The sequence below is a fragment of the Eptesicus fuscus genome, chromosome 16, assembly GCF_027574615.1.
Source record: "Eptesicus fuscus isolate TK198812 chromosome 16, DD_ASM_mEF_20220401, whole genome shotgun sequence".
Lineage (NCBI taxonomy): Eukaryota > Metazoa > Chordata > Mammalia > Chiroptera > Vespertilionidae > Eptesicus > Eptesicus fuscus.
In genome coordinates, this window is record NC_072488.1 from 19,494,099 (window position 1) to 19,726,072 (window position 231,974).

The 231,974-nt window shown below is 39.4% G+C and overlaps 3 protein-coding genes, 1 long non-coding RNA gene and 1 pseudogene across 5 annotated transcripts; 2 read left to right on the forward strand and 3 right to left on the reverse strand.

Annotated features, from left to right (window-relative positions):
- The first annotated feature begins 256 nt into the window (after nucleotides 1–256).
- Nucleotides 257–43,458, forward strand: ARHGEF33 (Rho guanine nucleotide exchange factor 33). The gene is made up of 17 exons (XM_054728457.1): nucleotides 257–281; nucleotides 1,810–1,859; nucleotides 7,541–7,684; nucleotides 12,034–12,198; nucleotides 12,529–12,650; nucleotides 14,874–15,016; nucleotides 17,406–17,465; nucleotides 18,506–18,730; nucleotides 19,383–19,512; nucleotides 24,154–24,286; nucleotides 25,932–26,015; nucleotides 27,618–27,701; nucleotides 29,328–29,476; nucleotides 30,465–30,629; nucleotides 32,264–33,092; nucleotides 36,127–36,266; nucleotides 43,036–43,458. The coding sequence occupies exons 1-17, from the start codon at nucleotides 257–259 to the stop codon at nucleotides 43,163–43,165; spliced, it is 2,778 nt and encodes a 925-aa protein (XP_054584432.1). The 3' UTR covers nucleotides 43,166–43,458.
- On the reverse strand, nucleotides 18,104–32,814 carry LOC114230285 (uncharacterized). The gene is made up of 3 exons (XR_003616169.2): nucleotides 31,945–32,814; nucleotides 24,118–24,265; nucleotides 18,104–18,241 (listed from the first exon to the last, which is right to left on the reverse strand). It is a non-coding gene; the product is annotated as an uncharacterized LOC114230285 (long non-coding RNA).
- An 8,264-nt stretch (nucleotides 43,459–51,722) lies between the features above and the next one.
- Nucleotides 51,723–157,219, reverse strand: SOS1 (SOS Ras/Rac guanine nucleotide exchange factor 1). Its single transcript, XM_054728456.1, has 23 exons — nucleotides 156,809–157,219; nucleotides 131,112–131,237; nucleotides 120,529–120,660; nucleotides 118,497–118,661; nucleotides 116,541–116,750; nucleotides 110,939–111,082; nucleotides 101,695–101,805; nucleotides 101,520–101,618; nucleotides 93,850–93,977; nucleotides 92,422–93,077; nucleotides 81,393–81,474; nucleotides 80,615–80,737; nucleotides 80,000–80,103; nucleotides 78,352–78,574; nucleotides 77,138–77,257; nucleotides 70,499–70,661; nucleotides 69,877–69,994; nucleotides 64,631–64,803; nucleotides 64,302–64,418; nucleotides 61,925–62,189; nucleotides 56,006–56,050; nucleotides 54,200–54,318; nucleotides 51,723–53,281 (listed from the first exon to the last, which is right to left on the reverse strand). Exons 1-23 carry the CDS (start codon nucleotides 156,893–156,895, stop codon nucleotides 52,793–52,795), a joined length of 3,999 nt encoding a protein of 1,332 aa, XP_054584431.1. The 5' UTR covers nucleotides 156,896–157,219; the 3' UTR covers nucleotides 51,723–52,792.
- A 17,954-nt stretch (nucleotides 157,220–175,173) lies between these two features.
- LOC114230356 (U2 spliceosomal RNA) lies at nucleotides 175,174–175,288 on the forward strand (annotated as a pseudogene).
- A 28,047-nt stretch (nucleotides 175,289–203,335) lies between these two features.
- Nucleotides 203,336–229,008, reverse strand: CDKL4 (cyclin dependent kinase like 4). Of its 2 annotated transcripts, none has more exons than XM_054728071.1 (9): nucleotides 228,934–229,008; nucleotides 222,380–222,602; nucleotides 218,380–218,501; nucleotides 215,301–215,373; nucleotides 213,185–213,275; nucleotides 212,097–212,294; nucleotides 210,117–210,199; nucleotides 207,359–207,415; nucleotides 203,336–203,641 (listed from the first exon to the last, which is right to left on the reverse strand). In XM_054728071.1, the coding sequence occupies exons 2-9, from the start codon at nucleotides 222,545–222,547 to the stop codon at nucleotides 203,486–203,488; spliced, it is 948 nt and encodes a 315-aa protein (XP_054584046.1). In that variant the 5' UTR covers nucleotides 222,548–222,602; nucleotides 228,934–229,008; the 3' UTR covers nucleotides 203,336–203,485. The 2 variants fall into 2 exon arrangements, with proteins under 2 accessions (XP_054584046.1, XP_027995865.1); XM_028140064.2 differs by lacking the exon at nucleotides 228,934–229,008 and adding an exon at nucleotides 227,774–227,876.
- Nucleotides 229,009–231,974: the final 2,966 nt, after the last annotated feature.

Genomic DNA, 231,974 nt, shown 5'->3' on the forward strand with positions numbered 1-231,974 from the left:
TTAAGTTTTATGCTAAATATTTATTCAATATTTTCACTCTTCTGAAATTGCATAAACCTCACCTCAAGTTGCCTCTAATAGCTGTGTTCATTTCAAGTTAACACATGAAGTAAGTCCAATTACTTCACCAGTTCTACCTGCTATCCCTCACTCTTTATTTCAATTGACAGGTCCAGGGAAGAGGAGATGGCTTGATCCAGGGACAATGATGATGCAATGTTGAAGAATAAGTTGGAGGAGAGAAGCAACAGGCACCATGGAAAAAACCAAAACAAAGCAAGGTTAGATTTTTCATGTCTTGCTTTAGGGCTCAGGATTTAAGAAATATGAGTTGTAGTATTGTCTTTCTGTTTTCTCAAAACATGTTCATTTTACAATTATCTTTTTCTTATCATAATGACCACAAAGAGCATAGACTTGGTGCTGGAGAAACAGAAAATGCTATTTATATACTTTTGTCTGAGCAGTTATCTAATTTTTCTTAGCAATAAATTTAGACTGCCTCAGAATAACCTGCTCAATAAGGCCAAGATACACATTCAACTAATAGACATCTAACACCTCCTATGCTAGCCTAAAAATATAAGGCTTTCTCTTTTAATCTTACCACACAGAATCAACAATATAGAAGTAGGTTCTGTTTTCAAATGAGAAAACAGTCATAGAGGATTCAGGCTATAATCACAAAATGTCGAAGTTCAATCTGGGAGACTGGTCTGTTCCCAAGTTCTGGTTCTTGCCATGATACTAGGCTGTTGGGACATAAAATGGGCTAAGGAATCTTTACTCAGGCTTATTTTGGGCATTTTGGTAATCTCAAACCATCTGGATTTTATAGGGACAGCCCTCTGTGTGCATATGTTCTGGGCTGAGGCTATGTATTACTTATGAACTTACATACTATGGCTGTTCCTCTAAGAAGGATTTCCTGTACCAGCATGTCTTAGAAGAATATACACATTCACATAACCAAATGTTTGCAACCAGAGGTTGCATGTATAAACTGCTTGATTCATACAATGTGACACAATGGAGATGTAGTTAAAAGGAGCTGCATGTTTTACATGGATTGCCTCATCTTCACGGCCAACCAATGTGATTCTGAAAGGTATATTATTCTAGGCCAATATCTTTTCTCCCTAGGTTGTAAATGGTTTTTATAACCTACTTACATCCTTTGTGTTTGACCTGTGTTTCAGTCTCTAGTGTTGCCAAGACTATTTTCTTTCTGCCTCCATCGTTCCCAGACCTTTTCCTTCAGCAATTCCCTTCTATCAACCCTCTTGCCTAGGAGAACAGCAAGGTTCACTTAGCTGATCTGGACAGTGACAGAAAGGCAGAGTTCAGAAGTTTTGTAAGGATCAAAGGCAGGAAAAGTCAGGATATTTTACACAGGCCTCCCAAGAACAACAGAGTGACAACTGGTGCCTGGTGACCAGCAGTCTTCCTGACTATAGAACTAACCCCTCAGTTAAATTGCAGTCAGCACCAACAACACAAGTGAGATCCTTCATGGGTAATCACTTCTGGTAATTAATGATTGTTAATCATTCCGGTTTGGTTGAGAAACATCCCCATTCAAGTACAACATGGTTTTCTACTGCAGGAATTTTATCAGATTGGTCTGATCTGGTCATTAGGATGTAAATATAAAGTAACCTATACAATTTTATGCTTTGTTCTTATTGAATCATTGTCCTGCAGGCACAGATTTAGGGTCCTATAAGTCCCCTTATTCCCTGCATGTGTCTGAAGAGGACAGGGACAGAATGAGTAGCATTGATTCAACAAAGCTCTTTCTCCCTACAGGAGAGAATGAACATATGCCGATGAATAATCCTTCCACACAAATTTACCAGGTAAAGACAAATAGATTGTTTTGAATAGTCCTATGTGTTATAGTAATGACCATCTTGTATGTATAGTTTCTTTTAGTGCTCACAAATGCTTCCACATATATTATCATATTTGTTCACTTAACAAGTTCATTGTATTTAGAGAGGCAGGGTAGAGAGCACCATTCCCACTGCACTTTTGAGAAAACTGATTATTAAAGGACAACTTAACCCAGCTTATAAAATACAGCACCACCACTCCCACATCAACTCTGCTTTGCTTGCCTGCTGCCATCATCACCATGCCCAGTACACCGTGCAATAACATTTCTATCAGAGAGGAAGAGGGAGCAAGATCTATTTTTCTTAGCTTCCTATTTTAGCAGGGAGAATTGAGAATCAAAAAGGTGTTAATATTGCAAATGCTAAAATATGGTGATAGAAAAAAATTTAAGGTCATTTAAACCATGGGGATAATTTACAAGGAAGATAAAAGTGGAAAACAGTTTGTAATATAATTGCCATCGGGGTCACATGGGGCTACTTTGGTTATCTGAATAGTATTTATTTGGCTTCTGTAAATTTAAAGTAAATTTCTGTCCTTAAAAATATAGAAGTTTATTCTGACATAATTTGTAACGTAAAAGCAGCGTGGGCTAGGGAAACCTGTGCACTGGTGGGGGTCCCTCGGCCTGGCCTGCAGGGATTGCGCCGAAACTGGCTGACATCTCCTGAGGGGTTTTGGAGGGGTCCCGGATTTCGAGAGGGCAGTTCTCGGGTGATGCACCTCAGAATTGGGCTCCCTTCTCTCTGGTTCCGGTGCCTCACCCGAGAACGGCAGCTGCCAAGTCACCGCAGCTCGGCAGCTCCTGTATTGAGCGTCTGCTCCCTGGTGGTCAGTGCACATCATAGCTACCAGTTGGACAGTCACTTAGGCTTTTATATATATAGAAGATAGTTACTATGTGCAAAATCTACTGCTTGGCCTAATGGGAGATAAAACAGATGGAGCAGACATTCTCATAGATTTTTTTTTAAATCCTCACCTGAGGATATTTTTCCATTGGTTTTTTAGAGAGAGTGGAAGAGAGGGAAAGACAGAGAGAAATATCGATGTGAGAGAAACACATCAATTGGTTGCCTCCTACACGCCCTCCCCTCCTCCACGCCCAGGCCGAGGAGAAGCCTACAACCGAGGATGTACCCTTGACTGGAATCAAACCTTGAGACTCTTTGGTCTGCAGGCTGACACTCTATCCATTAAGCCAAACTAGCTAGAGCCATTCTCACTGATTTTTAAGTGTTCTGGTAAATACATACAAGATACACTGTTGGAAGGATTACAACAGAAGCATTGGTAAAATTCTATGAGATATGGGGGAAGGATAAGTTAATATTGACTGAAGGATGTAAACCAGGCATTCAAGGACAAGTTTATAATTTGGTAAGTGGATATGCGGAAGGATATTTTAGGCAGAGGGACTAGCTTGAACAAAGGCCTGGAAATGAGCCTTCACTCAATGCTGATTTGATGCCTCACTTGTCCAAAACCTTCCCTGCCCAACTCCTGTGTATGGCATTTGAATGAATGTGAATATCTCTTTAAACTCAGGTGTGACTTAAAGTCTATCACAAATTCTATGTAGGTCACTCCCTGAATGTTGGCTAAATATAGCTGAGGGGGTGCCCTCATTCTCTTATTATATCACAAATCCAAGTGCATCTGTTCACAGTGGAACAAATGAAGCAGTGGAAGTGAAGTTGGTCTATATGACATCTATGATGTTGTGATTATAACCCCATTCTTGTTTTAAAAGAACACGTTCTAAGCCCCAAGCAACATTTAACCAAGAGAAGACGGAGAAGTTAAGAAAGAAGAAGAGGAAGAGGAAGGAGGGAAGCAGGGCAAGGTTACCTGTAATAGAATACAATCTACACTAAAATGGGAGAGCGAAATGTGAAATTTGAAGCACAATATGGCAATTCAACCACTTTATCTTCTTATTTAATTTTCTTGATAGATCCCACCGTTCTTACATTATAGTAAATATTAACTTGTTTACTTTTGTTTTTTTTATTGTCTATCTCCTTCTAGAATGTAAGCTCCAAGGGCAGGGATTTAGTACACTTTGATTTCTGTTGTGTTCTCGGCATTAAGTACAGCACCTGGAATATAAAATATATTCAATAAATAACAGCTGAATGAATGAATATCTGAAAAATGTGTATATTGCTTGGAGCCAAGAGGTCTAATCCAGTCATTCAGTTTGGTACCAAATGGTAATTGTCTGGTTCTATGGAAAAAAAGAATAGATCCTCACTTCATACCCGTCAAAATAAACTCTAAAGTGTTTAATGAGTTAAATATAAAAAATAAAACCATAAAAGTTTAACAATAGTGAATATTTGTCTCTGGATGTGAAATATTTAAGTGAAAAAGTACTAGAAGAAATCACAATGAAAAGGGTTAGAGTTCATTCATCCACATCACAACTAAAATTTTTTCCAACATATATTTTTTAAAAATTCAAAGGCAAATAAAAAAATTGGAAAAATCCCTACTATTAACCCTTTGTAATATTTTTATATTCATAGAAATCAATAAAAAAGGAAACTTCTGAGACCTCAGTAGAATACAGGCAAAGGACACAGAAAATTTACCAAGGTAAAATTATAAATGGCTAATAAACAGAATAGGTTGAAGCTCAAAGAAACAGTGATTAAAACAAGGAGTATTATTGTTTTACTACCTAATTAGCAAATAACAAAATAATTAATATTTTTAAAAATATATTTTTATTGATTTCAGAGAGGAAGGGAGAAGGGTAGATAGAAGCATCAATGATGGGAATCATTGATTGGCTGTCTCCTGCACACCCCCTATTGGGGACTGAGCCCACAACCTGGCATGTGCCCTTGACTGGAATTGAACCCAGGCCAACACTCTATCCACTGAGCCAAACGAGCTAAGACCATAATATTTAGTTTTGTTTTCCCCCCATAATATTTAGTTTTGATGAGTGTGCATAAATTGGCAGAAACTTCAATGAAAGTTATTAGTTAAAATGGAGTAAAAATGTTAAAATGGTCATAACCCCAGTTGACTCTGTTTTTTGGAAGGACTTGACCACCTTGATAAGAGTTAGAGATAGAGACCCACATCAAGTCAGAGAATGTGCACTACCACCTCACAGTTCATTCCAGGCAGAATTACTGCCAGGTCAGATGAGTTAATGTGGATACACTGACAGCTCCTTGGCTCAGTATATTTCTTTTTATTTGAACTCAGATCTATTTCCTTTCCTCTCATCCTTTGTCCATTGTATGTAGCTCTCCCCAAATCCACCCCTATCTCTTTTTCAGAGTCAGATTGTGTTGTTTCACTCTTGATTACGTCATTTTACATATGGATTTTTAAATTATGATTACATTAACATGAGAAGTGGTGGGGGTGGTCCCACAGTTAAGGCAACAGATGTGTTAACTGCACAATTTAGTCCTAGTGCAACCATCACACGAATGATTTGAACTTCAAAATGTTTTTGGCTCACTTGCAGCCTTAGGAATGTAAACCCTGCAGCTTCCTCCATTTATATTATGTTTCTTATCTTGTTTGAGACATGTTTTTCTAAATATACTAATTTAGGATATTACACATGATACAGAATGTTTCCAAGAATATACAACCATATTATTATAACTTTTCAAACCCTCTGGTCAAATATATTTTGTATGTGTATTAATTAATTGAATGTACTATCTCTTTCCAAATTAAATTTCCCTTTGGGTCAAATATGACCTAACATCCTTTGACTCATAGTAAATTTATATTTAGAAACTTATCCTAAAGAAACTATCTAAAACACACACAAAGCTTCAAATAAAAAGCATATGTCAGCATTATTGAAATATTGAAAAATTACAAACAACATAAATATCCAACAAGGGTAAATGGGTAGCTAAACTCTGGCATAGCAATAGGATGGAATATTATGTAGTCATTAAAAATAGACATTTAAAAAATGAAGGATATGGGGAAGGGTTTATAAGAATGTTAACCAAAAAAAGGGGGCAGAATCAAAATATATCTGTAGTGTGATTTCAACCATATAAATATCTGCATTCAAATGCATTGAAAAAAAAACAAAAGGAAAAAAAAAAAACAGAAGGAAATATGCCTAAACATGCATGAATGGTTATATTGAAGTAATGAGATTTGGGGTGATTCTTTTTTTTTCTTTTTCTCTGTAATGAAAATAATTTAAGAAAATGAATTATGTGCCAAAAGAACCTCCAATTGAAAAACTATGGGAACCAGTCCTACAATAATAGGTTTTATTATTTAAGCTGCCATTGAAAGTTTTGTAGGATTTATAAGTCCTATTTGAGTCTCAGTCTCTTTTTACCTTTGAGGAATGCCTTCTAACCCTAGAGAAGTTCTCTATTAGGCACCCAGGAATCAGTAAGATCAATTTTGGCATACCAGGTTTCGTATCAGTTTCAATAGTGCCCTGTAATGACTTTTAAGGGTCAACTTCTGTAGGGAGTATAGAGAAGATTTGGGAAATTTACCTTTTTAAAAATAATGATTTTTTATTATGAAAAATTGACATTCAGATGAGCCTGAAAAGATCATAGTAGGAAATTTACTTTTTACTTGCTCCCCACTTTGTGTTTTGTTTTTTTAAAATATATTTTTATTGATTTCAGAGAGGGAGATGGAGAGAGAGATAGAAACATAAATGTGAGAATCATTTATCGGCTGCTTCCTGCACAGCCCACATTGGGGATTAAGCCTGTAACCCAGGCATGTGCCCTGACCAGGAATCAAACTGTGACCTCCTGGTTCATAGGTCAATGCTCTACACCAGTGATGGGCAACCTTTTGAGCTTGGTGTATCAAACTTCGCCAAAAAACTGAGCATAACTCAGGTAGTGTGTCACTTTGAGGAAAAAACATTATTTCGCGATATTTATAGTTTAAATAACATAAATGTATAATTGTTATATATAATTGTATTTAATAAACCAAAAACTAAATATTTAGTGCTTACACGCGTGTCATAGGTTCGCCATCACTGCACTAGGCCATGCCGGCTGGGCCCCACTTTGTGTTTTAAATCATTGCATTTCTGGGGATCAATAGAGAAGCCTAAAATTAAGGAGATAGAAGCTGGCAGAAAGACCATGTTTCTTTTGTAGCAATCCTGGTTAAGGGGAAGCCAAAACAATTACCTTGGCATCCTTGCCATCATGTGCTATTTCAAAACATGTTGGCTTTTGCTCTTATAGAGCATTTAGTCAGGTGGTGTAGGAATTTGGCATGTCTTGAAGAAGTTTGTCAAATGTTGACATTCCTGAGTTTTCAGGGTTCTCAAGGCACAGGCCCGGTCCCTTTAATTTGCCTTATAGTAGCTTTCTGAACTTGATAATGGGACAGAAAGGAAGAAGTCTGTGTAAAAAACACACTGGAACAATGTGCATCATTTATGAAAATTTAGCTTGAGGGAATCTTTGGTGGAAAAGAAATTGGAAGATGTTGACTAAAATTCATCTTAGGAAGAATCAAAACACACACAACAGCAAGAATTAAGCCAAGAAAATAAAGAAAACTGAGAAACAGAAATTAAGAGCAGGAAATAGAAAGAATTCGGACTCCTCACCCCTATTTCTTTAAGCCTAAGATGCCCTCTGTGGTACCCTAGGCTTCGAAGTACAAGCCTTCCCTGAACCTGACTCCAGTGGGAGCCCGCCTTCAGCGGCAGAATGGAGGGATCATAACCTCTCTAGAGCAGCTTCATGAAAAAATCAACGAGATGAGCAACGTGTTCAACTCGCTGGAGAACAAGGTAGACACCCATTTCTAAACCTTGGGGTGGGTTGTGGGCTGTCAAATAAGAAAGCGGAAGAGAGAGCAGAGTAAAAGATGTAAGTCCATGTCTTCAGAGTATTTTTTACTCACAAATGAATGGCCAGTTGGCCCTGGAAAACCAGCCTGTAGCAACTAAAGATACCAAGGGCCCAAGCATCCTAAAAGGGACAGGCTGTGTCAGGGGTGTGACTGCGCTCACTATGGCATCGCTCCCTGGCTGGTCACTGGTTGTGAAGCTCTATCTAAAGCAGTAGTGTTGCTTCAATGGCAGGTACCCAATGGGCTCAAAGTAATATATGTGAAGGAAGAGGGCTCACAGCTCAAAATGGTTTTAAAATTCCCAAAGTCCCTATATAACCTGTTAAGAGAAAAATTTTGATAGTTTCTAATTTTTCAAGAGCTGGGGTTCTACAGGTGAGGAAAAAATCCTTCTGTTGCCTTTTGGCTCCTGGGGAAATACCTGTGAGAGCAGTGATCATGAAACCTATTTCTGTCAGATACTGGTTCCCTCCGTTTTTCAAGCAGGAAACCTGAATTTCAGAGCACCTGCATGAATGCTAGGTTTCCTCCCTTCAGTTTTAAAACTTGCATAAATTTTGCTTTGATACTATATAGCTGTGGATTTAGCTTATTTTGCTCACAGATGAATTTACACAATGAGAATTACCAGATCAAAAGTAGTTGATCTGGAGATTTAATCCATCATGACGACTGCATGAGGACATGTGCTAAAATCCATCACAAAGATTAAATAAAATTTAAATGATTAGAATAAAAAGCAGATTGCTCATGTTGTTTCCTAAACACTTGACAGGTCTGTTTTTCCCCCCTCTGAATGATCTCTTTGGTTCCTCTCATTTCTTTCTACTCCCAGCCCTCAAGAGAAACCTTTGTGGACCACAGTGAACCACAAAATGCTGTATTTTAAAAAAGTGGTGTACTTATAACTTATAGTGGGAAGTGCAAGTTGAAACCATTTAGACAACCAAATTCCAAAATGTTTAGAAATACACATTTGAAGGAATTTTGTTAAGGTACCTTTAAAATTAAAATGCTTGCCCTAGCTGGTTTGGCTCAGTGGATAGAGCATTGGCCCGCAGACTGAAGGGTCCTGGGTCTCCAATTCCAGTCAAGGGCACATGCCCAGGTTGCAGGCTCAATCCCCAGTAGGGGGCATGCAGGAGGCAGCCAATCAATGATTATCTCTCATTATTGATGTTACTGTCTCTCTCCCCCTCTCCCTTCCTCTCTGAAATCAATAAAAAATATATTTTAAAAATAGTTAGAATACTTGGTGGATATCTTAATTATAGAACAAATCTTCTTAAAAAAGTCTGTTTTACAGAGAGATCTGAAGCTAAGAGTTCCTCTACTTAGCAGAGTATAAGATTATACATGTCAAGAAAGTAATGTTATCTTATTGTTATTAAGTTATTGTCTGTTGGAAATGCTTATTTTTTAACCAAGATTTAATGTACATTTACTCTTAACATGTGGAACATATAAAGATTTCATACTGAATAAATGATATTAAGCCAAAAAGGAGGAATTTACATCAAGTTTTAGCTACATTGTTTGAAATACAAATATGCAGATTTTATCACTGAAAAAAAATCTCAATTGTGTTTCTTCATCAGGAACTTTGGAAATGCTTTTTCATTTGTCCAATAAATAAAACTCAACTTTAGAAGTGCTCCATTTTCTCCACATTTGTTTGTGCTTAACTTAAAAAAAAAATCTTTATTGTTGAAAGTATTATATATGTCCCCCCTTTTTCCCCATTGACCCCTTCTAACCCACTCTCAACTCCCACCCCAGGCCTTTACCACACTATTGTCTGTGTCCATGGTTTATGCATATATGCATACAAGTTCTTTGGTTGATCTCTTCCCACTCACCATCCGCCTGCCTTCCCTCTGAGATTCGACAGTCTGTCCCATGCTTCTATGTCTCTGGATCTATTTTGACCATCAGTTTATTTTGTTCATTAGACATGTGATACTTATCTTTCTCTGACTGGCTTATTTTACTTAGCATAGCACTTTCCAGGTTCATACCCCCCTGGACACGCCTGATCTTATCTGTGCTTAACTTCTTAATTTGCCACTTAAAAGGGGAGAATTAAAATTTCTTAAACACCTTCAATGTACTTAGCATGTACTAGGACAGGCACCTTACCTACATTTATTCATTTTAGTATCAAAACAGCCTTGTGAAATAGGTGTTGTTATGGTTATTTTATGGATGAGGAAACTGCTACAAAGAGGTTAACCAACTTGTCTAAGATCTTAGTACTTGTGGAAAAGTGCTAAGATTTGTACCCTATCTGACTCCAATATTGATCACCTTTTTATGTGTGGAAGTTGACAACAGAAGTCCAATGTGTGCACTGCAACATGACCAGACTTGACTGCAGAAGATGAATTATATCACTATCAACAACATGCTGAGCTCCTACCATTGTAAATACTTCTGTGCCTTCCTTATAAACTAAAGCATTCTGCCCGTGAAAATACTATTATTTCCTTTTTCATGCCATCACTCAAGAATTAAAAGTCTTCCATTTTAAAGAAATTCTCAGATACGTTTAGTTATCATCCTTTTTATAATTTAATTTTTAAAGGAAATAACTAAATTTCTTCATCTTCTCCCAACAACCAGGGATAATATGACCCATCCTTTTTCTCATGGAATTCGAAGAGTTACAGGACCAAGACTTTTTCACGTGCTTATGTTGTTTTCAAGTAAATCTTATTTTTATTTTTTTTTTTTTTTTTTTTTTTTTTTTTTAATATATTTTATTGATTTTTCACAGAGAGGAAGGGAGAGGGATAGAGAGCTAGAAACATCGATGAGAGAGAAACATTGATCAGCTGCCTCCTGCACACTCCCCATTTTCACAGAGAGGAAGGGAGAGGGATAGAGAGCTAGAAACATCGATGAGAGAGAAACATTGATCAGCTGCCTCCTGCACACTCCCCATTGGGGATGTGACCGCAACCGAGGTACATGCCCTTGACTGGAATCGAACCTGGGACCTTTCAGTCCGCAGACCGACGCTCTATCCACCGAGCCAAACCAGTTTCGGCTAAATCTTATTTTTAAAAAAAATATTTTTTTTATTGATTTCAGAGAGGGAGAGATAGAAACATCAGTGATGAGAGAGAATCATTAATTGGCTGCCTCCTTCATGCCCCACACTGGGGATTCAGCCCTCAACCAGGGCATGTGCCCTGACCAGGAATTGAACAGCAACCTCATGGTTCACAGGTAGACGCTCAACCACTAAGCCACACTGGCTAGGCTTAAATCTCATTTTAATCAAAGGTGTTAGAATACATAAGTAGCTTATAGGTGCACTTGTAAAATTAATTATTTGCTTGCTTTCTTGTCACTATCAAGCAGCAGCATGTGCTTTGTAAAAAAAGGCCTTCTTTTACCTAGATCAGGGGTGGGGAACCTTTTTTCTGTCAAGGGTCATTTGGATATTTATAACATAACTAGAGTCCCAGTGCATGATTAAATCATGCACGTGTAGGGTCCCCTAGGCCTAACCTGCCATCCAGGCCATATCCAATGCCCCGCAAAGCCTAGCACGCTCCACGGACACTGCTAGCAGCCTTCTCCCCGCTTTTGATTGCAGGGGGTCCTCTGGTGCTGGAGCGGACACACAGCTCCCCACTTTCGATCGTGGGGGAACTGGCTGTCTGTCCGCTGGTGCCGGAGCGGCCAGCCAGCTCCCCCGCTTTCGCTCCCTGCTTTTGATGGTCTGCAGCAGGACGTGGGCTCGCTGCCCCAGAGGCCCCTTCTGTGCTGCAGCACAGCCATGGCGCAGACGCTGAGCTTGCGCCACCTCTGGTGACGCGAGCTCAGCGTCCTGCTGGCCCAATTGGCCACCCTGGCCACCCTGAGTCCCACCCCCTGCGCCTCCCGCTGGGCCCATCGTGGGCGTAGCGGAGTGATGGTAATTTACATATTACCCTTTTATTATGTAGGATTTGTGGAGCATACAAAATTATCAACTTAAAAACTAGCCTGCTATATTTGGTCAAACATTTAATTAACTCACTCCTAATGCCTTGGTAGAGCCAGACAAAATGATTTCACAGGCCTTACATGGCTTGCGGGCCAGATGTTCCCTATCCTTGCCCTAGATGCATGGGGCCAAGGTTGCCTTAAGTTGTCCAAACTTCAGTGTAACAGGAAATGATGTCTGTAAATTTTCAAGAGCCTGGTTTCTCAAACAGAAAGAAAAATTCAAAAGGTCAATGGTGCTATTTATAATTCTTCATAGTAAACTGAATTCACTCTTCATGTATTATTTAGTTGCAGGCCCTGGCCTCTGAACTCAAAACTGGTTTCACAGAAGCAATGCAAGAACTGTCAAGAATTCAACATGGAGAATATGCTGTGGAAGAAAAGGTTAAGACCTGCAAATGTTCCATGGAAGAAAAAGTTACTGAAATGAAGAATTCATTAAACTATTTCAAAGTAGGCCCCCCTCTTCTATTTCACTGCTGAAGAAAGATCCTTGGTCTTGGTTACACAAGAAGAAAACTTACCTTTTCACATAGTAGCCAAATAGAAGAATATTCCCACTATCCCATTCACTAATTATCATGGAAAAATATCTATTTTATGCTTTTCTTTCTTGGATCTTTGTGTTAAAATTAGAGGCCACAGAAGTAAAATTTTCATCTCTCATCCATTGATTGATTCATTCAACAAATATGTATTAAAAGCTTACTGTTTGCTAGATACTATATTATATATTTTTACCCCATATGCCAGATTAAATACATATTGATGCTTAATTTTTAGGAAGAACTGAGCAATGCCATGTCAATGATCCAGGCAATCACTTCCAAACAAGAAGAGATGCAACAGAAAATTGAACAGCTTCAACAGGAGAAGCGAAGAGAATCTCGAAAAGTGAAAGCCAAGTGAGTTTTCGACAAAACATTGACCAAAGGCAAAGCATAAGTAATGACTTTACAGAGACACAGAGAACACCTTCCTCACTATCAGTATATACCGTATTTCCGGCGTATAAGACGACTGGGCGTATAAAAGATTTTCCTGGGTTAAAAAGTCGTCTTATACGCTGGAAAATATGGTAGCTAGCTGGCCACTGGGCTCTATGGGTCAGCATCTGATAGAGGTTATAGTGCCATAAAAGTTAGTTAATACTAAGAATTGATGGTAACTATTAAATGGAAATGCATTTAATAGGCAGTAAAATGAAAATGGTATAAAATGGCATGTAGAATTCGATTTCAACTGTAAAACCATGTAAAATAACAGCTAGAAAGACATTTTATTTTTTAAAAAGATTTTTACTGATTTCAGAGAGGAAGGGAAAGGGAGCGAGAGAGAGAAACATCAATGAGAGAGAATCATTGACTGGCTGCCTCCTACATGCCCCACATTGGGGCTCGAACCCACAACCCATGCATGTGCCCTGACTAGGACTCAAACTATGACTTCCTGGTTCATAGTTCAACACTCAACCACTGAGCCATGCAGGCCAGGCAAGACATATTTTAAAATAATGGTTGCTGTGTTAAAATGGGAGGGTCACCAGTGATTTTCTTTTTTTAATTAGTTTTCTGAAACTTCTCTAATGCTACTATTATTTTACTTCTACCATGGAAAATAAGTTTATATTAAACAACTAGAGGCCCGGTGCATGAAATTCATGCATAGGTTGGGTCCCTTGGCCTGGCCGGCGATCGGGGCCGATCGGGGCCTCTGGCTGCTGCCTCCCTTCCCCAGCTGCTGGCTGCCGGATGCTGGCCAGGGCCTCCTTTCCCTAGCTGCCAGCAGGGGCCTTCCTTCATTCCGCGCCGCCCCCTGGTGGTCAGCACACATAATAGCAAGCGATAGAACTCCTGGTCTCCCGGTCAAACTCCCGTGGGGACACTTTGCATATTAGCCTTTTATATATATAGATACCTCGACCATGTTGACTCACATAAAGTTTCACCACTAAACATACATAATCTTTATTTTTATACTTAGAGGCCCGGTGCATGAAAATTCATGCACTGGAGAGGGGGTCCCTCAGCCTGGCTTGCCCCCTCACACAGTCGGGGAGCCTTTAGGGGTGGGAGTGACCTGGCGATCAGGGGAAGGCGACACCCCATCACACCTCTGCTGCTGCCATTGCCAGCAGCGCAAGCCTCGGCTGGCCCTGGTTACCTGAGCCTCAGGCAGCCCTGGGCGGCTGGGCAGCTGCCATCCGAGGCTTGCCTGCACCTTGGGCCTGCCTTGGGCAGCTGTCATCTGAAGCTTGCCTGTGCCTGGGGCCAGCCCTGGGCAGCTGGGGGGCTGAGGGGACTGGAGGACTCTGGAGGCAGGCAGGCCCGGCCTTGCCGTGTGCCTGCTGTCCCAGCGGGGCTGAAGGGACTGGGCACTGCCATCTTGTGGTTATGGGCGCTGCCATCTTTGAGGGCATGGCAGTCAATTAGCATATTCACTTCTTATTGGCTGTGGGCGCAGCCATCTTTGAGGGCGGGGCAGTCAATTCGCATATTCCCTTCTTATTGGCTGTGGGCGCAGCCATCTTTGAGGGCGGGGCAGTCAATTAGCGTATTTCTTCCTTATGGGCTGTGGGTGCCGCCATCTTTGAGGGTGTGACAGTCAATTAGCATATTCCCTCCTTATTGGCCGTGGGTGCTGCCATCTTTGTGACAGTGTGAGGGTCAATTAGCATATTCCATCTTTATTAGATAGGATGTTTTTAATAGTATCAAATTTAAACTAGAAATATGGCAATAACATTTGTGTGGCCCTGGAGAATGGCTAATTGTTTTCAGCTGAAGACCTCTGTCTTCTGGTACCATTGTGTTTCTTTGTGACATGAATGTAAATCATCCTAAGCAAATTGTCACCAATGCAAATTCTATAAAGACCCTGATGATAGGGAAGCCAGTAACAGAGAAATAAGAATGTAGATATTACAATTAGAAGGTGATTTATAGATATTTAATTTTTTCTTCAACTTTGGTGATGAATTAAGTTGCTAGTGTTTGATCTTTGTTAATTTACTAAAACAGCAATTTTATATGGTTCAACACAATAACTTAGAAATTTTCTTTAATTATTCTGAACTGAATCTCTTCCTAACCCACCAGGTATTAAGACCTATTGTTTCCCTTTCCTAGGAAAACTCAAAAAGAAGAGCATGGCTCACAGGCTGGGCCTGCTCAAGCACAAGGAAGTCCTTTCCGTTCAATCAATATCCCTGAGCCTGTTCTTCCAAGTGAAGACTTCACAAACCTCTTGCCTTCTCAGGCCTATGAAAAAGGTACAGCTCACAAATCATACCGAATTAGCCATGAATTTTTTTCCTTGATTCTGAGGGCTTAAGTGGGCCTAAAGCCTTCATCCTTGTTAGAGGAAAATGGTGTATTGCTCAGAATTTTCCCTCTTGCATCTGGAATTAAAAAGAATGCAGAGGATCTGAGAAATCAGGAGAGTCTGCCTAATTTAAAAATGTTTTCTTTTTTTTTTGAAAATACTGGGTGTTTTGAATTTCAAATGGACCAGAGATAATTTGTTGTACAACCATAAGCAGGAAAATGTTTAAAAAAATTACTCTAATAAATCGTTTTATTTCCCATATTACTTTCTCAATCCTTGTCTCTCTGCATAGACATTTTAAAGTAGCTATATTCTTAGCATGGATAAAATTGTGTGTTCTGCTTCTTTTTCAGCAAAGGTTTCACTGACATGAGAAAGATATATCTGCCCTAACTGCAGGCAGTGCCCTCATGCAATCTAACTTTGTACTTCTCTTTTTCTGGAAAACCAGAGCTGGTGCTGTCTGTGGGCTGAAACAGTCACCAGCCACATCCCTGTTCTGAGAGATGTTAGAACAGATAATAGAAATTGTAGTTGGGCAGTACTGAAGAAAATGGCATTCCAAGGGATGTCTGCAGACATCGGTTAGTGACCTGTGTTTAACTCAGGAAAAGGAACAAAACAAAAAATGATTGCTACTTCTTTGTATCCTCAACAAAATCTAGCAAAGCACCTATAGGAGAATGAATGTAGATATTAACAATGTTTAGGTGAATTTTCTTTTTTTCTTTTCGTCTTATGTAGAAAGTCTCCAAAAGAGGCTCAGTGACTTCTCAACCAATTGTAAAGTCCTCAATTGGCTTAATGAACAATTTGGCTCATATATTCAATGGCAATATATGTGTTTTGAATAACTGAATTTAAAAATATAAATCAAATGGCTTTTAATCAGTATTAACTTTAAAGTACAGATTTGCTTTTTGAAAATGTTTTTATCCACTTGAGCAGTTATTTTAGAGATGGATAGGTGCAGCCTGGGAAAACTCACTTGATCCATCTGGGATGTGGGTTTATGGTAGGTAGCTCTATATTCTTTGCTCTACGTCATGAAGAGCATGACATAAAAGATGGTCTTGTTAGGGGAGATTACAGGAGGGGCTTGGAAGGTAGATGTCAGATCAATGCCACTGAACATTTTCACAAGAGAAATGATCAGAAATTATATTTGTAAAGTGTCCAGATGGATTTAAATGAGCTATTTAATGGCAACTCCTTCTTCCTTCACTTTGAGTAGGCATGGCTTATATAACATAGTTTATCCTACCAAGTTGCCGCAAAAATGTGGGGATAATGTGTCATAATAAGATATTATGTATACTATTGGTAGTAGGTTACATTAAAACTCAAGATCAAAGGACTAAACTTTCAGAAAGGATTGACTTACCCACTATTAGTTATAATACAGCACCCCCAAATTTAGTAGCTTAAAATAGCAAACATTCATTATGTCACAGTTTCTCTGAGTCAGGAATACATATACAGCTTAGCTGGATGCCTCTGACTCAGCTAAGCTGAGGTTGCAGTCAAGCTGTTGGTTATACCCACTCATCCTTCCTTCTATCCATTCATCCATCCATTCACCCACCCCAGGCATTGATTTAAATGATGGGATATAGTATTGAATAAAACAACAAAAATTCCTGTCCTCATGGAGACTTGGTTCTGAAGGAAACAGACAATGAACAAGGTAAATAAAATATATAATATGTTAGATAGTGACAAGGAGAAAATAAACATAGGTGTAATTTTATAGTGTCTACCAGGAAAAGACCTGAAGGAAGTGAGGAAGTTAGCTATGATACTGAGGGAAAGAAAGGGAACAGCCACTACCAATAGGAGATGCAGTTTTTTTTTTCTTTTTAAAAGAAAGGGAACAGCAGGCAGGGAAGAAGGGCAGATATTTTAGGGTCTTAAATCATTATACAGTCTTTGGCTTTTGCACTAAAATGGGAAGCCATCAGAGGGCTAAGCAGAGGAACGACAGGGTCTGACATATTTTAACAGCACCATTCTGACTCCTCTCATCATTACCCTCTTCACCATCAGTTAAACAATAACTTAGCTCTTATGTGTGTCAGGTACCACTTTAAGCAGCTTACAAATATTAAATAATTTAATACTTATGGTAGACTATGAGGTAAGTACCACTATTACACCTTTCTACAAATGGGAAAATAGCACTTGTCACATTATCTTGTATTTTTCCCACTGCTGTCTCCCCCAGAAAACAGTGAATTCTGTGAGTCTGTCCCTAGAGTCTAGCTAGCTCATAGAAGGTGCCCAGTCCATGTTAGTGGAATGAATATTGATTGAAGGCTTTCCTTTCTCTGCAGCCCAAGAGTCCAGATCCATGCATATAGGAGATAGTAATGTGAAGGGAATGATGGGTCCTGGTAAGTGGCTCTTCTTTTTTCTTCTAGTAATTCCATCCTTTCCCTTTTTTCACCTTCCTTGCTTCTACTCCCTCAGTGCCAAACCAGGCATGAAAGAACTCAGGCAAAATAAAGCATACTGGTTATTAAGATTCTGAGACGTGTACTGGAGTAGATCAGTGACTCAATTAAATCCAAGAACAGAGAAGGGGTGGGGAAGTTTAAGATCAAAGTTTAAGTCTTTCTGACTCCTTTCAATGACAGTACTGATGAATTAACATTAACTGAGAACTCACAGGTGTATGTAGCATGACATAGTTGCATATGAACACACATTTTATAGTTTACTTCAGCGATATTCAACCTTTTTCATCTCATGGAACACACAAACTAATTACTAAAATTCTGCTGTACACCAGAAAATATATTTTGCCTAACAAAAAATAGATCTAATTTTATTCATTCACACAGATTGGCTATTGTTGTGTTGGCTATTATCATTTTTTTATTTAACAATTTAATGGAAAAGAGATCAGGTATTGCATGTTTTTAAAATTTTTGTGGCACACTGGTTGAAAATCACTGGTTTACTTAATTAAAAAGTTATTTATTTAATAGACAATTCATCCAAATTTTATAACTTATTTAATCTTCCCTCACTCACTTACTCCTTCCTTTCTGCAACTTACCATCATCAGGGCCAAGGGGGACAAGTTCCAAAAGCTGACACTGTCTTTGGCCCTTTCCATCTCTTTCTGTACTTTCTTCCTAGTGCTACAGGTACTTGATGTGCTCACCTGAAAGGAAGCAGTATGAGTCAATACATACTATACAAATTAATATTATTCTATAAATTTATTTTTAAAAACTTCTTATTTAGTAGAGACTACGTATAAAGAGTAGATGTTGTATATACCAGAAGCAGAGAGAGGCGATCCTTTGAAACTGTGGAGACTTTTAATCCTGAGCTGATATTTCATCCCACACAGGAGCATGATATTTAAGAATTACTAACAAATACAATAAAAAAATAGATCTTGATGGCAAATGTTATTTTTCAGGAATGAACCCAACAACTCCAGAAACAGAAGAAAACCTCAAGCCTTGCCTCACAGCCGATATCCAGTCTAAGGGCCATGTGCCATCTGGTGTGTGGAGGCAGCCGAAGGATGGGAAAGAATGGGGCGAGGAATATGTCACAAAAGACCACCCAGATAAACTCAAGGAAGTTGGCCAGGGCAGACATGGTTCCTTGGAAAATGTTTTATGTGAAACTTCTTTAGCTGGTAAGCCCCAAGGGGGAATGCAGGCTGAAATTTTAAAGAACACGATGACCTGAGGGCTAGAATCCTTGTCATTTAGATTCAGTGGACATATGAGACCACCTAGTATGTAGTTTCCTTTTCGGATGAACTAGCCGAAGCCTTATAGAGGTCACAATGGCCAGCTGGGACTACCACCTTGATTCTGGGTATCCACTCATTTAAAAAAATATTTTTTACTGCCTGGTCAATGTGGCTCAGGGGTTGAACCAGGAGGCCATAGTTCGATACCCAGTCAGGGCACATGCCTGGGTTTCAGGCTTGATCCTCAGTAGGGGACTTGCAAGAGGCAGCCAATTGATTCTCTCTCATCATTGATGTTTCTTTCTGTCTCTCCCTCTCCCTTCCTCTCTGAAATTAATACAAATATATTTTGAAATATATTTTTTATTGATTTTTTTTAAGGGAGGAGGAGAGAGAAAAAAACCTTCTTGCACTATGAACCATAACCTCCTGGTTCATGGGTCAAAGCTCAACCACCTAGCCACACCAGCTGGGCAATGTTGAGTATCTCTTCATATGCTATTGCTGTCAATATCTTTGTATTGCTTTCTAACGTTTGATAGGGTTTTGGGGAGAAGTGGTTAACAATTCCTTCCTTGATTTGTTTTTAAAGCTAAAAGACAAACTGTGGCTCTGGAACTGCTTGAATCAGAAAGAAAATATGTCATTAACATCTCTCTGATCCTGAAGATCAAGGCAACATTCCAGGGGTCAGACGGAAAGAGGAATTCCAAAGAGAGAAGGTATCCATGTATTCATTGCCTTTGCTTTTCAGATTGATTAAGATTTAAGGTAAGTGTTTATTGTTTCTACTTTGGTAATTCTGGGACCTGTAGAGTTCCAGAAATAGTCTTTGAAAAGAGAATATGCAGCGACAGGAAGTAACCTCTGGTTTTCTAAGCTTCTTCGGAAGCCTCCATGTGTACTTTAAATAGATCAGCTGAATGAGATACAGAACAGAATGAGAGCATTCCTTTTCCCTATTGGTGCCTTTCCCCATGCAAAACTGAAAATAAATTTATTAACATTAACTACATTTCCTATAAAAATTGTAAGCTTTCAGCACTTTCTACCCCTGTGGGAAAGTGAGCAGGGTGTGAAAATAACACACACCATAACTACAATCTGGCACTCAAACCTGAGGTTGTCACGTCTTCTCAAGCCTACAAAATAAAACTTCAGATTTCCCCTAGAAAAAAGCACAGTGCTCAAAAGTCTCTTCAGCCTGTTTCAAGGCATCCCTGCCCCTCACTGGAAGGGCAGAGAAGCCTGAGTGGGGCTGTTGCTCTTTGTTGGAGGATCACAGAAGTTGGGGTTCTTGGCTTTTTCTGGTCTGATTCATCCAGATAGAGCCACAGCCTCAGGATCAGTCTTGTATGAACATTTTGGGGGTGGGGTGGGGCAAAGTCAGCTCCATAGGATTGCCAATTAGCCTTACAAGCTGAACTTCAGGGCCACATCCACCAAGAACTCAAGTTGTATGCTGGAGGTCACCACCAGATGGCACATATTTTTCTTTTTAATTTAAATTCCTTATTGTTTAAAGTATTACATATGTCTCCTTTTTCCCCCATTGACCTCCACCCAGCCACTCCCACCCCCCAGCACATGCCCTTACCCCCTCTACTATCTGTGTCCACTGGTTATGCTTATATGCATGAATAAAAGTCCTTTGGTTGATCTCTTATCCCCCACCCCCACCTTACCTTCCCTCTGAGATTTGACGGTCTATTCGATGCTTCCGTCTCTGGATCTATTTCTGTTCATCAGTTTATGTTGTTCTTTATATTCCACAAATGAGTGAGATCATATGATATTTATCTTTCTCTGATTAGCTTATTTTGCTTAGCATAATGCTCTCCAGATCCATCCATGCTGTTTCAAGTGGTAAGAGTTCTTTCTTTTTTATAGCAGCATAGTATTCCATTGTGTAAATGTACCACAGTTGTTAATCCATTCATCTGCTGATGAGCACTTAGGCTATTTCCAAATCTTAGCTATTGTAAATTATGCTATGAACATAGGGGTGTAAATACCTTTCTGATTTCTTGGGATATAGTCCTAGAAGTGGGATTACTGGGTCAAATGGGAGTTCCATTTTTAATTTTCTGAGGAAAGTCCATACTGTTTTCCACAGTGGTTACACCAGTCTTGCATTCTCATCAGTAGTGCATGAGGGTTCCTTTTTCTCCACATCATCGCCAGCACTTGTCGTTTGTTGATGACAGCCATTCTGACAGGTGTTAGATGGTACCTCATTGTTGTTTTGATTTGCATCTCTCAGATGATTAGTGACCTTGAGCATGTTTTCATATGTCTCTTGGCCTTCTGTGTGTCCTCTTTCAAAAAGTGTCTATTTAGGTCCTTTGCCTATTTTTTTGATTGGATTGTTTATCTTCCTTTTGTTAAGTTGCATGAGTTCCCTGTAAATTTTGGAGATTAAACCCTTATTGGAGATAATATTAGCAAATATGTTCTCCCATGCAGTGGTCTTCCTTGTTGTTTTGTTGATGGTTTCTTTTGCTGTCAGAAGCTTATTTTGATGTAGTACCATCTGTTTATTTTTCTCCTTAGTTTCCATTGTCCTAGGAGCTGTATTGGTAAAGATATTGCTATGACATACGTCTGATATTTTGCTGGCTATGGATTCTTCTAAGATTTTTATGGTTCCCCATCTTACGTTTAAGTCCTTTATCCATTTTGAGTTTATTTTTGTGTATGATTAAGTTGGTAGTCTAGTTTCATTTTTTTGCATGTCCAACACCATTTATTGAAGAGACTGTCTTGACTCCATTGTATGGTCTTTTTTTTTTTAAATATATTTTATTGATTTTAGAGAGGAGAGGGAGAGAAACATCAATGATGAGAGAGAATCTTTGATTGGCTGCCTCCTGCATGCCCCCTCCTGGGGATCGAGCCCATAACCCAGGCATGTGCCTTTGACCAGAATTGAACCTGGGACCCTTCAGTCCGCAGGCTAACTGACGCTCTATCCACTGAGCCAAACCAGCTAGGGCTCCATTGTATGCTCTCGCCTCCTTTGTCAAATATTAATTGAGCATAATGGCTTGGGTCAATTTTTGGGTTCTCTGTTCTGTTCCATTTGTCTATATGTCTGTTTTTGTGCCAGTACCAGGAAGTTTTGAGAACAGTAGCTTTGAAATATATCTTGCTATCTGGTATTGTGATCTCTCCAACTTTGTTCTTTTTTCTCCAGATTGCTGCAGCTATTTGGGGTCTTTTTTTTAAATTTCATATGAAGTTTTGGAGAATTTGTTCTAGGTCTATGAAATATGCCGTTGGTATTTTAATGGGGATTATATTGAATCTATAGATTGCTTTGGGTAGTATGAACATTTTAATGATGTTGATTCTACCAATCCATGAACACGGTATATTCTTCCATTTGTTTATGTCTTCCTCTATCTCTTTTTTCAATATCCTGTAGTTTTCCAAGTACAACTCTTTTACATCCTTAGTTTATTCCTAGGTATCTTAATTTTTTTTGTTGCAATGGTAAATGGGATTTTTTTGTTGTTTCTCTTTCTGTGAGTTCATTATTGGTGTATAAAAAAGCCATAGATTTGGGGTATTAACTTTGTTTCCTGCTACATTGCCAAGTTCATTTATTAAGTCTATTAGTTTTTTATGGAGTCTTCATGGTTTTCTATGTACAATATCATGCCATCTGCGAATAAAATGGCACATATTTAATTATCAAATTTGGTTATATCCAGCTGGGAAAGTTCAGGAGTTATTTGGGCTAATACTGGATTGGCAAGAGCTAAGTTATCAATTTGAAACTATAATTGGATTTCCCTTGATTGATTTTAGTTTATTTCCCTCATTATTTAAGTACTGGACTGTGAGAGTTGAAGTAACTTTGGAGGCTTTCAAAAGAATATGCTAACTACTCATGTTGACATAATTTCACTTCTAGTAAGGAACAGAAATAAAGTTGAGCACTTAATACTTGCTGTTATGAAAAAGTTGCTTCTGGGAGTCAGGTCTGGGTTGTACAAAACAGTGAAGTAGGGTCAGTATGTTTTGCCTTCTTTCTTCCTCTGTTCTTCATCTCTTGGCTCACTTCCTCCACATTACTCCCCGATTTCAAATGTCTTTATTAAATTAAAAAACTCTTTTTAAGGCCTGTTTTCAGTATTTGGTACCGAACCCACTGCAGGTCGTTGCTCTTCATGTAGCTTATGTGTTTCCGTGATACTTGATGGGAGCATTCGCCTTCTCTGGCCCCACCTTGAAATCTCAACTGTTGTCCCAGTGACAGTCCAGGCAGCATCCTGGACTCCAACCAAGTTACCAGCTCTCCAACTCTGCAAGCACACTGGCCACAGTATAGCAGAAGGCAGTGTTCTCAAAAGAGGAGGAGGGAGTCAGAGAGGGAGGGAAAAAGAGGAGAGAATGAGATGAGGCAGAGCAGAAGAGAGTCCCAGCGAGGCCAGGAGAGGAGAAAAAGAAAAAGATAATCCAATACAAGACAGATTACATAACCTATATAGACACCCATCCCATAGTCAGATCTCATCACCATGCCCGAATACCTTTCAGTGTCACACCAGCAATATTACCCAAAGTCACTGGTAGCCTCTCGGTGGGGAGAAACTCACATCTAGCTCTCTTGCTGGTGCAGCATTACATTCTTTCAGTTCAATCAGTTGTGCTTTCTTCCATCAGCTTTATGGTCTTCTCTCAGTCCAGCTGTCCCTGGGCCACCCTCCGAATCTCTCTGCTCTGGACAGGGATTACTTAGATCTTCCAAGTCCACTGTACCAGCCTTAGAGCTCAGATCAGGAGGCCTCTCCTACTGAGCTTCTGGATCAGTTGGCCTCGCATATGTGGAGACTGGTGGCCCAGCAGGTGGAGGGGTGGCAGAGAGAAGTGGAAGGAATCCTTGTAACATAGTTCAATATACAACAGTATAGGAGCAATCAGGAAAGGGGTCTTTTTATATCCTGAGGATATTTGTTGTCAGGTCTACAAATTTTTCTTTCTTTTCTTTTTTTGAAAATATATTTTTATTGATTTTAGAGAGGAAGTGAGAGGGAGAAAGAGATAGAAACATCAATGATGAGAGAGAATCATCGATCAGCTGCCTCCCACAGGCCCCTCACTGGAGATAGAGCCCGCAACCCTGGCATGTGCCCTTGACCAGAATCGAAACCGGGACTCTTCAGTCCGCAGGTTGACTCTCTATCCATCAAACCAAATCGTCTAGGGCCAAACTTTTATTTCTTAATCCTAAATGTATACCTGTGACTCAGAATATTTTGAATAACTGGGAAAATGGGACCTACTGCACATATTCTTATAGGGTCTTTTCTTCTCCACACCTGTTTTGTGTGATCCTGTCTCTCTTCTGTTTCAAGCCTCTTCCCTGGCTCTTTACGGTACCTTGTCCAGCAGCACCTAGATTTGCTTCATGCTCTGCAGGAAAGGGTCCTGAAATGGCCACGCCAAGGAGTCCTTGGAGATTTATTCCTGAAATTAACAAATGATGAGGTAAGTTTTTTTTTAATTCTTTATAAATTTGAATTATATTCATCTGTGTCTCCCTCGTCTACTTCTCTTAATAGAGAATCTAAAATCAGTGAATTTCAGAATTAAAGGAACTGCTTAGATCTGGTCTAACCTCCTCATTCTATAGATAATAAAATAAAGTTCAGAGAACTTAAGACTTTGCTAAACCCACCCAGCTAGCTGTGACTAGAACCCAAGTTTCCTCACTTTCAGTTTATCACTTTCCACTGTACTATAACTGCTGCCATTGAACATGCACGTGTATGTACATATATATTTGTGTATCAATATATGCATGTACATATAAATCCATACATATAAAATAAATATGTGAAGGTTTGTATATAGGTATGTACTTTCACTTACAATTTCATTCCTTAGAGATTTGAAAAAATGTGATGGGCAGCTATTTGTCTGGAATGTTTTTTGTTTTCACTTGGAGAGGGTCTTAAGTTTCAAATTTCTATGTGGATCTACAAATTAAATATGATCCAGGTTAGAAGTTGCAAACTCAAGTGCCTACAAAGTTAGGCAGTGATATAAATGAATAGAAGTAAGCTGAGTTTAATACAATATGAACTGTTGGGAAGTAAGTTTAAGTGCAGCACATATGCTTTTCTACAAGAAATAGCTACTCACCTTTATCCAATTATTATGCAGGGGGAAAAAGACTCGAGTTGCCAGATCTGATATTTTAAGAGCAGATGGAAATCCAGAATTTTGTGTGAAATTTTCTTCTTAAAAACACCATGTGGGATAATTAAAACTGGTCTGCAAGCCAGATTTTGCCTGCAGTCAACCTCTATATATCAAGGATTGTGGATAATAATACAAAGTTTACAAATTGTCTAGTTGTATAGATTTGATTTTTTTCCATATCACTTGTACTCATTTGCATTTGGTATGCTTTCTTGGGCTGAGAATTGTTATTTCTGTAGGAATATAACTTTGAAAGCTGAGAATTGTTTTCCTGGAGGTATATTGCATAAGTGAACATGCAATTAGTGGGAAAAAGTTGAGAACTACTGGTCTAGCCACTATGAAGTGGGTTGGACAAAGTTTCTCATTTGGATGTAGATGAGTGAAATTAAAAGTAATTTTAGGAGACTGGATGAAAGAAGGTGAAGGAATTAGCCAAAGAACATATATGCATAGCCTATGAACACAGTGTGGTTAGGGCCAGAGGCAGGAGTGGGACGGGCTGGGTGGAGGTGGGTAAAGGAGGGGTAGAATGGGAGACAACTGTAATAATGTCAACAATAAAAAATAAAAATAATTTAAAAAATAACTTTAAAACAAAATATGCATTTTTGTCATTAAGCAATTTAAAATACTTTTTCAACTTAAGTAATTCCTCTTCTCTGCCTTGGTTTATCATTTCACTTTCTCTCATTCAAGTAGGAATATTGAGTTTTGGTTCCCAAGTCCATAGGGATATCTACCTTAAAACCAAAAACATTTTTTTAAAAAGATGAATAAAAAACAAAAACATATTAATGAACATATTAAATGAATAAGTAAGCTAAATCTCTGCAAAGTGCTTCTTTTTGATATATATGAGTCTATAAAAAAAGTTATCATTCCTGTTTTCAGGTTCTTACCATGCATTTTTGTATTTGTTTTCAAGAATAATTTCTTGGATTATTATGTTGCCTATCTGAGGGACCTGCCTGAATGCATCTCTTTGGTTCATGTTGTTGTTCTGAAGGAGGTAAGTTCACTCTACCTGTGCACTGCCCTTTGGTTACATGTGTACTATAGGATGCTGCTCATCCTCCCAGGAAATACAGCAAATGCACTCTGAGCTTGTCCTCCAGGTTGGGAATGGCTTGAACAGAGCCACTGATACTCCTCCCTGGGGTTAAAGAAGCCCACTCAAGGATCAATACCATTGCTTTGGTCCTTGCCCTGCCTTACTGACCCTCTGTTCCATTGCACTGGAAGTTAGGCAAAGTAAACAGGTTTTCTAAGCTATAGCCTGCATGCTGTATGAGGGTTTTTGTTTTGTTTTTAGGCTTAGACAATATGAATCTGAACTTATATAATCTAAATATTAAACTTAAGTCATTCGGTAAGTTTCTAAGATTATAAAGCAATTCTAGTCATGTAGCTTTAAGAATTTCTAATGTAGCCCTAGCTGGTTTGGCTCAGTGGATAGAGTGTCAGCCTTCAGACTGAAGGGTCCCAGGTTCGATTCCGCCCAGGGTTGCGGGCACAATCCCTAGGAGGGGGTGTGCAGGAGTCAGGCAATCAATGATTCCCTATCATCAATGATGTTTCTATCTCCCTCTCCCTTCTTCTCTTTGAAATCAATAAAAATATATTTTAAAAAAGAATTGCTAATGTACTAGTAATGCTATATTAGGTGCTCAACATACACATATAAGTATATAACAATTCTAGTTATTTTAGATTAATAGGAAGAAACCATAACAGAAGCCCTGAAGTTAAGAGTTAATCAAGTTTCATAAGAGGTGAGGTCTTAATTTTCTATATTACCTTACTACTCCCAAACCAGTATAATGCCTACCACGTGTCAGTACTCAGAAAATATTTGAGAAAGGGAAAGGAAAGGAAGGGAAGAAGTATGGATAAAGTCCAACATGTTTCCTGCTGCCAAGCCAGCTGGCCAGTTTCTAATCATATCCCTTTACCCACGCTCATGTGACTCCAATCCACCCCCAGTGTTTATTAGCAAACCATTGTAATGATTACTTGTTGGAGAACTTTAATGAATTCATTCAAGTTAAATATAATTTTGTTTATTTGTTAATCCTCACCTGAGGATATTTTTCCATTGGTGTTTAGAGAGTGGAAGGAAGGGGGAGAGACAGAGAGGAAAACATTGATGAGAGAGAAACACATTGATTGGTTGCCTCCCATACGCACCCTGACTGGGACTGGGGATCAAGAATGCAAGTGAGGTACGTGCCCTTGACCGGAATTGAACCCGGGACCCTTCAATCTACAGGCGACACTCTATCCTCTGAGCCGAAACAGCTAGTACTTAAATATAATTTATTAAATGCCCACTTTTGTGTAGTGCTGTGCTGGGGGTGGGATGGAAGGGGTAGTTTGGAAAGTTGGGTGGATTCAAAAGAAGTATATGATACCCTCCCTGCTAGAGAAGAGTTGTCTCCTCGAGCATGTCCTTGAACAAGTGACCTATCCAATAAGATCAATACTTTATCTCACTCTAGAGGAAGAAAATGCTCTGGGAGTAAACCTTTTCTATTTTGCTGGGACTGACACTGGGGTTTGCAGCCAGAGCTGGAGGGACATTGAAGAATGGTTCTATCTTTCTTTCATTCAGGGTGATGAAGAGATTAAATCTGACATCTATACACTGTTTTTTCATATAGTCCAGCGCATCCCTGAATATCTGATACATCTGCAGGTAGGCATGTCTGCGCAAGCTCCCGAAGTGATTTTCAGGCTAAACTCTTGTTTTTGGGTTTCAAGAAACACTGTCAGGGATCAGGAAGGAATAATTAATATTTGTAAGAAGTATTTAAATACCTTAAGGTTGTTGATTTCCCCATCCCCACCTTGTGGTATGAGCTAAAATCTCAATCTCAAAACGTGCTTGGTTCATGATGCCTGCTTTTGATGTTCTATCTTCATTTACCAGCAATCTCCACCTCTGCTGATCCAGGATCTTTCTATAGCAGCTCCTGCTAGACTCTGAGTACCTATTCAGTCCATTCTACCTTGATTCTATAGCCATCTAAATATGTCCCCTAATCCCCACTCCCCCACCCTACCCACAGTGCCTAAGAACTATCTATGTATCCTGCCTACGTAACTCTACTTTTTTTTGGCTTGATTCCAAGGTTCACCGTACATTGCTTCTGTCTTATGTCACAGAAGAAGTATGAAGAAACTGATGAACTGACTTCTTCACACCCTTTTCCCACAGGACTTGTCCACCTTGAAGGAAGTAGAGTTGAGAGAGAGGCTCACCAACACCCTTACCAGTCCCTCTTCCTATCACCCATTGTCCTGGTTTATTTGCTGACTGATCTAAGTAATTCAACAAAGCATCTTAGAAATGTTTGGGATTTATCTCAGATAGAAGTAGCCCAGTATCAATAACAAAAGACCTTCTATTGTATGTGGCTTTTTATCTTAAAACCATTTTCTCACAATAATTATTTTCTTTAATCCTTTCAACAGTCTCATGAAATAGGTATCATTATTACCACTTCTTAGATAAGGAAATGGAGAGCCAAAGAACTTAAATAACTTGCCCAGTTAACACACCTAATAGATGAAAAAATTTAGAACCAAAACCCAGGTCTTGCAAGGAGTATGATAAATAAGAGCCCCAGTTCTATTGGCTGACTTGAGTTCAGATCATGTCTCTGCAACTAACTAGATGTGTAACCTAATGAAGACTAGTTGACTTTGCTATATACCCTGATTCCCTTGTTAAATGAAAATGATAATGGTACCTATCTAATGAGGCTATGGTAAAAACTAAATGAGAAATTATATGTGCAGGCTTAGAGTTTGGCAGTAGGAAGTACTCAATAAATGTTAGCTCTTCCAAATTCAAGTTGCATGAATGTTCCACGACAGCACAGTAGGCAATGTAATAGGAGCAGCCACCAAGCCAGCCTTGATCATAAACATCGCTCCTCTTCCAGAGTGCCGTGGTATTTCACATTTTCACCATTGCTCTGACTCCTATGAGTTTTATAAATATTGCTTTTTCAACAGTAATTGTTAAAACGGCTCCATTACCTCAAGAGATCCAATTAAAAGATCCAACTTTTCAGATGGAATTATCCTATGTTCACATCCAACTCAAACAGGAGCAATAGTGAGTTTTTTTCCTTTGGTGTGATGGACAAAGAAAACAGCAAGTTTGACTTTTCAGCTTATAATTAGATTGGCCATATGTATTGTTGTTTTTAGTAAATGGCTACCAAACTCTCACAGCACATCAAGGCAAGGTACAGAAGAAACAAAACAATTTTTCATTCTAATTATGCACTGCTGCTTCTTTTCCTTCATCCAGAACGTCCTGAAGTTCACAGAGCAGGAACACCCTGACTATTACCTACTTCTGGTGTGTGTTCAGCGCCTTCGAGTGTTTATCTCACACTACACCCTGCTGTTTCAATGCAATGAGGATTTGCTTATTCAGAAACGGAAAAAGCTCAAGAAGTAAGGTTCTGATGGTGCAGTCTAGAGGGTTGATCAAAGGCTTCTGAGAACAGGATAGAAACAATGTGGGTGTCTGTAACAAGTTACCATATTATATGTTAAGTGACTAAAATGCAGTGACAGGAAGTAGAAGAGAGAAGGGGAGGGAAGAGAGGTAGCAAAAAAGGCTAGAATACGTAGGCACCTACTATCTGGTGGAAATTAGGAAAATAGGCATGTTCAGTCTAATGCCTATACAGACCCCCCCTTATCTCTTGCTGACTACCACAAATAGTTGTTCCCCTAAACCTGCCAGGTTTAAAACTACAGTTTAAAGGCCAGCATGTGGTTTCTTCATCAATTCAACAGAGATTTATTGAGCACCTATTTGTGTTTATCAGGTACTGCTCTATACAGAATATACTGCAATAAAAAATACAGACAAAAATCTTTGCCACATGGAACTTACTTTCTAGACCTGGACATCCAGCTAATAAATAAGTTAGATGCTGATAAGTGCTATGGATAAAAATAAAACCAAGTAAGGGAGGGGATGGTGGTTGAATAGATGTCATGCTAAGAAGGAACAGGAAGATTAGGGAGAATCAGGGCTTCAGAGAGAATACAAGCAACCAATAGCAGAGCTTCCTAATGATCTAGATTTCCTTCAACCTCATCACATCTCAATAAGGAAAACTGAGTCTGTGGGTACTTTCAGACAAGAAAAAGGTGCTATCTTCCAAGCCATGGCTCCTCTAATGGAGGACATCTCCCTATACCATCCCTTTCCTACTCAATTCAGCCAATTAATCAGCATCATTACTCTTGCCTAATATCCAGCTTGTACCCTATTATGTAAGCAATCCAGTATGTAGAGGGCCCTGGAGAGAGAACTTTACAGCTGAGCTTCATCTGAGAAACATTGTTTCCCTATCTTTCTTGACATTACCTGCGTGTTCTGAGAGCCAGTTTCCCACTGTGTACTCTGAGATTACTTCCATTCTATTAGGTCATCCATGGCGAAGCTGTATAAAGGGCTGGCTTCCCAGTGTGCCAATGCTGGGCAAGATGCTTCCCCCACTGCAGGCCCTGAGGCGGTCCGTGACAGTGGGATCCACTCAGAAGAGATGCTGCAACCCTACTCTTCTGCTCCAAGTTCTGGCCCTGCTATCACGTAAGCACCTGTTGCTGTGGAGAGCTTAATGACAATGCCTTGGGGTCCCAGGTGGTCTGTGTGGGGTAGCTGGCCAGCCTGGATTAGGAGTATGACCAACAGAACTCCTCCCTCCCTCTTGCCCCATCAAGCCTCTATGTGACAGGCAAGCAGCTGACCCAATGTTTGCATCCTAGAGGAAGGCACGAAGAATGCTAAGGGGCAGGCCTAGAGGCTTGAGGTTACTCCCAACAACCTGACTGCGGGTAACCATCCTCTATACCTACAGCATAGGTCTCTGGGTCTGAACAATGATAGTACGAAAGGAGTGCCACAAGAAGACAGGAAGGCATTTTACAACCCCTCAGAAGAATGGGAACCCACTGAAGGTCTCCAAAACAGAGTGGAGGGAAAGAGAATCCCAGTCAGGGGTCAATGAAAAAGTCTGGGCTCTGAGTTTAAGAAATTGGTCTGAGCCCTATTTGGTTCAGTGGATAGAGCATCGGCCTGCGGACCGAAGGGTCCCAGGTTTGATTCCAGTCAAGGACACATTCCTGGGTTGCGGGCTCGATCTCCAGGAAGCGGCATGCAGGAGGCAGCCAATCAATGATTCCCTCTCATCATGGATGCTTCTCTCTCTCTCCCTCTCCCTTCCTCTCTGAAATTAGTAAAAATTTTATCTATATCTATATCTATATAAAAACAGGTCTGAGGGGATCCAGAAAGAATATTGTTCAGCCTTTCCCAATTCTCCTTGAAGCTTTCTCAGAAAGTGACTACATAAGCCCTTCCTCACGTACCATAGCTTCTCGGAAAGCTGTTCTGAGCAGTGGGTGGATGTGACAGCCTTTCAAGGTCTCTGCATACAACCTTCTACCACACTAGGCTGAATTCTCATTCTGCAACCTTCTTGGTGATCTTTAAAGTAACGATTAGACTATTTATATACCTGGAACTCATTTTACTGCTGAAAGATAAGGATAAAGTCAACTTGGCTACCTTTGGAACCAGGACATCCGGAAGGAGAAGGAAAACCAAAACTCAACATTCCAAATCCCCACTTTACCAAATAGAGGCAATTCTATAGATAATTTCTGCTTTGGGTTTTATTCTTTTCAAAAATATATATATATATATTTACTGATTTGCAGAGAGGAAAGGAGAGACAGAAATATCAATGATGAGAGAGAATCATTGATCTTCTGCCTCCTGCATGTTCCCCACCGGGGATAGAGCCCGCAACCCGCGCTTGTGCCCTTGACCAGTTATCGAACCCAGGACCCCTCAGTATGCAGAGCAAAACCAGCTAGGGCAAGAGCGGAGAGGAAAGAGTTACCTTGGGGCCCTGACACGTGGTGCGGGGGTTCAGGGCTTCGAAGTGGGGAGTGATGAGCATCCTTGGCCCACCAGCCATCTCCCCGCCGTGCCTCCGTGCTCAGGCGGATACTTCCTTTTCACTCTCCTGCGTGCAGGGGCCAGGGCTCCTGGGGGCTTGGCAGGTAACACCTACAGGTGCTTGGGAGGGGCAGCGAGGAGAGCTGGCCGTTTTGCACCTCAGCGGCGTCAGGCTTCGCGTTGCCCCCGGCCTGCGCTGCTCGGCGAGAGGCCCACGCTAACCGTCAGCACGCCTCTCTTGTACCGTTTCCCCTTTAAAGGCATTTGATGCCCCCCATGAAGAAAAGCCAACAGCAGCAAAGCCTGATGGACGGCATGCAGCCCGGGAAGCCCGGCGACTGGGAGATGGAGGGCCGGAAGCACGAGAGGCCCGAGAGCCTCCTGGCGCCGGCGCAGTTCTGCCCCGCCGAGCAGGACGTGAAGGCGCTCTCGGGGCCCCTGCAGTCCATCCCGGAGATGGACTTCGAGCCTTCGCCCGCCGAGCCCTCGCTGGGGAACGTGGAGCGCTCCCTGCGCGCCCCGGCCGAGCTGCTGCCCGACGCCCGCGGCTTCGCGCCCTCGGCCTACGAGGAGTTCGAGTATGGCGGCGAGATCTTCGCGCTGCCCGCGCCCTACGACGAGGAGCCCTTCCAGGCGCCGGCCCTCTTCGAGAACTGCTCGCCCGCCTCCTCCGAGTCCAGCCTGGACATCTGCTTCCTGCGGCCCGTCAGCTTCGCCATGGAGGCCGAGCGGCCGGAGCACGCGCTGCAGCCGCTGCCCAAGAGCGCCACGTCGCCGGCGAGCAGCAGCGGCGCCTACAAGCTGGAGGCGGCGGCGCAGGCGCACGGCAAGGCCAAGCCGCTGAGCCGCTCGCTCAAGGAGTTCCCGCGCACGCCGCCCGCCGAGGGCGTGGCCCCGCGCCTCTACAGCACGCGCAGCAGCAGCGGCGGCCGCGCGCCGCTCAAGGCCGAGCGCGCCGCGCAGGCGCACGGCTCGGCCGCCGCCGCCGCCGCCGCCGCCGCTGCCGCCGCCTCCCGCGGCGCGCCCAGGACCTACTTCCCCCAGCAGAGGTCCCAAAGCGAAAAGCAGACCTATTTGGAAGTAAGGAGGGTAAAGTAAAACCGAACCCCAACCCGGGCCTAGATGATGTCCAGGGAGCAGCCTGGCCTCACCTGCAGCGTTGCGGGGGCCTCGCCAGGTGGGGAGCGGCCGGCTGGGCGAGTCCCAACGGCCTATGAAGGCAGATGCTGGGGGTCCAGGCTTGTCCTGACCTCAGTTGCCCTCAAAGGAGCCTGTTAGCGTCCGTCCTGCACTTGGCACCGAGACGCAACTGGCATGCCATACATGCATATTATGTATGACGGCAAAGAGATCTGCAAGACATAGAGTCTTCTGACACCTGCTTACACCGTCACCCCCACACCCACTGAAGAAGTGAGGGGCCTCCTCTGCCTTCCTGCACAAGCTGTAGCGCCTCAGGGTGCTTCCCTTTCAAAGCATTGCAGCCAAGTCCCCGCCTGTCTGTTTCTTCCTTTGTGGGTTAGGCACACACACGCCTCCTTGTTTAAAGGTTCAAAATATCCAACACTGACACCTCACTCGACTCCCTGACCCGTGCCAGCTTGTGTGTAGCTGGGGAAGACACGAGTTGCCCTGCCTCACTGTGGACTCCCTGCAAAGTCCATGGCAAAGACAAGTTGATTTCCTTTTGACTGGAAGCAGGTGTCACGTGACTTTGCAGGCTCCAGTGGGACGGAGGCAACACAAAATAGTCAAGGAAGCACTGATTCACCAGCTGGCCTCCAGGTCAATGTTTAGTATTTTGATATCTGACCTTGGTCTGAAGGTTTTGGGACATTTAAAGAGGTCAGACCCTAGTCATTAGTGTTCTGTCTCTTAAGAAAGAAAGACAGTATGCTTTTTGCAAAGAACACCTGACTAGGTGTCAGGAGATCTGTGTTCTAGTCCTGACTCCGCTGCCAAATAGCTGTGTGCTTCTGGTCAAGTCGCTTGGCTTCTCTGTGCCTCCAGTTTTCACATCCGTAAAAATAAGACAATATATACCTTTCCTACCTCACAGTGCTGTTGTGAGGATCAGGCCAAATAAGATAAACTTTGTCAATATGCTTTTCAAAGCATGGAATGCTACACAAGTGCAAGATATTATCAAGATCATGATTCCACAGAAAGATTTTCCTTCAACTATTAATAGACTTAGTTTCTAAATAGTCCCTAAAAGCCCACTTCTCAAAATGTGGTTCTTGGGCCAGGAATGAATGCATTACCTATCTGGGAGCTTGTTATAAATGCAGAATGTGGGCCCCATCCCAGACTTACTGAATCAGAATCTGCATTTTAGCAAGATTCCTAGATGATTCATATAAACATTAAGTGCAGCTGGGCAGGAGCATACCTTACACCACTGCTTTTCAAAATCTAAGTGTGCATAGATCCAGAGATTCTGGTTCAGAAATTCTGGGTGGGGCTTAGGGATCTATCTACACTAATAAAAGAGAAAGATGCAAATCGGCCGTACTTCCACAATGACAACCAGCCAATCAGGAGTGAGTATGCAAATTAACCCAACAAAGATGTCAGGTTAATTTGCATACACAGGTGCCAAGCTGCCAGGGGTGGGGTGGCGCCAAGAGGCCTGGGTCCCGGGAATGGGCACCAAGCCCACAGCCTCCCAGGACCATCACCGCCCAGGGAGGCGAGGGCGACGGCGCCACACCACGCCTGCAAGCTCCCAGGACCATTGCCATCTCCCAGGACCATCGCCAGCCCCAGGAGGCAAGGGAGGCCATGCAGCTTGACAGCAGAGAGCAGGGCCTGCTTGGCCATTGCCAGGGCAACCTGGGAGCAGGCAAGCGCGGCCCGCAGGCTGCACCCAGCAGGGCCTGCTTGCCCATCGCCGTGGTGTGGAGCAGGCAGGCCCCACAGAGAGCAGAGAACCATGGAAAGTGGGCCTAAGCCATCAGTAGGACATTCCCTGGGGGCTCCCGGAATGGAGAGGGTACAGGTCCGGCTGAGGGACCCACCCTCCATGCACGAATTTTGAGCACCGGGCCTCTAGTATTTTAAATAAAGGCCCCAGTTGATCCTGTAGCCCCAGGACCACACTTTGAGAAACACCACACTAACCCATCAAGATGTTGGTCTCCATGGTTTAGTTTTGAATCTTAGTAGAACATCAGAGAATCTCTAGATCTGCTACTGCAATCCCAAGTTAAGGTCTCAAATTCAAACCCATATGTTTCTTGGAAAAAAAAAAAAAATTCGTCCCTGATCTTTGCTTCTCTATCAGCAAGCAGTTATCCATCTAATTCATGAAATTTTCAGGGTGGTTTTTGTTTTGACTTCTTGGGTTCAAAACAAATAAATTAAGCATCTATTTTTGTTTGCTTTAAATTGCAGTCACCTTTAAGTAAATATTTTGTTCCAATGGAACATAAATATATATGCATATCTATTTTATTTAGCACATCTCACAGTTAAAAAGAAACTAGAGAGTTCACAAAAGATAGAGCCTTAATTTTACTTTACATTCCAAATTCCATGAACTAAGAATTGTAAAAACTGTATTAAAGGCATATGTGCAGGTTGGAAATATTAATTGATATTTACTTTTAAACAGATGTGACCTCTTAAAAACTCCCTCTTTTATGTCTAAAATGAAGAGTTAGGAAAAATAGTTTAAAACTAGTATTAGAATCAAACAGCTTTCTTATTTTGTAGAAAGAGAAACCTACCCAGACCTGTGAGGGTCCTACATCTGGTTTCCCAGCAAGGTAGTATTTGGGCCAGAAGAAGTTAATCTCTATACTCTTTAAACATTTGCCAATTTCCTTTATTTCCTGGTGTTTAATTGTTGTTATATCATACAGGATTACGATATAGACTCTAGACTCTTTGCCTTGATACATAGAAAATACTTCTACACTCAGCAGAAAATATTCTCTTTTCAACTACTAATTTCTTAATTAGCTTAGGTGTGCTGTAGTTGGAATAGGGTACCCACCATTAGTCTTTGGGGGTGGAAGAGGAAAGTGACCGAGCTAAAAAAAAAAAAAATGTCCCACAGTCAGGGTAGATGTTAACTATGGAACAGACTGAAAAAAAAATCCCTCTTTTGTGTTTTCAGGAGATGCATTTAGAAGACACCACCAGATTCTGTCCAAAGGAAGAAAGAGAAAGTGAACAAACATCTTTCAGCGATCAAAACCCCAGGCAAGACCAGAAAGGGGGCTTTCGCAGCTCCTTCCGCAAGCTCTTTAAAAAGAAGTGAGTAGCCCTTAGACAAGACAGCATTGTAACTCATTTCCCTTTGGGCTAAGTCTTGAGGTTTTAAAAGTAATAAGTATGGAGTAGCCTGGTTTCACACAACTGCTTCAAGCTCAGTGCCTGCTCCCAGTAGCCACAATTCATGCAGGTGAAGATGTTTCTCGTTGCAATCTCCTAGAGTGAAAGCAAACTCAGCTCTGTCCTCTGCCTCTTCTATCTTTTAGCCCTACTTCCTTGTTCCCAAAGTCATGTGTCCTGAGCGGAGTGAGCAGAGGAGGTCCCCTGGGAAATGAGCTGGTGACAATGAAATTCCTTTTAGACTGGGAGGAGGGGGATCCACTATGGGAGTTGGGTGCAATGGAAAGTTTCCTAAGGCATCTCAGCACTTCTGCCTGTAGGGCCCTATCGTACTGTTTATTGGGACTTACAGTGTCTTCCCTATCTGAAACGATTGAATACGTTTGGCTTGGGCCTTAATTAAAAAAATCACTGTAATGGAGTTTCCACACTCCATAGGAGGCAAAAACAAGCCATTTCCCTTCGCTGGTCCGTCTTTTAGGCCAGCACTTACCATCACTATCTTACATACTGGGAGACAGTGGTCTGATCCCAGCATGAAATGTAAGGAACATGCTATGTCTAGTCCAGCCATTGCACACCTGAGAAACTGTAGTCTCTATTTCCACTGGTCCTCAGGCCTCCTTCACTCTTCCTTAGAGAGATTTTTCCCTGCTGCTTAGTTTTTCTTGGTGGAGGAGGTTCTTGCAGTCAGTTTGAAACAGTAAGTCTTCATATTTTAGTGGGTGGAAAAGTTAACGGCATTATTGCTGCCTTTGGAGAGTTTCTAATAAATGGGGAAGCACAGGAAAATCACGTTCCTGGCTGATTTAAATAATGAATTATCTTGATGAAAGAATTGGGGGCAGGCCTGGAGTGAGGGCTTCTTTTGTGTGACAGTTTGTCTAATTCTTCTCCCTTGGGGAGGGTGGTACTGAGATCAGTGGGTCTCTGCTGGTCCTCACCTGTTGTTACTGGAAGAAGGGGAAATGGGCAGAGACAGAACCATGACTCAGTCAGAAATAGCCCTACTCTGCAAAGTCCCCTTTCAGTTTCGCTAAGGCAGCCCCAGGCACACATGCATGACTTTTGCCGGATCCCCTTGATTTAGGGTGAGGAGTTAAGAATTGTATTTCTCTTTAGGATCACAGACTTAGTGCCTACTTGCGTCAAGTGTGGCAAGGGTGGTGAAACCCGGAGGCAGACAACTCGCCTGCCTGACCTTGGGATTTAGGTTCCTAAATCCTTCTAAGGACTCCAAAGTCCTAAGGGCACTGCTTGAACCTTTGTCCTTGTAACCACAGTATTCCCAAGATACACAGCCACTTTTTGCCCGCTGCCATTTATAATGACTGGGTACTGTCTGTTGGAAAGCAATGAGCCCTGGACCCACCTCTGGTTTCTTTACCAATTGCCATGTTTTGGAGAGATGGAAGAAAATGCTGTGCAGTTACCTGAGGCAGAGGGAATGGATTTGTCCTGTCTGCGTCCAGGGGGCAGAACTAGGAGCAACGTGTGAGAGGAAGAACTTTCTGAAAGTGCAACTGCCTAGACCTGGAGCTGGCAGCCTGGTGAGGGAGTGGTTCTCTTTAGTAGAAGGTAGATGACCCTGGTCAGCGACGTTATGACAAGGATTCCCACCCCGGGGAGAGATTGTCCAGGAGAGTCACCTGAGTCGTGTCTAGTGCTGTAGTTTGACTACACTACCTGTAGTCTGACTTCGTTGTGGGTCAATCTGCATAGTCACATCTTTTTAACATCTGACACAAGTAATTAATGTGGCCTTGGGACCCATAATTTTAAAGACTCACCGTGTGGAAGACCCGATTTTACCTTTCTATAGCCCCTTGACAGCCCTCACTACAATGCTGAGGACTTGCTGTGTGGACTCTTCAAATTCATGTTGGTTAATTGCTTCCAGTCATCTTGCAGCTTTTGGGGATCCTTCTTAGAGAGCCAAATGGATTCCCTTGCACCTCTTATCTTTTCTCTTATATCAGTCCCTCCTGCATCAATCATATTGCTGCCACCATACCTTGTGTTTAAATTTTGAAGCGTTATACGAATGGCCACACAGATGGCTGCTTCCTCTGGCAGGCTTTCCTGGCTTTTTACATCTGGTGTCGGACTGCGAGCACCACCAGTTTGCTGCTTGCTTATCGCCTTATGTCCAGGGTACCACAATGAGCACTTTGGGGGTTTGGTCTGGGATCAAGAAACAGCTTGAGTGACTTTTCCTGAGTACTTCCCTCCAAAAACCACGGGAAGTTTGCTTCATTATGCTGAGGTAAAGAGGAATGACAAGGAAGCCCCAGTGTAGCATGGAAAGGCTCTTAGCTGAGAACACACCCTCCTTCTCATCAAGTAGGCCTTCTTTCTTGTATGCATGTGCTTTGTGAGACCTTTGTGTAGGAATCATGAAAGACATCGTCACGGGTGCTATGTAGAAGCTTTATGTAGAAGTTGTTACGGACGACTCTGAAGTTAGGCCTGTGGACAGGCCGATGGAGGAACCGGAAAGAGACTCAGGTCATTCTCCTCCCATGTTGTTGGGAGGTCATTTTGGCAGCAAGCCCTGTGACTAGGAAGTGGTTTACCCTGGGGCCTGGAACCATGCCAGAGCCTGGCCTCAGAGGTCCAGAATGGAGCAGTGCCAGAAAAGCCGCCTGTGAGTCACAGCTGGGGCTCACTGCCTGCCTACCCTACGGCCCTCTGGAGGCTCATTCCTGTCTACACTGACACACTTTTTGTATCCATAGGGGCTTGTTTGGCTGGTGGCCCCACACACCCAGAATGCTGCTTCGGGATGAAGCTAGGCATGGAGCCAGATGCCACAGAAAACCTGGGAAAGGGTTCTCTTCCCTCTGAGGCTGGGAGGGCCGGATGCTCATACCCACAAGGATTCAAAAGGGAGAGTCAAGTTGACATCTTTAAAAAAAAAATCCTGAAAAATACCCAAGGCACTTGGGGAAAAGAATGATCCTCTGTTTCTATCTCAGGCACATCTGTCCTGGGTAGATAGACACCAGGTCGTATGTCTCTGAAAGCTGGCCAGAATTAATCAGAAGAAAGACCACATATCTTAACGTTTGAAAAGGTTAAGTGAATTCAGAGTTTTAAGTGAGGAGTCTTAGAAGCCAGGAGCAGAAACCTAGTGTGATAGGCTGATGCTGGACTGAATTCTTAACCCCCTCGTTTGAGAGGATGGGAGGCAAACTCTCCCATTCTAGAAGGATCTATATGGAGGTTGTCAAAGACTTGACTGTAGACTATCCTGAAGTCTCAGGCAAATGTTACTTCATGTTTGTATATAAATCTTGCACTCATGTTAATAAGAATTCTTGGTTTGGGGTGTGATATAGGGAAAGAGGATTATGTAAGACAGTTTAAGGAATACAAATGCTTTTCCTTTTTATCCTCAAATCTGGGAGCAGTGGAAGATAAACAATACGACTTCCAAATAACTAATTCTACTTCTTCTCCCATTCTAGTCTTCTTTCGCATTTTATAACTTACATACCTCAGAGTAGCTCCTTCCCAGTCATTACCCTCCCTCCACCAATCACATCAAAATATTTCTAGCCTCTGAATCACACACAGAGAGAGTAGTTCTGCAGGGCCCCATATAATTGAGTATCAGTGAATCCTCTTCTTTTGGTGTCTTATCAGCTGTTCATGCATACATCCAGCCTTGGCTGTGGGACAGACCACGTAATAGAATACAGGACTACTAAAGAATCAATTGATAATTTTACCCTCACCTTCTTCTTTACCTCCTAAAGCCTATCTCAAGTCCTTTCCACGTTCATACTTAGTTTGGGGTTCTTTCTCATTTCCCATTTTATTTCCCTATATAACTTTAACATGGAAGGAGATAGTTGAAGGGATGACATTGTAGATTACTCAAACCTTATTGTGTTTATCAATATGTCATTTGAAATCAATCCGCAAGTTAAGGATCTTTAGTGTACTAGGTTCTGTTTAGCACAAAAGAAGTAAAAGGAATAGTTGTAGTCCATTAAGAGCTTACAGCCCAAATGTAAGGGTAACCTAGCTGCAAGGTTTAAAGATAGTAAGCACTCAGCAAACGTGTAATAAGCAAAAGCTCATTTGTCAGTCACCTTGTTGATTACTAGGAGACATGCCCCTTACTTCTCCAGGGATGTGCCTCCTAAAGCTTTCAAAGTGGACAGTCTTTCCAATCAGAAAACCAGCCCTTCTTAGGTCAGAGGGTTCTGTGCACCAGATTCCACTCCCTCTCCCCTTCCCCAGCTCCAAACTTTCAAGGTTTATTTGTAGCAAATTTAACTTGGACGGTTAGGTGTCAGAATGTACTGGCAGCGTTGAACCTTTACCCAGCAAGTGTTTGCCTGCCTGTGTCTTCAGTGCCTGCTCAAATCTGCCCTGCACTCACCTGCCATGGCTCCAGGAGCTCAAAAGCCATTTTCTCATTTATAGAGAAAGGGAGTAAAAGCAAATACTCAGGCCCTTTCTCCTCAGTCTGCAGGTGATTTCCAAGTAATTTAGGTCAATATTACTTCAGAGCCTAACAGCACACCTTGGGAAGAGTCCAGCTGTCGAAGTGGCCACACACCATGTACGCAGTAGAGAGGTCAGTTAAAACTGCCTTTAAAAGGATGAAAAAATGAGCTTTTAGTCATGGCTACAGTGGATGCTAGATTTTTAAAAGGATTAGCAAGTTAGCCATTAGTTAATTAATAGTTAATGTCAAGAAGCACAGAGAAATTCACATACCTGGAGACGCACAAAGGTTGTTTATGAGAAGAGCAGTTAAAAAAGAAAAAAACTAAGCTGAGTTCGTGGACTTTGAAAACTAGACAGGGCGATTTTGGCATTTGTTTCAGAAATGGGAACGCATCTGGTGAAGATTTCTGTGGTCCTTGGGGCTGGTGGTGACATCAAAGCTTTCCCATTTCCAGGTAAACACTAAATAGTTGCATGTTGGAACCATCAAATATGACATGTTGGGTTTTGGAGAGATCAGATGTAGCCAAGGGGAAATGTGAGGTAGAGATTGCAAGTTTTGACTAATGACTTTCTGATGAGAAGCTGCCACGTAGGGGAACAATTCAGAAAAAACACACCAGCCAGATTCAAATCTTGCTTCCTACTTTCTGTCCCTAAAACTTATAGGCATTCCCTAGTCTTGTGGGTAACAGACGATATGGGGAGAAGAATGAAATGGTCAATATCTTCCTAACATTTTGGACACAACTGTACTTATCAGGGATGACTTGAATTGGAGGCAGGTGGGAGTTCTGAGAGGAGAGAGAAGGCCAGGAGTTCTGTGAGGGTGGGCTTGTGGAGGCTGTTTCAAGGGAGAATTGCAAGGGGGCTCCTGGAAAGGAAGAGGACTTTCACCCCACCCGGATATCATCTTATCTGATGACTGCCCAGATGCACTTGGGTTGAGAGATAGAATAGTTTTTCTTTAATGCACTGGGATGTAGCAGGAAAGTGCTCCTTACAGACCAGAGGTAGAAAGCATGCTGGGCGGCTGTGGCTTCATCTGTGATACCAACTATCAGGGTGAAAAGTAAAAATACCTAGTCAGTCATCAGGTTTCCAGACATTTGGATTTTATTCTTTGTGTGGATCTAACTATCTTCCTTTAATAAAGTAAAAAGGATGTTTGAATTCTGCCCAGCAATTTCAGTAAATGATAGTCATAATTAACTGACCTAATAACAGTGAGGACTCCTAGTACACCAATGGCAGGGAAAGGAGTTATTCTTCTCTGTGGGTAGTGGAAGCATGCCTGACTCTGCCTCCACATATGGAGAACTTGTTTAGTTGTGTAGGAGCTTTGGACAAAGAACTTCATGTCTAACATCACTTTCATACATCCTACCTGAGGTCTTTAAGATATTGGTTTCTAGTCGCTGGGATAGTTTTACCTATTCTAGCTCAGAGTTTAGGCTAGCCAAAGGGCCCCAGCCTAGCTTATCAGAGGTATTTCCAGAAAGCCTCCTCCCTCCAGGGACTTCTGACATGAACAAACTGGAGAAGGTACAGAGCTGGAATGGATTGCCCAACTGGCTTAACCAAGATAAAGGAAGAATGCACCCTGGACTGGGGACTCAATTGGACTGATCTGAGTTGTTGACTATTGATTGGGCTTGGTCTCCTTCGTGGTGGTTGAGATTACAGAGTCTCCTCAATCTGATTACTGTACCAATTTCTGCATCCTACCAAATGTAGCATATGTGTGTGGTTGGTTTCAATAAATCTTTCATTCAAAAATGAAAACCAGTAAAAGCAAGAGTTTGTAATGTAATGCCCAAGTTCAGTAAAGACCCTTGATAACCTTGGTTGAGAACAATGAATTCCATCCATTTTAATTTAAGGGCCTTACTTGTTTGTGGAGTAGTTACTTGGTTGAATCAAAAAATAGGATTTCTTGAATTTTCTGAGCTTTGTTCCCCTTTTACAGTGTTATTACACAATATCTTACACTGACATACACAGTTGTTACAATTGTCCCCATAAAGCATTAGAAAGATATTCTCTTTATGTTCCCTATAAATCTTAGTTACACATGTCCTGAGTCATGAAATTCAGGGGAAGTAAATATTATTCCAGGTCTAGGAGGTAACTGTTTTACAAATGCAAAACAATTTGGATAGATAAAATATTTGAGAACAATTAAAACCAAATCAACCTGTACTTTATCTGTGTGCTGAGATTTTAGGTCCAGTGGATCAGAATACAGGGAAAAAACTAATGAGAATCCCTCAATGGATCCTTCACCCACCAAACAAGATTTCTTCAGAAACCGACTTGCTCTTGCAAATGACCTTGACCAAGGAACAGCTGTGTAAAACATACTTAAAGTTGTATTGTCAAGTGGTAAGATGAGGATCAAAAGCTTGTATATATTTGTGTAGGAAAAATATATATATTGGTGTATAAATCCCTGAGGAAAACTAATATAAATACTTACATATGAAACTAAATCAGCATACAAACAAGACATTGAAGAGATGAAGATTAGTCTATGGTTGAGAACTGGCTTTTTGAACCTCAACACTTGGGGAAAGGGAAATGAAGACTTTTCACAGTATTATAAAAAAACACACACAATGAATGTGGAGGAAAATAAACGTTTGTAAGATCACAACTTCCACCTTGAAGTCATTGTCCTAGTATGACATTAGCTTGTTCACATTTAACATGGATATGCATTTTATGCTTCCTAGACATTTGGCTTATAATTCATCCCAGTGTTCTTAGGCTCCACGGCAGTACCTAACATTCCTTAAGGCAAAGGAATCAATTAACAGGATTTATTTTACATGTTGCAATTCTTGGGTTGTGGAGATTTTATACCATGATACAAAAGACACATTGATCTCCAAACAGGAAGAGAACCTTATGAGTAGTATTTCTGGTGTTCTATGGTTATGAAAATCAGTAGAGGAAACAAGGATTTCTTTAGAAAGTTGGAGGTTAAAGAAACGTGTGTGTGTGTGTGTGTGTGTGTGTGTGTGTGTGTGTGTGTGTGTGTTGCGGCAGATGGGAACAGTCCAGAGTCTGTTTTATTGAGGACTCAGAGATCCCCTAGTGATCTTGAGTGCTACACACACCCTCATGACCAGATGGATTCGGGGGGGAAAGCACTGATTTAGCCACATCCTCTTAAAAGCTTCCTTCACCCTGGAAGGAAGGTGGCAACACATTAATGCGTTAATGGCTCACATATGAGCCATGAAAACTTAGGGCTAGCAGTACCTTATTCTGTTTTCCTGAAGTTGTAAAGAAACAGAGTTCTTAAAGCTCAGACAAGAATCTTTGCAATGAGGCTTGCTTGGATGTGGGGTAATAAAATGTGCTCTATTTCCACATGGGTATGTCTAAGATGGCCTACGTCCTTGACATGCCCCAAACATCAGAATCATAATAGAAAAAAAAAATTAGGTTTAAACAATTAGTGTCCATTTCTAGGCTATTGTCTATAATAAATTAGGGGCACTTGGTTACTGTTTATTCAAAATCTTGGCACCCACACTTATTTCTTGGAGAATATTCCTCTAGTAATGCACTGTTTGATCAAATGGGGAAGTTTCACTTTTAAGTGTTACAAGTTTTCTTCTACTTGTCTGGTGACTACTTAGGAACTCATTCCTTAATATTTTGAACAATAGGTGGTCTGGAACACCTAAGGATTGGCTGCCAAGTTTGGGGGTTTCCAATATTTAAGTTTAAGTAAGTCAAACTGTCCATTTTCCCAAAATTATTGAACTCCTTTGAAATTAGATTTATCTCTATTATCTGGCCAAAAAAGTTTTGGGGACAGTGCTTGAAGAAATTGTTGTGTGACACTAGAGTGAATTTTTACACTTTATAAGAACATGAGGATGTGATTTAGGTAAGAAAGAAAATATTATTTTGGAAAGTTGTCAGACATTCAAAGTAGTTAAAATTTTTGTACCTAATACAAGTAACTTACTTTCCAAAATTAATGTTGTTTTTGAAGAGCTTAGTGCATATTTTGGATAAGTCATCTAAACCAGTTTGTTAACTATAAAATAGTGATTTTTATCCCTCCTTCTTGCCTCATTCCCTAGAGACATAGTAGCATTAAATGCTCTTAATTATCAGCAAGAAAATGGAATGTGTTGCTTCTTTCTCGTGTATGTAAACCCATTCATCTAAAGATAGTGGGATCTACTGTAAATGCCTGTGGCTGGATACCATCTGTGTTTCTAAGTGGGTTGTTTCCACTTAGCACTGGATACATCCCCTTTCCTCATTACCACATATTCCTTTTCAACTAGGGAAGACCCTTCAGCATACAGACATGCTCTGCTTTCTTTTATAGTAAAACTTGAAAGAAGAAACTGCTCCAGTTTCTCTCCTCCCACTTTTTAATAAATTCAGAAGGCCCTGACTGCTCATCACTTTCACCTTGCTAAAGGAATGGTCCATTCTCAGACATCTTGCTCTCCCTGTCAAATAGCATTTGACATCCTGATCACTCCCTCCTTCTGAAATTTCTTCATTAGACCTCAAGGACACAACATACTCATGCCTCCTGATCATCTTTTTTCATTGGCAGTTCCTTCTTGGTCCCAGGTCTCCCCTTTGCTTAGATATCTCTTCTTTTTCCAGTCCGCTGGCTTTAAAATAGGATCTTTATGAAAGTGATTTCCAACTTTATATCTCCAGCCCAAAACTCTCTCCTAAACTCCAGACTTATATCTTTGACTGCCTCCTTGGCATATCTCAGATGTCTAATATATTTATTGAACTTAATATGTCCATGCCTGCTTCAACCATATATTCCCCAACTAAATTAATGGTAACGTTGTCCTTCCAAGGTCAAAAACACTGATGTCATCCTTGACATTTCTATTTCTTACAGCCAACTTGGCTGTCTTCCTAATATGTCCATACTCCAGCCTCTTCTTTTTTTTCTTTTTCTTTTTTTTTTCTTTTTTTCAGACTTTGACCTCTTTCTCACCACCTCCACTGCTGTCACATTGGCCAAGCTGCCTTCTATTGGGCTAGCCTCCTTATTCCCACTTCTTTTTTATTTTATTTTATTATTTATTTCAGAGAGGAAGGGAGAGAGAGATAGAAACATCAATAACGACAGAATCATTGCTTGGCTGCCTCATACACCCCTCCCACTGGGGATCAAGCCTGCAACCCAAGCATGTGTCCTGACCGGGAATCAAACCACAACCTCCTGGTTCATAGGTTGATGCTCAACCACCGAGCCACACCAGTCAGGCCTTATTCCCACTTTTAAACCCTAATTATTCTCAACATAGCAGCCAGAGTGATCCCGTTAAGTGTAAATCAGATCATGTCATGCCTCTTCTCAAACCGTCGTAAGGTTTTATTTCTCTCAAACAGAAGCCAAAGTCATTACAAGTGATCTGGACCACATTAAACCTCTAATGGCATTTCCTGTTTCACCCACATTCACTCCTCTCCAGATACAAGCAGCCTCACTCTTCCTAAGCTATGCCAAGTATGCTCCTGCCTGTGAGATTTTGAATTGACTGTTCCCTGGGACTTGGTATATTCTTTTCCCAGATACTTGCATGTCTCATTCCTTCACCGCCTTCAAATCTTCACTCATCGGTCACCTTGTCCACGAGGCTGACTCTGACCATCACCTTTAAGTTTCACCTCCTGTCCCCTACGTTCCCAGCCACCTTGTCCTTGTTCATAGCAGTTGCAACATTTTAATGTATAATACACCTATTTATTTTCATTACCTATTGTCTACATCTTCTGACTACTATTAATCCCATGATGGCATGAATTTTTGTCTGTTCTGTTCTGTGTCATATTCCTAACATCGGAACTCTACCTGGAACAATAAATACTTGCTGAAAGTTGAATAGTCAGATGGGCCCTTATCAGATGCTTATAACTAAGGTCACGCAAAACCAATTTAAGTGACAATAAACATTAAAGGAAGCTGCAAAGAATCAAACTATGGGGACTTCAGGATGAACCATCAACCTCTTAAAAGATATCTAACAGCAGGAAAATTTTGAAAACATGTCCCTTTCAACTTCAGTTACCATTTAATGTGCAACTACTCTGTAAAAGGCATTGGACTTTACACATATTATAGCAGGTCCTTGAATAATAGTGTTTCATGAACGTTGTTTCATTATAACATTGATGAGATATTCTAGGAACTTTACTCTTGTTTGTATCAAATAACCTGTGGTTAAACTGGTTTCATTATGTCAATTTGCTTAAAGTTGCAGAACTTATTGATGACTTTATAGAGAATTAGTGTACCTTTAAACCCCACAATAGTCACCGATAGTAGAGTAGATCTGTTAACCTCATGCACTGATAAGGAACAGAGACTCATTAAATAACTTCTCCAAAGTCACACATCTAGTAAGTAATAGAACCAGAGTGTGAACACAGATGTGTGTTTTCAAGGCACTTGCTTATTGTGCTCTTGTATCACAATGATTCTTCCTTTTCTTGATGAATCATGAAGGTAGAGAAACCAACTTCTGAAAATGACTCTAGTGTTTTTCTTGCCCTCAGTGAAAATCAACAATCGTAAAATGTTAGAATGGGCATAAACTGCTTTTTTGGTTTTACTCTCTCAAAGCCCTCCTTACCTCTGGAAACCATGTGCGTCTGTCTGCAAAGAGGAGGGCTCAGCTGTGGGCTGTGCCTTAGAGACTTAAGCGCCCTGAATCTGTGAGGAGCTAACATGATTAAATAAATAGAAAAGCAAACCACCTGGTTAAAATTCAAAGAAAGTGACGTTATAAGAGCCAATTCAGAATCGTTTGACTAATATCAATATTAAAGTTCTTTTCCTATAGCTATTGATTGCCTAAATTATATACTCAATAATACATACTTGGATTTCACAGTGGCCTACAAGTGAAATTTGGTCTTTAAACCGGGGGTGGGGGTAGGGAGGACCACTAATAAATTTTAGTTGTTTCTGAAAGCATTCCTCCAAATACTAGGAATCAAAGTCGAGTTGGTGGTCTCAGTCATGAACTGCCACTTGATGTTGGCTAAGTCATCTCAGCTCCAGGCCTCACTTGCTTCAATTTTTAAATAAGGATATTGGATCTCTAAGGGTTCATCAGTTTTTACATTGTCTAGTTCATCAAGAATAACTTTACATTTGCATAATTCTTTACATTGTGCAGCTGTGAACTGTACCTTTCCATGCCACGCCTAGACAGAACTGCTGAATGTCAGGCTGCCACGTTCCAGCAGGTCTCAGCAAAACTTTCCGTTTGAGGAACTGTGATATCGAGGAACTTTTATGGGCTACAAATGCCTTAGGCCTCTGAAACTTCATCCAGGTGACACCCAAGGTCACTACAGTACTAATTTTCATCTCAAGGGCCTCCCACTCACTACAATCCCAGGGCTTGATACAGAAGGAAATACTGGACTTCTTTTATAATATTGTGATAACAGGAATAAGCACCTCTAAGGCAAGGCCATGATAAAGAGCAAACTATTTCACTGTGGCAAGTATGAGCTAAGATGAAAAACACTGATGACATTAAAAATAGTGTCCTCTAAGATAAATACATGCAAAAATAATACACTGTGGGCTATGTAAGGCATTTTTCTTTATTATTTTTCAGTTTATCTTAGTAATGCCAGAAAAATAACAGCCATTATTTTCACTTTAAATGCAAACCAAATACTGCTGCACATAGAGTACAAAGATTACCTACGAACATAGTTAGGTACAAAGGCCTTATTAGATGTATAGACCACACTTAGTTTTTACATTAAAGTAAGACTGACAGCAATTTTTTGACAATTATTTTAGCAAATACTGTGCTACTAAACAAAGGCAAATACACGCATATATACATAAACATGTTTCAACTAAAGTTATACATGTCACTTTGACAAACAAAGGCTTCTTCTCTGGTATTTCACCAGATATTTGCACCCCAAAGTCCCCTGCCCTGATCCCACCCCCAAATGCTGACTTGATTTGAAGAAAAAAATTAGAGATGTTCTTAATTAAAGGCACATTTGGCAGCTACTGAAAGTGGCATGCATCTGGCACAGGTGTGCGCTCCCTAAAGCCACACATGTGACTTCCACCGTTATGCATCTTGTTTCTTTGAGTGGTAGTCCAATATGATCCACCTTTAGCTAACTTGCTTTATAATTTTGCAGCAATTGGCTACTTAATGCACTATTTTCATTAAAGGCAAAAGGGAAATTTACTCACAGTCGACAAAAAATGCACTTTACGGTGTCAAAAATGGAAAATAAGGCATGAAATTTACAAAACAAGTTACAAGTGCTTTTGTTGTTTAGATTTATCATATAGATCTCATGCTTCTTAACTAGAGCTCAAAACATTGTATTGGCTCATATATAAAGGATTATGAAATGACTTTAAAAGCTAGTAATGAGATGTTCAAAAGAAAAATATTGAATAAGTAAACTAAGTCATCATTTTCCCTTATAAATAATCTTACTGCATAATTCTTTCAGCCAAACTGATACTAGCCTTGTGATGTTTATTTTACTGGTAAAGATTAATATGCAACACAACAGGATCTGCACTTGTATAACAAACAATATAAGTTAAAAGAACAAGTTAACCTACCCATAGCAGCAGAACACCAAGAAATAAATGGTTAAATTTTTCATTCTAAATCTGGAGGGAAAAAATGGTTTTTCTCAATATTATGTACACTAACAAATTGGGACACCCCTCCCTCCATTTCTCATTTTGTTGAGCCATTTAAAACTGAATTTAAGCTGTCATTAAAAGACAATGAAATACATGACTAAAGTAAGCTAAACTTGAGAATTAAGAGCATGATCATAGATACCAACTAAGTTTTGGTTTGCTTAATTTTTGACTTGTGGGGGGAAAAAACCACATTAAGAATTCAGAACCATAATATAGCCTCCATCTGAAATAGTACTTGTTCACTAGACTGTTGTTGATTGTAGTATAATTCATGTGGCATGCTCTTTGCTAAAGTCAGACCCAGTAAAGCAAAACATTCTTGAGTTGTTAAGAGCACAGTAACTTGCTAAATACATAATTTAATACCTAACAACGTTTAAACAAACTTTTAATGTTTGTAATATTTCCTGATCATTTGTACTCTTAAAATACATTGGAGACTGGGAAGAGTAAATAACCTTTGAATAAATTTAGAAACATGTACTTATCTGTTCCTGCTTTTAAAAGTGCTTAGATGTGTGAAAAGGCTCCCTTTCTGTTATATTAGTTATTCGCCCACTTACATAAATCCAACCTGGAAACATTTTCATTGTGTGATCCAAAGATAATGAAACATCTAAGAACATTTCTATTTCTAAAAGATATGTTCCATATTTTGAAACCTGGTTTTGAAAAAGTCATGCTGCTTGACTGTCTTATAATGTCCTGGATTCAAAAGCAGAATTTTGTGGTGATGCATTTATCTTCTCAGCCACTTCTTGTCCCTAAGTACATTTTAGTTACAAACAATAAATTTGTCAGCTAGTTAATGTTGCAAAGGTGAAGGCAAAGATACAGTTTTCTCACCACCATTTAAGGGTATCCAACTGGAATTTTTCTAATTAGTTACCACTGCAGAAAACATTTTTACCCAGATGTCACATTTCAAAATAAAGAAGTATCCCTCTCTCCACAATGCACACAAAGCCAATGCAGTGGTCTCCTAGAACCACTGGTTCTAGAATGGTTCCCCTCTTGCAAAGTATGATTAGAGCTCCAAATCTTGTTTTTTTCCCCCTTTATACGATCAGGCAGGTTGAAAACCCTTATTGAAGGTGAACACACTGGCCAGAGATATTGAATGGGCTCCAATGTGACTCTTCTCAGGTTCTCATTTGGAGTGGGGATGGGGTAATTAAAAAGAGAAATGATCAATAAGACATAAAAAGGGAAATCCTAGGGACAATGAGGCTGGTCTAATAAAAAGTCATGGGAGATTCTGGAATGTTTATTATGATTAATTGTAGCAGCACTAGTAAGTAGGCTTAGATAAGTACTTAATGAATGGTCTTACGGACATGTGCATACAACAGTGGATTTGAAATTAATTTTTTGGGAGACTTTTAAAAGGCTACCTGTCATAATAGGAATGGTGCAGATATTAAACCAAGATTCAACTCTAACAAATAAATAAGCATATGCTAGGATGGATTGCTTAATGATGATGCAATCAACATTCTGGTCTTAAAGGACTATATACTGTATTATTATAATGTACATTTAATGCTCTAATACATGTCACAGGAAATTATTAAAGTATTGGGTTTTCACCATAATGCAGCACTTCTAAAATGTCTCTAATGGCATGGTTAACAGAATTGCTGACATGTTGCTTCATTATTCAGACACATGCAGATACTGATGAACTGATGACGCTCTAAGGATGGAACACTGCAAGTTTCACAGACATTATAGTGGAGATTAAGAAAACTTTTTCTCTTCAGCAAGTTGCATGCATTTCAGTCACAGTATTTGTTAGACTCAAAGATCAGTACATAGGCTTAATGAATAATCCATATTATCATTTTAACGATGTAGGTAGATGTTCTCTTATGAATAGTTCTGATAGAGCAAAGACCTCAAGCAAGGTAGAATGTTTAATATAAACTTTAACAAACTGTATACATGTTGCCTAGGAAATTAAAAAACCTGCAAAGTTCTGCTTAAAAGATACCCATCCTATTCTAACCAAATACTATCCTATATGCCAAACTGTAACTTCAGATCATTCTTTAAGATGAATACATACATCCAGGACTAGAAACCAAGACATACCACAATGCGCACTTTTATGCTTAGTGTTCGTGTGTGTGTTTCAACTGAAAGAAATAAGAATCAACCATTTTATCCACATAATAATTTAATATATGCCAGTCAACAAGGTATTTGTATCTTTATTCAATTAAATTAAAACAGACCTGCCAAGTTTATTATATAACATTCACTATATACACATGATTTAGGCAATGCAAGGTAGTCCTAGATATGCTGATTGCTCAACTACCAGTAAAACACGAATGGTGTCAGTGATGCCAGCAAGTACGAAGTGCTTCTTTTCACACTGGGCGCCTGCATTTCCACAGCACGGTTAGAGGGACAGCTACGAGCCGTAATGTGGATTACCAGTAAACCTTTGTGGGAGGAGGGGGGAAATGACAACCTAGCATAGATTAACAGTCTCCTAAATGTAAATTGTATACTTGACAGTTACATTTTTTTTAAAAAAAGTTCTTCTATCATGTTAATGACACAAAAATTCTCGTTTGAAGGCAACACCATCACGTTTTGTTTGTATAGAGAGGATGGGTGGGGACAGACTCTTAAAATTGGTATAATTATTCTTAAAAAAAAAAAAGTACCTCTTTGGTGAAGCCTTGGTACCCATTCAATTCACTGTAATGATCTGTAAACAGGACTGTAGCACATGCTGGGCCTTGATTCCAACAAGGTCAGGCACCACAGCCTTTCCTCACAGTCCTTTGAATGATTTTAAAGAAAATATTCTAAAGTCGGACAAGTAAAAGCAAAAGAAAACAAAGGGTTATATGAAGATCCCTGTTTAAAATTTCTTTTTTAAAAAGTGCATAATATTTTGAATTACAAAAACTGTCATCATGTGGGCCTGCTGGACACGAGACTGTGTTTTTCCATCCCTTTAATGATAAAGATCACTTCACAAAAACAGGGCTCCAACCCACTGGCTGGAAAAAGTCCCTTTAATTGGGTTTCAGGTGCAATCAGTTGTCCAATTCCTCTAGATCAGTCTTTCCATGTTCTAAACGAATACCATGTTCGTCTAGGTTAAAACTGTCTTATACTGCATCTTGAAGTAGAGTCGTTAGTGTTTGGAGTTCTCATTTTAACTCCTCAGTGCTGGCACATTCAGTGCATCCATTGCCAGCAATGGATTTGGGGACAGGGAAATGTACATCCAGTACAGAGGAACTCAGGAAGAATGGGCATTCTCCAACAGCGGTGGTCCATCTCTGTGCATGGATGGGTGTGTGTGCTCCCTTTTGTAAGTTTTTGGAGGGAGTTTAGGGATATGCTGAGAAGTGCTTTGCCGTGGAGGAACAGGTGGCCCAGCAATGGAATGAAGGTCCGCTTCTTGTGTCAATGGTGGTGATGGCAGATGTCTCCTCGTGCCGTGAGGAGAAGGTGTCTGAGGAGGTGGTGTAAAGGGGGAAGGGCTGTTTGGAAAGAAGGCATTGCTGTGATCACTTTTTTTGCCCAGAGGGGGAGGTTGGAGATGCAGTGGGGAGCTTGAGAAGACGTCAGGTGTCCGCACAGGTTCTCGTGGTGGTAACAGAGGAGGGCTTTCAGGGGCATCGGATAGGGAGGTCCGCTCGGATACTGAGTATCGTGGCGAATAGGCTTTGGACGTGGGCTGCCTGGGAGGAATTGCTGGGGGGCTGTCCAAATGCTTAGACATAATCTAAGACAAATGAAAAAAAAAACACACCAAAACATTTATTAGTAATTTCACATATGTAGTACCAAGAACATATTTAAAATTAAGTTGGGGTTTTCAAACATGCTATTGGAAGAGCCCTAGATATGGATCAGGTAGTTCTTCATATGTTTTAAATGGGAGGGTATGCCAATTCATGAAAAATTTTTTCTCAATGTTTTTACTTTATTTTTCTCAAATTTTGTTGTTTGCTACTGCTTACCTATCAGTCTATCTAATATAAGATCTTTTCTTTTTTAACGTAAGTTACCTGTTAATTTTACAATATTAACCCTACTATATTTATATTTCATGTTCTATAAAGAGTGTCTTGATTTATCCAGGTTCTCTGCCCTTTGGACACTTGGAGAACCACTGAATCAAGTTAACAGTTGGCAAAGAAAGAAGTTTAACTAAGTAGAAAAGTAGCTATTATGAGTCTTTAAAGTCTCTTCCAACTCAGAATCTGCATGAAAATCAGATTCACTATTTTGAGAGCATGTCAGATTCACTATTAAAAGGGTTCAGATAGGTAACATTCAGCACTTAAAATGTGATTTTATATAAAGTTTCAGACCTCTTTCCTTCTTTCTTTCCCTCTCTGTATTTTTTAAGAACTGCTTGAGAGTATATTAGTCTTACTTTATAGATTAAACTTGTTTTTTCCTTGTTAATCTAACCTATGACTTAGATTAACAAGGGTTTTGATAATATACCAAAAAACTAATTTCAGAATAAAATAAATAAAATAGTAAATCTGTATTTAATCCTTGTTTAATCTCCATGTAGCCCAAATACTCTGAAGTGTTAATCTAATCCAGTAAGAACTAAACTGCACATAGCAATTGAGGATAACAGAATTGCAACGATTCCAGTTTCCAGATCACACGGTTTCTACTTTACCTTCGATGGGGAGGATTCCACAGGGGCTGACTCTGGTCGTCTTCTTGGAGGAACAGGAGGGGGGACAGGCACTTCATCAGTGCCCTTCGTTAAGCTTATAGACGATACTGAAGCAGATCCTGTAGAATGTTAACATTTTTAAAAAGGTCACAGAATTTTATTTCACCTATTAATCCTGAAAAGGCTTAGCTGGAAACTGCTTGCATTTATTAAAAGAAATGTACAGAAGTATTAAAAGCAGTTCAATAAACCGATAGTATTCCTTTATTAAAGCAAACTGCTATAAAAGCATGCAGAAATATTTTTAGCAGAATTTTCAGAAAAAAAAGTTGCCTAACATATTCTGTTATTTTGCTTTTTGAACAAAATAACATCCCTACTGTTAATTTATAACTGGAATTTTTTGATTTGGGTCTGTCAGATTTCTGGGAAAGACAGCAAACTATTAAAAACCCTTAGAATGATTATTTTTGTTAAGCTTTTGTGATGGGCTCATTACACCCCCTCCCCCCGACTTTGTTAGTATAGAATTTTCCTACCCTTACTGGATAGTGCTTGGGATTAGTTTCTGATCTGAACCAGTCTCCCCAGCAATCCTCTCCAAGGATGCCAGGGAGAGAGAGAATCTAGTGTCTGCGCGAGGGGTCTCTCCTCATTTTGCTTAGACATAGGCTCTCCTTGGTGAGTAAGCAAAATCAGGTTCATCATACTCTAATCTACAAGTTTTAATTGTGATGGAGCTATTCAAGATGAGTGATAATAAAAACAGAAATTACATTAGAAGCTACTGAACCTGATTTAAGAATAAGTTGATGAACTGGCACAAAAAAAAATAAGTAAAGCTTCTAATTGGAACCTATCTTACAGACATTTTGATGACAAGGGCATAATATAAGCATGTAAATAATTGCACTTTGAAAGATATAACTTATTAAGTTGTTAAGCTAGTTTATGAGCACTATAAAAAAGATATGAAAAAATACTTAAACAATCATTCAAAATCATACAGGCAGGTTCTTTATTCCTTTAAGCACTGACAGCATTTATTTTGTCAATTAAATGTTATAACGATATAGAATTTAAAAAGAGTACTTTGTGTATTGATATTATTACCGAGTAACATTTGATCACCTACCTTTTTTTCTTAAGAGACTATGTTATTTGGCTTATAATTAATATTTCTTGTACATATTTTGAAATCATTTGTATGAAGGTCAGCAAAAGACATTAGCTTATTAGTTTAAAATTGATGGAATAATTTGGTAAATTTTTAGTTTACTTTAAAATGAAAAGCAAATATCTACAATGGAACTTTATTTTGCTTAACAGTGATGAATAGGCCATATAACTTAAGTAGTTACAATTATAACATAGTTCTTCTAAAGTCAAATAACAGTTATTTGCAATCTGTGCTGTCACCAGGCTAAGTGTGTTTTGTGGTTTAGAAACGGCACATAGCTGCCAGCATTCCCATATGCGCATGCATGCTCTTGCTTTTTTATCAAGTTGAACATTAAATAATGGAAATTCTACAGTTGGAAAAGAGAAATGGTTAAATGTGGAAGCCATCCATATAATACTGTTCTTTTAAAAGAGAAAAAGCTTTTATAAAAGCATAAAAAGTATATAAGTTTAAGCAAATCATTTATGATCAAAAGATAGCACAAGTGAAGGCCTCACTTCTAAGATGTTGCAAGCAAGGTACCAACACTATCAGACTCAAAAAGAGTTTCAGCAGGAAAGGTTACACTTGGTTTAATTTTTAAAGCCAAAGCGAGAATTGAGTCTTAAACCAAATATACTAACTTGGGCCATGGGACAGTGTAACTTGGATAAAGACGGTATCGCTGCCTGTGAAAGGAAACAAGAAAAAGTAGTGTTTTTTTTTCATTGATATATTTAACTCAATTGTAAAAATTTAGGATAAAAATGTTACTTTTGTCATTCTTGTTTAAAGAACGGTATAATAGTCTACAGTAAAAGCTCATTACTACTTACTTTTGAGAAAAATAAAGAATTAAATTGAGTTAATATCATATTGGGAATTTTGAATATTCCTTTTAGATTCACTACTTGATGTCAATAATTAAATTAAAAGCATTCATAAGAAAACTAAAATATGCTATATTAGTGGAAGACTTAAAATAGGTATAAACCCAATTTGAGCAAAGAATTCAGCTGGACATATAGAAATATGTTATGTACTAAGATTTTGAAAACTCAAATTTGTAAAATAAGTAGTAAATAATGAATTTCTGTTATATAAATTATAAAATAAAAAGGAATTTCTTACTAATATAATTATATATTAGAGGCCTGGTGCACAAAAATTCATGCACTTGGGTGGGTCCCTCAGCCTGGCCTGCACCCTCTCACAGTCCAGGACCCCTCGAGAGATGTCCACCTGCTGGCTTAGGCCCGCTCCTCAGTGGATCGGGCCTAATCTGGTAGTCAGACATCCCTCTGGCAGTCCGGGAGCCCTTAGGGGATGTCCAACAGATGGCTTAGGCCCACTTCCTGGGGGGAGCGGGTCTAAGCTGCAGTTGGACATCCTTGGCACTGCAGAGGAGGTGGGAGAGGCTCCCGCCACCACTGCTGTGCTCAGAGCCGTCAGCCTGACTTGTTGGCAGAGCAGAGCTCCCCCTGTGGGAGTGCACTGACCACCAGGGGGCAGCTCCTGCATTGAGCATATGCCCCTGGTGGTCAGTGCGCATCATAGCAACCAGTCGTTCCCTGGTCATTTTCCCATTAGGGTCAATTTGCATATTACCCTTTTATTATATAGGATACCTTTGAAAATGTTCTTGGGGCATATATTCTCATCATAAAATAACTACAGCTTTGGGTATTACCAAACAAACTTGAAAGTGATATAGCTTTTTCTCTTCTATATTTTTGAAGACTTTAAAAAAAATCAATAAACATTTGTTGCTTAGATACATTTTATACAGGCAACTCACTGATAAATTTAGAATTTCTAATTTTAGCAATGTTAATTCTTTTAAGAAAAGAACTGAAAATCATAAAAGCTAAGGCCCCAAGAGCAGTAAAGTAGAAAAGAACTGAGACAAAAGGCTAATCTATACTGATTTTAAATCAATATAGTTGTTTAGTTTGGACCATTGCTTTTTCTAGTTTCTTTGGTCAGAACAAGGATAATTTTACGTTCCAGGTTCAGTTGGCTACACTGTTAATTTGATTACTTCTATAGATTCAGTGGTCTTATTCCCCAGAAAGCCCCAATTTCCAAATAATCAAACACTATCTCCTTTCCATCTGTACTGATATTTATTTGGAGGCCATAGTTACTAAAAAGTAGTAATCTAGCTAATTCTAATAAGGTATCTCTCAGAAGTTTAAAATTCATTTTTATACTTTGATATTAAATGAAGCTGTTGCTCTGTCAGTGATTCTCTTCTCTACTTATTAGGCACATATGACATACAGGGGTTAAGGGAGTATCCGCTCTAGTGTTTACCTGCTTCTGTATTTTACACTTAGAAAGGAAATAACTATGCCTCCTGGAGATAAGCCTCAAGATCATGGTAGCATAGTTAGAACAACATAGAAATAAAATAAAAACACAAAGCTCATGTCAGCTACAAACTGCAGGCTTTTAGAAAGAACAATTACACCTATGCATACACACTTGTGCACACAGACGTGGACTTGGCTTTGATCACATTCATATACAGCACAGGCTTAGATCCATACATTTGGTTAATTTGGGGCACTTTACTAATTTTTCACTTTAAATTAATTGCTTGGTCTCACTGCCTGGAAAATGCTATTTAAAAAACCTCATAATTATACATGTTCTAATCAAGAAATAGATACTGGAAATTCTTGTCAGCTGGGTATGAAACACATTTGTTGATAATGACTTAGGAATGAAATGTAATTAATGTTAAAACATAGTATTAATTTGTTCAGTACAAATCCCAAACAACAGAACAGTGGTTCCCAATTTGGTTACACATTAGAACCCTCAGGGAATTATAGTATACCGCCATGGTTGAAACCACTGTTGAAGATACTCTCTAATTTATAAATGACTCATTCTTGAAATAGGAATAAGCATTTCCTGTAGAAAAAAATTATATGAACAAGGACAACTTCTTAAATTCACAAAAGCCTATTAAGTGCAAATGTATTTCAGATTAGAAACTAATTACATACAACAATCTTCTATGAAGAAAATCTGTGCATTCCATGAAATGCTTGGACTAAACCTTTTCTTATCAAAACTTCCCTGATAAGGAATAGAGCTAAAGCTCATGTGTAGCACAAAGATCGGTCAGACCTTCGGCTCCCTTTTATGGCTAAGCAGCCTTCAACAGGAAGGTATCACAGCACTTCCTCCTCCTCTCCTCCTTGCTACAGCAGCAGAACCAGGGCAGAGAGCTGGTGGTCTTTCCCTTTTCCCAGCCACTGTCGTCATCACCTCAGAGGTGGACCTCGCCAGGGCAAAGTGCGGGCAGGGCTCTGACTGGGAGGGTGTATGTAGCAGCACTACATAGGTGCCAGTTTCCTTTCCTCTCTGTCTTCACTAAGTTTCCATGGCCATTCTTGCCCATTCTGTAATTTTTGTGTAAATTCTACAGCATTTATGCCTTCACTACTCAATAGCATTTTGCCAAGCACTTACACATCTTCTCTGGTAAAACTTGCAATCTCACTGAGAGATGAAAAATAATCATAGTGCAAAGAGAACCATAACATTTAACAATGGTTAAGCATTTAACTATGATTGTCTTTGTACTATGATTATTTTTTTCTCGCTCAGAAGATGTGTGTTTGGCAAGGAGTGAGATATACAACAGATACTGGCTGAATAAATTAATTACTGGTTTTAAAGTAAATTATTTTGGAAAAGAATGATAAGCAGCAAAAAAGTACTATTATAACTAATCAAAATTCTAGTCAAACTTTGCCTTTTGAAAAACTTAAGCACTGGAACTTTCTGCCTCTTTGAATTGAGTGGAATATGTTCAATGACATGAGAAGGCACACACAGCAGCTCTTGGCTGCCAGGCCATGGGGAAACAAAGAAGCAGGTATTCACTCTGATGGCAGCACAGTAGCCAGCTGGTGCTCTGGTGAACCCCTCCCCACCCAGTACTAGCAGATCTGTTGAGCAGAAGTGGGGTCTAGAGCAGATGAGGCCCTTTAATACACATATGCCACTGGTAAATTTTAAGTAAGGGACTGAGCATACAGATGGTTTTATATTATGCTGGTTTATTTTATTTCAAAATCAGTTATTTTAAATTTTATTGAGAGCAAAGAGAATAGTAATAGGGTTATCTTTATCACAAAGAAAGAAAATGAGAAAACCCTCAGGCTAAGATTACAAAACATAACTCCTGGAACAACAGTTTCTCCACTTGTCTGGCTATTTAAGTTAATATGGATCCAATGCCACCTATGACAAAAGCACTGATCCAGAGCACTGCATTCCAAACCATTCCTCTTCCCTGTTTGACTAACCATTCAGAGATTTAGTACTAATAGGGAACGTAATGTGCTTATCTCCTGTTTTCCCACCTTTTCCATTTTTAGCTACTTCTTAAACTAAGAGAAGTAAAATTTGCAATTAATGGCTTTCATATGATTTCAATAATTTATTTATGTGGGAATCTTTGTAATATAGACCTTAGCCATCTGCCCTAGGGAAAAAGCCCTGCAAACAGTTAAAATGGGTCAGAATAAATAATGATTTTAGGTCAGGTATACTGCAAATAGAGTTGGTTTTATTTTATTACTTAATTTAGGTGGTTGGTGAGTTGGGGAAAATTAAAGGGATTTTTTTAACCTGGTGTTTATTTGAACATATCATCAAAAATATCTGAGAGCTTACTATGTGAATAACATGACTCCATAATTCTCAGTTGCCAAATAAAGCCAAGATGCTATACTTCTCAAAACAAATACACTTTAGGTGGTATAAAGACAAGACAAACTGCCTGGTAACTACAAATATATGGATAATACAGGAATAAGTTAAGAGAATTCTGGATCAAATAAAAAAATATATACCTCCAACGAATAATTTTAAGTTAATTTTTGTTAAAAAGTTAGATCCTCTGACTTGGAAGAAACCTTAAATCCAGTTTGATCCCCAGAAGGCTCAGTAAAAGTATTTTACCTAAAATCAGAAAGCACACTAGCAGACTGGAATGACAAGCCAGATTCCTAACTGCTGAGTCAGTGCTTCTCAACCTCCTCCCCCATAATAATGTCATGCTGCCTCTGAGTATTGGGTTTTATTTTGTCAAGTAGTAGGGTAGAATTTGATACGCACAATGAGCTAATCAGCCAATGGAAGAAACATATGGAAGTGATTATGGAGGTTAAAGGTGATTTGATTCAAGTGTTAATAATGAACAAGTGAAAAAAGGTTGTGTGTTCTTAGAGCTTTAAAAGTCTGAAACTTATTAAATAATTAATAGGAGTAGGGGGATCTATTTATAAAAGGTAGCTCCCTCTAAAGGCTATACCTGAGCTATACAGTTTGGTAGCCACTAGCCACATGTGCTTATTAAGCATTTGAATGTGGCTAGTCCAAACTGAGATGTGCTGTAAGTATAAAATGCATCCTGGATTTTGAAGATTAAAAAAAAAAAAAGAAAATGTAAAATTATCTTATTAATAAATTTTTATGTTGATTTCATGTTGAAATGACAATATTTTATAAATAGTGGGTTAAATAAAATATATTAAAATTGATTTCACCTAATTCTTTTTGCTTTTTTAAATGTGAATATAGAACATTCGAAGTTACACATGTGGCTCACATTAAGTTTTAATATTAAACCATGTTTAATATTAAACCATGTTGAATAGCCAGACAAATGGAGAAACTGTTGCTACAGGAATTAGGCTTTGTAATCTTAGCCTGAGGGTTTTCTCAATTTCTTTCTTTGTGATAAAGGTAGTACTGATCTAGAATAAGAAAGGGATGAGGAATAGCATGCAGCCTATGAGATCTGTGTGGCTGGGCTTGAAAGCATATGCAGTGTACTAGCAGGCACTATGTGCGATCTGTCGATGGTATAGGCTGAGAAAGGTTAAGTAGGAGCTTGAATTTGATACACTGTGAAATTAAAAACTTCAGAGTCTGGTGGGAAGGGAATGATGCACTGAGTAGTATTCAAATATAAATATTTCGGAGACAGCATTAAAAGCCCGGGACTAGGCAGTGGGGGCTTGCTTGGGGTGGGAATGGCTGAGGGGGAGGGGTCAATTGGGGAAAAAGAAGACAAATGTAAAACTTCAGACAATTAAAAAAGAAAAAATTTGTGATGCAGATGGGGATATTTTAATAAAAAGTTGAAATTGCCAAAAAAAAAAAAAAAAAAAAAAAGTAGTCCAGGACTAACATTCCTTGCAGGTTTTAAGAGTTAGTTTTGTTTCCTCTGGATAGGACATAATGCATTTTAAGTTCACCAACAGAAAACAAGTGCTCAAATGAATCTGAAATTAGCAATTTCATCACCAGGTATTTCAGTAAAATATAATAAATTTAAGGAGGACTGTTCCAACCAATTTTTAAAAAAATTATAGGTTGCTGGAGTTTAGAATTTGTTTTCTATTTTTATAGTATCTTTTGAAATGGTATTCGATTTGTCTATAAATTTACAAAAAATTATACAGATCCTTTTTTATCTCTAGCACATATAATACTAACAATTACTTTAAAGCACTTAGAATTTTAGCACCTACTTGAGTGAAAAGGGCTTGAATGATCAGAATCAAATACGCTGCAAACATCTGTGGTACTAGAGGCACCAGAAGCAGGAGGAGGTGTTAACGGTGTTCGTGGAGAATTTGGTGCGGACGCTGTACTTTCTGTTTCACTTTCAGGGATCCTACTATAACTAATTTTCCTGGGCTCCTGCTGCAGAGGTGTGGGATGTCTCATGGTGCCAGGTCTTGGGTTTGATGGACGAACACCAGGAGATTTTAGGGGATAGTTATATTTTTTTGGCTGTAGACATAAAAAAAACCCAAAACCCATAATATTTACAACATCATAATAGAAAGGAAGCTTTTTCTATATATGTCTGGTAAAATTCAACTAATATCTAGGAAAACCATATACCATCAATAAAGAATTTACATAATGATTCTAATTAAACTGTTCAAACTTAAGCATTAATATCCCATTTCCATAAAGCTTTGGCTATCTAATTTATTAGGGAATTAATTTCTTTAAATAATCAAGTCTTAGTCCTATAAATACCAGAGTATTTGTTATTTTAATATTTTTGGATGAAAATCTTTCTAAGTTATGCTGTATATTTCTCTCACTTTTTAAACAGACTATGTTGAACTGGTTTAACCTTCCTGGAAAAACCAGGATCATTATTATGAACTACTAGAGGCCTGGTGCACGGATTTGTGCACCGGTGGGGTCCCCCGCCTGGCCTGCGGGGATCGGGCCAAAACCAGCTCTCCAACATCCCTGAGGGGTCCCAGATTGTAAGAGGGCACAGGCCAGGCCGAGGGACCCTGACTGGTGCACGAATCCATGTACCAGGCCTCTAGTATGTATATAAGGTCTTTGGTTAATCTGTTCCCACCCTCCCCTCTCCAGTCTGTTCCATGTTTCCATGCCTGTGGTTTCTGCTCCTGTGTTGAGCGTCTGCCCCCTGGTGCTCAGTGCGCATCATAGCTGCTGGTCAGCTGGTCACTTAGGCTTTTATATATATACTAGAGGCCCAGTGCACAACAACTGTGCACTTGGGGGAGGGGATCCCTTAGTCCAGCCTGTGCCCTCTAAGCCGGCAGGCGGACATCCCTGAGGGGTCCTTAGCGCTGCCACAGAGGCAGGAGAGGCTCCCGCCACTGCCACTGCACTCGCCAGCCATGAGCCCAGCTTCTGGATGAGTAGCACTCCCCCTGTGGGAACACACTGACCACCACAGGTCAGTTCCCGTGTTGAGCATCTGCCCCCTGGTGGTCAGTGAGCATCATAGCAACCAATCATTCTGCCTTTTGATCAATTTGCATATTAGCTTTTTATTATATAGGATATAGATGATTTCTATGCTGTAATGCAGTGATGCCATCAAGATCACTTGAACCATTTTCAAATGCATTAAACTGCCTGAGTTTTCATTTGTATTTATGTTAGTTTTTTGGAGCTTTCATACAGAGTGATCATTTCTCAGTGATATCAGAGTGCCTTATTGGAGCAGACTACATAACTATTTCCAATTTGCTGTGGTTAATCCACCTTTTAAAAAAACTGTGTTAGGCCTTGAGATATATTTATGTGCGGTAACTACATAAATCTTAATTCACAGACATTTTGAGATTTATCTTAGTTACTTAGAAGCCATTTATGTTTACTTCATGATTCTTGACTCTCTGAATGTAAGAGAAATTACATTCAGTCAATGAGGTGGTGACACTGTACATAAATTAGGCCAGGCACTGACAAGTAATAAAAAACAATGGAAACTTTATTTTTCCCACAAAATTATCTTTAGCCACACCTCATAAGTTATTATTTCTTAAGTCATAAGTACATTTATTATAAGTGAATTAGTATAAATTAATCAATTTTCCTGCTCTTAAAATAAATCTTGAACCCTAGCCAGTGTGGGTAAGTTGGTTGGGCACTGAGGGACTGTGCACTGAGGGGTTGCCAGTTTGATTCCTGGTTGGAGCGCATGCCTGGTATGCAGGAGGCAGCCAAACTATGTTTCACTCTCACATCCATGTTTCTCTCTACCTCTCCCCTTCCTTTCTAAAAATCAATAAACTATTCTTTAAAAAAGTTTTTTTTAATCTTGAATAATTTTTTATTTAAAAAAATAAAAGCTTTCATATTTGCCTAATTTCATCTATTATATCAGGATTTCTTCTGATTAATACTAATTCTCATTTATTTTGAACTAAGTGGGATATTCCTGAGCATATTTATTAGGCACTTATTCATTACTTTTATCCATCACATAAGCACCTCATCCCGAACTCCTTTATAGAAAATTAATCTGTAGAACATATATGGTAGTGATGGCATCACCAAATATAGAAGACAACTGAAAAAAATATATAAATGTAAAAGAAATATAAATATATAGATGCTTACAAATCTTGGGAGAGGCTTAGGGTTTCGTGGTTCTATTTCTAGGGATTTGTTGAAAAGATAATCTGTAAATTCTTTTTCCATACTATTTCCCATTGGATTCAAGTTTTCAAAGAACCTCTAAAATAAATGCAAAGAAACAATTATTAACATTAAATATTTTAAATTGAGTTTCAAATTCATGAAAATAATTTAAGAAAACATATAATGTAAGAATATTTTAATTATTTAAGTTTTCTTTTTATTTTTCGCCTCTATAAAATAAACCTGCCTTTCATCAGGCAGTTTATAAACTGAATCAGAAAAATGTATCCTCAAATAATTCAACTTACTTTGATATCTGATTCTACTCGTAAACAATAAGGCTGATTTTGGTACTGTTGGATCTCTCCTGTTATTTCTGCTACTTTCCTCCTTTTGCTGAAGTTTATAAGCTCTTTTCCATGCCTTTTTAGGAACTCAGGATTGCCTTCTTCTGTTTTCAAGATATTAGTTAGATAAATTCCTAAAAGATATAACGAGATTACTTTAAGGATAAAGAAGAACACTAGTTTTCTTTCTTTCTTAGTAAGTGCTGTGATTTTACACTGTACCACCTCAATCATCGAGATCAAAGAATCAAGGCACAGATTTCCATTCTATGAAAAAGAACAAGCTAAGTAAATATCAAGAGAAGATTTTTATGAGTATCAAATTCTTCTGTGACAAAATGAAGTTTTATAAATACCCAAGGAAAAAAGAGACCAAGTTTAAGAAAATTAATACATTTTTCAGTAGGAATAACCAATTTTCCATACCTGCCAAACCACATATTATTTGATATGTCATGGTTTTATAAAAGGAACTTTAAGAATAACCCGTCACTAATAACACGAAAAAAGGGGAAAATGTTAAGTTCAGAGAATCATATTTTTTGCTTACTCAGCTCTTAAGGCCTCACCAGAGGTTGTTAGGATTTGTAATTCAGAGGGAGTATTATTTGGATAGGTTCACTCATGGACATGTGGAAGGATCTGCAAGCCTATCAAGCACAGGAGTACACATAATTTATGTACATTCTGGTCTTCAGTATTTCTAGAATTAGTGACAACCTAATAATTGAGCTCCTGCCTCCTCATCACTGCAGGCTGTGAACTGGATAAGGAGAATGAACCAAGTAACAGGCACTGTAGTTCTATACACAGCTCCCTGTTGCCAGGAGCACTTTAGTTCCTCTCTGGTTCTAGCATAAAGGTTCTAGAGCCAACTCTGCTGCTTTCTACTGTGTGATCCTGTGCAAGTTAATTAGCTTCTCTGTGCCTTGTTTTTTTTTAATCTATAAAATGAGGATAACAGGGTTATTGTGAGAAACAAATGCATATATAAGGCTTAGAATAGGGCCTAACCAAAGTAAATGCTTAATTAGCTATGGTTGTTATTGCTGAAGCTATTGCTGCTATTGACCTATTCTCTTATGCTTCTGCCTTTTCCCCCTAAAGTACTGACTGTGATGCTTTGGTGGTGGTGGTGGGGGCGGCGGGGGGGGGGGGGGGGGGCGGAGAAGAGAGTGTGAATATCTGAATTCATTCACTCAGTACACATGTACTGAGTCTCTGCTGTATGCCAAGCTCTGCATTAGGTACTGCAGATCCAAAGATGAACAAGACACACAGTCCATGACCTCAAGGAATTCAGAGTTTTGAATGTGGGCTCCTACAGTACAGTCTGATAAGTGCTATAGTAATAGTAATACATTAGATGCTATGACAGCAGAAAGGAGGTGTATCTAACTCTGCCTTGAGCTGGTAGAAGTAGAAAAAGCATCACAGATGAGGTGATGCTTAAAATAAATCTCAAAACATGAATAGAAATTTAATAAGTAGAATAAGATGGAAGGGCATTTTAAGCAAAGCAGCAATGTGTACAATGGCACTGGTTTGTGATGAAGCTTGGAAGGTATACTCAGAGATGGCATATTGTTTGTCTGGCTAGACCACAGGGATCTGATGTGTGGGGAGAAGAAGGAGTGGCAGTATATGACAGCAGACATAGGCAAGGGATTAGGAATTCTAATTCTTTCTCTGTCACTTCAGGCTTTGCACTGGATGAGGAAAACAAACAAAATAACAGGCACTTCTGTTCTAATCATATATTAGTGGTTCTAAATGCTTTTGTGGTACAAGCATACTTTTCAATACTGGAATTTTTGGCCACATTCTTGAAAAGATTAAACGACTCGAAATCAATAGTAAATAGTCAGCAATAATGAAACATTATAGACATCAATGAATGTTTGATTTCAGAAAGTATCCAGTTTTGTGGTTAAATGACTGAATGGGTGGTGGTGTAATGACTGACACTGGAAACATGGAAGATAATAAGTTATGAGATGTTGTGTCAAAAGTATATTTGAATGAAGTTGCAAAAATGCTTATAAGTGGCATTTTGATAAAGCTCAGGATGAAATTTGGAAATTATTTTATAACAAATTAATGGCCAGTTAAAGGAGAACAAATGATCAAAAGAGGTGGTGTCCAAACTTTGTTGATTGTTTACTACATCAGTAAAAATGTTTAAGCATGCATTCTCAATATATATAAACATAATTTTCGAATAAAAATATAGAACAAATATACTGTTAAAGTTTAATTTTTTCAATAGAACATTTTATATATCCTGTGGAGACAGTTGTTTTAGGGAGAGAAAAACAGAGCATTATTACATAAATAATGAAGAAGGGTGAGGTTTCACCTTTTTGCTCATGAGTTTCCCAGCCTTGCAGGAAATAATAGTTGCTCAAAGTTCTAGGTTCCCATAACACTTTGTTCACACTTTGATTTATACATCTCTACAATTCACTATTATATCTATTACATGGTACTGCAATTTATTTTCTGCTCTTTCAAGGGGGCTTATCGAGAGTAAGGCTATTTTCATTTGCCTCTCTAGTCTAACACCCAGCCCAGGGCCTGGCACATCACATGGAAGCATCCAACAAATGTCTCTGAATGCATGAAAGGATGCAAGAGATATTGAGTCATTTCTAAAATGGTAGGAAAGCAAGAGTGGAGAGGAAGCAAGCAGACAAGAAACAGACAGAGGACACAGAATTAGAGCTGTGTAAAAGGAAAGAGCAGAGCCAGTGCTACAGGCTTGGATGATGGCGCAGAGAGGCAAGATTTGGTTGAGGGAGGAATCAACATACTTTTACCTTAGAATAAATGTTAGCATATATATTTTCTACTAAGAGTAAAACATTTTAGTGTATGAAGAAAAACTGGGATATAGACCATAGTATGCCATAGCCTTGGAAGGAGAAATAGCCTTTTATTCTTTACTAGTGACCCGGTGCACGAAATTCGTGCATATTAAAAGGGGATTAATTAGAGGAAACAATTTAATATTGCTATTTGCCCTTTCTCTATAATAGAAGTGTCAGAGATGAAAGAAAATTAGTAAAATGTATATGAAAACCTTCCTCCTGTCAGAGTCTGGGGCTCACCACGGGACCCAGAGTCAAGTCCCCGCCCACCCACATGCACCTCAAAATTGCATGAGACCCAGACCTGGCTGGCCCCCCCCCCCAAATTGGGCTAGATCCAGACCCAGCCAGTCCCACCCTTGTCAAGCCCCACTGGGCAGGGGGCGTAGCCTCAGGTCCCCTGGCCCGGCGCAAGGACGGGGGCATGGCCTGAGGTCCCACAGCCCAGACCAGGGCGGGGGGGGGGGGGGGGGCGTGCCTTGAGGTCCTCCGTCAAGCCCCACCAGGTGGGGGACACAGCCTGAGATCCCCTGTCAAGCCCCGCTGGATGGGGGGCATGGCCTGAGGTCCCCCGTCAAGCCTCGCCAGGCAGGGGGGTGCAGCCTCAGGTCCTCCGTCAAGCCCTGCTGGGTGGGGGAGGGCATAGCTTCAGGTCCCTGCTGATTGCTCATTAAGGCTCCTTATGGGAACTTGGCCTCAGCTGTGGGTGCAGCCATCTTTGTGATGGAGTGATGGTCAATTAGCACATTCCCTCTTTATTAGATAGGATTATTTATTTATTTTACTTTTATTCTTTAAATGGTAGTGCCAGCAAAAGACCTGAATAAAAATTCTGGTAAGAGGAAGAGGAAGTAAGAGTCTTAGATACTACCATTGACCTTCCCATACAGGAGAAAAAAACAGTATACAGAATTAAGGATAAGAATCTGGAAGGAGTATAAGTGAGACAGAATTAAGACTAGACGGAATGAAGAAGCAGCAATAACATATGGCACTACCTACTGGGTCAGAACCATGAAAAGTGGCCTGGCTAACTTCAGGGACTGATAACATTCAGTTTTGGAATAGCAAACCTCTTCCTAGTACAGCAGAATCGAACAGGGATAGTTCAGATAAACTGCCTTAAAAGAGCAGAGGCTCGACAATCAGGAAGACAAGCAGAAAAGGGTAGAAAGGTTGGCAGGTAGGCTGTCTGTATCTTTCCACTACCGACACATGTCTGTATTCACTCACACACGTCTGAAATGTCCTGTCTTCACAGGACATGTTATGAAGAATAGTTATTTCATCTGAAAGAGAGTACTTTGGAGAGTTCAGTTTTTGTGAATAAATGCCCACCAATCAGGTACTAGGATAGCAGGGGCCAATTCACGAGTCCAGTGAACAGGACCTGAGGTTTCTTTTCACTTCTATGTTCCAGAGGCTATAGGGTATGATGAGTAGCATGACTCTGAGCCCAGTAAGTACTATGCATTTTTCACTTTTTCTAAGCACCTGACACAGTTCCGGACACTTAGTAAGTAATGAAAAAATATTTGTCGACAGATTGAATGAAATAAACATCAGAACTACTCAAGTCCTTCCCCAGGCTCCCTTGAATGAACTGGCACTATAGTCAACACACATGCATAAATTTTAATGTTTCACCAGAAAGGGAAAATAAATGAACTCAATAGTTTTATCAATAATTTAGGAGGGCAAAGTCCTCAGGAAAACAAATAAATAATGATAAAAAAAATAAATGACATAAAAAAACAAAATCAGAAAGAATAATTAAGTTTAAGATTTTATCTTTTTGGAGATATATAAAATATATAGATATGGATGAGGAAATGGCTAGGAGAAAATATACCACATGCTAAAAAAGACTAAACACCAGACATATAATAGAGATCATAATTTTTGTAAGCATTCAGAGGGAGAATCACCAGAACACATATACAGGCAGAGAAAAAAAAACCAGTGTCAAAAAAAGAGCATTATATCAAATGGCTGCCCAAGAGGGAAATAAAAGGGGAATGTATAGATTAGGCTTGATCTTAAAAAGTTCTAATAGAGAACAATTCTAAGGTGATTCAGGTGCTAAATATAGGGTGTCCCAAAAAAATGTATATACACACTCTGAATAATTATAAAGGCAGTGTTTATTAAAATACGTTTCATTTTCAAAATTGAGCTATCAGCTATTAAAGTGTGTATACATTTTTTGGGATGCACTGTATTTGTTAAATAAGTATTTTCTGCTGATATATTTACACATGTAAACTCAGTCATTTAATGAAGTAAGTGTCTTGTTTTATCCAGAAATACAATAAAAATTCAAGAAGAAATGCTCACCAAAGAAAGGCACACATGGTGGATTAATAGACCTGAGTTTTGCCAAATATTTCTTATAATGATCTTCACTTAATTCATGAGCTTCTTCTAAAATTTTCTTTTGGCGACTTGGTATTTGCTACAATAAAAAAATACATATTTAGGGAGCATAAGTTTACAAAAGGAATTAAAGGTTTTTCCAAAAAATTTCAGGCTAAGAGTAAAGCCCAAACACAACTGTATCAGTTTGATTTTAAGAGTAATAATACTGGCTCAAAGAGACTATCTTCATTGGCCCTTGTGCAAACTTAAAGGGGTGTGTGTGTGTGTGTGTGTGTGTGTGTGTGTGTGAAATCTGATTTCTCTCACCATTCCTCACACAATGATGTAAGCATAATTGTACATTACATTACAAATTAAGTGCTGAAAGCATTTTCTTCTAACTGTGAATGCATTTTAATGAGAATGCCTAATTTAAAAAGAATAACCAAGTCAATTCAAAATTTAGATAATTCCATCTTTTAAACTGTTACTGAAAGACAGGTGAGGTACTTAAAAATTCAAGATCATAATTGTTAAAATCCTGATTCGTAGAACAGGAAATGTAGTAGTTCATTAAAATAAAACACCTATGCAAACCTACCTCAAATGTGTGGTCTAGCCTGTAAACAGGTGATGAGTTCATAGCACTGACAACCTCAAGGACACCATTGAAGTTGTTCAGCTCTTGAAAGACTTGCAGAATCTCAATTATTCGACTCACCACAGCTACTCTTTCTTCTAAGTTTTCAGTTTCTACAATACATCTGGGAATCAAAGACAGAAATTAATTTAAAAATGTAGAGTTTTCCCAACAAAGATATGGGTTAAAGAATTTAGTAAATAATATAATGTAGAGTATGAAGAGGCTATCAGTGTAACTGTAGAGATTATATATTCAGAATGATAGTTAAATAGTAGGAGACTGGCAGATAAAGCAGTGCCTTGGTAGGCAGGCATGCTGCTCTTTACTCTCTTCCAGACCGATACCATCAACCAGTCAATCATTTTCCTGCGTATTTGGTGCATCCTCTCTCAGCATTAGAATTAACTGATGAGTCTAACATGCTGGTTTAGGGGATGTGGGTGTGTGCTAGGGGAATTTATTCTAGAGTGCAAGAATTCTGTGCTCCCTATTCTTCATCTAATTGCAAGCTTTTAGTGATTAATTTCTTCCTTTGAGATACAGAAATAATTAGCTACATTTCTAGGAACAGCTCTTTACATAAGCACTATAAGGTAAAAAGTCAGTGGAAGTATTTTACCACAATCAAGAATAAAATTTTTTGCCCTTGCTTGTTTGGCTCAGTAGTTAAGAGAGTTGGCCCAGGGTTGTAGGTTCAATTCCTATCAAAGGCACGTACTTCAGTTGTAGGCTTGCTCCCCACCTGGGTCAGAGCACTTGCGGGAGGCAACCAATTGATGTGTCTCTTTCACATCAATGTTTCTCTCTCTCCATCTCTCCTCCTCCCTTCCACTCTCTCTAAAAAAAAAAAAAAAAAGGAAAAATATATTCAGATGAGGATTAACAACAACAAAAAAAGTAAAAATTTTAAAATTACACGGGGAAAAAGTCAATGAAAATAAAAGCACTTAAATATCCAAAATCCTTGGAAAGTATATATTCTGGTAAATATTTAAAAGGAAGTGTACTATACTAAAAAAAAAGAAAAAATCCTCAGTGAACATTTACTCTCCATTTCTAATATTTAAGAGAATTTATTTACTAATTATTTATCAGTAAAGAAAAAGACATTTTAAACTTGGTTTTCAATAATGTAGTATTTAAATACATTGTAATCCAAGAAAAAATAGGACACATAAATGGGAAAAATAAATATAAATCAATGTTAAACATTTTTTAAAATGTAAAATTGCAGATTACATCATACTCTGATGAGGCTGGTCTGACACTAAGAAAAAAAAAACATTGCAAAAGTATCACAATTTGCCTTATTATCAAATTAAACTTAACATATGTATGTGTTTAAAGCATTAGCTAGCTCAGCCAGTGTTGCTCAGTGGTTGAGCATCGACCTATAAGTAGGAGATCATGTTTCAGTTTCCGGGCTCGATGTCCAGGTTGTGGGATCAATCCCCAGTAGGGGGCGTGCAGGAGGCAGGTGATCAATATTTCTCTCTCACCATTGATGTTTCTATCTCTCCCTCTCCTTTCCTCTCTGAAATCAATAAAAAATGTATATATGTATTTAAAAAACATTAGTTAGATCTCTACAAATATATCATACTAGAAGCCCAATGCACAAAATTCGTGCAAGGGGCTCGGTCCTCGCAGCCCCAGCTTCATCCGGAAGATCGTCCAGAAGGACGTCCAGAAGGACGTCCGGAAGGCCATTCGGGTGTCTGGTCTAATTAGCATATTACGCTTTTATTATTATAGATTCTGGGTAGCTAGTTAGTTAGACATTTAAAAATGTTATAAGTATATAAAGTATTTACATCTTTCATTTAACTATTTCAGTTGATATTAACTAGGCATACAAACTGAGACCATCTGTGCAGCTTTTGTAAAAACCAGGTAAGTCTGGAGTGATTTATTCAGAGGTGACCCCAATTCTAATGCACATCTATGGCTAAGAACCACTGTGGCAAATGAACAAGAATCTTTCACATTGAAAAGGCAGATATTGGAACCCTTGTACACGGATGATGGTAGAAATGCAAAATGGTGTAGGCAGGAAAAACAGTATGGAGGTTCCTCAAAACATTAAAAATAGAACTACCATATGATTCAGCAATCCTACTTCTAGGAATTTATCCAAAAATATTGAAATCAAGATCTTGAAGATACATATTAGCACTCTTATGTTCATTGCAATGCTATTCAGAATAGCTAAGATGTGGAAACAGCCTAAATGTCCATCTATGGATGAATGGATAAAGAAAATGTGGTTTATACATACAACAGAATATGAGTCAGAAGGGAATCCTGCAGTATGCAACAAAATGGATAAACACTGAGAACATTCTGCTAAGTGAAATAAACCAATCACAGAAGGACAAATACTGCATGTTTTATCTAAAATAATCAAACTCATAGAAGCCAAGAACAGAATGGCTTCTGTGGTTGCCCAGTGCTATCGGGAGTGAAATATGGGGTGTGGCTAATCAATATGTATAAAATTTCAGTTATGCAAGATGCATAAATTCTAGAGATGTGCTGTACAACATTATGCCTATAGATAACAATGCTGTGTTGTACATGAACAAAATCTGTTAATAGGGTAAATATCATGCTAAGTATTCTTAATATAATTTAAAAAAAAGAAAAAGGAAAAAGACCAGGAAATGCATTCTCAGGAATCTTTAAAAACAATAGGACAGAAATGAAATGGTGCCTATGTTTGATCAGTTATGTTTCCTCTTTACAGACATAAGTTTTACTTATGATGGAAAAAGGCTTCTGTATACTGAAATGTAGTTATTTAACTTAATAATGAAGAAATAAGGAAGCTACACATAAAGGGCAAATTCTAACGTCTTACATTTTAGAGGCTGAGAAAAAATAACATAAATATAAGGAAGTCCTAACTTTCAGATTACTTGGAATGCTTTTTTGTATTTAGGAATCTCTTTCAGGTCTTTATCCACATTTCGCTCATGTTCCAGTCATTCCCTTATGTCATTGGTCTCTTGTTCTTGTAATTCCAATACGATCTATGGAAACCTCATATAATCCTTATAAAATATTAGTCAAATAGTCATATTATTTTTATTCAGAAAAAAATATGGCCAATACATAAAACTCCAATCTCTGACCCCAACTATAAAATTGCTCTGAGGTGCCTTGGCCAGTGTTGCTCATTGATTACAGCATCGGCCCGTGCACCAAAGGGTCTCAGGTTTGATTCTCAGTCAATGGCATGTATCTGGGTTACAGCTTCAATCCCTGGCCCCGGTCGGGGCTCATGTGGGAGGCAACCAATTGATATATCTCCCCCCTTGCCTCCCTCCCTTCCACTCTCTCTAAAAATCAATGAATAAAATATCCTCAGATGAAGATTAACAACAACAACAAAATTGCACTGAGATTCTGGACTTCTGACATAACAGTATAAGGAGCTCTGCTTCCTCACTTCCCAGTGAAATTGGTGAAAAATTATGTGTGCACATATATATTTGTAGATATATAGATAAATATATACATACACAGATACACACTCATGTACATATGCATACATACACATAAATATTCAAAGTCTCTGGAAATGGCCCTATGAGCAAATAGTAAATGAATATCTATTCAGGAAAATCTACAAAAATTCAGTGAGAGAGAGGCAAGAGTTTGTGGTATTTGAACAAAGACTGCTCCCTCCCCTCTTCCTGCCAGAGAATCTCTGGGGATTGTGGGGCGTAGTGATCTACTGCAGACTTGCTGCAGCCAAGAACATAGCTACCTGTTCACCCAGCTCCCAGCTAGAGGGCTTTCTTCCCTGGAGTAGCAGGACTTCAGCATTTCACTCACCCTGCTCTAAGCTGCAGGTTGCTGAGGCTAAGTTCCAGGTGAGTGCAGCTGAGAAGTGGGGACTCCTTTCTCCTGCATAACTTCTATGTGGAGAGGTTCTACCTTGAATGTGGCATACTGAAAATACTGGGAAGATAGCCATTCCCGGTTTCCTGAGGCAGTGGTTCCATGCCAAGAGAAGCAAGCCAAGAGGACCTCAGGCTACTATTTGTGTGCATGCATGAGAGGGCGCACACACACCACCACCACCACTAAGCACTCAGCTCCTAGAGCAAGAATGTCAGAGAAATTTGCCATTGTCCCCAGTTCCAGAGTCTAGGCTCAAACAGATAGCTCTAATCTCTTATCATTTACAACACAGTGTGGAGAAGTTTAAACCTAAAGGTGTTCTCAAGAACAGTGAATGTTGTGGTGAAGAGCAATTGGGAGATTTGTAGATCTAATGAAGATACAGCCTTGACTTTTGGCTGAACTAGTTTGCAGGAGAGAACTAGAGAATAAGAAAGCTGGGAGGAGCCCTCCTGGGATCATAACAAATATCAAAACAGAGACTTCAGAAGCCATTCCTTCAAAGGAGTCACAAAATGATTGGATTAGTTTGTAGAAAATTTATGCCATCAGGAAATTTTTGGAGTTTAACAGCTGGGAGTGGTCAAGGAAGGAGTGAAAGAAAGCCCTACCTTTGCCACTGCCTTCTTAGGGTGACTGTGGGCATACCTTAATCTGTACCTCCCAGAAGAGGAACATCTCAGTTTAATATCTCAGCATGGGGGAAGGTCTGAGGAGAACAGCCTTCACTAAAATAACCCAGCTAGTCACTAAACAAATAAACAAACAGTAATAATAATAATAAGCCCTGAGGGATAGGAATAGCTAAAATGTCAAGTTCCAATAAAAAATTATGAGGCATGCAAATTAACAGGAAAGTACTACCTTTTCACTGGGGGGGGAGGGGGGGGAGAAAGCAGGGAACAGTAACTGTCTGGAGGGAGACCAGATGTCAGGTTTAACAGAAAAATATTTCAAAGCAGGCATTACGAATATGTCTACAGAACTAAAGGAAAGCATGATTTAAAAAGGAAGGCATGATGACAACGTGCATCAAATAGAGAATATCACTAAAGATACAGAATTATAAAAGGAACCAAATGGAAACCCTGGAATTGAAAAGTACAATAATTAAAATAAAAAATTTACTACAGGGGCTCAATAGTAGATTTGAACTGGCAGAGAAATAATTAGTGAACTTGAAGATAGAGCTATTGTTCAAAAGTGAAGGCAAAATACTTTCCCAGATTTAAAAAAAGGGAGAGAATTTGTTGCTAGCAGACCCACTGTACAAGAAATACTAAAGGAAGTTCTTCAGGCTGAAAACAAATGACCCCAGATGGTACTATGAATCCACAGAAAGAAAGAACACCAGTAAAGGTAATCATGTGATTATATAAGACACTATAAATGATATTTTTTCTCACGGTTTCTCTTAAGTGATTTAAAAAGCAACTGTATAAAATAATGTGTATGTAATGTATTGTTGGGCCTATAACAAAGAGAAGTGTAATATCCTATATAATAAAAGGCTAATATGCAAATAGACCGAACAGCTGAACAACCGGTTGCTATGATGTGCGCTGACCACCAGGGGGTGCGCGCAGAACATGGCGGACATCGGCAGCAGGTGGCAGAGCGCGGAACATGGCAGGCATTGGCCACAGTGGGATGGTGGAGCAGGTGAGTGGGGGCGCCAGACCAAGGCAAGGTGCCGGTCGCTGTCATCGGGGTGAGCCTCTGGTGGTTACTAAAAATTCTTTGCTCCTGCGCACCGCGGTCCCACCTGGCACTTGCACCTGCTGCCGGTGCCCAGCGCCAGCCCTGATCGCTAGGCGTGGTCAGCGGGTGTGAGCGGCGGCTGCCAGCCCTGATCATCCCTCAGGGCTTTTCCACCTCCCACTGCTCCTGAGGGGCGATCGGGGCTAGCAGCCGCCGCTTGCATCCGCTGCCAGCGCCGGCCCCACTCGCACCCACTGCTCACAACAGCCCTGCTCACACCCGCTGCTGGCGATGGCCCCAAATGGTCCGTGCTGCCAGCAGGTGTAAGGCCAGCGCTGTCAATGTGTGGGAGTGGCGGCAGTGGGAGGGGGGCTGCTGGCAGACAGGGGACCAGGGGCCACAGCAGGAGGGGCCGGGCGGGGGTGCAGAGGATGGGCCGAGACCTGCCCCTGTGCCCACCACAGCCTCGCGGCCCACAGTTCCTTTCAAGGTGCACGAATTCATGCACTGGGCCCCTAGTAATGCCATAACTGCACAAAGCAGATGGGTAAGAATAAAGCTATAATGGGTTAAGAAAATGACAGCAAATGGTTTAAAGCAATAATTAAAACAATGTATTGTTAGATTTGCATCATTAATTATATGTAATGTGTATTACAATAATACCACAAAAAAGGGGGATAAAGGAAATAGAGCTATATAGGAATAACATTTCTATATATCACTGAAATTAAGCTAATATAAATCTGAAGCTGATCCTGATAAGATGTATATGGTAAACTTTAAAGCAGCCACTAAAAAAAAACCCTCAAAATTTTTTAATGAAACAATTTTAATGAAATTAAAATGCTACATTAGAAAACGATTCACTCAGTGCAAAAATAAAGAGGAACAAAACAAGAAGTGAGACATATAGAAATAGAATTGCAATGAAATTTATAACATATCTGATTGCTATGAAATGTTAAGAATGTCAGTAATACTTACTTCTCAAACCACAGAGTGAGATTAGTAGTGTGCCGGATCATTTTCAGAAGATTAGGAGAATTAATTTCTTTGTCTTCTTTTGTCCACACACTTCCAACTAATTCTGATGGCTGTACAGCTCTAAAATCATCGATACATAATTCTTTATGATACTTTTCCCTCAGTATATTGTTTTATTAAGTAAATGAGATAAATAAAACTAAATTCCCATATAAACTTTCCACTTATACCAACAGAAATGTTTATGATAAGATATAACAAAATTTTTAATTATGCATCTTTTTATATATATTAAAAATATTTTTATGCATGTACCTGTGTACTTTTATTATTGCTTTATAGTAGCTTTTTGCTTTGGGCAAGGTTGGGATTTCTTCATAATATCTTTCCCAAATATTATTTAACAAGTTTGGGATAGTTCTTTTAAATAATGATATATCTGTTAAAATAATCAGCTCATTGAGGGTATAGTGATCACTACAATTCATAAAATTTTTTTTTCTCCCCTCTAAAGGAGAAGGGAAACTCAACCTGGAAAATAAATAAAATATATTGTAAAACTGATTTTTGAGACTTAGTAATGATCTTTGGTGGAAGGAGATATATAAATTTAGTTCCTTTCTTCATATAGTAATTAAAAATAGCTTGAAATTCTAAATAGTCCTCATTTAAAACTGTAAACAGACATTTTTGAGATAGTAGTTATTAACATGTAGAAAAACTGAAAAGGCTGTAACTGGCCATGATTTAAATTCATAATTATAACGGCAGTAGCTAACCTATTGAGCCCTTACTTTGTACTAAGCATTGTACATATAATGAGTATTTTAAACCTCACAACAGCCCCAGGAGTAAGTAATATTATTAGCTCCATTTTGCTTGAAGGAACTAATAGGCAGAGGGATGAAAGTTACAAAAGAAAGTTAAAGTTGCCCAAGAAACACCAAGCCAGCAAATAGTAAAGCTAGGATTTGAACTTTGCTTTACCAGTGAGGGGTGACTGCAAATAGAAAGAAGCCGTAAATCCAGACAAAGCAAGGGGGATCGGGGAGTGAAAGAGGAGGAGCCTTTTGTACATCAGGCCTTATTACCAGACACTTCATATACTATCTCATTTATGTCTTATTCCAATCCTATAAAGCAGAAACCAGTATTTCATTTAAAACATTAACTTCTTTAAAGTGACTTTTCAGCTTGAATGCCAAATTACATACCGATATAGATCTGATTCAAGTAAAGTGAGTTGCCGAGCAATTTCTATTGGGTGTAAAGTAAGCAGGTCAAAAGTCTCTATGTGCCCAGGTCGGCTTATATGCCACTCGACTGTGGGAGGTGAACTCTGAAATGTAATATTATGACCTGGTCCATTGTCTCTTGCAATTTTTTTCCTTTGGATGATTTTAGTGATGGATTCAACCCATTTTTTCATTGCTTTACCTGAAATACATTTAAAATAATATTTAAATATATTTTACTTAATATTTTATTTAAAAAATAGTTTAAAATCATACAAGTGATACCTGAATATATCTTTGCTATAAAAAGATTAAATGATCAAAATTTTAAAAATGTAAGTTCCCTTTATTATTTCCCTGTTCCCTATACTAATCTCTTTTTCCTTCACATGGTTTATATCCTTCCATAACCTTCTTAAATATTAGAAAGTAATTTATTTGTAGAGATTTTTCACTTCTGTTGTTCTGAACTACAGTTCTAAATATTTTATAATCCTCCAAACAAAGATCTATTTACATAAAAGAGACAAGGATAGATTATACACAATCACCATTAATCTAATCAATATTGCATTTCATAAACCAAACAGGGCCGGAGGACTAAGTCCTTCGTTTTTGCATAATTTTTTTTTAATGTGGCTTTGTTTTGTTTTATGCATGAAAGTACTACTACTGAACCCTTTATTTTCTGATTCTCATTTAGCATGTACAATGGAAATGGAAATTAAGTTATCCAGGACATACTTATACAATCATATAATCTTTAAAACTAGAAGAGAAGCTCTGGAGATCATTAAGCCTAGCTCCTAATGTTACTGATGAGGAAACTTAAATACAAAGAATCAAAGTGGCCCCTGAAAATGTTTCCTGGAGATGTGATGCTGCAAGAACCATCTTTTATATGATAATGACTATTTTGTAATACCAATGTTACATTTTCTGAAATGTACCGAACAGATATTCAAAAGATTCTTTGGTGGCCTCTGTTTCTTGTTTCCCTTTCTAAATGTGTGCTTTCCTTAGCTGTTTGAAAAGAACCAAAGTAATTTTTTCCAAGTCATGTATCTGATGATTGGCAGTGTTAGGAATAGAACTCTTGCTTCTCGGCTCTCAGTTCACTATGCTCTGCTGCCTCACTGATGTATGCACTATTCACCTAATGGTGGCTCAGCAACCTCCATCAGTAATGGCATAATTGTTCCTAATTGACCTTTGGTACACGTACTTTCAGGTAAGTGTAAAGACAGCATAAATTGAGACTTCTTTTTTTATCCAATTTCAAAATAACCAGTAAGTTGATTTACTAAATGAAAATACATTGGTTAATATTGATTATTGAGCAATTTGTAGGTCAAAAATATGGTCTAATGAAAATTTTGAAATTTTCCTATTATTATGCTGGCACTACTAAAAACACCTCTTAACAACAATAACCATTAATGATATCAATTGATAGTCACTCTATAGGTACTTTTATTACACATAAAACTAGGCACACAAAAACCATACTTCAGGGTAGTAAACAATACAATATACAGATGATATATTACAGAATTGTATACCTGAAACCTATATAATTTTATTAGCCAATGTCAACCCAATAAATTCAATTTAAAAAACACCATACCTCTTACTGTTCCAATAAATTCCTCCATTCGCTGCAAAAGATGTGCATCCCTTTCAAAGTCATAGAAGTGGTGCTCTACCCAGTGCCGACATACATTTAACACTCTATGGCATTAACACAGAAGAATAACTGAATTACAAGGGAACTCAGATATACATGTTTATCACAATGAATGGTATAAATGAAAACAGAGTAACTTTCACCAAATTAAATAATCTTTTTTAAAAAATATGTTTTTATTGATTCCAGAGAGAGGGAGAGGGAGATAGAAACATCAATGATGAGAATCATTGATCGGCTGCCTCCTGCATGCCCCCTACTGGGATGCAGCCTGCAACCCGGGCATGTGCCCTGACTGGGAATCAAACCCTGACCTCCTGGTTCATGGGTTGATGCTCAACTACTGAGCCATACTGGCTGGGCAAATTAAATAATCTTATAAGTGACCAACCACTTTTAAAATCCTATGTTAATTAAGACTTACACAATAATTTCTGAAATTGCTTTTCACTCATTTTACTTCTTACCTCCTCCTTACTTATTCCTTATTTACTTCAACTCTGAAACAAAAGTCCAATAAAGACTTATTTACTTCAGTTACTTATCTAATCTTACCGCAGTTGTACAGGCTGTATATATTCTTTTCTAAACCTTTTTAGTTCTGCACTCAGGGGTTGATCTCCATTCTCTATAGCTATGCGATCAGCTTCTGTTGGCTCAGGCTCTGGAATTTCAAACCTAACATAAAGCAGAATAAACTAATGAAAATATTAACTATAATCAAATTTACAAACAGAAAACTACAAATCTTTTTACTAGTCCCCATAATCAAGAGAGCACTGTTAAAAATTACTAAGGATAATATGAAAACAAGGTTTCTATAATGTAACAGTTAACGATCTTATAGATAAAACTAACTAGAAACACAATAAAGAATAGATTCAAATCTAAAAATAAATATGATTCTAAGTTATGGGACAGATGTTCATTTTTGGCTCATGTAATTACTCTAAGTCAATTAACATAATACTTTTTAAGGGTAATGCTTGAGAAGTTGACTAATCTTTGGTTGGATGAAACACTTCTTGATTATAGTATTTGTTCACTGACAAGCTCCATTTTCTTTAACTTGTGGTACATTTGAAACATTCTGTTTAGAACATCTAAATCATCAAAATTTGAATTTCCTGAGTCTAAATTATGTATTTTATATATATTTAAATAATCAAAGTTAACATATTATTATAAAATAAATGGTCTTCTAAGATATTTTATTTCTTTAGAAAGTGCTCATGAACTACAATTTAAAGCTTATCTAATATATTTCCAAAAAACATGTAAGATCTTAGTTCAATTAAAAAAAAAAGAATTTAAACATTTAAAATTGACAGACCTTTCTATTATAAGACTCAGTAGTTCTTGAGGTTTACAAAAGGATCTGTATGTTGTAAGAAATGTCCGAACAAAATTGGGATCTAAGAAGAAAAAGAAAAAAATCTTATTAAAATCTTTGATTCAGAATGATTAAAACTATTGTCTACATTTTCAAGAGATTAAGTAGTCAATTTAAAAATGTTTGACCACATAGAATGCTTTGGACTTTATAATGAACTGTTAGACTTAGTGTTTCTTAAATTAGCGGCAAAACTATGGATACTAAAATTTTACATTAGCCTATTTTCTTGACCTCTGCACAACTCTGACCAGCTGACGTTAAACTCAGTATTGGCCACAAGAATGTGAAGGGAAGAGGTAAAAGGCAAAGGCCAAGCATGAAAAGAAGCTCCGACCTGCTACCTGGGTCTCAGAACATCACCTGTTGGTTTATCTCCCTCATAAAGAGAAAGGCCACAGAAGTTACCATTACTTTTCCTGACATCCAGACTGATTTATCTAAGATCAGTTATCAGTGTCTTTCAATCATGTTAACAGAGCATACAACCAGAAAGCGTATCTTATAATGTTAAATCCAGTTTCTAAATTATTTTATTTGCTAAAGGTTTTCCTTAAAACGGCTAAAAGATGCTGCAAACACCTATAAGTTATTAAAACTATTAAATGTGCAGAGTATGCTGATTTGGTTATATTCACAACTTTTAATTTCTTTTATTTCAAGTAATCACAATGAGAGTTCAGTCATAAAAGCAGGAGTCTCCGACCCCTTCCAGCAGAGGACCTACTTTTCATTCACATCTCCATGAAGTAAGACAGGTCGTTGGCTGAGTATGACCACTTCCCCAGGCCTGGCCTATTGCAGTCTTTGCCTGATAGTATTCTCTCAAGTTGTGTCATCAGCACAAGAGACCTGGGCTGTCATCTTCTATATAAAGAGGGGGAGAAACATTTTTCCACAGTGGGGAAAAAAATCACTTCTATAACTCAAATTTTATCAAGGTCCACATTTAGTTGCAAGAGTCGTTAAAAAGGAGGAGGGAAGAGTTCATTAACTTGAGTTTTTACTGGGAGAATCCTTTCCCTATTTTACATTAGGGCCTCGTAAACTCTAATCCTATTCTATATAATAAAAGGCAAATATGCAAATTGACCAAATGGCGGACCGATCAGGCACAATGACGTGAACTGACCACCAGGGGGCTGACACTCAACGCAGGAGCTGCCCCCTGGTGGTCAATGTGCTCCTACAGGGGGAGCACCGCTCAGCCAGAAGCCAGGCTCACGGCTGGCAAGTGCAGTGGTGGTGGTGGGAGCCTCTCCTGCCTCTGCAGCAGCTTCTCCCGCCTCTGCAGCAGTCAGACATCCCCGAAGGGCTCCCGAACTGTGAGAGGGCGCAGACTGGGCTGAAGGACCCTCTCCCCTCAAGTGCACGGATTTCGTACACCAGGCCTTTAGTCCTATATAATAAAAAGCTAATATGCCAATCAACCAAACAGTGGAACGACCAGTCGCTATGATGTGCACTGACCAACAGGGGGCAGACGCTCAATGCAGGAGCTGCCCTCAGCCCGCAGGCACCAGGTAGGTGCCAGCGGGGACCCCCATCACAACGCCGGTCGCCCCACAGAGGGAGGCGACCGGTGGTGGCAGCGGAGGGCAGTGGGGCCAGGTGGTAAGTGGGCAGCCCCAGGCAGGCCAAGGCGGGTGCCAGCGTGGGCCCCCTGACCACCCCACTGGTCACCGCACAGACTGGCCCTAATTGCTGGCCAGGCCTAGGGACCCTACCCATGCATGAATTTTGTGCACTGGGCCTCTAGTTTAATGATAAACTCATTGAGAGTAGCAAGTACATACCTTTATTTTTGTTAGGCTATGTATACACTGTGGACTGTTTACAAGAAGTACAATGCCTTTTATTAGCATAGGATTTAGCAAGAATCAGAATTAATTTTTTTGGAAAATTTCTATTTAGGCTGATTCTGTCTGATTAAGAACCACCCTAAATTTAACCTTATAATAAAATAATACATTAACTTCTTTCCCCCTAAAAAGCTAATCCATGGACTTACCACAAAACTGAAATCTATTTCCCAAATGATTAGTATATGTGGTCATCAAAATAATAAATTGATTTAAATATGACACAACCTTGAATTTAAGATTATAATGCCTTTTTAAGTTAAAGAAAAATTTAATAACAAAAATACATTGGTTTTGCCCTAGCTGGTTTGGCTCAGGGATAGAGCATCAGCCTGCAGACTGAAGTGTCCCAGGTTCAATTCTGGTCAAGGGCACATGCCTGGGTTGCAAGCTCAATTACCAGTTAGGGTAGTGAAGGAGTCAGCCAATCAATGATTTTCATCATTAATGTTTCTATCTCTCTCTCCCTCTCCCTTCCTCTCTGAAATCAATAAAAATATATTTAAAAAAATACACTGGTTTTAAATGACCCTCTTTTCCTTTTGCTTTATACCTTCTGAGGCTAGAGTGGGTTACTGATAAAAGTAATTTAAACACATACAACCCTTTAGTAATTTCCTTTGTTGGTATTTTATTGTTTGTCTTCAGTTACAGAGCTCCTCAAACGTTAAAGACTAATGTCTCATCCAGAAGAAAAGATTTTAAAACAGAAGGCTGTACAAGATTTTAAAACAGAGATTTATATCGATTTCATCACAGTCCTCCCTTTCAAGAATCTTCTTCCTGTTCTGCAAATCTATTTGTAAGGTGAGGCTACGCAAAACATCATGTGTTTAGGAAACAGAAGCAGTGGCTACCGTAGAGATGCTGAGCTGTCACTGTTGGAGAGAGAGCCCAGATCTTTAGTACAAAGTACTTCAAGTATCCCTGATTTCTGTTCCAAACTTAGGGTGACCCGTCCTTTTTTTAAAAGAAAAGTTTGTTTCAGTCTAAAAGTCTAAAATTGATATCTAGACCCATTTCTTCTCAAATGCCACCTGTCAGGCTGATAAGTTGTGGGGTATTCAAGGTACTTTTAAGTTGAAAAAGAGAATAAAAGTTCTTAGTGAATTAAAAAATTTATTTTTAAAAGTTGGCTATTTTTAAAGGCATCTGATTTTTAAAATGGTAATAGTGTGGTGAAGGCCTGGGGGGTCAGGTGAGAGGTGGAGGGGGGGGGTCACTGGGGAAAAAAAGGGGACGTCTGTAATAGTTTCAATAAAGATAAATTTAAAAATTAAAAATATTTATTATCTATAATAATAAAAGGGTAATATGCTAATTAGACCAGATGTCCTTCCTGACAAAGCTGAGGCCAGAGGGAAGCCAGCCGGGTTTCCCGGTGCCTGCGGGCGGCCCGAGGGAAGCAGCCCGGGTCCCGGGTGCCTGCTGGCAGCTGGAGGAGGGAAGCTCGGGTCCCGGGTGCCAGAGGGAAGCCAGTGCTGGCAGCTAGGGGAAGGAAGGCCTACTCTTGCATGAATCTCATGCATTGGGCCTCTAGTAGTAAATAATAAATAAAAATGTAGTTTATTTTAAATCTACAATGATATTAATATTGGATGTAAAAATTACAACCTAGTGAAAGCTCACCCTTTTGTAAGCTATAAATAATGTCTAATAAAAATGAGAAATAAGAAAAAATAAAGTGGTCTTTTCATCTTAAACCAAAACCTCTGGCCATTTCAGTCCATTAGTAACTGATGACAATGCTGAGAAGTCATGATGTGCATCAGTGCCACACGGTCCAGGGGATCCCATCAATTCCTGATGTCTGTTCTGCAAGGTTCTCAGACAGCATTCTCATAATTTATTCCACAGAATTTCCCTGAACTGATAGGGCCTGGGATATTTTTTCTTTTCTACATATGAGAGAAGTAACTAAGAGTTATCAAGGGTCACACAATAGAGTGACAGAGATGGTACCATAACCTAGATTGTGTAATTCCTGATTTTTTTCCCCCTACTGTATCACATAACCTCCCTGGGTTAAAGGATCCCTTAAGGTTTACACCGCCATGAGATCTAACCAGAAAGAAGGAATCCATGAATTATATAACCAGTATAGAAATTTACATAAAATATTAATTCAGAATATAGTTATAAACTTCTAATCTTGGGCAAAGGCAATAGAAAGTCGTCGGAAAATTAGCAGTCTAATTGTGATTCTGTATTTCTTGTTAAGCCTTCTTCCAGACTTTAGGAAATAGCAACTGTACCTTCCTGTACACTGTATTCAGAAGTTTCTGAAGCTGGCAGTGAAATAAACACTCCCACAATCATCAGTTGTACTAAGTTCTAAAGTGACTCAAGTTTAAGTTGTTTTTAGCTTGATTAGAAATGAGGAGTCTTGCCAAAAGAAAAAAACCAGCAGAGGCTAAAAATAAACCAAGAAAATTTGGCAAGAGTTTAAGTACTTTCAAAAAATTTTCTTAAAGGCTGCATATATTACCAGGATTTAGTAATTTAGACTCTATTTTTAGTCTAACGCAGTGGAAATCTACTAATGAATGAAAAACTTATATTAATAGAGGACATAACATCTGCATTTTAAATTTTATACAAAAAGGGTACATATTCCAGAAGCTAATTTTATTTCTATTGATTTGCCCATTTCAGTGATTGTAACATATCACTGATTATAACATATACCATGTCACACTACACTTTACCTTATTGATGATGTAAAGGACTAAGATAATGGATATTTTTAAAATACCCACCAATAAAGATAGGTTATATAATTTTGTAAGAAAACAAAGAACTGGCCCTGTCTGGGTAGCTCAGTTGGTTAGAGCATCATTCCCATATGCCAAAGATGCGGGTTCTATCTCAGGTCAGGGCACATACAAGAAACAACCAATGAATGCATACATAAGTGCAACAAACAAACTGTTTCTCTCTCTCTCTCTCTCTCTCTCTCTCTCTCTCTCTCTCTCTCTCTCTCTCTCTCTAAGTCAATAAATAAATTTTCTTAAAAGGAAAACGAAGGACCTACTTACATTTATCAGGTAATCATAAAAGCTAGGTTTCATATTGCCTCTATTAGTTGTGAGTAGCAGTTATCTACCTATATTATAAAATGATTATTTCAGAGACAATGGAAGGCAAATGCATAAAAATACAAAAGCCAGGTTGGTTTGATTTTAAAATATAAGCATAAACAAATATTTGTGGAGAAAATTTAAATCAACTATTTTGATATTCTCCTTTTTCTGTTTATCACTTGCTTATGGATGTAATTCCACAAACCTCTTTCTTAAACTAAACCTTAACAGATTTCAATATAAGCAATGGCAAAAACTTCCTCTGTGGTTTTTCTCTTCTGGCTGCTCAGCATCCCTCTCTCTAATCAAATACCTGCCAACTCCCATCAGGTCCCTGGTCTAAGCCCAGGTTATTTCAAACATGAGTTATAGTTACTATTTTCTGCTGGTTTTCTAGCTGCCCATCTCCCTCACTCTAAAAACGGTTCTTATACAGTATTTTATTGCACAGTTCTTCAAAATCTGAGGAACTCAGAATATACTTACATTAATGTTCAGAATATAGCATACTAGATTTGAGGTGATAAATTCAATCCTTTTTATCTTATGTACTTATTTTGATCAATACTTGACATTTTATTTGGCAAGGTCAATGAAATTTATGAGATATTTATTACCTAGAGTTATTTATGTAAAGAATACCCTTCCCCCAGCCACCACAGTGAAACACTGTTCATCAGGATGTGTGTTCACGTGATCATTCTCCCTTTAATACAGCCATTTAAAAAGCTACAAGAAACAATAAGCTCCTCAACAAGGATTTATAAACAATCACTCTTGAATTCCTTACAAAAGGAAACAGACCGCTACGCTGACGCACAAACACTTAACAAAAAAAAAAGAATTTAAAAATAGAACAGCACTGCCCTATAGATCAAAAACTAATGAAAAGGGTTTTTCCCCCCTAAATTAAAACACACAAACTGAGCTTATACAGTACACAAACTCAAAAAAATATCTGATACAAATTTTTGAGGATTTTCTATATGAAGGCGTAAAGTATCAGTTAATACTTTAAAGAAAAATATCAACTGGCCTTTTTTCTCAGTATCGTTTTCCACGAAAGGGAAGTTCACCATGCATGGGAAACACCTTTTCCCCACACTTCAATGTGAAAAGCTTTTATTTCCATATAATGTCAGTTCTGAATTATTACCTCTACCTCAAGGTCACCTCATTTGTCTAAAATATAATAACAAAGCAGACATAGCATCACCAAACATTTCTTTACTCATGTTGTTTTAAGTCTCAATATTAATTTGTACTTTACTTCCTGTAACTATAACCAAAGTGAAATTCCTACTCTCCTCTTCTTTATGCATGTTGCTTTGTGCCTTCTTACTGTATAGATAAGGAAGGTCTCTTCATATCCCTGCTGGATTCAGAATGTTCCATCTAACTAGATAATTTCCCCCCTAGCACTTCGGGTGAATTCCAAAGTTCTGATGTATTTAGTGAATTATTATATGTCCAGAAATACTGGCTCTGAGAGACTGGATCTTAGATTCCATATAAGACCCTGTTGCAATCTTTTAAGCAAGTAAGCACTCTCTAACTCACCTACATTTAATTTTTTCTCCCAGAAAGCTTTCCATTACAGAGCAAACATCACCGATGGACTAATGACTGGGTTTTGTTAAAACTAAAATGATGATGACCAGTATGTAACTATATAGTAAAATATTTGCTTTAAAATGAAAGTTTACAGTTAGAACTTATTACCTACTTTAATAAGAAAGAAAATTACTCGGACTATATCTTCATAGTAGACCTGTTTTCCAGAAATTAATAAACCATTTGTATTACTGGCAATTCAAACCAAGCAAGCAAGTTTCTTTTTTAAAAAAGAAAATTATTTTTTTATTGACTTCAGAAAGGGAGGGAGAGGGAGAGACAGAAACATCAATGATGAGAGAGAATAATCAATTGCCTGCCTCCTGCATGCCCCACACTGGGGAGTGAGCCCGCAACCTGGGCATGTGCCCTGACCTCCTGGTTCATAGGTCGACGCTCAACCACTGAGCCACGCCGAACGGGCAAGCAAGTACGTTTCTTTATTTTTATTATTCACTACACATAATAAAAATATTATAATTAAAAGAATTCACTTTGTATGAGTCAGTGTAACAAGGTAGAAAGTATATTCTATTAAGGGTCAAGAAACCTAAAGTCTAGTCTTCATTCTGTAATTACCTGCTGATATAACTTCTGGCAAATCACATAAGCTTCAGGGGCTGTGGGTTTTTGTCTATAAAGTGAGGAATGGGTCACCTCATCTAACATTAGTAATCTATAGCTTTATTTCATAAATTATTGCTAAAATACTTGAGGGATCAAGTTAACTGGAGACAAAGTGAAGTCTGAATTAAGTAATATTAAACTAGTTTCTCTTTTGCTTTTTATGACAATGTGTGACCAACCTATAATCTAAAAAATTTCCTGTAAGTAGTTCTTGATAGTTACTAGTTTCTCATTGTATTATAATCAATGTCTTTTATTATAACTCTATACAATATAATTAAATGTGCAAGTTAAATTTTAGCTTTTGTTTCAATGTAAGCCACAACTTGCACTGTATGTTCTCCAATAAATACCTACCAACCAACTAACCAACCCCCACCCTCTCAAAAAAAAGAAAAGAGCAGACCAATAGTTCGTAAAACAAATGGTAATTTGATCTGTTATCATTGCAGTGAGGACTCAGAGTTCATGTGAACTGGAAGAGAAATAACTGTTAAAAATTACTGCTTTCATGTTTTACAAATTTATCGATGGTCTATTAAAAGCACTCTATTGGCAGTAATACAGTCAGTAACAGACCCTACAGAGAGCCCAAACAAACTAATACTACTAATTTGTATGTGCTGTAAAAACAACTCAAAAAAGCTGCTTGTGGATTCTAGTTATACTAGTAATATAGTAATGACTTAAGTTAAAATAGTGTAAATTAAGCTTCAAAAGAGGAAAAGAAAAATGTTAAAAAACTTAGTCACACACTTTTAAAACCAATACTGGCATTTTATTCTTTAAGAAATTAAGGAAAGGAATTTTTTAAAAACTTAAAAAAAAAAAAAAAGACAATCTTGTCAATTTAAATATACTTTGCAAAGTTCTATAAATCTAGAAATTTAAGTATTTTATATTAATTAAAAAGATGTCCATTTAAAATATCATTCTATTCAAAAACTAAAAATTAATGTAAATGAGAGCAACTATCAAAAGTAGCTAACATAATACCATGCCTAAAGTACTCTGTCCACAGACTTGGCTAGCGTGTACATTAAGAGAAGACTGCCAACTTTATAGAAAAACTGGCAACTATGCTTGTTCAAATTTAGTTTGTTTTTAAGTGTCCTCAAAAAATAAAAATAAAAAGGTCCATAAAGTGAAAAAAAAAGTGCCTTCCTTCAAAATAATTAAAGGCACTGTTCTCCAGAAAAAAAAATTTGTAGTTCTACAACTACTTATTAATAATTACAAGTTAGATCTGTGAAATATAGCAGTTTAAAGAAAATTTTTAGCATTAACAATTATTTCTGTGATATATAGCATGCAACTTAAATAAAATTTTAATAATTAACAATTGAGTTTTATAGAAGCAATTATATTACAAATTTTGGGATCAAATGTCTTCCAGTTCAAATACCACTGACATGATAATAAACACTAGTAAGTCTTCTTCAGCATTTGCAACTTATATTTCTCTATCGGAAAAGATAGTATAACTTCTGTCTTAGGAGTTTTACTATTGATTGGGAGGATTAATTTTACTCTAAACAGTATAAGAACTCAAAGGTTTTTAAAATAAAATGGACAATTTAGAAAGCTTAAGCTAAAAAATTCTGTGAATCTTCTAAGACACTAAAAAATCAGAATGATGTGTCAAGAAGAACAAATTGAACTTTCATAACCTTAAAAATTTCAACCAAATGACTTGTATGCATGCATATAAGCATAACCAATGGACACAGACACTAGGAGGGTGAAGGCGTGTGTGTGTGTGTGTGTGTGTGTGTGGCGGGGGAAGGCTGGAGGGTGGTCAATAGGGGAAAAAGGAGACATATCTTCTACTATTTGTAATACTTTAAACAATAAAAGAAAAAGTAGCAAAGAAATAAGTATTTTGTAACCACAAAATTTGGGTAATTTAATAAAACATTTTTGTAGTGTATTCTAGATCTTAAAGAGAAGTTAATGAAAATCAACTAAATATGTAAGATATATTAATTACTGATAATTGTACCTTCTCTCAAAAAGTTTCATATGTAAAAATAGATGACAGAATAATCTATTTCTTTTTTTAAAAAAATCATAGGCAACTTATTTAAATTTCCTGTGCCTTTACTTATTTCGGGGTCAGTAAAATGAATACACTAATTATAAAAGTTTCTAAGTGAAAAATAAATAGTAAAATGGAATCCCAGACTAGTCTTCTTTCACTATATTCATCATATTTCAGCCTCGGGCTTAGTTTAAAAGCCAAACTGCTTTTAAAATTAGCTTATGGAAAACACTATTATTTTGCTATGAAAAAGGCTAGCAAAAGAACTACCAATTAGAGGACAAATAAAAACTAAAAACAAAACACTGGCTTACTCATCCTAGAGACATGTGGAGATAATGAAACAATTTTATATTTATAAAGTGCTTTGATGTCACTGATAAAAATAGTCTAACCTAATTCTACATTTTTGCAAGGTGGTCCTGATAATTTCCAGGACATATAAATAGTTCTGACTGGACATTAATGCATCAAATTGATTGACAATATCAAATACTATTCACCTTTATTACAGTGGATTAATGGATATATTTAAAGGTTAATTTAACTGGTTCCAGAACTGTTTCTAGAGAGAAGTGAGAATCCATTTATAGGATTTAAAACTGAAAAAAAAAATTCCCCAGAAACACACTTCTCCTAGAGATAAGAATATATTTAAGCAAGAAATATGAAGATTTAGGTTAACGTCCACTTTCAACTATTTAAGAATATTTACATTTGATTTTGTATGTTTTGGTAATAAAAACATTCTCTGAAAATAAGTTTGCATGTACATTTACAAGAGCTTTGACATCTAGTATTTCATTTATTCTCTCCAACAATATTTTAAGGTAGCTGTTGTGATGTTGATTTTTGAGATGAAAAACTACGGTTCTGAGACCTTAAGGAACTATAACAGAATGAAGGTATAAATCCAAATTCAATGCTCTTTCTACTATACCACACTCTACAGTACTTTACAATTATCAAACCTCCGAGTATGTAGGGAAGTTGAAGGTTGAAGAACATTTGATTATCATTTGTTACTTAACTTTATTAGAAGAAATAAAATTACTTAAAAACGAATCATATGTGTTCCTTACCTCTTAAACATTATATTTAATTCAGCCTCTAGCAATCTTCGTAAGTGTTTTGGACATGTTTGTCTTTAAATATTGCCCTGCTAAGGTGAAACTGTTTTCTTCAATAATAGCAGTTGTAAAAAGCAAAACAAACAAAGAAACTGGAAACTTAAATGATTTCCAGGATTGCTAAATTTAGTTCATTTTTAGGAATGGAAATTAAGAAAAAGCAATGTTGTGTATATTTGTACTGATGGCACAATTTTGGTGATGGATGTATATTAATATTTTAACTGATTTTATAATCTCAGTAATAGAAAGAAAAAAAGGCAGAGGTGTAAAAAAGTTTCAAGAAAGACCCTAATGATGATGATTTATCACTACTTTTAGTTTTGTTGCTGCCACTTTCTAACTGGATAAATTTAGCTAAGTGACATTTAGTTTCTCATTTATAACTCTAGTTGTAAAGTTAAAATAATATATGTAAATGTGATAGGAAAAAGTATAAAATTTCAAAGAAACATAAACAGCAGTATTTTCAATTAAAAAAAAAAAAGAACTCTGATAATGCGGAGGTCTTGTGTTAGTTTGCTTTCTATTTTAGGCACAATGACCAGTGCAGCAAAGAAAATCAGCCTGAAGCAGGAAAATAAAAGTCACAGGCAACTTCTTATTTCTTACCTGCGTACATATGGTATGTGAGCCTCTCTATAAGTTTAATAACAGTTCCTGCTTTGATAATTGGAATTCCAGCCTTGGGCTGCATGTTTTCTTCAAATATTATATTCTCTTCAGAGTCAGGTTCTGCAAATCTATAAACATCAGCACTAGGGAGCCTCATCTGCTCCTCCTTCTCTTCCTGTAGCATTGTCACATCAAGCATCCTTTCCAGTGTACTCCGGTACTGTAAAGATATCAATGCTGCCATCCAATTGTTTTTCTCTTCAGCTGACTTGGCAGAAAATATAACACTATTTTCATCTTTTAAAATTATTTCAAAAGCATGCTTGTACTCACTGGTGTCATCTTTGTCATTAATTTGTACCTTTCTCATAAAAAACTTTTCTTTAAGACGATATTCTGCATTGCTAGCACCAGGAAGTCTTGGCTGCCCATGATTTGATTTACAGCAAATCATTAAGCCATCAAAGAGAAATATGTGTCTCTCATGTTTGGCTCCTACACGTGTAAGAGTTCCTTCCATTATAAACTCATTGCAACACTGTCCAATGTCTTTTCCCTCCCAACCATCAATATTCTTCTGAATCTCATTCATCTTCTTGATTGCTAGTTGTTTCCCCTTCATTTGCTGACTATAAAACCGACATGCAGATTCACTGGGATAAAGGAAAAAACATCATTAGTACACAGATGACAGAGAATCTAAAATTCATGTAAATAAAGGGCAATGTAAAAGTATATTTTAAAAAGTTACGCTGGGAAGGTTCTCACTAATTCTAGAAAGATGCTAGTGTTACAAAATTGCACAATTTTGGAAACTGAAGCAACACAGTAGGACATTTCTTTTAGTGCTCTAAAAAGAAAAATGACTATTGACAAAATTCTGCCTTATAAATTCAGCTACAGAATAATTATTTTTACCTTGGCTACAGATATTTAGAATAACAAATATTATAAAATAGCCCAATATAGTGAAAAACAGTAACTTAAGAGGTTTAAAAAATTATTTAGAAATGCTCAAGAAGACCCAAAGTTAAAAAAACATGCACATGTCATCATTAGGAAACTGGAAGCAATATTATCAGAATTAATGCCTCAAATTATATACTCCCTAAAATAAGGGATACTTTGACAGAACAATGATGTTGATATAAATCTATCCAATACATTTTGCTCTATCTCTCCTTTAGCTTACCAGTTGACTCTCAGGAGGTCTTGTCTGGGAGTATGCAAGGAAAATGCACAATATGAAAGGTTTTTCAAACAATAACAAATTCTCTTGGCTTTGATGTCACTTCCTCTGAAAGAGCAAGCTTGTCACTAAAACTATTTTTTCATTGTTTACTTGAGAAGGGAACTGGGATCTCTGAATTTATACCATAATATTCAAGGTGAAAAAAAGGATTATAAAAAAGCAAAAATATTCACCTCAGTCTTCGTTTTGCAAGACTTTTAGAACATATTTTTTCCATCCCACTCTGAACATTAAGTAAAGCTGTTATTGCTTGTTTCAAACATTCCTTGTCTTCTTGATCTTCACTCTTTTCTTCTAATTGCTGTAGAGTGAAAATGACAAATCTAAACTAGTAGAACAGTTTTGGACCAATAAATAAATAAGCCCATTTCATTTAAGGATAAAGCTAACACTGATTCTTCCTACCACAATAAAACTTTTAAACATGTCAAAATATATTAAGAGTCTTTTTCTTCTTTATATATTACTATCCATGTCAACATGCAAATTTTCCACATTAAAAAAAAGAGGAGAAAAGAATTCACACCCTTGTGACAGGCAGTAATATGCAGTTTCTCAGACACATATTACTGAAAAGAAATGAGTGATATACATTTTTTTTTTTTTTACTTCATAGGACTTTGAAGAGCAGGAGGCACATAAGTGAGCTTTTTTTTTTTTTTGGCAGTGTGGAATTTAGCCTTAGGTTTCTGATTCCAATATTAATGTTGTAGGTAATGGGATGATAAAAAAGATAAATGTACAGAAAAAGATGCAATATAATGGAAAGAAACTTGATACACAATTAAGGATCAAATTTTAACTCTACTTCTGTGTGACCTTGGGGCAAATTAATTGATTTCTTAGCTTCACATTTCTCATCTGTCATATAAGTTTTTTAGTATTTTAATAAAAAACCTGCCCTGCCTACTTTATAGGTTTGTTATTAAAAAATCAAAGCACTCTGAGATAATCCAAGATGGTGGTGGTGTAGATAGATGGATGTTACAATCACCTCCTCCCAGGACCAAATTGGAATTACTACTAAAATATAGAACAATCAACTTGAACAACCAACTGAAGACTAACTGAAGAGAAGACTTATAACCAAGAATTTACAAAAGCCATTCAGATTGGTAGGAAGGGCAGAGACTGAAGAGGGATATCTCAGCTGCAGAGGTTCCTCCTGAGGAGCTGGGGTCTCAACCCCAAGCTTGGTTCCCCATCCCAGAGCATCAGAGCCAGGAAGAGGCACGCACATAACACCTGGCCATGAAAATCAGTGGGAATTCTGTCGGCCGGGGAGAAATAGGAGTCATAGAGACACAGGTATCCTTGTAAAGGTCCAACACACAAAATATCATTTGCAGCCACTCACCCTAGGCTCTGGCTGAGAGAGTGGGAGCAGACTGGAGTCCCATGAGAAGAGACTGGGATTTGTGGCTCTGGGGAGACAGCTATAGAGACAGCTGTCAGGACCCCTGTGCTTAGTCCCTCTCCAACACTGGCAGATGCCATCTTTCTTGGGTGGTACTCCCCTCCATATGATATCAGCCTGGGGGAATGCAATAGTCCCACCCTTTGGATTCCCTGTTGCCCCATCCTGCAGAGCTCATGCCCTCCTGAGGAGTCAGCTACCTGGGTTAGGGTGTAGAAGTATGGACAGACTCAGGAGATGTCAATGACTGAGTGGTGTAGCTTTGGGGCAAGGGCCATTCCCCCCACTTACCCATGAACCTGACTGGTACTTCCCCCTCATGGGAGATCCTCTAGCCCCACTCAACTGGCTCCCAGCAGCACCACCCTGCTGCACTGGGCCTGCCAGCAGAATCTTGGACAGACTGAGTTGTGTGGCTCTGGAATGGGGGCCATTTTCCCCTTGCACATGAGATCAGTGCAGAGTATGACCAAATTGTGGTCTAATTTGGCTTGACAAATTCTGTGGGCCTCTCCCTGACGACTCCCGAGACCCTGGCCCAACACAAAGGTCTGCGGGCAACCAGCAGGTGGCAGCTAAATTTGGTATATCCTGGGACATTTGCTGAATGGCCTCACACCCAACACTGGCACAGAGTTTGAACCCGTATCATTCCGGTGAACACCATTGTCCCCTACCTGGATTCTCACTGAGAATCTACCTCATGCAACTCAAGTACCGCCAGAGGCTCTTTCAGTGACTGAGACAAATAGGCAGCCAGCAGGTGGACGTGGGTCTCACGGGACCTCGGGACTTTTGCTGACCTGCCCTAGCCCTGGTGCTGATAAAAGCTGGCCTTGGTGCATAGCTTGGTCCTTTCCATGCACACATAGGCCCAGCCAAGGCAGCCACAAATTGTGAATCACTTTGTAGCTCCAAACAGGCTGCCAAGGGCCAGTCATAAGCAGCATCTGACATTGGCCAGCACCAGTCATTCCCAAGAAGCCCCAAAACCAACACACCCAGTGGCCAGCTTCAGACAACATCAGAACAGGATCCAATTAGCTTCATTAACAGCATATCCAAAGGGAGTTCTTGGCAGGCATCAGACCCTACTGAGGCAAATTCTGCTTTGTGTGGTCAGCACCTGCACAGCAGCTCATACACTGTGATACAGGTCGATCCTCATTGCCAGCCAGCCAGGCACAAACTGGTCAATAGAAATCAAAACTCAATTACAACAGGGCCACATAACCCACACAAGGGACATTCCTAGGGCACCCAGCTCAGGTGATCAAAGATTGCCACACTGGGTCCCACAGTGAAAGCAGTCCTAAGAGGAAAATTCATAGCATTACAGGCCTACCTCAAGAAATAAGAAAAATCTCAAATAAACACTCTAACTTTACACTTAAAGGAACTAGAAAAAGGACAATAAACAAAGCCCAAAGTGAGTAGAAAAAAGGAAATAATAAAAATCAGAGCAGAAATAAATGAAATAGTCTAAAAAACAATACAAAAGATCAATGAAACCAAGAGTTGGTTGTTTGAAGAGATGGACAGGATTGACAAACTTTTATCTAGTCTCATCAAGAATAAGAGAGAGAGGACCCCAAATAAATAAAATCAGAAATGAAAGTAACTGACTCCACAGAAATACAAAGGATTGTAAGAAAATATTACAAACAATCATATGCCAACAAATTGGACAATCTGGATGAAATGGTTAAATTCTTAGAAACATACAATCTTCCAAAACTAAATCAGAAAGAATCAGAGAATCTGGATAGATTACAACTAATGAAATTGAAGCAGTAATTTAAAAAACCCCAACAAACAAAAATCCTGGACTGGATGGCTTCACGATGAAATTTATCAAATATTCAAAGAAGAACAAACACCTATCCTTTTCAAACTCTTACAAAAAATTAGAGAGGAAGGAAGACTTCCAAGGTCATTTTTCAAGGCCAGTTTTACCCTAATTCCAAAACCAGATAAAGACATAAAAGAAAGAAAATTATAGGCCAATATCCCTGATGAACATAGATGCTAAAATCCTCAACAAATTAACAAACAGGATCCAGCAATACATTAAAAAGATCATATACCATGATCAAGTGGGATTTATTCCAGGGATGCAAGGTTGGTACAGTATCTATAAATCAATAAACGTGATAAACCACATAAACAAACTGAAGGATAAAACCACATGATCATATCAATAGATGTAGAAAAAGCATTTGATAAAATACAGCACCCATTTGTGATAAAAAACTCCCAGCAAAGTAGGGATAGAGGGGAATATACCTCAATGTGATAAAGGCCATGCATGACAAACCCACAGCCAACATCATACTCAATGGGAAAAAACTAAAAATGTTTCCCTTAAGATCAAGAACAAGACAGGTATGTCCCCTTTCACTACTCTTGTTCTGCACAGCAAAAGAAGTCTTAGCCACAGTAATAAGACTAGAAGTAAAAATAGAAGGCATGTAAATTGGAAAAAAAGGAAGTAAAAGTGAACAGAGGTTGTGTTAGCTGCTGCACAACACAAAAGAGACAAATTTGCAATGTAGTTCAGGAAAACCAACAACACACACACACACACACACACACACACACACACACACACACACACCAACCCAGCATAAAACCCCCAAACCCAAACCCCCAAAAAACCAACAATCCTCAACACAACAAAATCCAGAGTTAACTAGCACACATACAAAAAAAAGGGGGGTGGGGGAAAAAAGTCAATTTATAGAAATTGACTCCAAATGGGCCCAGATGTTGGTTGGATTTAGGAAAGACTTCAAAGTGGCTTTTATGATCATGTTCAAAGAATTAAAGGAAAACATGGTCTTATTAAGTGGATAGAGAGGGAATATCTGGAAACTATCAAACAAAATCCAAATGGAAATTCTAGAGTAAGTATAATAACTAACAATTCTATTGACAGATCAATACAAATTACCAAATTGAAGAAAATGAGAAAAAGGGATTTAAGAAAAATGAAGTTTCAGAGACTTGTGGAACAACATAAAGTAGTAGAACCAATATACATAACTGGAGTTCTAGAAGGAGAGGAAATGAGAGAAAAATAGCCAAAATGCAAGAATAATGTAAAAGCAAGTTAAAATCTGAAGTGTAGCAAGGAGTCTGAAACTTTAAGCAGGAAATCAACACTTAAAAATGTAAGGATCTCTCATTATGAAAATAAAATACTTTTTAAAATAATTTTTTCTTACCTGAGAGAAAATTACCAAAACTATAAATGCCCCTCACAGCAGTTTAGTTTATTTAAAATTGGAATAGGACAATAATCAGCTATTGACTTATAATAGCTCCTAAATTACACTACTCTATGTTTAACTTTAGATATTCAACATCTGTGGTCAAATACAATACCATTTAGCTCACAGCTTTGAGCTCATCATTTCAGGATAATTTCTAAATTTAGAAAGCTAGTTCAAGGGAATAAAATCAAGACAGACCTCTACTGGGGTTATTCTTATGAGACTCAGAGAGAGAGAAGTTATGTTTTCTAAATTTCTTATTGCTGGTATTAACACATTAGCTCATGGACAGTGTAAAAAATGGTCTTGAGCATATAGCACTTAAACCAGATGCATGCACAGCATAAAAAAGTAGAGAAAAAATGGTCTAGAGTAGAAGATGCTTGATATTGTCCAATTTCCAAACTGGAAAAACAGCAAACCAAAGCCATTAACACATGCACACAAGGTATTTGTAAAAGGGGACTGCAGAGCATATTTTTTCACAAAGAGTTTTTGGCACACCATGTGAAGGCCATTAGTGGGTGTTTAAAGTGAATGAGGTAGCACGATTCATATTTGCCTTTTCCAATTTGTTTTACAAAGTATTAAAAAAAGAGAGACTACTTTGGGAGGGAAAATGTTTAATATTTCTCAGTTCTTGATCCTAACTTTTCCACCCACAGCACCTCATAGTTCTCAGTTTTTATCTGTAATCCTTTTCCATATTCCCATACTTAAGCATTTGGGGCTACACTTTTTGTGATGTTAAGGGGGAAAGTGAAGGACTATTCTTCAAGTCTAGTTCACAAAAATCTAGCAGTAATATGCTTAAACCAGTAGAAATATTTTAAATTGCTGAATGATGCAATTATAAAAAAAACCAGCTGTTACCAAAAAATTTTAATTGCCCATACTTGGGGGGAGTAAATCATTAATTTCTCTTATTAAGATGATTAGGTTTTACAGCTTTCTGAAACTTCATCAAGGCCTTTTGTTCTTATTTATAAATTAATAACTGCTTTGAGGTTTCATATAAATTTTAATCCTTCAGAATTTAATTACAATTTTAGGTAAAAATTCCATTATCAGTGATACCATTATGAAGAAGGATTCTATATAACCAACTTGTTTGTAAATGTCCCATTTTGACAATGGTTTCCCATTAAGAATTGTTGGTAAAGAATGATTTTATGCACAAAGTACTTCCTCTTGATTAATCTCTTAAAATAATTATCCTACATTACCAAAGACTTTAAATGGTATTTTGTTTGAAGTCTAGAATACAGAGCTAAGAGCTCTGGAATTCTGCTTTAGCTCTCTTAGTCCTTTCCCAAATCAAACATTCATACTTGAGAAATATAACTTCAGTTCAAGAGACCAGCGGAAAGATAGCGAAATGTAGGGATGAGAGGTCTTCCAATTTACCAAATCCAGAGGCTTCTATTCATCACTGATTCTTTATAGAGAGCCCATTTCTTCATGTACTCCCACAAACTATAAACATGATTTCTAGTAATACATTCTCCATAACAAAATCATATTAAGTAAAACTTTTCTTTAATAAACGATTCTCTTAAAAGCTAAAGAAATAATAATAGTATTAATGCATGTCTTATTTTATTGTCTTAATGGGGCTAGTTCAATAACATTATATCACATATTTAAAATTTTTGAAAAAAAAGGTTACATTTTAAGGGCATATCCATAATCTATTTTTATTTATTTACATTTTAATCCTCACTCAAGTAACTTTTTTCATTGTTTTTTTAGAGAGAGTGGAAGGGAGCCTTGGAGGGGTTGGGGGTGAGAGAGACAGACAGAGAGAGACATATCAATTGGTTACCTCCTGCATGCGACCCGACCAGGCTGGAGATCCAACCTGCAACCCCAGGTACATGACCTTGACTGGGAATTGAACCTAAGACCCTTTGGTGTAAGGGCCAACACTCTAACCACTGATCAACACAAGCCAGGGCTATTCATAATCTAAAGGCGACATCATCTATACTAATAAAAGGGTAATATGCTAATTAGACCGGGTCGACCAGACATCTTCCGGTTGTCTGGTCCTCCTTCCGGACAAAGCCACGGTGTCAGGGGCTGAGGCAGAGGTGGTTAGGGGTGATCAGGCCAGCAGGGGAGCAGTTAGGGGCGATCAGGCTGGCAGGGAGGACAGTTAGGGTTGATCAGGCTGGCAGGGGAGGGCAGTTAGGGGCGATCAGGCAGACAGGCAGAAGGGTTAGGGCCGATCAGGCAGGCAGGCAGAGGCGGTTAGGGGTGATCAGGCAGGCAGGCAGAGGTGGTTAGGGGTGATCAGGCAGGCAGGCAGAGGGGTTAGTGGTGATCAGGCAGGCAGGCATGCAGAGGGTTTAGGGGTGATCAGGCAGGCAGGAAAGTGAGCAGTTAGGAGCCAGCAGTACCAGATTGCGGGCCTAAACCGGCAGTCAGACATCCCCTGAGGGGTCCTGGATTGGAGAGGGTGCAGGCCGGGCTAAGGGACCCCTCCCTCCCCTGTGCACGAATTTTGTGCACCGGGCCTCTAGTTAGATATAAAATATTTAAAAAGTAATACCTTCAAGCTACACTACTGAATTATAATTTATATAGAGTAAGGTTCCCCCTTTTCCTAGTTAATGTCAGTGTATAACAGGAAAAAAAAAGGTGGGGGACAGAATCCTTTCCTTTTGGTCAATGCTTCTGAAATAGAGTATTTTGAATTGTGATAACATGGTGAATTTTTACTGGGGTTATACATAGTTCACTGTTTCTAAAGTAAAGATAAACAGTTTTATAGAGATAGTTGCAAACTTGAGCTAAAAAAATTAGGTAATAAATCTTCCCCATTTGGCCTTATCCTCATACTATCTAAGTATCTAAATCTGCTGAGGTCCCAAAATGGGTACTTGGATGCATAAATAAATCCAATGTTATTTCCAAATAACCAACAATGTAAACAAAACATAAGGACACACGATAAAAAATATCTGATCATTGCTTTAAAATTCACTATTAAAACTGAAGAAAATATGCCACATTTTTGCAGATGCATTTGTATTTGCTTCTTAACTAGAAAAAGAAAATAGATACAGACTAATGTCCATGGGTGCTCACATAATAATACAAACAAAAGTTGGTAAAAAATTGTATCACAATTGAATACTTTTCTTACCTTTAAAAGTTCAAAGTAATGTAGACAGTGGTAAACAGGGGCTAGAAGCAGTCTGGGTAGAACATACTGAACCGCTTCTTTAAAACCTTCGCCTATTGACTAGAAAACAAAGTGATTTAATTTTTTTAAGTTTATTTTTCAGATATCATATATCTTGATTTAAAAATAACTATACCTGTAAATAAAGTGCCGCTCCAGGCTTTGATAACTGACTAAGGAAACGATCATGAAAACCAGGTCGTAAAATATCTCGAGCATATGATTCATATGGATCAAATGCCAGTTCCTTGGAAAATAAAGAAGGTAAAACATAAATTATCTTTCTCCAAAGTAGAACATTAAAAAAAACACCCACAATCCATAAACAGAAAAATTAAATTATGGGCACATCTCTACCAGCACGATTACATCTTTCCTTTAAAGCCTCTAAACAAGATTACATGGCTATTAATTACAATTTTAACAAAATAAATCTAATATTCTCAAGTAAGACAGTAAATCAATTTACTCTGATAAGTAATGAGATCCTTATATGTTATGACACCTCATCAACAGATTCTAGTAGAGTATTATCAACAAACATGGTCATAAGAATTGAGAGACTTTGGGTTCTAAAAAACAAGCTTAGCCTAAACACCAAAGAATATAGATATCTACAACTAGATAAACATTTAGATACTGGTGCCAGACATTTATTTTCTCATGGTCATTTCCTAGTGGCAGACTTTTACTTTCACATTCTGTAAGTCAGAGCTAACAGTTTATAATCATCTAAAATTCATTGTTACAGTTTTCACAAGACAAACAATTTAATTCAAATTATCCAAAAATTTACTATCACCAATCATTAATAAACTAAACAACTGTAATAGTTATGTCTAAAAGATTATAATATACTGGTTTTGATGATTCCTGAGGAAAAAGAGGGCAGGTATCTAGATTTTAGCAGAAGTAGGATCGCTACTCTTTCCCATCTTATGCCATATTCTAGGTAAAAAAACAAAATTACAAAAAAGGTGCTCTAGATTCTAGCAAGAGCTCCTTTCTATGAAGGGTAATTCTAGAAAGAGGAAGGGGACATCTAGTGGAGGCATGCAGCAAAAGGAAATAAGAGGGAATGATAAAAAAAATGACGTTTATGTATTAATTAGCCTTAATGTTATCAGATTCTTTTTTTAAGGAAAGACTGAATAACAACAACACAAGATCAGGAATTAGAAGACCTCACTTCTGTTCTTTGTGAAATGTAGTATGGTACACAAAATTCCAAGTCATCGGAATTCTCAAGCTGGCTCCTAGTTCATTTCCCAATTTCAATACTTTCAATTGTTTTCCAACTGAAAATTTCTATAATAATATAACATTGGAAATTACAGCCCAGCTCATAGTAGATTTTACTGGAATGGAGAGTTTCAACAATAACAACAGAAAGGAGTCAGGTATGAATTAAGTAGATGGGAGAGAGAAAACAATGTGATCAGATGCTTCTATCTTGGGTATCTTGAACTCTAGACATCATATACAGCAGATATGTTTGCCCTCCTTCCCTTTCAATACTTTATTTATAGAATTTTTATAAGAACTATTTATATAAAGAAAAAGCTACACAGTGTAGTGGCTTCCAAGCTTGTCTTTAGAGTCACAGAGTTCCAATTTTTATTGCACTATTTATTAGCTGTGTGACCTTTGACAAACTACTTCCTTTCTCTAAGCCAGCTTCCTCATTGGAAAATGTAGATAACACCTACTTCAAGGGGTTGTTTTAAGAATTAAATATCATATTCAAATGCTTATAATTGGGTATGCACATAATAAGCACTAAATAAACAGTACCTAGTATCATCATTCTAAAGTAGCTAATATTGAGAAAAAGAAATTGAAAACTAACTGGGAATCCAAGCTCTAATCACATAGGTTTATTCTTAAGAATAAATTTATAGAATGGCAAGCACTTCTAAGGACCCACGTGTAAATTAATAGATGATTTATGATTAGTTTTCTGGTTTAAATGCAAAACTTATAAAATTCATAAAAATTTAATAATATACATAACTATGTATTAACTGTTAGAATATTCTAAATGTACAGAAAAGCACAGAGAACAACCTAACATTGCTATATTCACCATCTAGCTCAGAAAAGCAACCCTATATAATAAAGAGGTAATATGCAAATGGGAGGGCAGGGCAGCAAGCTACAAGTGGGGGAGAGCTACAGGAGGTTGGAGCATTGAGCTACGTGCAGCGGAGAGCTACAGCGGTGGTGGGCGGGGCGGCCAGCTGAGGCAAGCCCCAGCGAGCTACTCGCACACAGATTCATGGGCAGGGCTACTAGTATTTTATAATACTGCAGATTAAAAAACAAAACACTATAGGTAGAACTGACCTCCTGGATTATGTAAAATTGTACCATTTTACATTCCCACCAGCAAAGTATAAGGGTTCCAATTTCTCCACATCCTCACCAACACTTATTTCCCTTTCTTTAAAAAATAAGTTATAGCCATCTTAGTGAATGTGAACTGGTACTTCATAATAGTTTTGTTTTGCATTTCACTAATGAATAATGTTGTTAAGCATATTTTCAAGTGCTTATTGCTATTGCATATCTTCTTTGGATAAATTCCTATTGAAATCCTTTGCCCGTTTTAAAGTTGGGATGTCTCTTTATAAGAGTTCTTTATAAAAAGAACAGAATACTAGATCTTTATTAGATATATAATTTGTAAACATTTTTTCCCATTTTGTATGCTATCTTTTCACTCTTCATGGTGTCCTTTGAAGTACAAACATTTTTAAGTCCAAATTACTTATTTTTTCTCGTGCAGCTCATGGGTTTGGTGTCATATACCTAAGAATCCTTTGCCAAGGCCAAGATCATGAAGACTTAGCCATGCTTACTTCCAAGAGCTTTATAATTTTAGCTTCTATTTTAGGACTTTAATCTGTTCTGAGGTTATGTTTGTATATGGTGTAAGGTAGACTTCAACCTCATCTTTTGTGTTCCTCATAACTTTAAAGTATCATTTTTTGAACAGAAGTTTTAAACTTTCTTTAAAAAATATATATTTTTTATTGATTTCAGAAAGGAAGGGAGAGAGATAGAAACATCAATGATGAGAGAGAATCACTGATTGGCTGCCTCCTGCATGCCCCCTACTGGGAATCCAGCCCACAACCTGGGCATGTGCCCCTGACTGGAATCAAACCTGGGACCCTTCAGTCCCCAAGCCAATGCTCTATCCACTGAGCCAAACTGGCTAGGGCAGAAGTTGTGTTTTTTTTTTTTAATTTTTTATAAGTCTTTATTGTTTAGAGTATTACATGAGTCTCCTCCCCCTCCGCCCGCCCCCGACCTCTCACCCCCCTCCCCTTACTGTCTGTGTCCATTGGTTTTGCTCATATGCATGCATACAAGTCCTTTGGTTGATCTCTTGCCCCCTCACTCCCTCACCTTCCCTCATAGGTTGGGCAGTCTGTTCAATGTTTCTATGTCTCTGGTTCTATTTTTGTTCATCAGTTTATGTTGTTCATTATATTCCACAAATGAGTGAGATCATGTGATATTTATCTTTCTCTGACTGGCTTATTTCGCTTAGCATAATGCTCTCTAGTTCCATCCATGCTGTTGCAAATGGTAAGAATTCCTTCTTTTTTATAGCAGCGTAAAATTCCATTGTGTAGATGTACCACAGTTTTCTAATCCACTCATCTGCTGATGGGCACTTAGGCTGTTTTCAAATCTTAGCTATGGTAAATTGTGCTGCTATGAACATAGGGGTGCATATATTCTTTCTGATTGGTATTTCTAGTTTCTTGGGATATATTCCTAGAAGTGGGATCACTGGGTCAAATGGGAGTTCCATTTTTAGTTTTTTGAGGAAACTCCAATACTGTTCTCCACAGTGGCTACACCAGTCTGCATTCCCACCAGGAGTGCAGGAGGGTTCCTTTTTCTCCTCATCCTCTCCAGCACTTGTCCGTTTGTTGATTTGTTGATGATAGCCATCCTGACTGTGAGATGGTACCTCATTGTTGTTTTGATTTGCATCTCTCGGATGATTAGTGACTTTGAGCATGTTTTCATATGTCTCTTGGCCTTCTGTATGTCCTCTTTCGAAAAGTGTCTATTTAGATCGTTTGCCCATTTTTTGATTGGACCATTTATCTTCCTTTTGCTAAGTTGTATAAGTTCTCTGTAAATTTTGGAGATTAAACCCTTATTGGAGATAACACTGGCAAATAGGTTCTCCCATGCAGTGGGTTTTGTTGATGGTTTCTTTTGCTGTGCAGAAGCTTTTTATTTTGATGTCGTCCCATTTGTTTATTTTCTTAGTTTTCATTGCCCTTGGAGCTGTATTAGTAAAGATATTGCTTCGACATATGTCTGATATTTTGCTGCCTATGGAGTCTTCTAAGATTTTTATGGTTTCTCGTCTTAAAGTCCTTTATCCATTTTGAATTTATTTTTGTGTATGGTGTAAGTTGGTGTTCTAAACTTTTAATCTCTTCTTTAATGGTTTTCACTTTCTATGTGCTAAGAAATCCTTCCAATCTCAATGTCATAAATATGTTCTATATTTTCTTCTGAACTTCTAAAGTTTTGTTTTTCATTTTTAGATCTTAAATCTATTGATAGCTTTTTGTGTATGATATGAACTAAGAATTTTTTTCTCTCCACATAGATAACTATAATTCTTCCCCTCCCCCCGCCCCATTTGTTCATTTTAACCTATAGGCAGTATTTCTATTTTTTTTGGTGATTCTCCTAAATGTTTTCAATATAAAATTGTTGTATTGTCAATCATCGAATGAGATACAAGATGCCTTAATGAGTCAATTAATTAGGAGTCATTTATTGTGCGCGGCCCAGAGGGAGGTGTCTTTTCCAAATCTCTGAGCAACCCATACAGGAAGTTTTTCCGTATTTATACGTTTCGAGCCTCTTTGTTTGCAGATATTACAAAGGGCTCAGTGTGAGTTATTGTTACAGACAGTTGCAACCTTGAATACATAATGAGTTTATACTTGGCATAATTATTATCAGTATTAGTCTATTACATTGGATGGCTAGCTTGCAAGGTCAGATAGTTAAGTTTATCTTTTTCTATTATTGGAACTAAAAAAAAAAGTCATTTTACAGAATAACAGACTGTCTTAAAGTGACAGTTTATAATGACAGAGTTTACAGGACTAGGGACTATCTAACAATAGTAGAGAGTTTCAAACAGTTTTTTATACAAGATGGAGGTTACTATGCTTCAAAATATAGTTTATCTTTAATTTTTCTAAATTTCAAAGAGAGTTTAAAGTTGTTCAATTTTTCTATCTTTCTAAATACAAGCCCACTTTACACACTGTATAATTTATTACTGGTGCTTAGAAGTTTAGTTTAACCTTTCCTTTTAAACACACACACACACAAAAGTTCAGTTTTTAAAATATTCAAAAGTTTATCAAAATTACCAACACATTTCTCAACTTTAGTTCTTGTATTCCTTGACTTCCCTAAGTACAACTTTTCTTCTTGCTGAAGAACATCATTCAATACTTCTTATAATGAGGGCCTATGGGTAGGAAACTCTCTTGGTCAATGTATGTCTGTTTTTATTTTTATTTTTATTATTTTTTAAAATTCTTTATTGTTTAAAATATTACATGAGTCTCCTTTTTTCCCCCATTGACCTCTCCCTCGAGTCTGTTTTTATTTGTTTCTCACTTTTTTCCCCTCTGAATTACTTGTTAAATTGAGGTATAAAGTCCACAGTTTGATGAATTTTTATGTTTATGCAATTATCTGTATAATCACCACTCAGATAAAGAAAACTTATCTACAACAACCACTATTCCCAAAGATCTGTTTACATATTTAAAAGAACTTCCTACAGCCGAAACCGGTTTGGCTCAGTGGATAGAGCGTCGGCCTGTGGACTCAAGGGTCCCAGGTTCGATTCCGGTCAAGGGCATGTACCTTGGTTGCGGGCACATCCCCAGTGGGGGGTGTGCAAGAGGCAGCAAATCGATGTTTCTCTCTCATCAATGTTTCTAACTCTCTATCCCTCTCTCTTCCTCTCTGTAAAAAATCAATAAAATATATTTAAAAAAAAATAAAAGAACTTCCTACAAATGCAATTATAGTATTTTGAGTCTTATTTCATGCAACACTGTTGCCTTTAAAAAAACACACAGTAGTTCATTCTTTTATTATTACCCTATAGCAGGGGTCCTCAAACTTTTTAAACAGGGGGCCAGTTCACTGTCCCTCAGACCGTTGGAGGGCCAGACTATAGTTTAAAAAAAAAACAACTATGAACAAATTCCTATGCACACTGCTAAGTCGGCTGCTAAGCAGGACAGGCAGCGGCGGCAAAAACACCTGGCGGGCCAGATAAGGGCCAGATAAATGTCCTCGGTGGGCCGCATGTGGCCCGAGGGCCGTAGTTTGAGGACCCCTGCCCTATAGCATTTCACTGTGTGAGTATATCACAGATAATCCATTATGAATAAACCTGTAACAAACATTGTTGAACATTCTTTTTGTATACACCCAGGAGTGAAACTGCTGGACCATAGAGTCCATTGTATTCTTAGCTTTAGTAGATAGATATGTTAAACAGTTTTCCAAAGTAGCTGTAGCAATTTACACCCCCTCCACCAGCAATGTAGAGTTCCAACTGTTCCATGGTTTTAAATCGCATTTCCTTGATAATAATGATGTTCAGCACCGTTTGTTCTTTTAGGAAGTACTTGTTCAGGTCTTTTGTCAGGTCTTTTATCTATTTTTGCAAAAACCTAAGTTGCCTGTCTTTTAGTTATTGATTTGTAGGAGTGCTTTACATACTCTGGATCCAAGTCCTTCATTGGTTATAGATATTACAAATATTGTCTCCCAGTCTACAGCTTGCCTTTTTACTCTTTTCATTTTGTCTATTGATGAACAGGTATTCTTACATTTAATGTAGTCTAGTTTATCAATCTTTTCTTTTATGGTTAGTGTTTTTGTGTCCTGTTTAAAAAATCTTTGCCTATTCCAAGGTCATAAATATCTCATTTGCTTTTGCAAATGAGATTTTAATCTTTGTGCTATTTTACTATTTAATCTTTGTGCTCACTCTTTTTTAAATTTTATTTTTCAATTATAGTTTACATTCAATATTATTTTGTATTAATTTCAGGTATATAGCATAGTGGTTAGACAATCATATACTTTACAAACTGGTCTCCCCAATATTTCAAATAACCACTTGACACCAAACATAGTTACATACTAACTCTTGAATAAAAGTTTAGTTGGGCAGAAAACACTATTTTCCCTTAGTAACTATTTTGAAGATATCACACACTGATTGCTAGCCTCTTGTTAAAACCTCCTGTCATTCTCACTGTAGTTTCCACTTCGTCTTTCATAGTTCATAACATATTCTATTATTTCACTAGTGTTTTTGACTGTGGTTTTTAAAAAACTTATCCCGTCCAGTATTTGGAATTCATTTTTAATCTGAAAACTTGTGTCTTCATTTCCGGAAAATTTTTCCGTTTTTATCTCTTCAAATATTGCTCCTCTATCAGTCTTTGCCTGAAACACCTATTAGATGTATATTGAACCCTTTCAATGTAGCCTTTATTACTCTTAACTGGCCTTTTATATTCTTATCTTGGTCTCTGTGTGTCACATTCTTAGTGAATTCCTCAATTCATCTTCTAATTCACTAATTTCATCCTTGAACTAGGTCTGGTAAATGTTATACTACATAATGAGTTTTTATTGCACTGCCTGTATATTTAATTCCCAATATCTTTTCATACCTACTTGTTGTTTCCTTCTGCCTGTTTTGTTTCACAATGTCTTTCTTATAAATGGATCATATGCTTTTATTTATCTAGTTGAACATCTTAAACTTCCTTAAAATTCTTTGTAATCTATTGTACAAAATTAAATTAATCTGGAATGAATTCATTTTGTAATTGTTGATTTAGTTAGACATCATTTCAAGCATTCGACTTTGTCTTGTAGTTCAGAATTTTGTATTTAGGACTTCTTAGGGGGAAGGCTTTAAATTTTTGGTTTCCTTTTTTTTCTCTCCCATTCCTATATGATTACTCATTCAAACCAGAATCTGCTCTTAAAATGACTTTTCAGTCTCAGGTTCTGTAATCATATTGGCTTAATATTATGGGATACTCTGTTAGGTTTTAAAGTACATTTGTTATAAAGCAGTGTTTTTGTCTCCTCACCTCAGGTCCACAACTTTCTATAAATCCTTATAAGCATCAGGTTGGCAGATTTCCCCATTATCCTATTACAATCAGGGCCTCAAAGCAAGAAGCCTTGCCCACTTCCATGGAATACATTTAGTCCTTCTTCTTCTTCTTCTTTTTTTTAAAAAATATATTTTATTGATTTTTTACAGAGAGGAAGGGAGAGGGACAGAGAGTTAGAAACATCGATCAGCTGCCTCCCGGGGATGTGCCCGCAACCAAGGTACATACCCTCGACCGGAATCGAACCTGGGACCTTTCAGTCCGCAGACCGACGCTCTATCCACTGAGTCAAACCGGTTTTGGCAGTCCTTATTATTCTTAAGAGCTCAACATCCCGCTATCAGAGCTCACTATCTTGAATGTCTATTCCATTTCTAATCTTGTTTTTGCCTAAAAATTTTGAATTTTTTGTTTCATAACCCCGTGTTATAATAAAAGGTATAGATTTTAAAATGAGAACAAAGCAAGAGCTAGAAATCTCAGAATGAATATCAATGCTAACTTATTAGGACTAACATGTATTTCAGCATTTGAAATATCCAAGGAGAGAGTAACCATTTTTCTAACCCCATGATATCTGAATCACTTCACCACTCCTACTCTAAATAATAATGTGTGGTTGTCATATATTGAATAGCTTCCTGTGTGGAGATGGTTAGCTAAATATTTTAGGTAGGTTATTTTATTTAATCGTCACAAAAATCCAGAGTTCTATTATTATCTTTGCTTTACAAATACAGATACAGAGGTTTAGAGATGTGAAATAAATTGCCCATGGTTACATAAAACTAATAAGTAGCAGAGTTTAGATGGAACAGAAAATAGTTTGGTCTCACACCCAAATTCTATGGCCTCTTCACTGATAGGGCCTTCATCAACTTTTCTTATCCTTGCTATGTAAAGATAGACAATTGAGTGTCAGCTGTAAATGCCTCCCCTCTATGGGATCTGTGTTTTTTTAATGAACAAGAGACTACTTTTTCTGGGTTCCATAAGAGAAACAAATGTTAACAATGACCCTCTGAAGGGGCAATAAAGCAGAGAAGACAGCAGTTAAAATCTATGACCCTAGCTGGAAACAATAATTAAGATTCCAATTTCAATGCAAAGAAGGGCTTTTTATGCAGTTTTGTTTTGGTGTATAATTAAAGTACTTACCTCTGCTAAGTCTTCAAAGCAGCTTCCTACTAGTGGATGGGGACTGCCTTCATCTGTCATTTCTACAGTATCTTCTATATGGCCCAGTAACTTTACACTAAGTTCATGTATATCTACTATACGACTAAATATATTTTCTACATCCTGTTGGGAAGAAAAACACACTCAATTAGGTTGTATAATAAAAAACAAGTTTTGAGTCAATAAATCATTTTAAAATCACAAAATTTAACATGGTATATGCAGTGAGAAATTTTAACAACTTATAAATTTAAGTAAAAGATAATGCAAGAATTCCTTTTGCAATAATGTACAATTTGCAAATGCATTTCATTCCTCTAGGTCAGTGGTTCTCAAACATTTTGGTCTCAGGATACATTTACACTCTTAAAAATTATTAAATACTCCAAAGGGCCTTTGTTTATAATTATACCTATTAATATTTACTATATTAGAAATTAAAACCACAGAAATCTAAAAACATTTATTTAAAAATAACAATAAATAGCATTTTAATGAAAAGTAACTATAATTTTCCAATACAAACAAAAACTTTACCTAAGAAGAGTGGCATTGTTTTATATTTTTGCATATCTCTAACATCTAGCTTAAGAGATGATGACTGAATTTACATATATATGTTTCCACATTCAATCTGTTGTGGTATACTGTTTTGTTCAAAGCATATGGAGAATATCTTGCTTTACACAGATATTTAGTTGGAAAAAATGGAGTATTTTAATAGTTTATTCAAATAATTATGGATATCCTTTTCTTTTTCTGTATAGTTTCTTTATTGAGATGTAAGTTATATACCATAAAATTCACCCTTTTAAAAGGGTACTTCAACAGTCTTCATATATTCACAGAGCTGTTCAATCATCCCCATTACCAATTCCAAAACATCTTCAGCACCCCCAAAAGAAAGCTTGTATCCACTAGCAGCACTCTCCATGCTTTTCTTCCTCCCAATTAACGGCAATCCTAATCTACTTTCTATCTCTATGGATTTGCCTGTTCTGGACATTTAATATGAATGGAATAAATATCATTTTATGATATTACACAAAATTCAATAAATAGTAGTTTCTTAAAGTTAGTTTCGATGTGGAATCTGAAACCGTATCAATTCTATGAAGATACATTAAAATCCATTAGCCTATTTTGAACTCTGAATGGATCTTTTATTTATTTTTTATTTTAAAAATATATTTTATTGATTTTTTTACAGAGAGGAAGGGAGAGGGATAGAGAGTTAGAAACATTGATGAGAGAGAAACATCGATCAGCTGCCTCATGCACACCCCCTACTGGGGATGTGCCCGCAACCAAGGTACATGCCCTTGACCGGAATTGAACCTGGGACCCTTCAGTCCACAGGCTGATGCTCTATCCACTGAGCCAAACTGGTTAGGGCATGAATGGATCTTTTACCCATGTGTGATTCTGTAGCATTATGAATTTGGTCACTTGGAAAATATAGTCCATTGAGTTCTGCAGATCTTCCAAACGTTAACACATTTAACACATTTTCACTATACAATATTAAAAGACTAAATCCACTAGCATTATCACAGATCATGGGAGTGGATACAAATTTTCCAAACCTCTAATTAGCTTAAAAGTTCAAATTTTACCACTGTCAACAAACAGTGCCAGTTATTTTTCTTGAAGTAACAGGTATGCTTTATTCATTTTTTTCTCCCCACTTCATTTTTGAAAAATGTCTGCCAGATATGCATCTGAATAACCATAGTTTGTCAATCATTCTTTCAGATAAAAGTTGTATTTCATGAAAAAGGCAGCTAATTCAGTTTGCAACTCAAACAGTGCTTTTTCCTCAAGACAACCACCATACTTTGGTACATAGCAGAAGTGCTTTATTCCAGCTTCCTATCTGCCTCAGCTCTTTTCTAACTTGGGCTTTCTTGAGGCATGCCAGGCTCTTGTTCTACTGGTAATGACAGAGAATCTATGAATCCATATAGCACCCCTTTACTTCACTTGTCATTCTACACTTCTATTATCTCATATTATGAATAGATAAGCATACAAGAATACTCAATATAACACTTTGTAACTTCCATAAGATTTTCTGTAGGTTAAATTCCTGGGTAAAGACTTTTGTTACCAGGTTTGTATTTAAATGTCTATGCATATTTTCTTTAAGAGTCCACTAGTTTACCTTTCCATCAGTAGTGTATGGGAGTAACAGTTTTGCCAAACTCTTACAACACTGAATATTGCCAATCTTAACTTTCAGAAAAATGCTTAGATAATTGAAAAACAAGTACTAATTTGCATTTATCCAATTACTGTTTTTTATATTTGATTAACTTCATCAATGACTATATGTTTTTGTCAAATCAACTTTGAGGCATGATACATATCCAGTAAGATATACCTATTTAAATTTACTTTCTGATGAGATTTTGTTATTCACTCTATAATCAAGATACAAAACACTTGCATTACCGTAAGAAGTTTCCTTGTGCCCCACCCCCTTTAATCACTACTACTCCCCCAGGAAACCAGTGATCTGCTTTCTGTCACTATAGACAGTTGGAAAGTAAATTTAAATAGGTATATCTTACTGGATATGTATCATGCTTCAAAGTTGATTTGACAAAAAAGTATCCTGTCCGCCCTGGATGGCCAGCCTGAGCGCCCGGAAGGCTTTGGTTGCCCAGGCAGGCCACAGAGAGAGAGGCCAGCAAATGGCCCTCAGCCCCTCACCCCATGGGGGCATGGCTGGCCTGCAAACTGCCCCAGGCCCTCGTCCAGGCCGGCACCGTCTCCAGTGGGGACCCCCACCACAATGGGGGTGTGGCCGGCCTGCAAACCACCACAGGCCCCTCGCCCAAGCCACTCCATCCCCCAAGGGAACCCCCACCCTGATCCGGGACATCCTTCAGGGCAAACCAGCTGGCCCCCACTGGTGCACCAGGCCTCTATCTATACTAATAAAAGGGTAATATGCTAATTAGACTGGGAGACCTTCCAGGAGACCTTCCGGACGTTCTTCTGGACAAAGCCATGGTGGCAGGGCCGAGGTAGAGGAGGTTAGGGGCCAAGAGGGGAGGGCAGTTGTGGGTGATCAGGCCAGGATGGGATGGCAGTTGTGGGTGATCAGGCCAGCGGGGGGGGGGGGGGGGGGGAACGGACAGTTGGGGGCAAGCAGGCCCTCAGTGAGGGGCAATTGGGGGCAATCAGGCCGGCGGGGGTGGGGCCAGTTGGGGGTGAGCAGGCTGGCAGGCAGAGTGGTTAGGAGCAATCAGGTAGGCAGGCAGGTGAGCGGTTAGGAGCCAGCAGTCCCGGATTGTGAGAGGGATGTCCGACTGCCAGTTTAGGCCCGATCCCACAGGGACATCCCCTGAGGGGTCCCAGATTGGAGAGGGTGCAGGCTGGGCTGAGGAACACCACCCCCATGCACAAATTTCGTGCACCAAGTCACTAGTAGAATTATAAGTAGTCTTTTGTATTTGTATACCCATTCACTTGTTGATGGATATTTGAGTTGTTTCCAGTTTGAGACTATTACAAATAAGCTGCTATGAACATTCACGAACAAGTTTTGTATGGACATGTTTTAATTTCATCTGAGTAAAGACCTAGGAATGGAATTTCTAGGTAGTATGGCTAGTTTATGTCTAATGTGATACAAAACTGCCAAACTCTTTTTCTAAGTATTTACACTAGATTACATTCTCACAAGCAATGTGGGAATTTTATATGCTCATAAGCAGTTGGCTCCACATTCTTTTCAATATTTGGTACTGTCAGTCTTTTTAATTTTAGCCTTTCTAATGAGTGTATAGTAGTATCTTATTGTGGTCTTAATTTGCATTTCTTTGATGACTATTGAGGATGAGCATTTTTTGATATCCTTTTTGGTCACTGGTATATTTTCTTTTATAAAGTGTTTAATTTTTTTGCCCACTTAAAAATATCAGGCTGTTTTTTAAATTATTGAATTGTAAAAGCTTTTTATATTCTGGATACAAGTCCTTTGTTCGATAGTGTATTTCAAATAGGTTTTACCAATCTGTGGCTTACCTTTTTATTTTTCAGACAATGTATTTGGAAGAGCAAAAGGTTTTAATTTTAACAAAGTTCAAAATTCATTTTTAATTTTACAGTTCTTGACTTTTGTATCCTAAGAAATCTTACATTTTTTAAACAACTTTATTAAAATATAATTTACATACCATGCATTTCATCCATTTAGACAATTCAATGGTTTTTACTATATATTTATAGATTTGTACAACTCATAATTTACTCCTTTGTTTTTTAATGTTTACTCATTGGCATAACTTGAGCCTGTCTCAGCCTCTGTAGTGAGCACTGCTTCTTCATCAGTCATCGATAGCAATGTGGCTACAGTTCTAGGAATTACTAGAATGAAACTCTAGACAATCTCAACTGTTCTCACTCAGCATTCCCTAGGACTCTATGAGATTGGTTTGATTATTATTGTAATATCAGTAACCTCTTCTCTAATTTTTAATGTTATTGGCTCCCTCCTTTGTGCTCTCCAAAATACTGGTATACTTCTACTAGTGGCCAGGTGCACAGATTCGTGCACATTGAAAGGAAATTAATTAGAAGGTGGCCGGTGGGATGGGACTGGGCGAGAAGGGCCAGACATGCCCTGGAGCCAATTTCCCATGGTCCCGCCCCAGCCGGCCGCACCTGGGGTGGCACCATGGCTCGAAAGGTGTCTGTGGAGTGAGCGGGAGTCCCTCCAGCAGGTGAGGTCCCTCGGCCTGGCCTGCAGGGATCAGCTGAAACTGGCTCTCTGACATCTCCCAAGGGGTCCCGGAGTGCAAGAGGGCACTCTGCAAAGTTGCTGTCCTACAAGGTGTGGAACGCAAATGCAAGTGTGCAGTAAACCAGAATCAGGGCAACAGTGCCCCAGCAACAACATAACCCACAGCTGAAGGTGGAATCGCACAGCCCGCGAGGAATCGGGTTCCCTCTTCTCTGGTTTCGGGGTGCGTCACCCAAGAACTGCCACTGCCAAGTCACTGCAGCTCGGCAGCTCCTGCATTGAGCGTCTGCCCCCTGGTGGTCAGTGAGCATCATAGTGACTGATCAGACAGAGGAAGGGACAATTAGCATATCAGCCTTTTCTATATATAGATTATGGTAATTACCACATTGTATTGCAATTTAATTTTAAGTTTATATTCTCTGTCTTGACTAGATTAAACTTGAGGAAAGAATTTTTTCCTTATTCATCTTTGAATCCTCATTGCTAAGTATGGCACTTAATATATGCAGCACTGATAAAGTGCCGGTTGAATGACTCAAATGAGTTAAACAAAACAAAACAAAACATCTGCTTAAATAAGAGGTGTTTTCTTTGGAGTACATTAAAGATTCATTTGCAGGTATATAATCAGTCTAGTTTTCAATTTATAATGTTAAATTTACTGACATGGTTGTAGCAACTTTGTGATCAGTCACTATGAATTAAATCCCACAACTTAAAAATGTTTGACAAGTTAGCAATCATGAACTATAAAAATTCAAATTTCATTGGTCATGTAAAATTAACAACACATGCAATGATATACATGTATATAATGATACTTACATTAGCTGAAAACAATTTTGAATTGGAGACAAAGGGCTCTCTAAAAACTTTTATAATTAAGTTCAGTTCCCTTATGTATTGCCGAATTTCTGCCATAAATGCCTTTACCAAATCATAGTAAGTCTGCTCCCCTGAGGTGGAAGGCTCTTCATCAGTTAAAGATAATATATTTATATCTTCCACATCTTGATGAAACATATCCATCAACACCTACATAGTCAAAGAGATTTAAAAAAGCGTAATAAAATATGAATCTATAGTCAAATTTAAAGTTAAGCAGTCTAAACAATTTCTTAATGACAGTTCTTAAATGACAAAAAGCAAATACAATTATCTTTTCTTGGATATACTGCCACCACCCCAACTCAGTTTCTCTAAAACAGAATTTAACATCTGGTATCAAACTGACTCCCCCAAGTTCTCTATCAATACTAGTTTCTGTCTGTCTGTCTCTCTTGTTAACTTATTATTTTTAATTTGTTCTCAAATCCTATCTTGGATTTCTCTCTTAGTTTTCTTGTTTCATACACTTGCCATCACCACTTCATTTCAGGGCCTCACCACCTCATTTTTATTCTTTAATATACTTTTATTGATTTCAGAGAGGTAGGGAGAGGGAGAGAAAGAAACATCAATGATGAGAGAGAACCACTGATTGGCTGCCTCCTGCATGCCCCCTACCAGGGATCGAGCCCGCAACCCGGGCATATGCCCTCAACCAGAATAGAACCTGGGACACTTCAGTCCACAGGCTGACACTCTATCCACTGAGCCAAACTGGCTAGGGCTTACCACCTCATATTCAAATAATTCTTATAGCCTTCTTTGCCTACATTTGTTGGATATTGATCAAAATAAGTCCTGTTTTTTCTAAGAAGTCTACTATTATAACTCTTGCTGAACCTCATCTTTCCCCTTCCGTAAACTTCTATATCATTATCCCCATAACACAATAAAATAATATCTTCTCTTGGATGACTTTCTGCTTGTTTCACAAAAATAAGTATCGACTCTGAAACCTTGTTTTATACTTCTCTTGCATTTCCTCCCTGTGTGAGCACACAGTATATACTCAAAAATATTTATATGATTCATTTAAAAGTACCAAATATTTTATGTTAATTGAAAACTAAATACTTTAAAACCAAATATTTATTCATTTAAAAATTTAAAAAAACCTTTGAAATCCTTTATCAGATCAGGTGATTTTTACTCTATACATTCACATTCTAAAAGAACAAATAAACACTAAAACATAAGTAAGTGGATTTAGTAATCAGAAATAATATTCCAAGTCAATAACAATATAGTGAGAAAAAATGGAATGAAATGCTTCATCAGAAAATATTTTCTTTTCCACAAAGTCATTTTTGTAAAATGAAAATTCTGAGGTAATATAGTGCAATGACTAAGAACTTTAGAGTCAGATCTGGAGTTCAAGTCTAGGCTTTGAAACTTCTTGGAATATTCTGGACCAAATTCTTTATGAACGTTAGTTTCCCTTTTATACAATGTATATAAGAGCATCTATTGTAAACAGTATCATAAGGACCAAATGAGATGAATCACATATATGCTTAACTTTAAAAAATGTTTGCTCTTATTAAAGTAAAATCATACAAGTAGTATCTAAAGAAAGCTAGGTATTAAAATAAAACTCTCAAGGGTTTAGTATTTTCACAAATCTTCTAATCCAAATAAAATTTTAAGATATCATTAATAAGAGATTATTATTAACTCTACTTGAAGCAACACATAAAAGAAAAACTGTATGACATGTTTAAACACATTTTAATACTATATGTAATACTCTATTTTCTTAAAGTGATATCTTCTGTACTTGCCATTAGATTACTGTAAATATACCTTAACACAAGATATACAATTTTATTCTGTCTGAATAGCATTAAGTCACATAAATATTTAAGAACAAAACAGAGAAGATCAGTATCCTACCTTATCAGCACACATTGCTACTTTTATATCTTGTTTTGTAATTTCATAATGCTGTATATTTCGTACATAATTCCCCACCAGCTTTAAAATGTCTGCAGAAATGTATTCTAATACTGCTACTATGTAAACAGAAACCTGGTGGTCAATTTTATAACCTAGGACCTCCTGAAAAATTAAAAGAAAAGCATGTTTAAAAATCATATGCTATAACTTTGATACTGATTTAAAACATGCATACAATTTAGCTTACCTTTTACTAAGGCCTGTGATTATCAACATTTAATTTTAAGTGGCTCATCTATGAATAATATATTAATTACTACTTGAAAATGTGAGCTAAGAAAAGATAAGACCAAATAACTTATCATCATGTAAAATGCTTAAGAAGTACAGATTACTAAATAGATAATCCATAATCTAAGAAGGGAAGCCCAAATTTGGGGAAATGGGATATGCTCGTTGTAACCTAAATCCGAATACCTGGAATTAACTATGACAAAAGAGGTTTTTTCCCTCTATATAGAACAAGAGGTAATATATTACTGGTATATGTGAATGAGTATCTATTAGCCTTACACCTCTAATCTTTCCAAAGGAACCTGGGCTTTCCAAAACCCTGGTATCTGAACTGTTTACATGGAAAACAGTTCATGCTATGTCCTACTGAACAATACTGGTTACTAACAGCATGTTAAATAGTCCTATTATTAGACCTCAAAGAGAGCATGGGCTTTATGGAGTTTACCAGTTTCTATAGGAACACGAATTATATTTTCTAAACAATCCAATTAAGAGGGGAAAAGCCAACTTTGAAATAAGTTTATTTATGAGCTGGGGACAGGATATGCAAAAACTATTCAATATTTATAGTGACAAGGACATATTAATAAGTTGAAAGATCCATTATTAGACCATAAAACTTAAAATTTAGGATTATTAATACAGCATACACATATCTCGACTTAATTCTCTTACAATGTAATTCAACATATGCATGATAAAAATCATGAAAAGAGAATTACAAAGTAGGCAATTACTACTAGTTTAGTAATTTTATATAACTTGCACTTATTTCCTCAGACCATTTAGTAAGACATAGGCAGATAATTCTATTGAAACAACGTGAGTATAAAATATAACCTTTTGACGCTCTTAAACATCATCTAAGTGTTTAGCCTTAAATCCTGGACAGATCAAATAGACCTGGATTTCCTAACTCCGTTACTTATAGCCCTGTGAAGTTGGACTATAAGTTACTTAATCACTTTCTGCCTCAATTACCTCATCTACAAACTGGGGATAATGATAATAACTTAGCTCACTAATAAAACTTAGATCATGCATGCAAGCATTAACATTTTGCTTGTATTATAGTATGCACAAAATTATTGATATCAAAGTGTTATTAAGGTTTTAATTCTTATAATACCTATATTTTTGATGTAAGAGTTAATCAATAGTTTGTTCACTGTATTAAAATAGAAATAGCATTATTAAGAGTTTGCTTCAGTTCCTCTTTCTATTAGCTCTGGTGAGAATCAGCTGACGGAGTGATTTAAACAAGTAGGACTGGATGACCAGGTGATCTTTAGGGAATGTTTGTTCAAAGGGTACACACATAGCCCACAGAGGTCCCTACCATCCAACGATGTGAAGGACTAGGACCTGAAGGATTTATAGGGACATTCAGGTCAAATCAACAAGAAAGAAGTTTTATAAATTCTCTTTGAGGTTCTACTGATTTCTGAGATGAACAAAATCCAGTTACAACTTTCTTAGTTCTTTCAATTTGCTTGACTATTACTGTTGAAATTACTTTAAATCATGTTGCCCAACTTATACATTCCTATTATCATATCATCCCTCCCCATGACATGAATTCCTGGAGAAATTTAAATGAAAAAGAATTACTTTTTTACTTTTCAGTTGACTCTATTACCCATAAAATATATTATTCTTAGTGTTTGAAAAGTAGGGGTTTTATTTTGCTTTTAAAAGGCAAAACAAAAAAGAGGCAGTATTTCAGCTTTACCTTTAATAAAGGATGAATTTTTTCTACTGGGAGAGATAAAGGGTTTCTTCGCTTCCTCTTTTCAATAGCTGACTGGGCATCAGCTATTGCCCACTTATCAATTGGATGAGGAAAACTTTTTTGAACACGTTCCTTGGAAAATAGGAAAATAACAACTAAGCAACAAATATATTAAATAGTGCTCTTCACTTACAATTTACTTTTAAAAATCCAAGAATACCAAAAGTATTTTCACATGTGGTATACTTCTTATACTACAAACATACTTAAACTATAGCTGTCAACGTATTAGTTTCTTAATTAGGCAATGAGGCATGTTTAATTCCTTGTATTATGGGCAAAAATCACATTCTGAATTTCAATTTCACTATGATAAAGCTAATAACAAGAATGAGTAGAAGCCATTTTAAACATTATTTACATAAAAATTCATGGAACAAGATTTAAGCTCAATAAGTAAATATCTAAAATCTAATTCTCATTCATTGTCCATACTTTCAATACCAATTACAAGCTCATTTTACACTTGAAACCTCTAAGAATTCTTTTCAATATCCATCATGCAAAGGTATTTAAGGTATTTGCCTTCAAACCTATTTACAAATCATAGAAATCAAGGGTTTATATTAGTAACAGAAATTTTAGTACACTGTAGCTCATCATTAGAGTTTGAATCCTCCATAGGTTATTACTTTTTAACAAAATACTTCAATTTAATTTCCAGCATATATTGCATTAGAATTTCCATTGAAAGTGAAAGAACTCATGTTAATGTAAAAGCTGAATCTCCCTGCTTTAATAAACTAATGTAATTTACTTCAAACAAAAAATACTGTCATCCTCTCAAGTTTTTAACATCACCTTTCAGGATACCATAATTAAAACCAGTAGAGGTCGCTATTACATAATTTTAACATGGATTTTTAATTAGTATTTAGTAGTACTACTAGATAAAATTAAACATCACTCCTTATTATAAATCTAAATAAGAAGTTTTTTCATTTGTTATTAAAATGGAAAGTAAAAAATAGATTTCCATACGATGTGGGGTTGGGGGACAGGCAGGTTATTCTAGGACATGTTAAGAATAAATTTATAAATTAAGAATAGTTTAACTCTTTCAAGTTTAATAAACTTTCTCACTGTCTACATTCAAAGCTAAATCAGCTGCCAAATATAAGAAGTGATTATTTTAATTCTAATTAATGGAATTAGAAATGTGTTGAAAGAAATTATTGTAGTTAAAAATGGAACTTACATACTTTTTCAAATGTCTAATTGAAAAGCTTTTTGCCAGAATAGTTTATCCTCGTATAACACAGGCAAACATAAAAATCCAAAATATTGGGGCAGCTTGGATTGTAAAAAAGGAAGACAAAAGGAAAGGGGAAGGGGTAGAAAGTAACATCAAAAACAAAAATTATTTTCCTTCATCACGTCAACACTATAGACTTGCTATTCCAATAGAACAACTTTACTATGATTCCCAATTAAAATTTTCACATCAATGGTTTTAGTCCATAGTTAATTCAATGGGTATAACCATGGTACAAACCTTATAATAGTATGACCCTGAGGCTTGTTAACTTTTTTTTTTAAACCTCAACTCATAGGAAGAAATAAATTTTTAATACATTTTATATTATATCCTTACCCATCACACACACACTAAACTGGAACAAAGTTTCATAAAATAAAACTTGTCATTATATGCAATGAACTAATATTTTCTATTCATTTAAAAAAATGGGCAATGCACTAAAATGATTTTATGACCTAGAGTCTAAAAAGCACTCGTATACAGTGGTGATAGAAGCAGTAGAAGAAAACAGAAGGTGAACTCAGTCTGACCATTCTAAAGATACTCGACATGTATCTTTGAAAAAAAACAACACATGGTGGCATTACAGAGGAAAATTGTAGCCAGGAATTGGGGTGGAAGAAAAAGAAAACAGAACAGTAATCCCTTTCCATCTCAATTTTATCTACCTAATTCCAAGTGTATATGTTGTTTTTAAGAAAGAAGGGAAGGAAACCAAGATGGTGGCATAAGGTATACACCTGTACGTGCTGCCTCTCACAACCACACCAAAACTACAACTAAAAGACAAAATGACTATCACCCAGAACCACAGGAAAGCTGGCTGAGTGGAAGTTCTACAACTAGAAGGAAAGAAAAAAGCGCATTGAGATTGTGTAGGAGGTGCAGAGCCACGGAAAAGCAGAGGTACAGAGGCACGCGCCGAGAGGGCTGGCAACTGAGGACGTGGTTGTCTTTCTCAAGCGGGAGGGAGACACAAGCTCCCAACGGCTCTAAACTCCAGTTTCCAGTGAGACTCTGGGGACCCAGACTCCTACAGGGAGAAACTGGACTGTCTGGCATCGGGTCGGAAAGTGAGGGTGGCTTTCTCGCAGAGGTGCGTGCAGGAATCATTGTTTAATGCACTGGGGCGCGGGACTCAGGGACGCGGAAACACAGCTGACTGGCAGCCATCGCTGCTTGCCACGCCCTAGTGATTCCCTGAGACCCCGCCCCGCCCAATTTACAAACCCACCCAAACTGTGTGCAGCGGCTTTTGCATATGAATGGCCTGCCCTATAGCAGCTTAACCTAAAAACTGCAGCTGGGTCAGCTCTAAAACTTCCAAACCCCAAGCAAAGAGGAGAAATCTGCAGATCTTACTGTAGCTCCTGCTGGGTGGCCTCAGACAGTAGCTGACTTGCACCTCCTTGAAGATCCAGGAGCCAGTGTACCTAGTGGTCAGTGTGAGACGACACCAGATTTCAACTCTTCACATCCATAAGTGACACACTCAAGAGGCAGACTCAGTGAGCACCAAAGCCCCACTGAAGCAAGTTCTGCCCCATAAGGGTGTCTCCAGCACAGCAGTTCTTCCATTATAGACACAGCTGATCCTCACAGCCAGTTGGCCTGAAGGTCAATTCCTCCCAGTGTACCAACAGCAATCAAAGCTTAACTACAACAAGACTGTGCACCCAGCTCACAAAGGGGTGCACCAAGAGTGTCCACCTCTGGTGATTGGGGAGGCTGAGCCACTGGGCCCTATAGGTCACCTACCACACAAAGCTACTCCATCAACACCTGGTAGCAGAAAAATGAGGAGACAAAGAAACATGTCACGAATGAAAGAAATGGAGGAAAGCAAACTACTGGATATAGAGTTCAAAACCACAGTTATAAGGTTACTCAAGTATCTTCTAGAAACTGCCGAGAAACTTAGTGAGACCTCTGAGGAACTTAGTGAGACCTTCAAGGATCTTAATGAGAGTGCCAAAAAAATGGAAAAGGACCAGTCAGAAATTAAGTATACACTGTCTGAAATAAAGAATATACAAAAACCCAACAGTAGACTAGAGGACCCCAAGAATCAAACCAAAGATTTGAAATATGAGGAAGCAAAAAACACCCAACCAGAAAAACAAAAAGAAAAAAGAATCCAAAAATATGAAGATAGTGTAAGGAGCCTCTGGGACAACTTCAAGCGTACCAACATCCAAATTATGGGGGTGCCAGAGGAAGAGAGAGAGCAAAATATTGAAAACCTATCTGAAGAAATAATGACAAAAACTTTCCCTACCTGGTGAAAGAAATAGACTTACAAGTCCAGGAAGCGCAGAGAACCCCAAACAAAAGGAATCCAAAGAGGACCACACCAAGACACATCATAATTAAAATGCCAAGGGCAAAAGATAAAGAGAGAATCTTGAAAGCAGCAAGAGAAAAACAGTTAGTTACCTACAAGGGAGTACCCATATGATTGTCAGCTGATTTCTTAACAGAAACTATGCAGGCCAGACAGGAGTGGCAAGAAATATTCAAAATGATGAACAGCAAGAACCTACAACCAAGATTACTCTACCCAGCAAAGCTATCATTCAGAATTGAAGGTCAGATAAAGAGCTTCATAGACAAGAAAAAACTAAAGGAGTTCATCACCACCAAACCAGGATTATATGAAATGCTGAAGGGTATTATTTAAGAAGAGGAAGAAGAAGAAAAAGGTAAAGATAAAAATTATGAATAACAAATACTTGTCTATCAACAAGTGAATCTAAAAATCAAGTGGATAAAAAATCTGATGAACAGAATAAACTGGTGAATATAATAGAATCAGGGGCATAGAAGTGGAGTGGGCTGACAATTCTCGGGGGAAAGGGGACGTGAGGGGTGCGGGAAGAGATTGGACAAAAATCTTACACCTATGGATGAGGACAGTGGTGGGGGGTAAGGGCATGGGGGTGGGGAATCAGGTGGAGGGGAGCTATGGGGGAAAAAAAGAGGAACATCTGTAATAATCTGAACAATAAAGATTTATTTAAAAAAAAGAAAGACAGAAGGGGAAAGAAAATCAGGAAAGACAAAAAAGAATGCAGAAACTGGCCAGCGTGACTCAGTAGGTTGGGCTTTGTCCTGTTCACCAGGAGGTTGCAGGTTGTGTGCTTGATTCCCTGGTAGGGGGCATGCAGGAGGCAGTGAATCATGTAATCTCACATGGATGTTTATTTCTTTCTCTAAAAATCAATAAACTATTCTTTAAAAATAAAAAAAGAATGTAAGAAAGAAGAAATAACAATGATCAAGAACACATTTTAAATTTACTTAGTGTATACTGGAATAAATTATACAACTATATACTTAGGTAACACCAAGGGTCAGAATGTATGGGAAAAAACTGGTAAGGTCAAAAAAGGTGCCATGAATGTGGAAAGGCCAAGTTGAAAGAATTACTTTATCTCTTGTAGTGACAAGTTTAATTACAATTTTAGAACAAAATAAAATTACTTTTCAAGGTATTTTAATATTTTTTAAAATAAAGAAGCCCAAGGAGGAATAATTAATGAAAGATTCATGAATTAGAATTATATTACTCTGCCACTTTCAAGATTAATAATTTTGTTTGTTAGAAATGAGGAACTCCATCTTGATTAATATCTAGTGGCTTTGAGAAAATAAATAAGACACAGAGGTAGGTTTGAAATACAGTTGTCTCTTATTAGTAGAACCATGTCTTTTGCTTTACTTGATAAAGGGGTCTAAATAGATAATCTTAAACATCAATTTTAAGATAAATATTCTAGGACATATCAAAACTGTCCATGTAAATATTCAGACCACAGGTATTTTTAAAATCTAATAGTATTAAAGGCTTAGAATGTGTGAGAGATTTTTTTGTCTAGAGAGGTAGAAAATATGGAGAATTTATTTAGGAAATCTAAATATTAATGGAAAACATTAGAAAATTACAAGGATTCTTTAGGATTCAAAGGCAAAGAAAGAAGTTAAAGAAAAAATGAATGGAAAAGGGAAGCAAACTTTTAAAGTTTAAGGATATGACTCATGGGGGGTGGGGAAATAGAGTCAAAGATAAGGAATCCAAGAAACCTTGAGTTAAATGAAAAAAAAAAAAGTGTCAGTGACTAAGAAATGAAAGTTGGTTAAATACAAGACACATAGGGAAACAAGGGAAACAGGGAAGACATTACAAATAAAAATCAGTCTAGACAACCAGAGAGAAATAATGAACATGTACCATTATGAAAGAATAAGATCTAAGAAATAATATAAAGAAAATACTTTACCAGGGACATATCACATAAGAAATAATACTAGTTTTTGCTTCTATTTTAATAAGATTAAGTATAAAAAATGAGGAGAGGAAGAACAAACCAGATTTGAGCAACTTTTATACACAATCTTTTAAAACAAATTATTTTGAAAAGACAGGGACAAATAATATATACCCCTCCTCTGCATTCCCCCAGAATTTGTATATATTTCCTATTGATCTGGAACACTGCCTAATTGACAATAGATACTCAGCTATTAGCATGGATTAGTGAATATTGGCTACATCAATGAAATAAAATCCCATTCATCTGGACTATAATTTTTCAATTTGTAATGATCTGCAGTATAAATTATCAATACATTTTAATTAGTAAAACTAAAGATATGTATGTAATCCATCAATTTTCAAATACTTTTAAGTACCTAATTTCCTAAAACTATAGGGCAACTAAAAATCATTTTTAGTTTGTGATTAAAACAAATTCCCTAGGGGCCGAATATTAAGCAAGAACTGTTACCCCACTTTGAATTATACTTATTCTTTAAAGTAATCAAAATGTATTCTTTAGAAAGATAAAAATGCATATATTCCACTAACTCAGACTGATCTATTTTTTTAGTACATTTTTATATGGCCCTCAATTTTTTAAAAACTTCGATGAATTCTCTCTTACCCCAAAATTTATTTGAAAGTCTTGCTAAATTCACAGCCCTTATTATTTTAAAAGCTCCACAAATATATTTTTAAAAATTTGAAAATGTATTAAAGAAATTAAGAGTCCTGGCCAGGTGACTAAGTTGGTTGGAGCATCATCCTGTACACCAAAAAGTTGCAGGTTCGATCCCTGTTTGTGGCACATATGGGAGGCAACTGATAAATGTTTCTCTCTCACATCATTGTTTCACTCTCTCAAATCAATGAACATATCCTCAAGTGAGGATATTAAAAAAAGAAAAAGAAATAAAGAATCCTAATAAACGAAGAAAATGAAAAATTACTTACTGATAGAAGAATCTAAGATACAATTATGTTCATCTAAATATCTCCATATTCTTATCTAAATATCCTGCCAGGAATGGTAGATGAAGATGACTCTCGATGGGAAAAGACCCAGATTTCCATCTTAAAAAAAAAAATCAAAAAAAAAAAATCTATTCTACCATTCGGAGGTGAATAGTCTAATATATAAAACTAGAGGCCCGCTGCATGAAATTCATGCGGGGGGGGGGGGGGGCGGGGGGCGGGGGGAGTGTCCCTCAGCCCAGCCTGCACCCTCTTCGATATGGGACCCCTCTCACAATCCAGGACTGCTGGCTCCTAACCACTCGCCTGCCTGCCTACCTGCCTGCCTGATTGCCCCCTAACTGCTCCCCTGCCGGCATGATCGCCCCCAACTGCCCTCCCCTGCTGGCCCAATCGCCCCCAACTGCCTTCCCTTGCGGTGCTGAGGAGACTGGGGGACTGAGGCTGGATGAGGCTGGATGCTGCAGGGACTGGGTCAGGCAGGGCTGAGGGGACTGGGCGCTGCCATCTTGTGAGGGCATGGCAATCAATTAGCATATTCCCTGTTTATTGACTGTGGTTGTCGCCATCTTGTGAGGGCATGATGGTCAATTAGCATATTCCCTCTTTATTAGATAGGATAAGGAGAGCCTGGCTAGTGTGGCTCAGTAGTTGAGCCTTGACCCATGAACAAAGAGGTCACAGGTTTGATTCCTGATTAGGGCACATGCCTGGGTTGCAGGCTCGATCCCCAGTTGGGGACGTGCAGGAGGCAGCGAATTAGTGTTTCTCTTTCATCGAAGTTTCTATCTCTCTATTCCTCTCCCTTCCTCTCTCTCTTAAAAAAAAAAAAATCAATAAAAATTTTAAAAAATAAAATAAGGAGAATAACTACTACTGCACAGGGTTGTTTTAAGGACATAAAAATATATATGGCAGTACTTTGAAATTACAAAGCCTATTACATAACTGACTATTTCTATTACTGTCATATTCTCTTTCAAAAATTCATTCCCAACCCCAAAGCCAGCTCACTGGAATATCACATGGCTACATCTATCTTAAGGGCCCAGATTAAGTGCTTAAAAATAATAAGATAGGATGTAGGGTAAATATCTTTGATATCTCAGAAATTTTCTGAGTACTAAAAAACTATAAAATATCCTTTTTTATTTAGTCTTAAGTACATATTTATTAAATTTGTGCAAGTGAAAGACTGAGAGACTCATTAGTATTTCCGAGAATTCATGATCTCCTTCAATACTAGAAAAGTATTGAATTAGTTTGTATATTAATTAAAAGGAGGAAATTAAATAAACATAGGTATAGTACAATATATCTGGAAAGAGCTTTTTGAGTTACCAAACTAGCAAAGTCCTGGGATGTACCAACATTGGAATGGTACCCAAGACAAGACCTTTAATTCCATTTTAATACATTAGGCATAGGGTTACATGCTGCATTTTATAAACACTGCGGGAGAACCCTACTAGAATCCAAAAGAGCAAATGAAATTGTTAATGAGGAGAGTCAGGTAAACAGTTCTATTCACGATCTACTCTGAAGACCACTGTAATCAGTGCCTAAAAGAAATTTTGAATAAAAGTTATTTGACCTTATAATTCAAAGGGAAAATGGGATAAAATGTATGAAATCTACTTTGAATTACTTAAGTAATCAAAGTAAATTACTATTCCATAGTACACAATCTTTTCTACATTCACAACCTCTGTAATTCAATGTTCCTCAATATCTCTCTACTCAACTAAAATCTGGATCTTCCCTGAAGACGTCAGAGTAGGAACTGCCCTTATCTCAAAACCCACATGAAAGTGAATTTTGCATCTTTTCCACTCTGCAAGCTGCTTCTGGAACATCACTCTTTCCCACTCTCATGTAAAGTCCTGCATCATCTTGTGGGACTTTATTGTTTACATTAAGGATACATAAAGTACCATGGCCTCTCAATTCATCACCTCTAGTCTAGCCACCACCACATGGCCACATCCTGTTATGTAACAATGTTACTAAAGAAACCTTAAATTCCAACAACTGTCTCTGATCCTCATCTATTCTTCTTTGTCTCTCACTCAGGTATTCCAGTGTTCTCAGTTCTCTGACCTTATTAGGAAATCCAATACCTTGTTCCCTCCAAGTTTTTCCAATCTGCCTGCTCTCTCCCACCTGGCAGAATAGTTTAGTGGTAATGTGTGCCCCCAAAACTTAGACTTTCTGGGTTACAGTCTTGGCTTCATTACGTATTAGCTGTGACCTTGGGCAACTTATTTACCCTTTCTGCTTCAGTTTCCACATTTATTCTTTCAATACATATTTCCTGAGTACCTTCTCAGTGCCATTTCTAGGTGGTAGGAATCTGGCAGTGAACAAGAAAAAAAAAAATCCCTGGAGTTTACATTCTAATAAGGGAAAAAGTAGTATCATCTTCATGGGGTTATTAAAAACTTTAAATGAAATATAAAACATAAAAGTGTTTAGACCAGTGCATAATACTGTAGCAAGTACTCAAACATCAGCTATTATATTTCACTTTTTTCCTTATCCAATTTAGATTTTCTGATGTTCTTTTCAGTAGTTTCTCATTGGATATGCCTCAACCCTCAGGGAAACAGAGCAGGACCTGGGGAAGACAGATATCTCTCCTCCCCAGCCACTGTGTGCCTTAAGTCATTATTATATTCTACTAGATGTCCGGTGTACAAGTCGTGCACGGGGGAGGGGAGGGGTCCCTCAGCCCGGCTTGCACCCTCTTCAATCCAGGACCCATCGGGCATCCCTCTTGCAATCCGGGATCTTTGGCTCCTAACTGCTCACCTGTCTGCTGGCCTGATCGCCCTAACTGCTCTCCCCTGCTGGCCTGATCCCCCTAACTGTTCTCCCCTGCTGGCCTGATCACACCTAACCACCTCTGCCTTGGCCCCGCCACCATGGCTTTGTCTGGAAGGACATCTGGAAGATGTACGGTCTAATTAGCATATTACCCTTTTATTAGTATAGATGTGCATTATGTCCTGAAAAGGGCAATAAAGCACTGCTATTACCAGTCTTCACAACTCCTTTGCCCTACTGTTCTTGTACTGTATATCCATGGTGAAATACCATTTAACCCAACTATTTTTTGTGTGTGCCCACACTTGAGTACTACAAAAGAAATGTCAAAAAGATTTGTACAACTATACATTTGAGGTCATTAACGTCATAGGATCCATCATTGCCATAAGCTACTTTTATTTTTCTAGCTCTATCTCCCATTTTCAGTACTTCAAACCTTATTTCTTTCCTCTCAAACTTTTGACTCCTTTAGTTTAGATGCCTCTCCTTCTGAGATGCTAACCTTAAGCTCCAAAGCCTATACTTTTAGTTTGCTCCTTTTAAAATTTCCCACATCCCATTTACCCATAGTATATATCACATTATGTTATTATCCATATACCTATCTCTATCTCCACTAAACTATTACTCTAAAAGGACAGGAGTAATGTCATCTTTGAAACAGATTGTAGAACTTCCTTCCTAGATTTTTAGGTGTTTCCCTCCCAACTGGTAGAAAGGGGTCCACTTACTATCTAAAACACATGTAATACCCCAAAAAATTAGCTGTGATGTTCTCAAAAGGATAGCTGGCTTTACAAAACAAACAAACAAAATACTTGGACATATTCTACTCTTAAAGGTATGAATATATATATATATATATATATATATATATATATATATATATATATATATATATAATTTAGCATAAGAAGTAGTGTTTAGAGGACAACAAATGATCATTTTAGATTAAAAGCAAAACATGGAATGGTTTGACAGCTAAAACATAAACAAGCTATCATTCTCCCAATACAAAGTTAAAATAAATCCAGTCTTAATTTTTAAAGAGTTGAACTGAAGAGCAACTCTTTCCCCTTCACTAAAATTACAATAAACACATAGATTTTACATATTAAATACAATGCAAATTTATCATACCTCTACATCTGAAACACTTCGGGGCTGAGCCTGGCATAGCATATTTAATAATTGCAAAATTAATTCTTCAACATACTGAAGAGCATCGTCACTAGACTCAAGAGTTGGATGAACTTGCCCCTGGACCTATAAACAAAAAGCAAAGTAATTAAAATGTAGGTTTGTTGCATCTAATTGAACAAACAAAACCAATAATTTTTTTTTTTTATCCTCACCCGAGGATACTTTGCTTTTCAGAGAGTGGAAGGGAGGGAGGGGGAAAGGTAGAGAGAAAGAGAAACATCAATGTGAGAGACACACATCAATTGGTTGCCTCCTGCACACGCCCCTCAATGCCACAACCCTTCGGTGCGTGGGCCAACACTTCACTGAGCTACACCGGCCAGGGCCAAATAATTTTTTTTTATTTTACTTTGGGTTTGTACTCAAGAACATGGTATGGCTCACAAATACAAATCTGAGTGTTATGACACAGAAGTCAGGAGAGTCAGAAGTTCTCAACCTTTTCCCCAGCCACATGCACCATAAATGCTTATTAACATGTTCTTGGAGGTCCACATATCTAATTGCATAATTTCAATATTTTTTTTCGTAAACCATAGTTACCCTGTGGGAATACAGAGAGGGTGGGAGAGGCTGAGCCGGGGATAAACCATAGTTACCCTGTGAGAATACAGAGAGGGTGGGAGAGGCTGAGGCAGGGATAGATACAGTTTATATGGCTTTTGTCAAGTACCAGTGGTAGCTGGAACATTTACTTAACACACCACTTGGGCAAAATTGAACTACTATGGATCTCTGTTCCTTATTTAACTATATCTTTCCTACTAAATTATAAAATCCAAGAGGGATATTTCTTATCTTATTCATCATTGTAACTCCAGCATCTAGCACTGTGCAGAGCACATAATACAAGCTTGATAAATGTTGGTTGAACACAAAGTCACCCTCTATCAAAGGATACAAAATGGGTACTTTTGATGATTTGTACTGTCTATACTTTAGGAAGATAATTTGGTGGTCACTCATTCATAAACAATAATCTTTACCTTTATTTTTTTATTATTTCTTTGGAGGCACTTCAGGCCACTGGCCTCTGTAAAACTTACATTTTAATAACCAGCATATCTCTCACTTTAAATCAAAATCTAGAAATAATTAAGCTTAGAGAGAAAAGCATGTCAAAAGTCAAGACAGGCAAAAAGCTAGGTCTCTCATGCCAGTTAGCCAAGTTATGAATGCAAATGAAAAGTTCTTGAAGGAAATTAAAAGTGCTACTCCAGTGAACAACAAATGAAAAGAAAACAAAACAGCTTTATTGCTGATCTAAAGAAAGTGTTAGTGGTCTGGATAGAAGATCAAACCAGCCACAACACTCTCTCCTCCCCCCCACCCCCCTACTTAAATCAAAGACTAATCCGGAACAAGGCCCTCACTCTCTTCATTCTGTCAAGGCTGAGAGAGGCAATACAGCTGCAGAAGAAAGTCTGAAGCTATCAGAGGTTGGTTCATGAGGATTAAGGAAGAAGCTCTCTCCACAATATAAAAGCATGAGGTGAAGCAGCAAATGCTGTTGTATAAGCTACAGCAAGTTATCCAGAAGATATAGCTAAGATGATCAATGAAGGTGGTTATGCTCAATAACAGATTTTCAATGTAGATTAAACAACCTTGTATTGGAAAAAGATGCCAACTAGGACTTTCATAGCTGAAGAAGAGAAGTCAATGCCTGGCTTCAAAACTTCCAAGGACACGATAGCTCTCCAGTTAGATGCTAACGAGACAGCAGCAGGTCAGTCACATCTTCAGGCTCCAGTTCTAATTCTAGTTCTCTTGCTGTTTCTACCACATCTGTAGTTACTTCCTCACTGAAGTCTTGAACCTCTCAAAGTCATCCGTGACAGTTAAAATCAGCTTCTTCTAAAGTCCTGTTAATGTTGATTATTTTGACCTCTTCCCTTTTCTTCTGCAGCTGTATTTTCAGGCAATATCTATCAGGTAAATATCTATCAGAAGTTGATATTTTGACTCTAAGTTGAAGCCAATGCTCATTTACCAATCTGAAAATCCTAGGGCCCTTAAGAATGACACTAAATCTACTCTGTCTGTGCTCTATAAATGGAACAACAAACCATGGATAACAGCACATCTGTTTACAACATGGCTTACTGAATAGTTTAAGCCCACTGTTGAGACCTGCTCAGAACAAAGGATTACTTTCAAAATATTACTGCTCATTGACAATGCCCCTGGTCACCTAAGATGGAGATATATGAGATTAATGTAGTTTTCATGCCTGCTAACACAATATACATTCTGTAGCCCATTGATCAAGAAGTCATTTCAACTTTTTAGTCTCATTACTTAAGGAAAACATTTCATAAGGTTATAGCCGCTACAGGTAGTGATACCTCTAATAGATCTGAGCAAAATAAATTAAAAACCTTCTGAAAAAGATTCACATTCTAGATGTCACTCAGAATATTCATGATTCATGGAAAGATGTCAAAATATCAACATTAACAGGACTTTAAAGAAGTTGATTCTAACCCTCGTGGATGACTCTGAGAGATTCAAGATTTCAGTGAGGAAGTAACTACAGATGTGGCAGAAACAGCAAAAGAACTGGAATTAGAACTGGAGCCTAAAGATGTGACTGAACTGCTGCAATCTCATGATATAACTTTAATGGATAAGGAAGTTGCTTCTTATGGATATGCAAAGGAAGTGATTTCTTGCCCTAGCTGACTTGGCTCAGTGGATAGTGTCGGCCCTCAGATTGAAGGGTCCTGGGTTCGATTCCAGTCAAGGATATGTACCTTGGTTGCATGCTCAATCCCTGGTCCTGGTCCGGGCATGTGCAGGAGGCAACTAATCGGTGTGTCTCTCACATCAATGTTTCTCTCTCCCCATCCTTCCCACTCTCTAAAAATCAATGGAAAAAATATCCTCAGGTGAGGATTAACCAAAAACAAACAAACAAACAAACAAACAAAATACAGTCCCTGCTCAGATGGACCTAATACTCTATGTAGAATCCAATGAATTGCATATAACCAAAGCGGTGAAATGCTATGGTTTAAAATATTATTGCTGATCTAAAGAAAGTGTTAGTGGTCTGGATAGAAGATCAAACCAGTTTTTGATAATGTTTAAAATTACTTGATAATGTTTAAAATTCAGGCACATATAATTCAAATGTTATGTTTGACACCTTGTATAACATAAAATTTTAGAAATTCAAATACTTTTATTCATTGATATTTATAACCTATTAGATAAGTAATGCATGATGCCACTGTTCTAAGTTTCTGGACATTAACATTTATCGTATCTTATATCTGTCAAATAGGGATCATAAAGTTCATTTATACTAGAGAGTAATAAATTATTTTACTTAAAAACAAAAACATTACTTAAAACCTCTGACTGAAAAAGATGGGCAATAGATGTTTAAAGACAAGCAGAGCACCAATTCCTGAAATACACAGACTTTGCTCTTTACCTTTCAAGGAAGATACTACTAAGATTTCTTTAATGAGCAGGCAGTAGTATTACATTTCCTATACAGATAGAATAAAAATCTTCTCTTCTATGAGATAGAGTTACAGCTAAAGTATTCCATGTGTTCCATTCCATATAAATGGTATTCAAAGACATTTAATAGATCAAATGATCCCAATTATTCAAAATTATACAGAACAGGTTACTCTGCCAACCTTATGAGAGCCTTCTGAAGCCATTCACAGCTGATATTCACTGAGGGTGTGTGTGTGTGTGTGTGTGTGTGTGTGTGTGCGCGCGCGCGCGCACACACACATGCACTCACAATTAAAATTAACATTAGAATTGGGTTTAAACTAGGTGTGAGTTTCCCTTATTTTCATTTTTTGAAAATACTGTTTTATTGACATAGAAAACTTCATATACTTCTTTAAATGCAATTACTTTAGTTAATTTAAAATAAATGCAAAAAATTCACTAAAGGATTAATGATAGCCATGAAGTAAATAAGAATTCATATGATCATGACAGTATTTCTTTGAAGATATAATCATGATCTTCAACAAAGGTGCCACCCATTGAATTTTAAACTTTCCTTAAGGACTGCCTGCTTCTATTTTGACAGTTCGTCTCTAGTAATTTCTAAGATTCAGAAGCAACTTTGTTGGCTAGTATTGCCAGATTTTGTGGGATCTGAAAAAGTAAAAGGATTAGGTCTAAATCAATTCCTAGCTCTTTGATATATGAGTCCTCTAAGTGTATTCAGAATCCCTCGGGCAAACTGCCAGAATAAACTATGTTGAATTCTGATGAATCTTTAATAGCCTTTTCTAGCTAATGGCTCTCTGAAGAATTAGAAAGGCTTCTAGATTGTATTTTGTCATATCTTGAGCCCAGATCTGCTACTTTTATTTATAATTATAACAGGAGAATTTGAAATAAAACTGGTATTCTCAAAACCTTTACAATCGTAAATAACAAAGATTTGTATTGTTAAATCTCTCAGTATTATGACTGTTTAGTCAATGTTTGATATTTTAGATGCTTATTTCTTCTCATTCTGAGTTTCATTTAAAAATAAAAGCAGAGATCCTTTGCAAAAAAAATTTAAAGACAAAAATAAAACAAGTTAAAGAGCTTAAATCTTTTCCATAAATAAAATGGACTAAAATTTTTTTTCATTTCTTGGGCCTATCAGTCTTTACGTCTACATATATAGCGTATGCAAAAATCTCCCCCCCCCCCCCCCAGCTCCTCTTATTTGCTGGGGACACAAAAATGAATGAGGACATGGCATCTGCCCTTAAAGATTTCATCTCACAGAGGAGCTAGGCATATAAACAAAGACTTCACACAATATGATGAAGTTAATATTTAAGGTACAGTGATGACCAAAAAGAGAATGATCTAGCTGTTGATATGTGAGAAGTATCAGAAGCCTACACAAGTAAAACATTCTTGAACTGGAGAATAAAGGATAAATAAGCTTTAACAGGCAGTAGATAAGGAAGCAGGGTTTTTAGTAAAAAAGCTAACATAAAAAGACATAGAGGCCAAGACAAAAGGATGTGCTGGGGAAACTAAGAATTGGACCAAAGAGTACCTGTGGGGAAAGCTAAGACTAGACAGGGCGGGCTTGTATCATATATATATATATATATATAATTTTTAATGTAATTAAAATTGTTCATTTCATTTAATTTTCATTCAAATAAAATGTTTCATAATTGCTTTTTTGTTGTGTGTACATTATCCATGGGAAAGGCAATATTCAAAGTCCTTTCCCACAGAAAGTAACTACACACATCAAATTCCAAACATGTATCAAGTGCCAAGTTCATATCATATTTCATTTGTTTTGCTCTAAAAACAATACATATGACCTTCCCAAACAAATTTTTTATTACTTTCTGTGATAACACCAATAAAACAAAGAACTGACTCAGGAAAGTCTGTTTTTTTAGTTCTTCTTCAAGCATGTTCCTTTTTAAAAAAATATGTTTTCATTAATTTCAGAGAGGAAGGGAGAGGTAGAGATAGAAACATCAATGATTGGCTGCTTCCTGATCAATCCTGAAACCCGGGCATGTGCCCTGACCTGGAATTGAACCATGACTTCCTGGTTCATGGGTCAACGCTCAACCACTGAGCCATACCGGCCGGGTATCTTCTTAATCTTCACACTCAAGAGTCTTCCAATTGTGGCAGAAATCCCTTATCAGTGATGCCCCAACATAGGTAGGAAGGTTTAATAAAATTTCCATGTTCCTTCCCCACTACATGCCCACTCCCTGTGCTCCTATCCATCCTATCTTTTTTTCTTTAAGATAGTGACCTTGTCCTGCTGGACCTGGTGTCCTCATATCTTCATGGGCCTTTTATTTAATGGTTTTGTTTTTGTTTTTGCTTTATTGATTTCAGGTAGAGGAAGGGAGAAGGGGAGAGAGAAAGAAACATCAATGATGAGAGAAAATCACTCATCAGCTGCCTCCTGCATACCCCTATTGGGGATCTAGCCTACAAGCCAAGGCATATACCCTGAACAAGAATCCAACCTTGACCTCCTGGTTCATGGTTGCTGCTCAACCACTTAGCCACACCAGCCGGGCCATCCTATCCTATTAAGTTTCAATCCCATTCTAAACAGTATCTTTAAAGCTAGAAGAGAAATTCGTAATACATGTGTTGCCATTATCTTTCTTTGGCAGTTTTCCTAAAAATTCCAAAAGGTGGCAGTTTGTGACTTGAATGTCTTTTGACTGCCTATACCTCTAAGCATTAGATTCTAAAATCTAGTGAATCAAAGGCATAAAAGTTCAAATTCAAACTTCTCCAAATAGATCAGGTTCCTTGATGTGTGATCACTAACAGTAAATTAATTTACTAAATGAACTAAATAGATTTCTCCATATTTATATTTTTATTTCTAGAAGGTAAAATGGTCATTGTCATCTGTGAATTCCACTTTATCAATTTTCATACTTTCTGAGTAAAAGAGGCTATATACCAAATATGATACATGAACACACGCATGCGTCCAACAGATATTGTGCTAGATACTAAGGATTTAAGATACACATAGTCTCTGCCCTCTCAGACTTTAAAATTATAGGAGGGGAACAAGACATTAATCCCCAAATGACTACATAATAAGAAAAATAGTAGTAAAGAGGTTAAATGTGGCCTAAGCTGTCTAAATTCAAATTTCAGTCCTTTTAATTACCAGGGTGTAACCCTGAGCAAATTAATTAATCCTTCTAATAATAATAATGTACCAGTACAGAGTGTTTACTTAATATTAGCTATAGTTATGCTGTTGTTCTTATTAGAGGATTCTGTAAGGCTATAGAAGTGGGGCTAAGTTAACCTAGTAGTTCTGGAAAGGAAGGCTAAAGCAGAAATCTGATGGATGAATAGAATTTAGGTGAAAAGTGGGTTGGGAAAATGAGAGGAATAATATTCTAGGTAAAGGAAACAGCATGTATAGACATGAAGGGGACAAAATAAAAAGGTTGGGTAGAGCCCAGATCACTGGCCAGATGTTCCAGATGCAGATGCATTTACTTAGATAAGGAATACTGTAAGAACAGACATTTTAGTAAGCAGGGAGGGGAACAAGGAGAATACGTTTTTAGTTCTGGACTTCATTATACTTGCAATATCTTTGAGACATGAAATCAGCAAGCAATCACTTTAATATATGGGTAAACAAATCTGAAATTCAATTTTAATAATTTTTATTTTACTAGGTGTACCTGTTAATAATGCAGATTTTGTAATCAAAGAAAACTTGATAATTTCAAGAGAAACATCAAAAGTGCTTTATTCAAAGTAATGTTCATCACTAGCTACACATTTCCCCATCTTTCAGGTAATTTGTGGATACCGTCCCAATAGAACTTTTCTTGTTTTGAAGCAGACCATTCAGAGACCCAATTTTCCACTTCTTCATACATTTTAAAGTGCTGCTCAGAAAGTGCGTGTGCCATCGATCGTAACGTAATCTGAAGGAGCAAGGTCTGGTGAATATGGCGGGTGGGTTAATACTTCCCAGGCAAGATCTTTTAATGTGTCTTTCACTGGTTTTGAAGTGTATGATGGTGCGTCCTCATGAAGCAAAATTACTTTGCCGTGTCTTCTGGCACATTCTGGTCATTTCATGATCAAAGCGTGGTTCAAATTGATTATTTGTTGTCGGTAGCAATCAGTATTAACGGTTTCACCTGGTTTTAGAAGCTCATAATACCACACCTTCCTGATCCCATCAAACGCAGAGCATTGTCTTCTTTCCGAAGCGATGTGGCCTTGCAGTCCATGTTGATGGTTGACCTGGATCAACCCATGATTTTGTGCGTTTGGGATTCTCAAACTAAATCCACTTTTCATCGCCAGTCACAAGTGGATGCAAAAAAGACTTTCTTTCGCGCCATTGAAGCAACATTTTACTGATGACTTTTCGGTTTTCCATTTGTCTTTCGTTCAGTGGATGTGGCACCCACTTTCCTTCCTTCAAAATCTTTCCCATTGCTTATAAACGATTGGAAATTGTTTGCTGAGCAACGTTTAATCTTTCTGCAAGTTGTTTTTGAGTTTGACATGCAACTTCTTCCAATAATGCTTGTAATTGTTGGTCTTCAAATTTTTTCGGTTGACCTGGACGTTCTTTGTCTTTCACATTGAAATAATCACTTTTAAAGCATTTAAACCAGCGTTCACAAGTATCTTGAGATGGAGCATGTTCACCATAAGCTTCCCGAAGCTTTCAGCAGCACTTCTCTTCAAAATAAAGTAAGGAATTAAAACTTCCCGCAAATGCTCTTTTTTTGGGCACGAAATTTGACATTTTTAAGCGTAAAAATATCTATGATATTAACACCTTCAGAAAATTTGACATATGGAGTTTTGAAGCTTGTTGTCAATACAACAAAAGAGCATGCATATCAAATCGAATATATACCAACATATGTGTAACTTGATCTATTGAAAAAAAAATCCGCATTAACCGCTACACTTAGTATAATGCCTCCATCTTATCAAAATAGCAAGAAGTGATTACATATACATCACTGTAAAATAAAAATGTCACAAGAAATCAAAGAAATGCACCCCCTCCCTAGATATCCATAATATCCAGCAGAAATGAAAGATATTTTAATGCTTTGAATGCCCTCAATCCACCAATTCCATGATGATAGACAGTAAGGTTACAAGGGGTATAAGTGCAAAACAGGGATGCTAGAAGTGACTTTCCCCTATTTCCCACATCTTTCTACTATTCTAGAACATGGTTGGATGTCCCTGGCAAAGAAAGGTGTCTACTGACTCCTGGGCTCAGCTGTGATAAATACAGTCTTCAAAAGGAAGCTCTAAAATAATAGTCACATCTATGAAAAGCATATCTTGCACAAATGGTTAGGTACAGAGATCATTTCAATGCAAGAAAAGAAAACAATGCCACAGAATGATGTATTTGCTTCACCTTTCCTGATAACTGGAATTAATTAGTATTTATTAAGTATCACATGCTTATATTTCATAAAATATTTCCTTATATAGAATCAGTATATCTTAATTTTTTAAATATTATGTATTGCTAACATAGGAAGAACAGTAGAGCTGTCAAATGATAAAGTCTTATCAGCAAAAAAAAATTATTAAGTCTTATGATTCATTTAATAACTTCACATTTTTTAGCTCACAAAACAAATCCACGGATCTTTATACTAACTTAAAAAAGGCCTGCTATTTTCTTGGAGACTGCTGATGGAGTAAATAGGAGTTGTAGTCAGAAGACCTGTCTTGGAGGTCTGACTTTACCTGTATGATCTTAGGCAAGTCATTAAATCTCCTAAATCTCATGTTTCTCATTGAAAATAGCAATACTAACCATCTCCAGAGGACAGTGTATATTGAATGAAATCATATACCTGAAAGGACTTTAAATGGTAGAATGCTAAATAATTATGAGTAGTCACTATTCACATTACCACATACAGTGAGGTACAAATTTTTAACAGCTGAACATAAAAAATATGAAGATTGTATGTACTTGGATTCATCAATCTGATAAATTTATCTTTAAAGATATGACAACAATACCCAATTTATCCTACTTTGCATTATATAATCCCATATATAAGTGGCTCTTTGCCTAAAATATGCATAACAATGACCTGAAAAGCTTTTTTTTTTTTTTTGCCTTCTGAGCCCTAGAGATTCGGATTCAATATGCCTGGGTGAATCCAATAAACATGCTTCTTTTTAATAATTATGGTAAAATATACAAAATGTACCATTTTAACAAGTTAAGTCTAAAACTTAGTGGCATTAAGTACATTCACAGTGTTGTGCAACATCACCACTATCCATCTCCAGAACATTTTCATCATCTCAGACTGAAATTCTGTACCCATTAAGCAATAACTTCACATTACCACCTTTCCCCAGTCCGTGGTAACTACTGTTCTACTTTCTGTCTCTATGAATTTGACTATTCTAGGTATTTCAAATAAGTGGAATCATAAAACACCTGTGCTTTGTCTGGCTTCTTTCTCTTAGCAAAATGTTTCCAAGGTACATCCATGTTGCAGCATATATCAGGTTTCATTCCCTTTTTTTAAACTGATAATTCCTCATAATCTTAAAAAAAAAAAAAAAAAAAGGCATCCACAACATAAAGGAAAAACAACAACTATGTTTGCTATTTGCAGATGATGTAATCCTGTATATAGAAAAATAAATACTAAAGAATCTACAGGAAAGTTACCACAGCTAGTAAATTATTTCTGCAAAATTGCAGAACAAAACCAATACATAAAAAACAGTTGTGTTTCTACACACCTGCAATGTACAATCTAAAAATTACAAATGTAATTCCATTAGCAACTAAAAGAAGTATAACATCTAAAAGCATAATATACCTAGGGCCCTATTACGCTTGTCCTGGAATTTTCCTAGGTTTTACTATGCTATAACACAATTATAATAAAGAATGCTCAGGGGGAAAAAATAAAAGCATAAATACCTAGGAATAGATTTAATCAAGGAGGTGACTTTTAGCCTGAAAACTACAAAACATTGCTAAAAAAATAAAATAAAATAAATAAAAGAAGACCTAAATAAATGGAAAGACATACTGTATTCATGGCTAGGAAGACAATATTGTCAATACTACCAAAACAATCTACAGATTCAATGCAATCCCTATCAAAATTGTTATAACCTTTTTTCCTGCAGAAATGAAAATGCCAGTCCTCAAATTTATATGGAATTGCAAGGGGCCCTAAATAGCCAAAACAATAATAAAGAAGATACTTCCTAATTTCAAAACTTAATATACAATGCTACAGTAATCAGTGTGGAACTGTCATAAACATAGACATATAGACACATAGAACAGAATTAAAAGTCCAGAAACAAATCTATGCAGCTATGGTAAACTGATTTTTTACAAAAATGCCAAGTCTATCCAATGGATAAAGATTAATCCCTTCAACAAATGGTGCTGGGATAACTGGATTTCCACATGCAAAAACAAGAGAGAGAGAGAGAAATTAAATACCTAACTCACACCAAATACAAAATTTAACCTAAAATGGATTAATAACCTAAATATAAAAGCTAAAACCATGAAATTCTTAGAAGAAAACCTAAGGATAAATCATCATGGCCTTGGATTTGGCAATGGATTCTTAGTATGACATAAAAAGTACAAGTGATGAAAGAAAAAACAAATTGAACTTTATGAAAATTAAAAGCTTTTGCGCACAGGACATTATCAATATACTGAAAGACAACTTTTTAGTTGGCTTTGAATGGGAGAGTATATTTATAAAATCATATATCCAATAAGGGTTTAATATCAAGAATATATAATGATCTAAAATTCAAAAACAAAAAAGCTAATTTTAAAATGGGTAATAAACATGAATAGACATTTCTCCAAAGAAGATATACAAATGGAAACGAAGCACGTGATTAATTATTAGGAAAAAACAAATACAAACCAAAAGCACAATGAGACATCATTTCACACCAATTAGGATGATAATTTAAAAAAACACAAGTGTAGGTGATTTAGAGAAACTGAAACCTTTGTGCATTGCTGGTAGGAATGTAAAATGGTGTGGCTGCCATGGAAAACAGTATGGCAGTTCCTCTAAAAGCTAAACATAGCACTACCAAATGACCCAGCAATTCTACTTTTAGCTATGTACCCAAAATAATTGAAAACAGAGACTTGTACAGATATTTATATACCAATATTCATTGTAGCATTATTCACAATAGCAAAAGATAGAAACAACAGATAGATGGATAAACAAATGTGGTATATATGTACAATGAAATATTACTTAGACTTAAAAAAAGATGGAATTCTGATACATGTCACAACATGAATGAACCTTGAAGACATTATGCTAAGTGAAATAAGTCAGAGACAAAAGAACAAACATTGTATGATTTCACTTATATGAAATATATAGAACAGGCAAATTCATAGAGACAGAAAATAGATTAGAAGTTGGCAGGAGCTGGAGGAGGGGGAAGTGGAGAGTTATTGCTTAATGAGTACAGAGTTTCTGTTTGGGGTGATGGTTGCACAACACTGTAAATGTAGTTACTGGCACTGAATTAATACTTAAAATGGCTAATTTTATGTAAACTATATATTTTTAGCACAAAAAAATTAAAAGAAAAAGTTATTCAATGTATGTACAAAAATCAGAATCCTACCCAAGTTTTTACACAAAATATCTGTGCATGTGTTTACCAGTAAGTGCAATTTATTACAAATTATTGGGTCATACACAGAAATCAATTAATGTGCAAATGGTTTAGATTATAAGTAAAATAGAAAATGGGACTTGTCTATATAGAAAGGAAAAACTTTGTTTCAGCAATTATAAAAGAATAACTGGAATTTAAGTTAGCTTATTACAAAAAGCCTGTTAATTAAAAATAACTTTAAAAAAATCTCAACTTGTTTTATTATTTATTTTTAACCCTGAACTAAACTATATGAGAATTGATCCCATTTGCAATTTGGATGCTTTAACACACATGAGAAGATTATAATATTTCTTATCAGCAGATGTTTCATAAAAATAGCAATTATGTTTTTTAAATTGAATAGTCATAATGCTTACTATAGAATAAGTGCTTAACGAATTTAGTGAATAAAACAAAATCAGTCAAAATTACCAGGAAAGTAGCATTAAAGAAACTCTTCCAAAATCATCTCCATGATATAGTTTAAAAAATCTTTAAAAATAATATCTGAGTAATTCAGGAGCCATAATACCAAAAAATCTTTAAATTACTTATTTTCTCCAATGTATACCCATCCTCAACTCCAATGGAAGGTTATCAGAATTTGACTGTATGAAAACTTCTTTCACTGATTTGTTTCGCTTGCTCTGAGGTAGCTCAACCTAAAATGGCAAGTCAACAAGCAGTCATCTTTATGGCTGGATGGTTGGACTACTCTGGATACTGCTGAAGTGCCTAAAGTATTCCTGATACACTATAGTTCCGTAGTCGGCCAACTGCGGCTCGCGGGTCACATGCGGCTCTTTGGCCCCTTGAGTGTGGCTCTTCCACAAAATACCACGGCCTGGGCGAGTCTATTTTGAAGAAGTGGCGTTAGAAAAAGTTTAAGTTTAAAAAAATTGGCTCTCAAAAGAAATTTCAATCGTACTGTTGATATTTGGCTCTGTTGACTAATGAGTTTGCCGACCACTACACTAGTTCATATAGGAATAACATGAGTATCATTTGCATTGTTTTATTTTATCTTTATTGCTTTGTTTGTGGTTTTGTACAAAGGTTTAATTATAAATAAACTTCAAAATGAAATGTAAACTTTGATAACCAGATTGTGTACTATTAGTGTCAATAATTAACTTTTGGCCATTAGAACTTACTCTAACATATGTTTGTTTTTAAGCATAAAGGGTTTGAGGGGAACAAATTAGTACCCACTTTGAATGGATAATTTCAATTATCCTGAATCAGGCAATTTATAGCCAGAAATGACCCTGGCTGGCTATGAGAATGAGCCTCTCAGATCTCTGACTACAGGGAACATAACTGACTGAGGGCCCCAGCTGGTGCACTCTGAAATCCATCACCGTGTTTGGGCCATGCTTCTCACTGGCTGCTCCCAGTCAATGACTGAGCACAGAAGGCATACATATTAAGACAAGCCTATCCTGGGAGTTGAGGAATGCCTGTGATAGGCAACTTTCACTCAAGGACTTCCTGAGGCTTGGTGAACTTTTCTTAGAACTGCACAGCAGTGTTAGACACTTTCACCCAAAGTTCCTTCCTTCCTCTCCTCTCTCCTTCACTTATAGTCAGACTTGCAACAGAGTCTGACAACTCTCCTGACCTCCATCCTCATTTTCTCTCACAAGCAGTTCTAATAAATTTCTTGCATGCTTGATCCCATCTTGGCATCTGCTTGTCCTCTGAAGCATTATACTTTAAAAGAAAAATCTAGCCATTTTAAATGAATCATTGCTAAAATATACATCATTTGCTTCCCTGTTTGCTAAAATACACTGAGCATGAAGATTGGAATGCCTTTTGACTAGTGAAGATCTCAACCCACCTAACTCCATACATTAGTATTCTTGAGGGGATAAACTCAGAACCACATGCAATTTAACAAATATGTACTGAGCACCTGCTATACATGAGAAATATGTTAAGCATTCTAGGGAATACAAAATAGGTAAGAACCTATTCTTGCCCTCAGGTAACTCCCAATATAGAGGAGGAGAGAAACCACAGATACAAACAAACTTTAAAGGGCAGACTGTCATTAAGTGCTAAAATTGAGATATAGAATACTAAGGAAATTAAGAGATTGATTTACTTAGGGAATGGAGTTGTAGTAGAAAGTCTTTGTAGAGGAAATGACATTTGAAATGTACTTTGAAAGATATCATCAGAACTTTCAGTATACCTGCCTATAATGAACAAGGACAGTCCAACAAAGATGCCTTCCATGCTTGCCATACTCAGCTATCCCCAAAGTGTAAATCTGTCCTATCACAATTCTCTCACAAACTCTCTTTCCCAGAGTACTGATGGTTTCTTAGTTCCCCTCCAAGTGTGCTCTGCTCCCAGTATTTCCTCTTTCATTACCATTAAAACTTAAGACTTCTAAGGCAGAAACCTGGGAATTAGCTTTAACTCCTCTCTCACTACCCTGTCATTCAATCACCAATCCACCCCCAATTCTAAAATCTGTCCACTTTTCTTTATACCTACAGCTATTGCCCTAGTCAAGACCACCATTATCCCCTTCTGTGAATTGCTGCACAAGTCTCCTAACTGGCCTTCTTGCCAGCAGTTCTGCTGTCATTGAATCTACGCTCTACAGAGCAGACAGTGACCCTTTAAAATCCTATATAATAAAAGGGTAATATGCAAATTAACCCTAACTGTGGAGGCAGAATGACTGGGAACAACTGTTCGCTATGATGCGCACTGACCACCAGGGGGCAGACGCTCAACACAGGAGCTGCCCCCTGGTGGTCAGTGCACTTCCACAGGGGGAGCACCGCTCAGCCAGAAGCCTCTCCTGCTTCCATGGCAACGCTAAGGATGTCTGTTAGTCGGACATCCCCCAAGGGCTCTCGGGCTGCCAGAGAGATGTCTGACTGCCAGCTTAGGCCCACTCCCCCAGGGAGTGGGCCTAAGCCAGCAGGTGGACATCCCCTGAGGAGTCCCGGACTGCGAAAGGGCGCAGGCCGGGCTGAGGGACACCTCCCCCCCGGCAGTGCATGAATTTTCGTGCACCAGGCCTCTAGTGTGTGTGTGTGTGTGTGTGTGTGTGTGTGTGTATAAATATATATAAAATGTCACTTCCATCAGTCCCAAATATAAATATACAGGACAGTCTTCTAGCTTCCTATTGCCACCCCAAGACAATTACTTCCCAGACCTTTCTTTAATATCTCTCCATTAACTACTGCTTTTAAAATTCTTACTTTTTTAATGCAGCAGAACCGTTTTATCAAACATAATTCTATGCAGAGCACCAATATGTAAAAGGGCTAAATTTCTCAGCTTAAAACAAGAGGTCCAAAGCCCTCTTCATTCAGTGGCTTACAGCACTTCTTTCCTAAAATCTAAGGTGCAAGACAATTAGGGCACCATTTAACTGTATTATATACTGCCTCTTCAACAGAAGCAACACACAGCTGTCTTTAAAGCTAGACAGACTTGGGTTCAAATCCTAATTCTACTCCTTATAAGATCTTGAGCAATTTGCCTCTCAGGATCCATTTCATCAGCTGTAAAACTCAGCTATAAAAATTATCATCTTGAAAGTCAATGGGTAGAAGAGATAAGCATGTAAAGTACTAAGCATGTGACTAGAATACTGCCACATAGCAGGAACTCAATAAAATACTGTCTGCTATGGTTTATCCAGGAAATGTGAGATTGTTTTAACACTCAAAAATCAATCAATGTAATTTACTATATTGATAGAATAAAGGAGAAAACCCCTATGATCTTTTAACAGACACAGAAAAATAATTTGACAAAATTCAAATCCATTTATGATTTCTAAAAATTCCAAAGGTCTCCGAAAATGAAAAATGGAAGGGAAAATCTTCAATCTGATAAAGGGCACCAATGAAAACTAACAACTAATGTCACTCTTAGTGGTAAAATAAGACATGCTTTTTTCCTTAAGAATGGGAACATGGCAAAGATGACCACTTGTACTGGAGGTCCTAGCCAATAAATAAATAAATAAATAAATAAATAAATAAATAAATACCAGGCTACTTGACATAATTATGTAAAAAAAAAAATTTATGGAATCTCCAAAACTACCAGCAAGGCCAAAGAATACAACTTCAACATACAGAAATTGGCTGTATATTTATGTACTCATATCAAACCATTAGAAAATAAATTTTTAGAACACTTTACAATAGCCTCAAAAAACAAAATATTTAGGATTAAACTTAACCAAAGATATGTAAGATTTCTACACTAAAAACTACAGTGTTGCTGAGACAAATTAAAAAGTTTTAAAAAAGAGAGATATATACCATGGTCATGGATCAAAAATTTAATATTATTAAAATGTTAATTATGCCTAGTGATCTATAGATTCAATGAAATCACAATCAAAATCTCATCAAGATTTTTTGGTAGAAATTGGCAAACTGGTTCAAAATTTATACTGAAATGAAAAATCCAGAAACACTAAAACAGTATTTTAAAAGAAGAACAAAATTGGAATACTTATGCTACCTACCTTCAAGATTTACTATAAATCTACAGTAATCAATAGTGGTGTACTAGAGTAAAGATAAATAAACAGATCAGTGGGATAGAATGGAACAACACATTTAAATATATATTTACATAAATAAAATCTTATATATAGTTTCTTAATTTTCACAAAAACATCAATACAACCCAAAGGGAAAGGAAGGCCTCATCAACAAACAGTTCCAAAGTAACTACATATCAGCATTAAAAAAATGAATCTCAATTTCTACCTCATATTATACACAACAATTAACTTGAAATGGAGGGGTTACGTAAGATAAAACTATAAAGCTTTTAGAAAACAGCATTAAGAGAATATCTTCATAACTTAGTGGCAGGCAAGGGGTTCTTGGACACAGAGAGCAATAACCTTAAAAGAAAAAAGGCTGATAAATTTGATCAATATTAAAAATTTCTGCTCATCAAAGAAAAATACCATTAGGAAAATGAACTGCCCGGACAGAGTGTCTCAGTTGGTTGAGTGTCATCCTGTACACTGAAAGGTTGCCAATTCTATTCCTGGTCAGGGCAAATAGCTGCATTGTGGGTTTGATCCCCAGCTGGGGAATGTATGGAAGGCAACCGATTGATGTTTCTCTCTCACATCAATGTTTCTCTCTCCCTCTCTCCCCCCTGCCCTTCCTCTCTCAAAGCATATCCTAGGTGAGAATTTAAAAAAAAATTTTTTTAACAAAAATGAACAAATAAGCCACAGGTTAGAAGAAAATATTCATAAAACATATTCATAAAACAAGAAAATATTCATAAAACAAGAAAATATTCATAAAACAGACTGATAAAGGGCAGTTATCCAGGATATATAAATCAATACTAAATACTCTTACAACTACTCAATTTTTTAAATGGGCAACAGATTTATGCAGACACTGCCCAAAGGAAGATATACAAATGCTCAGTACCAGTAAGAACAAGAATAAGTGTTCAATGTCATTAGTCATCAAGATAATGAAAACTAAAATCACAATGAGATACCACTACATACCCATCACAACGACTAAAATTAAAGACTAATAACACTAAATATTGGCAAGGATGTCGAGCAACTGGAACTCTCATACACTATTGGTAGGAATGCAAAAAGGGGATAACCACTTTGAGAAAAGGTTTGGAAGTTTCTTATAAAACTAAACAGACACCTACTCTTTGGGACATTTCTCCTGGTATTTACCCAAGAGAAATTAAAACACTTGTCTACAAAAAGAAAAATACTTATATAGGAATATTCCAGGCAGCTTTATTCATAACAGCCCCAAGCTGGAAACCTCCCAGGTAACCATCTACTTGATAAATGAACTGACACATTTATATGATAGAAAAAGAACTGAATTCTTAATAAACACAACCTCAAAAGTTTTACCAAAAAATATATGCTGCATGATTCTATTTATACTAGAGGGCCAGTGCATGAAATTCACACATTCGGGGGCGGGGGGGGGGGGGTCCTCACCCCAGCCTGCACCCTTTCGCAGTCCAGGAGCCCTCGGGGGATGTCCGACTAAGGGCAGTTGGACATCCTTAGCGCTGACCACCAGGGGGCAGCTCCTGTGTTGAGCGTCTGCCCCCTGATGGTCAGTGTGCATGATAGTGACCAGTCATTCCGCCATCAGGCCGAAACCGGCTCTCTAACATCCCCCAAGGGGTCCCAGATTGCAAGAGCGCGCAGACCAGGCCGAGGGACCCTACCAGCGCACAATCGGGGCTGGGGAGGGACATGGGAGGTTGGCCAGCCGGAGAGGGACCATGGGAGGGCTCCAGGGTGTGTCCAGCCCATCTCACTCAGTCCTGATCAGCCGGACCCCAGCAGCAAACTAAACTACCTGTTGGAGCGTCTGTCCCCTGGTGTTCAGTGCACATCACAGCGACTGGTCGACCAGTCAACTGTCTGCCCACTGGTGGTCAGTGCACATCATAGCGAGCAGTTGCGCAGCCTTACCATATCATTAGCATATTACGCTTTGATTGGCTGAACGGCCAACTGGATGACCGGACACTTAGCATATTAGGCTTTTATTATATAGGAGGATGACTTTCTAGAATAGATAAATCTATGGTAGGATGATAAAAGATCAGAACAGCAATTACTTCTGGGAGGTGGGGACAAGGAATGACTAACAAGACAATGAAGGAAATATCCCAAGTGATAGTAATGTTTGATATCTTGGTAGAGGCTTGGGTTGCATTAATTAAAAATATATATATGTATATTTTTATTGACTTCAGAGAGGAAGGAAGAGGGAGATAGAAACATCAATGATGAGAGAAAATCATTGATCGGCTGCCTCCTGCATGCCCCACACTGGGGATTGACTCTGCAACCCGGGTATGTGCCCTGATCAGGAATTGAACTGTGACCTCCTGGTTCACAGGTTGACTCGACATTCAACCACTGAGCATACCGGCCCCGGGCAGGTTGCATTCATTTTTTTAAAACTCATTAAATGGTAAAATTAACATCTGTTTATTCACCGTACATAAACTTTACCTAATAAAAAGAACCATAAACAAATACTGAACTCCAGTTAATGACATACATACTAAAATGTTAGGGATAGAGTATACTGATGTCTTCAACTTACTTTGAAATGCACCAAAACATAAGATAGATCGGTAGATGGATGGAGGGATCGATAAGCATGTTATAAAGCAAACACAGTAAAATGTAAATTACAGAATCTATGTGATGGGTATATGAGTGCTTACAATTATTTCAACTTTTCTGCATATTTAAATTTTTTCATAATAAAATGTTGGGTAAAAAACTTGGTCACAAGACAAAAGTATTTTTAAATGAAGTACACTTTTTTCCTATTCCATCTATAGCTGTAATAAAAAAATACATTGTGGGAGTCGGGAGTAGCTGCCACTTTCATTATTATTTGGCTAAAGCATCCTCACTGCTGTGATATCTAGACCTACCTGCTACTGCTGGAATACAGTCTTCCTCTGCACTGCAATACATACATAATCCTTATGGATTTCGTCAACATCCATGTATGCAACTCATCATTCAATACACTAACTTCAGAGCTTCTAATTATCTAATCTCCTTCACCTCTGGATTAAAACTCAAATAATCATCATTCTAACCATGGTCCCCTATCTGCACCCATCACCCTCCTCTTCCAATTTATCAAGGTTTTTAATCCATGGAGCCCCCATTTACACCTTTATTACTTCTCTAGTAGCTTTATTTCTTCTCTATCACCTGAAATATCCCTATCTTCTTAATCCCTATTGCAGTCACCTGCAACCAACTATCCCCCCTCAACCCATTAACTAATGAGTGCTGCTGGAGGAAAATCTCACAACTATCAAACTAATTTATAGTCTCCACACTCCACACTGCTCAGCAATTCCTTCCTAATTCACTGGCTGGCTCCTTCTGCATACTCCAGAGCAGCAATTCCAAAATTTCATCATGCTTAAACTCCTTACTTATTTCTCTTTCTTCACTCTATGTAAAGAATCTTGCCTTTCATTTTATGAAAATAGAAGCTACCTGGCATGAACTGCCTGCTTTTCAACCTACAAAACCATCTTCATCTCTTTCCCTCCCATTTCAGAAGAATGAATGTCATCACCCTTGTCAGAGGTAGCATACATAACATAGTGTTTAAAAATGCAGACTCTGTAATGAAATTACCCTTTCCAAACCTCAGTTTCCTCTCTTGTAAAATGGAGGCAATAATAGTATCCTGTGAGAATTAGAGAACATATGTGAGGCACTTAAAATAGTACAGCAAATAGTTCAAAGCAAATTCCATGCTTGTGTCCCTGAGCTCATCTCCTTGTTCAGTATTTCACCAGCATTCTCTATCAGCTCCTTCCCCAAAGGCAGTTTCTTTCTTCTTCAAATAAAAACACAGGTCTTTCCCAACCTTGAATCCACTTCTTACCACAGAAATATCTCTTTAAGTCATCTGTCCTTATTATTCTTTTTCCATGCTCTTCCATCTTCTACTCTCACACTGAAACTGCTAGAAATAAGTGACCCTTTAGCTGTGAAATCTAATAGTTTTCAGGTACCTCCTGACACATTTATGACTCTTCTTGAAACGCCTTTCTCAGCTTTTCAGACACTAGGGTCTTTCCTTCTTAATCTCTTTTACTCACTGCTTTCCCTTTGCTCTCCCCCTACACATCATAGCACACTCTTTTCCCCTAGTTCTAATGCCAGCCCTATTTCACTCCTACTGCTAATCATTTTCAGTGGGTGGCCTCATCTACTTTTTTTAACACCTTATTTGAGGAACAAATGACATACAATTAATTGCATATATGTGAGCTATACACTCTGTTAAATTTTAACATATGTATATACCCCTGAAACTGTAGGCACAATGGAGACAAATGAGCATAAAAGCTTCCCTTCTAAAACAACTACTGACCTGCTTTTTGTCCTTGTAGATTAGTTTGCATTTTCTAGAATTTTATATAAATAGAATTATATGGTATATATTCTTTTAAAAGTCTGGCTTCTTTCATTCAGCTTAATTATTTTGACATTCAGCCACGTTGTCACGTGTATCAATACTTCATTCAATTGCTGAACAGTATTCTAATATATGCCTATACCACAATTTGTTTATTCATCCATCTGTTGATAAACATTTTGGTTGTTTTCATTTTTTTAAATTTATTTTTATTTTTTGCTGAACAGAGCTGCCATGAGCATTAATGTGTAAGCCTTTGTATGGATACAGGCTTCATCTATTCTTATGGCTTTATGTATACAACTATAAGTCCCAAATAAGATTTGCCAGGTACCAACAACCAACTCCCAGCTGGACAAGTCCACCTGGATAACCCAAAAGGACTTTTAAATCAAGATGTCCACAACTCATCTTATTATGCAGGTTTTCCTCTTACATTCTCTATCCTGACTAAAGGCACTCAAACCAAAAGCTTAAGACTTTCTGCTCTCTTGCCACTTCCCCCAATCGCTCAGTGAGTTACCAGGTCCTATCAACTCTGCCTTTTAAACATCTCAAACAAAATTCATCACCAAATTTCACTTTATGGCCAAAATGAATTTTCTAAAATTCAATTCTGATGTCACTCCCCTATTAAAGTTTCACGACTTCTATTCCCTCAAGATAAAATTCAAACTCCTCAGCTTAACATACAAAACATTCTCCATAAACCAGTTTCCTCATCAAAGTCACGCTCTGCCACTTCCCATCATTCTTTGGATGTCACTTACCTTTTTATCCTCAGCACTAAGCTGAGGGCAATACTTGGTCTGTAGTAGGCATATATTTGTGGAATACATAAGATAGAACTTAGACTGGCAAGACATTCTGGGCATATTCAGGAAAAGAAGAAGTCCAGAATGGCTGAAGCATAAAGAATAAAAAGATTATAGTAGGCAATCCAGTCACAAAAGCAGGATGAAGCCAGATCATCGACACCATCAATTCCATGCTAAAGAATGTGCACTTCATCCTATGACCTCAAAAGACATCAACAGTCCTGAACAACAGGATGACACATTAAGAAGTGTACTATAACTTCTGAAATCTGACAAATAGATACAGGCGAAGTGAGGAGCTGTGAATTCAGTTAAGAGACTGTCCCAGTAGTCTGGGAAAGGAAACTCCGAGCATTAGGAATAAGAGGGAATAGATTAGAAGAACATGTCAAAGGAGAATGAATCTACAGGCTCTGCGCCTGGGTGTGAGCAATAATGCAAAGAGAGAACTCAAAGATGACTCCAAAGTTTTGAACCACTCACATAAAAGCCATTACGCAAGAAGACATTTTTTTAATGGTAAGTGGAAGAGATGGAGGTGATGATTTTAGTTTGAGTATTCTGTCACCCATTCATTCAAATTTAAGTGCCTACAAGGTGTCAGGCACTGCATGGATGGAAGATAAAATGAAGATTAGAATATCATCCCTATTTTCATCCTGGATGGGTGGCTCAGTTGGTTTGAAGTGTTGTCTCATACACCAAAAAGTTTGCGGGTTCAATTACTGGTCAGGGCACATACTAGGTTGCAGGCGAATACCAGAGGCAACTGATCAATGTTTCTTTTTCACATTAATGTTTCTTTCTTTCTCTCTCTCTCTCTCTCTCTCTCTCTCTCATCAATAAACATATCCTCAGTCAGAAATACACACACATACACATTATCCCTGTTCTCAAGGACCCACCAATATAGTTGAGGAGGAACAGGGCAGGGGGAACAATTATATAGAAACTTAAAATTCATTGTTAAGTGCTAGGCTAGGGTGCTAACAGAAAATAAAGATTTCCAACTCAGCACTGAAGATTTGAGAAAAGATCTGAGGTTAAATTAGTCCAGAAGGATGAGTAATGTTAGGCCAGGCAAAGAGCAGTCCAGGTGAAGAGAACAGCACGTCCAAAGAGCCTCAGGTAAGATAACACAAGTTGGGTGCATCTGCAGCAGTGCAGTAAGTCTAAAGGAAGAGTTCAAGATAGGGAGATAGCCACATGAAATGTCTCGCAGGCAGGTGAAAATGGAGGTTTAGAGCCACCAAGAGCTTATCCAGATATAAAATAGATTTTCAACCTTGCCTTAGTTGGCTTAGTATCATCATTAGTGGATAAGAATTTAAATAAGAATTGGAAGAACCTTACATATCAGCTAGATTGTGTACACTTCCACCCCCTCCCATCACTTCTACTGTCATTCAAGAGTATCTCTGCTTCAAGTCAAAGCTGGTTTATGTCAATAAGCAGAGAACTGGTGGGGACTGTGGTCAATGGGAAACACCACATGCTATGTCTGAAAAGGGCAGCTCTGGCAGTTGACTGCCTTGCTTGAATGTGGGCCCAATGTGGGGAGAGCTCCCTATTCTTCAAGAAAAGCTCAAAAGTCAGGTTTTATGTAATATGCCCCATTTTTAAATATTGGCAACTAATTGCATTAAAATTAAAATAGCACGGTGCCAGCCAAACAGAATGCTTCTGTGGACAGATTTCAGCAAGGGCCACCAGTGTGCAGGAGTTAGGCCTGGTCTGCCAACGCGTACAATGCTCTTTTCACTGCTTCACAGGCCCCTCAACTGATAGGGTATCTTGGTGGTTCCCCTGGGACAGGCACTGCTCGCACTAAACAAAATAGCCCCAAACTGATGGTGTCACATGAGTTCTTTTGTATGTTTTTAACCATTTTTCTGTCTCCTCCCCTCCTTGGTCAGGATACCAATCAGCTCTAGCATCACTGAGACTTCTTTTTCACCTTTTATTATGAGCTAAGACTAGACGGTGCACAAAATTCATGCATGGGTAGGGTCCCTAGGCCTGGCCAGCGATCAGGGCCCATCAGGTTCCCAGGTTCCCTGCCTCCCCACCTCCTCCTTCCCTGGCTCCCTCAGCGGCCCTCTGCCACTGCTTGTCCCCCACCATGTTCTGCGCCGCCCCAGGGGGGTCAGCACACATCATAGCCAGATGCCGAAATCCTGGTCTCGGGATGGGGGATGGAACTCCCCAGGGGACAATTTGCATATTAGCCTTTTATTATATAAGGAAAAAAGGATGCCAGCTGCAGGTAAAGCAAAAGTAAATAGAGTGAGAGCCTGATGGGATTTCTAATGAATAAAGTACATAAGGCACACGGCATCTCTTGGGTTTTCTTGGAAAACAATGATCAACAGAGATGTCTGCAACTAGTCAGACACCTGAGGGGGAGAGTCAGTGACTTACATCTGAAATATATGAGTAAAACTGCTAACAAACCCAATAGTTTCCACAGTAAGACACCAAGAGGGGGAGGAGAACAGGGCAAAAGGGAAAGTAAAAGTTGGTGGCCTCAGAGGAGTACCAGACACCTTTTAAGTCCCAGTTTTTGAAAGGATAAACACTTAGAACAAAAGGTATACCCATCATCTCAACGCTCAGGAGGACTAAAACTATTTTTTTTTTCCCACCAGAAAACATGAAACACGGTATGAGCAACAAGACACTGGGATTTAGAAACAGGATTGAAGGAGTAAAAACAACTCCTATATTTACAGGAAAGGCAAAAGGAAACACACACAAGGAAAGGACTCTGGTTGTTACTCCTGTTCATTCAAACCAGTTTCTGAGGTCTCCACGGTCTCAATGTGTTTAACGCTGCTTTGGAAGCTTTAAAAAATGTAGCAACCACCACAACAAAATGTAGCCACATTTCCTAAAACATTTTTAAAAAGTACAGATCGCGTTGTAACTTTAGATAGCCATGTGGCACACTTGCACACACACACACACACACACACACACACACACACACACGGTTAAAATTTCTAATCCACAAAACCAAATGCTGGTACCAAGATTCGTTAGAAAGAAAAGAACGGCCTGTGCACCCGCCCCCGTTCCTCCGAGTGGGGGACCACGGGGCCAGGAGGAGTGATCCCAGGGGGTGAGCAGAGCAGGCCCTAGGTCCGCGGGCGGGCGAGCTCTGCAGTCCCTTAGACTGGCGAGCACCACGGCCAGCCTTCTCGAGCCCACGACGGCGGACAGACCGGACACCTCCAACCGGAGGCGGACAGCAGCTCCGGGGTGAAGGCCGAGAAGGCGTCCGAGCGGCCTGCTTTGACCTCCGCGGAACACGGAGGCTCCACCATCTCTGGTCTCGGAGGCCGGGGGGGGGAGGGCATTAACCTGTCAGCGGCTGTATTCTCCGGGCAAACCCTCCCCGGCTTCCCGCGGCCCCGCCACACACCGGGTGAAATGTCAGCACCGAGAGCCAGCGAGTGCGGGGGGGGAACCGCTCGGTGTAGCCGTCCTTTCGGGGAGGCGGCGAGACCGGGGCGAGAGACGGCCCCGCGCGCCCCGCCTCCCCGGCCCGGCCCGGCCCGGCGCCCTCGCAGCGGCGGCGGCGGGCGGCGGGCGGCGGGGTCCCGCGCGCTCTCACCTTTTTCAGCGCCGGCACCAGCAGCCCCCGCCACTTGGGCGCGTTCTCGTCGCTGAAGAACTCGTAGGGCAGCGGCTGCGCCTGCATGGTGGCCCCGGGCGCCTCTGGGCGGGGAGGGGGCGGCGGCGGCCGCCGGGCCCCGGAGCCGCGAGAGGGCGAGCTCGAAACGCGGAGCAGGGCCGCGGCCCCCCCACTAGACGGCCCGGCCCCCCTCGGCGTGCCGCGCGGCCGGGCTAGCCCCGGAGAGGGGGCTGAGGGGCGAGGCCCGCGCCCGGCCACCCACCCGACACAGGGACCCGCCGCGGAGAGCCTCGGCAGCCCGGAGGCGGCGGCGGCGGCATCCCGCACCACCGCCCCGGGCCGGGCCCCCCCCGCCCCTCCGGCGCCGCCCCCGGCTGCCCTCCGCCGCCCGCCCGCCGCCGGGGCTGCGTTCCCGGCCCGGCCTGGCCCCGCGGTGGAGCCGGCGGCTGGGGGGGAGGGCGTGTGGAGGGACGCTCCGGCCGCGGCGCCCGCTCGGCGCAGTCCCGACCGCGGGACGCGAGCGACCCCGGGAGGGGCGGAGCGGGGCCGGGGTCTGGCGGGGGAGGGGAGAGGCCCGAGGTCGCGGCTGGGGATCTGCTGCCCCGAGGTGCCGCCGCCGCCGCCGCCGCCGCCGGTGCAGCGCTGGAGCTTCCTACTAGCGAGCTGGACCTGCGCGCCACTGAGCATGCGCCGCCGGGCAGGGCCGGTTCGCTCCGGGTTTTCCGGCTCCCCGCGGGGGAGGAGGGAGGCGCCCGGCCGGGCGGCAGGGCGCCCCCAGGGCTGCCAGGGGGAGGTGAAAGGGTCGGAGAGGTCGCACCCTGGGGCTGAGTGGGTCCCGCGGGGTGGGGGCGGGGGAAGTTAGGGTGAAGCGGCCCCCATTGTGTGCTTGGGCCGCGAGGGATCCCACCCCTCTCTTGCAAGTCCCTGTGCCTTTCTTTTCGGAAAGGGGTGTGTGTGTGTGTGTGTGTGTGTGTGTGTGTGTGTGTGTGTGTGTTTTCGGAAAGGGGTGTGTGTGTGTGTGTGTGTGTGTGTGTGTGTGTGTGTGTACTTTGCTCCCGAACATGAAGATAGATAAGGACTGCCCAGAGCATAGTAAACAGACTGGACAAAAGATAGCTGGCTTTCTCACGAAACTTGCCCAGTATTTGTGAGATAATAGAAGCGATTGCAGGGTTTCCAATCGGCCTTTGCACATCATTCTAGAATAAAATGTGTACGTGTGATACTTTGTGTGTGTGTGTGTGTGTTTAAAATTCAATATGTTCATCTTTCAAACCCACTTCAAATAATGAACTCCAATAACCACTTACCTCCCGTGCAAATTGAGACCTCGCCTGCAGCTCCCCAACCCAACCCACACCACTTCCCCGGGGGTTTTCACCTATCACTTCCCTGTCATCGGAGTAACCCACTCCTGGAAGGCAGGTCCCTCTTCGCTGGGAACTCTGCACAGAATAGGCACTTAAGTGGAAGCTTGTGGAATGCTAAAGGAGCATTCTCTATAGTGTTCCTGCACCTTCAGCCATCTTCAACTATCTAAAGGACTATTGTATGATATGTATGTGTGATTCTAAGCCATTGAATTTTAAGATCAAGCTTCTGACCCAAATGACTCCTTGGTTTCCCATTATTCCTTTCGAACTTCTGACCATGGCTCACAAAGCCTGCGTGTGGCTCCTGTTTGCATTCTTAGCCCTTTTTTTTTTCCACCTTTCTAAATCTTGGCTCAGCACACTCCAGTTACACTGGCCTTATCTTCCCAGCAGACACCAACCTCTTTTCCGCCTCAGGGGCTTTGTTCCTCCCCCGGCCTGGAGCTCAGTCTGCTCCCAAAGGTTCGCTTGGCTGGTTAGAATGGCCACCACCTCCAAGAGGCCTACTCTGATCACCCTAAGCGGTCCCCACCTATTTCCACCAGAAGCCTTGTCTTGTTTCTTTCCTTGCCAGCATAAATCACGGGCCCATGAATTTTTAGTTCGTTGGTCTATTCCCACTATAAGGCACGCTCGAATAGATCAGCCATCTTTTGTATTGACTCTTAATTTATCATTGCAGCCCCAGAATCTCCAGTCCTTGGCTGTTTCGGGTGGGATAGAAGAAAAAAACTGGTTATGGGCATTCCAGGCAGACACAACTGCATAGGCAGGAGAGAGAGACAGACACGATAGGTTTATAGGAGGCCACAGTACATTTTAAGTGAGAGCTGTAGCTGGAAAGTAAGGGCTCAGTAGGTGCTCAAAAAATAATTTTGAACCGATGAAAGTTGAATGTAGGAAACTTCCAGGAAGACTAACCAGAGTTGTCCCAGGAAACGGACAATCTTTGGGAGCGTGCATTCCCAAAAACACACACACTCGCGCGCGCGCACGCGTACACACACACACACACACACACACACACAGACTAAACCGTACATTCACTCCCTCGGGACGTTGGGGACGGTTAGGAGGTTGGGCTTGACCTCCAAGGTCCCCTTCAACTCGACTCCCTGATAGGACTGCAGAGGTAAACAAGCCCTAGAATCATGGATCCCAGCCTGGGCTGGGCATGCTTCGTGGCTGGGGCAGGTGTTCGCTCGGAAGGACGTTTTGGCTGCAGACGGAGAGCCAGCAGCCGAAGGGATGTCGCAGAACAGAGACCGGGCGCTTCTCAACTGAGAGACCTCCGGGGAGGGGTGCTGGGCTCGGCGCCGCTAGGGAGCCATCGAGCCCGCCCCCCTCCGCCCCCCCTGCACCGTTTGCCTATCATCTCTAGGGCCAAACTCAAAACACCTGTGGGTGTGCAGCGTGAGACGATAGCCACGGGAACGCAAACGTGCGGGTGCACACTCGAAAGCTGCGTGGGCCCCTCCGCGCTGGCTGCACCGCTACGCAGGCGCAGAGCGTCGGTGCGCGCCCCTCCTGGGTTCTAACCGGCCGGAGCCACAGCGGACGTGACGCAGGGCGCCGGCCCAGGCGGCGTAGCTGCGGCCCGAGGGGGCGTGTCAGGAGGGCTAGGCGAGCTCCGAGCGATGGGCGTCGGGACTCGAGCTGCAGGGAAGCGGGTGGGGAGGGCGATCCGCCGGGCGGCGCGCCCCCTGCAGGTGGGAGTGCAGTTTTCCGCTCTCGCCACCCACCCCACCCCCCGCCCCGCCCCGCAGCCTGACGCAGCCTCACGGTTCCCTGCCTGGATGCAGCCACAATTCTCTTCCTGAAGCAAACTTCAGGTCCGGTCTTCTCCCGTTCAGGAGTCCCCACTGCAATCCCAGGATGAAGTTCCAAGTCCGTGGCTTGGTATGCATGGCCTTGCACAAGAGGGCCACTAACTTACCTTTCCCGCTGTATCTCTCATTCAAAATGTACTGCTGCCTCCTGTAAACCTATCATGTCTGTCTCTCTCTCCTGCCTATGCAGTTGTGTCTGCCTGGAATGCCCATAACCAGTTTTCTTCTCCAATCCCACCCGAAACAGCTTCACCCCATCACCCATAGACACGCTCATGGTGGAACCCTTAATCCACGCCGTCGTCACAGCTCAGTTGCCACGTTCCCTCCCAAGTCTTTCTTAACTTCAGTTCAGGATTCCTGCCCCTTAAACTTCAGAGCCCAACAAGCCTAACAACAGTAGTGTCAGCCATCAACTCACATCACCAAGAAAGAATTACTATCCAGAACAGGTAGTTTGCCTTAGAGGGAATAACGATGGTTAGCTGTTCACCTCATTAGTAATCAGGGAAATGCAACTTCAAACCACATTGAAAATACTATTTCATGCCCATTGAATGGGCACATTTTTTTTTTTTAAGTTGAACAACACTAAGTTTGGCAAGGATGTAAAGCAATTGAAATTCTTATCCACTGCTATGGGAAAATAAATGAGCACAACTACTTTAGATAACTATTTCTTATTTCAAAAGACGAACATGGGCATGTCCTATACAAATAAGCATGTGTATTCTCATAGCATATATATCCCAGAGGAAGTCCCTCACTGCATTGTTTGTGACTGCATAAACAGTAGAATGGGTAAATAAATTGTGGGATACTATGGAGCAACAAAAATATACATGTCAATAGACTGGATGTTTATGTGCCCTTCCTCCCCTCCCCCCCCCCCCCAATTCCTTTGCTGAATCCTAATCTCCAAGGTGATGGTATTTGGAGGTGGGGTTTGGAGGAAGTGATTAGGTTATCAGGGTGGAGCCCTCATGAATGGGACTAGTGACCCAATATAAAAGAGACCCCAGAGCTATCTCTCATTCATTCCGCCACGTGAAGACAAGAGTAGACAGTTACCTATGAATCAGGAAGCTGGCAGGTGTCTTGATCTTGGACTTCCCAAGCTCAAGAATTGTGATAAACACAAGTCTGTTGTTTACTAGTATATACCACCCAGTCTATAGTATTTTTTTTTTTAAATAACAGCCCAAATGAACTAAGATACACCTCAATATAAGTGAATCTTTAAAAAAGAGCACTGGTAATATGGAAATACTAGTGACCCAGTGCATGAAATTCCTGCACATTAAAAGGGGATTCATTAGAGGAAATAATTTAATATTGCTATTTGCCCTTTCTCTATAATAGAAGTATTAGAGATGAAAGAAAATTAGTAAGATGTATATGAAAACCTTCCTCCTATCAGAGTCGGGGGCACACCGCGCGACCCAGAGTCAAGTCCCCGCCCACCCACATGTACCTCAAAATCTCGTGAGACCCAGACCCGGCCTGCCCCCCGCCCCCCCACATTGGGCTAGATCCAGACCCGGCCAGTCCCACCCTTGTCAAGTCCTGCCGGGCAGGGGGCGTAGCTTCAGGTCCCTGCTGATTGCTCGTTAAGGCTCCTTATGGGAACCTGGCCTCAGCTGTGGGTGCAGCCATCTTTGTGACAGAGTGATGGTCAATTAGCACATTCCCTCTTTATCGATAGGATGCCTGTGAACTTCCAATGGGGGAAAACACATTGAGCAAGACACAGAAACTACCTACTAAATAATTTATTATATAAAGTGCAAAAAACTAAGTAGAACTGAGTTGTGTTGCATTTATTATGATACCTAACCTTCAAGATGGTGTTACAGAATTTACCAGGCAACCAGAAAATACACACACAGGAGTACTTGGAGATACAGGAATAACCCATTTATTTCCAGATGTATTAGTCCCGTGACTCAGGGGAGCCTGTTTCCAAATCCTGAGCAAGTCAATATGGAGGAAGCTTTCTCTTTATACCCTTTGGTGTCTTTGTCCCCCAAAAAAGGATCAAACTTCCGGACCTTTCTCAAGCTTTGCAAAAAGCCCCATGTGTTGGGGTGGGGGCTGTGAGACCACACCTAAAGGCCTGGCGCCAGCACTGATAACCCCCTCTGGGGGTTGTGTATGGTTCATGGTTTATGGCCTCTGTAAAATGTGAGTATTTAGGTAAACAGGTCTTACAAGACCAGATAATTAAGGAAGGGGCAGTGACTAGACTATAGGCTAACAGGAATGTGCATTAGGGATACTAATTAACTAGGTACAGAGTCAGGTTGCTGGTCTCCCCCTCAAAAAATGTCTTATTTTCCTCATCAATGGCACAGTGAGCCTTAACTCCTGGTATAGATACCACTCCCACACTGAGTAGACAATCTTACTCAATCGTCAATCTGCAAAATAGGGTTTTATAGAAATTATGTATGTGGTTTCTGAGGCTAAATTTTAAAAGACGTGATTTTATTTATTTTTATTTCATTTTTTAAAAATATATTTTTATTGATTTTAGAGAGGAAGGGAAAGGGAGAGAGACATAGAAACATCAATGATGAGAGAGAATCACTGATCGGCTGCCTACTGCACACCCACTACTGGGGACCGAGCCTGCAACGCAGGCATGTGCCCTTGGCCGGAATCGAACCCGGGACCCTTCAGTCCGCAGGCCAATGCTCCATCCACTGAGCCAAACCAGCTAGGGCAACATTGTGGTTTTAGCTCTTGGAGAAGCCACTGCCATGTTGTGAGGTCGCTCAAACCACCTTATGGAGAAGAGCACATTGGGAAGAACTGCAGCCTCCTACCATCAGCCATGTGAATAAACCAACTGGGAAATAGATCTCTCTCCCACAGGCCAGCTTTCAGATGACTGAAATCTGGTTAGTATCTCCACTGAAAGCCTTTTCAGAGATTCGGAGCCATAACCACTCATATAATCCATTTCCAAATCCTTGACTCTCAGAAATCGTGACATAATAAATGTGTATTGTTTTAAGCTGCTAAGTTTTGGAGTCATGTGTTATGCAACATAAGAAAACTAATATTTTTATGGACACATAAGTAGTAAAATTATATAACATAGTATTCAATTAATACCAAATTTATGAAGGATGTAAGAGGTATTCAGAGATTTTCTTAAGATACGTCATAAATTATAGGAAAAAGCAATGTGGAACAGTGTTAGCAACTGGGGAGGTTTTATACAAGAATCTATTGAGATACTGGTAATGTTCTGTCTCTAACCAAAGTAGTAAGCACACAGCTGTTTTATTACCTTAAAATTTAAACACACACATTCTTTTTTTTTTAATATATATTTTTATGGTTTTCAGAGAGGAAGGGAGAGGGAGAGAGAGATAGAAGCATCAATGATGAGAGAGAATCATTGATCTGCTGCCTCCTGCATGCCCCACCCTGGGGATCGAGCCCACAACCCAGGCATGTGCCCTGACCAGGAATTGAACTGTGACCTCCTGGCTCATAGGTCAACACTGAGCTACAGCAGCTGGGCCACAAATATAATTTTTAACCGAAAAGTTTCAAAAGCATACAAAGATTCTCATACCTTTCATACAGACTCTCTGTCTCTGTCTCTGTCCTTGTCTCTACATACATATATACATACATACATAGAACCCTGTATGTGTATATTTCTTCAGAATTACTAGAGAGCAACTTGCACGCATCATCTCCCTTCACCACAAACATTTCAGTGAATCAGTGTGCATTTCTAAGAATAAGGGCTTTTATTTACACAGCCATAGTAAAATGATTAAGCTTAGAAAGCTACCATTGCTACAATGCTATCATCTAATCTACAGACCTTATTCAAATTTCACCAATTGTCTCAGCAATGATCTTTATACAGATTGTTTTTCCTGGGTTAGGATCCAATGCAGGATCACATGCTGAATTTAATTTCCATGTCTCTTTAGTCTCCTATAATCTGGAACAGTTCCTCAGTCTGTCTTTGTTTTTCATGATGTTGACATTTCTTAAAATGACAGGCCATTCTGTTTTATAATGTCCCTCAATTTGTGTTTGTCTGAAGTTCTCTCATGATAAGATTCATATTTGCTTTTTTTTTTTTTAAGTTTTGCATTTTTGGCAGGAATAGTACATAGTGACGTGTCCTTCTGAGCATATCATATCAAGGGGACATAATGACAATTTGTCCCATCATTACTGATACTAACTTTGATTACTTGGTTAAGGTGAAGTCTTCCAAGTTTCTTCAATATAAAGTTAATTCTACCCTTTGTAATTAATTAACGTAAAATATTTTTAAAAATCAGCTTATTGAGATAAAATTCACATACTGTATAATTCACCCATTTAAATTGTTCAAAGCAATGGTTTTGAGTATATTCACAGAGTTCTGCAATCAGCACCACAATCAATTCTGGAATATTTTCATCACCCCAAATAGAAACTTCACATCCACTAGCAGTCATGTTTTTATAGAATTCTATTACATGGGTGTACAATAATTTACCTGTTTCCTTTTGAAGGACTTTTCCCCCCCTAATATCTAATTACAAACAGTACTGCAATGAGTAAAATTATTTTGCTTGTATTCAAGTATGTCTGAAGATAAATTCCCTCAAGAGGACTGCTGGGTCAATGGCAAAGTACATTAGCAATTTTGATGACTATTGACAAACTAGAGGGCTAATTATTTAATGTTTATACTGTATTTTAGGGTGCTCTTTTCATAGTGATAGAGTAATAATAAGCCAAAGGAGAGAATTTTACTTACCTAATAGTGACTATTTCTAGTATTATTTCTATTATATTGGTATCTCTAAGAAATCTAAAACAGTATTTTGAGTTTTTTTGAAGTCAGACCTCATGCCTTGACGTGGTAATAACTTCTGAACTATATAGCACTAGTGATCTTTTTTTATACTATTGTCTTATTCCTTGTTCATTCTGACTCTCAGGGCTGTTACCCCATTGGGAGCTCATAGGCTCTTCCAGACTAGGGGAGTGACTCTAGATTTTATTAGATAAACACACGTGACCTACAGAGTACCTGTTTTTTTCCAAGTCCATATGGCAAATGATAGAGCCAGTCAGGCCCCCTGGTCAGCTGGCATTTTTGGAAAACATATTGTTTATTACATCCTTATCATTTTTATTTTTTTGTATGTTTTTATTCAGTTTAGAGGGAAAGGGAGAGAAATATCCATGTGAGAAACAGGGATCAGCTGCCTCCTGCGCACCCTCAACTGGGGATGGAGCCAGAAACCCGGGCATGTGCTCATTCCTTATTATTTTTAAAAAGTAAGAAATTGTAAGGAAGCTGCACATAATTTGTTTTGCATGTAAACAAATTTGCATGTAAACTGAGGCTAACTTGTTGCAGCAGACCTGGGGATACTGTGCAGCTCAGATGCCATCTCGAGGAGACTTGTTGCCCAACTGGGAGGACTGTGCAGTGAGCTCCTTCAAGTCTCCTTCAGCTTTCGAGCCAAGGTCAGACTCTCCCTGAGGTGGCCCTAATCCGTGATGCAGCAAGATGATGGGACAAAAGGCCATTTCCACCCAATGCAGGATCCTCCCCCAGGCCATCTTTGATGGAACAAAAGGCCATTTCCACCCAATGCAGGATCCTCCCCCAGCCACCATTGGGGTGGCTGAGTCACTAGCAAACCTGCTTTGTGGGCCGCTGGCTCCTCTGCCCAGGCCTGCTTTCTCCTCCTTTCACAGATGTTACTAGCAACAAGCCTTTTGCATTCTTGACTTTATTTCAGTTTCTCCTTCCGAGCAGTCCCAACTGATATATTTGTAAATGGATATTGATTTATAAGATATCAACAGATATTTTTAATCATGATGCTTCCATCTAAAAGCCTCGATTCATTGATTATAGAAATACATCTGTAACTTTCCAAACTGATTGCTTTCTCATAATAGGTACAGAAATTGATATAGCTCTGAATCTCTAAGTAAAGAGATTACTCTAATTTTGGTTATTTTCCATAAACAGAGCTTACTTATGATAAAAAAGAAGCATCCACACTTCATCAGACCTACTCTTTTACTGCTTCTGACAGAGATAACCTCTTCTTTTTTTTTTTCCAGTAAACTACCAGCAGTTCCAAAAAAAGAAAGAGAAAGAAAACAAATAAAAAATAATAATAGCATATCCCATCATCCCTTGTGCAACAGTTCATTTCCCTAAATCTTTGAAAATTACTTATACATGCATGATTTATGAAGAGAATGCCAGGAATACAGTTTCATAAGGATTCTATTAAAAGTCTCTCTCCCCGAGGCAGAGTGTTGCTGGTTAGGAATGGTTTTCCTCTGAACCTCCTTTGTCTACAAACGAAAGAGATTGCTTTGATTTATGGGTTGTGTCGCTTTTGTTTTCTTAACTCTAACATAGAAATTAAAACAAAAACAACAAAACCTTGGAATGGAAAGCAACGGTAACAGCTAAAGAAGAACTGAATTTTAATTTGCCCAGCTGACCGGACAAAAATAGGTTTTCTTATTACTGAGCATTCAGTAGAAACAGTTATCATGAAGTATTTTGTTAATATTCTTTTTAGTTGTTTTTTTTTTGTTTGTTTGTTTGTTTAATCCTCACTCGAAGAGTGAGGAAATCTTTTTCATTGATTCTAGAGAGAAGGGAAGGTAGTGGGGAGGGAGAGAGAGAGAGAGAAAGAGAGAGAGAAAAACATTGACAGGGACACATCAATTGGTTGTCTCCCACTCATGCCTCTACTGGGGCGGGGATCGGACATGCAACCCAGGTATGTGCCCTTGACTGGGAATTGAACCAGAGACTCTCCAGTGCAAAGGCCAATGCTCTAACCACTGAGCATGCCGGCCAGGGCTTAGTTGTTTATTGATTTTAGTTAGGAGAATGTGGAACATATTCTGAAGGTGAAACAGAGGGAAAAAGGATTGAAATGGAACCTGTGTGCCAAATAGGTCCAGCGCATTTCTCGTAAATTTATTCCTGGTTCTTGTTAACTTTTGTTGTTGTTAGAAATGGGAATTTAAAAATTACATTTTTTACTTAATTATTATTGGATTAGAGAAAAAGCATTGGGTGTTTTTTTTTTTTTTAATATAGTTGAGTTAAACCTGGCCACCTTACTTAACTCTTTTAATGGTTCCACTAGTTTTCTTTCTAAAAGAATGTCTTTGATTCTCTACATTTGCAATCGATATGCAAAGTATGATGAGTTGTGCCTCCCACCTTTTTATAGAGGTGGGAGGAGTGGAGTGAGACCTCCGCAATTCCTGGACCCCACAACCACTCTGCCTGGATCCGAATCGGGAATGCGGCCACCCACTGATGTTGAAAGCTGCTGAATCAAGAAGTCATCTGCCAAATTAATAAACTGCTGCCACAGTCACTGGCTCCGGATTCCTGCCACCTGTGCCCCACTCGACCCCAACCCAGCAGATGCTCTGCTCACTGCCCCTCTCCACAGATCGCTCTGTTCCACATCGAGGTCTCACAATAGTGTTTCTGTTTGGTGGGACCCAAATCCCATCTTGAGCCCCAGCCACAAAGAAGCCTGAGAAATAGTGTTTTAGTGTTTCTCTCCGCCTTCATTCTAGAGCATGCCAGTATGCAATATTGGCCATAGTATTCTTTAGTATATCTAGAAAGTTTCCTCCTGTTTCTTTTTTTTAAAAAAAAATTGGGATAAAATAAACATGAATTTTACCATTTTTAAGTGTACAGGTCACTAGTGTTGTGTATATTCACATTGTTGTGCAACCAATTTCCAAAACTCTTTTTGTTTTGCAAAACTAAAATTCTGCACCATTAAACAATTACTATCCATTTCCCCCATCCTCTCAGCCCCTGGTAACCACTATTCTCCTTTCTGTTCCTATGAATTTGACTTTAGGTAATTCATATAAATGGAATCATACAGTATTTGTCTTTTTGTGACTCTTTTCACTCAGAATAATGTCCCCAAAGCTCATCCTTGTTGGAGCGTATGTCAGGATTTCCTTCCCTTTTCAGGCTAAATACTATTGCATTATTTGTATATGGAACATTTTGCTTGTTCATTTGTCAATGACCCTTCGGTCCCTCCCACCTCTTGGCTATTGTGCATAATGCTACTATGAATATAGACCTACAAATACATCTTTGAGACCCTGTTTCCTATTATTTTAGATACATACCCATCCTCTTCTTTCCTTCCATCTCAGAGCTCAAAAAGGAAAGTGTTGCTGAATTTTATCGAGCAATTTTTCAAAATCTGTAGCAGATTATACTTTTTAAGATGCCACATTATCGCTCATCCCATATGCTTGACGCTTTTCCCATTGAGTGGTGGGGTTTATATCCTCTCTCCTTGAACCTGGGAAAATCTCTGTGACTGCCTGGACCCACGGAATACAGCAGAAGTGAGGCGGTGTTACTCCCAAGGCTGGGTCATAAAAATGCCATGCACGCCCACCTTCTTCTCTCGGGATGCTCACGCTTGGAATCCATCAACCACGCCGTGAGAAAGCTCAGGTTAACCCATGGAGAGAGCACCTACAGAGGTATGTCTACAATTCCCACCTGACAGCCCAGTTGGGCTCCCAGCCCTCAGCCAGCATCAAGTGCCCAACAAGTGAGGGGCGATACCGCCAGAGGATTCTGGTGCCTCAGCCTCCAGACTGCCCCGTGGGGCTCCGGAGGACGCCGTGGTGCAGAGATCAATGGTGCCTGCTGTGCTCTGACCTGATTTCTGACCCTCAGGATGCCTGAGTATAATAGAACGGCTGTTTTACGCCACGAAGCTGTGGGGTGCTTACACAGCGGTACAGATAACTGGTACCACATCTAATGATATGACCCTGTGGCTATTCTTTCATCATCTGATGTGATGTTTAGGTACTTGTGTACTGGCAGAATACACTGCCCTTGCTCCAGTTGTATTATTCTGTTAATAAACTTGTAGATTTGGCTTGCTAATGTAATGGAGATGGATAATTATTATTTTGACACCACATTGGTCTTAGCTGCTTCTGCCTTCCAAGGGAGAAGGTAACCTAATTCATATTCAAGGTGGAACACGCAGCCAAACTGCTCCCGACTCCTTTCAGGGCAGTCAACGACTGTCTTTTCCTCTCTCCTTATTTGTACCAACATGACCACTCCCTCAAAAATGCTCTCCGCGTCCTTGCCTCTCTCCCTTCACCACACTTGCCTTGCAGACAGTCCCGCCTCAGTTAACCCCCTCCGTCCACGCGTTCTGTGCCCGCGCACGGCACCTGAGACGTGCTGGACAAGCACACAGCTGCACACCTGATGTCCTGAAGGCAGCCTCCAAAGGGCACTCACTCGTATCACCGAGAAGCCGGCTGAATTCTGGCACACTCTACATACCCATCTTCAGAACACCTGACTTACACCTTGTCTTCTTTTCTTACATCTTCTCTCTCCCATCCGCTTCCACCTCGCCTCTGCTCCTGATCTTGGCTTCTACTTTATTAAGAAAATCAACACCATCGACCAGGAGCTTCCTCATCCTTCATTCTTCTCCTTCATTCTTCATGCAAAGAGCATGCCCTGTCGCCTCGGGCAGCCCCTCTCAGAGTGCTGGTTTGGCTTTGGACATTCCCAACACCCCAGGTACCTTACTTATATTTTAGCTTATGCAGCAGGTGGTAGTATCCCCACTTTCCTGAGGAGAGAACTGAGGTTCAGCTAGTTTAAACTCTCTGCCCTACATCACCCCCCGTGCAAAGCTAGCTGCGAGGTCAGCGCTGGCTTCACTCCATCCACTGGCTCCTCCTCCCAAGGACTGTCTGTACACTGCTGTTTCAGATTTATCTCCTTGAAAAAGGAGATTATTCAAGAGAGGAACGTTCCAACGGCTTTGTTCTTGAATCTTTTGAAGGACAGCAGTGTGCAAGGTTATTGTGAGGTCCAGCTGGGGCTGAGGTCAGGCTGCGACTTGGAGAGGCCCCCTTGCTCAATTCCAGTCTCATTCTTTTTTAAAAAAAATTTTTTTTTGTTTTCATTTCTTGATGAGAGAGAAAGAGAGAGGGAGAGGGAAAGAGAAACAGCGATTTGTTGTTCACTCATTGATGCATTCATTGGTTGATTCTTATATGTGCCCTGACTGGGGATTGAACCTGCAACCTTGGCGTATCGGGACAACACTCCAACCAACTGAGCTATCCGGCCAGGGCTTTCCAGTCTTAGGAGGTAAATAGAATCACTAGGTGTTATTCAACTCCTACCTTTAAAATGTAATACTAGAAAAATGGATCCTTGGCCTGAGCTTGTGAAACCAAAAACATATGGTTCTATGTTTGTGAGACATGTATGTGCCATTCTATATTTGGGAGCCCTATATACTCTAAAAACATGAGACCAGCACTGAGTCTCACAAAAATGAGACTCATAAGTAAAATGAGCATGATATAACACCATCAGAAGAAAAAAAGGCCAGTTTTCTACACTGTTACAATTTTGAAATAGTAGGACATTTTCTTAAAACAAATAAGTGTGTATGCTTATGTGCACCTAGCTATGTCTTTAATGGTGCCTTCCTGTTGTATGCAATTATTATGGAATGCAGGTGAACCAAAGGCCGGACAGACGTACCCCCTGGGTTCTCAATCTGGCACATCTGACTTTTGGCTTTTGCTCTAAAAGCAACATCCCAACTAGGGTTTGGGCCTTCCAGGGCCCCTGGGAGATGACAGCCAAGGAGCTGGACACTGGAGACCAGGAGGCGTGGGTCACAGCCTTTTAGGGCTTGGCTTTGCTCTCCTTTGCTACCTCTACAACCCGCTGCTGTGGGGGACCTGACAAAGGGTGTGTGGCTGGCGTGGAGGAGGGTGAAGTAGGAGGAGGGGAGGCAGCGCTGCCTGAGACATGGGGGGAAATATGTATATGCACATGTTTAGCCCAGAACTGCATGGCTTCAGCCTGATCGGCTTTGCTGAAAGTGGTATTATCGTGCGCTCGTAACATGAGGATAAAATGAAAGCAAGCTCGGCTGCTCTGGGTCATCCTCGTCTTTCCCACCTCACAGGTAGGCTCAGACCTCAGATACCAGAGCTTCACTCCACCCATCCTGCCCACCGGGCTGCCTCCACCATCTGTCTCCCTATTCCTTACCTGACTCTCACTTCTCAAGCCTCTCATTTGTCTAACTCCAAGCTCCTAATTCCTCGGAGATTCTACACTCACTGAAGCAAATCCCGATGTTTAATCCTATTTTTCCTCTTCTTCCACTGAGAACTGTCTTTTGGGGGAGCCACCTTTTGTCCATTGCATGCCCATCAAGATGACCCTGTCCTCTCCTGGACCTTTGTTGATGAAATTCTTGTAAAAAGGCAAGGACTGGAGAAGTGGTCTTTGAGGTACCCTTCAAGATATGCCCATAGTAACACCAACTTCAAGCATTACTCAGAATGGCCTCAAGACAGAATAAAGAATCTGTAAAGGGGGTAAGCTTGGGACCTGTCTAAACGGCACTGAGTATAAACTAACCACTATATATGTATGTGTGTGTGTGTGTATAATTTTTATTGATTTCAGAGAGGAAGGGGGAGAGAGATAGAAACATTGATGAGAGAGAATCATTGATCAGCTGCCACCTGCACAGCCCCTACTGAGGATCGAGCCCTTAACCTGGGCATGTGCCCTTGACTGGAATCGAACCCGGGGCCCTTCAGTCCGCAGTCCAATGCTCTATCCACTGAGCAAAACCAGCTAGGGCTAGCTACCTTTTATAGTTAGTAGCAAAGAAGCATATTTTCTGATAAGGTCTCCCTTACTGTATCTACCTCATTATCACACAAAATTTTATAAGTGTGGTTTATGATTTTACATGTAGAAGAAAGTAATGCTCCATTCAATAGAACTCAGTTAATTTATTTCTGCAGAGTAAAGTGATTTCTAGTTCCCTGTATAAAGCAGAGTGGCTGCGGCAACATTGATTTTTTTAAAAAAAACTTGTCTTAAAACATTTCTTTCACATTCCTTTAAAATCTATATTGCTAAGATGCTAAGACAAGCATTTTCTAATAAAAAAAAATCCCTGATGTAATGTTATAAGGACCATTTTCACTACAGACGGTGTCTCTGTGTTGCCATTTTCTCATTTCAAAGCTGCAGGATGCAGACATTGCTTCTAGCCTAATTTCTTCAGGCTTTGGAACCCATTGCCATTAGGCCCATGGAAAACATTTAATTCAAGATCATCATTTTATAAGTAAAGAGATAAAGCCTAAAGAAAAGCTGAGTACTTGCCCAAGGTCAAACAACTCTGTTAACAGTAGAAACAAAAGTAGAACTGTGGGTCCTAAAGTGCTCTTAAAGTTTAGATGTGACCCTGCCCAGCCGTTCCAGGAAGGTCTGCCCTCTTCAATCCCGGGACTTCAAGACCAACAGCATGAATAGTATCTGAATTTAGAAAAAGGTACTGGTATTTTCTACCACTGTGATTTAGTTTTTCTTTTATTTATTTATTTATTTAGTTTTTCTTGATCCCTTTTCCCCCCTTTTAAATGCTTATTTTAAACTAGAGGCCTGGTGCACAAAATTCGTGCACCTGGGAGGGTGGGCGTCCCTCAGCCCGGCCTGCACCCTCTTGCAGTCCGGGACCCCTCAGGGGATGTAGCAGTGCGCCAAGCAGCAGGTGGCCAGGGAGGAGCCTGAATCAGGGCCAGGCGCTGCGCTGCTCGCATTGCACCTGCTGCCGCCACTCGGTAGTGCTGCTGTGGAGTCAGGAGAGGCTCCCTCTGTGGCAGCTGCGCTTGCCAGCCATGAGCCTGGCTTCTGGCTGAGTGGCGCTCCCCCTGTGGGAGCGCACTGACCACCAGGGGGCAGCTCCTGCATTGAGCGTCTTCCCCCTGGTGGTCAATGTGCATCATAGCGACCAGTAGTTCCGTCGATCTGCTGTAACAGTTGCTTAGGCTTTTATTATATAGACTAGAGGCCTGGTGCATGAATTTGTGCATGGGTGGGGTCCCTCCTGGTCAATCAGGGCTGTCTTGTCCAGTCCCAATAGGGGCTGGCAGGGTGGGAGGGACCGCAGGAGGTATGCTGGAGGCAGGAGGTTGGCTGTGGGAGTGCACTGACCACCAGGGGGCAGCTCCTGTGTTGAGTGTCTGCCCTCTGGTGGTCAGTGTGCGTCATAGCTACTGGCCGGTCATCTGGTCGACTGGTCTTCTGGTAGTAATGGTCGCTTAGGCTTTTATATATAGAGACTAGAAGCCTGATGCACAAAGATTAGTGCTAGAATGGGCTTTCCTTTACCTGGCGGCTGCTGGCACCACCTTTCCACTCCAGCCCAGCCCCTTTCTGCTCAGGCCCCAGAGCCACCTCTTTCTGCTCAGGGAGCCGCCTCTTTCTGCTCCTGCCCCGCCTTCCCATGCTGCCCAGAGGCTCTGAGAGACCAGGGGTGGGGCAGAATGTCTGCATCATCATCATGGTGATGACACAAGTGTCCCACCCCCATCACTCGGCACCTGTGTATGCAAATTAACCGCCATATTTGTTGGGTTAATTTGCATATCACTCCTGATTGGCTGGTGGCGTAGTGGCGGTACAGTCAATTTACATGTTTGTCTATTATTAGGTAAGATAACCTTTGTGTGACTAACCTGTTCCTTAACAGCCTCATCACCCCATTGTTTACAACTATCGTTCTCAAAGTGTGATCCTGGAACTTGACAGAAAAGCAAATTCTTGGCCCCGACCCCAGACCTGATAAATTCTGAAGGTAGCACACAGTAAGCTGTGTGTTAACAAGCCTCAGGGGGATGCTGATGCACACTGAGGTTTGAGAACCTCTGGTTTAGATAATTCTTGCTTGAATTAATGATAACACTGGCATTGCAATATGGTGACTTTTCACCACTTATTAAACATTTGTTAGCTGGTATTTTTCTTTTTTATTGAGATATAATTGTCTCAATAAAATAACATTGTGTAAGTTTAAGGTGTACAACATGTTGATTTGATACATTTATTTACATATTGCAATATGATTACCATCATAGTATTAGCTAATGTTGCTATCACATCACATAATTATCTTTTTTTATTTGTGGTGAGAACATCTAAGATCGAGTCTTTTAGCAACTTTTAAGTATATAATACAGCCATTAGCTATAATTATCCTACTATGCATTAGGGTGATCTTCAGAACTTACTCATCTGCTCACTGCAAGTTTATACCCTTTGACCAACATCTCCCCAATTCCTCCATCCCCAGACCCCTGGTAACCACCATTCTACCCTCTGTTTTAGCTTTTTGGGATTCCACATGTAAGTGATATCATATATACTTGCCTTTCTCTGTCCGATTGATCTCACTTAGCATAGTGCCCTCAAGGTCACCTTGTCACAATGGCAGGGTTTTCTTCTTTCTCTTGGCTGAATAAAATGCCAGTGTCTGTGTACACCACATCTACTCATCCCATGATGGACACCTGGTGGTTTCCATATATTGGCTATTGTGAATAATGCTGCAATAAACGTGAGAGTGCAGATAGCTTTTCTATATCCTGTTCTACTTCCTTCGGATATATACCCAGAAGTGGAATTGCTGGGTCATATGGTAGTTTTATTTTTTGAGAATTACTATACTTTTCTCTATAGTGGTTGAACCAATTTACATTTCTATCAATAGGACACACAAAGGTTCCCTTTTCCCCACATCCTCACCAACACTTATCTCTTGTCTTTTTAATGGTAGCCATTCTAATAGGCATGAGGTGATATTTCATTGTGGTTTTGAAATATTTTATTTTTAGTGATATTGAACATCTTTTCATGCTCCTGTTGGTCATTTGTACGTCTTCTTTGGAAAAAATGTCTGTTCAGTTCCTCTGCCCATTCTAATCAGATTGCTTGTGTTTCTGTTTGTTTGTTTTTTTTTGCGATTGAGTTGTATGAATTCTTGACATATTTTGGATATTAACCTCTTATCTGATATACAGCTTTCAAATATTTTCCCCCATTCTGTAGGCTGCCTTTTCATTTGGTGGATTGTTTAGCTGACATTCTTTTATACAGTGAAACTTTCCTTTACTTTGCCCTACCTTTTTATTCTCCCCCGTTACCTCACCACTATGGATTCGTAGACTTTGGGAATTCAGTGTGCTAAAATCAGTTGCAGTTATTGCTTCTTGGCCTTTTGGCTAAGATCAAGTGTAGTATCTGTTTTTACCAGTTTAATAAAATCAGTTACAGTTTCCATCTATTTGATGTCCAAGTAATCCCTTATTTACCCTTTAAGCTATTCCAGTATTCTCCCTACCTGGCTTCAGGGGTCATTGAGAGCATCCTTGGTGTCTGACACAAGAAGACTCAGTGATTCTTGACTGTGCATTTACGTGTTTTTATACTGAATCTTGAGTGCAGGAACAAAGTCTACTCCTTAACTTTTACGAAGTGACCTGATATCTAAATTGTATTCTACACTACAAATGTATCCAAGCAAGGTAAGTGAGTTATTTTGGAAAGGGCAAAAGGCTGTTCAAAACCATATTGAAGTCCCCATGATTCTTAGCCTGGGTTGGTTCAGAGTAGGTGTAAATCACAGTATTTTGTTGTGACTTTAGGTTAATTAATTTGACTCTGAGCTCTGGTCCTTGATCAGATAAAGAAGATACTTATTCATAATTGGCAAGAGCATGCTGGAGTAATAAAATGAGATATTTGGTTTCAGTCTTTAATTTGTACAGTTTTTAGGGTCTATTAAATACCACACATTCACATAAATATCTCAATGCACCCCGGCTGGTGTGGCTCAGTTGGATGAGCATCATCCCATGCACCGGAAGGTTGCTGATTGGGTTCCCAGTTAGGGCACATGCCTGGGTTTTGGGCTCCATTCCTGGTGAGGGGTGTGCAGGAAGCAGTCGGTCTATGTTTCTCCCTCTCCCTCTCCCTTCCCCTCTCTCTAAAATCAATAAAAACATATTAAAAATATCTCAATGCTTACTAGAGTAATCTAAACATAAAATTAATTTGCAAATTTAATACAGCTATTAAAATAATTCTTATTTCAGTGCTTACTAGAGTACCGTATTTTTCCGTGTATAATGGAAAAATAGTATAATGGGTGTGAAAGTGCTTTGTAAATTTGGGTCAGACATATAATTTTCACAGTACTTTTAAAGTCTTAAGATTTTCTATTTATAAAACAAGTTCACATCCTAGTCTTAAATATTCTAAATTTTAAAACGATTTCTCTTAAATTTACTCATGCCTAATTTTTTCAAACTGGCAATTACCTCCCCCCCAATAATTATTTGACTTCCCATTCTAGACTTATTAGAATTTTTATATTATTATTATGCAAATAAATTGACTTTTACATGCTTCCCCCAAGGACAAATTTTAACTTCTTGTCATATTTCAATTTTTATCTGCAATATGCAGGCGACATAATCTGCTGTTCTGGTGGTTCATGCATTTGTGTTTTGCATATTTTTATACAAGAAAATGGAGAAAAAAAGAGAAGTTGGCCAGATGGGAGTCTCTTTCCAGGCAGAAAAGAACTAGAAAAAATATGCACGACCACGATCTCTTCTGTAGACAAAGGATGTTTGTTTTCAGGACTGGAAATTGGTCACAGGGTGACAACCCATCCCCAAATTCCCGAGGCAGCCCTAGCATCACAATCTGAGGGTCTTAAATAGTTCACAAGCTGCAATTATTTCCAAATTTAATCAACTCCCAGAAATTAGCTAATTAAAAATAATCATCTAAAACAGCAGGCCCTTTCTCCAAAATTAAACACACACTTTCTTTTACTGGCTGTTTAAACAAGTCTTGCAAAAAGCCCAGCCACCTGTTCTGGGGGGGTGGGGGTGGGGGTGGGGGTGGAAGGTGCTAGAGTTCCTAGGAGGTGACTGTTCTTGGTGGCCATGTCCATCCAATCCTTCTTGGAATGTCATTGTCAGCTTCGGCTAAGATATAAGACTTTGCAGTTGGTGGGTAAAGATAGACAAGGAATTTTCTTTACCTCTCTTCCAATCCCTTTTCCATATACTTGTTTATATTCTGTAGATGATGTAATTACAGTAAAGCTCCTAAAATAGTGTATCCCCTCTTCTCTTTCCTTACTCCCTGCAGCCCTAGCTGCCTGGTTTCCCCAGGCTCTGCCCTCCTACACAGGAAGTTGGGTGTGGTGGGGATTTACATTTTAGTTTGCATTGATGATTTAAGGCCTTTTTCAGTAGAAATCCAAGCAGAATACTTTTCTGATCAAGTTTATTTTAATTGAAGTTGAAACCTCACTGAATAGAATGCCACAGAGTAAAATTAGTCCACAGGGGAGTATTTCTCTAAATTCAGGAAATTCTCAAGAATTCGCAGACTGTAAGAGAGATACGTAGGAAAGCAATACTATGGAGTTGAGATGAATGAGCTTCCAGTTCAGTTTCTTTCCAGGTAAATGTTACCTTATCTTAACAGCTGAAACAAACAAACAAAAAAACCCAAGGAACAATGGAAATAATATTTTAAGTTCTCCTTGAGAGTTGTGAATTTATTACAGTGACATCTGAGAGGAGGGGTTCCATGGCATGGGTAGTTTGACAGTGGAGCTTCCATTCATTCTTTGTCTTTTAGCATATTGAGTATTTGTGGAATATTGTAGGCTAGGTAAGCCTATGTAAGTGGATTTAGTGGAATCTATATATATAAAAGGCTAAGTGGCCAACCATCCATCCGTCTGACCATCCGGTACATACACTGAGAGGCCAGATTATTATGATCTCTGAAGGCATAATAATCTGGCCACTCAGTATATATCCTATATAATAAAAGGCTAATATGCAAATTGTCCCCTCCACCAGGAGTTCGACCAGCAGGCAAGCCGGCCAACCGCCCATGTCCCCTCCCCCGGGCCAGGCTGGCCAGACCCCACCCATGCACAAATTCATGCACCGGGCCTCTAACATACACACACACACACACACACACACACACACACACACACACATGAGTGGCCAGATTATTATGCGTTCAAAGATCATAATAATCTGGCCACTCAGTGTATGACGCACACTGGCAACTTAAAAATAAACATTGACTTGCGCATGCACAATACATATAAAGCTCTCACTGGCACCAATCACATGCGTGTATTTCGATGTGTCATTGTCGATCATGAATTTGGCTGACACTTCTATTATAGAGAAAGGGCGAATAGCGGTATTAAAATATTTCTTCTAATTAATTTCCTTTCAATGTGCACGACTGCACCGGGCCACTAGTATTTATATAATACTTTGTAATAAGATGGAGAGCTTGGGGAAAATATATTGTTATTACTAATAATAATATTTTTAGTAAGAGCAAAATTTTTTGTACCAATAACTAAAATAAATATTTTCCAATGCACATGATTTAGCTTAGCATGTATATGGGCATTATTTAAGTAAATATAGGTATGTATTAGCAGTACATGCTTAAAACTTCTAAAACCCAATATATCCAAAATATTATTTTACCATGTAATTGATACACATTATTAATGAGATATTTTACATTCTCTTTTTTTTCATACTAAGTCTTTGGCATTCACTGTATATTTTATACTTTAAGCACATTTCAATTAGAACTAGCCATATCTCAAGAGTTCACATTGTAGCTGCCGTATTGGACACACAGCTCTAGCTTTCATTATAATTTAACTTCCTTATTTTCAATGTCATTCCTAACTTTGGTTGTTTCATTCTGGACTAGATTGTTGCAAACAGGCAAGTGTAATATATATTTTCTAGAAATCTTTCAAAACCAATAACAAGAACCTGGAAGAAACAATCTGTCAATAATAGTGCATGCCTAGTTCTGTGTGAGCTTATTAGAAATAGTTTAGAGCAGTGGTCGGCAAACTCATTAGTCAACAGAGCCAAATAGCAACAGTACAACGATTGAAATTTCTTTGGAGAGCCAAATTTTTTTAAACTTCTTCTAATGCCACTTCTTCAAAATAGACTTGCCCAGGCCGTGGTATTTTGTGGAAGAGCCACACTCAGGGGGCCAAAGAGCCTCATGTGGCTCGCGAGTCGCAGTTTGCCGACCACGGGTCTAGAGTGTTTGGATCTTTACATCTAGAATTCCTTTTCTACTTCTTTACTAGATAGAATCTATAACAGGGAAATGTTAATGTAGGTACACTAACTCCTATCTACTCTTCTCCGAGAGAGGATTTAGGTAATTACGTTTGTAACCAGAATTGTGATATTTTAGCCACCACTTCTATTGATGTGTCTGGATTTTATCAGGTAGCGGCAGGTACTTGTTTTAACAACTCATCACTTGAACCACCCGCTGGAGGTTGTATATAGTACTTAAACAGTGCAGATACAATCTAATGTAGCCCTCTCACACTTAAGGAAAATATAGTAGATAATGTCTAAGAAGGGCCATTATTAAACTAATTTCTATAAACATAACTCATGCAGATAAAGGGCTCAGGTGAGAAGTTGCTTTGAAATTAGCCAAGAGAAGTACAGGCCTGTAGATGTTGGTGAAATTGGCTTCGCTCATGTGAATGCAGGCTGCAGATGAGTCATTCCTATTTGTTTATGAAGCTCGTAAGGGCACTAGATGATTTTGACTCCTGGTGTTACGTTTGTTGATGAGATTGGCTATCTTTAAGTAAAAAATAGTAGAAAACTGGTTATTACTAGTATGTTGTCAGTCATGCATTTTAGAGCTCTTACAGAATACCCTGGTTACCTGAGCCAGCCTCCCTCATTTTATAGGTAAAAAAGCTGATGCCTGAGGTGGGCTGGGCTGATTCCCAGGTCTTTTCCCCGCCAAGTGATCTTTCTACTAAGCTGCTGAAGGACATGAATAAGCAACATTCAAAAGAAAACATATGAGTGGCAAAAGCATGTATGAAAAGCTTATAATGAAAGGAATGCAAATTAAAACCAGAAGGTACCATTTTTCATTTAATAAATTGGCAAAGGCACAAAATTATAACGTCTTTAATGTGAGACTTTTGGGAAATGGGCATTTAAGCACTAAGCTTGAATGATACCTGAAATGTCACAAGTAGGGATCTGTTCCTTTGGCTTAAAGTTTTGCATCCTGTTAAATACGAAAAAAAGAAGTAAAATGTTATGCTTTAAACTAGTCATCTTCACCTTCAAGGAAGAATGAGTACAGAGGCTCCTTTTCTGAGACGGGGGTTTCATACGGGTAAAGGGAAAAGCAAATGGCCTTATGAGTGTGAATGCGTTTGTGTGCAGAAGTTCAGGAGACAGAAGCGCGTGGCCTTTCTTACAGTTTACTGATGGCTGGCTCTGATCATCGGAGTCCATGATGAGATAGGTTCAGGGTGTCAGAGTTACTTGACGCAAAGTTCCCAGAAAAATACTTTTTCTTTCTTCACAGTCGGCATTTTGGTTTGGGGTTTACTTGGTGAGTATTTTTTTTCTTTTGCCTTTTAAAAATGAATTTATGGAGAGGTGCTATTTCTTAGAGGTGGTTGCCTGAAGCTGGAGAGGAGTATTGAGGCCATCACTTCTAAAGTTCCTTCCTTTCACAAGACCTGCGAAAGGAAGGCTCTGACAGGCTGAAGAGTGGGTGTCTTCTGTCCACAAAGCCAAATGGTGACCATGGACAGCAACAAGACTCATATTTGCAATTCCTCCAGATTTATGATCCGTGATTAATGTTTTTATACAAACCTTGCCTCATTCCAAAATGGGTCTGAGGCAGCCTGAGCTATTAGCTACAACATTCAGCCCAGAGTTCTCACTTGCAAAGGAGAGATTGCCCAAGGACCAGAGGTTTTGTAGATTTTTGTTTGTTTAGATTCTTGCATCATGTTATTTCATGGCAAGGTAAGTTTTATGTTTGCACAGATTTTTATAGTTTATGTAGGACATTAAAATCCTGTTTCATTTGATTCTCCCAACAATCTTGCAAACGAAGGAGGAAAGTTCTTATCAGTTTGTAGATGAGGAAACTAAACATGGGGGCCATCTAATCTCAAAGCTATTAAATGACAAGTAGAACTAAGATTTAAAGCCAGGCCTCCTCACCCCAAGCCCCTTGCTCCTTCTACTCTACCACACGGCCTCTCAATAAAAGCAAAGGGAGAAAATTCATCATTCCGATTAGGATAATGAATCCCCATTAATCTTATTGCTTGAAATGAGCCCCCTTTAAAGTGTCCACTAGCTCTTCCTGAGACCCCCCACTACTGCCCCAGACCAGCCCTGAATAGGTTTCTCTTGTAATCTTCCACTCTGGGCGAGCCCTCAAGCAGCCACTCTGTCCCTTTGCCCCTTGCTGAGCTCACCACTCCACTGGCATCGCCTGGTCTCTACTATGATCACCGTAGCAGAGAAAGCTGGATGTCTCTCAAGATCTAAACAGCCTCTTTCCATAGAAAAAAAGATGTAGCCGGGACATGCCTGCCTAGCCAGAGAGCACACTGCCCAGCCTCCCTTGCCCACTACGTGTGCTAAGCTCAACCAATGGAACGTGAAAATTCCATCTCTCTTATTTAACAGGAATTTCCTGGCCCGCCACTTTCCCTCTTCTCCCTTCCTTTTGGCTTGACACGTGATAACCAGCCTGATCTTGGAAGCTGTGGGGGAGGCAGAACACTCATCAAACACGGGTCCCGAGTGTCTATGTGGAGCAGAGATGTCCGCTAAGCTGGAGCTCTCACCTGGGACTGTCATGTGACAGAGAAGTCAACTTCTCTGTAGTTGGAACCACTGGATTTTGAAGTCGCCTTATTACAAATGTTTACTTTTTTACTCCAATATCATCACTTCAGCTATTATCCCTTAACTGTTCCATCACATCTATATAAAAGCTCTTGCATTTCTCACGGTACATCAATACCTGGGTATCATTTTAAATGCTTCATTACAGAAAATTGGGGGGCAAAGGGAAGAAAACACTCGGAGGCAGCAGCTTGGCAGATGAGCCTTCAGTGTCCACATCAGCCCCACCTCGCTTGCTTTATTGCTGGCCGGCTCTCCCCCATCTGTGGCTCCACCCTGCCACGAAAGCACTTTAGGCCTTTCTTTAACTGATGTAAGGATGGTCAATAGTGGGAACATCAATTTCTCTTACGGGAAAGCCTATTTCCACTCAGAGAGGGCAAAAACCAATGGCAAATAGTGTGGTGTCAGTACATCTCTCCGGGTCTGAGTTATTCAGTCATAAGTAACACCACGGATGAGGCACCAAGAGCTCGGTTTGCACAAACCCAGTTCAGTCTAGCCCTTTTTCAGGCTCTCCCCACAAAGAATTAAAAACATCCCGAGTCCAAATCTCACATCAAGTTACTTTGTTACATTTTGTTTTGACATTTTCCTTTTTCTGAATTCTGGAAATGTTTATTTCATTTTGTGGAAAATAAAATATACCCAGAAAGACTTAGAGATAACTATTATGCATAACCCCTGTGTTTTGTTTTTTTTTGGGAATTATCACACTTTTTTCAGCTCAAGCCATACCCCAAACCAAGAAATCCATCCACTGTTTTAATATGCCCCTTGTAAGCACTCTGCACGTAAGATCTGAATGGACAAAAAAATTAAAATATTTTGATGCATGTTTAATGAAATCGAAGGGTGATATAATCAGAAATGGGTAATAATATCACTTTCCTTTCTAGATGGGTAAGTCACTTTCAGGAGACAACCCCAAGGCTGTTTCACTGCTCTCAGCTAACAGTGGACTCATTACATAATCTGCTAGAGAGAAAGAGAGAGAGAGAGAGAGAGAGAGAGAGAGAGAGAGAGAGAACACTCAGCTCTGCTGAGAACAGACTAGAAAGAGGAGAGGGTCCTAGAAAGAGAAGAAGGTGACCTGGTCTTCTTCAGACCCTTTAATCAGATCCTTTTCCTGACCTTGCCCATCAGATGATTTACCTTCAGGAAAAGGTGGATGAGCTAGGTGGGAGAAAGGGTGGAGGCTCAATCCCAACACTCAAAGATTGTAGATATGACTTTATGGGTCAAGGGTCAAGAAGGGAGCACAGGGAGAGGAAGAGATGGTTTCTTGAATACTGCGTATTTCCCCCCTTTCTCTTTTATAGGAGGTTGCGCTTTCTAAGCAAAGATATTGATAAGACTCCAGGCTTTCTGCTTGAGTAGCTTCAGAGAAACCTGAAATGACAGAGACCTAGAGGGGAAGCCACAACAGAGAAAATATTTCAACAGGTCTATGAAAGATAGCAAATGGATGAGGAGAGGTTACATGATGATGGAACGTGGAAAGAGCTATAGCTTGGCCTATGGACAGGGGGATCCAGCTCTGGAGAAAGCTGATTTGCCATGAAGGATCTAGGAGAGGTGCTTTGGAAATGCTGGTTACTAATAGGGAGCTGAAAACAGTGGTTCCATTCCCTGCTGCACTAGGCCTGATCAGCCACGCCCACCTGCTTCCCTCACACAACACCTGGCCCCAAGGGTTTATTCCCCCCACCCACCCCCTGACACAAAACAGAGGTTCCCTCTAGTGGAATGGCGGAACAAAGCCCCACATGTTGGCACTTAGGAGCCCCAGCTCCCAGCAGGCCTCCTGTCAGTCGTGCTTCACTAAATCTGTCCCCGCCGCACTAAATCTAGGCTGGCCCTGGGACTCAGTAGCAAGTGGCTTCCGGACTGAGGCTTTAAGAAGCTGGCAGCTTCTGCTTTTGAGTACTTTGGAGCCCTGTGCAAACACGTGAGAAGTCCTGCTGGAGGCATTTTGTGGCGATCACCTGGGAAGAGAAAGGCCCTGAGATTACAGGGGTAGAGAGAGATGCCGGCTGCCCCAGCGTCCCACCTCAGCCCACTAGCCAGACCTGTAGGCCAGCTGTCTTGGATGTGGCACCCCACACTCTCTGAGAGACCCGCAGAAATAGCCGTCCTGCCCAGCTCCGACTCGCCCACAGAACTGAGAGAGATAACAAAATGGCTGTTGTTCTCAGCCACTGCGTTTTGAGGTGGTTTGTTAATGCAGCACAAGATAACTGAAACAGGCTTACTTAACCGTCTTCTGTCAGGCCAGCCACTTCCTGCTCAAGTTCCAGCATATTAATCCCCAAATTCCAAGAACTGAAGAGACTCAGGGGTGAGGAGGACAGGTAGGAGGACAGAGAGGAGGGAGAAAATGAGGGTGTTTGGTTACTACATGGGGTAAAGTGGGAGCTAAAAGACCCCATTGGTAAGGGCATCAAAGGACTTCTACACCCATGAGTGTCAAAATTCAAATCTGAAGTTTTTGTGTGCGACAGCTATAAATGCCCCACCTCTGTCTTACATTCTTCCAATGCTTAGTCAAGGCTACAGCCCACAGATTGCTTTATGTAAACAGAATTTTTATAAAAATGTAGGAGCTGAATTCATGGCTGGACACTTCCTAGGGAAAAATTCAGAACTCCAAGGAGAAAACTTCCTTCTATGTAGGTGGACTTTACTTGTCCTTGGCCCAGTGATTTGCCTTGGGCATCAGACTCTGAGCAGATGTGATCTCCACCCTCCTGAACAGAAGATTCTAGAGGCATTGCAAGTTTCCAGCAGGCTTCTGTTCCCGCGCCCGCAGCCACGAGGGCCCATCCCTAATAGGACCTGCTCCTCTAGCCTGGGTCCCCACTGAGACCACACCTGTTCTCAGCCCACAGCCTGGAGCAGAGCTGCAACAGCGAACCACAGCCACCGACCCTTAACGTGAGCAGGAAGTAAACACTTGTAAGCTACTAAGATTTTGAGGTTCTTACCCACCTTAATCCAGAGAAAGCCAACTAATACAAAGCCCAAACTCTAAAAGCTTCCAGAGGGAAGAAAGAAATCTGGTAACTTGCAAAGGATCTAAGTCAATGCCAGACTTAAGATCAGCGATGCCAGGTTTTAGAGCCCTTCTTCAAAGTTGTGAGAGGAAATTCTTACTGACTCTAAAATCTATAACTGATAAAACTATGAGGATATACTCATTTAGGCAAGGATGTGGAAAGCCTATCATCCACGTGCTTCGCAGGAAACAAAAATAACTCTATATATAATATGTATATTATCCTACCAAAGTGCAAAGAAAAAATACTCGTTAGTGAGGGTAAAGGGAAATATGTAAGTTCATTAAACAAATGAAGAATTTAGCAAAACATTAAAAATCCTAAAAATGTTCCACCTTTTGATCCAGTAATTTCATGTGCACTAACTTACTTGAAAGAAGTTAGTATCAATGTAGGCAAAGATTTAGCTACTAAGTCTGGCATGAAGCGTTATATGCAATAGTAATAATTGGAAAGAACCTGATATATATACTACTCAGGCATTAACTACGAAGTTATAATATTTTAAAAGTATTCCTTTAAAGTAAATAATTCATGAGTGTCTTACAAAAAAATATACAAAATGCTATGCAATAAAAAAATACAATTTTTTTCTACCCATATACTTCAGCCATGCAGTTTCCTCCTTGAAGGCAACTGTCCCAGTTTCCCTTTCAGACCTTCCAGAGACATCCTTCTGTGTGTGTGTGTGTGTGTGTGTGTGTGTGATATATACATTTACATGTAGCATATATATATATTTAATAGTAGCATACTATTCACACTGCTCTGCCCTTGGCTTTTTACACTTAATTCTTAGAGGTCATTCAGTATGAGCACATTGAGAGCTATCTCATTTTTTAAACAATCACAGAGTATTCCTTTGATGTGTGTCCTTAATTTTTATAGCCATTTTGAGACCATCACATTTATGGAAGATTTGTAGAAGGATATTTAATAACAGGGATAGATGTTCATGATTTTTTAAATGAAGAAAAAATAAAGCAGCAGATTACACAGTTTGAGAGCCAAAGTAGCTTATAACTCTACAAATAGTCTATCCCAAATGCTTAGGACACAAATACACATATTCACATGAAAGCATGGCATTTGCCATTACAAATTCCTGGAATGACACATCCACTGTGCCCTTTGTCCTAGTGAATTGGTTTTTGTAACCAGGGAAACAGCCCTGGTTCATGATCAAAAGAAATATTGGGGAGATAGTCCAGCTAAAAGATAACAAACAGGGTTATATTGTTCTCTGGGTTCTTGATTCTCTTTTATTTTCCCTTATTTATGCATTCATTGGTTGATTCTTGTATCTGCCCTGACTGGGGATTAAACATTAAACCTTGGCGTTTGGGGATGATGCTCTAACCAACTGAGCTACCTGGCCAGGGCCTGTCTGTAGGTTTTTGAAAGTGGTGATAGGTATAAAGGTAACCAACATATAGAATTTTTTTGGTGAATCTTCATCCTCATTATGTTTTCTGGACAACCACACACAGATCCAGTAGGAGACTTTCTCATTCCTTGGGCCCAGACAGCATAGCTGAGCCCGTGTCTGAGCACACCTGGCCTTCCCACCTCTTTCAAGGCAAATTTCCAGATCTCTTTGAGTGCCTGAGGAGCTCACTACTTCTTCTTCCTCTTCCTTCTCTCCTCCTTCTCCTCCTACTCTTCCTCCTCCTCCTCTTCTTCCTCCTTTTTTAAATATATTTTTATTGATTTCAGAGAAAAAGGGAGAGGGAGAGAGAGATAGAAACATCAATGATGAGAATCATTGGTTGGCTGCCTCCAGCACACCCCTTACTGGGGATCAAGCCTGCAACCCGGGCATGTGTCCTTGACCAGAATCGAACCTGGGACCCTTTAGTCTGCAGGCCTACGCTCTATCCACTGAGCTAGGGCGGGGCTCACTTCTTGCAGCTCACTCCCTGACATGCTTGTGGATGTTGATGGTTTATTCTCTGCTCACGACTTTGTGACGGCAGAACGACACCTCTTCTCTCTAATGGCGGCAGCCATTAGGCTAAGCCCATGTTGGAAAGGCTTGCAGATCTTAATGTGCTTTTCTTTTCCATGCCCACTTGTGATGCCAGCCAGCACCGGAGTACGAGCATCCAACGCCAGGTGTCCCTGCTGCTTGAAGTCAAGCCAGGAGTGGGCTTAACTACCATCTCCTTTGCTTGCTAATAATTGAGTTAGAAATATAACGCAGGGATGGACTAATCAATAAGAGGGACCAGAGACCTTTCAGTCCTGCAGACACTATAAAACCAACCCTAGTAGGAAAACTAGTTGGAGTTCCTGGGCTCAGGCCTAGAGATCAGTCTGCCATACCCCATCTGAGTTTTCCCTTTTGGCCTCACTCTGGATGGATGCTGGGCCCAGCCATGACAAGATGATAGGAGACTGGCTCAGACCCTGATAGTCTGAAAAGCCTGCCATAGTTGGAACCTTATCTCTGCTAACCACAGTGGTATCCATATTGAAACAAGCATCCTTAAACAACCAGCCAACCAACCAACAAACTTTTATGTTGGAATAATTCTAAATTTATTTTTTTAAAAAAGTTGCTAAAGATACTGCTGATAGTTCCTGGAAACCCTCACCCAGTTTCCCCTAATCTTACATTACCATTGTGCATTTGTTAAAACTCAGAAACCAACATTGGTGCATTACAATGAACTGAATTCCAGATTTTATTTGGGCTCCACTAGCTTTTCCACAAAGGTCCCTTTCTGTTCCAGTATCCAGTCTGGGATCCCACACTGCATTTCGTTGTCATGTCCCCTCTGCTCTGTCACAGGTTCTTAGTCTTTCTTTGACTTTCACCACATTGGCAGTTTTGAGTATTGGTCAGGTAGTTTGTAGACCGTCCCTCTGTTTGGGTTTGTCTGATGTTGATTTCTCATGCTTACACTGGGGTGTGGGGTGTGGGAAGAACAGCAGAGGCGAGTACCTCTCTCTTCACCCCAGGTCAGGGGTACATGACATCAACATGACTGATCACTGGTGATGGTAACCTGGACCACGTGAGGAGGGGGCTGTCAGGTCTCTCCACTCTAACGTCACTTGTTTTCCCCCTTTCATACTTTATTTTTTGGAACAGAGTCACTAAGGAGAGGGGAGCTGAGCTCGACCTCTTGGAGGGAACAGTATCTACATATATTATTTGGAATTCTTCTGTGAGGAAGATTTGTCCCTCCCTCCCTTATTTTATTTTTTAAACAAATTATCTATCTATCTATCATCTATCTATCTATCTATCTATCTATCTATCTATCTATCTATCTATCTATCTATCTTTGTTAATCCTCACCCAAGGATATTTTTCCATTTATTTTTTAGAGAGAATGGAAAGGAGGGGGAGAAACAGAGAGAAACATCATTGTGAGAGAGACACATTGATTGATTGCCTCCCACAGGGATCAAGCCACAATTGGTATGAGCCCTTGGCTGGAATTGAACCCTGGACCCTTCAGTTTGTGGGCTGATGCTCTATCCAATGAGCCAAACTGGCTAGGGCCCTCTCACCCTTATTTCATATTTTTTCAATCACTTACAAGCATCCTTTTAATTAAAAACAATAAATACTCTTGTTTAAGTGAAGGGGTTGGGCCAGTACTTATGCTTTTAGCAAAGCTGACCGTCTTCCTATTGGGTATAAGAATAAGGACTTTTAAAAAAGACAGTTTCATCTCAGTTCTGCCTGCCACATATTAGCTATATTGCCTAGGACAAGTTTCTCAATCTCTCCACTCAGTTTTCCTTTTTTGAAAATGGGCATATTAAATATTAAAAATACTATGTTATAGATGTGTAAAGATTCAATGAGATAACTTACTTTAAACACATAGCATAGGGTCTAACACAGAGTTAGTGCTCCATGAATATTAGCTGTTATTACATAATTTACTTTTAGTAATACTATATATATATATATATGTACATAAGCATGAGTACACATATACACACACAGAGCATCAGTGGTTGATGCTGTCCTTAGTAATTTTTCTTCTCTCTGTATATTTGTCCATAGTAAGTTTCTCTTTGTATATTTGTACATAATAAGTTTTCTGTTAAAAACATTTATCATTTTCCTAGTAAGAGAAAAAGTACTAAAAGTTATTTTCCCAATTAATAATACTTGGCACTGCTAAAAGTGTGGAAAATGACTACTTTTTTCATTCCACTGCTGGGAAATAAACTTGCTAAATCTTTTCTGAAGAATGCCTTGGCAATAAGTATCAGAAACATTAAAAATTTGCAGATCATATGACTAAGCAATTCCATTTCTAGCAATTTATCCAGATGAAACTATTGTACAGTATATATGCACAAAGATTCATCCATACATATGTTCAGTACATCAATTATAAAAGCAAAAACTGGTAATAACTGAATCCTGTATATGAATTAGGGTCCTGTGTAGTCAAAAAATCATTTTGTAGAAGAGTGTTTAATGAAAATGTTTAAATGTTCACAATACACTTAAGTGAAAAGAGACAGTTATAAGAATTATGGGCAGTATAATTTTATTTTTGTAATACACACACAATCCAGAAAGAAGTTATTTAAAAATATATCTAAATGGCAACAATTATTATCTCTGGGTAACTGGATCATGAGTGACTTCCTATTTTCTTATTTGGCTTTATCTGTATTTTTCAGATTTCCTACGAGAAACCTAAATTATTTTTGGATGTAGAAAGAACCAATGCTATTTTCAACAAGTTCATCATAGATAAGTTAGAAAATAAAAAATATTATATAGAAGAAAATAAAGTTATCCACAATTCTACCACTTAGAACTAACCATTATTAACAATTTCTTTTTGTATTTCTTTCAGTCTTTTATATGAATTTGTGTACAATCTTTTCCACTCCCCTCTTCTATCAAATTTAGGATCATACCACATGTAATGTTTTGTATTCTGCTTTTTTCACTTAACAGACCATGAACATCTCCCTAAGTCTTGAATACTTTTTAAAACAATGTTAGGAACAAATAAACTAGTGGGACAAATGTGTAGGAACTGATGTATAAAGATTCATTAGAAAGTGAACAAAGCAAGTTGCACAGCAGTATTACAGGATGAGCATATGAAATACTCACAAAGCACTTAATTTTGGTTATTTCTTAAGAGAAGGAATTGTGGGGAAATGTTTGGAGGTTAAAAATTTTTTTTTACTATATCTTTATTGACTTCAGAGAGGAAGGGAGAAGGAGAGAGAAGGAGGGAGGGAGGGAGGGAGGGAGGGAGGGAGGGAGGGAGGGAGAGAGAGAGAGAGAGAGAGAAACATTAATGATGAGAAAGAATAATTGATTGGCTGCCTCCTGCACACCCCTTACCAGGGATTGAGCCTGCAACCCAGGCATATGCCCTTGACCAGAATCAAACCTGAGACCCTTCAGTCTGCAGGCCGACACTCTATCTACTGAGCCAAACAATCTAGGGCTGGAGGCTTAAAATTTTAAAATAATGTGAATACTCTTATCTCTGGAATCAGAAAAATAATATGTAATAATAATACATGTATGTAAATACATAATACCTGCATTAATTAGTGAAATTGGATGAATGACAAAGCCATAATTTGCCTCTATAATGCATCAATAATTTGTATTTCAACATAACTGCTTTATACTTAGAATATTGATTTAAAATATTTCCTTTGTATTACAGAAGGCTTGATATTTCTATCATTTAATCCTTCTCTCTAGCTTTGATCCTGTCAAATTTCCTAAAATACTGAACTGCCCTCGTCATTAATGCTCCCTTATAGGTTTAGAAATTCCAGAAATCAAAAAAACAACACAAAAATCACTTGGTAAATTTGTGCAAGATAAAGTAACTGGTGGTTAGCAACCTGAGATAAAATAAAAATACTGTAAATAATGTTCTGGGATTTTACATACTGATAGTGCCGGAAAAATCTCCTGGCAACGTTGCTAGATGGAGTCTTCTTGGGATTCGGCCAAGGATTTACTTTAATCCTTAGGAATTGTGCAATTTGAGAAGTGAAGCTTCGATTTCACTTGTACTTAATAGCTATTCTTTCAGACATGTGTATTCTTCTTTGTTGATGTTATTGATCTAAGGGCATGTTGTACACTTACTGGGCAAGAATGGCATTCTTCCTTTTCAGAGTGGCATCTAGCTCATCTATTTATGGCGTGCCATCATCTGTGGCAACGAGCAGATTAAAGTGCTTATTAAGGCAAAATGACAGCAATAACAATATAAAAACCAAGCCTAGTGTTGAACAGTATAAACCATCTAATACTCTTAATATGTTGTTGGTTTGCTTACAAAATAAAAGCTGGCCTCTTGCAAAGCAACTGCACCCCAGGATTTTGCACTGGCCACCACGGATCTAGCCTCCACAGCAGACAGGAAGGAGAAAGGAGATTTCGGAGAGGATCAGGGAGGTGAAGCAGATAGAGCACAATCCCTATAGGGCCCTCTCTCTGTCCTACCTCTCCCATCAACCTGTGACAGACCTGAGGAGGGTGGAAGAGGACACAGGAACAGGACAAAGGGTAGACAGATGACAGTTGTTTGTTTACGTCATTTCACAAAATATCACAGCTAGAAGGAATCTGAAACACATTGGGCTCGACTACTCCTTACTCTAGACTGCGGGGCCAGAGAGAGAAAGGAACATGCTCAACACAGTGCAGCTGGTGGCAGAGTTGGCTCTACAACCCAGCCAAGGTCTCCCATGCATGTTCTTTGTAAGAGACAATGGCCAGGGACGGCACAGCTAAATTTTCAAAGTAGACTTGGTTTGCTGTAGACACATTTCCCCTTGAGGTGCCCTCCACTTCCAATCCCTAAAGAAAGACCCAAGGCCCTCAGGGGGCTCTCCAGCCACCCCACAGCCCAGCAGCTCCAGCCCAGGCTCTATTCTTTCAGTTACTGATGACAAAGAGCTCTTGGGAAAGAGATTCCTTTAAGCAAATTCACATAAACATTCTAACTGGTACTTTATCTCCCCAATCTTCTCAGTAGGATTACTTTGGAACCCAGATGAATTTCTAAATGTTAAATATTTTAAGGCAGAATGAGGAAGGGATTTTTATCTCTCCTAGACTAGTCAGCCCGTGGGGCAGAATTAGTCATGGTCTTGCTCTATTCCAAGTCATAAAGGGCTCAGGATGCAGAAGAGGCAAAGGGGCAGAGGTCCTTTGTTCCAGGTTTAAAAAAAATACAGCAAATTTAGCAATGGAAGTCTTGCTTCTATAAAAAGGCCATTATAACTGATAAATACTTGATAAAGGTAATCAAAGAAAGAAAGGTATAAAGCATTTGTATACCTATAAGATACTGCTATGTATTTATTTTATTTTTAAATTTATTTTTAAGTACTGTGAACTGTCCAGGCATTAACCCAGCAGAGCTCTGGAGTTTGGGGCAATAGTAGCCCTGGGTTACATTTGGAATCTGGATTAGGAAGTGGATGAGGGATGTCTATTGGAACCCTTGAGGGCAACTCATAACTAAGAACCAATGATTTAGAGGGAATATTTGATAAAGACAATTTTGGTGAGGGATTTTTTTTTCTAAATGGGATTATATTTAAGGAATAGCAGAGTATAGAGCATCTAAAGAGATGTCAATCTCTAAAATAAATATATTTTAGTGGGAGGATAAATGGTGATGGACGGAGACTTGACTTGGGGCGCTGAACATACAATATCATGTACAGATGATGTGTTGTAGAATTGTGCACCTGAAACATGTATAATTTTGATAACCAGTATCACCCCAATAAATTCAATAAAGGGGAAAAATAAAAAAGAATTGTAATTAAAAAATAAAACAAATATATTTTAGAATTTGTTTTAATTCAATCTAAGATTATTTTCAAATTTAATTTATATAACATAGTGCTGGTGCTTTATAGGGGGTTCTTACATTAGACAAGATTAAATATGGGGTGATAGTTCAGGATGAAAATTGCAGGTATAGTAGATTTGCAAATCCAGGAGGAAGGAAATTGAATAATGGAGCAGGTGTTTGTCAGAGCAGAGAGTGGAATGATGGGTATTTGGTAAAGGAAGAAACTTGAGAATAATAGGGTAGAGATTCAAATCAAGAATAGTAGATGTATGGCTAGAACGAAGGATAAATAGGAAAGAGGAAGGTATGAATAGTGGAAAGGTGATCTTGAGATGGAGACTGTTGCAGGACAAGTGATAAATACCAATTTTTCCTCTTCTTCCCTTTTTCCCCCTCTCTGCAAGTGTTTCCTAAATTTGGGACTGACTTTTCTTCTCACTCAGCACTTCCTCATTGCCTCAGGAAGTGACACTGTTCATATAATTTTAATTGCTGGAATACACAGATTAAATTAAGACTTGGATCTCTTGTTTTTTTCTCTAGTTGTTTCCTATAGCTAATTACTCAGGACTGCTTAAGGAACACAAAATTAAATTGGTTTTGTGTATTCCCAGACCTAAAATGCCTTTTCTTCACAATTTAGTTGTTCCTCCCCAGCCAACTCTTCTATCTTTGATGATTCCAACCCCTCAGGAAATCTCCTGGCATCATGGTCCGATTATTTCATGATGGTGATGTTGGTGTCTTCTTTAAGTCTTCTGGTGAGGTCTTAATTTGTGCCTTTCTGGTTAACCCCACTAGGCTCTTTTTTTCTTTTTTTTGGTGGCTACTTATTCCATTAAAGGCTTAATTTCCTCTGTTTTTGCCCAGTACTTGATAACCTGATAGTGTTTGCTAGACAATAAGCAAACATTTAAAATAGTGTCAATAAACTAAATTGGCATAAAAAGAAAAACTTGACATTTTTCTTTGCTGAAAAGAAGAGCCTTTTCATGTTGGAAATGCAAAAGGCACCAAATGAAAGACGAGCAGCTGAATGGGATGAAGGTTCATGCACGCTTCTTTGTGAGGAAACACGGTAACCACCGTATTAAAATAATTCTATGCATTCCTTTTAAGTGGCCACATTTTAATTGCAGAAGTCAATATATTCCAAAAGTTCTACAGTAATAATATATATATAGCTTTTTATAAAAGTAACAATATTTATATAGCTTTTTATATTACAAAGCATATTAGCATAATTGTTTCATTTAATACCTTGAACTACCTCAGGTGTTAAAATTCTCATTTTAGGTAGTGTTCTTATTTTAAGAGTTGAAGATGCCGATAATCAAAGGTCATGACCTGTAAGTGGCAAAGCCAAAATCTGACCTTTGGTAGAATGTCTTTCTAGTTGAGAGAGAAAGAGGGAAAGCGTGGAAAGACAATGGTACCCGTCATCCTGAATACTCAAAGGGGCTAGGGACCTTTTTTATGAGAAACTTTTTGTGCAATTCGATAAGCCTTTTTCCTCAGAGCACACAGGTGACCACTAGCTGAAGTCTGCTGGACGGGAGGATGAGTGAGGAGAACTGGTTTAAAAGCAAAAAACACCCATCAGGACCCAAACTGACTGTTTATTTGGGTAAAAGGTAGAAAACATATAGTCTAGCATCTACCCAGTTATCTAACACAGCTCTGAACATTTTTCTCCCAAAAAGAAGGTTTCTCTTAGGCCACTGTAAAGAAATCCAGGAAATTTCTGGCAAGAATGTACTCATCTATTTGGTCAAATACAATGTCTGGGTCATTCCTTCACGACCGTGTTTTAGATTTTCTGCATGGGGTTGTTACACATGTTTCCTGAGAAGATGATGTCCTCCTTGGGAGCATAGCAGCCTTGACTAAAATAAGTAAGATCCACAGATAGAGGCGGAGGGTAGCAGGGTAGGATGAGAGTCCTTGGAGAGTATTCATAGCTCTAGGTTAAATAACTTCAGACCCTATGCCTTACATTAAGTGTGCATATTACTTGAGAACATGCTTCTCAACTGTAATATACGGTACGCCACTTAAAAACATACTGTTTCAGCTATTTATTGCTGTATCACATATCATCCCCAATCATAGTGGCTTAAAACGAGAATGATTATTTCCATAGTTCTGTGGGTTGACTGGGCTCAGCTAGGCAGTGACCCTGTGCTAATTGCTGCTGGCTGGGGACACAGCTTTGGCTCCATTCCATTGGTGGCTGCAGAAGGCCTTGGTCCCCTCCAGTGGTCTTTCCCTCCACGTGGTGTCTTATCAGTGGTAGTCCAGCCTACGCTTCTTTACAGCATGGTGGCTGGCTTCCCTGGAGACAAAAAGCAGAAGCTGCCAGGCCTTGTAAGGGGTAGGCCCAGAGTGGCACAGTGGCACCTCTGCTGCATTCTATGTGCCTAAGGAAGTCACAGGTCACAAGGCAGGGAGGAGGGAAGGAGACCTCCCCTCTTGGTAAAAGGAGGAGGAAAGGATCATTGCAAAAGGCATGTGGGATGGGAGAAATGGTTGCAGTTATCGATGGAGATGATCTACTGTATTCTTTCAAGCATAAGCACGGTTGAAAATAATGAAAGCAGAAAGGTTAGTTCAAAAGGAAATAAAAGAATTGAAGCATATTTAAATAATGACTTCATTCATTATTTTACTAATTGTTTTTTTCTCTCTCTTTTTTTTAAATCCTCACCTGAGGATATTTTTTCCATTGCTTTTCAGAGAGAATGGAAAGGAGGGAGGGGGAGAGAGATAGAAACACTGATGTGAGGGAGACACATCAACTGGTTGTCTCCCACATGACTGGGGCGGGGGATTGAACTGCAACCCAGGTACATGCCTTTGACCAGGAATCGAACCCGCTACCTTTTGGTGCACGGGCTGATGCCCTAACCGTGAGCCACACCAGCCAGGGCTGTTTTTCTCTCCTTTGATCATTAGTCTAAGTTTGGTCTTGAGCCTTTTTCACCTTTTTAAACCACAGAAACTATTGTGATAGCCTGGAATTGAAGTGTCAAGAAAATTTCATATTGTGTAGCTCCGTGGTCGGCAAACTGCAGCTCTCGAGCCACATGAAGCTCTTTGGCCCCTTGAGTGTGGCTCTTCCACAAAATACCATGGCCTGGGCGAGTCTATTTTGAAGAAGTGGCGTTAGAAGAAGTTTAAGTTTAAAAAATTTGGCTCTCAAAAGAAATTTCAATCGTTGTACTGTTGATATTTGGCTCTGTTGACTAATGAGTTTGCCGACCACTGGTGTAGCTTAATTATTGTAAAGAATGAGAGAAATGTCCTGATGAATTGAAAGAAAAAGAATCTTACAGCCTCAAAGTAAAGTTGTAAAGATGTTCTCAGGAGTGAGCATCTAGCCGGTCAGACTGGAAAAGATTTTGTTAGTTTCCCCATTTGTGGAACTCTCCAGCCCAAAAGGAACAGTTGGCATGCCAGCTGTTCAGATATTCCAACTGATGGGACATTAAATAAAAAGTTCTGGAATTTATATGTGACGATGACAGTTTTTTTTTAACCTAAATACAAAGCATTAGATATGGACTAATAGCTGAATTAAAGGGAAATAAGGAGACAGAAATATTTCTAATTTTTATTAAAATAAGCTAGAGGATGCATTCAGGTTGTTGTATATACAAATGTAAAGTCACCAAAATATTTAATCCCATACTAAGTTTTCTATATATCTTAAGCTAAGTTTAAAGAATGTTATGTATTTATATAGTTAACATAATACAACTAAAAAAGGTATTGTAGTGAATTGTTTTTAGCAGCATATATTGCCATTATGTTAATTATCAAATGCTAATTAGTATATCACCATAATTTCATGTGATTTGAAATATGTTCTAAAGTAATAAGTAAACACACAATGTCCTCAATGGACAATATTGAGAGATATGGTTAGATAAGGTTAGTTCACAACAGAAAAGAAAATTTTAACTTTAAAAATACAAGTCATTTATATGCCTGTTAAGTAGGGTAACCCAATTCTCAGCTTATGTAAATTATAGGTTAAATATAAAGTTGACTGAACCCGAGACCTTGCTGCTGAAATATAAAACGAATATAATTCAGATATATTTGTAGAATTCCATTAAGTTATTATTTACTGAAACTACTAAAAGTTTCACTGAGGTTAGAAATGTACTAAATGTTCTTTGCCTTAATGGTTATCTTAATGTTTCACAGCATACGTATAATTTCTAAGCTAATAAGAGTTAGATTAAAACATCAAAGAATTATTACACGTTATTCTGCATTTTAAAAGCACACCAGTTTTAGTTACATTAAAATCTAGTGATCATTAGCTCTAAAATCTACTTTAACTTATAAAATTTAACCTCCATTAGATGGTTGTCTATAAACTCCTATTGACTTGATAGAACTAGCAGGGAGCAGTTGTGTGTGTGTTTCTGTGTGTGTGAAAGGAATCAAGCAAATGAGAGATGAGAGAGAAATAAAGAGTGACCTCCAAGCTCCTGGCTACATCATAAACACCCAAGTTTACCTTGGTATTGTTAGTGCAGAACAATCTGTAGAAAGCATCTTCTAGTGGGAGATATGCCCAAGACACCAAGCTGGAGCGGAGCCTTAGATCATCTAGATTATCTACACTCTTATTATATAAACTAGCGGCCCAGTGCATGAAATTCGTGCACGGGTAGGGTCCTGAGGCCTGGTCGGTGATCAGGGCTGGTCTGTGGGGCAACCTGCAGGGCGATCAGGGAGGCCCCTACTGGTACCTGCCTTGGCTGGCCTGGTGCCGCCCACTCGCCGGCCCTGCCCCCCACCGCCGCCAGTTGCCTCCCTCTGTGGGGCAACCGGCAGGGCAATCGGAGGGCCTCTGCTGGCACCCTCCTTGGCGGGCCTGGCGCCTGCAGGCTCAGGGCAGCTCCTGCGTTGAGAGTCTGCCCCCTGGTGGTCTGTGCGCATCATAGCGACCGGTTGTTCCACCGTTCGGTCAATTTGCATATTAGGCTTTTATTATATAGAATGGGAAGATGAAGGCACAGAAAAGTTACACATCTACATAGAGAGTTGCAAGCCAGGCCTAGAACCTGGCATCCTAACTCCCAGGCCATGTGATATTTCTATTATTCTCTAAACTACCATTCTTAAAAACTTTTTGTTGTCTACTAAAACAAGAATGAAGTTGTTGAATTAAAGATTTTAATCTAATATAAACACATACATGTACCCAGAACATTACTTTAACCTGTGTGTGGCCTTTTCTCTGTCTTAACTATATGCATTAAAAACCTGTATATTTGTGATTCATCTAATATCTTACACTGACTCCTCAATTTTTTCTGTTTGTGGAATTTTAGGAACATTCCTCTTCTGGTAACATGTTTTAATTAAAAAAAAAATGGTTTGGGATTACTCTGTGCCATTTGCTCCAAAACCATGATTTGAAATCATTGATGGTGACAAATGATCAAGAAAGTGATATCTTTTTTAAAAAAATTATAATTCTATAGCAGGTAAGCTAAAGAACTATAAAATATTTTCAGAACTAAAATTTTTGTCAAAAGAACTTACTAATTTCCTCCTTTCTTGTAGTTTGGGGAATCTGCAAGAGCAATGAATGAAGAGTGTGATATCGCTTAGAACAGTGGTCGGCAAACTCATTAGTCAACAGAGGCAAATATCAACAGTACAACGATTGAAATTTCTTTTGAGAGCCAATTTTTTTAAAACTTAAACTTCTTCTAACGCCACTTCTTCAAAATAGACTCGCCCAGGCCATGGTATTTTGTGGAAGAGCCACACTCAAGGGGCCAAAGAGCTGCAAGTGGCTCGTGAGCCGCAGTTTGCTGACCACTGGCTTAGAAGATAGAAGAGGGACATCTACTCTCTGCTCACCTCTTCCTTCCCTGACTGAGGGCTGTGTCTCTACCCAGTCATCTCCCTAATCCCAAGCCTTCAAAAGCCTACTGAACACAACTTTTGAATGCTTCAGTCTAGTTAAAATAATCTTCAAAAAGTGACCCTCTAAAAGCGCTCTGTGGTTGGGGCAAGCAGGAACAATCACTACATTCAAATAGTCAGGTGGGGCCACTCACCGCGACAGCACAGTATTGGTGCAGCACCAAAAAATTATATACAAATTAAAAAGCTGGAAGGCTGGCACAGGTGGGGCAAGGCCCAGGGAAGCCGGAAGCCGTACACGAGTGAGGAAAGGCGTGATTACAGAATGCTGCGGGCTTCTGTGAGGATAAGTTCTACAAAAGTCATGACTTCATTTGGGTCCCAGACCCAGAGGTGCATCTGTTTTCCTGTGGCTGAGCGAGGCCAGCGGGCCTGTGCAGCACGGAGTGAGCAGCACGCCCGGGAGTGAGTCAGAGAAAAGCTGCAACCGGAGATTTGTGCACCTGAGCGATTCAGGCGGCAGCAGTGCTACGTGGCCTGGGTCGCGCAGGGAGGCCAAGCATGCAAACGTCATCAGAAGAGTACCGTTCTGCATGGTAATGTGACTGCATCAGAACCTTTCTCTAAGCATTACCTGCTTTCTCCTCTCCAGTCATACATAAATGATGGATTTGTGTAAGGGAAAAAAAATTGAGAAATGCTAGTTGGAATTTGCAAATGTAAGCAAAAGTAAAGGAAGACGATTACTCTCCCAACCTCTGCCCAAATCTTCACTGTTGTCTGAGGCACGGTTAGGAGCAAGATGGGTAATGGAGTCTCGTGCTGTCCTGATTTCTGTGTGTGCAGCTTACTAGTACATGCACATAACAAGAGCTGGAGTAGCATGAGTGGTCTGGCAATGAAGAGGCTTACAGGATAAAAACACTATGAAAGCTAAAAAGAAATCTTTTAGCAAAGTTGCCTTTTATCTTTTATTTTTCATTTTCCTTGCACCTGTGGTATCATCTTATTAAAATTTTAAGAAACATATAACTCTGAAGAGGCACATTTTTTTAATAATAAGAGGAAAATAAGTCCCTAGCAGCTTATATTGACATTCAGAATGTTAAATGGCCAAATAAGCCCACTCAGAATGCAGTGAGCAAGGAACCACTGCTTAGATGCCGTAATTCTTTAGTAAAGAGATGCTCCCTAATGATTGAATGAGATTCTCTGGAAGTTTATAAGCCAGGTTTACAAGTGCATCGGACTTTTAAAGAGGAAAGTAAGTGTTATTATTGTGTTTTCTTAAAAAATACTTTATGCTTAGTGCCTTAGTGCCAGATACAAGGAATTTCTGAACTTGTGTGTATTTGCAAAATGTTCAGGTAAGCATGCTGAACCTAGGAGCAAAAAAGAGTTGATGAAATAATCTTAATATTTACTGACAGAAACCTCACTCTTTTGAGTCTTTATGCCAGACAGGAAAAGCCAGCCCATTGCTATACTTTCACATGAGTTTCACCAAAAGTACTTTAAATATTCTGCATCATCTTTAGATGTCCAGGATAATAGGCATCTACTATGATGCGTCACAATTTATCAATGTAAACATATGTGTGTGTGTATGTATGTATATATATACATATGTTTGTATGTAGATAGGTCTGTCAAGCTTACTTGGGAAAATATCCCAGTGTAAACTGGGCTCACCTATCGAGGTGGTGTTAGTTTGCTTCTGTTTTTGGTAAGAGACACAAAATGAAGGTAACTGAGAGATAATCTTCCTGCTCCCAGGAGTGTTTACAAGCCTGACTTGACCATGATGCACAAGTTTAGGGCGGCACAAGTTCATAGAAGCTGTGGCTGCAAATGTTTGGAAGAGACTGTTGATGATAAACTATTTAGAAAATACAGCCAGGAGGATAGGTTTAGGTACTGAGATGTAGCCAGGAGGAGAAAAGGATAAGAAACCATGATGCACCAAAGGACAGTATTAGCGTCAGCAGTCCATTATCCCAGGGTATTGTGAAGACGGTAATTCCTTGTAGCTCATCCACTATTTGCTGTGTACAAAATTTTCTCCGGCTAGCTTTAAAAACAGAAACATCAATGTCTCATGAGAAAGAGAAAGTAGAGTCTACCTTGGAATCAAAGAATAAACCTAAATGACATTTTAAAGTTCCCTGCCTACACCAATATGAAAACCCAATAAAACAGCAGCATTACTCAACAGACCTGGTTACAATAAGCGTGAATTAAAATGCAGAAATATAATGTCATTTCTCACACAAATAGCAGCGAGGCAAGCTATTTGATGTTGCTCTAAGACATTATGAGGTCAGCTGAAGCAAGATGGTGTATGCAAATCTTGTTCAGAAATCAAAGTTTAAGCCCACAAATTCTCAATATAAATTTGCCTCAAGAGGGGCTGTTCTGATGAGATTGAAAATATCTCCTCCATATGTGCAGTTTCAGACTTTATAACATTTTAAGAAAATGTTCTAAGAGATAAAGCTGGCATATGAAAAGCCTGGGCAGAGGAATCAGTAATGATCAGAGCAAAACTTCTAGAAGGCATCTCAATTTTCATATGGCTCATTTGCATTTGAAACACTGAGAATTCCTATCTCTCTTGTACAAAAATGCGTACATATTAAATTACTTTCCACTTGAAAGAACATTTTCCTAAATGTTTGGAAGATGATCAAATTTTAACTGGAGGACTTGTTTTCTTCCATCAGGTGTGGGGGAGGTGTAGCTTCCTGGTATGAGAGGCAACAGTTGACTCTAATAGCAGAACAAGACAAAAATAAGAAGATCAATTGAAAACAATTCCTACTTGTACAGTTTGATTTAAAGGTAGCAAAAAAAGGATACATGTGGTATAAAGATGTCAAAAGACATGAACTTAAGAATTAAATAGAAATACCTTTCTAAAAATTGTGATATTCTGACTCTTGAAAATTAGATTCCAATACTTATTCTAGGCTTATGAATGTACTCTAATTGATTTCAATACACAAATTACCGAGTATCTAGTTAGTGTTTAAAAGGCACATGCTCACCAGCTATTAAATGATAATTCCCAGGGCCTACCTTGTGCCCATCTCAAATTTTAAATTTTAGGTTATTAATTTTAGGATATTGGTGGGACAGCAAAGATTAAAAACTTCTTTAATGTCAACTTTAAACAATATTTAGTCTTAATGAATTCCTTGGTCATCACTCAGAGAGCTAGAAGTTGGTATTGAAGTAGAAATCTGAACTCACAAAAGGAAACCAGACTGAATAAAAAGATCTTTCTGATTTTTTTTTTCCTGATACGGCAAAGTGTCTAGGAAAGAGGTGTGTCCTCAAAAAGAAAACCAGGACTTGAAAGCTATCCCTGTTTATCTTGGCCCTGCGCTCCAGAGACTTCACGTGGTGGAGAGATGCTTTAAGTCTCCAGCTGTGAACTGACTTAGAGGTGAGTGCATCCTCACCCCATTTGAGGACAGTGTGGCAGGACTTGAGTTGGGGACCAAGAGGCAGGCTGGAGCAGTGTTGCTGTTGACCTCCCAGGCCATAGGTAAGGAATCTAGTGAGATGTTTCGAAGGGGATAGTGTTTTTACACACAAGTCACACCATATTTCATACTGCTGCCTCAGACTTATTTGAACAAACCCTAATCTTTTGGTTCAGTGGTGGGCAAACTGTGGCTCGCGAGCCACATGTGGCTCTTTGGCCCCTTGAGTGTGGCTCTTCCACAAAATACCACGGCCTGGGCAAGTCTATTTTGAAGAAGTGGCGTTAGAAGAAGTTTAAGTTTAAAAAATTTGGCTCTCAAAAGAAATTTCAATCGTTGTACGGTTGATATTTGGCTCTGTTGACTAATCAGTTTGCCCACCACTGTTTTGGTTAACTAAACTGTATTGGGCTTAATTTGCACACATGTAACTAACAGTAAAATGACCTACGCAATACAAATTTGGAGATCCAGAGGTTTTGGATTCAGAGAAATCACCATAATAGTTCTCCTTATTGAATACTTTACTCTCTCTCCCAACAAACTTCTATTTTAACTATCAAATAGTTGAAAAAAAGACTGCTCTCTTCCTTTATTGGGACATGCTAATGAGAAGATAAGTGACCAAAAAGTAGATCAAAGGCGGAAGATTAAGCAAACAAAAATGGGATGATTGTTAGTCTCTGATAAATTAAAAATTACCATCTTGTCTTATTAATAACCACTGCTTATCTACTTAGTTATTTGGATCATAGTTATATGACAAAATACCATTTTAGGTGCTGGGGATATAAGATGGGGGGGGGAACCCTAAACAAACTTACTTCTATGAATTTACGTTTTCAAAGTTTTCTGAAAGCAAGTAAATAGTAGCTGCCTAATAAACTGCATAATCAACGTTTGCCACCATACTTACGTACCATGTTTTTAGGTAATACTGGTACACCTGAGGATAGGATTTGGTTTCCAGATACCTGAGTTTCATCCCTTTGCATCTGGCCAGAACTGTCCTTGTCTTGGAGAACCAATCTAGGAAAGGAAGACTTACATGCCCCGGGGTGAAAAGATGGAAGAGTCGTGTCCTGTACTGCACGTCTGGAGGCTACGGAAAGGTACTGGGATTCCGCTGCATGAGGGTTTCCACTCAGTCCTGCGGTAATGGGGTATTATCGTATGAAGCTGCTGTATTTTGGGTAAATGTTCTGGTGGGTGGGATAGCCAATCAGTGTAACAAAAGAATTGTGCAGTAATTTGATGTAAGTGTAACTTGGAATAAGACTTTGTAACAATTTGGATATTTCATAGCTTTATGATTTTATTACATCAACCAGTATTTATTAGGTAAACAAATACAACTAAACCAGTGCAAAAATAAGGTCTTGGTGTCCACCCAGTCTCACTTTGAAACGTAGGAAAAGGAAAAAAAAAATCTTTTTAATAGCACTTTAACCTTTGAATGGAGGTACCTGCTGATGTTTTCTGCTTCTTCCTTCATTACGTACTTTTCTTTTAATTTGGTCTTCTCGGAGAGAATCAAAGTAGGGGTTCTCCAGGAGTTGGGCACAGGTTAATCTGTCATCTGGATTCATCTTCAGACACTCCTTTGGATGAAAAGCAAAGAAGACGTTAAAAGAGGGGCCTATGTTGTTACTGTGCCCCAAAACTCTGAGTAGTAACCGGATAGAGCATATATGATTTAGAAAAATCAAGTCTGTATTTCATCCAGTGCTTACAGCTTGCTAATAAACTGTGGTCACCTCTATTTCTCCATCACTTCACTCTGGCTTCTGCCTCCACAATTCCACTCTCAAGTGGCTCTTGCTACTCAGACCTATGACCTCTACTTCCCTATCCTTAAATCTACTTCCATATTTTGTGTTCTCCTCTCAATGGTGCTAGATACAACTGACCACGTCCTCCTTCTTGAAACTCTACTTTTGGCTTCTCTGATGCCTCACTTTCGTTCCTCCTACTTCCTGGCCATCCCTTTTCAAACCAACCTTTCCTCCTTTCCATTCTCCTCCACAACCGTTACAGGAAATTCCTCAAGGCTCAATCCCAGGTTCCCCTTTCTTCTCATTTGTGCTAAGTTTCTAGCTAATCTCATTGATGCTCAATGGCTTCAATGGTCAAGGTTTACCAGAGACTTCCACGTGTGTGTTTCTGATCCAGACTTCTCCTTTGAAATCTGGACCCACAGGTGCAATGGCCTACTTAATATTTCTGCTTTGTCTCAAGAGCACTCTTATGGGTTGAACTGTGTACCCCCAAAATATTTGTTGAAGTCCTAGCCCTCAGTACCTCATAATGTGACCTTATTTGGAAATAGGGCCTTTGCAGATGTAATTAGACAAAACGAGGTCATACTGAAGTAGTGTGGGATCTACTCCAATCTGATCGGTGTCTTTATATGAAGAGGGAAGACATTGCAAAGTGAGACACACAGTGTACATCATGTAAGGACAGGCAGATACTGGATTCTGCTGCCAGAAGCCCAAGAGCGCCTGGGACTACCAGAGGCTGGAAGAGACCTGGAAGGACCCTCCCCTAGAAGCTTTAGAGAGAGCATGGCCCTGCCAGCACTTTGATTTTAGATTTCTGGTCTCCACAATTGTGAGAAAAAACTTCTGTTTGAGCCACCCAGTTTCTGGTACTTTGCTATGCTCACCCTGGGAAGCTGATACAGACACTTCTTTGCCCCCTTCCTCCACTCCCCAGATGGAAAAGATCATCACATCCTACCAGTTTTATTTCCAAGTATGTCTTGAATTCATTCACTTCCTTGTTTGGATGTTCAGTCTACTGAAATCTAGTCTCTCACTAAAGACCTATGAGTTGTTTTTTTAAAGAGCATTTTTAGTTTCTAAGAAGAGAGTGTTAAAGCTGAGCTGCTTCTTGGGGCCTGAGCTAGAACTATGTCCTACTGGATTAGTTTTAGGTGCACTGAGATGAACTGGATGGAGTTGAGGCTTCTGAGTTCTTGACTGCCTGGTTAATAGCTTTCTGCACCCCAAGAGGCTGATGAATTCTCAGAGATGCTCCTAACCTGGGGAAGGTTTTAGAGAGGAGGGACAAGAAATTGGAACTGCAAAGTCCAAGTCAGGATCCTTTTCCTGAAACTTCAAATTTCACTAAAAGCCCTTCAAAATTTCCAAGAATCTACAGTCTTCTTCTTGATGACCAGATAAAACTGATGTAGGAATAGGATGGTTAATAAAAAAATTAATAAAAAATTTTATTAATTTTATTAATAAAAAATTAATATTGTACCCATAGTCTTATTTTAAACCTAATGAACAGAATACAGATCTGCCACATATTGATTGGCCCCTGCATTTCCACCACTGTCCTTGGCACTGCCATTGGCTGGCACTTCACCCGCCTGAGCAGTTCCTTGCCTAGACTCTGACCCAGTCTCGTGGGATAACTACCTGTTACGGTAGCTGTTACTAATTTGTTGTTAAAGATGTCTCAATTGAAATTAATGAAAGAAAGCCTGTTTTCATCTAACATGGGGCAGGAGTCTAGGACATAGGGTGTGGCCCACTGAATAGCACAATCCTTGATGCACTTATGAGAGAGTTCTTGGGTCTCAGGTCAAACATTATGAATCTAAATCAAATAGCTGAGTGACAAAGCCAGCTTCCTCCAGAATCCTGGGCAGGCCAACAGGGCACTCCAACTTCGGAGATGAGGAGAGGGAGTTGGCTTTATACAGTGGCGTTTTTGTGTCCTGGAAGTTTTTTCTCTGGTTAGTTGAAGGAGAAACCACAGGAAGGCCTAGCCTCAACATGAGAATGGACTGGGCTTGCAGTGCTTGACACCCCCCACCCCAACTGGGTTTTGTTAAACCGTAGGTGGATCCGATCAACCTGTCCAGAACAAGGTCAGAAAATTGGGCTTCGAGGACGGGGCCTGCAAAGTGCTGGGTTAAGGCAGGTCATAGCAGGGAGACCAGTAGAAGACAGCTGAGGTCCAGTGGAGCAGGGGTAAGGGCAGTCTGAGAGCACAGAGGGGTCAGGCTCCCAATCTCAGGAGGACTCGGGCTGAAGGAATCCAGCACCCTGGATAACACCTTTGCAGTGACCAGCACTGGCACTAAGGCTGGTCTACAAGGTCAACTCCAGATGGCTCCACCTTCTAGATCATATGAGTTTTCAACTGGGCTGCTTAGCATAATCACCCAGGGGGATATTTAATGGTATAAATTCTAAGGTCCTATATATAGAGATTCTGCGTCTGGAATCTGAGGTTAGATACTGGAACGTGTGCTTTTAAAAAGCCCCCAGGTCATTCTGATGAACAGTCTGGAAACCACTGCTATAAATAGAACTTAATTGGTTGTTAAAGACAGATACTTTTACTGGTAGCTCCATTCCTGTCCCCTAAGGGTTTTAGTATGCACTTTGATGGAAGAGTCATAGCTAGCATGCCCTCAGTTGGCCAAGCATGAATAGCAGCCTGGTCATAGGTGAATTTCTTCTACTTTTTACTAGAGTTTGTCCTTTGCTTGACTATCTCTTTTAGGCCCCAGGCAGAGGCCATTTATGGTGTCTATATGACTCTGACTTTGCTTGGTCTTCTATTAATTTTTTAAAAATAATTAAAAATTTTATTTAACTCAATATATCTAAAATGTTCAACATGTAATTGATATTTTAAAATATTAATGAAATATTTTAAATTTTTAATAGTAATTTTAATAGAAACCTAGTACATCTCAATTCAAATAGGCCATATTTCAAGTGCTCAATAGTAACATGCAATGGCTACCATCCTGGACTGTGCTGTTGTAGACCTTCAACATCCTCATAAACTTCCATAGTCTGAATATCCTAACTTAATATTCAAATTTCTAATGAAGGCTAAAGAAGTAATGGTGTTCATCACAGCAAACCCCAATTATACTAATTAAAAAACCTTTTTTTAATCCTCACCCAAAGATATGTTCTTTATATTGATTTTAGAGAGAGGAAGGGAGAGAGAAACATCACTCGGTTGCCTCCTATATGCACCATCAGTAGGGAATGAACCCATAACCTCAGTATGTGCTGTAAGCAGGAATCAAACCCGCAACTTTTGGTGTATAGGATGATGCTCCAACTAACTGAGCCACCCAGCCAAGGCCATCTCCTAGAAAGAGTACTGCTTACACCACTGATGTTCCTTTAACTATAATGATTTTACAGCTCCTTATCATTTTCAATGACTACATCCTACTTTGGCATTATTTGTACTACTGCCCACTCCTCCCAGAGTTACCAGCTTCAATCATTACAATTTGCGGTCAATAACAATTATAAGTGATTCTTAAGTACCTTCATAAAATTCAAAGCCATGGGATGAGCACCTGAGAATTTTTCTTCAAGAGTTTCCTAGGACATAAAGTAAAAACTTTTAACATTACATAAAAACAACGTAATGTTCTAATAGCACATGATCTCACTCATCTAGGGGAAATAATGAACAACATAGACTGATGAACAAGAACAGACCCAGAAACAAGGAGGCATGGATCAGACTGTCGGGCCTCGGGGGGAGGGTTGGGAAGAGTGGGGGTCAAGGGGGAGATCAACCAAAAGACTGTGTACAGGCATATGAGCCTAAATGGTGGTTAAGGACAACAGGGAGGTGGGGGCATGTGTGGGGAGGGGTGTGGGATGGGAATGGGGGGACGAGGACAAATATGTGATACCTTAATCAATAAAGAAATTTAAAAAAAATAAAAACAACGTAATGTATGTCTTAATATGTAAATAATAAGAACACTTTGAAGAAAGACTCCCTAGTAGGTTAGATAATTTCTTTTAATAAAATCATATGTTTACATAATGTTACACTATATTGTAAATACTTGAAAGACAAAAATTAGAGTTTTCTTAATTTCACAATGTCTTGCAATTGATGTTTGATAAATGTGGGTTCCAAATGTCCCCTTCTGAAATATTACTACAGTCCTTTAATACCTGTGCCTGATCTACTCACAGGAAGGCTTTGAGCATCAATGAAAATTACATTGACCTACATGTGTAAGAGCAATACAGAAAGCAATGGAATGATGAACATAAACTCAGAATAGTGAGGAGGGAGGAGGATGGGATTGAGAGGAAGAATTCAGGGAGGAGGAAGTTTCGAAGATAGTGGTAATATTCTTAATGTGTATTTGTTGCTTTATTCTTTAAATTGCATATTCTTTTGTAATTCAACCTCTAGCCTTATAATTCAACTTTTAACCTTTTATTATCCTATCTAATAAAGAGGGAATATGCTAATTGACCCTCACGCCATTGGAAAGATGGCAGTGCCCACAGCCAATAAGGAGGGAATATGCTAATTGACTGCCATGCCCTCAAAGATGGCGGCACCCACAGCCACCAGATGGTGGTGCCCAGTCCCCTCGGCCCTGCCAGGGCAGCAGGCACGTGGAAAAGCCAGGCCTTGCTGCACCTGCCTCTATAGTCCTCCAGTCCCCTCGGCCCCCCAGCCACCCAGGGCCGGCCTGAGATGCAGGCAAGCCTCAATGGCACCTGCCCAGCTGCCCAGGGCCGCTCGAGGCTCAGGTAACCAGGGCTGGCTGAGGCTTGCCCTGCCGGCAGTGGCAGCAGCAGAGATGTGATGGGGGCATCACCTTACCCTGATCGCTGGGTCGCCTCCCGCCCCTGAGGGCTCCCGGACTGTGAGAGGGGGCAGGCCAGGCTGAGGGAACCCGTAGGGAGCAGCTAGAGGGTTAAACCTCGGACTGCCCTGTTGGCAAAGCCACAAACAAGTCCCAGCTTAGAGGGTACAGCCCTCTTAGCATAATTAAGCTTGACTTTATGACACTCCCTAGATCCTTCCTGGGTAGCTAATGGGCTGTGGGAGGTGCAGCAAATGCTGCCCAAACAAGTGAAACTCACAAGAACATTGTAACTATGGTGATCACTACCTTGTTTACCTCTGACTAGCAAAGCATCAGCTTGCCGTCTGGATCTTTTTCTGTGGCCTTAGCCAGGCACAGGAGATCCACCTAGACCAGTGGTTGGCAAACTCATTAGTCAACAGAGCCGCAGTTTGCCGACCACTGACCTAGACCCAGCTTATTCTCTTTTTTCTGTCTTTTCTTCAATCCTTCCCCGCCCCCCCTCAGGCTCGCCGAACCCTTGGCTGTGCTGGCACGGCACAGGAACCCCCCTCCAGTGCATGAATTTTCATGCACTGGGCCTCTAGTATTTAATAAAAGAGAGCCAGTATATAAATCAAGGTATTATAGGAAATACATTTAAAACAAAGATGGTATCTAGAGATAGCTGGGATGTCTTAAACCTCAATTGTTCACCTGTGCCATAAATCATGATCTGGCTTTACAGACACTTTCCCCCTCCCTGCACCCCTCTGACTTCAACCTAGGCAGTGTGAGTGTGGACACATGCCTATGGACAGTCCATTCTATAGGCATAATCTAGACCATATGGAGTTTTAAAGATCATAGTCCAAACTTAGGTAACACAAACAGGAAATCAATGTGTACAGAATGTAAGAGGGTCAGGTAGTAGGCGATACATTCCCAGAGAAAGGCAAAGCCCACAGCGAGAGTGTGGAGGTGAGATGGTAGTCTGGAGTTTTGACTTGGATACAGTGAGGAACATTTTGTAGAATGACCTTCTATGTGAAAATATACGTTGTGAAAAAATGGTTTCTATTAATTTGAGCTTTGTTTCACATGCTGAAAAACAGAGAATGCATTTTTTCATATAAAAAATGTACTACAGTAAGTATTGTTTATGAGATAATAATTATTTCAGGAAAAGGTACCTGAATGTTTTGACTAAAAGGATCAGTTATTTGTGTAAGGAACTAAACAGACTTTCACTTCAAAGCTAATATTAAATTAACTTTCGGATAGGGCAAGTAAACTTTATAAGCATTCTCCTGATTAGTTCATATAGTTTTTATATAGTTTCTTTGGTCTGTGTTAGGGTGGCATAAGGAAAACAGGAGCTAAAGGCATAAACATTAAAAAACACACAACAAAAAATAACTACCCCTTTAAAGAAAGTAGCAACACAAATAATAAAACATCCAAAATCAAGCAGTTACCATGTCTTCCGGTTCAGGAATACTGACGCCATGGAAAAATTGGTTACTTTTAAAGATGGACTGATGTCTTGGGATTAGTTTTCCTATAAAACACAAACCACATAATTTATGTTCAGTTTATAAAAGTAATACACTGTCTAAATGGTTAACTTCTGAGGTCCAGATGCGAAAGAAAGACTGATCCTGACTGTGGCCTCCAGATTTGGAAGGAATAGGTCACTGCCTAAACACACCTGCTCAGGTAAGGCCAATTCTCCCACACCACTCTGCCACAGGTGGCTGGGTCTGCCAGACAGCCTCCACCAGAAGAGGAGGCAAGACACGGTGTGGAGGCCTTTACACACGTGACCTTACTTAATCTCATACAATCTAACCACGGTTGCCACTTTCAATCTCCACTGTATCAGTGAGAATGAGGCTTAGAGTTTAGTAACCTGTCTAAAGTCACATGGTCATTTAATGACAGACCTGATTTCAAACTCAGGCCTGTCTAATATCTACCTAATGTAAATTTCCACAATCCGTTCAGGAAATCAACCAAACAATCTACACTAGAGGGGTGCCCCGTGGTGATACTCTCCCCCACATTTTTCATGCTGCAGAATTGTCCAGAAGAACGTGTTGGAACCAGACCGGACAGCAGTAATTCCCTTGCCCGGCACCCACGCTGCCAGGAGAGCCTATGGGAAGGAATTATAAATATTCGTCCCGTGTGTGTAGATGGATCTTTGCAGCCCTGGTGCCAGAGTAAAGCTGCAGGTAACCTTCTGGGTTATATTCCCTTCCAGCCAGGAGGCAGACCACTGCTGAGGATGCTGACACACGATGAAAGAGATTCTCGAGTTCCATTCCTATTCTGCACTTTAGGCCAATCATGGAAGCCCCGAGCCGCAGTTTCTCATTTCTCAAAAGGCATCACAAGCCCTGACCGGTTTGGCTCAGTGGATAGAGCGTCGGCCTGCGGACTAAAGGGTCCCGGGTTCGATTCCAGTCAGGGGCATGTACTTTGGTTGCGGGCACATCCCCAGTGGGGGTTGTGCAGGAGGCAGCTGATCGATGTTTCTCTCTCATCGATGTTTTTAACTCTCTATCCCTCTCCCTTCCTCTCTGTAAAAAACTCAATAAAATATGTTTTTTTTAAAAAAAGGCATCACAAAAAATGTTGCCATGTAAAACGCAAACCCTAGCCCTAGCTGGTTTGGCTCAGTGGCTAGAGCGTCAGCCTGTGGACTGAAGGGTCCCAGGTTCGATTCTGGTCAAGGGCACATGCCCAGGTTGCGGGCTCGATCACCAGTGTGGGGCATGCAGGAGGCAGCCAATCAATGATTCTCTCTCATCATTGATGTTTCTATCTCTCTCTCCCTCTCCCTTCCTCTCTAAAATCAATAAAAATATATATTTAGCCCTAACTGGTTTGGCTCAGTGGATAGAGCATCGGCCTGCGGACTGAAGGGTCCCAGGTTCGATTACAGTCAAGGTCATATATACCTTGGTTGCAGGCACATCCCCAGTAGGGGGCGTGCAGGAGGCAGCTGATCGATGTTTGTCTCTCATCAATGTTTCTAAGTCTCTATCCCTCTCCCTTCCTCTCTGTAAAAAATCAATAAAATATATTAAAAAATATATATAAAAGGCAAACCCTCTTTTACAGTGGACAGAAATGGCATTTGACCTAATACCTCCTAAGAGTGGAGTCTGTACAGCTGATGCATACCCTTGGCGGCAGAGCCCAGTCCAGAAAGTAGGTGTGTAGTTTATTCCTTGGCTCAGTGGCTTGACTTGGAAAGGAGCTGAAAACTCCTCAGTGAGGGACTAATGGCTCGACAGGCTGAGGAAAGGGTTGGGTTTTGGCTACAACCCAGAACCCACCCTCCTGAGCAGCACCTTGGAGAGGCAAGAAAGCCCCTGCTGGTCATTACAATGGCATGCTGTTACCATAGCAGCAGAGCGGCCCTGGAAGCCAGAAAATGCAGCTCCTACCCAGAGTTCTGATGATCAGATAAAGTTGATCCACATCTGACTTTCCAGGCCAGAGCGGCTGGCCTGTCAGGAGCTCTGCAAAAACGCAGCCGGCAGCCCATATGTCGACTGAAGAGCCATACTGAGTGTCTCCCACGAGAAGTTCAGGAGCTCGGTACCATCTTGTAGCGACATAGTCAGTGTAGGCATCTCCTGGAACTGCAAACACATCCATCAGATGCGGTGGGTCACCTGTTCCCAACATGTGAACTACTCCTAGGAGAGGCACTGAGGTACGCTTCAAAACTCAGTGGCCACACACTCCCCACAGTTCATGCCGTGATGCCGACTGAGGAACCAGTTATACTGTGCATTCAACACTCAGAGGCACCTTTGTCTGTTAACATGTATGTAATCCCAAACAGAGGGCAGTGTGACTGAACATTCCTAGTGTAACGTCAAGTCTAAACCAGCTTCCAAATGCACGGTCAAGTCACCTGTGTCTTGGGTCCTGTCAGGACACTGATGACGTACACACCACCTTGCAATGTGTATGTTGCCAGCCGGGTGCAGTTCTAGATTTGGGGAGAAACACTGATTTGTCCCGCTGCCTCCTTGGTTCCTCCCTGTCTGGGGTGATTTCCTTTTTCTTAGCACTGTCTCTGAATTCTCTCTTCAACTGTCAGTTCACTCTCTAGTCTCACCAGCTCTGTGAGGTTATTTGCCAACCCCCCCAACCCCCAATGGGCATCTCCCTCCAGGGAACCGTCTGCACCTTCACTTTTGCACTTCCTTGCCAATCACCCTGCATTATTCTTCTGTTTATTTGACTTGAGACTATAAGAGCGCGCAGAGCAGAAATGCATCTTATAACCCTTTTCCTCTCCTATGGGGCAAAGCATAGAAGTGTGATGTCCAATAAATTCTAGTTGAATGGAGCGGAGTTGAAGTGCTAATTAATGTAGTGACTAAAGGTAAAAGTAAGATGTTCCTTTTTGAATAATAACAACAAGACATTTGGCATCCATTCAATATCTAAAGTGAGGCTTTCAACTATATTATCTCATAATCATCTGAGTTGAGCACATTAGTAAAAAGTGGCTACTTACTCAGAATTCGTGCAAATCCAAAGTCACAGATCTTGATTATTCCTTGCTTAGTTATTAGAATATTTTCAGGTTTTACATCTCTGTGAATACACTGTAAGGTAACATCTGATTATTTCTTTGAGCCATCAAAATGACAAAGCATAAAAAACATTACCTCTTACTTTAAATGATAAACATAGTCTGTGAGATAAAAATAAATATGGTTTTCTTAAAAGAATTTAAATTGGCAATTTTTCACTTATCACACCAAAAGAAAAAAAAATGTTGTTACATCAGTGAAGAAATAATTGTTGGATATAAAAACTGACTTTTTTTTTGTGGGGAGAGAAGGTAGTATCATACAATTATTTCTCCCACTTTTTACCGGGTCCTATTTTAACTGTAAGAGTAAAACCCTCGATGATTGTACCTATAATCAGAACTACTGCCACCCAAGATCACATTCACATTTGAGAAACTGGAAAGACATCTGAATGATAAACAAAACTCCCTTGTAATGAGGATGACCACATATTGTCATCTAAATGAGAACATGTGAAAAAGCTCTACTGATAATCATGCCCGGACAACAAGCGCAAACACAACGCTCCTGGGTGCCCTGGGGCGCATGGCCCCCACTCAGTGAGAGCTACCAAAGCGGTGGCCTCCAGGGATGAGCATCACAACCTCATCCTCATCCAACAGCGGGCCAAGCTGGACGGACTGGCAGCCCTCCCGAGAGAGGGCCACGCAGTAAGAATGATGGTGCTCTTGTTCGATGGCTCAGCCCCGTGCCGAGCCCTGCACTTCCCCAGGCGCCTGCACATGCAGCAGCTCATCCCCGCAGCAACACTGTGACTGCGGGAGGCCCCTGACAGTCCCAGACTGAGCGGCACAGTAATCGGCTCCTCTGCCTCGCTTCTCTGCCGTGCCCTCCGTCCGTCCCTGTAAGAGTGGCTGTCAAAGGGACAGTTCTGAAATAATTTCTCTTTGCTTCCATAGCAACTGTCTAGGAAGAGAACATGTTGAATCCGTAATTTATTTTTGGTCACAAAAACGGCACTGGCAATAGAAGCTAGTGGTCTCAGTTTAGCCACTGTCAACTGTTAAACCTTTGGAGACTCCTTAAAAGTCGTAGGCCTTAGCTATTAATTTTTAAAAAATACAATGTTGTAATATAAACCAACTTCATTTTGATATTCTACCTTTTAGGTAACCCATTTATGAAACCTGGATTAACACTTTGAGTCATACTCACAATAGCTGGTGATTTACTAAGAACAGGTTATGTTCCTCAAATGAGTTTGCATCAAACTGTAAAATTTCTGGCCCGGTTGGTGTGGCTCAGTGGGACAACCAGACATGGGATGCCTCATGAGGTTGATGCAATAAAAAGTGTACAGCGCTATGTATGAACTATTCTTGTGTAAAGAAAAATGAACCTAAAAATGATCAAGCCTCTAGATATAAATGCCAATTTAAAGGAAAAACAGGTGAAAGACCAAGTTCAGTTAGACACAGGATGCAGTCAGTCAGAATGATTTCAGTAACACAGTAGGACTCAAAATATGGTTCTAGGAAAATGCTTGGAAATGCAAATTCTCGGGTCCTATCTCAGACCTATGGAATCTGATACTCTGGGGGTGGACCCAGCAAACTATGTCTTAGCAAGACCTTCTGAGCATTGTGATGCATGCTCGGGTTTGAAGAACTACGGTTATAAAAAAGTAATGATGAAAAATTTTTTCTAAAAGGTAAGGGAATGGCCACTATTATAGAATAAAAGACTTAAGAGACATAAAAACAAAATGAAGTGCCAAAGTGGATTACACTATTGAGAACTTATTTTAATCCAATTTAAAAATAGTCAGAGGAATCAGTAGTATTAAGGCAAAAAGAAACATTAACTTCATACAAACCTTTAATTCATAAGAAATTAGAAATTTGGTTCTTATAGAAATTGGAAAAGGGCCACAAATAATGCATTGTTTTTCCTCATATTCAGTAACTTTTTTTTGGTTTTGCTCTTCTGATTCTTACTTCCCCTGTTTTTAGCTTTTCAAAGACACCCCTGAGCTACTTAGAAGGAAAGAGTCACCATGAAGAATTAACAAATGCATTAGAAAATGTCACTTACATTATGTTGATGACAGAAATTAAGAGCTTGAAGTGTTTGCCATAATACACTTTTAATCACTCCATCAGCAACTCTAGGGAAAAAAATAAAAGAGGAAATTAAGAAACTGCTGGGATGGGGTTACAGGAGCAGAAGCGAGAACAGAAGCGGAGTGAGTGGGCTTGTGATGGCCAACAAACACAGTGCAAAGGGGGCCTGGGAAATGTTCTATAAAAATGTCTTAATGAAAATCGCTTTACTATTTTTTCATTGTAATTACGTAATTTCCTCTTTAAATTTCAATGTGTACATCTGCAAAAATGATACAGGCTAAACATGAAAACTCAAACAACACAGAAAAGTGAAGGAATAAAGTGTCGACTCACATCTTGCTATCCCCAAATAACTGCTGTCACCTATGGTGGCTGTTCCTTGAGGCACCTCTGTTTCTCTTCCCTTTGTGTGTCCAAATTTACTTTTTAACTTTAATGTTAAAAAACATTCATATGGTTTAAAATTCAAAAAACATGAAAGTATATCTATGAAGTATTCTCTGATACCTGCCTATCCACCCAGTGCATCCTCTGTCACTTCCCTGCCTCTTTCAGACACTTTTATGCATAGAAGTACAAATATTAATACGTATACAGAGATTTTGTGGCTGTAAAGGACCACGCTATGTGGATAATTTACTTAGTCTCCGCCGATGAGCAATTAGGTTGACCCAATTTTTATTTCTAATAACAATGCTTCAATGAATATATGTAATCATCCATCTCTTTGCATTTGTGCAACTACCTTTTAAGGTAAGTTCTAGAAGTGGGATTTCTGGGACCAATGGTAGGTATATGTTACATTTTGATCCTACAGGGATGAACTTCAGGTAGACCTGAGACCTGGTTTTGCAGGAAAAAAGGTATGCTTGAAGACTGACCTTCAAGTCGCCCAATTCATGTAGGTGGTAAACACTCAAGCAAGTGCTGGGTTGTTTTGTAGAAGTGACTTACACATGGTAAGCAGGCAGGTACATAGCCAGGGGAGCCCAGGGAGAATCAAGGGCCCATGAGAATGGGAGCCTGGGAGCTCTGTCCCTGCAGAATCCTTACTGTGTGTGGAAAACATTGGAAAATACCATGGATGGGCAGGTGTATTTTCCATGGGGAACTGGGGAGCTGGACAACTTGTATTCTGGCTGGGAGAAATGTGCTCTGTGTAACCATCTCTACAAATTATAGGAATGACCGTCCCTTTAACCTTTCTGCTGTCTTCCCATTGCTCACCTCACTGTCCCAGGAATGACGCCTTCACAGTTACATACTGCCAAGCTACCTTCTCTAAGGAAGGTTATACCCATTTATGCTCCCACAAAATATCTGTGCATTCAAGTCCCTATCTCCTCACTTGGTTTTGCAGTGTTATGCTTGCCAATCTGTGGTTAACATACAAAGACCTCATTTTGGTTTTCATTTGCATGTCATTAACTATTAATGAATTTAATTTTTACATGATTATTGGCTATTACGTTTCTTCTTTTGTGTATTTCCTATTCAGAGTGATGTATATCAAAGTCTGCATATGTGCTACAAATATTTTTCTCAGTGTGATGTTGTTTTTCAATCCCAGTCATGAGATGGGATTGCTGTTTGCATATTTCAAAAAAAAAATCTGAAACAAGATTTCTTTTTATCAAATGTAAGTTTTTAAACTTAAACTTATCTGATATTCCAAACACACCCATCACTCAGCTTTACTATTTCATCATATCTGGATATTTAATATGCTCAGATCACTTTTTGAAAACGGAATGAATCATGCAGATGTAACTGGCCTTCCACCTGTATATGACTTGGGTGGGGTACTAGCAACAAGGCATCACCATGGGGCTGGGGTAAATGCCGAGAAACAGCAACAAGTATGTGGAAGCATTTTTCTCAGAGCAGTTTCCCGATCGGGGTCACAGTTACGGTGACATGCCCGTGACATCAGCGGTCTGGTGGCAGCCCTTTGACTCCAGTGTCTCTAATTCTCAGTATTAAATCACCTAATTCTCAGTATTAAATCACCTTCCATCTGAAACTTCTGGAGTGGTTTCTGTTTCCTGTACTGAATTCTGACACAGCTTAATGCTCGCCCTTTGCCTAGAGACAAACCTGAGACAATACTGTTTAAAAATGTTAAGAGTCAGAAAGAATAGTACAGCCATTTTGAGCACTATGAGAGAGTGCAAATCCCAGCGGGGGTGACAACTGATGTCCTTGTCTTGTTTTCCACTTTAATGGTGGTTCCTTTAGTGGTGAGTATAAAATTAGCTGTTGATTGGAAGAGGGTCTGTGTAGGTGTAAGTGTTTTGTGTGTGTGTGTGTGTGTGTGTGTGTGTGTGTGTGTGTGTATGCGCGCGCACGCGTGTTAATAAAGTATTTTAATCTTAGTTTGCTAAGGTTTAAACAAATCAGAAAAGGATATTGAATTTATCAACTGCCTTTCAGATTTTACCAACATACAATATATTTTTTTCCTCCTTTAACCTACCAGTGAATTATGTGAATGGACTTCCTGATATTGAACTACGATTCATTCCCTGAATTCAGATAATCCAATATATAATTTATTTTTTAAATATTTACTCTGGAATTTTTATTTCAATGCATCTTTTTTTAAAAAATATTTTTTTAATTGATTTCAGAGAGGAGGGAAAGGGAGAGAGAATCATTGATCGGCTGCCTCTTGAATGCCCCGAACTAGGGATCGAGCCCACAACTTGGGCATGTGCCCTTGACTGGAATCAAACCTAGGACCCTTCAGTCCACAGGCCGACGCTCTATCCACTGAGCCAAACCGGCTAGGGCACCAATACATAATTTGGCCTCAAAATGCATTGTGATTTATTTGTGTAGGTTTGTCTTCCTAATTATTTCTACTCTAGGTTAATATTCATTTGCCCTCTGAGCACATCCTAACTGAGACTGGGGAGGGGTGGCCAGCAGGTGCGTCTGGGTAGAAAGGGGAACTGTGGCTCTGATTTGAAGTTTGCCGGAGTTAATCCCACGTGGAATGAAACTGGATCCCAACCACACAGAGCTTCAGTTGCTAGATTACTTACCCATTTGGACTTCTTTCCAGCTCATTTAAAAGTGTGTGATCACAGTATTCAAAAACTAAATGTATTTTCCTCTTTCTCCTGAACACTTCAATGAGGTTCACAAGGTTTGGGTGTTTTAATTGCTGCAAAGAAATTGAAATACAAAACTTGGTGACTTGTTCCCTGTAAGAATTTCTCCCTGGGTATCTTACAATATTAAGAGCAGGAGGTCTTGTGGAGAATTTTATTACAGTTACTTACAAGAGAAAACATCCCTATAAGAATTCTTACCTTTAGTAAGAATCAAGGAATCTTAAAGTTGCAAGACAAATTTAAGAATTTGTCTCATGCACCCATAATAGATGGTAACTAACCTGAATCTGTCTGGAGATAACAAATAAAGTACACAACTTAAAATATAAGCTCTAAAACAACAAACACTTCAGCATTTTGTGGAAATTCTAAATATGTGTCATAAAATAACCTCAATAAAAATGAGGAAATGGAATTATTGTGTAAGACTATAAAACTCATCAATACCCATTTAGCTTACAGATTGCCATGGATTTACTGTAAATGTCAGCTGGATTTAAACCCAGTCTGGATTTTAGCGTTGGCTCTCAGAAATACAAGATCCTAACCTTCAATCCGATTAAAGTGCCTATTCTAGGAGTCCACGCAGTTAGTCTGTTTTTAATTTGTCATTTTCCAGCTCTGTTCGCTGATTTTGTTATTCTCTCTTATGCTTAAATGTTTTATGTGTTAAATTCTCTTCCCAAACTGACGCCTTCATAAGGCAGCCTCTGTTTAAGGTTTAGACCAAAGGAAAAATCCTGATTAAGATAATCCATCACTAGAGCAACTCTGTAATTTAGCATCATACCAGGGTAATGAGGATAAGCTAGGGCTGTCCCAGGCAACCGGGCACGTAGGGTCACCCTGCCTATATCTATGGTGACCCTATAGTTTAGTATAAACCAGGACACTTCTGAAGGAGGATGCTAACCACACGGACTCTGGTTCTAGACCAGGACACCTGATCACTCCTACTTATAACTCATCTTCCCTGTTTAGTAGACAAATCACCTTTGCAAACTCTGTGCTATTTACACAGAAATATATATATATATAGAATACAGCTTTGTTGCATCGGCTATAGCCTCTGGGAATCCCTTTCTCTCTTGATAGAGACACTTTTTGATTTCCATTTGATTTCGTTTCTCAATAAATATTTTGCAGACCCAGTATAGATTCCTAAGTACGAGGACCTACACAGCATCCCCTACCTCAGCATTCGTAAGCATGGCTTGACCAAAAAAATATCACCCTATGATGGCATGCCTGCTGCTCAGCAGTCTGGGAAAAGGGAATTTATTATACATTAAAAATATTCGCCGCCGAAACCGGTTTGGCTCAGTGGATAGAGCGTCGGCCTGCGGACTCAAGGGTCCCAGGTTCGATTCCGGTCAGGGGCATGTGCCTTGGTTGCGGGCACATCCCCAGTGGGGGGTGTGCAGGAGGCAGCTGATCGGTGATTCTCTCTCATCGATGTTTCTAGCTCTCTATCCCTCTCTCTTCCTCTCTGTAAAGAATCAATAAAATATATATTTAAAAAAAAATATTCTCAGAGCACCAAATCAGGTCCTCCCACCCATGTGTTCTACTGCCTAAAAGGGCAGAAAGGCAAACAGCGGAGGAGATGGGCCACACAGGAAATCCAGCTGCTCTGTGCTGCAGCCAAACCTGTAGGAAGGGAAGGAAAAAGCATCTCCACCAGGAGAGAAAGGTTCCCAGACGCTACAGCTGATGCAATGTCACGGCTCAACCCGGTCAAATCTGTTCTTGGGCAGATCAGCACTTACATCTCCTTTGCCAATGAAATTAGCTTAGCCCAGAAACACAGTGAGGAGGGGGGAAATCAGTCATATTTAAACAACGGGAGCCCACGAGGAAGGTGAGGTACATCTATCTGGGAAGGACCCTGGTCAGGGCGGACCGGGGGGAGGGTATATATATATGTATATATGTATGTATGTATGTATGTATGTATGTATGTATGTGTAAGTGAAAGTCATCACGACCAGAGAACAAGCTGAGTTGGAATCTGGCTACTTTTTCACCTTAAAGCTCATTCTCCAGTTGGGGAACCAGGAGGTACTACCTGGACGCTAACTTTAGCTGAAGACTTTGGGGGTGGCGGTGCTTTATTAGGAAAACACAGGCTGTTTTCTGTGACTGAGCTCTGGGCCAGAGCCGGCTGCTGGCTACGGGGTAACGGCGAACTGCTTTTTGTCACGATGGATGGATGTGCTCTTGAGAAATCCGGGTCTATCTACTTATATTTTAAACAAAACACTAGGACTCATTAGTTGAGGAAACCTGCCACAGATAATATTTGAAAAGGATGGATCATGAACTATTATCTCCCTTTAAAAACTGGATTTCTGGGGATTTCCTAAAAACAGTCGACATGTCAAAAGTAAAAGTCGGCTGTGTGTTCCTGAAACCACAAGTTTTGTTGAAGTGTGGTCCGTGAACCGGCAGCGTCCGTGCCATCGGGGCGCTGGCTGGAAATGCAGGAGCTCAGCCCCCCCCACACACACACCTCCCCACTCGGAATCTGCACTTCAACAAGGTCCCCCGGGGATTCCCACGCACATTCCTGTCTGAGAAGCGCTGCCCTATGACGCGGCTTCCGCTCCGATAAAACAAGGGTGCTGAGGAGCAGCAACCCCAAGGTCCCTTATGTTCTAAAACGAAGACTTTTATGATAGGAAACTGTTTACATGGAGAACTTACGGGTCCTACATGTCAAATCCCATCAGAGAAGAAACAACTAGAACCAAACCTTTGTGCACGATGTGTACACATAGCTGGGGGTGGCGGTCGGTCGGTATGTCTGAGACCCGGGGAGCAGATCACAGGCAGGCCCGTCCCTGTCAATGCCCACAGCCCTGGGCCCCTCTGTGCCAGCAGGTGCTCTTTCACCTGCTGGTTTACGGGGAGGAGGGTGGGGGAGGGGTGGGGGAGACGAAGGCCAGGGCCGGGGGGAATGAGGGGACTTAGGGCAGTGATTCACCAACCAGAAGGGATTGCTTCAGTATTTTAACAATCCACAGCTGTACTCACAATATCAGCGAAATATCAGAGTGGCCAAAGTCCAAAGTGATGATCAATTTCTTTCCCAAAGTTACTGATACAACGGAATTTAGGTCCAATGGGAAAAAAATCACTTTGAAATTCTTTGTAATTGTGACACACACATATTTCACCCAATACCATATTATCCTATCTAATAAAGAGGGAATGTGCAAATTGACCGTCACACCATAACACAAGATGACTGTGCCCACAGCAGAGGCGGGGATCCTGTAACACAAGATGGCTGCACCCACACCCATAACGAACCTTAACGAGCAATCAGCAGGGACCTGAGGCTGCATGGCGCTGGGCCGGGGCAGGGGACCGAGGCTGTGCCCCCCCCCACCTGGTGGGGCTTGACAAGGGACCTCAGGTCACGCCCCCCACCCATTGGTGGGTCGGAGGACCTCAGGCCGCACCCCTGGCCCCGGCACTGGGCCAGGGAACCTGAGGCTGCGCCCCCAGCCTGGCGGGGCTTGACGGGGGACCTCAAGACACGCCGACAGGCTGTGCCCCCTGCCACAGTGCCAGGCCAGGCGACCTGAGGCCGCACCCCCCACCTGGAAGGGCTTGATGGGGGTGGGGCTGGCCAGGTCTGGATCTAACCCAATGGGGGTGGGGCCGGCTGGGTCTGGGTCTGGCGTGACTTCGAGGCGCACGTGGGTGGGCGGGGACTTGACTCTGGTTCCCGTGGCGCGCCCCAGACTCTGACAGGAGGAAGGTTTTCATATACATTTTACTAATTTTCTTTCATCTCTGACACTTCTATTATAGAGAAAGGGCAAATAGCAATATTAAATTATTTCCTCTAATTAATCCCCTTTTAATGTGCACAAATTTCGTGCACAGGGTCACTAGTAGATACATAAAATTAACTTACCTTCAGCATACGTATTTCTCTTAGTGCTATTTTCTTAATAACAGGATCCTCTTCAGATTCCACAAATTTTTTAATAGCTACCACTTGTCCAGATGTTTTGTTTCTGCATTTGAATACAACCCCATAAGACCCTTCTCCAATCTTAGCTAATTTTTCATACTTTTCCATTATAGTAGCAGCGACTTAAATTACTGTATTGTTTAACTGGAGTACAATGTTGCACCTGAAAAATAAGATGACTCGGCTTAACCAAGTTATCAAGGATGGTGTTCTCACAGATTATTATATAAAACCAATTTGCTAAGGATACCAAAGGTTTATGTCCATTGATTAATTTTTAATACACTTAAAATTTTTTGGATGGTATTTTATAATTTGAGTTCAGTCCTATGCAGTTTTATAATGGGTCTGTGTTGACTTCAGTGGAATTAAAAGAATTTGTGGAAAGGAACCTTATCCAATCAACTGTTTTCATTATCCTCTAGTAAACAATTAAAATGCGATGCTATATAATCCAGGTGAGGGAATAGTTCATGCTCTTGAATATGATGTTTATCTTTTCCCTCCTGATTTGAATACGGCGGAGACTAGAAGAACTGAGATCAAGACTTGGTACAAAGGGCTATACTTCCATCTGGTGGAGAGAATAAAGAAAATGTGGGCTGTTAAAGCAGCCATTAAAAACAATAAAATCTTTTTAGAGAATTATTTATTGTGCTTTTATGTGTATGAAGGAACAAATCCTTAAACTCTTAGCTCCCACAGTAAATAAACCTAAAACTCTAAAAAGAAGGTAGATTTCTCTAATTCTTCACGAATGCTTTTGTATCCATAGTGATTTCTATGGGAATACTGGGTTTAATTTTTCTGTTTTGCATCACCCATTTGTGAATTTTGTGGTGATTAGATTATATGTTAAATAACAAATAAGGCCAGCATAATTACGTAAGGCAGCCCAAGAACTGAAAATATAAAAATTCTAATTACTAGTCTTAAAAATCCTCCCCCCCAAAAAACACTTTAGTCAGTAGAATCTTATTAATACCCTCTCATAGTAATATTGACAGAACTTGATAACACTTTCTATGCAAATTATATATAATCTACACAAACATTTCATGAAGCAGGTGTTATTTTCATCCAATTATACAGATGAGAAAACTGAGACACAGTGAAGAGTTAGTATGGACTTAGAACCTAGGCAGTCACATTTCAAAGATCACAATTTGAATCGCTATACTGCCTCTTAGTTAATTCAAAAGAATGCACAATTTGAAAAACCACTCTATCCGGGTATTGATAAAATGTCAAGTAAAGAGTTGACTACTTAAAAAATTTCACGTTTCAAATGAGCATCTATTGTTTTTACTTCACTAATGTTCAGTCTTTCTTATCCACAGATTATCTCAATGAAGATATAAATCATGTACTCTCACTAACCATCATAAAAATACACAACTAGAAAAAGGGTTTATCTGGATAAATGACGATGACTACTATTAGCATACAATGCTATTTTTAAATAGATTTTATTCTCTCATATTAAAGGGTGAAAATTCAAGCATATACACTCAAGTAACACATGGCAAATCCATCACAGATCCTGTTTAGAAAACTCTTGCTAGTTTTGGGCAGGTATGGGACACCTGAGAAGGCCTAGAAGATAGTTACAATGAGGCAGATTTGAGGACTAACTGATTTTTTTAAAAAATTTATCTTTATTGTTGAAAGTATTACAGATGTCCCTCTTCGTTTCCCCAATTGACCGCCTGCACCCTGTACCCGCCCCCCCTCCCACCAGGCCTTCACCACACCATTGTCTGTGTCTGTGGGTTATGCATGTAAGTTCTTTGGTTAATTTCTTCCTCCCCTCCCTTCACTCTGAGATTCCTCAGGAGGACTAAGTCAATTAAAAAAAAAATTTAAGTATATATAGTTGGTATATAATCTTATATTGGTTATATTAGCTTCAGGGGTACAAGACAGTGACTAGACATTTTTATGCCTTACAATGTGATCACCCCACTAATTCTAGTAATCACCTGTCACCGTGTCAATGTTTTTGTTAGTTTGTTTAATCCTCACCTGAGGACATGCTTAGGGAGAAGAAGTGGGGGCAGGGAGAAGGCAGAGGGAGAATTGATTACTTTCCTCTACGCCCTTTTCACTCCTCTCTCCACCCCCTCACTTCCGGTAAACATCCTTTTGGTCTCTGCTTTGTTTTGTTTTTAGATTCCACATATAAGTGAAACTATACGTATTTGTCTTTTCTGCCTGACTTATTTCACTTAAATAACACCCTCTAGGTCCACCCATGTTGTCGCAAATGGCAAGATTTCATTCTTTTTTACTGTTGTAAATATTCCACTGTGTATATACCACATCTTCCTTATCCATTCATCTATCGATGGACACCTAAGTTGCTTCTGTATCTTGGCTGTTGTAAAGAATGCTGCAACGAATGAGTGTTCTCATTTTCTTTGGGTAAATACCCAAAGTGGAACTGTTGGGTCATATGGTATATCTACAGGATGGGGCAAAGTAGGTATACAGTTGTTTATGTGGGAAATAGTACAATAGTTAGTTAATAAATAATACAAGAATAAACTGTCTCGTGTACTCACACCGGTAACCCTACTTTTGCCTCACCCTGTAGTTTTAGTTGTTGTGCGGAATCTCCAAACTGTTTTTCCATCGGGGCTGCACCAGTTTGCAGTCCCACCAACAGTGCACGCAGGTTCCCTTTTCTGGACATCCATGCCAGCCCTGACTTTGTGATAAGAGCCATTCTGACCGGTGTGAGGTGGTACCTCACTGTGGTTTGGTTTGCATTTCCCTGATGGTGAGTGATGTCGAGCATCTTTTCATATGTCTGTTGGCCGTCTGTGTGTCTTCTCTGGGGAAATGTCTTTGCATGTCCTCTGTCCATTTTCCGATCAGAGTATTTTTTTGTTATTGAGTTGTATGAGTTTCTCATATATTTTGGATATCAATCTCTCATTGGATATATCATTGGTGAATATATTCTCCCAGTTAGTAGGTTGCCTTTTAGTTTTGTTGAAGGTTTCCCTGGCTGTGCAGAAGCTTTTTATTTTTTAAAATTTTTTAAAAATGTATTTTTATTGATTTCAGAGAGGAAGGGGAAGGGGAGAGAGAGATAGAAACATCAATGATCAAAGAGAATCCCCATGCTGGGGATTGAGCTGGCAACCCCAGGCATGTGCCCTTGGCCGGAATCGAACCTGGGACCCGTCAGTCCACAGGCTGACGCTCTATCCACTGAGCCAAACCAGCTAGGGCGTGCAGAAGCTTTTTAGCTTGACAGAGTCCCACATGTTTATTTTTTCTTTTGTTTCCCTTGCTGGAGGGGATATGGGAAACTGAATTTTGAATGTACTCCCCAACCCACACACTGATGTACTGGTAGAGGGTGAAACACCCCTAGACATGTCTGAGTGCCATGAAGGCCCAAATTATTGACCACGAAGCTACACAGACAGTGGTAATGTCTAGAAAGCCAAGCTAACAACAGACAAAAAATGAACAGAGGTATCGACAACCACATACTTGTGAACAGATAGGTTGCAAAAACAAAAACCTACACATAAAGAAAACCCTAGGGAAGAAAACTAGAATCCAGAATTGCTGTAATACATTATCTAAAATGCTCAGTTTTCAATTAAGAAATTATAAGACCTGCTAAGAAAAAGGAAAGTGTGACCAATATTCAGGGGGAAAAAAATCAATTATAATGGATTATGAGTAGATCCAGATGTTGGAATTAGCTGACAAAGACTTTAAAGCAGTTATTATAAATAAGTTCAAATAATTAAGACAAATTACAATTCAAACAATTAAAGGAAAATATAATGCCAATGACCAAAAAAAAAAAAAGAAAAAAGGGGGGGGGGAAATCTTAATAGAAAAAGTATAAAAAAGAACCAACAGATCCAGAGACAGAGAAGCATCAATCAGACCATCAAACCTCAGCGGGAAGGCAGGGGAGGGTGGGGGTAAGGGAGAGAGATCAACCAAAGGACTTGTATGCATGCATATAAGCCTAACCAATGGACACAGACACCAGGGGGGTGAGGGCAAGAGTTGGGGGGGGGGGAAGGGGAGATAAGGACACATACGTAATACCTTAATCAATAAATAAAATAAAATTAAAAATATTAAAAAGAACCAAATGGAAATTTTAGAGTAAAAAAAAAACAACAACACAACTGAAATGAAAAATTCACTAGGTGGACTCAACAGATTTAAGATGGCAGAAGAAAGAGCCAATGAATCTAAAGATAAATAGGAAATGACCAATATGAAAGTGAGAAAAAAGACTGAAGATAAACAGTCTCGGAGACCTATGGGACAAAATAAATAGTGCAGTAAACCCTGGATTTTACAGACTTCGATTTAATGTACTAAATTTCCAGTCCATGAGTCACATATGAAAATTAACACCCTGTTAATTTTAAAATGCTTTTAACTGAGATTTGCTTGTAATTAAATTAACAGGCTATTTTTTTGTTGTTATTAATTCACTATTACTTTAAACAAATTTTATCGACTAGGTCATGTGTTGGAAAAAACATTGTAGTAATTTTGCCAACATAAATAAATATTACATGCCTACAACTACAGTCTACTTATTTAAGTCACTACTCCTATCCCGTGTTGGGTGAATGATGAGCACGTGATCACACGGAATTGTGTGAAGTTTTTGGTTCTGTTGTCTCCTGGTGTAACTTTCTGCAGCAGTTTTAACTCGTGTGCTGAGCCATGCCCCCCGCCCTCCCCCCATATGCATTTGTTTACTGCAGGCAACTGGTGAATGCACTGTTATTAGGCCTATTCAGTATAAATTTAAAAATACAGTAATTTTTCTGTGAAAGTAAACTTTTCATACACACGTAATTTTAATTACACAAACGTGTCTACATAAGTAAAAACAGGTGAAGTCACTAATCTGCCAAATTTTTAACATGCATTTGGAAGACCTACTTTGTTATATAACGAACAACTGATTTAGTCTTTTTTTGTTTTTTTTTTTTAGGTTTTACTGTAATTACATTTTGATTGCTCATACAGTCCTTGGGCAGGAAATCAAGATTGAACAGTGATAGAGGTTTATAGGCAGGGAATTGATGCAATTGGTTGAAAATATTTTTCACCGCCATTAGTGACCTTACATCTGAAGCCATATACCTCTTGGCTACAGGGACTCCTGACTTCAGAATTTACCAAATATCTGACTCTTAAAGTTAATGAAGTTTTGTGTACAAAAGCAAAAAGCAGGTATAGACTTGGGTCGATAGGTGAGTACTGAAAGACAATACAGAGACACATATACCTGAGTGGGTCACTAAATTCTTTGAAAATTTTCTATGTAATTACCTGTCTTAAACAGTTGCAAAGTGATGCAGGTATGAACAGAGGAAACCCTTGGAGGCAGATTAATATCCACAACTGTGTCACAGGCCAGGACCTAACACTGAATACACCGAGAAGATGGACTTCTTCAGAAAGGGAGGAGAAACGGGGTGGGAAAGGCTATTAAGTTCCTAATCTCAACGTTTCTAGTAAACTCGTCACCAGTGGCGTGAGGGAGGCGAGGGCCAGGTGACCCCTTCCCCGCACCGGCCGGACCATTGAGGTTCCACAGGTGAGAAGTCACAATCCGCTCCATTGTTCCTGTTTCCCGTGCGACCGAGCGCGTCCACCTCTACCGAGACCGACCGGGAAAATGGGCGGAACCCACTCCGCATCGGTTTTGTGCGGAATTACAGAACCGCAGGAGCACACGCACCTGCTCACAATCTCCGTCTTGGTGACAGTCCGGCTGGGTTGATTAAAAGCGTCCCCGGAAAACCATAAAAACCACATCGTTTACACAGTGGAGGGAACTCATTTTCTTTTAAAAACATCACGTTTCGCCCTAACCGGTGTGGCTCAGTGGATAGAGCGTCGGCCTGGACTCAAGGGTCCCAGGTTCGATTCCGGTCAAGGGAATGTACCTTGGTTGCGGGCACATCCCCAGTAGGGGGTGTGCAGGAGGCAGCTGGTCGATGTTTCTCATTGATATTTCTAACTCTCTATCCCTCTCCCTTCCTCTCTGTAAAAAATCAATAAAATATATTTAAAAACACACACACACAAAAAAACCCATCACGTTTCGCGTGGACACGTCCAGGTATGAAAGCTCGGCACCATCGCTTCATTTTCAGGCCCCGGACCTAGTCTCGACCCTCCTTTACTGGCGGTCGGTCCGGTTTGTGGGCCCCAGACCGCTCTCCCCGCCGCCCCGCCGCCCGGCCGCCCCGCCCTCCAGCCGCCGGAGACCCGGCCGTGCGGCCGGCAGGAGCCCCTCGCCCTCCAGCCTCTGGCCCTCCCCCCGCCCCCCCCGCTGGTCCCGCCCGAGGCTCCCCGTCTCGCAGGGAGCGCCCCCGCCCCGCCTTCCCCGGGAGCTGCCGTCCGCACGCCGCCCCGCTCTCCAGCTCGCGCCGGCTCCCGTCCCACCGACCCGACCCGCCCCGCCGCCGGGGACCCGCACTTACGGCGCCCGCCGCCGGGGAGACGGTGACGCAGCCCCGAGCAGCCCCGACTCCGACGCGGGCCCTCGGCCCAGCCCGCCGCTCGCACAGCCACTCCCGAGCGGAACGGCCGCGGCGTCTCCCGGGCAACCGGACGCTCAGGCCCAGCGCCGCCGGGCGGCTCGGGAGCCGGTTTCCGCGCACACGCGCCCCGCAGGGGGAGGCCGCAGCCCGCCCTCTCCATCTCCCCGGGGACCGCCCCGCGAGCCGGGGACCTCAGCGTGGGGGCGCCCCGGCACTTTCTCCTCCGAGAGCCTCTGAGATTCCCGGAAAGCGAGCGGCGCTCAGGAAACACCCTGTCTCCTCCCCAAGCCCCGCTCCGTCCCAAGGCTGCAAAAGCACTAACCTCAGCACCTGCGAACGCTGAGCACGTGTCCGTTTTCCTGCCTGCCTGGGCAGAAACCCTCAGTTTGCTAGATTTGTATTATCAGTCACTGCTCTTCGGTCCTGCTTTATGGCCCAAATAATTTTCCAGCAAACTTCTGTAGGCTTATGGTATTTATTTTTTTATTTTTTTTTGCTGCCCTTTTCAGAATCCAGTAAGCATGGCACTAGTACTGGAAGCAAGTCAAGCAAACAGTGTAATGAATGGTATACGGAGGTAGATTGGAAAAAAAAAATGCATTTTTGGGGGGCAAAGCTTACCTTCTTGTTCCCAAGACGAACTTAAAAAATACTGCTATGAATGAGCGCAAACATACTTTAACAGTAGCAAGATGCTCTCCACCATGCTCAGATTCAGGATGTCCCCATTTCCATTCTTACCTCCTTTTCCTCCTCTAGCTTCCATTTTCTTCAATTTGCTTAGAAATAGGCTCTAATCTCCTCTCGTCTTTAGAAAACAAAACCAGAAACCAAATATATTTCCACTGTACTCAAATCTACGTACACTCACATCTACCCATTGTTACCCTTATCACGTTATAGACACTTTTCAGCAAGGATACAAGTGGCTGCCTGTTTACAAACCCAACAGCCTATCTTCCCTTTGATGTTGTCTTTGATCTCTGCAGTTTCCAAAACCGTTGATCACTAGAGCTACTTGTCTCCAGAGGTAGCTCTTCACCGTCAGGCCCATCCTTGTTCTCTACCTTCAGGGCATTACTCTGCGCTATGCACCCCAAGCTCAGCTGCATTTAACACACAGCAATTCTGCATGTGTTTTAGCCTAGCCCAGTGGTCGGCAAACCGCGGCTCGCGAGCCACATGCGGCTCTTCGGCCCCTTGAGTGTGGCTCTTCCACAAACTACCACGTGCAGGCGCGCACGTACAGTGCGATTGAAGGAGTACCCTAATTAAGTTAATAACAATGTACCTACCTATATAGTTTAAGTTTAAAAAATTTGGCTCTCAAAAGAAATTTCAGTCGCTGCACTGTTGATACTTGGCTGTTGACTAATGAGTTTGCCGACCACTGGTCTAGCCTACAGCACCTACTCTGGTTTTTCCCTGCACTTGATAAAACTCTTTTCATTTACTAATAACCCAGTTTGTATTTAACTTTCTACGTAAAGGCTTTTCCTTTCCCAAAGCAGAATTAGGCACAACTTTTTGTACCTCTTTTTAAGTTTATCTTTAGTCACCCAAGTGTGCCCCTTGAATACTGGGAATGATGCCTTTTCCATCTTTTCTCCAGTGACAGTAATGCCTGAACACACTGTAAATGATTATTAATAGATGTTGGTTAAATAATCATCTCATAAAAGTAAAAAAAAGTCTTTGTAATGAGTTTTAACTAGACTTATTTAATAAGCTTTAACTGTAAATTGATTTTATGCAAATCCTTTGAGCAAGGAAAATGCTTTTTAGTAAAGCAAAAAATTAAGATAGTAAGTTAATTTCTCTTATTGCAAAGAGCCAGTGAAATCAGAATTTGAAGTTCAATTCCCAATTGAAAAAAATAAATCTAATTTCAAAGTAAAACATGCAAGTGTATTTTACAGAGGCGTGGATATACTGCATGTATTCTGTGTAATACATAGTTTAGCACAAGTTAAGTGTTAGTTCTATCACTTATTACCAATATTCTTAGGCAAGTTGTTTAAACTTTCTGTGCCTCAGTTTCTTCATCTGTAAATTGCCATGAATAATACCTACATCACTGGGCTGTTCTGGGCTTCAGTGGGAGAATCTATGTAAAACGTAGTATAGCGCCTGGCACACAGATACATGTATTGGGTACATATTGTTACTACATCACATATCAATCCTTTGCCCCTTAAGTAATACTCTTAGTGTGTACCCATTATTTTGGATAGCACACACTGTAATCTTTCTCCCAGTAATAGTAAAAACTGGTGACCTCTCTGTCCTTTCTTGGTCTACTGAAATCAGTGACATACTTGCAAGCTGAATGATGCCAGTAGACCCTGAAACAACTGATCTCATTCTTCTCAACACCAAGATTTAAGAAAGTAGCTAACAAAATAAATAACGCAAAACTCAATGAAGGTAAAATAGATTGTTTCAAACATTTGAGTGACTCTCTTCCTTTCGAGTGAATAAAAATCCTTCATCAAGTTACTGGGTGGAGACCCCAAATTTGCATTTTTAAGTGTCATTAAAGATGATTTTTTTCTGAGGCATGTGATCCTTGGACCACACTCAAGAAATACTACTTTAAATTCAATGCTGACCCCGGGTTCTCACGCAGGGTTATACATCAGAATTACTTGTACTACTTTATAAAAATATAGGTTACTGGGCCTCACCTCCAAAGAATGATTCTAGGGGTCTGTATTTTTAAAAAGCCCCTGGCTAACATACAACCAGTAGTATACCATATTTTCTGGAAATATTTATAAGTGATTGACAGTTAAATGTGATGGTTAAATTTTTTTCTTCAGATGTGACCCTTTCTATAACTTGTAGGATTTAGAAACTTGGAAAAACAGTGGCCCAGAAAAAAGATCAACAACCTTATCAATAAATGCCAAGAGCAGATCTTGATTTCTCAAAAGTATTTTCCATGAGTCTGTTTTTCAGCAAATAGATGATGTTACACT

Excerpts from the sequence above, each read along its gene's own strand:
- SOS1 (XM_054728456.1), bottom strand. The coding sequence starts at position 156,895 with ATGCAGGCGCAGCCGCTGCCCTACGAGTTCTTCAGCGACGAGAACGCG. Across the intron at positions 118,662-120,528 it reads AAATTCATCCTTTATTAAAG|GAGGTCCTAGGTTATAAAAT; the intron begins GTAAAGCTGAAA and ends TTAATTTTTCAG. Across the intron at positions 56,051-61,924 it reads TTCAAGCCCTTTTCACTCAA|GCAGCGATACCGTCTTTATC; the intron begins GTAGGTGCTAAA and ends TTCCTTTCACAG.
- ARHGEF33 (XM_054728457.1), top strand. The coding sequence starts at position 257 with ATGGAAAAAACCAAAACAAAGCAAG. Across the intron at positions 19,513-24,153 it reads AGGAATTCCAAAGAGAGAAG|CCTCTTCCCTGGCTCTTTAC; the intron begins GTATCCATGTAT and ends TTCTGTTTCAAG. Across the intron at positions 36,267-43,035 it reads CGCAAGCTCTTTAAAAAGAA|GTCCAGTGGATCAGAATACA; the intron begins GTGAGTAGCCCT and ends CTGAGATTTTAG.
- CDKL4 (XM_054728071.1), bottom strand. The coding sequence starts at position 222,547 with ATGGAAAAGTATGAAAAATTAGCTAAGATTGGAGAAGGGTCTTATGGG. Across the intron at positions 215,374-218,379 it reads CTGGAAAGAAGTCCAAATGG|AGTTGCTGATGGAGTGATTA; the intron begins GTAAGTAATCTA and ends TTTTTTCCCTAG. Across the intron at positions 203,642-207,358 it reads TGGCTTTGAATTTTATGAAG|GAGTGTCTGAAGATGAATCC; the intron begins GTACTTAAGAAT and ends TTTCATCCAAAG.